The 288,358-nt window shown below is 35.2% G+C and overlaps 1 protein-coding gene across 3 annotated transcripts; it reads right to left on the bottom strand.

The window, feature by feature from the left end:
- Nucleotides 1–65,587: 65,587 nt before the first annotated feature.
- SKAP2 (src kinase associated phosphoprotein 2) lies at nucleotides 65,588–186,142 on the bottom strand. 3 transcript variants are annotated; one of them, XM_087947799.1, is made up of 13 exons: nucleotides 185,938–186,142; nucleotides 178,549–178,654; nucleotides 173,019–173,044; nucleotides 159,324–159,425; nucleotides 119,978–120,055; nucleotides 118,649–118,732; nucleotides 111,044–111,168; nucleotides 110,085–110,148; nucleotides 109,589–109,705; nucleotides 93,092–93,175; nucleotides 77,194–77,270; nucleotides 67,693–67,794; nucleotides 65,588–65,842 (listed from the first exon to the last, which is right to left on the bottom strand). In XM_087947799.1, exons 1-12 carry the CDS (start codon nucleotides 185,987–185,989, stop codon nucleotides 67,702–67,704), a joined length of 1,008 nt encoding a protein of 335 aa, XP_087803925.1. In that variant the 5' UTR covers nucleotides 185,990–186,142; the 3' UTR covers nucleotides 65,588–65,842; nucleotides 67,693–67,701. The 3 variants fall into 3 exon arrangements, with proteins under 3 accessions (XP_087803925.1, XP_026529396.1, XP_087803923.1); XM_026673611.2 differs by having other exon boundaries at nucleotides 77,194–77,306; nucleotides 185,938–186,141; XM_087947797.1 differs by having other exon boundaries at nucleotides 65,588–65,838; nucleotides 77,194–77,306; nucleotides 185,938–186,141.
- Nucleotides 186,143–288,358: the final 102,216 nt, after the last annotated feature.

The following is a 288,358-nucleotide window of genomic DNA, read 5'->3' as shown; positions in this document are numbered from 1 at the left end:
TTAGAATGGAAGATACATCTTTCTTTTGTTCAAGTGCCAGAGATAGCAGGGATATGAGTAGGAGGAGGTCGGAGGGAGCATTTTCTATGGAAGTAGATGAATCATTAGCAGATGTAGTAGGAGTATCAGGAACTCAGAGTAAAACCTCTAAACCAGTCCCAGGTTCCAGGGTTGAATTTAGGGATGCGCAGATGGGGAATAGACAAACAATTCACTCCTGGGATCCATCAGGCACATCTGGATATTGGCCTCAAAGAATGGTTTGGGGTGGTCCTCCTCCTATAAACACTTCCTTTGATGGGAACCCTGATAGGTTAGCATTATTTTTAAGCCAAATTGTGAACCACCTAGAATTATATTCAAATTGCTATCCTTCTCAATGGTCTATTATAGTTGCAATAACTACAGTGTTAACAGGTGATGCTGCCAATTGGGCTACAGAGTTGTATAGTGTGCATGCAAATGAATTGATTGGTGTTGGTTTGCTTTTGGATGCACTCAAAGTTCAATTTGAAGATAGGTCAAGGATGCATCAATATGAAGAAGCATTAATGTCATTGAAGCAGGATGGGAGGCCTGCTGTGGAGTATGTCAGAGAGTTTCAGAAATTGGCAACTAGGTTGTACACCTGGCCGGAAAGACTATTGATTAGAGAATTTAGATATGGTTTAGATAGAAGATTGAAGCAGACTTGTCTTTATAAGGGGGTTCCCGAGAAATTGGGGGAATGGTATAAAACAGTTGTGGAGTTGGATGTGGGACTGAGGGAGTTCCGTCCTACGTTTGGAGGGCCCAAAAACAACCAATAGGAGCAGTAGTAGCACGGGGTAAGGTTGGGGAGGAGACTAAAAGGATTGGTAGGGGAATGGGGCCCATAAGTTGTTTCCGGGACATAGGGCAATGGAGTGTCCATCTATAGAACTAGATAATAGAAAACAGGTGGCTTGCATTCCTAGTGCCACAAGTAGCAATTTACCAAATGGTGTCATGCCCCATGGTACGAAACAAGGGACAGTTACCTCTGAAAGATCTCAAGGGTGTCACAAAAAACAAACACGGAAGTAATGACAAATAGACATGAGAGGAAAACACCTGATGGCAAACAACTACCCAAGGTAGTCTCGGGGTTATACAATAGTGGAGATTACAGTCCAGATGAGGATGATTTGGTGAGTAATCCTGTGCAACCATTTGTTATACCAGTGGTATTGGAAAATCTAAAAAGCAAATTGAGGGGTCAGTATGGAGCATTAATCGACACTGGATGTACTAGATGTTTAATTAGTAAAAAAGTGGTTGATAAATTACAGTTAGCAGTGGAAGAACTGCCCAAACCTATGCGTTTTGAACAAGTGGACGGTTCATTATTAGGTGGGAGTCCTGCCACAATAATGACAACCCCTATCAAACTAGAGATAGGGAGTCATTGGGAGTCTTTACAATTTATTGTAGTACCACAGATGAGGGAGGCACTAATTTTAGGTCTAGTATGGTTAGACAAATGAAAGCCCACGATATGGTGGGAAGACAGTTTTAGGAAGTTACGAATTGCAATTGGCTCTATGTCCCCTCCATATGTAAATAATAGGGAAGTTGTAACAGCTATAGACAATTCTGAAGAACTACGTTATCCAGAGGAATATAAAGACCTGGCAGATGTGTTTAGCGAAAAGGCGTGTGAAACATTACCACCACACAGAGCAACTGATTGCGCCTGATTGATTTAATTCCTGGAGCAAAGTTTCCAAAACCAAGAATGTATGCCATGACTCCAAAAGAGATGGAGGAAATGAGACAATATATAGATGAAAATTTGGTGTGTGGATTTATTCAACCCGAGAAATCACATATAGCTGTCCCTGTTTTATTTCGCAAGAAAAAAGATGATGGATTACGTCTTAGTGTTGATTTTCGTGGACTCAACACTATTTGTATAGACAATGTATATCCTTTACCACTAATCAATGATTTGTTAGCAACATTAGCGACTGGCAGCTATTTTACGAAATTGGACTTACGAGAAGCCTACTATGAAGTTCAAATACGAGAGGGGGATCAATAGAAAACTACTTTTAATTGCCCCCTTGAAAGTTTTCAGTTTAACATTATGCCATTTGGGTTGCAAGGGGCACCCGCTGTCTTAATGCAACTTATAAATGAAGTATTACAGGAACATTTATATTGTGGCATTCCAGTATATTTAGATGATATTTTAATTTATACCAAAACAATGGAGGAACATGTGGTCTTAGTGAGGAAAGTTCTGAAAAAATTACTTGACGCCAAGTTATATGTGAAACTTTCAAAGTGCAAGTTTCACTGTACGTCGTTGGATTATTTGGGGTACAGAATATCCAATAAAGGAATAGAAATGGATCCCAATAAAGTCAGAGCCGTAGTTGATTGGAAAGAACCAAAAACACGAAAGCAATTACAAAGTTTTTTTAGGATTTGCAAACTTTTACCGGCAGTTTATTCCTAAATTCGCGCAAATTGCTTTACCACTAACAGAATTGTTAAAAACTAAACATCAATGCCAAAACCCAGATCTAGTCAACCCATTGTGTGGTTACAAGAATGTTAGCGAGCGTTTGACGACCTGAAAGCTTTATTTGCTCAAGAGCCCATTTTAAAACATCCTGATACAACTAAAAGTTTTGTACAAGCTGATGCAAGTGATGTGGCTGTGGAGGCTGTCCTCTTACAGTATAACATTGATGGACAATTACAGCCATGTGCATGTACATCACGGAAATTTACAATCACAGAATGCACGTGGGCTATTTGGGAAAAGGAGGCTTTTGCTGTAAAATGGGCATTTAGTACATGGAGACACCTATTAGAAGGGTTGAAAGAAAAATTCAAAGTTTGGACAGATCATAAAAATTTACAAGCATTACAGAAACCGAGAAAACTATCCCCCAAACAAGTAAGATGGGCTTTGTATTTTAAATGTTTTGATTTCCAGTTGCGATATGTTCCGGGAGGTAAAAACTTCATGGCGGATGCACTATCTAGACTATCTCAATACAATGTGTCTAGAGACGAAGTTATTCAGCCCATGATTTCTGTAGGACCGTCAACCGAACAAATTCAGATGTTGACCACGAAAGAGATAACCAAAAAGGAATTACAAGAGGCTACAAAAATGGATGTATGGATAAAAACAAATAATACTGTCTGTTTAGATAAAGTTGGGTTGTATTGGAGGGGGATAAAATATATGTTCCATCAAATTGTAGGAAAAAGATATTATCCCAATATCATGATGTAAGGCAGGCTGGACACTTTGGATTTTTAAAAACACTATTTGGTAAGGCGGCAGTTTTGATGGCTACATATGAGATCAGACATTGAACAGTACATTAAAGAATGCCACATTTGTGCTACTACGAAACCTCGAGTAGGAAAACCTTTAGGACTATTACAGAGTGTATCGGATATCTTGACGTGGCAAGATATAGCCATGGACTTCATTGTGGAGCTGCCCAGCAGTAACGGATATACAGTAATTTGGACTATTATAGACTTGTTTTCAAAATAAGCTCACTTTATACCATGTAAAGGATTACCTGCGGCAACAAAATTAGCCAACCTGTTTATAAAACATGTATACAGCCTACATGGCACACCCAGGAGGATAATTTCAGATAGAGGTGTGCAATTCACAGCATGATTTTGGAGAGCGTTTGTACGCTTATTCTCAAGGTCTTAGCTCTGCATACCATCCCAGCACCAAGGGTGCTGCTGAAAGAGCTAATGCGATGATTGAAAGGTATTTGAGATCATATACATCTTACCAACAGCGAGAATGGGCTGATTTACTTCCATTTGCTGAAGTAGCATATAATAATGCTATACATGAAAGCACAGGATATTAGCCCATTCCAGGTAGTAAATGGGATAGAATTTGTGCCAATCCCTGATTTACAATGTGATGATCAATAATCCATAAGTGTCCAAATGTGGTCGAAAAAAGTTCAGGATAGTTGGGATAAAGTAAAAGAGACTCTCAATAAAACAGCAGTAGAATATAAACAACAAGCAGACAAGAAAAGAGTATAAAGCATTCAAACCTGGAGACTATGTTTACCTATCAACTAAATATATAAAATTACACCTAAATAGTCGAAAATTGGGACCAAAATATATTGGACCTTTCCAAATTACAAAAGTGACTGTATAACTTAAATTGCCACCACAGTTACATCGAATACATCCTGTGTTTCATGCTAGTTTACCGAAGCCTGTAGAATACATTGATATACCTCAACTTGAGGAATCTGTAATAGCTAAAGATGTAACACATGCTGAAACCGATAAAATTCTAGATTTGTGGATATGTAGAAAAGTGTTACAGTACTTCGTGAGAGGGAAAGGATATCCTAAAACAGAGGCAACCTGGGTGAAAGTAGCAGATGTGTGTGCAAATAGACTGATAAAGCAATTCCATACCAAATATCCTGATGAACCTGGACCACAAGTAGAGAATTAATTAATGATATAATGTATATTGTTTTATAGACTGGTTCCTGGTAGAGGGGGACACATGTCGCAACTACGCAACACACATGTTTGAATCGAAGCCACAGTGACCTGAAGGATGGCATTCCTCTTCATCAGAATAAACTCTGTATCATAATAATATGCGCGGTCTATGTAAAATGCTGTGAGGTGAAGCTCTACGCATTAACCACAATTCATGTGATTAAGTTCATACAAATATCATTAATAATGGTAATCATGGGTAATAAGGGTAATCAGGGGTAATGAGGGGAAATTATTATAAATATTGAATCCCAGGAAACTCGGGTTAGATCCAACTTTATTTTGTTTGCTTAGTTATTATCTCGGACTCCTTGCGGAAGAAGGAATAAACAATAAGCTTTTGTGTTACCAAATACTGAAGTGAAGAGTGTCTTATTTTCTCCCTGCCAGAGAGTAGCTGAGATATACATTTATCCACAATCAATGGACAATGGATCAGTATTCAATAGTTCAACAAGTATTCTGTTTATTCTCATGCATGCTTTTCTTTATGCATATATTGTTCTTACTGCATTCACAAGTAAGATTTCACTGAAATTCTGTATATCCAAAAGTCAACATAATCCCATTATATCCAAAAATTCACATATGTAAAATGACTATAGCTGAGCATTGCACAGGTGATGACTTTGTGGGTCAAGACATATCTAAATGATATTGATTATCTGAACTTAGTTCAATCAAAATCTCATCTAAGGTATAGTACTGAGACTGTTCTAGTTACCTTGGGGGCCTACACACATGGTGTACATGGTGTACATATAGGCCAATTAATTATCTTGGTTCTCATGGCAGCTTTCAATGCTGTTGATCATGGTATCATCATTGAGGTACTGTTACTGTTCAGCAGTAGATTTCATGCTTTTTGTCAAATCTTGTTCAAAAGAGCATCCTGATAAAGATGACAATTTGACATCAATGCCACTGACATATCCTATCCTGCCTTGTTTGCTTACCTATTAGTGTTGCTCAACTGAAATTGAAATTGCTAGAAGATGGCACTTTGATCCTTTAGAATAAGGTTTCTCCTACCGTATATACTCGAGTATAAGCCGAGTTTTTCAGCCCATTTTTTGTGCTGAAAAAACCCCCCTCGGCTTATACTCGAGTCAGATCCCTCTGAAAAAAATGGTGTGGAGCTCCGGAGCTGGGCAGGCGCTTCCCTGCTTCCGTGTTTCCTTTGCAACTTTTAAGCATGGGGGTAATCGGAAGCAGAAAAGTTCTTGCATGAGGATATATTTTTTCTTTTTTTAACTGTTTTTAGGGGGGGGAAAGACCCACCGTCATGTGAGAATGCTCAGACACGAAATCTATCCACCCGAAAATAAGTGTGTGTGTGTGGGGGAATTTTAACAGAGGGAAGATGTAGGGAGAAGGCAAAAGCGACGGAAGATCCTTCAGGGGAAACTGAGGGGGAGACTCACCCTTGGTCCAGATGAGCCCCTTTCCCCGCCCCTAAGGAAGCAGAGGCAGCCAGCAAGGGCAGGCAAGCCCCACTTCGTGGACTCCGTCCGTCCTCGCTCCCACCCAAAGCCACGAAGTCCCCCAATTGCGCAGCCCAGAATCACCCTCCCCTCAGGGGGCAGCAACGACGCCCGGTTTTTCCCGAGACAAGAAGCTCCGCCGTGCAATGAAAGCGCCCTGGCTCTAGGCTCGCGGGCTCAGAAAACAACACGAGCCGAGGTGGCTTCGGCTCCGCTCGGCTTCTCCAACATCCGGCGCCGCCCTGTTCTATGTGCCGGGCCCGGCAAGTCCGAGCAGCCAGCACATAGAACAGGGCGGCGCCGGAGATCATTAGCCGCCTCTTTCGCAGCACAAGAAGAACAGGGTGGTGCCGGACCACTGGAGAAGCGGAGCAAAGCCGGAGATTAGTAGCTGCCTTTCGGCGAAGAAAGCTTCCCCCAACCAGTTGGGGGAGGCTTCTTGTGCTGCGAAAGAGGCGGCTAATGATCCCTGGCTCCGCTCGGCTTCTCCAACATCCGGCGCCGCCCTGTTCTATGTGCCTGCCCCGGCAAGTCCGAGCAGCCAGCGCGTGGAGCAGGGCAGCGCCGGAGATTGTTGGCTGCCTCTTTCGCAGTATGGGAGGCCTCCCCCGGCTGGCCAGCTGCTCTCCTCCTTCTCTGCCTGTTTGTTCTGTGTGGCCGAGGAGGAGGAGACTGGCCGGCTGGTTGGGGGAGGCTTTCTGCGCCGAGGGAGGCGGCTGCTGGTCTCCGGCTTTGCTCCGCTTCTCTGATGGCCCGGCGCCGCCCTGTTCTTTACTTGGGCAGCCGGGCGCCCGCAGCAGCGCCCACGGCGGCAACAGGCAGTTCCGCCCGGGCTCCGCTCAGGTGTCCGGCTGGGGCTGTCGGGAGTTGCTGCCACCGGTGCGGCTCCGGTCCCGCATTGCCTTGGGAAGGGTGGGGCAAAACCAGGAGCCGCTGAGCCTGAGCCTCCGGTGCCGCTGCTGCCGTTGCAAAGCGCTGCTGTGGCTCTTCCTTTTTGCCTTTCCCTTCCCGAGGCAACGCGGGACTGGGGCCGCCGGCGGTAGCGACTCCTGACTCAGGGGGCCTCCGAGGGAGGGGAAGAGAGTGACTCCTGCCTCCCGCTGTCATCATCATCTTTTTCTTTTGGGTTAGTGAATCAATTAAACCTTTCATGATAGTGAGATCGTTTCCCAAATTAATTATTTTTATTTTTGAAATTTACCAGTAGCTGCTGCATTTCCCACCCTCGGCTTATACTCGAGTCAATAAGTTTTCCCAGTTTTTTTGTGGTAAAATTAGGTGCCTCGGCTTATATTCGGGTCGACTTATACTCGAGTATATACGGTATATGTCATCCAGTTCCTTAACATCCAACTCCCAGAAAGTAATTGGTACTCTTAAATAATATTTGAAATTGATAAAACCTACATTTAGGAGAATAAACTGAAATTAAGTGCATAAAAGATAGAGGTAGTACTGGTAAATACGAAACTGGAGTCAAGAAAATTTAGCCTGGAAGTGCAGGTTGGAGGTTGATGGATACGGAGGTAATATTGTTAAATAGGAAACTGGATACAAGAAGATTTAACCTGGAAGAATCTGATTCCTCCTGAAAGAATAGTTTCCTATTAGCTCCTCATCTATCATTAGATTCAAGTTCAGCAGCTTTGGTAACTAGCACTTTTCATTATTATGTTTAGGCTACCAACTGAAACTTTTCTGAGCCATTTAGATTTAAATATTAACCCTTGTGTTTTATATTCTACTACTAATTAGTACAAGCTGCATGAGTCCATGATGTCAGTATTAGAAGATCAATCCTAGTTGCAAATGGCATGCTTACATTTGGCATCGCCCTTGACTTTTAAAGCTATAAAGGGCTTATGGCTGATCTAAGCAAGTGTTTGGCCTATAAGGACTTGTCTTGCCAATAAGATTTGCAAGGAAACTATTCCCAGATGCCATTGCTGTCAGCAATCAGCTATTCTGGCATGAGAGAGGAGCTTTTCCTGCTGTGTTCCCAAGCGTGACTTACATTACTTTGGGAGTTGCCTTTGACAGCTTGTTCTCAAAAAAAAAAAAAAAATCTGAAGATGCATTTCTTTTGCTGGACATTTAAATATTTAAATAAAACTGTAACATTATGATTTTATTTAAATCTTTTAAATCTTGCTAATCACCTGGAGCATTCATCTAGACATAAAGCAAAAGGTAGATCAAGAGAAGTACAGCTATTGCTTTGCTTCAAGTTTTTCTCAACCTTTGCTTTTTTTTAACCTTCATAACTTGTCAAGATTTTTTCAATTAAGCAGCACATAATTAAATCAATGATTAAACAAAGAAGTTTGAGTTGATAAAGTGCCATTATGCACCCTGACTGCAATTGAGCTCTAATGATATGTAGATTAAGAGCAATTGTTCTACTACTATACTAGTTTCGAGGCAGCCTTTCATTTGTTTGGCTTCTTGTCAAGCCTTGGTGTGCTTTGACGATGAGGAAACAACACAGACTGTGATAAACTAAACCCGAGTCAGATTTGGTTTAGTATTGCTGGAATTATGTTACACTAAACGAAGCCCAATCTTTTATTTTATCTGGGTATTTACCTACTTAATCTATATCTGAGAAACCACCTCTCCCAAATTACATCTGCCCATCTCATTAGCTCTGGCAGAATGGACACACTGTCTTCTAATGACTTACACTGATGGTTTCCAGGAAGCAGGCCTTCTCTGACATGATGACCACCTAATGGAACAGTCTCCTCTTTGGAGTGAGATTAGCTCATTCCTGTTAACCAGGGGTCTTCAAACTTGACAGCTTTAAGATTTGTGGACTTCAACTCCCAGAATTCCTCGTCCAGTCATATTAAATCAGGAATTCTGGGAGTTGAAGTCCACAAGTCCTAAACTTGCGAAGTTTGAAGACCCATGTGTTAATATTCTTTAAATCCCTGAAGCCATGGCTTTGTTATCAGTCTTGGAGATCCCAAAGAATAAGAGATATTATGCTTAATTTACTATGTCCTGCACCTGATAGTTATATTTTTAAATAATGATTGTTTTTATATAGTTATTTATTTTTATTTATTTTATTTATTTATTTGTCAAACGATTATAAGATGACAGGTATAAGTATAAACATAGTTATGAATACATGAAATGGATGCATATAAGAAAAATAAAAAGAAACAATAGGACAGGGATGGTAGGCACGTTGGTACACTTATGCACTCCCCCTCTTAGGAAAGGGGTGAGGTCAATAGTAGACAGTCTAAGGTTAAAGTTTTTGTCGTTTGGGGAAGAAACTATAGACTCAGGTAGAGTATTCCAGACATTGACCACTCTGTTGCTGAAGTCGTATTTCCTGCAATCAAGTTTGGTGTGGTTAACCTTGAGTTTGTATCTATTGTGTGCTCTTGTATTGTTATGGTTGAAGCTGAAGTATTCATTGACAGGTAGGACATTGCAATGTATGATTTTATATATTATACTTAGATCGGACCAAAGGCAGCATAGTTCTAGGTTTTCTAGGTCTAGAATTTCAAGTCTGGTGGCATAAGGTATTCTGCAACGAGTAGAGGAGTGGAGAACACTTTTTGTGAAATATTTCTGGACTTTCTCCACTGTGTTAATATCAGATACGTAATGTGGGTTCCAGACTGATGAACTGTATTCAAGTATTCAAGTATTGGTCTAGCAAATGTTTTGTATGCTCTAGTTAGTAGTGTGATATTATCAGAGAAAAAGCTACATGGGATTAGGTTAACAACTCTTAATGCCTTTTTGGCTATGTAGTTACAGTGGGCTCTAGCACTTAGATCATTAGAGATGAGTATTCCAAGGTCCTTTACAGAGCTTGGGTCATCAACAAGGTCTTGACTATTCAGCTTGCATTTTATTTTCTGATTTTTTTCCCAATACGTAAGATAGAGCATTTATTTGTTGAGATTTTAAGTTGCCATTTGTTTGACTATCCTGATACATAGTCGAGGTCCTTTTGAAGGGTAGCAGTCTTGTCTGTGGTGTTGAATAGCTTTACATCATCAGCGAAGGGAACGCAGTTGCTCTTATTATTGTTATTTATTATAATAATATTATTAATTATTATTAGTTATTGATTTATTTAATGTTGTACACCACTTGGGGACACTTGTGTGAGATGGGCAGCCATATAAATTTACTAAATCAATCAAGTAAGATTGAAAGAAACATTTTCAGTAATAAAATGTATATGGTTTTTCTTTAAAATGGATCCTTATTATTAAGAGATACACATTATAACATTTAAAGAAGCTATGTGTATAGTACACGTACCCAAACAGAGAGAGAGAGGGAGAGCCACTAAGGCTGAATCATAGATTAGCATCAAAGTGTCCACAATATTGGAAGGTTGAAACCAAAAAGTGACACTGCAAAAGGAGAAAGAAGCAATACTTGCTACTAGCCACTTTTTAAAAAATATAGAGCAGTATAAATACACAATATCATTAGCCCAATGAAATAGAATTATTTGTCCTATTCATAGGCATTTAGTAGAAGCCACAATGGTATCAGGCACATTAAGCAGAAGACAGCAGTGTGGTACAGTTACCAAAAGAATTAAGGGAAACTTGGGGTGAATCAATAGCAGTATAGTGCTAATATCATGGCAATTCTGTCTTATGTTGTACTGGTCACACCTGGCATACTGTGTCCAGTTCAGTTCACACAATACAAGAAGGACAGTGAGTAATTGGAAAGTGAAGAGCAGAGCAATGAAAATAGTGAAGGGCTAGGAGGATAAATTGTGTGAAGTGCAGTTAAAGGAACTGGAAGTCTATTCTAGGAGGAAGAGCTGCTAGCAGTCTTCCAATATTTCCTAATCTTTTTGCCTAACACCAAAAATGTCAACCATACCCTGCTAAATGCACAAGTGACACTAGTCTAAAGGGTAAATGCATATACAAAGAGCAGACTTCAAGAATCTGACGTCTTCCAAATGTTGCTGAATTATAACTCTCAATAACCTCAGTTATCATAGTTAATAATGAGGGAAATTAGAATCCAATGCTTGGAGAGCTAGATCCCCCTCTTCAAATTAAGAGAAATAGAAATCCTGGTCAATCCTATCCATATAAAAAAGGCCATGTACAAAGAAGCAGCACTCCTTCAATTGACTAATATCATTATAACAATGATTCAAAGATACCATAAAGATAATAATGTTAGTGATTTGATACATTTAAAACCAAAGAGATATTTAAGGCTTAAAGAAGCATTTTTGAGGTACTTTAAATATGCCAGTAAGGTATGTATAATTCCTTCTTGTCAGTTAAACAATTATAGTCTTGAGCTGCAGAATGAGTAGACTGCAAAATCATCTATTTGTCCTACTATGGTTAGACTATTAGAGACATCATCTGTTTTGATTGCATTTTTACACAGAAAAGAAAAAAAAGCAGCATCAAGATTGTGATGATAGTGGAAAACCTAATTTATTAGACTTGACATGGTACGGAGATAGCTCTAGCATCTTGTGCATATTATATTAATATTAAGTACTCAAAACAGAATCTGCAGATCAATACAGCTTAGGCACTTATATTTAAGTAAACTACTGACTTCTAATACATGTTCTACAGTCTAAACAAAGCAAGGGAAAGCATCTACTATTGCCATCTGCCTGGAGAAATTTTGAAGTTAATGTGAAGGAATAGATGGAATATGAAATGGGAAAAATGCATTGAAACATTCATCTATTCAGCTTCTAAATTGTTTCTGACAGGGATAAGAAATCTCTTACAAAGAATTTGAGCTAGAAAATGTTTTCTTTTACCTTACATCTTTCTCTTTGAATATGGCTATTCAGTGTCTCTGTTTCTAAATGTGTCTCTTAAGTACCAGCACCAAGAATTACATAAGTTATTTTAAATGTACTAAAATCCAGCTTATGACTGAACCTGCTATGGATAACATTGCTGCAACCTCAACGCTGGCAAATCTAGTGAGATTTTTAGTAAAAGGTTAGGGGGTACTCAGGCCATCATAAAAAATTGCATAGAATCTGAACACAGCACCAGCTTTTGTTCTATTGGAATTAAAGTTTTAACCAAAGTAAGCAGAGATGTTTTGTTTTTCTTTTTTGGGGTGAGTGCAGGATTTTAGATCAGGTACATGAAACAGCTTAATATGTGGTCATAACACAAAAACAATACTAAGAGTTCCACATATTGTCTGTGTAGTATCAAGAGTTCCAAATTAATTCATAAACAGCACTGTGAAATAACTAAGGGAAATGCTGTATTGAGGACTATTATGAAAGGAGATATAAACCAGTAAATTTCATAATCCAATGTTTTAGGTTTTAGTGCTTTTTTTTACATCACAATATATATTCTTGAGGCTGTCTCAAAGGTACTTTATAGCTGAGCAAGGTACTGAATTGAACCTGAAAGGAACTATTCAAACGTAATAGCATCTTTCATTTGAAAAACAAAATAAAAGCATTTGAGCTTATTTAGAAAAATGGTATTAGTGACAAGGATATAATATTGTAGATGAATAGAACAATCAAGAAGAAAAAGTTAAGATCAAGACAGTATATGTCAAAGCAGCCTTTCACAGCCAGCATCAAGACAGTGATGATGAGATTTTGGATTAATAAGCAATGATCTAATTAGCCTTGATTATTGGAATTAAAACATTTTGCCAGCAATTGTGGCTGTCATCTTCAGAGTGAAAATGGTCAGATAATCAAGCTAGTCTATTTTATATAATGGCTCTCAAACTCCTCCAACGAAGCTGACAGGCCATCTGTTCAGGATAGACAAAGACAGGGCATACTTAATTATCAGACCTGGACCAGTCTTCCATTGCTTGATGTCTTCAGGTATTTCAGAATCATACTGTGGGAAATAAAGCCCTATATACAGTATTTAAGGAGAGCCAGTTTGGTGAAGGATAAACAAGGCAAAAGCATGAAAAGTAAATTATTTCATTAAACATTATCTTAAAAGAGTTACAAATCAAATGTATACAGGTAGAAAGAACATGTTTCTAATTACCAATTGCTGGGGTGATTTCATCAGTATGTGCTTCATTGGCTGGCCTGTACAATTTTAAAGACAATGTTTTAGCCTAATGTAGACCACCAGCCTTTTTCTCTTATGCATGAAGAGGACTTAAGAATATGGGAGCATGACTTGAAAGCCAAGTTAACAAGGAAAGAAATAAGATAGAAAAACCATCCTGATTACAGGAGCATTAAGAGTGTCATGAATGGAACACTCAGCCAAATGGAAGACAGCCTATTCTTTGTCCTGAGAAGGACCCAAGATCTCAAGTTCATTCTGAGAAAGGAAGTCAAATATTTTGATAAATTACTAGCCTGACACCTTCTGTTCTCAGTGTCTTTTGAATATTTCTCCTTAATATTGAGAAGGTAGATAGTGCTCTAATGGTTGTTTGGAGTTGGGTAGAGGCAGTGAAGAGAAAAGAATTTTATATTCCTTTTGCATTCTTTGATGGGATTATAAGGAACACTTTCTAGTTTAAATTAAGGATGTTACTGTTAATGTGCAAAAGAAATCAGAAAAGAAATGTTCTAAAATTGCCTATACATTTTGATAAATGATTCTCTGATTATCAAATGCCAGATGCAGAAAATGCAAAATTCATCTAATCCTCATTTGAGGGTTAAATGGTCTTAAAATATTTCCGTCCCCTAAAAATTGAGTTAAAATCCTACATAAATTCTCAACAACTGTCCTGTAAATACTTTTCCCAGAAGAAACTTTAAAATTGGTGAATGAGTTGATATTATGTGTGAAGTAAATATTCACTCAATTTAGATTCAAATCAAACCAAAGGGATTGAACATAGACAAGATAAAAAAAGCTTTAAAATGGCCTTTGCTTTATTTGACACATCACTTTTCAAATACTTTCATTACAAAATCCTTTTATGTTATTTTAAGTAGGACAGCTTCCTTCCTTTGCTTGATTTAACTGAGGCACAAAGAGTTAGGAGTTATCCATTTAAAGCAGGCAAACAAGAAGAGATAAGAGAACACAGGTCAAACAACCAAAATGCTTAACGCTGCAAAAGAGAGAGAGAGGACAGAATGAAAAGAGTGAGAACAACTTGGCTATGTAACTCCTTCATGTTCATAAGAAAACTATTTGATTCTGGAGGGTTCCAGCTCAAATCAAATCAATAGCATTTTACTGTTGACTTCTGAGGAGCTGGAGATGGCCAACTTTACTACTTTGGGCTCTACTGTCCCTAGGCTTTGGAGTTTTCTACAGAATATGTATGTATGTATGTATGTATGTATGTATGTATGTATGTATGGATGGATGGATGGATGGATGGATGGATGTATGGATGGATGGATGGATGGATGGATATATATCCATACATATTCAAAATGTATCCTTCCTAAGTTATTCAGACATTATTGTACAGGACTAGCTATTACTTGTCTCCTTATCAAGCAAGTGGATGATGGTAGTAATGGTGACAATGATGATTGCTGATGGAATAATATTTAATGAAAAAATATTTTATGGGAACACCATCAAAGCCATCAGTACCTGGGCTGTTCCTGTGATAAAATATATCTTCTTAAATGCTCTTCGTGAAGTTTTATTAAATGCTTTTGGGGAGGAATTGATATATTTTTTTATGAGTGTATGATTAAATAAACCCAACACAGAAGAGGGCAATTACCCTTTTAATTTAATTTCTGCTTATGCATTGCTAGAACTAAAACAGAAAGAGAGTTATGGATGGTCAGGCAGCTGACAGGTATATGCTGTGATGTTTCACAGAAGTATGTCAACTTAAGGCTTGGCTGGGTCTAATTTAGGAAAAAGATTCCAAAGCTTTCTCTAACACATCATTTTTGTTTCAAAGTGACCACCAGGATAAATCTGGGAATTGTACAGGATATATTGTTATTCATGCACATTAATTCCAGTAGTAGTATATAACATCAAACTCGTAGCCAGAGACAGCTTTATATTTTATGAGGGATTTGATCTCTTTTTCAAACCATTCAAATTGGTGACCCTCACTATATCAGAGGATGATAATCTTTGCAATTTAATTTTTATGTATTGTATAAAAAACCACCTCTTTTTAGCAGTCTTAAATTGTAGTAGGTAGATTAACCCAAATTCTCTGACTGTGGGCCTTGGGTAAAAACTGTCCACATTTTCTATGCTGTGCGCACTTTTAAATGTTTCTATCTTGTTTCCATTATCTGCTTTCTGTTATGTGGCCCCAAATATTTTAATCTCTTCTCTTAGCAACATTGTTCCACCCTTCTAATAATATTAATCCCCTCTTCCTGTACTTTTTTCAATAACTTTTTGAAGTTTTATATCTATATCCATACAAAATGCTTCATAGATCAATATACAAGTAAGAATTCTGTGGAATTTATTTATTTTTATTTCTTTTCCTAATTATTCCCAGCATGAAACATAATATAGCACATTTTACAAAAAACTTAATATCTACATATCACATCCCCTTGGTGACACATATAACTCTGTATCTCTATAGTTCTATATCACTAGAATTGCAGATCAAAAAAAAATTTGTGCACATTCAAGAACCTTTCCAAGAATATACCATATTTTTACTATTTTTACACCAGATCTACATGATTCTTCTAAGTTTTCAGGATACTGCTTTAATTCAAACAGATAAAATCATAAGATATTGGTAACTATGGACCGATTGTCCTATGCAGTTAGCTTAAATCTAGAATTGTTGGAACTTCTCAGCTCTTTTTCTGCAAGTTAATCAATGCAGTAATGAATAATGAAAGTTAAATATAAAGTCAATATTACATTTGATGTCTTGAACAAAGTTCCTTGAATTAAACCTGTTGTCCAGCATTGGCCCCTGCTTCTGGGTCATCTTTAATAGGTAAAAGCTACAAAGCATATATGATCTGCAGAGGAAAAGATAAAGCAAAGAAAATATATATAAATATTCAATTTATAATGCATGGGAAAGTGAGTAAAGGTATGGTAGAGCTCAAGGTACTGCAAACCTGACACATATCGATAGATTGGTCATTGCATACGCAATATCTGGCCCTTAGGGCTCCTTTTTGAAACCCTTAGAAGCTCTTTGGCCATGATTGTTGAGAACTGATAACATGGTTTCCTATGTTGAATGTTATTCTGCAACACATAATAAAATGGAGAAATTAGACTGAAAGAATAAAGAGGACTCTGCAAATGTCCTAATTTTCTCGCTTGCTCAAATATGAGATGTGGATGAGATAGAGGGTGGGAGGGAGAAGGAGGGAGATAGATGTGTTCGTATCAGTTTTTGACTCCTGGCAGCTGACTGAACAAGTCTCTGCAGTTTTCTTGGCCATTGCCTCCTTCTCAGGGCTGAGAGAGAATGATCTGACCCAAAGTCAGCCAGCTGGCTTATGCCTAAAGTGGGATTAGAATTCATGGCCTCTGGCCTGATCCTTGACCATTATATCAAACTGGTTCATCATATTTATGATACAGCTTTCCAATATTTGATATAGAACCATGCATTTTGCACTGTCTGCCCCAAATTTGCCCTTTGATTATTAAGTTACCTATTCCCAATCCAGCATCTTAAAAAACGGTATGGGTCTCATTCCTTTCTATGGCAAAAGCAGCAATTGGCAAGAATTTATTGTGAATGTAAATGTTTCAGAACCAAGAAAATTTTCTCTGGCATTTTCAGTAAGCAGTTTCTAACCCACCATAAAACATAACTCTTTGTGATGACCCAGAGTGTAACACAAAAGTAACAAGATCTAAAACGTAAATAAATGTCCTTTAATGCCTCCAACTTGGCCCCACTGTTCAATAATACTCAGTTGGTGATAAAATGTACTCAAAAATAGTCTTCAAAAGAAAGCAATACAGTCTGAATTTAACGAGCAGATAGAGGTGAAATAAAAAACCAAGCAAACTACAATGACTAAAGAACAGGAGAAGTATTTACCAAATTCAAGGAGATAACAAGGCACAGTCTGTTAGAAGGACGCCAACCAAGATAACTTCAGACCAAAATGAAATACGCTTTGTTTCAAGTGTTTGCCAGTACGCAGGTCCAAACTCTTATGCAGTTGTCACAGCTGCATCCTATGAAGAGGATCAAGGCCCTCTCCTCCTGAGTAGACCATGTCTCTCCCTTATCCTCTCCTCCCTGCGTGCCCTAGGATGGATAGGGGATGGGCCTGGGTCCTCCTGATTGTTCAGCCGGCCTCTGCCCTTCCCCAGTCTCCTCCACAACCTCCGAAGCCACATTTCCATTACCTGTTGGCTGTTCCTCCTCTCCCTCAGAGTCAGTCTCCACCAGGGGCATGACACTCTTCTTCTGTAAGATACCAGCAAAACAGCAGTTGTCTTTCAAAAGGCATAAGATTTTTTTTTGCATGTGCATCCTTGTAAAAGATCATGACAGAATCATAATGCTAGCAGAGAGAATATTCAGTCCATTGAACTATCATTTTAAAATTATTTTGTTATCAATATTTTTATTGCAATTGTAAATTTTCTTTCAATTGTTTTTTTTAGTTGTCACAGACTCCTTGTGCATATTAGCAAAGACAGCAAATTTAATCAGAATGAATGCAGCAAAATGATAAAGTTCCTAAAACTTTACTGAATTACAAAGCTCTAAATTGTAACTTGAAACCACTTTAATAAAATAATAGCTTTTGAGACAAAATAAATATTTTGAATTATATAACAGAGCAGACTATTCCAATCTGCTAAATTAATGATACAGAAATATATAAGCATATTAGTACACTGTATATGTGTGCAAAAGAAACTGAGGCCAAAAATCAGATTTCATTTATTCTTTTATCTGTTCTTTTCATGGAATCTCTTGTAATTGCCATTCCAGGATTATGTGCATTTTTTAAAGATTCTTTTTTCTTTGAACACAGAATTTGCACCGGCATTTTTCTGATCTTCTGCCCCCTTCAATCTCATGTGGTAAATAGCCAGTGGTAGAGATGAAGCTCCCATCTCAGGCGCACAGCTGTTTTTATAGAACTTGATAGAGAAAGCCAAACGGAATGGGAGATCAAATAAAGCACAACTCCATGATTTCAAAACACATTTTATATATTTTTCTCTCTCTCTCTTTAATTGCAGGTTTCATTCTTTTTCAATCATGGAATACGACCACTGTAAAATAATATTGATACACTGGGGAAAAAAATAGCAAAGCAGTATTTCATAATAATAATGGAAAGGAAAAGATGGGACAGTGATAGGGATAACTTCCAAAGGCAATCCTCTATATATTAAAAGCCAGATAAAACTTCAAAAAATGCTATACTACTGTCTTCTGAGAAAAAAATTCCAACTGAAGAAGTACCCAATCTTTTGATGCAAGAACATCTAATTTCTTATTGGAATTTTTAACTGAAGAAAAAAAAAGTACTAGCTTGTATCTCATTTTAACTAAATTAAAAACTAAGCAAAACATAAATTCATTCTCAGCTTGTTTGACTTATTAAAATGTTGCAATTTGTTTCTGACATGGCTTGAGCACCCCCAAAATTGAAGACTTTGTGTGACAGACAGTAGGATGCTTTTCTGTGAATATGTCACAAAAGTATGAAGGTATGAAGGCAGCCCAGACACTTCAACTAATACTTTCTTCTAGTGAGCTAACAAATGACAAGACTGAGTAGGAAATCTTGGCCATTTTTTCCTTAGGATGGAGAAAGATAAGTTTGCTATTCTGTGAAAGGAAGATGGGGCCTTTAAGAAACTAGGGTGATTGTGAGAAAAAGAAGAACTTTGATGGATGATTTGTGGTTGCTAGCAACCTAAGATGGATCCAAATAGAGACAGATATAATTTAAGAAAACTGCTGAAGTGGATCAGGGCACAACCCAGAGAAATGTACTGAAGGTGAGGAGTAGCATGGGACAAAATTTACCAAAAGAGCACTCTGAGAGTTAACAGGAAAAAAAAATATTGTGTTCTATGTACTATGTTCTACATTAGCACATAAAAGGAAACCAGGCAGTCAAAGAACATGGTGGCTGGATACCATCAAAATTGACACCAGCCACAGCATAGAAAAAAATCAAAGAAATAGCGCAAGATCAGAAATTTTAGAGAGAGCTGGCCCATAGAATCACCAAAAGTCAGACTCAACTACTTGGATAACTATCACAAGCCAAAGTTTACTACTGCTAATCCGAGATAGAAAAAATGCTGGCTAGTACAATTAGCCCTTTTAAATTTGAAATAAAGATAGTTAGAAAGTTAAACATGTGAAACCAACTTCCTGGAATATATACTGTTACAGAAAACTTAAATTACTTAATGATCCCCTGTCCAGTTGTGTCCAATTCTAGGGGTGGTGCTCATCTCCATTTCCTAGCCAAGACAGCATTGTCCAAAGACACTTCCATGGTCATGAAGCCAGCATGAATATATGCCGAGGTGCATTGGGTAAAGGGAAAAGTTACTAAAGTAAAGTTTTTACATAACAAGCTTAAACCATGGCTAATTTCTTTCCATGCTAGTTAATAATGAGCACGAGAAAATTGGATTAATAGCTGTAAATAACTTTATGAGCTGTTATAAAGAATCCTCCTGAAAGCAAAAAGAGATGATGAGAAGGAAAAAGTTGTTCTTCAGATCTTGAGTGTGAATGTGTGATAGAAATAAATTACTATTGCAAAGTTAGAGTTAAACGTTGACAGATTTCCAAATCTCATCAAAACATTGGTGCCCAGAGTTTGATACAAGATGGATAACAAATAAATATAATAAAATAAAATAATACAAAACATCTTTGGATATTCATGCAATACTATCCCCTAATAACCTTTCTTTTTAAATATCTAAAAAACTCATTTTAATTTAATTGGATGATTTACAAATGACATTTTTGGAGAGATGTATAAATGACCTAGTATTTGCAGGGACTACATTATCAACCAGATTAACATCATCTTCGGTTACAACTAGAACTGCTATTAAAAAAGAAAGGCAAAAGAAGGCAAGAAGCCATCCTTAGTTCAGTGATTTTCTACTTTTTTCAAGCCAAAATGCTACAGTAGGTGATAATTTGCCTATGTATTACTAATCAAACAATAATGTCTTGAACAACTTCCAATGCAGCATACCAAATCCAATTTTTGCACATTTAGTCATAGAGACCCCCACAAAAGCTGTGAGAAACTTAAGGCTTCATTCAAAATTCTTGCTTTATTATTTTTTAAATTCTATTTGTTTCTTTTTTTGCAGTACTGTCAAATAGATCTTTTCTTGAGCTGTATGTTTCTTGCCATTAAAATGATCCCTCTTCTTGTGACAGGATCTCCAGCTGAGGCTGCTGTGCTTAATTAGGAGAAAACGCATATTTTAATCCACCCTGTAGAGCAGTAATATTTCACTATGTGGTCTTGGCAAAGCAGTCATTTAACTATTTCTGTAGAGGCTTGAGTTGCAGAGCATTGTTTTAATACCATAGTATTTCCCTTTATATCAGCAGTGCTTGTAACAATCCTGTAGGTATTGGAACATAGGCAATTAAAGGCTACTCCATCATGTTGGGAACCAACGAAATTTCCCCCCGATATAAGGCATCACCACATACCAGCTGTTGGTTACTAATACAACATTTTCCCTTTTGTTAGAAGAATGTTAGCCTCCCATTAAGTGGCTGCAAGCACAACCTTGCTCCTTAGCTAGCAATGCTATGGGGGGTTGACCTACCTTCCACCATTTTCTGTTCAGCTTTTCTGAGCATGAATTGTGTCTAAAATAATGACCAATCTTTGATCTTCTATTATGCATTTATCTGAATTAATGTCACAGCAACAGCTGTAAAACAAAATTATTGAAAAACTTAAAGTGCTTTTTAACTAGCTTTAATTTTAAAAAAATTCTCTTTCAGCACATTTCATATACAGCACAAATTATATATATATATATATATATATATATATGTATGTATGTATGTATGTATGTATGTATGTATGTATGTATGTATGTATGGCATTCAGCTTTGTTCGGGTATTTTCCCACGTCATAGTAGTGGCGCTTTTAAAGTTGTAGCGACATTTCAGCAGAATCTCATCTGCCATCATAAGGCTTGTGTATTGTGCCTGATGATGGCAGATGTGATTTTGCTGAAACGTCACTACAACTTTAAAAGCACAACTATAATGACATGGGAAAATACCCAAACAAAGCTGAATACCATACATATAAATACCCGCGAAAACTTAAGAATATATATATGTATATATTTTCAAACGCACCCCAACCTAGCTTCCTAATAAATGAGAGCCATTCGTTTACTCGAAGCCAAGCCACACTAAAAGCCTCCAATACAGGAAACACAATGTTGCCAGCCAATCAAGACAAAAAAACGCTACAGAACAGACAGAAGATATTAGAAACACCAATCAAGCAGAACACAGCAAACTCCAAGACCAATAAACACAGACCAAAACTCCCAACCAATCAGGATGAAGAAAAAACCATTCTAACACAGCAGCAGGCTAGCACCAAATTTAAAACAGAAACGGATGTGAAAGCCTGACTCACAGACGAACACAATAAACAAGCCTGATAAGGGCAGATGAGATTCTGCCAAAACGACACTACAACTTTAAAAGCACAACTATAATGACGTGGGAAAATACCCGAACAAAGCTGAATACCATATATATATGAAGAAACTAAAGAAATTAGAACATGACAAGAAAGCCCCCAACAACTCACAACACCTGAAACAATTAGTATACAACGTTTCCAACAGAGAACTCACCAAAACAGAAACAGATGTCCTAACCAAAGGATTCAATTATGCTATAGCACCCCCCCAAAATCCCCACAGAATCCATCCTATGCGGAGTGGAATCCAGCCTAACTAAATTAAATACAGATGAAGCTGATAGAATAAGACACCGAGTCACTAACACCATATGCACAAGCAAACCACCCAAAAGCAACTTACACAAAGAGGAACTAAAAGCCCTGCAAGCCCTAAGGAATGACAGCAGCATAATCATACTTCAAGCAGATAAAGGTAATGCCACAGTAGTAATGGATAAAAAAGACTACGAAACAAAATTGACAGACCTACTCCAAGACTCCACATACAAACCCATAAACACAGACCTAACCACATATCTGGAAAAAATAACCAGGAAGAAAATCATAACCAGCAACTCGAGCAAAGAGATCCAACAGAAGATCATCCCAAGAGAAAAATCTTCCAGATGCCCCAAACTATATGGTCTCCCCAAAATACACAAAGAAGGCATACCTCTCAGACCCATAGTCAGCTCCAGAGAAGCACCACTACAAAACCTAGCCAAATACCTAGCAAAGCAGCTACAGCTCTACACTGAAGCAGCAGCTTCACATGTACAAAACTCATGCCACTTCTTGGAAATGATCAAAGATCTATACGTGGAACAAAAAGATCTGCTTGTAAGTTTCGACATGGTTTCACTATTCACTCAAGTCCCGATAAAAGAAACCCTAGAAATCATCAAAAATAAATACCAACCACCCAAACACCTCATGGAACTAACAGAACACTGCTTAACCAACACATATTTCATATACAAAGGACAAAGATACAAGCAAATTGAAGGAGCCCCTATGGGATCATCACTATCACCTGTCATTGCAAACCTGTTCATGGAAGAATTCAAATCCAGAGCCCTAGCCAATGCCACCCACAAACCCAAACTATGGCTAAGATACATCGATGACACATTTGTTATTTGGCCCCATGGAAAAGAAAACCTAAACAATTTCCTAACACACCTAAACAGTACACACCCAAAAATCAAATTCACCATGGAAACGGAAACAAACAAACAACTACCATTCCTAGATGTTCTAATCTACAAAAAAAAAAAAAAACAGTTGGCACACTAGGACACACCATATACCAGAAGAAAACACACACCAACCGCTACTTCAATGCCCAATCCTACCACCAACCAGCACAGATAAACTCTGTGGCCAAAACATTAATAGCCAGAACCAAACGCCTGGCAGACAAGACACACATAAAGACTGAACTATGCACCCTGACTGAAGTACTGACAGCCAATGGCTTCCACAAAAGTAAAATCACAGGCCTGATCCACAAAAACACACTAAGACATAATGGAGACCTAGAAGATGAACAGACTTATGGAACAGCTGTCCTGCCCTACATAAGAGGTACTACAGACAAAATCAGTAAAATACTACACAGGCATCACATCAAGACTGCCTTCAAAACAGACAGAAATATAGCAGCCATCCTAAGAAACCCCAAAGATAAAATTGACCTGGAAAACCAAGGCATATATAAAGTCCCCTGCGCATCATGCCCTGCCATATACATCAGACAGACCAAGAGAAGAATAAGTACCTGCCTGGATGAACACAAAAATGCAATAAAAAAGCTGGAACACACTTCCTCACTAGTCCAACACATGAAAGCCACAGGTCATAGCATCGACTTCAATGGCACCAAAACCCTAGCCACTATAGAAAACCCCAGCTACAGAATTATCAGGGAAGCCATAGCGATTGAAAAAAGACCTGAAAGCATGAATAGAAGAGATGACTCCACCAGACTGTCAATTATCTAGAAGCCTGCACTCACAAACAAAAAAATCTCCACACCACAAGCCAAGCAAACACCTGGGCACAAACAGACCCCCCTGATACCTCCAGCTCAAACAGACCCCAACCAGGCACCCAGATGGTTCCTAATAAATGATAGCCATCCGTTTACTCAAAGCCAAGCCACACTAAAAACCTCTAATACAGGAAACGCATGTTGCCAGTCAATCAAGACAAAAAAATGCTACAAAACAGACAGAGATATTAGAAACACCAATCAAGCAGAACACAGCAAACTCCAAGACCAATAAACACAGACCAAGACTCCCAACCAATCAGGATGAAGAAAAAACCATTCTGGCACAGCAGTAGGCTAGCACCAAATTTAAAACAGAAACGGCTGTGAAAGCCTGACTCACAGATGAACACAATACAGAAGCCTTATGATGGCAGATGAGATTCTGCTGAAACGTCGCTACAACTTTAAAAGCACAACTATAATGATGTGGGAAAATAGCCGAACAAAGCTGAATACCATACATACATACATACATACATACATACATACATACATACATACATACATACATACGTAGGTCTAGGTGTGTTCGGGTCTTTTCCTGTGTAAGATTAAGAGTATCTTGGTGACGTTTCGGCGAGGTCCCACTCGCCATCCTCAGGCTGGTGCTTTCAGCTTTGTGCCAGTGCAAGCAGTGTGTGATCGGAGCTGCCGTCTCTCTACAAATACTGGTGGTGGGGGCTGGTGTGCTGGGCTGGTTGGCTGATGGAGTTGATGTTGGTATAATGGGCTGTGTGATGCCTTGTGAGTTTTGTTGTGGAGATATCCTGGATCTTGTGCTGTAATCTCCTGGGTCGTTTGTTTTGTAGTGATCTTTTTTCCATTAGCCTCTCATGTTTTAACGGCTTGGGTAATGGGTTGTGTGATGGGCTTGCGAGTTCTTTTGTTGTGGTATCCTGGGTCCTGCATTGTAATCTCCTGGGTCGTTTGTGTTTTGATCTCTTTTCCATTAGCCTCCTCTTGGGTAATGGGTTGTGTGATGACCTTGTGAGACTTATTGCTGTGGTATTCTTGGTCTTGTGCTGTGATATCCTGGGTCATTTGCTGTGTTGCAACTTCTTGAGTTCTTGTGGTGTCCTGAGCTTTCTGATGTGATATCCTGAGCGGGTGGCTGTGATGTAGCATTCTGGGTTTTAGTCTGGCTTCGAGTTTGGGGTCTGGGTCTGTGTTCTTGGCATGTGTCAGCTTGTTTGGTTTTGGGGTCGGGGGTGCGACAGCTGACGAGGCAGCTGTGGTCTGTTTTCTGGATGGTGGTTGTCCTTTGTTTATGGGATAGGCTTGGGCCTGGATCTGATGAGGGGAATTGGCGGTGGTGTCCCATGTTGTTTCGGGTCTGGTGTTGGTTTTCGTGGCTGGGACTTGTTTGTTGATGAGGGCTAGCTTCCAGATGTCTGGTAGGCGGGAGGTATCGTCCCGTCTATTCATGTTATGGAGGTGTTTCTCTATCTCAATGGCTTCCCTGATTATTCTCTTGCTGGAGTGTTCAGTGTTGAATATTAATTTGGTTCCTTCAAAATTAATTTCATGTCCTGTGGCCTTAAGGTGCTGGAAGAGGGAGGAAGTATTTTCTTCTCTTCTGACTGCGTTTTTGTGTTCTATGATGCGTGCATTTATTCTCCTGTTGGTTTGTCCAATGTATGTGGCTGGGCAATTGTTGCATGGTATTTCATAAACTCCTCTTTCTAGCTGGATCTTGTCTTTGGGGTATCTTAGGATGTTGGCTATTTTTTGGTCAGTGCCGAAGGCTGTCCTGATATTGAATTATTCACAATCCAATGGGACCTCAAGCTTCTCCCATTAATTAAACTATTTGGCCTCCCCTATCAGGTATTCCTTTATTTGTTTTTCATATGTAACAAAAAGAGTGATTGATGTTTTCAAAGCATAATATGCACATTATTGCAGCTTAGAAAAAGTCTACATTCTTTAAAAAAAGAATACCTGTTCACATATAAAACATCTTTGTTATTATGCAAAATTTAAGCCTGAATCTTATTTCATGTACAATGTATTACAGTATTCATTACATTTTCTTACTGTCCCCCCAAAAATAATAATTTCAGTCCCCATAACTTTTAAGCATTTTATCTTTACAGTGTTTACAAATTTTCTTAAATTTATGTACTTTATATTATGTAATTGTGCTCCATTTTTCATTTATCTATGTGAGACAGGATATTTAGGAATGTGTTTTTGTGATTGTGCTTACAATCAATATGTTTTTTTTAGGGAACAATGAAGAAAGTGCTTTCTTAATAACCTTGCTATATATTACACAAGAAATTTAGTTGGAATTAGATTATCCTTTAAGGATGATTTATAATATTTAAATAGTGATGGACAGTAAATTGGTTTAGATCCAATTTCAGTTATATTTAGGGTTTATAGATCTTTTAAATTCAATAGAAGTTATCTATGTCTAACTTATATTTTATTCATGCCTATTCTGCAGCCTTGGGGTAGCTTCTCTTTACTTTTTGCTCCTATGTTTCATGACTTCTGAATTTCATGTCTATTCTATCAAATATAAATAACTCAATAGCTGGATTATACTTAATATGGATTATTCAGTATTATTGCAGATAGACCCCATAAATACATGTTTTTTACTCCTTATAATTTTAATCCACACAGAGCTCTCACATAGTTATGGAGTATGGTAAATCATTTAAAACTGATTCTGAAAGATCTTCAGAGTTAGGCCTTCTATAAAGACTTAGGATCAAATACTTTTGAATTCTGAAAGTGCAGCAGTATAGAACTTATGGCACTAAGTATTGCTGAACATCTATTTCTATGAAATGTTTGACTAACACACACACACAAATATATATATGAGATGTAAATACACTTTTAGCAGAAGGGTTAAGATTAGTGAATATCCTCTGACATACAATATTATTCTACTTGAATAAGTAAAAAATAAGATGACACTATTCCTATTCCTTTCACATGGAAAGGAGAAATCTTATGAAAGACATCATGTCCTAGTATGCCTCAAGACACAAGTGGCAAGAATACAGATGTTCTGATCTTTTTTGTGGCCTTGAGTGATTTTTAAAACTTTTGATAAAATGTAAATAGAACAAAGCTCATTCCATTAGTCATTGTACCAAGTGAAGTATCCAAGGAACCATTTCATTGCTTTTAGCATATTTACTTTTAAGACACCTAAGGATGGCATTTGCACTTTACTTACAAGTATCTTTTACAAAATGGCAGTCTATAAAAATTTAGTGTATTCCTGCTGTAATTACAAAGTCCTAGTCATTTTTGTTTTTATGATATAATCTATGGTGGCTATAAAATCCTGCAATTAATTTGTGCCAATATTTCATACTTGAGAAATTTTCATTACAAATTTCATTACTGATTCACTTATCTATAATTTGTTCAATATAACCTAAAGAACAAATTTGGAATCTTGTATCTTCATTCAAAAGCCTAAGATAAAAGAAAAAGAAAAAACCTAAGATTAAAAAAAAGAACTGATAATGATACAAAATATTTTTCTAGGAGAGATTTCAATATAAAGACTGTGAATAAAGGGTGTGGTTAGTGGAGCAAGATAATTTATACTAAACAGAAGAAATATCGAATAAAATTGTCACGGTACCAGATAAGGTGAAAAGTCTCAAAAGTGCTGAAGAGAGGCTTAGTCTCAAAACAGAAATCAGGACTCATTTTCTGACAATGCTGGCAGACCACATACAGGCACCGGGTCACTCATGTTTCTTCATTTGCTGCTTGAATTCCAAATTTGACTGACATAGTACAACTAACAGGAGAATTTAGGAGACTTTCTGAAGCCTTTCACTTTCTCAGCTGCAAAACAAAAATCTAAATGGCATGAAAGAGATACCGAAAACTGTCATATGCTGGTCTTCCCATTTCTGCATCTATGTGGTAATCCAACCCCAGGAAGAGATAAAATATGGTTTCCCAGTTCCAATTTTCCAATCTCTCTCAGAGTTCCATAATTACATCATCAACATTTGATCCAAAGCAACCTAAGCAATGTATCTATTTCATGTACTATATTATACCTATACCTGTTATCTTATAATCACTTCACTAAATAAATAAATAAATAAATAAATAAATAAATAAATAAATAAATAAATAAATAAATAAATAAAGTAAGTCATGCCTTGGAGGAACAAGTCATGCTCTCCATGACAATAACAATGGCTTAGATGTAATTTTTTCCCTGCAATAAAATTTGGTCAGCATTTCCTAGCTGTTATAACCATATCTATGGTATTCTTATCTGTAATTTAATTTTCACAGAATTAAATTGGAAGAAAAAAATTACTTTGCTGACATAAATAACCTAATTGCAGCGTATGACAACTTTTGCCAAAATCAACAATAAAACTTACAAATGAAATATACCCTATCATACTTATTAGTTTTCTGCTTTCATTCTTAGAAGACTACAGTGAAAATTGAAATTGTATTATAATTTCATTTAATCAACTTTTAAAAGATATCATAGCCAATTAACCCCTTTTAAATAACAAACTAAATTCTGTGACAAACTTGAGTCTTTCATTAAGAAAGTCTGTTCTTCATCAAATCAGATTATACTTGTAGAAATATCCTTTTCAAATAAATTTAAATTATCAAGTTCACTTAAGAGGGGGAAGTTCTAATTTTTGAAGATTAAAATAGTCCTCTAAAGAGTAATAGAACATGTGATGTTCAACAATCTACTCTTTCTTCTTACAGAACAATTATTATGATACAATGGTGAGAAAATGTGACCTGGACCAGAAACTAGGTCTCAATGCATCAATCTAACATAGACGGATGGCATCTGGGAAAATTCTCCAATACAGGTCTTCTTCAGGTCAGCCTCCAGTTTCCTTCTGGGAATTGGATGGATCTCACCTTCAGCCTTAGAAAAACAGAAAATAAGAAAGTTGTTTGTATATAGCTTTTAAAATCAATTGGATCTAGCAATTATCAGATTACTATGGTGTGATATATGGTATTGCTATATATATATTACTGTGATACAAGGGCTGTTTTTAAAGAGTATCAAGAACATTCAGCTGACAAACAGTCTAGCAAGGTTGCTAATTGGTTCACAACTTAGAGAGAGGTCCACAATACCTCAAAAATATCTCAAAATATTTGCTTTCGGTAGAAATCAGGTTTTATTTTACTTTTTAAAATACTAAGTCAGCATATGAACCTATCAGACACTAGATCATCTTTAAGGTACCTAATTTTGGAGGCCATATATATATCAGTTATGGAGTAGAGGTCAAAAGTTTCCCTAAGGATGTCTCAAATTCAGGAAACAAATGGAAATATTTCTCTTCAGCCAAGCATTTTGAATGGGATTGATGATTATTTAAACTGCTGTTTTTAACTTTCTCTGTGTGAGTGTATGTGCATGTTTCTATAATGAAGGACTCTATAAAGAGTTGGAAAAAAAGGTGAAGCATAAAATAATAATTAAAAACCAACAGAATATTTTGCTCAAATCTCTTTTCTTTTGTGCTGAAGAACTATGACCTGTGTAATGACTGAAGACCTGACAAACAAAACAAAAGTAATGGATAGAAAAAGAAATATAAAATTAGCTTTTGGTAATCCATCCAAAAATCCTGAAGATTTTTGCTGGTGAAGTCAAGTTTTATCCAGCTTAACATAGAGCTCTCACTTATTTATTTTTAGCATCTGGTTTTTCTTTCTCTCTCTCTCTCTCTGTATCTATGTCTCTCTCTCCCACTCTCCCTGTCTATCTCCCCTCCACTCCCTCTTTCTCCCCCTTTGTATCTCTCTCTTTCTCCCCCTTTCCCTCTCCTCTCTCTCCCCCCTCTGTCTGTATCTCTCTCAATTTCTCTCTCTCTCCCTATCATCCCCTCTCTGTAGCTCTCTCTCTGTATGTGTTCTCTCTCTCTGTATCTCTCTCTCTGTATCTCTCTCTATAACTGTGTGTCTCAGTGGTGGGATTCAAACTTTTTTATTACCAGTTCTGTGGGAGTGCCTTGGTGGGCGTGGCATGTGACTGGGTGGGTGTGGCTTTTTTTGCTTTTTTGCTGCCCCCACCCATTTTTGGGAGCTTCCTAGCCTCAGAGGAGCCTCTGGGGGGGCATTTTTGCTCCCCTAAGGTTCCTCTGGGTCTCTGGAAGGCAAAAAATGGAGGGGCTGAGCTCCTCCCTCCATTTTTTGCCTTCCTTGGCCTTAGCAAGGGTAATCCTGGCACAGCTGATCTATACATATCTGATTGTTGGGAGGGGGAAAAAAGAAATACCTTAGGCGAATGTCAGGTGGGTGGGTAAGCGAGTATCAGGCGGGAGGGCGACCGGGTTGGGGGCTTGGCCAACCAGAACTTACTACCAGTTTGGCAACCCATGCCAAATTCTTGCAACTGGTTCGCCCAATCCGGTGCGAACCGGCTGAATACCACCACTGGTGTTTCTGTACCTCACTCTCGCTCTGTCTCTGCGTCTCTTCTCTCTCAGAAAGCCAAGGCTGGGCCAAGCTGGCAAGCTCTCCTTGGGGCTCTTCACTATCCTTTTCTTTCTTTCTTTCTTTTTTTGGAAATCTGGGCTGGCTGAGGAACGAGCATGAGCCATGGTGAAGGCTTCCCTCCTCCCTCCCTCCTTCTCGTCTTGTGATCCCTGGCCGGCTGTGGTGGGGCCGAGAGGGTGCGTATGAGTGGGGAGACCCTTCTCAAGGGAGTGGCCACCTGCCCCATATGTGTCTTTGCTGCGCTTCGGCAGAGGCCAGCCTTGGCTTTCTGAGAGGGAAAGGGAGAAAGAGACAGAGAGACAGAGAGCGCACGTGCGAGAGATACATACAGAGAGAGAGACAGAAACAGAGATAGAGAGAAATATACAGAGGGAGGGGGAAACTGGCTGATGGGTATCTTTGGCCAGGGCTTTCGGGCTTTCTCTAAGCCTGACCCCCAGGGTGGATGTGTAAGGCTCAGCATGGCCAGTCCTCGTTTCCTGCTGCCCTGAGCTTCTTAAATCCATGACTGGGTGCTGCAGGCCCATCCCCCTTTCCACCATTCCCTCCTCCTGGATCCCATTTCCATCCCACCAGCCCTCGTATTAGTGAGGCCGGCATCGATCGCAGCTGGGTTGGGCCAGTGTCTCAGGGTGGAAAGCAGATTGCATGTCTCCCCAAGTGACTGAAACATACCCAGCACCAACAAGGGCCAGAAGAAGCTCCAGCAAAGTGAGGCACCAGAAAATCAGCCCCAGCTGATTCTCCATTGCCCACCGTCACCCTTACCTTCTCAGGCCAGGTGAGGGAGGGGAGGGCAAGGGTGCAGGAGAGGTGGAGCCATATAGTAATGGGAAAGTGAGCTGCACAGATAGCCCAAAGAGCCTCATGTCACTCTGGAGCCATGGGTTGCCAACACCCGGCATAAACCTAAGTCTGACAAAAGCATGTGGGAAAATATTCCAAAAAGTATATTTGGTACAAAAGCAACACTGTGCATACCAAAAGTACTTCAAGTATGGTGGTGGCAGCAGTGTGTTTTGGGCTACTTTTCTTCAGGTGGAAGTGGAGCTTTAACCAAGGTGGAAAGAATTATGAACAGTTCCAAATATCAATCAATTTTGGCACAATACTTTAACCCTCGTGTTAATGGTGAAGATGAAGAGGAATTTCATCTTTCAACATGATAACCATCCAAAGCATACCTCCAGATCAACAAAAGAATGGCCTCATCAGAAGAAGATTAAAGTTTGTAATGATCCAGCCAGAGCCAGGACCTCCAATTGAAAATCTATGGAGTGGCATGAACAGGGCTGTGAACAGGAGATGCCCTAGCAATATGATAGGTCTGAGGCAGTTTTGCAAGGAAGAGTGGGTAAAGATTTTCAAGGCAAGATGTGCCATGCTGCTAGACTCCTACCCCAGTGGACTGAATGCTCTCATAAAATCAAAAGGTGCTTCAACAAGGTATTAATTTAAGAATGTTCACACTTATGCATATGTTAAAAGTTTTTTTTATTTTTCCCTAAAAATCAGTTTGTTTTTCAAAAGAATTGTAAGATTGTTTTCTTTCTTTTTCCTTTCCTTCCTTCCTTCTTTCTTTTTTTCATATTTTTCAACTGCAAAAATCCGTTCCATATCAGTTCTAGGCATTTTATAGTCCCTGAATCATATCTAGCTCTTTGGTTGTCCCTGTCCAGTCTTTGTGAGGTCAACTGGAAATTAGAAATCAGATATAAATAATTGTAGGAAATACAAACACATTGCTTTATTTTAAAGACAACTGCTATTTTTTCAATTTACACACGTGCATGCATACATGCCTGCACATGTTCACAGCCCTCTTGGTTTAGTTCCACAACAGTCCCAATTTCTCATGAGGTTCTTGGGAAAATTAATTGCCCATTCCACTTTATATGTTATATTAAAGATGAAAAAAAATTCTGAAGTGAATTATCTTGGTCTGCTTTTTAAAAAATATCAAAAACCCTGGCATATTAATAGGTATATGTAGACTGTCTACATCCACTGTATGGCTAATAGCTAAACAAGTAAATGTAGCTGTGACTAAGTAGACCTAAATTAAGGCATTGCTTGTTATGCTACTGTCTTGGAGACACCAAGCACTACTATTATTTTTTTTAAAAAGTCTAAACCATTACTTAACATTGTTATCTGGATCATAATATTCTTCTTAGTTGCAGGTCTGAGCAGCTGTAATGGAATTAATTATACTTCATTTTGCTGTCTTTAACAGTATTGACCAAATTTAAGAACAAATGAGAAGCGCTTATCAAGCTTGAAGAAAATAATCCATCAGTGGCACAATTTAAATTCTCTACAGTTCTCTTATTAATCAAAGTAACACTTACTATCCTATCTCCACTTCCCATTAACAGTCATTAAGCACTGTTGCTGATTGAAGCAATTTCTTTAGGGATCTCAACCTCATTTTTAAGATAATCTTCTACAGTGGAAAACAATATCATAGAGGAACACTGACTTTGGGAGAGGAAGAAGGTTCTTCAATTATCTTTTGATCTTGACATTCTGCTACATCAAAAGCTCACAACTAAGCAAGCAAGCAAGGTGTTCAGAACTTTCAGAGTTTTTTCCAATGTTAGAAAGAATCATCATTAACACTAAGAGGAAAACATTTCAGAAGACAGCATTGGGAAGCTAGGTTAAGTGTCTAGCCTTAACTGATCCACTTCAAATTACATTGAAGGCTCCTCATTTTTCAGGATCCTCATGGCTGAATCCTATTAGAATGTATTGTCGAGTTCAACTTTTCCTAACTCATTTCTGTTTTGGATGTGTTAGGCTATAACTACCACTATTCAGTCAGTATGCTGATGAAAATCAAGGTCTAAAAGATGAGGGTATTTTCCACAACTGCCTTCTTTTCCGATGTGCAATTTCATGTTCTGTCCGTGTATCCTGCTAGACAAGGCTAAAGGTCTATAGGGCAATGGCCCCAACCTTTTGGGCACCAGAGGCTGGTTCCATAGAAGTGTGCTTTCAAGCATTGCCTGGATCCCTCATGTTGCATGCTTACGTGGCCTAGTTTCTGGAGGGCTGTGGATCAGTGCTGATCTGCAGCCCAGGGATTCAGGACCCCTGCTATAGGGCATCACCATGACTAATTGTTATCCAGCAGAATGGGAAATGGGATGAACAGATTTATGTGATAAGCAGCTGTTTAATTTCTTACAAAATAACAAGAAACAGTAACTTTTGTGTAAGGATGTTGATTACATATATATAGAATCATAATAAATTTATTCTTCAGAAATTCAGTAATTATTATTGGTTTTTGTAGAAAAAAGCCTCCAACTACCTTTTGTTACTGAGATAAACATGCATGGATTGACTATGACCTTTTTGTTTCTATTACACTGATTGATTTTGGTTAGATTTAGCATTACAACAAATGGCCTAATCTTTTTCTGAACATCCACTTTTCCTGTTCCCCTCAAGCATTTTTTTAGAAACTTCCATTCTAGGAGAACCACAGATTAATGTATTAACTGTAACTACAGTTAATGAAAATGTTACTTATAGAAATTATGGTCTGAACTTCCCATATATCCACTTATATATCATAATTAAGACTGATACTAGTTTATTAATTTTGGAAATATTAAATTGGGTTAATCAAAAGAAAAGGAAACTTCTGAACTCTTTGTAATAGAATGTAGCAGAACGTATATATGCTGTCAATACACCACGTTTTCAAAATAATGTACTAAATCATAAAAGGTAGATTTTATAAATGTGTACATCATCTAAGAATGTTTCAAAGCACAATTGAGGTTGCAAAGGAAATTTGATTTTAAATGATTTATTCAGAGAATTGAGTTGCTTTGCTTTCACTAGAAATGCTGAAGTGTGTCCACTCAATTCAGGTTCAGCTTCTGCTAGGTTCAGTTCAGCATTGACATTAGCATTTTAAGCTGGAAAAAAAGAGGTTTCTGTAATGTGCAACAGCCATTTTTATTATTCAGAGCATTGTGGTGCAGCTATTACAATCCATTTATTATAGATATGTAGTGCTGTTTCACTTCAGTATTTCACTTTAAAGGCACCATTTGAGTCAAATTGAAGCATACTTTGGAATTCCACAGACTGTTAACATAAATCTAACTTCCTTTTATTTTGGTCCTGATCACACCTGTATTTTCATCTGTCTACAACACTGTATTTTTTCCACATTTAATGTGGAGAAAAGCAAAGTTTTATACTTCGGCAGGAAAAACCTGGCTTAACAACATTAACTGTGGACGGACCTTGGAGGTTCACTTAAATATGAGCCTGTTGTCCCCAAAACTGGGCTCTTGCTTGGTGTCGAAGCTGATAACTCACCGGACACAAGGTGTGATACTTTTATTTTGGTACCAAGTTATAAGGACCCTGGCACAAAAGCTAACCAAGGGCCCCAATTACAACCTTACAGCAATTATAGTCAAGAGGTGGTCACATTCAGCCTTTTGCCCTTCCCCTAATAATGCATGCATAACAGATCATATTGGTTATTTGGATCTCAGCCCCCTACATAGCTAAATGTCACGTCACCTGTGTTTCACCCCAAGTCACGGGTATCTTGCAAAGTGTCGTAGTTTCATGTGCCAGCTATGTGGTTTTGGGTTTTTTTCTTATAAGCAAACTATTTTTGTTCCTGATATCCTGGCTAGTGGTTTAAGGTATTAACTTCTGCCTCACTAAGAATGTGCGGCTCCAACCCCTTTCCTATTGCAGAGCAGCTCAAGGTAGCTCCCCCACTGCGCGTGACCCCCCTCCTTCCGCAGAGAAAAGTAAAAGCATTTTTAACTTTGTCTGAGGCAGCACCCGCACCCCGTGACCCCATCCTGTAGAGATAGAGAAGACAGGAAGGAGCAAGGCTGTTTAAGGCAAAGAAATGAAGACAAAAGAAAATGTTTTTATCAAAATTGATATTCCTCACTCTCATATCCATTCCATCCATACCTGGGTCCATATGACCCTTCCTCTGATTCCCCAGGGCCTCCTCTGTACATACATTCCATCATCTGATCCTTCAAGCCAGTAGTGTGTGGCAGCAGTCAAAAAAGCCTTAATTGTATAAACAGAGGCATCAAATCAAAATCATATGAAATATCAGTACCACTTTATCAATCCTTAGTAAGACCACATCTGGAATACTGCATCCAGTTTTGGTCACCACATTACAAAAAGTATGTTGAGATTTTGGAAAAAAATGCAAAAAGGAGCAACTAAGACAAAGACAAAACATATGAAGAACGGTTGTGGAATTGGATATGGCCATTCTAGAGAAAAGAAGGGCTAGGAATGACATGGTAGTGGTATTCCAGTATTTGAGGGGATGCCACAAAGAGGGGGGGGTCAATTTATTTTCCAAAGCACCAGAAGGCAAGAAACAATGGATGGAAACTAACCAAGGAAGATAAGCAACCTAGAACTAAGGAGAAATTTCCTAACAGTGAAAACAATTAACCAGTGGAACGACTTGCTTCCAGAAGATATGGAGATTTTTAAGAAGAGACTGGAGAACCAGCTATCTGAAATAGTATAGGGTCTCCTACTGACATGCTGCCAAAGCTATGCTCAAAATCTTACAAGTTAGGCTTCAGCAGTATGTAGACTGAGAACTACCAGAAATACAAGTATGTTTCAAAAGACAGAGGAACTAGAGATCAAATTGCCAACATACACCAGTTCAGAACAAAGCTAAGAAGTTCCAGAAAAATATCTACTTCTGCTTCATTGACTATGCTAAAACCTTTGATTGTGTGGATCACAACAAATTATGGCAAGTTGTTAAAGAGATGGGAGTACCAGACCATCTTATTTGACTCTAGAGAAACCTAAATGCGGGTCAAGAAGCAACAGCAAGAACTGGACACAGAACCACTGATTGGTTCAAAATTGAGAAAGGAGTTCAGCAAGGTTGTATACTGTCGCCGTGCCTATTTAACTTATATGCAGAGCACTTCATGAGAAAAGTGGGGCTAGATGAATCATACGTTGGAATTAAGATTTCCAGGACAAATATCAACAATCTCAGATATGCAGATGATACCACTCTAATGGCAGAAAGTGAAGAGAAACTAAAGAGCCTCTTGATGCGAATGAAGGAGAGTGCAAAAGTTGGCTTGAAACTCAACATTAAGAAAACTACTGTATTTTTCAGAGTATAAGATGCACCTTTTCCATCCCCTAAAGGGGTGGAATGTCTGTATGTCTTATACAGGAAATGTTGCCGAAGCCCCACCCACCACCACCCGCCCCCTCAGCATCTGTCTCCCAGCAATTTGCCTCCTTGCAGTAAACAGCAAACCGCCCGGTCAGCTTCAGCATAGCCTGATTAGCACAAGCAGCTGATTGTCGGTAGGATCGGCCTCTCGACAATCAGCTGTTTCAGGCTACAGGGATTGCCATCACCTATTGCCGCCTCCGCGTGCCACATTTTTGGCCTGTGCATCCCATTTTTGACCTGCACGCGGCCCATTTTCTGGCCGTTCTGATCACCACCACCTGGAACGGGTGGAAAATGGGGCATACATAGGCCAAAAATGGGGCATGCAGAGATGGCAAAAAAAAATTGTTTTCCTCCCCAAAAGCTAGGTGCATCTTATACTTCTGAGATGTTTTATACTCCAAAAAATATGGTAAGATCATGGCATCCAGCCCTATCAATTCCTGGCAAATAGATGGGGAAGAAATGGAGGTAGTGACAGGTTTTATTTTCCTGGGCTATAGCCAAGGAAAATGGGCTATAGCCAAGGCTATATGCGGACTATAGCCAAGAAATTAAAACACGCTTGCTCCTGAGAAGGAAAGCTATGGCAAATCCAGATAGAACACTAAAAAGCAGAGACATCATCCTGCCAACAAAAGTGCATATAGTCAAGGCTATGGTTTTCCCAGTTGTATGGCTGTGAAAGCTGGACCATAAGGAAGGCTGAGTATCAAAGAATTGAGGCCTCTGAATTATGGTGCTGGAGAAAACGTCTGTGAGTCCCTTGGACTTCAAGTTGATCAAAAAGGTCAGTCCTAGAGATCAACCCTGACTGCTCTTTAGAAGGCCGGATCCTGAAGATGAAACTCAAATACTTTGGCCACCTAATGAGAAGGAAGGACTCACTGTAGAAGAACCTAATGCTGGGAACGATTGAGGGCAAAAGAGGAATGGGACAGAGAATTAGGTGGCTGGATGAAGTTACTGAAGCAAACAGTGTGAGCTTAAATGGATTCCGGGAGATGGTACAGGACAAGAAGGCCTGGAAGAATGTTGTGCATGGGGTTGTGATGAGTCGGACTTTGCAACTAACAAATTTGAGCAGGAGGGGGGTTGGGCTAGAAGACCTCCAAAATCCCTACAGCTCTATTCTGATTGATTGATTGATTGATATACTGGCATTGAAAGACTAAATGTGACAAATACTTATACCTAGGATTGATATGGCTATATTAAGAAATATCATTTACACTCTATGCCATGTATAAACATTTGTTTGCAAATTGAGAATGAGTTGAATACATGTAGGTAATATAACATTCTTCCATATTTTTATAAAGCTAAAAATATGCCCACCACAAAAATAAAACGCTAATTTGGAATTTGGATCAATGTAATATCCGCTCCTGTTAGAGCACTTAAAAAGAAAGCATCTACATAGTGTCCCATTAAATTGACAAATTTACAGCGCTATGAATAGAAAAGCAAAACAGAGCACAGTGTTTAGGAGCATGAATGGATTTCAAGTCTGTAGTCCTTCATCTGTGCACATAAGGTTAGCTAGCCTATCACATATCTTCCAACTATTTATCAGTACTGTGTACAATTGTTGCTGACATAGATACTAAATGGCAGGCTGTGGACGTTAGAGTATATTAGCAAATTGGTTTTAGATGAATTATGAGAAATCCAGTAGGAATATTAAGAATTCCTTGTAGTGCAATACTCAGATGTTTGGCTTTGTAGATGTGCTTAACTGTCAGGAGCTGTTAAAGATAAACATATAGCATTTCTGCATCCTACATACTACCGTGGAAACTTAAAAGAAAACTCTTTGCTCATATTAATAGAAGCCAGTAGGAGCTTATTAAGGATAACCTGCATGCCTTATATTAGGTTATGTTGCTAAACACTTGATGACTTACATGTATGAATGAGCCAAAGTAAAGTAAAAATTAAATGTATCCTATTTCAAACTGAGTGAAGCACCTATCAATTAAATCTTTGAAAAGTTAAATTTTTCATTGACACAATGAAAAATCAAATTATATGTGGCATGAGCCAATTCTTAGCAAAAAAAAATGTGTTATTTTGACCATACAAGGCAAATACAGGTTATTTTACCAAAGTAGACAATCTTTCATATAGAATTAAATTTGTAATTCATTCTATAAAAAAGTTTTATGAAAAAAGTGCAGTGTTCTAGGACCAACTCTCTTCATACTCTACATAAATGGCCTCTGTGATCATATTAAGAGCAATTGCGTTCTTTTCGCTGATGATGTAAAGCTGTTCAATACCACAGACAATACTGCTACCCTACAAAAAGATCTTGACTATGTATCAGAATGGTCAAACAAATGGCAACTTCAAATCTCAACAAATAAATGCTCTGTCTTACATATTGGCAAAAAAAATCAGAAAATAAAATACAAGCTGAATAGTCAAGATCTTGTTGATGACCCAAGCTCTGTAAAGGACCTTGGAATACTCACCTCTAATGATCTAAGTGCTAGAGCCCTGCAACTACATAGCCAAAAAGGCATTAAGAGTTGTTAACCTAATCCTACGTAGCTTTTTCTCTGGTAATATCACACTACTAACCAGAGCATACAAAACATTTGCTAGACCAATACTCGAATACAGTTCATCAGTCTGGAACCCACATTACGTATCTGATATTAGCACAATTGAGAAAGTCAGAAATATTTCACAAGAAGAGTTCTCCACTCCTCTACTCGTTGTAGAATACCTTATGCCACCAGACTTGAAATTCTAGAACTAGAAAACCTTGAATTACGCCGCCGTCTTCGGTCTGATTTAAGCATGGTATATAAAATCATACATTGCAATGTCCTACCTGTCAATGAATACTTCAGCTTCAACCATAACAACACAAGAGCACACAATAGATACAAACTCAAAGTTAACCGCACCAAACTTGATTGCAGGAAATACGACTTCAGCAATAGAGTGGTCAATGTCTGGAATACTCTACCCGACTCTGTAGTTTCTTCCCCAAACCCCAAAAACTTTAACCTTAGACTGTCTACTATTGACCTCACCCCTTTCCTAAGAGGTCTGTAGGGGCGTGCATAAGCGCCTCAACGTGCCTACCGTCCCTGTCCTATTGTTTCTCTTATTCTTCTTTTATTTTTCTTATATGTACCCATTTCATGTATTCACAACTATGTATACACTTATACTTATTATCTTGTAAACAATTGGCAAATCAAATAAATAAATAAAATAAATAAATAAATAAATGTTTACATTTACTAGCTTTAATGTAAATAAAAATTTGTAGTCGATTAAGCCTTTCTACAAATAAATAAGCATGTTTGAATAAAACTAGAGATTATAGTGATGACTTTATAAATTTGTAAATATTATATATATGTTGTACAAGAATAGTTAAGATATAAAAATAAAATATAATTAAAATATACTAAAAGAAACAAACAAACAGCAAAAACTTGGCTTTCAGTTGTATCGGAACTAAACGGTAACCATATTATTTCTCCAAACTATTTTCACTTAGCACAGTTCAGATGGAATTATGGCTATGACCTTTTAAAAATGTGAAGGAGTGAATCAATACCCTTTTAGAGGCAAGACTGCAGGAAGAGAAACCGGCCTAGCTGTAATGCTGTGTATTTCTGCATCAGAAGGCAGTTGAAACCTAATTATCGTCAATCACATACAAGGTAGCCTTGATGAGGGCAGACCAACATGGTATGATTGTGTGACAGGGAAAGAAAGACAGTGAAACTGAACTATGTATGCATAAGGATTTTCTGAACTCTAAGAAATTATCATCCTATTCTAATGACTATCTCTGATATGTCAGGAATATCACATATGACTGAATGGCAGCCTGTCCTTTCTCAATAGATCTCAAATCCAAGAATCATATTGTATTGTCCAAGTTATCCAAACGTTTAGCTAGAATGGTGCCATATTATTGAATAATAAAAATCAACCAATCAGCAGCTGTTCTGTGCAATCTGAAATTGTAGTTAGAAATAACAATTCTAGTAATTTATATTAGTGAGAACTGCAATGCTCAATATCCATTTTAACCCAGCTGCCTTTTTGGTTTTGATTTTATTTCATGGGGGGAGGAGTCACTGACTGTTTTGCTGAGATAGCTGCTTGCCAACACATAATTTCTTTTTTTGGCCCACATGAATGGGTCTCATGACAAAGCATTTCAAAAACAAAATGCCTGTGGGTTACATACACCAGTAGAAAACAAATGCTCTCTTGCTTGGAGACATATTAAGCATCTTACATTGCAGAATCATTGAATTCAATGTTGTTGTTGTTTTCTAGGCCTGGGGCTTAGTGCAAAATACTCTTTATTGAGAGGCGCTACCCAACTTCTAGAATTTGTGCTGTTATTTACTTTGCCGTTTTTAAAATGAGGCCACAAAGCCATTTTTAGACTTATATATGAAAGATGCCTAAGCATTAAAAGGTACAGTAAAGTGGCAGATCATGGAAGAAAAAGCCCCTCCAGTGTTTCTCAAGTTTTAAGGCATTAAAAGGTGATTCAATGAAATTCATGAATTTCAATTGCAACAGCCTACAGTTTTAGCCAAATCATTGCAGGGAAAGCATGATTGAATACTGTATCATCCTTGGATTCTGAAAGTTGCCATATCATCCTATTTCTATTTCCTTATAGCCTTCCTTAAAGCCTATTTTATTTCTTCTTCTGCACTTGGAGAGAGCTTTTTATGACCGGCTTAATTCTAATTGGCTAACAACATCTCTTTCTTACCTATTTAGTGATGAACTCCAACTGTGGTTTCCATGATTTCTACTGACAAATCATTTCATTGCTGGAATATCTTATAGTTAAAACTGTTTCCTAATGTTCTACAGCTCCAATTCCTGCCTCTTGTCTCTGTTTTTTGATACTTTCATACAATAGAGATTGGTTATCACGCTTGCAAGATTCTAAATTCTGCAGGTGTAAAACCAAATTCTTCTAAACAACTTCCCAGCATTCACTACTAGATGATGCAATACCATCCCAGTTACAATATTTAAAAATTCAGACTTCAAGCTGCTAATGGCTTTTTAAACTAAACCTGTGCTCTGCCTGTTTTATACTGGTTATTCATCATCGAAATACTGGTGGAACTGGTGAATAGCACGGAGCCAGTCACCATGGCAACAAATGATGGGGCAAGGTTGAACTCTGCCTCAAAGAACTTTCTGTGGCATTTCCTGTCCCCCCCCGACCCGCGCTCCGTTCCTTGGAATAACCCTAAGCAATCCCCTAATATTTAGGCCTCATCTACCAAATGTTATGGCAGTGGAATTAATCTTCTTTATTTGGATTTTTCAAACCTGTCTCACCATTGCAAGCCATTAAGACAACTTTGAAGTAATTACCTGTACTGTAATAAATGTTTGTGTATTTTCAGTCTTTCCGTTTATCAACAAGATACTAAATGAAGTGCTTAATTTTATACAATAGCCTAAAGGTGAAAGCTTAATGTTAAGCTATGTTTCAGTGCAAGCAACCGAAGGCTGTCTGATAGAGAGAAAGTGTCTGGCAATCACGTTGCAATTGTTTTCTATCTATTCTTTCAGTCTTGTTTTTTTTAAAGCAATCACAGATATACAGATACAACATAAGTAAGCTATAATGAATGTGGCAGGAAAATAAAACCTTCTAATATATTTATTTTTTAACATCTAGATTACTTACCCTGTAATTAAGCATGTATATAAAATAGACATATTTCTTCTAATAGGAGAAAAATAGTTGTTTAAAATAATTGTTTACCATAAAAAAAACCTTCTAATTTGCTATCAAGATCAATGTTATTCAAAAGCATAGAAATAATACTTTTAAGACAATTCAATCCCCTATTTTTGAATTATGAAATATTGGTGGCTCAGATTTCTAAAATCCAGCTGAGCTCCTGTTGGCATTGCAATGAAGAGGTGAAGGGAAATGCAATGTGTTGACTGTAAACTGCTCAGAAACTTTATTTTCTCTTCCCATATTTTGCTTTATGATTTTTTGGAATATGCATTTGGAGTGTTGAGAATATGCTAGAATATCCAGGGGCTTGCCATCATTTGATATAATCTCAGGAATTTCTGTTATTCTGTCCAGGTCAGAGCTCGAATTTTGATAATGACTAAAGTAACACATATACACAAATTACTTCATTCAATATATATAGTAATAGCACTTAGATTTATATGTCCCCCTATGGTGTTTTACAGCACTCTCTGAGCAGTTTATAAAGTCAGCATATTGACCCCCAAACCATCTGAGTCCCCATTTTACCAAACTTGGAAGGATGCAAGGTTGAATCGTCTTGACTCAGGCAGAGGCACAATTATAACCGCTGTAACACAGTTCTTATATATAATTTCTGTGACCCTGTCAATGATATCATGCTGCTTAAAACAAAGACTTCCCTCTTCAAATCAAGCTCATATCTCGGTGATTACATAGACATGATCATGTTCATTTCAGATACTGAATCCTCAAGGATGTATTTTCAACTTCCCAGTTTTGCCTTAAGATTTCCTTATTGTCTAATATAATCAGATCCAACCTTGCTTATCTTCTTTTTCTTTTTTTGAAATCAACAAAGTCAGCTGGGTATTCCAACATGCTATAATGCAGCCTGCAGATTTCTTTCTAGAGTTCCAAATTTGTTGCAGATTGAATATAATGTAATGTTGTCTTATTAGAAGTGATTTTTGCAAATACCACAATATTATAATCTCTTTTTATGTTTATTATGTACTCATTCCCAAATCTATCAGATTTCAAAAATATTTTAAATATATTTAGTATCATTTGACACCGTGATCTAGAAAGATATGGAAATTGAAAAGTAACTTGCCACACATTAGAATCAAGAATCTACAAGCTGTAACATGGGTTTTATCTGGTGGATAAAATTAAGTGGATGGCAGCAATGCAGACATTTTCAGTGGTAAGTGCTTTTTATCTAGGACAGGAAAGTAAGGACCAATCTTTTGTTTCTGGGAACTGAGCTGTACAAATTTTGGATTGTTGGCCATATTTAGTCTCTCAACAATGTAGTAAGAGTTACAAAGCAAGAAAGAATAGAATACAATAGAACTCGTGATCAAAAAATAAGGCCAAAAAAATAAATTTGATAATTGTTAAATTTAACTTCAATTAATATGAACCAATTAATAGCAGCTAATATTATTACTGCCTATATATTTAATGATTTTCTAACATGGAACACTGAAACTATAATTCAGCAGTAATTTTTAGAAGGCCTTAAGAGATGAACTTGTGATCTAGACTTATAGCTTGTGCACACCTAGTTTAGAAAATTGGATAAGAGATTAATAAATTTTTTAAAACTGGATTTTTAGAGCTTGTATTTTTATAAAATCTTGAATATGCTCTTTTGAAAATTAAGCTCTATAATCTATGATATTTAAAAACCAATAAATCAATTTTATTTATTTTTTGTTCTTTTAATATTTAAAAACTATATTGCTTAGTGTTTTTTACAACAGGCCAGAAACATTTCTGTCTGTAAACCTATTCAAGACTGGGTAAAAATGGGTTTTACATTCATGATGTGCATTGAATTACACAGAATTATAACACTAACTTATATAATTCAAGCCATTTAAAAGGGATCCAGCATAATTATTTTATAACTGAGGAGGAGAGGTTACTATTTAATAATAAAGATTCTGTAATGGTATTTTCATCAGGCTATTATAAAGATACCTCTCTCTCTCTCTCCCTCCACCCAGTAACTTTTACTTCTGTGATATCCTTGTCTTGACCAATAAATCATATCACTTATCTTCTTGATTGCACAGGTTGCCTATTCTTGGTTGCCTCATTGCTCTAAATTAATCCCAATAAACTGATGATGAACAACTGTTTGTAATATATTCCTTTTGTGTTCCATCAGTAATAAAACATGGCCCAAAACTCAGAATCTCTTCATTGCTTATTGGTCAGCCCTTTGGCAAAGATAAAAATATAGAGTTTCTTGGAGTTGAACTCAATTGCTGCTGGCCACATGGACACATCCACATTGTTTTCTTGGACTGAATATGGAAAGGACTTGCCACTGCCTTCTTCTAGGTACATTTTTGACCTCCCCAGTCTAGCCTATATTTGTGGTATCTTCTTATCAGACCCAATCTTAGCTTCTGAGCCTAGAGTAGGTTAGACAGATACTGCCACCTGCTGAAGCTAACAAAGATACTGAGATACAATTTTGTGCCCAGAGGAGGGCAGACTATGTCATTCATTGGTAGGTCTAAAGAAAGAATTTCAACATAGCACAAAAGGAAGAATTATAGCACAGTCCCATAATTCACTGAGGAGAGTGAAAAAAAGAATTATTGCTTTCAGTGGATCTTATCCTGAGACACTCTTTAATGCATCTTCAGAATTACAGATGTATTTGCAGTGTAAACACCCAAGTGTGTAACTCAACTGTAAAACATCATGTATTCTCTTGAGATCTACTTTATAACATTCTAAATTTCTATTCTTTCACAGAGGAAATAAAATTAATAAATGACAATTGTTAATATGTTAAAAAAATTCTTAGGTATGTATTTCTTTAAGGTTATCATTTTATTTTGTTTTATGGCATATTTCTGATATAATTGATGGAAAGATAACTGGGCAGATAAATTGATATATCACTCTTTGGCAGCTTAATTTTCAGGTAACTGTGGTTTGTTTCTTGACTGTATTTTGCATATTAAATGTGTAATTTTTGCTTTCATTTAAGATCATTGAGGGAATATTATATTGACTACAAAGGCTTAGTGAAGTAACCAGTTTCTTTGGGTTATATCTATCTATTTTCTGTAGCCCTATATCTTAGTTTTTTCCCCTAGAGTGTTCTGTATAATGCTGAGAAAGTGCCAGAAATAATGACTGTCTACCTATATCTGCAATAAAATGTAGAGCATGAATATTATACTTGTAAGTATCAAAGATTTATTTCATAACTGCAGGTAATGATGAATCTTTTAGCACAACTAATGTCTGGAGGAAACCTCTCTTCTCTGGGCTGCCAAAGAGAGACTATTTATAGGCCCTTAGTATGGTGGGGTTTTAGCATAAAGAGCTATGCATCTAAGGTGCCATTGGATTGGAAACATTAGGAAGGGCTTCTTTTATTGAAGATCTTTTAGTAGATGGCATTAGATTCCCTCTCTGTGTGTTTACATCCCCCCAAAGACAGGGGACATATGTTTAACATCAAACCATTAATCCCTAAACCCAGATTCCTATGACAGCCAAAACCCAACAGAATGAGCCCTTTGCCTTAGCTCAGGGTAAATGTCGCAATTTACTGCTGATTTACAGAAGAGGGTCAGGCCATTAGAAACTTGGCAATCTTCAATACAGCTGGAAAACAATATGCATGATAAGCTAAAATTCAATACCTTATTTTGCTAATTAAATGGGCTCCCACCAGGACCAGGGGGTGGGTGATGATGGTTGTGGTGGTTTAGAAAAGACTCAACAACACAAATTATTAGCACATGGTCCATTTTTGCATGCCTATGCATTTTTCTTACATAAGGAGTCCAACATTCAACTGGCTACTAAGAACAGAAGTAAGGTTTTAACCTTGAGATGCTTGCTATAAAATAAGATACAGCTCAATTAGAATTGCATCTGAATATTTTATTCTGATATACTATTTAGAGTATCACCTATCTTACTTTTGCTTTGACAAATCAATCAAGGAAGAATAAAAGCTACTATTCTAAGACATTAAACACTCTCTTTTGAATGTGATTTTTACTTTTTAAAAAATAACAGGCTTTGGATTGATTCTTGAATAAATCTACACCAATTCTTTAGACCTAATAGTTTCCAAAATGTTACGCTCTCATTTTCTGATTTGAGTATTTCGGATGTCCCTCAAGCCTTGCGAAATATGAGGTTTGGATTCAAATATCATCATTAGAACACCAGCTATTGTTTCAGGGCCAGCATAATTAACTTTTATTGCAGATAACTGCTGTGATATCATGAACAACAGTAAATATTTAAATAAGCATGTCAGAATGCCTCAAACAGCAGCCAACCAGTAAAAGATTACAAAACTACTGCATTTGCTTCCTTGGACAATGGCCCTTGATAGAAATATTAGTAGCCTTGAAGGCATCTTGAAGAGTAGCAAATTTATTATGGCATAAGCTTTATAGAATTAAAACATGAACTATGAAAATATCCGGGACGTCTTAGAGACCCACAAGGAAGTAACATATTTTTTTCCTATCTTGGAACATAATGTTAAACTCCCCAGGGATGGGAGTGGGGGGGGCACATTTTGTTGGGGAGGGATCCAGGAATCTTCTTGACAGCAGAATAGTGAATAGGATTGAGGTGCCCATGCAATTAGTTTCCAAATTTATTCACTGATAACCAGCAGCAGGAAGAGGCTGAACAGCTGGAGGTTTTAAGTAAAACAATAATAATAAAAGAAATAGCTGCAAGCTTTAACTCAGATCCAAACTATATGAGTAATAACCAAAATAACAATAAAACTAACGAAAAAATTGGGTAAGTATAAATCTCATCAGCCAATGTAAAAGAACATTCAAAATCTATTAATATTTCCAAAGACATTACCTCCTAGCCACCCCACTGCTATGCAACTTGTCATTTCAGCTGTATTATTTGCCTTAAAGCATCATCTAAGTGGTTTCCTTCCCCTGCGTGCATCTTCTGCAACCTCCGCAGGATACAGCCCACTGCTCCCCTGCAGGAGAACAAGATGATCATTAACAAGCGAAGATACTTCAGGCACAAGCCAGGGCTCCGGGAGTGTCTCCAAGCTTTCCTATCTCCCATCAAAATTCATCTTCTGTCACTGTTCTAGAAACAGAAAAGCTTCTCATTACAGCATCATTCCCCTTTTGCAAGAAGCCCTGATTGCTGCACTGGTGCCTTTGGAAGGCAAAGATGTAATTTAGCAAAATAATGTACCATGCTGATTAATTTAATGTAGCCCATGACTAATTATGGTAATTCATTACATCTACAATTAGGCTAAGTAATTTATTGCACTGCAGTCTCATAAAGCAGAGGATTTATATCGAGTTTTGAATGTCACCCAAAGGACGTTTTTGTACCTTGTCTTTACTGAAGCGGAATAAGGCAGCCAGCTGAGATGAGCCCAAAATATTTAAATTCCCTACACACCTTTCCTCTGCCACATTTGATGTTTGTACTGCTAACATTTCACGGGTATGATGCACAGCCGTTTTTCTGAACGGAGCCTCTTACTAAAATCGCCTTTTGTAATGATTAGGCATTAAGTCCAGGTCTCTATTTTTTTTCCCTTTTAATTATTGTTGTTAAAGCCATATTATCCGGTTTTACTTTATTCTAAAAACTGGAAATATATGCAGCGGAGAATCAGGCTTGTCAGACCATTTTGCACCTCGTTTGCTTCATTTTTAGGTCGCGTGATTGAAAACAGGAGATGTTTTAGCAGTCGATTCAGCGATTCCGCAGACCGTACAATGCTGCAGTCTCACTCAACAAAGAATCCGCGCGTATGAGTGTGCGCGTGCGCACGGGCGCCCGAGGCAGGAAAGAAAGGACGGCGTTAGAACATCTCCCTTTGCTCCGGGGAGAAAAAAAAGACGCACGCATGGCATTACTGTGAAATACAGTCTTCCTACTACCCTGCAGCACGTTTGCTCTTGCACTGCTGTACTTTAGAGACCAATTTGTTTAGCTGATCACTGTCTCTTTGACATGGCTGCAAATGTTACCTTTCTTTTTCAATCAAAAACACAGCAGGGTGTGCCATCTGTTTGGCACAGCCTCGCGCTCTCCTCCCCAATGCCTTTTTGTGCTGATCGTTTTACATAGCAATTTGTTCTTAAACCCCTCCCCCCTTCTGCCCTGACTTTAAAAAAAAATATCTTAAATTTTCATTTATTTATTTATTTTTCCTTGTAAAAGAAGCCCCGCTTGGCTTTCAAAACTGCATGCCTTCAGTTCAAGGGTGATCGGGCCATCAGCAAAACATCAGAAAAGAGATCTCCGTCCATCAGCTGACGATCTGTTTGTCAGCCTGGGAGTAATTCAGCATTGACATGTTTACCAAAGCTACTTTTTCTCTCTTTTGTAATATTTAAACGGACACCCTGTGTGTTATTTTCCTTCCTCTGATTTAACCTGTCCCTGTTATTTGTATGGAAGATTTACCTTTTCTTTAAAAGCTAATCCGCATAAAGACTACTGCGTGGCGTTGGATTGTCGTTGGATTAACATGATTCAGAGAGAGAAAGGGCTTCCGTTCCCCTCACCCACCCATCTTAGGTGCAGCTCAGCACACAAATAGGACCAGTGTTGAACAGATGATGAACACCCCCAAAGTAGAAGCCACAGGGACTGGGAGTTTGGGATGCTTTCAGCGTGCAAATGAATTATCTTCACTGTGTGCATATATAGGGAACCCACTCATTAGAATTCAGTATCATTTGCTTTTCTAATGTTAATTTTCCAGTTATGCAGGAAATACAGAGGAGGAATTTCCAGTGCAATTACAGTCAGCACATATAATTCTGAAAATTTTCTTTCTTCTAAAGAAAATAATTTACCCTATTATTTCTTGACTTTCAAAATTAACACACAAGTATTGTCCTTCCTGTAATAAGAAAATAAAAGAAAGCTTGCCTGATCCTGGTTTAAAAATGAATACAGTAACTGGGCTTTTAAAAAAAAAAAAAAAGCTTCATTTTGAAAATGGCTGCTGCTAAAAGAAGATTCTGTGAAATCTTTGAATAAGATTTGTCCAAAATGAATAAGGAAGAATTCAGATAGTAAAACCACAGAGGTACAAGTTTTCTATGTCTAAAAAATAAGAGTATCGGTGCCAAAGGTCTTTTTACGTTGTGCAGAACGAGATCCAGTGAGAACAAAGCTATTAATTAAATGAGGATTGGGGAGGGGGTGGAGGTGCGGTGATATATTACATATCTTTTTATCAAGGCAGGACTAAGTTATTTCATATTTCTATGAAACATTCTAAAGAGCAAATGTCATGTTTCAGAATGATGATTTAGAAGGATTTGCCTAATGGGCAAAGCGGTAAACTCTGTAAAACCTGAATTTCAGAACCCTTCTGATCTCATCTGCTGGTTTCTAGCATCAGGGAAATAGCTTTTCACTTAGAAAAAATAAAATAAAATGAGATATAGAAAAAAATGCCTCTCTTGCTACATCACAGTATTCAAATGCTGATTACTCATTTTAATTATTCAGCCAAATGTCTTGTTTATATAATTTGCAACTTATGCTACTGTATTGTTTAACTTCATAAAATAAAGGCATTTGAAGAATTGTGCATTTTTCAAAGAAAGGAAATCTTAATATTCTTCATATATTCCAATAATACATATCTTCCATTTAAATACGTTTTCCAGTCTTGTTTCATAAAATACCATTTTTGTCCTACTGAAAAGTTATTTGAAGCATATCTGTTGAATATTAATTTTGAAAAGTTAATATAGGCTCATTTACGGAATGTATTGAATATTAAGCTGAAGTCTTTATTTGATGGGTAAAACTTTTTAAAAATGTTCTTTCAAAGTTACTTTATCAAAAGAGCTGCAGCTTTTTACATCTCCCAAAATAACAACCTACCCGGAACTCACAGTTCACTCTCTTTTTATTTATAAGCAAGAAGAAAAATATAACTGTAAACACTTAGATTATCGGTTTGTAAAAGCAGCAGTGAAGACATACTCAATTTTACCAAGTGGGGAATATTGTAGCATGCTATATCTTGTGCCATCTTCATCTTTAAAATTTAAAAACTCTTTAAAAATTAAGGCCACAGAACAAGCCGCAATGCTGTTCTTCGTATTTTCATTGCCATTAAATAATCAATATTTAATATAATTTATTTCTATAAGACAAAGCATGACAATAAGTACAAGAAGAATCTCTGTATTATAAACTGTTTCTTGATTAGCCATTTGTTAGCTTTTCAGCATTTTTTTTGGATGGGTAGCAGTGTCCCTCTCATAAGGAACTATAATGGACATTAATGCATTTCTTGCAGTAATAAGCAGTTTGTAGTTTTCAGTCTCTGTAAGGTATTTTTTTCAAAAATGTAGAATTTGGTCTGATTTTTATTTGTCAGTTTTTAAGTCAGACATGCTATATAATTCATGACTTGCAAAATAAAAAATTCTGAAGAACAATGGTTACCTCATTCAAAAACATAATGAATTAAGAAAATAATTACATTTCAATATATAATAATCTTTACAGTGGAGAATCTGAGGAACTTTCTGATATTAGTATTTATTTTAATTTACAAGAGAATCAATACAAAACTATTGACTTAAAACCAGAATGCTATCCATATCTATTCAGAAGGAAGATGTATGTGAGACCTGACCCAAGCAAATAAACATGGAATAGGTAGTGTTTTATCTAGCTTTTTTTAAGTGGCACTATCATAAGCAACAAAGTTTATCTGAGATACAATTATTTCTAATTAAATTGAAAAACTATTAATTTGATACTAACAAGATACGGTGAATGTAATTTTAATACCATCCAGAAACATGACTTATAATGTCCCCTATTTTGTTTTTTCCTTTGAAAAGGCACATTCTAGAAGTGTTTTATATTTTCTTGACAATTTCTTTTGATAGCATTTCTGATTTTACTAGGTGGCAATTGTTATTGTTTTCTTCATTTTTCTTCTTCTCCCCCATTCTCCATTGATTACTTATTCATTACTCTGTGGCATCATTGAGTATTTAAGTTCTGCATATTTGAAGGACGGATTTGAAAAACCAACAATAAAATGGAAAATGGGAAAGGCACTCCTTGAGGATGATGTCTTATTTGAAGACATAATGGAAATGTAGGAAATCAAAAGACTAAAGTCTCTAGGAAATTTATTTTATATTAAAATGTATTTTCAAAAGCTGCTTGTCTATTATAGCTGCATAGTGAGATAGCAGCAAATAAATTTAACAAATAAATTAAGATAAATTCATTGCATTCAAAATAAGTTCAAGAAATTCTATTCATGAAATTTGGAAACATTCAATATTTAAAAATAATTCATCTTTGAATAAAGTTGAAAGCAATCTGTTGCTATCAGATTCAAAGACATTGCTATCCTTTAGTAAATCAACAGCAATTATATTGAAGTGAATTGCAAATCAAACTTTCAATAAGTGAATTTTTGTAATAGATAGGCTTCATTTGAGAACCAACTTGGTCTAGTAGTTAGTCTATCTTCTCATTTTACTTTGGGTACAGATCCCCACAGGGTGACTTTGGGCCAATCATTTTTTTCCTAGTCCTAGTGACAAGGCAATGGAAAATTTCTTTTGAAATACTGTACATAAATATGTACATGTAGCTGACAAAAAGCCAAGTTCATTTTAAAGATAAAAAGAAAAAAATATCATGGCACATTAAGAAATTTAAAACATAAAATGCAAAAACTATTTTTAAAAACACCTTTTATCAGAAATGAGAAAACTCCTTGTGCTAACTATCTTTTATTTTATCTTCTGCATGAAAATGCACATATTTCTTCTTATTATCAGCATCAATTGGATGGAACAAGCTGCTTAAGAAGTAAATTTGCCTTTCTAAATAAATCCTTACACCTAATGACATCCTTATATCATGTCAGATTATTAATCTTCTGATGTAATATTATTGCTCAAAGCCTTTTCCAGGCTTAGCCACAAAAATTAAGGACTGGGCCCCAAACTTTCAGCTTACAAACCATGCATGCTAGAGCTGAGTAAAAGTTCCTTCCCAAAGGAAGACACCCCTTCCTTGACCCTCAATGCTCTTCCTGTTACGAAAGGAATCCCTGAGCGTTGCTCATTTTCATGAAGGCATGCCTACATGACATCTGAAGGCAAAAAGCGTATTTCCTTTATGCATCACTCCCACGATGAGAAGTCATCGGATTTCAGAGTTTCCCTTGGTCTCACAACTATTTCTCTCAACTGTATCGAAAGAGAAGAGAGCAGGTCTAACATCACTAATGAGCATGGAGGATCATTAGAGAGTTGCTGTTATGCATGCCATTGAGATGTCACACTTTTAAGTTTCCCGTTACAGAGAGGCATACTATCCTTATCCCTGGATTTTTAAGCAGAAGCTTTGATTAGAAGGGTTATGAATTTACATTTATAGCTTGCTCTTTTCTACACATTGCTTTTCCTTAGCCTAAATTTCCAATTGTTAATCTATTACATAATGCATATATAATACATAAAACATACAGTAACCATGCCATGACAAATAAGAGATACTTAAATATAGTTCACCCGACTTTAAAATTTGGATTTCTTAAATATTATTTCCTGGATCAAAGAGGAGTGTTTTGTAGATCTTCTGGTACATATTTAAACTGTAGAGGCTGTTAGGATGCGATGCTTTGTCAAATAAAATTGGCTATAATGGCAGAACAGAGAAAGACTCGGAAAGACTGATTTTATTTACTGAATCATTCAAGTACTGTCAGGGATTTGGAAGGTCCATAAAACTAAACTTTCAAGAGAAATATATAAGGTTATCCCAATTAAAAATACACAATGAAATGGAATGGCAGAGCAGAAAATAACTAGATGTGGACAAAAGTCTCATGCAGCTAAATAAACCTCATTAACTCCAGAAGATAGAACACCCATATGTGTAGAACACAGTACATATAAATTTTCTTCCTCCATTGGAATCAAGAAATGCAGTTTAAATGACTTGAACACTGGATATGTACTTGTAGTTCTAACCTAGAGTGTTACTTTAACTCTTTTTCTTTTTCTTAACCTTGAAGTCAGTGTTGAATTTGGGCAACTGCTTTGACACCTCCCTGTAACTTTCTGAGAAACTTTCAGAAATGATTTGCCATTGCTTGCTTCCCAAGGCTGAGAAAGAGAGACTGGTTCAAGGTAATCCTGTGGTTTTGTGAAACTAGAATTCATGATTTCTAGCCTGATGCCTGAACCACTATGCCAAAATGGATCTCTTAACTAAATGTATATACTATGAGTATGTAGGATTTAATCTGGGTCAGTCACCAGGACCAGAGTTTTAATCTTCTGAGATTTTGGACCCTGCTGGAGTCCCGTCACCATTTTAATAAATATGATGCACAGAATAGTCCAAAGCACACATTCTGGTAGAGAAATTCTCTGAGGATGGAGAAATTCTCCAGCATGAGTCTGAATGCTCAGAAGACTAAACCTCTTGTCCCAGTGACCAACCCAGATTGTATCCTGCAACATTATCCTGGAGAGACTTATATTTGTCTTCATGCACATAGTGTACATTTTAAATGCCTTATTTGATACTGATACTTATTTTCAGTATTATGCTCATAGGCAGCTGGTATCCATGCCTTTCAGCAGCTTGTTTAAATCTATGGAAGTTTGTTCCGTTGGTACTTTTGTTTCCAGCTTGCCAATCTGGAATGTTTTCTGATCTTTGATGCACAACCAAGAAACGATGTAAGGGAAAGTGATTATAATTCAACTGAAACTCTTCAAATCCTGAATGTTAGATCTGGGAATTAAACATGTGCAGCCTACCCAATGTTTCCATCTGGATAGTGAGATTTCAGCTATGAAAGGGAACTTTCTTGGGGAATTGGAAACCAGGAGAGGCAAAATCATTCACTTCCTTTCTTTCAGAAAGTACATTGCACTATTTAATCATCAGCCACAAATGATTTCTTGCCCATAATTTGAATAAGTTATAATTTTGCACTTATCTCTCCAGAAATTTAACAGTGGAGGCTGTTCTGTCCATGTGTCAGTGAACGCACAAACTCTAGTTAATAAAATTAATCAAAACTTGGACACAGATTTTATTAATTTAAGCACATTTATCTGTTCTGATCAAATAAAGCATTCCACAAAAGTTACACAATATATACTTCCATTCATATCTAAATCCTTTAAAATGAGTTTGGTTAACTTTTGAAAAGCTGTTTCAATTTGGTTTTTTAATTGCTAAAACATTTATTTATTAAATGTAAGTAAGCCATTTGAACAGATTGTTGTAAAAACAAGATATAAATTACAAAGTGAATGTTGTGAGACAAGAACTACCAACTTAATTGTCTGTAACTGATATAGACTAGGCATTTTTATTGAATTAAAGTGGCTACATATTTCTACAGAAGTATCCTAAAGGTACACTGACAATCTAAAGATGAATGCCATTGTAATGCTTTGGTAATAATTCTATTGTTTTCATAACTTTCCACTTTCTGCAACCTGCTCAAATTTATTTTAAAAAGAGCTATCACTCTTGTGGAAATCAGGCATATGAATTATAATACCAAATTATAGCACTCTTTGCAGATATGCCATGAAACATATATTAATTTACATGTTTTCCTAAATGCTTTTACAGTATGGCATTTACTATAATACAATTTTTTTTTTTTGCAAACCTGGACTAAAACAGAATCATAAATGGAAATAGGCCATTCAATTTAACCCTTTGCTCAGTGCAAAAATGCAGATGGAACCCACAGCTGGTGTCTAACCTGCGGCTGCACGCTTCCACTGTAGATGCCCTCTTCATTTCCCTGGATAATTGGCTCCACTGTTGACATATTGTTGGTGGTAGGATTCATTTGGAGTCTGGTGTTCTGACTTCTCAAAAACACAAAAAACAGATCTTGGGTTTCCCTCAGAACCTTTCAGATTTAAAGATGTCTGCAGTATCCCTTCAAATATTTTTTGAGTCCTTTGTTTTTCTCAAGATGGAATACCCTCAGCTTCTTTACTCATTCTTTCTCCTCTTCCTCTTCCTTCTCATTATTAATGTCTTCAAGTCAATGTTGATTCCTGGCTACTCCCCGGTTTCATTACTCGTGATCTCTCAATGTTTGGCCTGGTGCCTTAACTACTACATCATACTGTTTATCTCTTCCATAATGAAAAAGAATGAAGGTTTACAAAAAAGGTAGCTTTTTAAAAATGTTACCAAGTTGTAATAATAAAAGCTTAATTTATTGACTGTAGCCTCTCACAAGATGGTACCTTCCATTCTGCCCATTCTGGGGAAAGCTGACATAAGACCGGGATTTCTACTATTTCTTCTATCGATAAAACAAACAACTATTTTCTTAATAATTGAAAATTGAACATTTTTGTTTTGTTTTGGAGGTTTGTTTGTTTGTTTTACTTATCAGTACAGACTTGAAAAATAGGACTTCCTTTAACGTGATTTTAAGTGATTCCATCCAGTGATTATAAATCAGTGAGCAGTAACAGAAACCGTTCTCTCCAGTTGCTTATCTTCCAGCATCCTCATTTTTAACTTCTCTATATATAAAAAGAGAAGAACCCCTTGAGTTTGTTTTCACCAAACTTGACTCCTGGTGATCACATGGCACTTCTGTTCTCTTCATCCAAACAACATGGATGTAATTTGTCTTCTTTCTAGGATCATTTCTAGTCTCCTATTGTAATATACAACCATGTAATTCCTCGGTGGTCTCCCTCCAAGTCCTAGCCAGAGTTAACACTGTCTAGCTTCTGAGCCAAAATCCGTGAAACTACCCATAGTGATCTGTTACTCATTCACAGCAGGATCCAAAGTTTCCTTTTATTCAAAGAATACCCTCAGATCACTGAATATTTCCCAGATGTAGCAGTGACTTTTCTTTTCTTTTCTTTTTTTGGCCATGTCTCAAAGGAATTTCCCCAGAACCCATTTTCAGGGAGCATTGGGAATGCCATGAGTTGGAGTACTTCACTCATTTTTGGACCCATTCTTTAACACATTTAATTTGTTCTTCTTAAGTGAATAAAATTTTTAAGCATACAATGTTCATCCTTTTAAAAAGGCCTACTTAGACTGCTAAAGTTTTATTAGATTCAATGAAAGTATAATAATAGATTCTAATGGAATCACCTCCATTTACCCTTCTAGTCCAATAGCACATTTGCAAAAGCACTTGAAGCTAATGAAATTTAAGGAACTGATTAAAGCTCAGTACAACTGGGGTTGGGGCGGGGAAGGAAAAGGAGTAACTTCAAGCTGTGTTTAAACCATCTGTATCAACACTACATATTAAAACATGGCTCGTTTGAAAATATTATTCAATATTTCATAAAAACCATTCTTAATATTTGTTTGCTAATTTGTTTGAAGGAGAAGCTAGGATTGTTGAAATGTTAAAAACTTAACATGAAACATAAACAACTTATTGATAACTTTTTATGTATTTCCCCCACGTTTCTAGGATTTAGAAGTCATAATTTGAATCTGCATTTTGTAAAAACTGAATGTACATTGTAAACCTGGTTTTCATTTGCTTTGAAATATGCTACTGGAAAAGGTTATAAATAAAATTAATGCAAGGGAATATTTTTAAACAATAGTTTTAATTGACTGTGTTGAGAAATCCTTTATTTCTGAGATAATTTAGGTTGTTATTTCTGAATCATGTTGTAATCTGGAATGTTACTTAGAAATAACATACAAGGTACAGAGAATGCTGGAACATGTTCAACCATGTATATCTAATTCCAGATTGGCTTAGTAGTCATATTAATTTAGGCCTCAACTATATGTAAAGACTGTATTCTTTAATATATCTACAATTGCAGAATAAATTAGAATGGAAATATTTCCAAGGTATGTCCATGACTTTTCTTTCCCTTTTAGGCCCTTAATGAATGATTCATGAATTTATCAAATGCTTTTCACTTGCATTCATTTAAATTAGGAAAGCACAAATTTGGTATTCACTATACATTGGGATCAATGTATGATTGCAATCTTGATTTACAAGGCTAAAAAAGTAGAAATTATTGTGAGCCTACATACCATAGCTTGAAAAATAGAAGAAATATACCTACAATATCTCCAAAACTCCAGATGACTACTAGCTAATAACAACAAAATTGCAGCCCATATATGATCATCCTGTACAAAGATATCTTCAGCAGTTTTCTGGACTGCAATCAAATTTAACATGAGATAATTGTTACACTAAAAACCAGTGGCATTATCATATAATCCTCATGAATAAACTCATTTAATAAATATTGTATTCATTCTGAAAGAATGTGTCTATATCTAGTTTTTTTTTGTTTTTGCTTTGGACTTCATTTAAAGAACAATGGAAATTTTTGTTCCTCTGAATTGTTCATAGGGGATTTTTCCATAATAATAATTATCCAGTAAAAAATAAAATATTTAAAACCATTGTGAGTGGATAATTGTAAGAGTCAAGGTGTGCCTTACAAGTCTACAAGCTCCAAGTATTGCTACTCCTTTATTTTAATCAAAATAAATCCTATTTTCATAGACTGTGAAGAACTGCTGTCAATTAGGATTGAATCTGAATCAGTGACATTCTTGCTGACACTTAAATGAATCATAAACTAATTTAAAACAAGCTACAACAGATGGTGCTGTTACTGTTTACCAACATGGTTGAAAAAGAAATCCAAAACTCGCATTCAGGAAGCATAGCAAAATAAAGAGTGCTGTTGGAGTAACTGGTGGATCTAAAATGTGTTAGTAAAGGCACATGGGGCATCCTATGGGCTTAGCAGTAGGATTGCTGTCACCCTTTTCCATTTTTCTAACAAATTCTTACTTGCTAGTTTTAAACTATCTATGAGGAAACACTATTATGACAAGATATTGCCAATGATCTCAATTGCAGCCCTTCCCCATCAAAATGAGAAACTATCACATTATTCTGTCTGGCATCAGAATAGTCTGCAATTTGTTTTCCATCTCCTATGCCACACACATTTCATGAATTGCTTGGCTAACCAACATGCATAGATCTCCACGAAGAAAAAATTTCTCCTTTAATTCTCGTAATGTAGCAAACCTGCTTTTTCACTCCAGAAGCAGAATTTCTCCAGAATTCCTCTATTTGGGAACTGGGGGAAGATTGGGGGGAGTTAAAGTTGGGGAACTTCAGAGATACAGTCTCTGATGACTATATGTCAATGATTTGGCAGCTGTTCTATATAGCTATAGTGAATTTTTGCCTTCTGCTGGTTCAGTATGTCAACCAGCTCCGTGTCTGGGCAGAAATAAGCCAGAAGTTTGAAAAGCAACTTCATTCAGTCAGTACACGGCTGAACAAGAGCCCAAGCAATCAAGACGCAGCATAGTTGTTTCGCTAGGGAGTGGGGTAAAGAGGGAGGGAGACCACTAGAGATAAAGAAGGAACACCTCATTGCTGATACAGCTAAAATAAGTGCTTAAAAATATCACTGCCGTTTTCTAAAAAAGATCTCTCCCTGATACAGAAGAAAAAAAATCATGAAACCAGGATATCCTGGTAAGCAGTTTTGTTATCTCACAATTAAGTGTTTGTGCTGCCTTTAAGGAGTGATTTTCTACAAAGAGACAGCAACTGCAGGTGGAGTGATGAGAGCTCAATGGAAGAGCAAGATTTTTAAGAGAGCTGTGAGGACAATTCAATAGTTTGCCTAAGCTGAAAAAAAAAAACACTTGAGAATGGATATAGGGGAATGGGTAAATGATTTATATGCAGTATCCTCTTGTGAAATGTTTTATACCTTTCTATTTAAGATACTTAACTTGATCCTCAAACCAGGGATGGGATTCTCCTGGTGTAACAATCAGTTTGCTAATCATGCGCTTTGTGCGTGCACAGCTATCACAATTACTTACCTTCAATGTTACTTCATGGAAGTAACACAGTTGAGGCACAGCAATCCGCTCTGCTGCGTGTGAATCAGTTGAGATATAGGTGACTACGGTGCAGGGATGGGTGGGCCAATATGATCATCGGATCGAACCGGTCATCGCAGCTAGGGTCCACCCAAACCAGTCCAAACTGAGAGAATCCCACCCCTGCCTGAAACCCATGTTGAATGCATGCTTTACTGATGGTTATGTATTTGTTTACTTATTTCTCTCACAAATACCATCTTGAGGCATGCATTAAAATAAATAATTAAATAGTTAAAAATTTTAGTTTTTATTAAATGTGTATGTATTGGGGGCAATACGATAAAGACAACAGAAAGCTTAACATTCATAGAGGGGGGGGGAAACTTTGGTGAAGGAGCACATCATCATATTAAAGAATATTGTACAGAGTCCTTGATTTACAACTACTACTAGTACCAGAATTTTCATTGCTAAACAATGTTAAGTCATGCCCAATTTTACGATCTGTTTTGCCGTCTGTCTTCTTTCATTGACTTGCTCATTGGTAGTCACTTGGGTACAATTGTATGGCCTCGGGATGCTACAAACTTCTTTAAAACATGCTGGTTGACAAGTGAATGAACTTTAATCATGTAACTGTGGGGATGCTATGATGGTTGTGAGTCTAAGGACCAGCCAGTCATAAGAAACTTTTCTTCACGTCCATTGTAACTTCAAACAGTCGCTAAATGAATAGTTGTTAGTCTAGGATTATCCATAATAGGTGCTTCCTGGATTTTAGGAACACTTTTTTTTCTGCAGTTAAATGCCACTGCAAAGATATAAGCATTGCAATACCTGCTATATACTAATGTTATTATAGTGACTTTACTTGCAACAATTGTGATTGAATGTGAACCTGGAGGAATAGTAGGGGAAACTTTTGGCAAAGTTTTCCCAGAGAAAGGGCTAGATTAAGATTGTGCAATCACAAACTAGACTGGGGATGGGGAAGAAGTTTGAGATAGTGACTTCCTCATGCCTTATCCTTCTCATGATATATCTAGCAGGATAAGTTATAGTTTTAGTTTGGCAAGATTCTGTCCATTAGGTGCAAACAAAGATTGGACTTCATTGGAATTTAGTGTCGTCTCTGGGCTTGGGCCTGATAGACACCGGGCCCTTTTTCAAATACAATGCGTAACAGAATGTGGGTGAAGAATAGTGTTAAATAAATATTAAGGACACTTAACTGAAGCTGCCAATAGCTGAGGGAATTAATTTTAGTCTCAAAAAGTTTGCTTCCGGACTATTTCCAGCAGCCAACTAAGTCTATTTCTTGTCTGTAGCCTTTTACATTTTCACCCTTCTGGGCCATTCAGAAACAGGATGGGTGTCCTGTGGTATAATTGATAACCTTGATTTTGAGACCATGAAAATTTTATTATTCTCCAAAATAGAGGAACAATAAAAATGAAAGACTAAGAAGTGTTTATCTTTTGGGAACAAAGTGAAATGCTTCCCATATGGCTGCTCATTTACCAGCCCACTTCTTGTTATCTGCACAAAACTCTTCACAAAATAACAGAGTTGAGCTTTTCTAGTCCACCCCCAACCCCAATCCAATGCTCAAACAGAAGGCTCTATACTATTTCAGACAGCCTAGTTTCTTTTTAAAAGACTTCAGTGTTGGAGCAGTCACAATTTCTGGATGTCAGTCATTCCTGGATGTCAGTCATTCCACTGATCAATTGTTGTGTCAAGAAATTTCTCGTTAGTTCTAAATTAGTTCTCTCCTTGATTAGTTTCCATGCATTTAGTCCTGCCTTCAGGTGCTTTGGAGAATTCTTATTTGTGGAAGCTCCTTAGAAATTGGAGCACTGCTATCATATTACTCCTAATCCACTTTTCATTAAACTGGAATATCAAATTCATTCAACCTTTCTTTGTATATTTTATCTTCCAGTACCCTAATCATCTTTGTTGCTGATGTCTGCATTCTCTCTAGAGTCTCAGTATTTTTATATCATGGCAACCAGAACTGGATGCAATATTCTAAGTGTGGTCTTACCAAGGCATTTTAAAGTGGTATTAAAACTTCAGGTGAACTTGATTCTATTCCTCTATTAATGCAGCATAGGATTGTGTTGGCTTCTTTGCCAGCTGCAGCACATTGCTAGCTCATATTTAAATGACTGTCCACTAGGACTCTGAGATTCACTCACAATTACTGCTACTATTGAGCCAGGTTCCACCTATTTTATACATGTCCATTTGATTTTTCTTGCCTAAATGTAAAATATTACTTTACATTGAATTTCATTTTGTTAGATAGGGCTCTATGTCTTTCCAATATCCTTCTATATCTTCAGCCTATCTTCTGGAATATTGGTTGTTCCTGACAGCTTGGTGTCATCTGCAAATTTGATGAATTCCCTTCTAGTGCTTCGTTTAAATCATTGGTGAAGATAGTGAAGATTACTGGGCCGAAGACAAAGCCTTGGGGCACCCCAGTGCATTCTTCCCTCCATGGAGAAGCAATTTCATTAAAGACTACATGTTGAGTGTGGTTGGTCAGCCAGTTATAAATCCATCTGGTGCTGTCTAACCCTTCTTTTCCTGTCAAATAGTAGGTTGTGGTTAACTTTATCAAATGCCTTACTGAAATCTAAGTAAATTATATTCACAGCATTTCTCTGGTCCACTAATTTTGTCACTTTGTCAAAAAATATAATAAGATTTGTCTGGCATGATCTGTTTTTGACAAGCCCATATTGGCTTCTGGTTATGACTTTATTTGCCTCTAGGTGTTTGCAGATTTGTTGCTTAATTATCTTTTCCAGAATCTTTCCAGGTATTGATGTCAAGCTGACAATTCTGTAGTTTCCTGGATACAATTCCCTCCCCCCCTTTTTTTTAAAGAAGTGAGTTCCTATTTTAACTCTCAGAAAACATCTGATCCTATGGATTTTAACTGTAGAGATAAATTCCATCCAAATTTAATGAGAATCAATCCCCTCCCAAGCTTATCATCCACTAGACCTACTACTCAATTTCCAAAAATTGGTACCATACATTTTGCTGTTAAGTAAGGCAGTTACTAAGAGAATTGTGCCAGATTTTAAGACTTTTTTTTGTGATAGTTGTAAAGCAAATTGCTGCAGTTATTAAGTGAGTCATGCGACTGTTAAGTGAATCCAGATTCCACCATTGATTTAGCTTGTTAGAAGTCAGCTGGGAAGGTCACAAATGGCAATCATGTGATCCTAAGATGCTGTAACCACATCAAAATACATGCCAATTGTCAATCTTCTGAATTTTGATTATATCACTATGGAGATGCTACAATGGTCTTAAGTATGAGGATCGGTCGTAAATCCCTTTTTTCAATGTGGTTGTAACTTCGAATGAAAACTAAATGAACTTGTAAGACAAGAATTACCTGTACCTGTTTAGATTATCGCAACATAGTTGATGGAACATGTTTCCTTTGAAGAATGTAAATGTGGTGGGATAAATATTCTTGGGCATTGAATTATGCTCAACAATTCTATTTTCCCTTATCCCTATACCAGTCTGTCCTCAAAAATAATTTTTACTAACCTTCTTATGACTGAAGTAATCCCTTTGATCTCTTTGGGCTTTTTGCCTAAGTATATTATACTATACAATCATGATATATATTTTTTTCCACTGGGTTATCATCACAAATAGTGTTGTAGGGTTGCATTAAAATCAATTACAAGAATATTTTCAGTTCCAAGCATTAAATATGATACCTGCCAACAAATATATATCTCAAGAAGTGTATATTTCTTGCACTAAGAACACAGCAGTAGATTACACAGCCATTCATGTTTTGCCTGAAAACTTATGTCCATTCATAGCAACTGGAAATACAGATGCTATGAACATAATCCCCAACCTGTTGCCTCTTCCAGACGTGCTCTCACTCCATGAGTGCTCCGGGGCCATGGATGGCTATATAGAAGAAAAGAATTGGGACATAAACCACACAATCAAATGAATAACCATATGCATATGTGTGTGAAATCATTGTACAAGCTAACATAAGTACATCCTGGCATCTCTGCATAGGAAAGCATCTGTATTACCCTTACGTCTCCAAATAAATTCAGATGACAGCTCCATTTCGTTTCTTCATTCATTTTGGAGGCCAGATGGCATAAGAATCATTTACTTCACCTTGTTGTGTTTAATTACTACAATCAACACACTATTTTCCAAATTAATCATAACAAAGTAATTTCATTAGTAACCCAGCAGGCTATTGAATTATTAGCATCGTAACAGTTTGCAAACAATTAAACTTTATTTGAACCTTAAAAATTTGCAGCATGGAATGTTATTCTAGGATCTAATGGCAGTGTAGTACAGAGCAAATAAGCAAGGTATTATATAAAATATAACTTACAAAATAACTCATTTGCAAAGAACACAAGGAAATATAAGTAAATAATGAGAACAAGCCAATTAGCGTATTTTGCCAAATGGTTCATATTAATGGGGATATTTTTTTTTTCAGGCTCTCCTCTCCCCAAGTTGTCAAGCCTTTTGTCAAGCCTTCATAAACAAATAGGCTCACCCTTTTCTTTTTACTGGCTTAGATTAGGGTATGTCTAGTTAAAAGACATGAATATAGTACCTTTGAAATATCTGCACTGTGAATGGTGTGTTTGCTAACATCAGCTGTGTTGTACATGAAAGAAAGGTTAAGAGAACAATAAAATCACTGCTGCCTACATCATCCAATCAATAGGAAAAATTATTTGAAAGGTTTTTCATTGATCAGTTGGCTAAGGACTCCCTCTCCTGGATTAAAATGAAAAAGGGAAGGAAATTCTCCAAATATTTTAAGTTGCAAAAAAAATAATTTGAACACCAAAAAAGTGGCTGGGGGATGGGTTCTTCACCAGCAAGTGCCGTGAAAGTCTACTGCCATCTTCTGGCAAACGGTAATACAAAAAAAACTCTTAGATTAGCATTATTTCTAACACTAAGAAACACTTTGGAACAGTGATATAATTCCTGATTTGTTAACAACCGTTGCATCTCAGGCATGTCAGGTCATATCCATAAACTTGAAGAATGATTAATCCTAAAGAATTCTTCATTCACCAATGAATTTTCTTAAAATAATAGTCTAGCCATTAGACTTCAATGGAATTTATAAAAAAAACAAAACAATAAAACAGGAGATAAACATTGCAATTGAAAGAGGTATGCCTTGATGCATACCAAGAATCATTAATCACATGCTTAAACTGTTGTTGGATATACCACTTCAGAAAGCAATGAGGGAGATTTGTTTTAACGCTTCTCTGCGAAGGGTTAGGGTAGACATCATTGGATACAGACTTAATGTTGGAGCCTTTTAAATGTTTCCTCAAAAGCAGACAAGATTTATTTCCTTGTAAGTGTAAATCACAATATATATTACATTCATTTAGGTCTCTCTGATTTCAATGTGAATTTATTTCCAATTCACCCAATTAATCTTCCCTTTATCATACTAGTTTCTATGAGTAAAGATTTTATTTTTTAAAAAATATATATTTAGATAATTATATGCAGAAAATTAATAGCTTCACTGTGTGATAAACTATTTGCATGTATGCAGAGTAAAAGATAACTAGAAAGATAGACAGAAACAGGTGAACCCTTTTAAAACAACTTAACTGCAACTTATGAGCATTTTGTATCTTGAGCTATATTAATTTTAGATGAATTCTGTCTAAACTCGATCTTTGGCCACTATTAACTTAGAAACAGGAAATATATCAAATCAACATTGAGTTACGATCGCAATATATATTTTTCTGAAATTTATGGCTTCTGCTCCCCAAAATAAAAAGTCTTAACACTGAACCTTCTTGATCCTGCTTTTATGAGAGATGCGGATGAAATAGTACAACTGAACTTCAGAGAGATATTTGAAGTTAATCAAGCCATCAAAATACTACCTATGCCAATCTGGGGGAAAAGATTAGGAGCATGATACCTGCAGAACTTGAGCATACAGATGGAGGTGATCCCCAGACAAAGCCAAAATATGGAAAGTGAATATAAATACTAATCACCCAAATATCAATTAATTTTCCTATCTCATAGTTTATTATTATAAGCAAACAAAGGCAGTTTGGATCATTGCAATTGTTTGTGGATCAACATGGCTCTTGTTCTCTATAGGAAAAGAAACATGAGTTTTGGAATAAATAGAATAAACTCAAAAAATGGATTTTGTTTATTTTATACAAGACTTATCAAATACATTAATATAATTTCTAGCAGCCTAATATAATTTCTATTATTGCTGTTCATTGCATATGCTATCAGAGTCTTACATTATATATAATGTGCAGATCATAGAAAAAGCAGATCATAGCAATGTTTACAGGAAAGATCCACTGCCATGTATCACTTAAGTAGAGGCATAAAATCTTGCAAAGATGTGCTATGTTGCAGATATTGAAATTAATTAGGCTGATCATCAAAATTTATTGCAGCTCTCTTCCATAAAATTTCAAGTGCATATAATCTGGCCATGCTCATTTACCAAGTAAATAATAAATACAACCCTAAATAACTGTATACCACAACAAAGAGTATCAAAGCAAATAGCAAAAATGAAAGTAAAAAGGTGTATATCTTCCCAATCTTTCATTTCATATAGATCTCTGTAGCCTCTTCATAGCCCTCGTTGGCTTCCAATTTGCAGAATCAGCCTGGCTGGAAAGCAAGGGGAGGGGGGGGGTAACTACAGTTAGTAACTACAGTTACTAATGCAAAAAAAGTAACACATGTTTAAACCATAAGGAATTATGCAATCCATGTTTTCCCAGCCTTAGGGCCTCTAAATAGTTTTGGAATATGATTCTACATTAATGAAGAAACTATAAGTCAGGATACCACACTGCAAATTTCTTTATTCTTTACCTTTCTACCCCACCACAATTAATGCAAATGTCCCTAATCTACAGCTTTAACGCATCTTAGAAAACAGATGCACAAACTAAGAGGCTTGTTTCTTTCTTTGATTAAAGACAACAAACAAAATTTAAAAATACCTCCCTAATCAATAAAAATAACTATTGAATATCCTTAGTTTTGGTCAGTTATCTGAAGTTCACAAATAACAGGAGATGTGTTTAAAGCCCTGTATACTCTCATTTTTAGTCAAATAGTGACAGTCCATACCCTAACCACACAGAACTCTTCCAGAGTTAAGTTCTGCTCATTTTCCCCAGTAATTAATCAGAACAGAAAACCCCTTAGTCCCTTGCACTGGAGCCACAACATAACAACTTCACGTGACAAATGACTAAATCTTATCCTATTAATGTAGAACAACATCTTTACAAGATTTCAATTGATTTGTTTTATTTTCATAATTAAGCTATGAATCCCATGTCTGAATTAAATGAAGACTGAAAAAGTGAACAAAAGTGCATGAGAAAGCTTAGTACCTAATTCTTCTCAGCTGTCAATTTTTTTAAAAAAATTGATTTAAAAAAAAATAGATTTTAAAGATTTTAAAAAAAAATCTTTTGAACACACAGATACGGACATATAATACATGTCTACCTCAGCATTTCTCTTTTATAAAGACTATACTGCAGCTGTTGAAAGCTCCTACATTCTCAGAAAAGATATAGTTGCTTTAAGCAGCTGCATGGACCTCCTATAAGAATACCTCCTAGGCTCCAAAACATGTATTTAGAAAATTACACAGCCCTAATGTAAGGTGCAGATAGGTTATTGCTATTAAAACAGCTAAATGCAAAATATATCTATAGGAAAAGAAGCTTCTACACAAAGCCAAATTTTAGAATGCCCTCGACAAAATGAAAATAGGCCATGGTATATGAAATATTTTGAATGTAAATCTTTCCCAATGAAATGTCTTTAAAAATATTTTTGTGAGGCACGTTCAAAATTCGTAATAAATCAAGTTTTAGGTTACATGCAGATATAACATTTGAACTGTATGGTTTTTCTTGAACCCCTATTTTTCTTGAAGCTACCTAATTATTGAGTCACATAGTTTGCAAGCATAACGTTGCTAGAGACTACTACAAATGATCAGGTTTCTAAACCACTCTTTCCTTTGCCAACTGCAGAATAATTTATTAATTATGACAACTTAAATGATAGCTCAGACTGCTAGTTTTGGTATTATTGTAGTTGTTTTAAAAAGACAATAGTCTGTATGAAAAAAAATGAGGAAAAGAAGTGTGCTCACCATTTCTAACCCCTACACTGGGATCATTTTGCAAAATAAAATTGCTTACATGTTCAATGTTCTAAATACTTTATTCCTGGGACTCTTTAATTATAATAAAATGAAGGGTTAGGGTCTGATATTGGTCTGATGGTCACAATATTGATGTGATGGAAGTATTGGAGAACATTTTTCCTATTTCTAAAAACACAATATTTTATTTGATGTAAAATTACAAATCTTTTTTCTCCTCCCAACCCAAAGAAATACATTAAATGTTCCAGGAAAAGAAACCTGTATAAAACAGAGTAAAGGAACATATAAACCATTACAGAAAATTGAATTAAAATGTACTTACTCTTGCCTCTCAAATATCATACATCTCCGTTATGTAGGCTTTAGGCACTAAGCCAATGGTTCCTTTCATTTCTCCTACCCACCAGCCAAATCTACTGTACTCCTAATTGAAAACAATACGCAGTATTAACCTTTAGTCTGATATGAATGCAATGGAGTTTTGCATATGACTCAAGTTTCCTCCTTATGTAGAGCATGAATGGAAAATTAAAATGTAAAGGAAGAGTGCATGAATGTTGTACGCATGACTTTCTCAAGCATTTGAAATGCAGTTAGGGCCAAGATAGAAAATTACTTTTTAAATGATTAGGCATTTGTTTCTTTGTCTGAAAAAAAGATTTATTTTTTTTAAAAACCCTATTTACTTACCTATGGATTCTGCAAGCCATATATATTCTATGAGATGGGAATGTGATTATATCATCATCTATTTCGTATGCATTTCCTGATTTGGTGATAAACACTTTTTAAATAAAAAGAAAGATAAACCCTGTTCTAAACATGTTCAATCTGAAATCTTTTTCCAGTTGTAGGTAACTGGTACAGTCTTCCTTGTAATATAGCTTTTTAATTTTAAAAAAGTGCACATTGTTGAGGCACTTTTCAGATGTGTTCAAATTGGATTCATCTTTTTTTTTGTGTCTATTCTGTTTGGTTCTCACTAATAGAAACATACTTCTCTTTACTGTAAATACACACAGACATACAGACACACAGTATAGTTTAACAGAGTTGAAAAACATCCTATGTTATTTTTTTATTAAATTCACATAGAACTACATATCATTACCTCTTCTCTGTGTTAACCAATGCTTCTTGCCATAAACTTTTATCACAGATCTTATAAACCTGAAAATTACTAAATGCATTTTGCTTTGAATTTTATTTAGGCTTAGCAAGATGAATCCAAACAAAACCAAGTATATGAAAGTTTAAGAAACAATCTTTTCCTGAAAGCAATAACAAATAATAGAGATCAAAATTTAATTGTCTTTGTCCCTGAAAGGTAAATATTGCTATGATTAATCCTAACAGGAGCTCAAGCAATTGAAAATGGATTCCATTAAAATATGTGCTAAACCAAACAGAAGAAAACAGATTCCTTGTTCAAAAGACAGAGCAACAATTCATTTTAAAAAAAAGCCAAGGAAAATAGAATAAACCTAGAGAGAATTCTGCTGCGGGGGTTGTGTTTGCCAGCCTGCTTTTACCTGAAACTAAGCATTAATGGGTTCTGATGGGATTTAGGCATTATATGGGGTGCAAATTCACCTGTCCTTGCATAGCATTTAAGGGAATAGAAACAGCAAGGAACCAAAATTACTTCCATCCCTCTCAGGGCTTTCTTCAAATGATCTGATTAACTTGTGCCGGATCTATTAACCCTAATCTATTAACAGCTTATATATGCTTTGTATCCCCTGCTATCTTCAGTTCACATTTGTTTCCTATCTACTTCTATCCATTAACCCACTTGTTCATAACCTCAAATTTGCCTTTCTTCCTGAGGCTGTCTTTCCATACCTCCTTCCATTTTAAGTCCACCTTAATTTCTCATTTGGCACAAACATTGAGGAGAAGGTTTGTCCAGATTAAGCTGTAACATAAAGTAGCAGAGATTTTTGTTTTAGTTTTGGTAATGAAGACATTTCTGTGTGCTGGGAAAAGTTTCTATAAAGTTGAGGTATTAAAAGCCACGAGGCAGATCTTAATACACTCATTTAACCAATAAATCACATCACCAAGTTCTGCTTTTACCTCATTTGCCATCAGGATAAAAGAGCAGCTCAAAGTAAAACTCTTGACTTCTTTATTCTCCCAAGGCTGTACACGATGCTAGTTCACCAGTGCAATTCAGCAAGCAAGTTTGTTTACCAGCTACAGTAAGAATAACTCTTGCTTGGATTGATTGTTCTGAGGCCAAAACCCTTAAAGGCAAGAGGCACTTGCTGCCTCACCAGGGGGTTCAGATGTTCCAGCTGTGTGTGTTTGTTTAATAAACACATGTTTCATTCCACATTAGCCTGCTTAAATACACAAACTCCCTCTCTACAGATTTAAAGTGCAAGTAATCACTCATAATGCCAGTCTTCACCTGTGCTAGAGGAATTTTGCCAAGGAAGCTTTCCAAAATAACTTTTTTTTTTTTTTGTAAATGTGTGCTGGAGAGCAATCATGATGTTCTATAGAATGCTGTTTTACTTAAAGAATAATTAAAACTTTTTATGACAGAATGAAAATATTCCATGTAGATATTTCAGGAACTTAGAAACATCATATTCCGAGGATGTTAGTTGGACCAACTTCAGGAGCCACTAATTAAAATACTAAACTCCCTGTCTCCCCCCAAAAAAACATCTTTCTATTTAAGAATATTTAAATTTAATGCACTTGTCTGATTTTAAATATTGTGGTAATGGAAGTGTAATAGTATCGCAAGCTAATTTATGGATAGGCTTCCGACATCCAAATCTTACTTTATCATTATTATTCTTGATATGAACCCTACAAGCAATGTGAATCCCAATTAAAGCATATGAAGTATAAGCAGGTAGGAAGGGGAAAAAATGAACTGCTATATTGGAAATATAATGTTTTAGCCTTAGGTTACTGCCATCACTATAGAGATATCAATTTTTAACTAGTTAATTTGCTTACACCCCCTTTTTAGAATGTGTTTAACTTTTGTATGCACTTACAAATCAATTTGACCATACTTTTATAGCATCTTTATGAATACGTTACTTTCAGCAACAATAAAAGGCAAAGTGATTTTGGCTAGTAGCAACCCTCAGGGTCATATGCTAGTTCTGCATATGAACACACACACAAACAGAAATGTATAGAACTTAACAGTCACCTCTAGAGAAAGCCCAAGTATTATTGTAATTTCAATATTCTATATTTTGTTCAAAATATAGATTGCCAAATATAGATTATTATTTATTTTTTATCTAAAATATTAAATCAATTAAAGAACAATCAGAATACCAACAAGATTTATATGCCATCATTTATTACAATTTAATGTTCAGAGTTGAAATAATGTATGTTATGAAGCAGCTCCTTAAGTGTACTAAATTCATTTAAGAGATTATTAATTGCTTATATCACTGAAAAAATATAAAATGTTTATGGTGGGGCTTCAATTTAAATATCAAGAGTCAAATATTTAATTGTAATGAATAACAAACATAGTTTGAATCTTACATATAACCTATTTATTCATATTCTATTCAGATATAGATAAACCTATTATCTAAAATTCTTCTGTATGTCTAGATATACTGTGTATTCTTCCCCTCAGCTCTTTCTTACAGCTTTGGCAATTGATTCAGCTTCAAAAAGACTGATAAAATAATGAAGAGTCCTTTAATCTGCGCAAAACCATTCCGGTCAATTTATAAGAATTATTGCATTCCTTTGTAGGATGTGTAATTATTTTCTATTAATCATGTACTATGAAGCTGCATTATGTGGTTATTCTGTTATCACTGGTAAGAAGCCTGCAGTCAGCTACCAACAATGTTAGGTAATTACTAACACAAAGCTTCTTTCTCCTTCTGGAGAAATTCTATCAAGATCTAGAAGCAACTGTAATGCTTTATTATATGAAAGTAACCATGAAAGAAATTAAAGACCTACATAATGAATTGCTTAACAATAAATGTGCATGTGAGAAAAAGCTAGTGGAAGAAAAGTAGAGAAAAATGCTTTTAAATTTAGAAGAGGTGGGTCCAAACTACACTTACTTAGAGTAAATGCAAATAATGTAATTTTGCTATTATTAATCTATTTCAATCCATTTACTTCCTAATCCAGAATACATCTATGAGAATCCTCTAAAGTGATGTTTAAACACATGTGTGTACACACACACACACGCACACACACACAATTATAATCAATACCATGGGAGGCATTAAAATTTCAGGACAATAAATGAGAATATCCTAACATTTAAAACCCTACACCAAAGTCTCCTCCTTGTTCTGTAAAAATATTTTCATAGAGAGTCCTCTGTATTTAATACACACTTGTGATTTTGTATGCACCTGTGTGATGAAACAGCATGTCAGAATGAATGGGTCAAATCCAACCACATGAAGCATTAGTTCCATCCAGTATTTCTCTAAATTATTTCCACTGATTTCTATGAGATTATACTGTAGGTACTGACAAATATTGCAATTCCTAATTGTATAGTATTATATTTATTTCCAAGAAACAGATTCCACAAAATATCCATCTTTAAGCAGTCCATATCTCGCTTGATTATAAATGATTAAGACTGCATTAAAGGCGACTCATAGCAATTACTTGATTCAATATCATGCTGGGACATTAAAAGTTTTGCATAATTTTTTAAAAATATGACAAACTGAATGAGTATGACAAACATAAAAAATCTTTAATGAATGTTTAGCACTGGAATATTGTACAATCACAGATTTAAGAAAAGGCAACCCACTTGCTATTAGAAAGCTTTGTGTGACTCTATCTAAATATAGATTTTGGAAAATTTTGAATTCAGTACTGATTATGGTAAATGCTTCAGATATGAACTAAAAGTGCTATCATCCAAATTCACAAATTTATCAAGCATGCTGGAAAGTTTTATTGAACACATTTAAAGGGTATAGCGAAGTCTCACTGAAACATGGATCTGTACGGGATAGCTGATAATGGTTGTTTTGAAATTGGTAATTTACTTTATTTACAAAAATACATGATCATGATTTCTACTAAATTACTGAACAATTGTTTCAAAATGCTATTTCAATATATGCTTGAGATACAGTCCAGAATAAAAAAAGCAATGTTGCATCTGCATTTAATAAATGAAAACCAAGGTTTTCTTTTATAGATTATTTTAATATATTTCTATGACTTTGTTAGACAAAATTTAAGATGGCAGATTTATTTTAGTTTTTCTCAGAGCTAGTCCTGACCAAAATCAAATACTTCTACTAGTAAAAAACAATACATATTGTATGTTACAACTCTAAAGATAGCCATATTATCTGAATTATGGCAAGTAACATTCAGTATTATTAATCTCAAAGTAAATGTGCAAATGATGGCCCTAGAGTAACTAATTATATGACACACGTGCCCAAACCCCAATTTCTGTTATATAACAAAAAGAATGAAAATATCAGTCATGTTGCCTTATAAGTGTATGTGCCCAGCAAATTTATAAGCTAAAATAATCTTGACCTTGACAGAGTTATTTTCCACTTTCTCACCTTATAATAAAAGTACTCATAATAAAAGTACTTGAAATCTTGACAATATAAACATTTATAATGAAAATTAAGTCTATATACTACCAAATAGCTGCACTATTTGGAAAGTGGAAACAGTAAGATATTAAGTGTTAAATCAGCTTTTTCAGTTTCAGGTACATTTGCTTTTTTAAGAAGCATAACATATAATTGTTAACAAAAATTCCTAAAACCATTAAAATCATGATATGGGTTTCCCCCTGCAGTTCTCTTTTGATACCTGACTTTTAATAAGAAATGAAAGGGTAATCAAAGAATTGGTTTTAATTGTTATATTTTAAAAAATGAACTCTGGTTCCTTGTTTCTGCAAAAGTACTTAAGCTGCTTTCCTCTATAAATTGATAAATGTGGATGTTTAATTAAAGAATTATGGAATTATTTAAGTTGATTTCATTTAAAAAATCACAATAACGTGCTGGTATAAACACAAAGTTTTAATCAAAACACTTTCTGAATATAATCAATATTACAATTAATCTAGACTACATTATGGATTTTTTTTTCAACAATAAACATACAGAAAATATAGAATAAAATAAAGAATTTTTTTAAAATACTACAATAACCATTTAATTTTACAAATCTTCAGGAGTCCAATTACTATAAGAAAACTTTAGTATGCAATATTGCAGAATTTAAAATACAAATTCTGTACTATTTGCAGTGCGTATTCAGATTCATAAATGAAGCTGTAAATTAAGCTTGCTTAGAACAGTATATTGTATTTTTAAAAGCTATCCAAGATTTTGTATTTTTTCATCATCAACGTACAATTATTATAAATATTAGAGTAACTTGGAACAAGATAAATTTTCCAGTAAAAATGCCCAAACCCAAATTAGCACTTTGGCAGACTTTCTAGAACTTGTTATTGGCAAAGAATGCCATAAATATATTTTCTTCTTTTGTTAACTCTTTTGTTGACTTCTTTTGTTAATTCTTTTCTGTTGAAATGTTATTTTTTGCCTCTTTTATCTTTTAATTTATATTGTATTCTTCCTACAGCATATAATGCCTATATTTAATTCATGAGAATAAGATTTTACCAGAATTAATGTCAATAAGGGTCTGATATACGATGAGGGGATAATAAGTAATAATTAAGAGGAAGCCCAAGTTAAATTTCTGGCATCATTTTTGAACACTAATGAGTGCACCTCCAATTTTCAACCACTAGATGGGGTAAATAATTATTTTCAAAAAAAAAAAATCCAAGGATCACCAGGTGCCAAAAAGCTAAAGCTTTTTGTAGTGTTAAGAAATATTGACAGCTTTAAAAAATGTTTGATCAAGTTCTTAAGCTTCAAAGGCTTTAGATTATTTTACCATAGCAGTACTCTTAAATTCTTTTTCTGGCTAATAACTCTCAGAACTGAATTATTAAAATTATTATTCTGTGGATTTTTGTTTCCTAAATTCAGAACTGATAGAAGACTATATTTTGAAGAAGCATTTATAACAGCAATATTCAAATTGGAAAATAAAGTTGAATTTTGATTTGAATTTCTTATTAATTTTAGAAGTTAAGTAACTCCAGGCTATAAAATATAGCTAAGCTGCAAGATCAAGATCAAAAGACAAAGATTCCAATGGAACATTTTCAATCCTGGTGGAATAACAATGAATCTTACCATTAAAATGGTATAAAAATACTTTTAAAAATTAGCTTAATTACAAAAACCTAAATTAGCTTAATTACAAGAAACCTAAAAATTACTTACTAGAAGATACCTACAAACCTACCTAATTACAAGAAACCTATTACCTAGTTATAAGAGCATCTAGAAATAAGCAACATATTACTAGAGGGCAGCATCTGTCAAAAACCAATCTTGCTAGCCAAAGCTTATTGCCTTCTTTGATAAAATGACTAAATTAATGGATAAGGGAAATGCTATGAACATAGCTTACTTAGACTCCAGTAAGGCATTTGACAAAGTAGATCATAGCCTACTTCTTGGTAAGACAGAACAATGTGGAATCGACAGTATCACCACCAGATGGATTTGCAATTGGCTGACCAACCAAACTTGGCATATAATCCTCAATGGAGGGTATCCATCCAGAAGTGTGCTACAGCTGCCAAAAAAGCTAATGCTATTTTGGGCTACCTTAATAGAGGAATAGTTTTGAGATCACGTGATGATACCACACTTAGAATACCTGCATCCTGATCATCACAATATAAAAAAGATGTTGAAATCCTAGAACGAGAAAAGGATGGTCTCTAAATGTCTAGAAGCTAAACGGTACAATGAATGATTGAGGAAATTAGGCATGCCTAATCTAATGAAAAGAGGAACTAGGGGCAATACGATAGCAGTCTTCCAATACTTCAAAGGCTGTCACGGAGAAGAGGAGCTCAGCCTATTTTCCAAACCACTCGAGGGCAGTAAGAAGTAATGGGTGGAAGATTCTTAAAGAGAGATCCAAACTAGAACTAAAATTTTTTTTCCTGACAGTGAGAACAAATTAATCAATGGAATAGCTTACCTCCAGAAGTCGTGGATGCTCAATCACTGGAGGTTTTCACTGGAGGTTTTTACAAAGAGACTAGACAAATATTTGCCCAGAATGGTGTAGGATCTCCTGCCTGAGCAGATGGTTGAACTAGAAGGATTCCAAAGTCCCTTTCAAACCTATTATTCTATGTTCTAAACTGGATTAGCCTTTGGTTTATTCAAGTAAGTAACAAGACTTGAATGCTAAACATTAAAATATAATCCAATGCACCGTTTCTTAAAAAAACACCCCATTTTGTTCAAAGGTGCTTCTTGTTGAATATCCTATAGGAAGATTGCTCTGTCTCATTCCAAGCCTAGCATCCACTTAATTAAATAATGCAAAAGAAGAAGGTAAAACATGTAAGTAATGTTGCATCATACTTTTCTTCTACCAGTAACATATTCTGTAGGCCCAGTTTTCTATCTGTAATGTGGGATTAAAGTAATTTTTCATCCAAGGAGTGTCAGGAGAACAGATACGATAAACAAAGACTGTAGAGTTAGTAGAACACATGAATAACTAAGTTGTTAGATTTATAACAAACAGAACAAATTCATTATCAAATTACTATTAGTAACAATAGGTCCTTTTGGACCCTTTCTAGCTATTCTTACCTCGAATGGGAAACATTTTGCATTTTACTATCACAAAGGGCATAGCTCAAAGAATATTATGAAAGTATTAGCCTGGAAACTGCTGGCATTCTTAAGAAAATTGGCAGGGACCTGATGTCATGAGTGACGGCTAGCTTTGGTATGGCAGGAATTTTAAAAAGTTCTGCAAAGATTTGAACATTGTGGCAAAAAAAAGGGGGGGTGTTGTTGAAAAATGCCCCAGACACTTTTCCATGGAAACTTATCTGAAAGGTGCAGCTCTACTGAGTGATTAAAGGCAGAAACCAACTCCCAGATAAAGTTGCCATGACATCTTTCTTCACAGTAAAATAGGGGCTTAAACATAAAAAATCTAAAGTTTTTAGTCTTACACGAATTGCCATGTTGCAGAATTTTGTCTCTTTTAGAGTATATAGAATATGTGTGTAGGTGTGTGTGTTTTATAAATATATACATATATACATACACACACATATATATACATGTATGCATGTATGTATGTATGTATGTCAGATAAGGATGGTTATTAAAAAGAAGAAGAAATTTGTAATCATATGAATTTTCACATCACACCCATGTGCATGAAAATCATCTTGAAAATCATATGAATTTTCACATCACACCCATGTGCATGGAGAACCTCAATTCTTCTTGAGGCCAAAACTGTGAAAGTTTACTAATATAAATCTCTCTCTCCGTCTCTTCCCTCCCTCCTCAGATCAGCATATACAAGAAGTACCAAAGAAAAGGAAGTAAAACATATACATTCACATCCACTCCATACTATATTGACAAAGCTACATTTTACAAGCAATAAGAGCATTGTCTCAGTGGGAAGTTACTTAGTGGTGGGTAACCAAGATTCCAAACAGAGATAAATACGTTTTAAAGACAATTCCTGTTGCACAATAACACTTCAAATGTGGTTACATTAAATTGACAAAATAATTAATGTGCATGGAACTTCTCACTGAGTGTGAAAGATGCAAAGGAAATGCCCATTTCCTGACGACCTTGAAGTTTTCTTTTTTTTCCCCCTTGGTCTTATTTCAACTATCTTCCCATAACTATCTATTAGGGGTTGAATACAGTACCTTACTGAGAATGTAGATAACATCACCACGTTTGAATGACAGCTCATCAGGAATATCACCAGTGCAGTCCCATAAACCTTGATAGAAATTAACATAATCGGTTTTTTTATTGTCTGGGGAAGAAAAGATGCATACATTAGATTTTTGAGCCTGATTTCTGCTCTGGTGAAGCTTTTTTTCGGAGTCTTTTTAAAAAAAGAGTACATCTACCTTTGGTCCTTACTATTCTTTCTAAGTGCAACAAAAAGCATCTTTTTCATTGCAAAATGTACCTCCACATCCTCTTTGCTACTGCTGCCATATTCATTTTCACACATAAAAAGAGAAACATTGCTGCTGGCATTTGAAAAACATTTGGCAAGAGAGAAACAAATGTTTCCTTGATGTCTGGGTTTTGGGGGAGGAGGGTGAAATCCTTGAAAATTTCACTCTTTTTGAGATCTAGCATTAAACTATTGTAGACATTTCTGTAGAGAGAACCTTGCTGAAGCTGCATTTTTAAAAGATATCTATTTGTGTCAGCAACAGCTGAGGACATTAAGTTCTGAAAAATATGCAGCAATCTTTAGATACAAACTCATCCTTCTAAAAACATAAGCACAATGAATATTCTGCGTTCAAACTGCCATACAGACCATTAACTGATAGATTATTTTAGCGCTATTTGTTCTGTAATGCCACCATAACAGCATTGTGATATGCACATCATGCACCGAAGCATTTACTGGAGCCCAGAAGGTAATACCACTAAAAGATACTGGAAGATTCTACACACATGGCAGACAATTTCCTGTTTTTAGTTCTGTAAGAAGTGAACTGACTGAGTTAACCCACCAATAATGCAGAACATTCCCAAAGAGGCAAACAGCTGTGATAGGGCTATGCAAACCAGACTAGATGCAAATGTATTCATTGTCTCTATCTTTTTTCTCAAAGATAAGGATAGTGCAATTGATTAGATTATAGGGGAAGGTATCTTAATTTTATTAAACAGGCAAAATGCTCCTCTGCTAATAAACAGAATATTATTTTCATGTCATTTAACCTTCCTTTCACAGTTATGTACAGCTTTCTGCACAAGATGGAAAACACTGCTACATATGGGGAAATCATTCCCATATGCATGACAGAAACAGCATTTTAGAAACTTAGAGCCTTTGTAAGCTTGACCCATAAACTAAAAGCTATATTTACATTTCACTACTTCTTAGTGTGTTAGAATGTGATATGGATTTCTTTCACTACTTCCTTCATAATGATTCATAAGGAGACATATTGAGATGTCTCTACTGAAACACCTCAACTCTACTCCAACAACTAATACATAAATAAAATAACCACATTGCTCCCCAAAAATTTTTTTAAACTGCCATTGTACAACGCTAGAGGGCGCTCAAGATCAGTTGCGCAGTCATGGTTCTTTTTTGACAATTACTATTTTTATAGCAATTTGTTCATCCTATGTTAATTACCCAAATACACACACATACAATTTCATACTTTATTAGAATACATTAGTAACTGAAGAGCAAAGTAAAAAAAAAACTCTCAACTATTAATGTATACCTTAAAGTCATTCTTTTGAACAGCTCTAGTCTCTCAAAAAATAAAAATAATGAAGACAGCCAGCGTAGTGCATCAGTAACGAGTTGGACTAGGAATGCAGAACCAGGTTTCCAGTCCATCCTGAGCTGTGAAAGCTTCCTGGCTGACTTCAGGCCAGTCATTTTCTTAGTTTCTCAATACTGGCCACCTAAAGATGTATAGACTTCAGCTCCCAGCATTGGCAGGAGAATTCTGGGATCTGAAGTCCATGCAAACTAAAGTGCTAAGTTGAGAAACACTATTTTAGATAAACCTATTTCAGATTGTGGAGAAAAGGAAGGAGTTCTATCTATGTCATCTCAGCTTCTGGATGAAAGGCAGAATATAAAAAGAGTTCCTGTTCATTGCTGGAAGGCAAAGTCAAAAGCTGAGACTGACAAAAGGCTGACCGAACATAGCAGAGAATCTGAAAGACATTTGCAAAAATGTCTTGCAAAAAACACTTTGCAAAAGACTTTGAGAAGCAAGAAGTACAGCAGGAAAAAGTACAGAAGGAAACCTTATCTCTTAGAAGCCACTTCAAAAATAAAGAGGACAAAAGAACTGTGAAAGCAATGTAGGCAGAAAATAAAGGATATTCCCAATGGCATGGACAGGAATGTCTGGTTTAACCATCTTCTCTTTGCAGAAAATGATGAAAGCAACAGATAAAAATAGGATAGGATAGGATAGGATAGGATAGGATAGGATAGAATAGAATAGAATAGAATAGAATAGAATAGAATAGAATAGAATAGAATAGAATAGAATAGAATAGAATTCTTTATTGGCCAAGTGTGATTAGACACACAAGGAATTTGTCTTGGTGCAAATGCTCTCAGTATACATAAAAGAAAAGATACATTCGTCAAGAGTCAAGAATCATAAGGTAAAACAGTTAATAATAGTCACAGGGTACAATAAGCAATCAAATCAAACTAGGAAACAGTCAATATAGATAGTAAGGATACAAGCGACAAAGTTACAGTCACACAGCAAGAGGGGATGGGTAATGAAGAGTGATGAGAAGATTAATAGTAATAGTACTGCAGACTTTGCAAATAGTTGGACAGTGTTGAGGGAATTATTTGTTTAGCAGAGTGATGGCATTCAGGGAAAAACTGTCCTTGTGTCTAGTTGTTCTGGTAAGCAGTGCTCTATATGTCATTTTGAGGGAAGGAGTTGAAACAGTTTATGTCCAGGATGTGAGGAGTCTGTAAATATTTTCACAGCCTCTTTTTGACTTGCGCAGTAAACAATGGAGGCTGGTAGTAATTGTTTTTTCTGCAGTCCTAATTACTCTCTGAAGTCTGTGTCTGTTCTGTTGGGTTGCAGAACCAAACCAGACAGTTATAGATGTGCAGATGACAGACTCAATAATTCTTCTGTAGAACTGTATTAGCAGCTCCTTGGGCAGTTTGAGTTTTCTGAACTGGCGCAGAAAGAACATTCTTTGTTGTGCTTTTTTGATGATGTTTTTGATGTTAGGTGTCCATTTTAGGTCATGTGATATAATAGAACCTAGAAATTTGAAGGCCTCTACTGTTGATATAGAGGGAAAGAGCTTTCCTTTGTAGGTGATTAAAGTCATTCAAAAGAGTGAACATGAGGAGGAACAGGAAGTAGGATGCCTTTAAGGTGGAATAACTGCAAGACAATTCAACATGCTGAACTAGGAATGTTGGAATGACATTGCTGAACTTTTGTTCCATCTAGACTTCTGTGTTCTAGCAGGAATATGTGATGGATTGGTTAAAAAACATTGTCATAGCTCAAGAAATCACTCTGGCTGTCATGCTTTATTCTTTACTTTCAAACCAGGACATCTAATTCATAGCACAATAATGAGCCTCCCACATTGCAAAAATATAACACATTCTTCAACTGTTCATCTCTTATCTTCATTTAGCACCCAAAGTCTCCAGTCTCTCCTGATCTTGATCTCCCGATAAAGGAGTTTTGTCTTTTATTTATTTATTTTATTTGTCAAAAGCTTACAATATAACAGAAACAAGAATAAACATAAGTTTAAATACAAGAAATAGGAACTAGTAATTGGGGGACAATAGGACAGGGATGGTAAGCAAGATTGGATGCTTATGCATACCCCTTACAGACCTCTTAGGAATGGGTGAGGTCAATAGAGGTTAGTTTAAGGGTAAAAGAGTGGGAGTTTGAGCAGGTGACAACAGAATCAGGTAGTGAGTTCCAGACATTGACCACTCTGTTGCTGAAATCATACTTCCTGCAGTCGAGTTTTGAGTGGTTTAAATCTGTTATGCGCTCTAGTGTTGTTGTTGTTAAAGCTGAAATATTCATTAACTGGTAAGATGTTGTAACATATGATTTTATGTACTATGCTTAAGTCCAATCTTAGTCGGCGTAGTTCAAGGTTGTCTAAACCAAGAATCTCAAGTCTGGTGCTGTAGCGTATTCTGTTGTAAACAGAGGAATGTAGAACACTTCTGGTAAAATACTTCTGGACTCACTTAATTGTATTTTTGTCAGATATACAGTGCGGATTCCAGACAACAGAGCTGAATTCAAGTATTGGTCTAGCAAAGATTTTGAATGCCCTAGTTAGCAAAACAGTATTACCAGAGAAGCTTCGTAAAATTAAATTTACAGCTCTTAAAGCCTTTTTGGCAATACTGTTGCACTGAGCTTTGGCGGTTAGATCATTCAATGTGAGAACTCCAAGGTCCTTGCCAGAGTGAGGGTCATCAACAAGGTCATATCCATGTAAATTGTATTTGGTATATAGATTTTTTTTGCCTGGGAAATGTCTGGGAAAGAGCATTTGTTGGTAGATATTTGGAGTTGCCAATTGTTAGACCATTCAGACACATAATCAAGGTCTTTTTGAAAAACAGTAGCATTGACAGTGGTGTTGAATAGTTTTACCATCTGTGAAGAGGACGCAGTTGCTAATAAGGTGATCACAAAGGTCATTTATATAGAGTGTAAAGAGTGTGGGTCCTAGAACGCTCCCTTTTGGGACACTGCTGAAAACTGGTGCAGGGTTTGATAGGGTGTTTCCTATTTTTACTATTTGTTGCCTGTTTGTCAGGAAGGCAGTAATCCACTTGTGAAGGGATCTGGAAATGTGGTAAGAATTTAATTTTAATAATAAATTGTCATGTACCACTGAGTCAAATGCTTTGCAGAAGTCAATGTAAATTACATCTATTGCTTTACCCTGGTCGAGAAATGTAGTCCACATGTTTTCGCAGTGTAGAAGCTGCAAATTGCAGGACAATTTTTTTCTGAAACCAAATTGTTTATTGCAGAGTAAGTTGTTAAGACTCTAGGTGGAAGGTTGATTCCATAACTTTGCACGTAACACAACACAATGAGATTGGTCTGTAATTTTCAACTAAGTAAGGTTTTTGAAAACAGGGATGACCGTTGCTAAAGGCTATAGGTTTGGTAAAGAGCTGGTTCTGAATGATAATTCATATATTATGCTTAGTATAAATTATTTTTATTTTATAATTTATTATTATTTTCATTCTTCAAACTTTAAAAAAGATTCCAAGCAGCAATTAATCCATTTTGGAGCAACACAACTTTTTCCCACCTGAAGTTGACTTGAAAGGGGCTGAGGATGGAATCTACTAACAGATGTTTTCTAACAGTTCCATCTCAACTACTATGTGTCCGTAGGGGAGACATCAAGAGGGACAAACAGATTTTGGGATGTGGGAAAGAAGTTATGAAGAACGATTAACCAATGAAGTCTGTCTCCATCGCTAGAGGAAATAAGAGCTCTTGCTTGATCTGGGGGTTGGACTAGATCCAAGTTGGCTTCCAACCCTATGATCCTATATAATCAATACTTTGAAAAAAGTATGGAAATGTGGCCAAATAGTTTTACAATAAATCAAGAGGATTCATCATTTTCCTCTATACAAAGTACCTTGATCTGCAAATGATTAGTAATTATTGTTTGTAATATTAAAATGATCAAAGATTAAAATGGATTGGATACAAATGGATTAGACTTGTTCCAGAGTTGATTCAGAAACTAGGGATCTAGCTCATCTATCCCATTTAAAAACAAACAAACCCAACTTTATTTTATAACTGAGTTGAAGCAAAATACTTTTCTATATAGACATCCTTGGAATTGCTTTCTAAATATTACTTCTTCTAATTGTAAATTCATTTCCTTCTAAACATACAAGCTTTTGATAAAAACCTGCCAAGAATTTGGGAGGAGAAAAAAATAACATCCTTCTCCATGGAATTTCTTGTAGGTTAACATTTCTGACATCTCTTCCCATTCTGCTTTATCATGTTCCTGAAGTAAATCCAGATGTGATGCAGAAGATCTGAAAACAGGATCTCCTGTGTATAAACATATTCATGCCATCACTCTCTTATCAAGACTTAAATGTTAGAGTAACTTTCAAGTTTCCATCTGTCAAAAGAAAGAGCCACATGATTTCTATATGTTGCTTTTGGTTGGAATTAATTAGTTTGGAAATAATTTTCAATCAGGAAAATGGACTGGAGGGGAGGTAACAGAGTTCTTCCTGTGATACAATTCAAATTTGATGAATAAATAAAAAAAGCGGTAGGAAACCTTGCTTGAAGATTTTGGCTTTCAAGTTCAGAAGAAAGCTCAGGATGATTTAAATGACTCTTTCCTGGCATCCAATGTTCCTTCCTCAAATATAGTGACATATGCCAGGAGTAAAACACAAAGTAATTGGTAGAAAATGCTTACTTTGCATAATGAAACAGGGATTTGCATAATATGTATACCAGGCTGCCTTCATTTAGGGAATTGGGATATGGCAAACCTAAAAGAGCACCAGACAATCACTTTAATTCAGATAGGTATCAACCTTAAATGTGATTATAAATCTAATGATGATTATATACTGTATATTTCTATTATCATTAATGTAAAATGCAATTGCTCTGAGCTATTTAATACGGTTTCATATATGGAACATGCAAAGTTAGAAAGAACTTGTTTTTTATTTTTGATGCCTGGCCTAAATATTAACTAAACCAAAGGCAACAATGTAATATAAATGTTTATTAAGAAAGTAAAACTGGGTTTTATACCCTTAATTTTATTAGTCTCCAAAGTGGTAACCAATTAACAGTACAAACACATTAGAAGTGTCAAGTTCCTGTATGAGTGTTTATGTATGCCCAGCTGGGAAAGGGAACAGAAGGAAAGGATAGTGTGCGACAAGGTTAATTGGTATATCATGATGCTTCTTTACCTTTAACAAGATTGCACAGATTAAGATGCATAAGTGTATGTCTACTCAGAAGAAAGTGCTAGATTTTAATTAGGCCAGGATAAGCAAAGTACAGCAATTGCAGAGGCTTGAACTGGAAAAGATGGCATGTAAGGACAGAACAATTTTTTTCAGCATTCTAATCCAAAGACAAATTTGCTCAGGAGGGAAATATAACAGGAAAAAAGAACAGTTTAAAGTAAAAGAGAAAAAGAAAAAAGAAAGATACTAGTAGTTGGTCAAGACACATAGATGTGTGTGCACGCACACCCACCCACCCATCGATGGAGATTCTCCGTCATCCAGGTCATGGTTGTTCCAAAGGTGCTTTTTCAAGAGGGAACTGGACTTTCTTGTTGCTGTTGTTTTTGAAGACGTTTATAAGATGTTTAGCTTCTCATCCAAGAAGCTCATTCAGATTCCCCACAATCCAGTCAGAGCTGAAGAAGCTTCTTGGATAAGAAGCAAAACGTCTTCAAAGAAAACAATAAAAGGATTAAAAATTTAAAAAGAAAAGTACAAATTACAAGCCTTCGCTGAGGATTTGGTTTTTATTTTAGAAGATCCACAAAATTCAGGACCAAAACTTACAGAGCAATTAGAAGAATTTGTAGAAGTTGCGGGGCTAAAAATTAATAGGGAAAAAACTAAAATACTTAAGGAAAAGATGACAAATGAACAAAAAGGAACTTTAACTGGGACATTCTGATAACAAACAAAATTAAATACCTGGGGATTACAATTTCAGCAAAATGTACAACGCTTAAGGAGGATAACTACACTCCATTAATTAAACGAATTACGGAAGATTTTAGGAAATGGAATAATTTAAGACTCTCTCATGGGGAGAATAGCATCCATAAAAATGAACACATTACCAAAATTATTGTTTCTTTTCCAAAATGCTCCTGTAAAGTTAGATTTTTTTTTTTTGATCAATTGGATAAATTAGTATCACAATTTATATGGCAGAAGAAAAAGCCCAGAATGAAGCTAAAATTGTTACAGAATGCTACCGAAAGGGAAGGATTTGGCCTACTTGACTGGGAACTATATTATAGAGCAGCTATTTTGACTTGGGATAAAGACTGGATAAAAGTTAAGAATAAAAGATTGTTAACACTACAAGAATACAATCCAGGCAGGATGGCATGTGGCAAGACAAACAAGAAGTTCATGGATACTTCCAAAGGCATAAAATTAGACAGGCTCTATTAAATGTATGGAATAAAACCAAACGACAAATTTATGTTGAAATACCAACTTGGTTATCCATTCTAGAAGTGTTAATGTACCCACATTTACTTCGTAGTGGGGAGGTCATTACTTATGTGGATATACTAGATGAGAAGGGAAAGCTAAAAATGAGGCAAGAGTTGAAAGATTTGGGATTGGAGATAGAATGGTGGCCATATTTGCAATTACAATCTAGGTATGGTAAAGATATGAAAGAATGGGTAATTAGTAGGTGGAAAACAGAATTAGATAAAATACTATTGGGAACAGATGAGAAATTGATTTAAAAAATTATAAAGTGCTTTTATAATTCCGGTTTGCAACCTTTCGGCGGTGGCAGGGATTTGCGACCGCGCGATCCCTGCTGCATTCACCGCCAAGGTTCCCCCGATCCATTTGGATCTGGGGAATATAGCTGCCCCGCAGAGGCAGCTGAAGACAGGGGATCCGGCAAGGGGTTTGGGGGTGTCGCAAACCCCCTCCCCAGCCGGCCAAACCCCCTTTTCCCGAGGCGGAGGAATGGCGGTCAGCAATGGCCGCCACGAAGAAAGCTGCAGCCAGACAAGCAGGTGCAGGAGGAAGGAAGCTGAAAGAAAAGTGAAAGTTGATTCTAACCGGGACAAGACGGGAGAAAGTGACCTGGAATCTTAAAGGCTGCTAAGTATATATTGTTTCCTGTGAGAGTTTTAAGCTGCGAATATTCTAAAGGGGAAAGTTTTTTCTTCGTTCTACTCTCCTTCCTAAAGTGACAGCGGGGAAAAAAACAAAACCTTTTTGGCTGTGAGTGGGAAGGGAGAGTGAAAAAAAGAATTAGAGCAAAATTTGAAAATAAGGAGAAGATTGCCTAGAATTACAAAGAGTTTAAAAACTTCCAAAAAATATATTTGAAAAGGATTTGTGATTACTTTAACCCCAGAAAGAGAAAGTGAAAAGAAGAAGGTATCTAAAAGAAATAGTCTGTTTGGATTGTTTGGTGACTTTGGAACCTTTGGAAATTACTTCTGATTAAATCATCTGGGTGGTTGTTTGGAAAAACTTTTTCTCTACACAATGGCATCATCTATGGATGAATTGGAACTTATATATCAAAAATTTGAAAGAGAAAAACAAGGAGGGGAAGATGGTCTTGGCACTATTTTTCAATACTTAGAAATGGCGGTTTATACTTATGTGAAGCAGAATGAGGATGATGGGGGCAAAGAAGAAGGAGAAGCCATCTTTGATGAACAAATGACTTTGATTGGAGAAGAGAAAAAGCAAGAGAAAAGGGGAAAAAAGGTCTTTAAGATCTGGAAAAATAGCCCAAAAAGAGAAGAATAAGGTGAAAAGGGGACATTATGTTAAGAAACAACAGAAAGGGGGAAAGCAGAATAAAAGGGAGGTGGAGAAACAAGGGGTTAAAGAGGACAAGGAGAAGAAGAAACAAGAAAGAAAGGAAGGGATGAGAAGTCCTAATAGTGGGGAGCAAGATGTTAAGAAGCAAATTTTTTTTAGAGATAATGGATAAGCTTTATGGTTAAAGGGATTCTAGAAAGGTACATAAGACTGCATTTTTATACTTGTATTTAGAAGTAAACATAGAAAATTAGAAACAATATGTAACCTAAAATGTGATAAAATACTTAACATAAATTAGTGAAATTTTTGGTTAAGAAAAGGGAGTACTGTAACGAAACATGATTCAAGATTGTGATGTGGGGGGGGGGGTAATAATCTTTGAAAAGCATAAGTGTTCCCACAAAGGCATGATATTTAATTGAAATGGATAAAATGTTTAAGATATAAATGATTGTTATTATTAATGATTAGAATATGGTATACTAGCGAAATTTTTTGTGAAATGAGAATTGAAGTAGAAGAAGGAGGTACTTTTTAATGAAATAATGAGCTATAATATATGATGAGGGATATAATATATAACTATGGAAAATAGGGCTCCCATAAAAGTATGTGATTTAATTGAAAAGTAATGAGTTATGTTTAAGATATGAATGAATATTAATACTAATGAATAGATTTGTATTATTTTTGATAATATAGTATAATTTTAGAATGTACCAGACAGAATCCCAATATATGTCATGTGTTTTATATTAAGTATTATAAATGTAGGGGAAAGAGATAAACGCATCATACTCCATATAGTGTACAGGAGAAGTTTTTTCTTTTTTTTTAAAGAAGGAAAATAAAGGGCTGGCTGGAATAGAACAGACAAAGAATAATAAATATTATGATATGAATTGAGAGGAGATAAATAAAATAAAATAAAATTGAGAAAGTTTAAAGGAGAGGAGAAGACATATAGAAAACTGAAAATGTTAATAAGATATGAAATGGTATGTAAAATGAATATGAATTTGAATTTGTGTCTGTACCAAGAGTTTTAACCCGGGACTAAGCAACTTTCAGATAAGAGATTTTTTATGCTTTTATGTTTTGTTTTATGTGTATCTATGTATTGTTTGTCTTGAAAATAAAACTTGTTTTAAAAAAAAAAAAATTATAAAGTGCTATTGGAATGCAAATTGGAAGAAGAAAAAGTAAAAGAAACAATGTTGGCCCGGATGAAAGATTTTAGATATGGCATAAATTTGGATGATTGGCAAATCTTATGGGATAGAAACAAAAAAATTTATATGGCGACACCATATAAAGAAAATTTATACAAAATGTTTTACCAATGGCACATATCACCATCAAAATTTGCAAAAATGTATTTGAAACTATCCCCCAAATGTTGGAAATGTAATAAAGAAATTGGAACATATTATCACTTATGGTGGAACTGCAAAAAAGCCCAAATATATTGGTTGAAAATTAGAAATTGGACAGAAGAGATGTGTAAAATTAAAATAGAATTTAGACCTGAAATGTTTTTTATTGGAATCAGTGTGGGAGATTATAGTAAAGATGTAGCATATTTAATAGTCCATGTCACCACTGCGAGGTTAGCCTTTGCCCAAAGATGGAAAGGTAATGCCAGAAAACCCCAGCCACAGAATCATCAGAGAAGCCATAGAGATTGAAAAAAGACCAGAAAGCATGAACAGAAGAGATGATTCCACCAGACTGTCAATCATTTGGAAGCCTGCACTCACAAACAAAAAAATCTCCACACCACAAGCCAGGCAAACACCTGGGCACAAACAGATCCCCCCTGATACCTCCAGCTCAAACACACCCCAACCAGGCACCCAGATGAAACCTAGCTTCCTAACTAATGATAGCCGTCCATTTACCCGGAGCCAAGCTGCACTAAAGGCCTCCAATAAAGTAACACAATGTTGCCAGCCAATCAAGACACAAAAAGAGCCAAAAAACAGACAGAAGATATTAGAAACACCAATCAAGCAGAACACAGCAAACTCCAAGACCAATAAACACAGACCAAGACTCTCAACCAATCAGGATGAAGAAAAAACCATTCTGGCACAGCAATAGGCTGCCCCAAATTTAAATCTGAAACCACTGTAAAAGCCTGACTCACAGATGAACACTATACAGTAGCCTGATGATATATATATATCATCAGGCTACTTATATATATATAGTTTTTTCTTTTTGTTTGACTAATAAAAATTAATAATAAAAAGAAAGAAAAACAAGGAAGGACAATTGCCTTTTGAAAAAGCACCTTTGGGGACACACACACACACACACACACACATCATGCAAAAACATGGCGGAGAGTTTATTAATTAATTTATCTTAAGGGTGAAACTATTATTGTAAACCAAGTATTTTGTTTGTGCTATTTCTTCATTTTTAAATTTTTATTTTATATTCATTATATTAATTTTAAAACTCAAATAATTAGTAATGCTTATAACAATAAAATTTGAAAGCATGATTAATATTAATTGAACATCTTTTTTCTTATATTTTCTCTTATGTATATTTAATAATCTAAGTTGCCTACAGTATATGGTAGAATACTAAGAATATAATAAACTCTATATTTATTGAGTTGAAATAATGTTACATTAAAAGTAAGGAAATGGAACAAATAGATAATTTATATAACTTAAAAGACTGAGCTAGTTCTATAGTTTTAACTGAACATCACACAGAGACCCTCTATGAGTGAAATGGGCAGGTTCTAAATGTGACAAATAAATAAAGAAAATAAAACAAAATATAGATATACTTTTAGTTTCTACATGTCACCTGTATATTCATTATTAAATTTTTTAAAATTTGATTAGTATGGTTAAATTTTGGATTGTAATTTTACATAGGTTGGCTATATTATATATGTATGCATATGTATCATACAGATACTCAAATAGAAGCTAATGTAAGCAATTATTTCGGGTGGAAAGTTTTAATGTTAAAAAAAAAGATTCACATTCTTAAATAAGGTTAGAATGACTTCATCTGATATAATACCCAGAAATCTTCCCCACCCAACACAAAAGGAAAAAGGAAAGGAAGAAAATATCATTTATTAACTCACTGCTGTTCAGAGTAAAACATTATATGTTTAGTTGTTTGGAGACAGAGGTTATTAGAAGTGTTCAAACTACGGCCCGAAGTGAATTTCATGTTGGGAAATAATTATGATACTCTCAAGATTTTGGTATTGTGTCCACTTGATTTTAAAAGTCAGCTCATAGAAATTTTAAGACAAAACATTAATATTTTACGTTATACACAGGTCACTCTGTCAACACTATTAAGTTTGATTGTATATTACTTTTGTGCAACAGCTGTAATTAGCATAATATTTGGACGAATATCAGTGCTCAGATGTTGGGAGAAATGGGCACTCTGGAATGTTTGTGGAGTTTCTGATATGGTGACTCAACATTTTAAAGTTTTGCACTGGATAAGGAATTAGAAGAATTGGAAAGAATCCAACTACAGTTATCACAGCTGCAGCAACCTGAGAAATGCTGAAATGCACACTACTTTCAAACAGGGTCAGCAATCTTTTCAGGCATTGTATAATTTCATATGATGCTGTAAATGTTAAAGCATAAGCATTAAAAAGTCCTTTTTTTTTCATTTTAAGAAACTGAGGTCTTATCAGATTGCATGTTTGTTTGTTTGTTTTTGCCTGATAATTCATAAGAGAGAGAAAAACATATGGCAGTCTCATAGGATTTTGGTCATTTTAAGACAGCAATCTAGAGAGGATATGCTACCAATAAGCAGCATATTTCTTTTCCTTACAATTCTACTGTTAGAAACGTAACAACCAATTCTTTGCTTCCATGTATATAAAATAATTCTTTGTTGGTAAGTTGTGGCATTTAGGGCTTTTTAGTTTATATAGAAGAAGGACTACGGGATTACAGGATTGTAATATAAATACACAGTTATACCTAGAATGAAGAACATTTACACACACACACACACACACACACACACACACACACACACACACACACACACACGTATATTTGTGCCTCAGTATTCTGGACCGTGATTAGGCAGTTACAACAAGGATTGGGATTATAACTTCCAAAATTCTTAGCCTTTGGCCAGCTTGCTGGGAATTCTATGAACTCTATTCACCTTTCACTTGGGTATTCCCCACTGCAAAAAAAACCCTATTATATCAGTATTTGTAAGTTTCCTGACTATTGTTTAAAATGGTGGATTTTTGGTCAAATATATCATGGTACTCCTAAAGAATCCAAGAGTATATAAAGATCTGATATTTTAAATCTGTCCAATTCTTGTACGCCATTCCAACTGACAAATAGATAGCTCAGTGCAGCAAGATTTGCTAAGTTCAAATGTAAAAAGGGTATAATGAAGATTGTTTAAAACAAATCAATTGAAAGCAACAAATTGCATTTAAGAATATTGCTAAATATATTGTAACAGCATTTATTGAGATTTACTTGCTGTAGAACTTAATCCAATTGTTGAGTTTGAAATTTATCAGGATTAATCTTATAAAAAACAGAGAAATCCTAAAGGCCAGTGGTGGGATTCAAAAAATTTTTACTACCAGTTCTGTGGGTGTGGCTTGATGGGCATGGCAGGAGAAGGATACTATAAAATCTCCAGTCAGAGGTGGTATTTGCCGGTTCTCCAAACTACTCAAAATTTCTGCTACCGGTTCTCCAGAACTGGTCAGAACCTGTTGAATAGTTTGCTACAGACTATTACCTAGCACAACATTCCTATGAAAGAATTATGTAGGCTATTTACTAGTTCATGCTTACAGTTCATTTAAATTTCAACCCTACACTGACTAAGACCTACTGAAATTAAGGCAATCCTATAGTGGCTGAATAGATCTAAATAGAAGTTTCTTTGGTATTTTTGAGGGAGGCAAAATCCATGGTGTTTCAGAAGAAGAAATAACAATACTGTCAGGAGCATCAAAAATTCTAGGTGATGCTAAAATACTGTACCTTGTATGGTGTTTTACTTCATTTCTGAAATATTTAGGCTTCATGTTCTATCTAAAGGCCTTGAAGTTGAGCCAGCTGATATTGTGTTAGTATAAATGCATGCCAAGTTACCAAAAAGCTTTGAGAATCCCATTGTTAGTGGGAGTAACTTTCCTATGAAATGAAGTATTACTTAATCTATTATAGAGGTCCATTCTACTAAGAGCAACATCTGATGACTTAAAACTTTGTTTCCTTTGCAGCAAACATTAGCCTAAACTGTCCACAACAACCTGTTCATATAGTTTCCTGCCAGAGGCCGGAAGTCAGGCCTGTTTCCTTTCCACATGCTACAACAGGAAGGGCACAGTGAAGAAATTTCCTGAACATACTCCTCATCCACCCTTTCTCTGACAGCAGTGGAAGAATGATGTGGAGCAAGTATGACGAAAAAGATAACCTCAGGTTCATTCTGTCAGGACACAGTGACAAAGCACACCAGGCATTCAGCTGATGTCTGAGATTTGGAGGTGTTTCGATAAGAAATAAGTGTTGGGTTTCCAAATTCAGAAGTCAGCCAAGTACCTAAATGGCAATTCCAGTAAAGCAAATATTAGTATGCCCTTAAAAAAAGCTGTCCTGTTCTAAGGTGCCTGATCCAGTTCCTCAACTCCCTTCTTTAGTGTGGATTAACACCAGGGCAACTTGGCAACGCAAATGAAAGAAAGTAATGACTTTTTTCCCCACTACAATTCCTGGGTAGTGCCTTCTAAATTTTCATACCACCATCATCTTTCCTTCTGCAGTCATTGGACCCTGGCATTTCTTCATTTCCTTTCTGCAGTATAATCATATGCAATGAAGATATGCATGGCCAACATTTAAGCAGGCTGCAGATCAATTAGTGGTCTTAAGTTTATCTGATTTTTATCAAAGAAGACAGAGCTGTGGGTCGATTGTCAGAGCCTGTGTCAAGATGACCTTTTCAGAGATGTCTACATTGTTGGTCCCCTGAGCAACTTGTTGTCCCCCATTAGACTCTGAATGACAGAAGTCTGTTCTGCTCAAGCACAAAGTATACACAGATGTCTATATTACATTCTTATAGGTTTGACAGCAACTGCATGTTGTATCTATAAACTGTCCTTTAGCAGTGACACATCCTCAATGATGATAAGCTAATTTATGCAGCTAAATCTCTTTTGTGAAGAAATGAAAGCTAATTGAGTCATTACAAAGTAATTCAGAAAGGAATACCTTGTATAAATAGGCTTACTTTGTAAATCCTTCTCAAGCAATTTTCATGCATCCTAAATGGGGCTATTCAGATTCTGCCCTCCACCAAATCCCACTCAGCTTTAGTACCATAGGAGAATAGTTAAGCTTCTGGAATTTCAAATATCTTTATTTATGCTAAGAAGGATAACAAGTTTTCAAAAGCAAATATAAACACCACATCCGACGCACCTGAAATACTGGTTATAGTGTCCTGGCTTTGTTTCTTTGATTCTTCACTCTTTCCTGGCATTTCAGCTACTGTTGCTGCTTCTTCTGTAGATACAATACATTCAACAAAAAAGTTAGCTTAAAGAACTTTAGTCCTAGATCATTCAGAAAAGATCAAGACAATAATTCATTTGTGCACACTTTATCTCTCAGAGACTTCAGAACATGTTAAAGGCTTAAACTGTGCTAAACACTCACCACTCCCTTAATTACAAACATCAACATTTTGAATAAAAAACGTCCATTGCATATTTACAACTATTTATTTTCTCTAAACAGGAAAAGTAGATTCTAATTGCCAACAGGTCAGCCCTTCCCAAATCTGGTCTCCCAGAGATGGTATTAGATTTTCACTGTGGAGTTGAGTTCAATATATTAGAAGTTTCCAGTAGTTCTTTTCAGTTTGAATGTGCTTATAATCGATATATGTTAAGGTTATTTTTCATACAGCATTCTCCCGAAGCCAAAATTTTATTTCAGTTTACCTACTTACATGGTGATAACCACTAGCACTTTAAGACAATGCTTCCCAAGGTATTTTGCTGCCTGAAGCAGAGTTCAAAGTTTGACCCAGTTTCATGGCCATCCCAATCAGAGTAATTTCTGAATAACCATTCTCTTATTCATTGAAATAGTGCATGAACCAGGTCACTTCAATTTACCTCCTGGCAGAACTACCTCTGCTTCAAACTGACATACTTGCAGCCTCCCCCCACCCCCCCTTTTAAGTTATAAATATGTATGGAAAGTTTTATCATGTTTCAAACTGTATAATTAAATCAACACAAATTAATCTTCTATATCAAAAATGAAACACTAAAAGCTTTAGACCATGGCTATTCACATCAAGTGACTGCTCCTTTATCCATCTAGACCCAATACTGTTCTACTCCTACTGGGGGGCATGATCACACAATTTCCTTACACGGAATTGTGGCTACGCCTTATTTTACTTTTAGAACAGTTTGTGCATGATATACTGAAATACTTGGAAAAATTCCAACATCAGTTCTGAGAAAATCTGTGAACCGGCTGATTCTAACCACAAAATGCTGTTTTGTAGATTAGAACATCACAAAGTATGCAATTATCAGGTTATTATAAACGTGGGGTTGTAAAATGGTCTGTAGGAATATTGTTGAGAGATAGAAAAAGGAAGAGCTGCAGCAAGGGCAACAGTCAGATAACAGCATCAATAATCATTACTTTCTTATCTGGACTATTTAGAAAGCCTGACAGATTGGTATACTTCAGAAGCATTTCAGAGACCTATCAATTTATATAACTCTATGATTTTTACTGATTGTTATGAACAAGTTCTTGCTTATAATTAATAAAGAGCACACTATCACCAGCAAATATTGAGGATGATTTAATTATCACTACAATATTGCACCTAACTTCAATTCCTATAACTAACAGCCCACTCACAATTAAGATTCAGTTTCAAGAGTATTACTCGAGGACTAACCATGTCACAATTCTTGGACCACAACAATTCAGTCAGAGACCAGTAACATGACTGAGTATTGCAATTCAGATTGAATCGCTTTATCTAATCTAATTTGATCTGATTGCTTCTCTTAGCAACTAGCTGTGCTCTGACTAAGGCAGAGCAGATGGTTTGATGTCTATTTAAAAGAAAGCTAACATCAATAAGTAGTTTGTGATAATATTCAAAGTACAATATGTGGCTGTGTGTGCTCACTTTACAATTCATTTAACAGCTGAGGTCAGCATGTTGAATCTAATGGGGAAATCCAGCTTGCAAAGTCTGCAATGAAACTCCTTGGGTGGGCCACAGTAGGTCTACCACCTTATAGCCTACCAGATGAGGTTTTTGTACTGTATAGATAAAATAACCCCTTTTCACACAAAGGAAAATGCTATGAAAATGCAGAATAGTACAATCATGTTATATATTAATCAAGCACACTGACAAGATTTGAAAAATCTTTCTATCTTACTGTCAGAGCCACCAACTCTTCATTCCTTAGTCACATCTTATGAACATTCAGATCCTTTGATGTCCAGTGGGGAATCCACTGTTTCAATGGATATCACAGCCTTAAATAGTTTACACTTGATAAATACTATTTAATATGCAGCATTCTGCAAAAGACCATTTTTGCTGCTAAAAATGTTGACAAACTATTTATTTGCGATATTCAAGCAATGGTGCCAGCTGTTCCTACCAATTTATTACTGTACAGTCTTGGCAAATGATAAACAATGCAATATTTAAGTTTAGTTGCACTTAATTAAGAAATCTGCTCTTTCAAAAACACTCTTCCACATAATTTAGTCTAGGCAACCCATCAACCATTAGTGGACATTATTCCAGATTCTCAAAGCCATATGTTATTTCATAGTTGTATACCCTGCCAGTTAAATATTTACTGCATATACAATTTTTAATTTTTATAATAGTTTTAGAATACATAATAATGTTTGTGCACGTCTGTCTGCTTGCATAAATAAAGAAGATAATTTTCTCATTCAAGTTTAGAAAATAATTACAGCAGCTTTTTTGACATCTTAAATAAATTAATTATAAGATTAAACAATCCCGTATCATATTTCCTTTCTTTACTGCTTGAATAATTACATATGATTAAATACACTTTGAGGAATTTCTTTGGACACTCAAGAAGATACAAAGAGGTGAACACATCACATTCAATAGATAAAACAGTAAACATCAAATTAAATGGATACAAAAAATTTGTTGAAGTTTGGTTTCTGTGGTGAAATTCTGCAACAACACAAGTAATCTTTTGCCTTATGAGCCAATCTTTAACTAAGTCCTTCTATCTGCCTCTCATTCAAAACTCTAGTCGTTATCATAAATATACCTACATTAGCCCTAATTAATAGCACATTAATAACAAGAAGCACTCTGTTGGGCTACATTAGTTAGAAGATGCTGTGTCACTGAACAATATTAATACTTCAGATAGCGAACTTGTGAGTTAATATATTCTACTCAATATTTCAACAACAGTAAACAAAAACAGCTCAACTATGCAGTAAAATTCATCAAAGCACCCAGATGGTTATAGGATTTTCATTATGTGGTTTCCATAGCAATCATATTGCAAATCTGGAAGCTTCTTGCAAATAAGCAGCTTGTGTTTACATGCTTTTCAGCTGCACCATGGAACTCTTCAATATGAGAAATGATTACTCCAATCACATAGAAAAATGACTGGAATATACAGTGATCAGTCACATTTTCTGTTGATATCTAAGACTAGTTTTTATGTGAAAACTAGTTGTTAATCACTTCATGCTCCTAGCAAAGGAAGTTGTATCCTTTGAAAGCTGTGATCTCAACATGTTAAATATGCAATACATATTTCAACTGAATAGAATATAATATTTTATTGGCCAATGATTGGAGACACAAGGAATTTGTCTTTGTGTAAATACCCTCAGTATACATAAAGAAAAGGTACATTCATTAAGAATCAGGAATCATAATGTACAACACTTAATGATAGTCATAGGATACAATCAACAATCAAATCATACTAGAAAACAGTCAAGTGGGAGGGGATGGGTGATAAGGAGTGGTGAGAAGATTAACAGTAATAGTAGTGTACACTTTGTAAATAGTTGAACAGTGTTGAGGGAATTATTTGTTTAGCAGAGTGGTGGCTTTTGGGAAAAAACTGTTCTTCTGTCTAGTTGTTCTGGTGTGCAGTGCTCTATAGCGTCATTTTGAGGGAAGGAATTGAAAAAGTTTGTGTCCGGGATGTGAGGGGTCTGTAAATATTTTCACAGCCCTCTTTTTGACTCGTGCAGTAAACAGGTCCTCAATTAAAGGCAGGTGGGTAGTAATTGATTTTTCTGCAGTCCTAATTATCCTCTGAAGTCTGTGTCTGTCCTGTTGGGTTGCAGAACCAAACCAGACAGTTATAGAGGTGCAGATGACAGACTCAATAATTCCTCTGTAGAACTGTATCAGCAGCTTCTTGGGCAGTTTGAGCTTTCTGAGTTGGCACAGAAAGAACATTCTTTGTTGTGCTTTTTTGATGATGTTTTTGATGTTAGGTGTCCATTTTAGATCATGTGATATAGTAGAACCTAGAAATTTGAAGGTCTCTACTGTTGATACTGTGTTGTCTAGTATTGTAAGAGGTGGTAGTATAGGAAGGTTTCTTCTAAAGTCTACCACCATACCAACTGTACAAGTAAATTTACTGAATCACCTTTTAGACTCTACCGAAGCATTGTTGTGTACCTTTTCATGACCATCTAGAGAGGTAGGCAACAGCAGCAATGTAGCATACTGTACAGTATCTGGAGCACCAGACACAAGATAACCATCATAAACATTCTTGTTTTGAAAATTTACAGACCAGACACTTTAGGTAGATGACAGAGCCAGTATCCTGAGTATTACAAAAGTCAGCAGTGTGTAACTAACAACCAGACCATCCCACCACCACAATGCAAGGTAAAATATTTAATTAATGCCATCTGTCATAGGGCTAATAATATCTGGGTGTATTTTAATATTATATTTGGGAAGGAGCTCAAATCTGTTAGAAATAAAAACATTAGTTTTGACATCATTGCTTATATTTCTCTAGAGCTGAAGGCTATTCTTTTTCTGCAATTTTTTAAATATATCCCCATCCCCCAATTCTGTAAAAAAAAAAAACATTGCTCTTTATTCTTCTGAGAGTTTCTACATATTTATTTATTTGTTAAATTTATTTGCCACCTATGTCACCATGAGGCTACTTGCCATTGACTGTTCCCAGAAGACTGCTAATATATAAAGGGAATCTGAATGATTCTGCTATGTAGAAATTTTGGACCACTTCTCCAGGCTGAATTGCTTCAATTCAGTAGCACAACTGCTCATTTCAGACCTGCAGTAACATTTCCATAGAATTTAAATATGGACCTTTGACTTGGTCATGCAAAATATTAAATGTGTTATTTCCATTCAGCTTCATGTATGTTTGGAATCCGTTTTTTCTGTATGAACATGTGCATTTCATCTTCAACTGATAAGTGCTATTTTTCTAAAGAATTTTTCCTAATATAATGCAAATTTCTACTACGTTTAATGATAGCAATTGTCAATGTCCTGAGCCACCAAACCATTCCCAAATTATAATATTTTCATGTTTGAAATCTGGTATGGAGGAAGCAGTGTTTTGTTTCACACAGCCCTAATAATAACCATAGTCTGAAAAGTTCTACTTTTGACTTATCGGTTCATAGAGCATTCTCCCAGAATCTGGAGGGATATCCATGTATTCTTTGGTAAACTTGAAATGAGCAGTGACATTTTTTGTCCTTAACGAGCCCTGGTTTTTTTTAACCTAGCTAGCCTCCACATAATTCCTATTTTTACCACTGCTTTTCTGACAGGTGAATCATTAGCTTTGACTTTGACCAAGGAAAGAGGAATCTGCACATCCCCAGATGCTCTTCTGAGTTCTCTTATTTCCTTGATGGTTTTATCCTGCACTTTTGCAATGATTTTGACAGGACAGACAGGAAGATTTTATGGTCCCAAATCTCAAATTCAGGACTGTCTCAGTCAACTGGAGAAATGATTCCATAATATTTTCCAGTTTGACAAAATAGTTTTACATGGAAGTATTTAGAAACTGAGTTTTTAACTTACCTTTTTTTACACTCTACGCAGTGGAGTTCTACACACCCCAACTACTTTCTAAATACATTTTCTATCCAATGTTTATATGCATGCTTCTATTCAAAGATGACAAATTAATGCTAAGAATGACATTCTGACTACAGATAATTCTCAATTTACATCCACTTGTTTAGTGGCCGTTCAAATTTATAAACACACTGAAAAAATGACTTATGACCATTTTTCACACTTATGACATTGCAGCCTTTCCTTATTCACGTGATCAAAATTCAGATACTTGGCAACTGACTCATATTTATGAAGAGTCATGAGGCCCCCTTTTCCAATCTTTTGACTGGCAAAGTCAATAGGGAAGCCAATTTTATCTAATAACCATGTTACTAATAAAATAACTGCAACAATTCCCTTAACAGTTGTGGCAAGAAAGGTTGTGAAATGGGGCAAAATTCACTTAACAATTATCTTGTTTAGCAACCAAAATTTTGGGCTCAATAGTGGTCGTAAGTGAAGGACTACCCGTATTCACTGGGTATGCCATAGCCAGACAACACAGAGCAAGCTAATGTAAATATTAAATATGTAAATATGTGGAACTTCCACTCTGGATAATATAAAACTTTTGAAAAAGCCAACATTTTTTTAATGTCAGCAATTAATTTATGGTAGAAAAATACACCTTTTGTCTTACACATGCATATGGAGAAATGGAGAAATATCATTTTGTTGAATTTGTAAAGACTATTAAATGCATAAGGCATATACAAAAAGCCACATTCTTAAGGAATGCTCCCTCTCTTTCTCTCCCCACACCCCTCTCTGTACCTCTTCCTCTCATCTTTGGGATATATAGAGGTTCAGGAAACATTACATTTCTAGATAATTGACACTGCTCCTTCCTTCAGAAATCTACAAAATTTTCATGGATATCATAGGCAAGTAGCAGATATACTTAGTCTCAATTTGTTCTGGCCTTGGAGACTGCCATAGCTCCTAAAAAGCAATCAGAAGAACTCAGAATATAGTATTTCTGAGCATATATGTACTGACTTTCCCTGTATAATAATGTGGTTCAACAAAGGTAAAGCAAAGTTAATTAAGCAAAGTCAAGAATAAGGTGACTGATGAAATAAGTCAATGAGGTATAAAGAAAGGGAAACCTGCATGTTAAATAAGGACAGTTCAGTAGTAAATAACCACCCTGGATTTTTTTAAAAGCCCTAATTCAGCAACAGATCAACTGAAATATAAAAGGTCCATATTAATAAAAGAAATTATCTGGTTTCCTCAACAAAGAGTTGTCCATTGCTACCGAGAAAACTTTATTTCTTGTGAAGAGAACTATAGTATGCGCTGAGACAGAGATAAGGCTATCCCCTAAGGGTCTTGCAGAAAATGCAGTCGTTCAAAAACTTTACTACGTTTTGAATTAATGATAGGAACTAATGTAATTGTGGTATCTAAGGGTTCAGAAAGGTTATTATGTGTTTTGAGATTTCATTGATGCCATTCTTAGGCATGATGTAATTACACTTGTTAGCATCTGGTAGTTTTTATAACCCAAGAAAGGCAAAAATAAGGACATGTGCCCACAATATAATTGACCCAATACAAACTAAACTGAGGGAAAAAACATTGATGAAGGCAATGCATAGCAGGTAAGTATGATGGTGAATATTAATATTTCAATAATGAATGTTTACAATTTCTCCTGACAATATTTTAAGCTTTGACATAAGATGGAAAAACTAAGTTGCAGATTTGACACTGAATACTATTCTCAAATAACTGTAATCTCAAATAACTGTCAATGAATTATGATTATTTGATTGTAGTGATGCCAGTAAGAAATTACTTTTGAAGAGTGGTTCCCAGCATTATTAATCTAAAGCAGTAGAAGATGGGTTTATGTCAGCAGAAATGAATAGGATTAGTAAATTAGCAGAAGTAAAAGGATTTAGAATTTTGTTATATAATTTAAGCAGAGAATTTTTCACAATTTGAGGAGAACAAGCAGCTGCCTAGAGAAAACACATATAGTGCAACCATTTATATACACCTCAAGCAAAAGCTATATTCAACCTTTTTCATGCATCCTTATGCCAAACACTCAATGAAACAGATGAGAAATAATAACTTTTCAACCTCTCTCTTCTGATTTTAAACAGATTTAAATAAAAATCACATGTAAATATACTTGAAGTCATATAGTAGCCAAGGATACCAGAATATCAGAAACATTAAGCTAACCAAAATATGACAGGTAAACACTAGCCAAATACTACAAACCTTGTGCTCCATCGACCTTTGGAACTAAGAGTAGGAAAAGTCAAGTCAAATAAGGCAGGAATTTTATCAGTTAAAGAAATTTCACAATGCTGCAGACAGAAGTATAAGAAAGATGGGAAGAAAGGAACAGAAAAGATATCGGGCAAAGATGTGAATAGATGTCGCTGAATACATAGTGGAAATATATAACTGATCATTCCAATTACATGAGACAACTACACAACAAGTTGCTTAGGAGATTAGGAACCACACAGTATGTTTATATAAAAATTGTTTTACATGATTGTATCTCAACTCAATAACTGAGTTGCAAACGTAGAAAAAGGGCCTTTCATATATAGTTAGAAAATCAGAATTTCTGGCAAAACAGTAGAACACTCAATATTGGAAAAAATAAATCCTAATTTTAAAGTTATTCCTGAAAATTAAGTTTTTCTTAGTTGACTTGGCAACAGGCAGCAACATAATGTGTTACTGTAATCTTTATAGATTAATGATTCTATACTATTGTCTCCTAAATTTTCAATAATTTGTGGGTTCAGAAATTTTCTTTCCTGAACCCTAATGAATTCATTTCATTTTTTCTTTTTTTAAGAAAGCAGGAAAAAAAACCCTTCAAGGTAACTGATTTCAGCAGAAGTTACTACAATAAAAAAAATGCCAAGCAATTTTTGGCATGAACCCACAGAACAATTTAGTTCCAGATTCTTTTCCTTTGGCTGCTTTAACCATTTTAAACAACTGATTTTTTTTTTAATTCTCTGTGCTAACATAACAGCAATAAGGAATTTAAATAGACACACCATTTGTCATATAGGCGTTCAGGGTCAATATAATTAGAAGTTGAAGCCAGACATTTTAAAGCATTATGTCCTGCTTTAATAAAATTATACTTTGCTTAGAATTACCCATTGCATATAAATTGATCAAATATTTATTTTATTTGCTTCTACCTAACAAACAAAATATAAGTAGATTATAGAAAGACCAAAAAATTGCAATCTGTCCATCCCACTTTAGTTTGTACCATCTAAGTTCCACATGACTTACAAACAGACAAAGGAATGTCTGTTTTACATCTCATTTTGAAGAACTACTCTTTAGCCCTGCTTTCAAAAACTGGAGTATATCTTTTGGCCATTTTTATATGTGTTAGGTCAAGATAGGCACCATGTTCTTTTTTAGCAATGTTGTTCAACCTTGACAACTTTAAGAAGTGTAAACCTCAACTCCTGCTTGCACAAAAATCATTAATTTAGCATTTCTTTCAAAATAGTCACTGTGAGATTTTTAAGACACCAAATAAATAATCAAAAAGTTCAAAGAATTAGCTTAGGTGAGTGGTAGCAGAACTAATATGCTATTTTTCCAAAGATCAAGGCAAACCATGAACTTAGAGGAATTTTCCAATATTTTAAAAGTTGGTTTAACATTTCTGAACACAAGGATGGAAATCGACATTACTCTTTTCATTCACATCTACAAAGATATGTACAAAAGTTAGACCCCAAAAATCTAGACAAGACCTCACTAACATGTATGATATAACTAACATATATGATATAACATGAGAAAGCTTAAGAGGGCCTTGAAAAGCTGCAGGCCTCAAGCTACTGAATCACAGCATATTGCTGCCTTAACTTAAAAGCATCTTTCTAATGATTTACTTAACTTTACTTAAGTTACTAACTTTACAATTGCACTGATTCACCTAACTATGGAAAGAAAGGTTGTAAAATAGAGCTTAACATATGTCTCAGTTAGCAACTTAAATTTTAGGCTCAATTGGATTTCTTGTAGTGTCCTGGTAATGGAACATATGTATATACATATAAAAACAGAAGCAGAAAGACATACTAATCCCCAAAGTGAAGGGGGAATGTCTTGCTTTCATATCTGGTAACTGAAGATTGCCAATTTCAGCTGAACAAGGGTACATAGCCTACTTGCATATACATAAGTGTACCTGTGCATACATAGCTGTCAAAAGATACAATCAGATAAAAATAATAATAATAAAAATAGCACTAAATTTTCTGAAGACATCTTGGGAGAAAAGAAAAATTTGTCTCAGCCAATGACAAATAGGTACAAAATAAATAAGAAAATGTACAAACTTTCTTATATGAATATGGTTTTAAGAGTTATAGTACAAAAATACTTTTGTGTAAAATGGCAAGTGAACTGTTTTGGGAAAAACACAAAACTAATTATTAATATATTAAGTGGTCCTGTTGAACATTGTCTAGTATCAAACAATGTTTCTAACTTACTTTTTTAAAAACAGCATGGAATGAAATGTATGTGGGTTCAAATCATAAATTGCAATCAAGATTTCTTATTTAATAATAGAAAGAAAATAGAAAGGGATGGAGGGGAGGGGAGGAGGGGAGGGGTGGGGAGAGGAGAGGAGAAGGAAGGAAAGGAAAGGAAAGGAAAGGAAAGGAAAGGAAAGGAAAGGAAAAGATAGGAAACGAAAGGAAAAGATAGGAAATGAAAGGAAACAAAAGGAAAAGATAGGAAAGGAAAAGATAGGAAGTGGAGAGGAAGGCTGAACTGATCTGAAATATGCAAGCAGAATTTAGATGCAATATGTTTGGCTACCATAGTTATTCAAACCTCATACTGTGATGTTCCATGACTGCCGTTAAGGATGTTAACCTTGACTCTTAATTTGGAAGTATATATAATCCATCTGTGCTTAAATAGACAGAGATAGAGTATGTTGCTCAGTAAATATTTCCAAAGAACTTTAAAACATATACATTTTGTAATTTCTGAGCTGGCTTATCAGAGATATTCTAATATAAATTATGGATCTATCACAGTAATATTGGGAGGACATTTTAGATGCTAGCTAACTATAAGTGCTGCACTTGGGAAGGGGAGGTTATTTTGAAGAATAAAGAGATGCATAGAAGAGAGAAAGAGTCTCCAACCCTGAAAATATACCTTATGTTCAGTAGAGCTGAGATATTTAAAAACTCACAGGATTTGTTATGGGCATATACATGCTAAAGGCTGCTCCATCTGTTCAGCAATTTCTGATCTGGATGCGATCTGGTCATTAATAGATTTTACAAATTCTGCTCATACTCCTCTCTCCTCTTCTCCTTTTCCATGCTACTCTTCAAAAACATTTCCTCTGACACTATTTTCAAAGTGGCTTTGTTTTTTTTTTTGTTTTTTTTACGGTTCAATATCTATTATTAAATAAGAAAGAACTCTTTCTTTCTCTGTAGTTGTGTATTTCCCACCAAAATCTGCTCAAGAACATCTAATTGCCTGGAATAGGTTTTGAGGATGAGGATGCACAGGAATTCCCTCATGACTATAAAGCATTCTACCATAAGGGAAGATTGACTGATTATTATTAACCAGTATATTGCAGTATAATACTGAATTTTCTTTTAAAGTTCTAAAATACCTGATATTAAAAATAAATGTTGCACTCATCCTATGACTATGGAATGTTTCATATCTTCCAATACTGCACCTATTGAAATCTTTTCACTAATTTGGATATTGGCTTTTGAGTACAGAATTCTCTCAAAGACCAGCATAATATAAGTCACACAAATACAATCATTTGATATTAACGAGGTAACCTTTCATTGGGGAACACAATGTTCTGTACACTCTGTGTAGGAATGTTTTCTTTATCTTACTTCCTAATCACAAACTATGGTCATGGAAGACATCTGTTTTGTTTGCCGAGTTACTAGCGAAACATTAAACTGTGGATGCATGATGCATAACACCTTTGTGACCAACAAAATATATAAAGTGTAACAGCTGCCAGAAATGAAGTCAACAATGAAAAGATTATAACATAAGTAAAATTACTTTTGTTTCTCTAGCACAACAAGATTCTCTAACATGGATTTCTCATTCTTGCCTCAGCATCCAACATCTGTCACTTAACCATCTTATTATTATTATTTTTTTGCAAATCAATAATGTCAAAACTACTTTCATGTTGGCTGATTCAAAGCAGGAAAAAAATTGATCAGTATTAGTAATGAAATTACTTATTTTAACCCAAAGCAAAATTTGAGGAAATGTAATACTTAATACATGATAGATTGCTTCTTCTCATGACAGATTGCTTCAAAGTTAAACAGCACAATCCAAAATAATTTCTAATTTAACATTGTGTTATAACAGAGAATAAAAATTCTTCAGAAGATTTAAGGAGACCAAATCCCATTTAGCCAGTGCAACGAATGGTGAGGGATCTTGAAAGTTTTAGGAGAACTGTAACTTCTGCACATAACTTTAAATCAAACACAAAATTGCACTACTTACTAAAATATCACCTGGTTTTATTAAAAAATCATTTTAAAAATCTTTTTTTTTTTAAATAAAATTACTTTCCCTTTTATAATTCAGACAACATGAACAACATAAGAGTAGTTTGTTCCCAAAGTTGCTTCAGTTTCTTTTATAGTGGTACCTTGGGTATTCGATTACTTTGAAAATCATCAAATTTGGTACTCAATGCATTTTGACAAAAAAAATTGTCCCAGTACTCATCGTTTGATACTCAGCTCACAAGCTACTGCTTGTAAGTGTCAGCTGCCTTGTGACTCACTCTGTTATTCCTTATGAGAAAAAATTGTCCGTTACTCATCTCATTTGGTACTCATTGCCCCTTCTGGAATGAATTAACAATGAGTACCAAGGTGTATATTTGTTTTTACAACAGGCCAGGTGTATTAACAAAGCAGATCTGTGCAGCAAAGAGAAGCTTAGGGATCAGTTCTCAGCAAATGAACCAGCAAATGTGTGGAAAATCCTGAAAAATACCATTGGCCACATCCTGGACATCCACTGTTTTAGCTCTTCCTCTTAGGATGCCACTGCAGGGCACGGATGCCAAACAGCTAGACACAAAGACAGTTTTTTCCATCATACTATCACTCTGCTAAACACCCAATTCCCACAGTCCTGTCTTACGTATACTTGCCTATGTAGTCTGGCTGTATTATTATTATCCTTCTCATATTTTCTACCACTTTCTCTTTTTGGTATAAATATTATGATTATTACTACATGTTATTTTGCAGGTAAATTGAGAGCTTCTGCATCAGAGACAATTTTTGTGTCTCTAATCATACTTGGCCAAATGAAGTATTTTATTCCAAAATCATCTCTAACTTAAGATGAAGCTGCTGCAATATATGTTCCTGCCACAATTTCAAATGCTTTTCAGGGTATCAGACTGCAAGTCATAAAAGTAATATAACGAAGTAAAAAAGGCTACTGTTGATAAGCCTGTATGTGAATAAATTGTACTTAAGACAATTTTGTCCAAACAGCATTCCAAGAATGTATGTAGGTTGGAAAAAAATATTTATCCATGTCCTATCTTCCTCTCCCTCTGTCCTTACATCATGTTCTTTGCATTGCTTCCATGTAGAGCATGATGCCAACATTATTGGACCCAAATGTAAATAAAGGAAACATGTCATCTTATGCTTATAAAAAAATAACCAAAACTGTGTAGTAATGGACAGCTGTTTGCCTTCTCATTCTTTAAGTTTTAGAAAGTAGGCCTGAGCTGTGGCTTGTTATACCAACCTCACCCAAAAGCTCTTGCTTTTGGCAATGATATACACTAGATTTGCCAGGCACAAAAGGCTCAGGAGCCAAACATGCTTATGAACTTAAGTTGCAAATGTCGCAAGTTTTATTACACTTGTGACGGATACCAATGTCCAATTACTGCTGACATTTCGGGTTTGGGTCTGAAATCTTGCAAAGGTCAGTATGAACAGTGAAGTAATATTCCCTGGGAAATTTCTGAAGAAGAGAGCTTAAAGGGCTCTCTCCAAGCATATGGCAGATTATACTAGCTGAGCTCTGTATCACTTAGATAAACCCAGAGTATATCTTATTTGATTTAATCTGTAATGAAGGAAAACAATTTCTGTGTTATTTGAACAAGAGTTCTAAAGCATGTTGAGATCTTATATGCATTGCTACAAATAAAAACTGCATTTTTATGAATACTTCCTACAATAAATAATCTCTTTTTATACTTGAAATAGTGTGCTACCTACATTAGATGGAAGAGACATGCTTAAGTACACCCAGGGGCTTGAGGTGCCTTTGAAAAGCCATGCTATTTCTCATAAGCCATATCAGTGACTTCTTCTGGAACTTTCTTCTATTAAAATTGATATTGAGGGTAAAGCTGCTGTTTAAGAGGGAAAGGAACAGGGATCTCTTATGTGTGCAGAATTAGTTACATGTGGGTTTTTTTGTTTTTGGATCTGGGCCAGTTGTAAAGCACTAAAACCGATACTGCAGCAAACACCTGATTAAATTCAGTAAAGCCCAATGTCCCAGGGTGATACTAGAAATATGTAGTTTCACAATCTTGGACTGCATTGCAGTGTATAGGTGTAGATTAGTAACTGTGCTTTGGTATTGCACGTCTGTGCAATTCTTATACATCAATGCAATCACATCCCAACCTAAATTACTTCTTAATTTCCCTTAAGGAATTCCACTGCTTGTTTTAACATTAAGGAGGCTGGGTGTGCAGTGCACTTTACGAAGTAGAAATTCTCTGGAGGTAGCAAATTCTTCACAACCAAATTAGGCTTGAAAGGATCTACATGTAGTTTGCTGTTAGTTGTCAGAAAATGAAGCAAAATATAACATAACCAATGATAGTCTGTTTGCAAAATTACTAATAGTAAAGTGCACAAGGAAAAGCAAGGGACTTGTACCAAAGACAGTAGACTCCCATACTATTGGGGATATAAATTAATAGAAAGACATTTATAGCATAAACATCATTAGTTATGCCTTACAATTGGGAAAATAGGATTATTTAAGGGATAAAAGAAATCAATAGTTTAGTCTCTACTTCACATAATCAGCTCCATAATCAGCTCCATGCTTCTCATCAAGAGACTTATAAAACATCCAATATATATCTACACAGGTATAAATCTGCGTTAAATATCACGGGATTTACTGGGAGAGTGTCATGGAATTGCAACTTCAATATCAAATTGAATTGAGAGCCAGTTTGGGATAGTAGCTAAGGCAACAGGCTAGAAATCAGGCAACAGTGATTTCCAATCCTACTTTAGGCACAAAGTCAGCTGGGTGACTAGTCACTTTCTCTGAGCCTTTGGAAAGAAGCAATAGCAAATTACTTCTGAAAAATCTTGTCAACAAAAATGCGAGGACTGTCCAGGTAGTCTCTGAGAAATGGGAATGAATAGAAGGAAAAAAGAAAACCTTGAATAAGCAAATAAGTTGGTAATATTTGCCTACATAAAAGAATGCCAATTCTTAATTCCAGAAGGGGAACCACAAGAACACATGGCCTCTCTCCTCCAATTTTGTCCTGCATCATGTAATTTGTACATCCCTTGACTGACATGTCTTCATAAGCTACAAACTGAACTGTTATAGAATAGTCCAAAATGTATATAGCTTCCTAAAGCCATCTGTCAAAAACAATGCCTTTTCTTATACAGTGTGCTAAATTTAATACAAACTACATTTTCCAAAGATTGGAAATATCTACTATGTAAACATGCATTATGTAATTTATACTGTATCACTTAGCTTCTGATTGATAACACCAGTGCTTTCATAGACTACAGTTTTCATTCCTATTACATTTAGTATAGAAATGCTTTAGTTCTCTATTTCAGATCTCATTTCTATACAACCTCAAGTGAGAAACCTCATTTCCATGTGATTTTATACCCTTATGAACCCCCTCTTGCCATTTTGTTTTCACCACAATGAATTTCATCTCTTTGTGCCATAAAGAATATTTTTATGAGATTTACATTTGGCTGTCAAGAAGGAGAAATCTTGGCCATAACTAGATGGAATAAAAAAATTAGTAAACCACTTGGAATAATCAAATTTCTGTAGATGGATGTAGAAAAATTCAAGTACAGCTCACTGCGTTTATTTATTATTCATCAGCAGATACTCTTTAAAAGCAAACAAAGCAAGTTACCGTCGCTCCTTTAAAAGCATAATCTCATGTATCAAGGAATATTTATAGAAAGAATGAAGAATATATGATTAAAAACTATATACTAAATTAAAAAAGACCAAATAAAGCAGTTAGTCTCAGGCAATATGTGAATCAATTTTCTGACTGAAAAATTATTGAGTCAATAATCTTATGTTTTTTATAATTTCTGTGTAATGTCAATACCCTTATATGAACATTTTATTTTAAAATATTGTTACTACTGTTACTCTAAATATTACAAATATCTGGATTCAAATGTTATACAGAATTGAGGCAGAGGTATATTACTTTGTCCAAGAGGTAGGATTTACATACAGTTCCCCATATCTAAGAGAAAACCTTTTCCAACCTTACATCCTCTAAATTTTGGCATTCCATTTCCCAGAATTCCCAGCTAGTCAATATATGCCTGGAAGGCACCAGATTAGTGATCTGTTTAAATTCTACCTGCTACCACCAAAGAATAATCAGCAACTTTTACAGCCCTTTCAATCAACTTGAACAAAAATACCTGGAAGCTCTTCATAAATGTCATCAAAAATAGTTGCTACTCCTGATTGAGAAGCAGGTATGGAATTTTCCTCAATGTCATCATATTCCTCCTCTGGAATAGTTGGAGATCCCATGTCTGTTAAAAATGCAAAACACAAAAAAGATATTCAATCAACCTAGCCAGGTAGGTTCACAAGGAACTCTCTAGGGCAAAAGACATACTCACTTCCTTCCATTTTCATATCAAAGTAATACAATACATTCTTTCTAACTGTATTTATTAAACAATTCACATACAATCACTACTAGCATTTAAATTAGCTTTTTTGGAAGGGGAGTCAACTAGGTACAATGGCATTTACTCCTAAATATAGAGAGGATTAATAAATATACACAGATGAAAAATAAAATGTACTATTAAAGACAACATAGTAATCACATGACCAACAGAAACAGGGAAACTTTGATATATAACATGCATTTTAGGCGAAGTGTCTTGTTAGCAACTGGCATACCTTGTAATACAAATTTCAGCCTTTCTACCCATTCTGCAGCTTCTTTGGGAGTAGCAGCTGTAAACTGTTCAGAAACTTCATGTTAGAGAAGAATATTCATGAGCATCAAAATATAACTAGCACTATATTAATAAAGCCAAGAAAGTAGCATTCTGGTCACTTCTTCAAGACAACATTAGTAATTCTTTACATGTCTTCTGGTACTTTTCTTGCAAGGATGCTTCTTATAATGTACAGTTAATTTTGACAAATTTACGTAATTGAAGCAGAGGATGATGGATTTAGAACTCTGATCAGCAGCTGGCAGCTGTGCATAAAAAAAGCTGCTTCTCTTCATCAATGTCAAAACCAGGACTGATGAACAAAATTTGCCCTTGACAATTAGAAGACACCCATGAATTTCTTTAGACTGCTGGGTACAGTTTTCTTAAAAATGTTCTTGTCACATTCCAACACAGTACCTGACAACTTAATTAACTGGCTTTCAACTGCAATCTCAGATATTTAAAACTTATTAAACTTACATTTCACATTGATGCCTAGCTGATAGGTCTCACATTGCATACTTTTAACTTTGATTTCCCTCTTAGGCCTCTAAGCAATGCACTACATATTTAACATTGAAGAATTTATATTCAATTATTTTACAACATTATTCATCCAAGAAATCAGACAAATTTTATTAGATAATAGATATTTAAATGTAAGCAGTAAAATGAGCCAGCAGATAAGTATGACATATGAGTGTTCTTATCGAAAAATTTAATATTAGAACAATCTTTTTGCAAAATCTATTATATGAATGTACAAGGTAAGAAAATAAAGGATTCCACCCCCACTCCTACTCCAGCTCTTTTTCCAACATGTCAGGGAATGTTTTACCAAAATGTTAATGTCTCCATAACTGGAACAGTAACAGTTTTATCAATTTAATTTCAAGACAACATAAAAACTCCAACCTGATAAATGCGTTTATCAGGAGCAGCGATTTCAAAACAGCAATCTTTCTTTCCGTCTTTCCGAAGGGTATTATTCATTCTGACGGTGTAGCCATCTATAGCGAATTCACCTTTCTGTTGTTTGTCTGTTGTAGATGAAAAGTAAAGATAGAATTTCATTTGAAAATAAATGCCCTATCAGGTTATCATTTATTCAGATTTTGTTTTTTTGTTTCATGAATATTCAAGAGGCTAGGTTAAACATTATTGTGAGTGGATTTAGTGATGGTTGAAAGATAAAACTCTTTTTTAAGAAGAAACTACAAAGAACATTTCTGAAAAGGCTGGTTATAGAATCCCACAGGATGATCCTTACAGATGGTCTTATTTAGCGTGAAATGCACACACTGATACCTCGCGGAAGGGACAGAATTAAGAAATGGAACCTGGAACTTGCAATACAAGTATTTCATAAATTAAGTGTCTCTTCTTGGTTCAGTAATCAATGGGCCAACAAAGGAAGTTATATCTGTCCCAATATCGGAATTCAAAAAGTGAACTTCAGATCAGTTAACAATATTTGTAAAGGTGTTTTCACATAGTGATTAAAGCAATGGACTATGGAAAAGCTATAGCTAAAGGTTTATTATGTTGTTTGTTCAATGTGTATTGGCAAAGAGAGTTTTAAAAACTCATTTTTAAACAAGAGTTTTATAATTGCGAAGATCAAAAAACTAATGCAAACTGAAACTTCCGGTTTGAAGGACTTCAGCGACAGACAGAAATCCGCGATCATGCATGGTTTCTGTCTGGGCTTGCCGCTGGAGCGCCCCGAGCTGGCTGGTTTCGGGGCTAAGCCACCCCGTAGAGGTGGTGAAGAGGGGGAGACTGCCAGCAGGGTCGAGGAGAGCTGCATCTCTCCTCCTCAGCTGGCCATTACTCCCTTTCCCAAAGGCGGTTGCAGTGGTGGTCAGAAATGGCCACCACAAAGAAGAACTCGACCGGAAAAGAATGTGCAGGAGGAAGATAAGAAATGAAAGTTTTGGCTGACCGGGTTAAATTGTAAAAGCAACAACCAAGGTACCCTGGAATTTAGACTTACAAAAAATAACATCGCTCCCAAAGAAGAGTCGGAAGCAGCAAAGGAAAGTGAAAAGGGAAAGGTTTGGCTTTTTTTTTCCCTTCTCTCTCCTTCCCTATACTGACAACTAAGAGATTTAAATAAGAAATAGGAAAAATCCTCTTTGACATCAATAGGCAATTAAGCTGAAAATAAAACAAAATGTCAAAGGGATAATAAAGATTTCTGGACATTAAAAACTTTCTTTTTCATAAGCAGGAAGGGAGAGAAAAAGAATAAGGGCAGAATCTGGAAGAGGGAGGAGACTGCCTGGAATTAAAAAGAACCTAAAATAAAACTTCAAGAAGACTTCTAAAAGATACATTTTAACTGAAACTTTGCAACTAAATAGTAACCCCAGGAAGAAAAAATTAAAAAAAAGAGCAAAAAAGAAACAGCTTGCGTGTATTTGGATTACTTGGTGATCTTTGGATTTTTGGTTATTATATTTGAATGAATAAAATCAATCGGGTGGTTGTTTAAAAATTTATACAATGGCACCACTTCTGGATGAATTGAAAATGGAACTTAAAAAGTACAAAGAAGATGCACAAGAAGGAAGGGTTCTTTTGGCTTCGTTTTTCAATTCTTAGAAATGGAGATTTGGAACTATGAGAAACAACAAGAAAAGACTGCAAAACAAGAACACTGGGACAAAGAAGAAGCCATCTTTAATGAACAAGCAATTTTATGTGGGGAAGAAAAAGGAAAGGGGGAAAGAGAATGGAGAATTTAAGACTTAAAAAAACAACCAAAGAAAAGAAAAATAATTCAAAAAATAAGTATAATACTGGAAAGCAACAGAAAAGGGGAATACAGAAGAGAGAAATAGAGGTAGAGAGACAAGGAGGTAAAAGGGGAGAGAGAAGAAGAGAGGGAAGAAGGAAAGGAAAAGAAGTTACAAAGGACCGGAGCAAGATATAGAGAAACAGGACCTATTTAGAGATAATGGATGAAAATCTAACTGAAAAAGGGATTCTGTAAAGGTACATAAGATTGTATTGTTATATTAGTAATAGAAATAACTTTAGAAAATTGGAAACAACGTATGATTAAAATGAGGGATAAAATAGTGTAAAATGTTTGTGAATAAAATAAGTGAAATAAAATAAATGAGAAAATTGAATTAGGAAGGAACAGGAACATTTTAATTAGTTAATGTTTTATAAAATATAAGTGAAGGGGGGGGAATTAACTATGGAAAGCTTATAATTGTTCCCATAGAAGTATGATATTTAATTGAAAAGTAATGTTAAAGATGTTAAGACTTTAATGAATATTAATATTAATGAAGAATTGATTTGGAATGGAATGTTGTTTTAATTATATACATTTATAATTTTTTTCTTTTTTTAAGAATACAGTGTGTATTTTAAGAATGTACCAAGCAGAATCCAAATGAAAGTTATGTATTATATTGAATGTTACAACTTTAGGGAAAAGATATAAAGGCGTCATACTCCAATCAGTAACTACAGGAGAAATTTTGTTTAATAAGAAAAGATAATAGATAATTGAAACAGGACAGACAAAAAATATAAATACAATGATTTGAATTGAGATGAGATAATTAAAATAAAATTGAGAAAATTAAAAGAGGGGCGAAGCTATGCAGAAAATGTAAAATAGTAATAAGATATGGAATAGAATATAAAAATGAGCATGAACCTGAATTTGTGTCTGTACGAAGAAATGTAACCCGGGATTATGCTGCTTTCAAAAAAGATGTTTTATTTGTATTTTTTTATTTGTGAAAACTCAAATAAAATTTACAAAAAATAAAAAATAAACAAACTAATGCAAACTGAAAAAAGAATCAAAAGAAAAAACAAAACTGCAGAAAAGAAAAAATAGAAATAAAAAAGAAATAAAAAATATAAGCATAATAAAGAACAAAGAAATGTATAAAGAAATGACTTCTTTATACATTTTGCCCTTTATCAACAAGCATAAACAAGTTTAATAATTTATCATCTCATAGAATACAGTCAATTGATCTTGTCTTTTATATTGCTTATCTATAAACAATCCTCAAAGAGTTGTTTCAATCCTGATCAGCAAAAGTCAATATATTTTAACCTTGATCAAATGAATCAAGTTTATATTCCTTCCTTTTATTTTAGTCCCTTCAAATAATGTCCTCAATCTTGATTTCTTTTCATTTTTTTCTTTTCCTTAGAAAATGTTTCAAAGATTTACCAAGTCTCTTTTATAAATTCAGTATAGGAAAATTATCCAAGTAATTCTCTTGGCTTGTTCCTTGTATAACCCTTTTAATTATTAAGATATGAGCTGATTTGGAGTTTCCGGTTTGTCGGCTTCGCGAGCGGTAGGGATTCGCGAAGCTGCGCGATCCCTGCCGCGCTAGCCGTTTTGGGGCTCCGACCCGGACGGGTGCGGAGCAAGGCTGCCCTGCAGGGGTAGCTGAAGGTAAGGGGATCCGGAGGAAGGGTTTGGGGGTGTTGCAGACCCCTCCCTGGCCGGCAGAACCCCCTGTTACCAGGACGGTGCAGCGGCGGTCCGTAATGGCCGCCACAAAGAAGTTGACAGCCGGGCAAGTATGCGCAGGAGGAAGAAGAGAAAGTTATTGAAAGTAAAAGTTCTTCTTGGTCGACCCAGGGCTTTGAGATTTATCTAATTTAATTCCTGGAAAAGATGGTTTTCTGATGATTTCTTCCACAAGAGAAAAAAAAGCGGCTATTTTGAGGTGCTGAAGGGAAAGTTTACTCTCCCTCCCGACGGAATTAAGCCGGAAGGGAGAGGATAAAGAAAATATATAAATTTGGATCTTGTTGGAGGAGATGCCTTGAAGACTTGAGGACAGAAATACAATCTTAATAAGGCTTTAAAATATAGACTTGGATTCTTTTTTTTATTTGTTTGATACCACCCCTGGAAGAGGAAGGGGGAATTTTGGCTTGCTTGGATTTATTGAGGATTGTGGATTTTGGGATTGTTTTGCCTTTCTCTCGGAATATTTGGTTGGTGTAAGAAGAAAGAGGAATAAAGAAAAGAAAAGATCTATTTATAATGGCTTTCCTTTTTGAAGACCTGAGGGATGAATATGAGCAAACAAAAGCAACCTGCAAAGATGGCATGGAAAAAGCTTTTCTATTTCTAGAAATGGCGCTGGTCAATTACCAACAGACAATGGAACAGATGGAAACGGAAGAAGAACAACAAGGAAGAGACGAAGACGCCATCTTCATTGAATCCCAAAACTTATCTAAGGAAGAAGGAAGGAAGAGAGCAAGGAAAATGAAGGACTTAAGATCTAAAAAAACATTTGAGAAAGAGAAAAATATGATTCAAAGTAAATATAATGATAACAAACAAGAGAAAAGGGAACACAACAGAGAAGGGATCCCAGCAAGGTAGAGGTTAGAAGAAGAAGGGGGTAGGAAGATTTGGTGGGGGAAGAAAGAAAGGGGAAAGGCGGAGAAAAGCCTCAAAGCTTTAAAATTGGATGGGAGAAGAGGGATTTTTTTTAGAGACAAAGGATGAAATATAATTTTCTGTAAGAAAGATTCTGCTAAGGTACAGAAGATGGTATTGTAACATTTATATTTGAAATAGTAAATTAGAATGGTTTAAGATTTAATAAGAAATTAAAATGTTGAAGTTTTTAATAATGATTGATTTTTAAAATGTAATAAAATATCGAAGGAAAGGAGGATACAATGTATTTAAACATTTTTGGTGGATAGAATGTACCAAGCAGAACCAAATTGGGTATTTGTTATGCTGAATGTTAATTTTACTAACTTAGGGGAGGATAGAAAGGCATCATACTCTGATTAGTGATTTCAGGAGAAATTTTTTTTATTATAAGAAGAGATAGAGAGATAAATGAATGGGCAAAAGATACAAATTTAATGATTTAATTAAGATGGATTAAATAAGATAGAAATGTGAAGAGTGATATGTGCTATTATTTTAGCCCATGCAAAGAGAGGTAACTGGGGCCAAGGTACTTTACTAAAAGATTTTTTTTTTATGTTTGTTTGTGTTTGTTTGTGTTTTATGAGAATATTGGGGAAATTATTGTAGAAAGACAGGGAAAGACTTAATATGTAATGATTTGTTTGTTGTTGAAACTTTTAATAAAACTTGTTTTAAAAAAAAAAAAAAAAAGATATGAGCTGATTTGTTTTGTTTCTCTAGTACAGCATCTTTTTCCATATCATTCCATATCATTCTTGTGGGCTGTCATTTTTAAGTTCACTTTCAAATGAATCTCAATCTTGTCGAGTAAAATTTGTTCTTCTTTCATAACATCTTTTAAACACAATTTATCTATAGAGGTAGATACTATTATTTTTTGAATCCATGGTTAAAAAATATCCTTTGATATGTCCAATATTAAAATATTTTGCTTCCCTCAGTATTAGTAAGTCAAATGTAAGTGTTTTTCTCCTTTAATTGTAATATTTAGTTCCTTATGGTTAACTTTAGTGTCCAAACTTTAATATATCATCCTATCATTTGTTAAAAAAGAATTCAAAACCAAAGCATTTCCCCATAGGAAAGATTCTTATTACACTCTTGTAATTTTTATCATAATTAAACTATTATTAAACTATTATTTCAAATCTATCTGAAAGTTTCCCTTTTTTTTACTTTCTGCATTTTTTCTTTTTCTTTGATGTATTTTCTTTAGTTTTTAAAAAAATCTTTGTATTTAAGTTTGATATATTCTTTGTTGTGTATGTATTGGTTAAGTTTCGAATCCTCATTGGCAATTCATTTTGACTCTTATGTGCTGAAGGTCCCATTACAGATATATCAAGTACTCCAAAGAAATATATGTTGAACAGTTGCTAAACCAAGTTTCAGTTTTCTGAGTGATCTGATAGTCTCTTAATAATTTGGAGTACATTTCTTACAAATTTGATAATATTCTAAACCACATGGAAAAAGTACGTGGAGACTTCACTAATTGTATACATTTTCTGAAGTGAGTTTTGACATTAAACATGCTGCACTTGCTTTTAGTTTAATTGTTCCCATGATCCATAACAGAAATTTATGGCAAGAAGGATGAAATCAACCAGACAAACCAATATATTACGTTGTTCTTACCCTTCTCCTTCAGTCATCATGAATTAAGCTATCTCAAAAAGTCTATCTTAGCCCTAGTTAACCAGCCTGTCCACTCATTAAGGAGATAAAAGGGGAAATTATAACAGGAGGTGATATATGCTGTAAACCAGCAGTCCCCAACCATTGTGGCACCAGGGGACGGTTTCAATTCCCTGGTGCCATGGAAGACAATTTTTGTTTGGATCAGGGAGCAGGGGAATAGTTTTGGTTTCAATTACTTGTCTGCCACTCACTTCCACTGTGAGACCCCGCTCCTAATAGGCAATGGACCAGTACCCATCTGTGGCCCAGGGACTGGGGAGATCCCTGATATAACGTAATTGTTCTGATTCTCTTTCACTTTCTCACTGTGGTGTAGAACAGGCTCAAAACAGTGTTCCTAAGTAAAGGAACTATGAAACTACAAAAATGGACAGTATCTACCAGCAATAAATTTCTATAAACTGTTGGATGTTGCTTTTTCCAAGATTATCCCTGAGGATGGTCCAAATTCCTATGGCTTATAAAGAAATGTTACTGATTTATTTGTCTGACATCCTGGGACTTGAAATGGCTGTAACAGTATTGAAGTTATGTGGATTCCAGTGCTGTCCTTAATTATTAAGTATTAAATCGTGAATGGCAGAAAATTGGAGTTGGGGAAGAAACTAAACAACTATAGTAAGCTAAGGAAAGCATCTATTGTGCTCCCTGATGAACCCTGCCACATTGTATTTGTAACACAAATTTCAACTGTTTTGAAGTTTTCAGTAGCATCCAGATTTTAAACTGCCATAAGCAAATAAATTTTCCTTTGATTCCTTTGACATCGGACAGCTTATACGTATCATTCCAAAACATTTTCTTACCAGATTGTACAGCTATATGATACATCACCTGGATTTTCGTAAAAAAAATAATGTTTTACTATGGAATGAAATAAACCTTAACTATAAATCTATACAGCAATACAGAATGTCTTGTAGTGGTTTCTCCTATACAAGCTGAAAGCAAATGAAACCTGATGACATTTAACAGATCCAAAATACTGAAATCATATTTGGGATGGTGATGGTGGGAGAAGGAAGAATTACCAAACGAAACTAAACCAAAATAATGCTGTATTATCACCTTGAAAGCTGATTAAAGTTCAGAAAAAATGGCCCACATAAAATTCCAAAGGAAAGAAGATAAGAGAACATTTCATCAAGACAGTATATTTACACCATCTGGAAACACATGGAGAATTATATGAAACCGGGAAAATCCGGTTTGCAATTAAACAATAGAGAGGCCTTTGAGGCCTGTAAACACTTAATTGTTGATGTCCATTAAGCAACATTCAAGATAACCCCTATATTTTGCAATACAAGTTAACTGTTAATATCAATTAAGTTCAAAATAGTCCCTATATTTTGCAATACCTTTGTCACTTCCATAGTAGTAGAAGACTGTTTTACTCAAAGCACACCAACGTTTTTGCCACTCAAAAACAAGAAAACTGTGATCTGCAATTAAAATAATTTACATAGATTTTTAATTATAAACAGACCAAAATAAACAATTCAGGGAGTGCAATAGAAAAGATATATTCTGGTGCAAATGTGAATATAAACGAGTGCCAAAAGTAAGTTATTCTTCACCAGATTTGGCAACTGCCCCCAGATACATTTCTCTCACAATTTCAAACAGATCTTAGATAGACATTGAAATGTTTAAGGATATCTTGTACTGAGTACAAAGTAAGTTGTGATTTCTACAGTGTTTCTCCCCATAGGAAGGCCCAGCACTGCTTTGTGCACATGTCGTTAAATTAAGCCCTGCCTCCAAAATTTGGGCCTATTTAACATGAGGTGAAAAGACATGGGGGGGAAGGGCGGAGGGGGAACTTGCTGAACTTATCCCACACACAGTCTTGCTTAGCCTAGGAATCTAGCCTTAAGTCCTTCTCCTTATCCCAGGAACTCATCTGGAATTATTTATTTTTTTGCAGGAAAATCTTAATGCCAAGTCTCCAACTCTTTGGCGCCTTTTAGTCTACCGATGCCCCAAAGCCCAGTTTCTCATCCGGATCAACAGCCCACTTTCCCCAGCAAGAACGCCACAAAATGTGCTGCTTCGGTCGGGCAGCCCGGAGCTCTTGCGCAGGAAAGATGGGCTGCACCAAGAGGCGGGTGACTCCGCTTTCCCATCTGCGCAAAGGGCACCGGCTCCCCCCTCTCCTGCTGCAGTCTCGGCAAGGGCGTGGGAACTGACCTTAAAACGGACTCCATCTGCCTCCCCTCAGGCAGCCAGAGCAGGGCTCAGCAGAGACACCTCCAGCAGGATTGTGGAGGAGCGAGCTGCCCAGCCTGCTGCTGGCACACCACCCTTTGACCAACGCTCTGGGCACAAGCAGGCCCACCCCTCTTGGGGAGCACCAGGTCACTTGCCCCACTCAGCCTGGCTTTCAGCGCCGCCAGCCGCTCTTACCTTATGTGGTGGCAACACCTCCTCCTACTGGCCAAAACTTTGATTATCCCTGAATTATGTGGCAAGGGATTAAAACAGAAACAACCAACTTCTCTTGTCCACACTGCTCAGATATACTGAAGCTGTACTCCTAGTAGAAAATGTTCATTATATTTCCACCTATACTTTATGGTTAAAATCTTTCAATATTTTCCAAAGTAAGTGAATCATTTGCCTCCAGAAATAAAATGATTGCAACTACTATAAAAATTTAAAACATTCTTTCTATCTTTTTAGTTTACCTTTTCTACGCTTTTCCAAATATCCAGACACTGAAACAAATGGAAGATCCTGTGCTGCAATTGGAAGAAACTGATGACCTGGAAGGAGAAAGGACATAAAGAACAAATAATTTTTAAAGCACTATGAAATAATCTCCTACTGGATAAAATATATACTAATTAATGATTGTAGGTTTAGCTTATGTGAATATAGAAATTAGTAGTTTACATTAATTTGCACACATTAAACTGGGATACAAAATAGTTAAACTTTACTGAAGCATTTTAAGTTATTTGAGTTCCTTTTCTTTGGTACAGTCAGAAGGATGAAAAGAACATTATGGATTGTTTATTTAGTAGAACATGGAACATTAATCAGTTAAGAAAATCATCTGCTTTTACCATTAAGAAAATTAATGCTGCAGCACAGACACTTCTGTTCAGGATTTCAGGCAGTCAGCCATACCTCTGTCTAGGATAATGTTATTTCATTCCCTCCATCACTCCCTCCCAACAATCACAAAGATCTCTCTAGCCTTCAAGTTTTTTCAGCCTTCATTGGGCAATCTTATATTTTTCTCCACATATTTTAACTACAGTTAAGCTCCACAAATTTAAAATCAAACATGGCTGCCAGATCTTAGTCAATCTCATAAATTCAGCTGAACATTTTTAAAAACCCAGCTGTCATTATCCTACTTGTAGGAAATTATTAATACTCATTTCAGGCTTTTATGTGAAACACAATTATTTATTAGTAGTGGCAAATGTATAGAATTTTTAATCAATTTATAACAATATATGAGAATGAGCTATTTTGAATGTCCTATGAGAGGAACTGGATATAAAATAAAACTACATAATAAATAAATATAGTCACATTGGACCTAAATATATTTTAGGATTGCTATTTCAATTGCATTTATTACACATATTAATTTTAGAAAGACAAGTTCATACTTGTTTTATTTTTTGCTCAACATCAGCTCTCTTATAAGCATAACCTAACTGCCAAGAATGGCTATACAACAGAGCTTGCCAAACTTTCCAGCTTTGTGTACCAGCAGGGACAGGGGTTAAAGGGGATAGTTCCATGTCCACCACTTGCACAAATGGAGCACATGCCCCCACAATAGTCACCGCTCATGCACTCACCCATGACTTCTGTGGCCCCATTCCAAATGGCTCAAAACCCAGAAGTTGGCTATGGCCCAGGTGAAGATCTTTAGAAATAACTCTTTGGATACATGCCAAAAGCTTTATGGATGTAAATTCATCATTAGCAGAAGACCACAAAGTTAAGATTAAGATTCCTCAATTATGACAAGACATAGATTTACTCCAGTTTGTAGCTAACTTAAGATATTTTCTCAGGCTTTCGACTCTCACTCTAGGTTAGGAATGATTAAGCATTGATCTACCTAAGAATCCTATGTATGTTGATATTAATGAACACCTGACAATTGCTAGTTTACACCATTATAATACTTCAATAGCTGAACCTGGCTACATTCATTGGTTGCATGTTTCCTACATTTTAACAAATACTACAAATAATTGAAGAGTAATTAATTTCCTCTTTTTAGTTCCCATATGCTCATTTCTACATCACAGTAGTTAACAGAACCCATAGCACAGATTTCAAAGGATCAGATGGAGTGAACTGCAAAGAAGGCAATTATCCAACTGTCAGCTATTTACAATGATTACCAAGAGCTCTTGGCATCACGGACTAATTTGGCACTAGGCAATATGAATCATCATTTCTCAGCATGACACAATAGGCAATCATGTTACTCACAGCATTATCTGAAGGCCTTTGGGCTGCTGGAGAAAAATTAACATAGAAAAGACTGGGAAATCTACATAATACTCTGTCCAGTCCAGAAATGTTACCAGTAAAGAGACTAAGAGCTTCTTTGCACAATCTGTTGTAGGGAATTCTCTTATTTCCAAAATGTCATAGCAATACTTAGTACAAAATATGTCCTTTGCTTATTCAAACTGATGCTGTGAGAGTACATCACCTTTCTTGCCTTCAGTTTTTCTAATTTCTAAATATGCTATTTTCTCCCTCCCTCCCAATTGCTAGGACTATGTCAGGAATTCTTGTTAAATTTCTGTATTCTTTTATTTATTGATTCAGATATCCAACTATAGAAATTACTTGGCAAGCTACTGAAGGGCTATATCATTAAATAGAGCAACAGGATACTAAAAACATAATACTAAAACCTGCTAAAATAACTAAGAAAAACAAGACACGGGGCACAAAAATCATGCATTATTTTTACATGATTTTTTAAAGTATTTATCTGACACCAGGAAGACTATGGATGAGATCTGTATTAGTGATGATTGGATAGATACATTGACACTTGTGTAACTTAAAATATTTATAATCAACAAATTCCAGTAATTTCAATGAGTGTACTCCAAGTTTAACTAATTTGGGATTTAAAACTAGAAAAAAATGGCATTTGGAAAACTTTATTGAAAAATTGTCTATAATGTTATACTCCTTTTGTAAGCCATTTTTAGATAGTCAGCTGAACATCATATTACCAAAGTTCAAATTATTATTAATCAAAATTGCTTGCCTTGTCTATTGTGAAAATCTAGATTCTGTTTTCCATTTCTGAGCTTTCTTTTATGTTTCAAAACATATAAAAGATTATCTACAAGTCTCCTTTTCTTAACTGTTGATTAAATTCAATTAGTACCATTTATGATAAAGACTGGTGCATCCTTCCCGCCTAACATAACCAGAGTTCAAGGCACAGACTATTTCTGATTAATATTTGGTGTCTTCCAAGGTTTTATAGTTTCACTATGCCACAATATTGTCCACTTTTGCTTGGATTGATGAGATGGGCAATATAATCCAAAATATCTAGAGGATATCGTGCTGGGAAAGACTGCCTTAAAATCATTTCCATATCTTAGAAAGAAAAAGTACTTATTAGCTGAACATTTATAAGATTTATAAAAATCTACAATAAAGCAAAATAATATAGAGGCCATAATTCCCTTTGCTAAGCAATACATTCATAATATGATGTCATGTGACCATATAACTTAGAGATAACACTCCCACAGTCCCAGTTGCTATCATAACTCCAGGATTCCCAGATGATTAAGCAAAGATGTCACAGGATTGTGATGTGATAATAGACAAGATTCCTAGGCAAGAGCTAGGGATGGGGAGGTAGGCAGACATCATGGGCAGGTGCCATAAAATATGTAATTTGGGCATGAAAAAAGCAGTGGATGAAAAGCAGTGTAAATGGAAATGACGATGTGTAATCTCCTGCTAGATTCCCCTTTACTTTACTTGTGGGAAGCCAGCAGGGAGGTTTCAAATGTCAATCACATGATCATGGGTTGCTGCAACAAGCATCATTGTGAGCCAGTTGCCAAGCACATTACTGAGTATTGCAAAATGATTGCAGGAAGGCAGTACATCAATCAAAATAATAACAGCTTTAAGATGAGTGCAAAAAGATGTTTTCATATTTCATTTTTAAAAGATAGTATGCCATTAGATTATGAGATGCATTTGGCAGTGCATTATTATACTATTAATAAAATATTGCTTAAAAGCTATTGCAAAGACTAAATTATCAAAGTAAAGATTATTTGTGGGTTGTAAAATGATTATTCTTTTGGGAAGCAGATGCAACTCTTCAACAAAAAATTGAACTACTCTTAATACCTTTCTGACCTCAACAAGATGCTTGGCTGAGTAAGTTACTGAAAAATATATATATGAAAAACATGTATGTGCACTGGAAAGAAAGGAGGGTGGGAAGGTGGGAGGGTGGGAGGGAAGGAGGAAGGATGGACTTCAGAACTATTCCAGACACAAGACATTTTCAAATATAGCACTTAGTGCTGTTAACAGTTGGCATTATTTTTTGTAATTTTTACTTTTCTTTCATATATGCATACATAATCGTCATGGTATTCCATTTCAATCTAAACAACTTTAAGTAGAAAGCGCAAAGGAAAGAAAAATAGTAAATTTAGAGATAAGAAAAAAAAAAGATTTCTCACTAAAAAACAATGTACACCACTATCATTTACTTCTTCGTAATTGCATGTCTTTGTAAAACATTATTTCTATCACTTACATATACAGGTCCATATGCTATCTTTGTTGTTTAAAATATCCAGTTCTGTCTTTTTTCAAGATACTAACAATTACAATCAAAACAGCCTTCCAGGTTTTCTTCATTATGCTTTCTTTCCTCATATATTTGTTTTGTAATTCAATCCTCATTCATTTTTTCTATTTAACAAGCCACCACAACTTATTTCTTTCATAGCAATCATTCATTTTTATATTCATTCCACATTCCTTCAGCACCTATTTATTTTAAACACCATCTCTTGTTTTGCATGCATTCTTTTTTTGTAATCTATTCTTATTACACATACTTAACTCTCATTGGACAAAAGTATGCTTTTAATACAGACATGGTTACTTCTTTTAACAAACCATCATTACTATATCATCTAGCAGAATAACAAAGTTGAAAGGGACTTTGGAAGTCTTCTAGTTCAACCCCTTACTCAAGCAGGAGACATTCAAAATAAGTGCCTGTTTAGTCTCTTCTTAAAAGACTCCAGTGAGTCCAAGCACACACAACTTCTGAAGACAAGCTGTTCCACTGGTTAATTGTTCTCACTGTTAGGAAATTTCTCCTTAGTTCTAGATTACTTACCTTCTTGATAAGTTTCCATCCATTGGTTCTTGTCTTGCCTTTTGAAGCTTTGGAAAATAAATTGACCTCTTCTTCTTTGTAGCAGGCCCTCAAATATTGGAACACTGCTGTCATGTCACCCCAGTTCTTCTTTTCATTAGGCTAGACATACCTAATTGCTGCAGCCATTTTTCATGTTTTAGTGTCCAATCCTCTAATCATCTTTGTTGCTCTTTCCTACACTCTTTCCAGAGTTTCTACATCTTTTTTATAATGTGATGACCATTATAAGACTGAATGGAATAATTTAAATGTGGTTCTTACCAAGAGCTTTATAAAGTGATACTAGTACTTCACCTGATCTTGATTCTTTACCTCTATTAATGCAACCTAGCATTGGTTTTTGGTTGCTGCTGCACAGAGCTGGCTCATATTTAAGTCATTGTCCATTAGGACTCCAAGATCTATCTCACTATTGAGCCAGGTTTTACTTAATCTGTATCTGGACATTTGATTTTTCTTGCTTAAGTGTAAAACCTTATTTTTCCCTATATTGAATTTTATTTTGTTAGATAGGGCCCAGTGTTCAAGTCTATCAAGTTATATCTGATTCTTGAGCCTTCTGGAGTTTTGGCTATTCCTACTAGTTTAATGTCTGAAAATTTGATTAGCCCTCCCTTCTGAATCCAGTACAAGGGAATAATTTTTCCCTTGTACTGGATTCATGTAAAACATTGCAATTTTCCCCAAAACTCATCTCTGGTTCTTTCATTTTCATACTTCACTTCACAAAAATGTTGTGGGGAAAATTGGTAAGAAGCATTCTGTTCATTGCCTTGGGCTCATACATAAATAAGCATGTATATTTTATCAACTATAGATTCCTACTTTCATATTCCTCCATAATAACATGAATGAAAAATTCAGCTCGTGCCTTCTAGCATGCATTTAACCCCATCATGCTTAATTAAATCTATATCTTAATTTACCTGTATGTATGTACTCACAGCACCACTCCACAAGGTCAGGTTACCTTCATCCAGCCTTTATCACATCTTCCCCCTTTTTCTTACTTGCAAAGATTCACAACATATCTATTTTTATTTCTAAACACATTTGTTAATTCTTCCTGTTTATCATTCATATATTTTACGTTCTAAGTTACAATTGTACATATGCTATGGTAGTTACCAAACTGGCCCTAAAATATTCACTTCTGCTGCCTGTCATAACGTTGATCAATCAATCAAATATTAGTTTAGTAAGGCAGAAATAATGCTAAGTAAGTTACCAGTTTTAGTCACACCTGTACTACCTTCAGATTTTTTGGCTCATGATAAGAGGACAGTGCTAGACAATTTTAGCATATTTTGATCAGTATGTTCCAAGTATAACTAAAGGCCTCTGTTACTCCAGGCATGCTCATACTATTCTATATAAAGCAGAATCTAATGATGGCTTTGCAAGTCAAACTAGCATTGCCACATCCCTCTAATTATGAGATACCTGCAGCTCACTGGCACATATTCAAAATGAGATATTTCTGATGTTTGGTGGAAACTATTTTTATTTATACAAAATTACTAATTTAATTTAATTTAAAAAAAGTTCTGTTAAGAGTGAAAGAATTTAGATGAGGGACACAAGACAATATGTTCAAAATACAAAGGCAAAATTTATTTGAAGATAAATTTTCAGTGGCATATACCTCCTATTTTACTACAGAAATTGTGGTTTCAGTGGCAGGACTTACAGATGTGAATCTAGCCAATCTGCCTAACATTTATCTTGTCCATTTTTCAAAAACTGCACAACAGATTATTAAGAATATGCTGCTAAACACATTTTGAATGGAGACCATTTAACTGTCTGATTATTAAATCTTGGGAAACCTTTATTAAAGCATTATATATATATGCTTTGTCAGCAAATGGCTTTATCCTTCAGTTTCAAAAAGGCTGAATTATAAAATTTCACAAAATAGCTATTGCTTAAAAAAAAGAAATAAACATATGATAATATTCTCTTTTCACATATTAAAGGTAGCAAATTTTTAAAGGGAAGTTACCCACAAAAATCCATCAATAGAAACAATAAACATTGTTCCAAGACACTTACACACAACACAAACTTTGCTTTCTTCATTCTGAGAAGCAAATCAGTAATCAATATTCTTAGAAGCACTCTAATCCTTTGCAAAAATCACCAGTTTAGTGATTGAAGAGTTTGCTCCATCTACACATTTAATCCCTCTTCATTTATTTGAGTCCTCTATTTATTTCCAGCCACTTACAATAGTAGCAATGTCAGATTAGTATATCTCCACCTGCTAGACATGCCTTGACAACCAACAAGAAAACTATTGTCAGGATAATCTCAACAAACACAGGGGTTTTTCTTAGCAAGTCAGAAGGCAATATTAAAGAATCAAACATTTACAAATAAGTGTAATATAAAATGACATGGCCAACTTCCCAGCTGCCCTATCTCACATACCAATAAGTTAATACCTCAGTATTAACATTCAGAGATAAAGTTAAAATCATTCCAGTTAAAAAGATTTCACTTTTATTTTATTTATTTATTTTTAAATTTTAAAACAAACTTTATTGAATACAAAAAATTAAAATATACAAATATACAAACTCAAAAGACAAAGATCCATACAGACAAACGTCACAATAATCTCTGTGCTAAAACTAATTAAATTTCCTTTAATACATTTGACAATGAGTTAAATATTTCCTAAATTATATTATGTGGCAGTTATTTCTTGCTTCCTATAGGTTCTCTGTTATTTATGTTCTATCAAACATAATGTTCTGTTATTGATGTTTGTTGTTGGATTATACTTATTTTTACCAATGAATTCCTTCTATTGATTGTTTAAAGAACGAGGGAGTCTAAGACTAACATTAACAATTCCTGCTTGTTATTGTATGTATCATAATCTGTTTCATAAATTTGTTTTCCCCCCTTGATTCCCCTTTTCATTTTTTTTACGTTCTAGCCAATCGTACCACTTATTCCAGATCGAGTAAAATTCCACCTCCTATTTTCCTTTTAATTTTAATGTGAGTTTTTCCATTTCTGCACATTCACAGATTTTTTGAATTATAAATTGTATTGGTGGTATATTAGGTGATTTCCAGAATCGAGCCTTTTAAAAAGTCATGTTTTTCCTGACACACAGGAAATGGAAAAGCATGTTTAAGGCATGTTTAAAAATGTTAATTACATTAAAATCCTGGAAGTTTTGCTGCGAACAAAATTAATGTAGAGAGGATAAATTTATTTGATTTAAGTGTACTTTAGATTATTTTTTCTATTCTGTTTAAACACATTTTACATATAAGATATGACAACATTTATTTCAAAACAAATCCACTCACTTTAATTTCACAACTCTATTGCTATCTATCAGACTGTTGCCAAATAGATTTATATGAACTATTCTGTACAGAAATCAGAACTCAAATTCTAGGAAATCTCTTTTTTTATCTTCAGTGATAGAAAACTGTATGCTATATAAAGTATAATAACAGAGTAAAAATAGATACTTAAAAGGAACATCTATAGAACTACCTTTCTCAGACTAGGTACCCTCTAGATGTGCAGATTAAAATCCTAGAATTCCCCAAGACATTTTTGTGTGTTATGTGAGTTAAAATCCAAATGTCTAAAGTTTCTCAACTTTGGCAACTTTAAGATGAGTGGACTTCAAGTCCCAGAATTCCCCAGCCATCCTGAGTTTGGTCCACAAATCTTAAAAGTTGCCAAATTTGAGAATTACTGTTTTAGAAAGATCTGCATAGGAGGAAAAGTATTCTACCGTATTACATTATCTTGCTGGCTCTATTAATCTACTCTTTGATTTTTTTCAACCTAATAATCTTCTTTTACAGATGTGGACACAGTATGGTCCTCACCCTTAAGTTATCATAGTGGTTACAGATGATCTTATACATTGGAATTGACAGAGGCTGTTATTTAAAAGATGTAAATATGACTGGAAAGCAGCTGGAGGGTTGAGCATTCTATTTTATCCTAAAGAAAGAAGAGAGAAAAGGAAGGTACTTCAGTAATAGAAAGTTTTTAGGAATTCTAGGGCCAGAAGGGAAAGGTCAAGGAAGCATTCTGGTCCTGAGATACCTAAAGATTTCCTTTACAGGATCAAATTTCCATCCCTTGTGCAATGTACATGGAAAAAGATTACTTTTTTCCATACATAGCATGGACAATCTATCTCTGAGTAACTCCATCTATGATCAGGTCCGATAAAGGTGAATCAGAAAGCAGCACAGCAGAAACCAGATGTATTTTTTGTACGGTATACTGGTGTCCATCTGAATTTTTTTCACTCCCTTTTTTGAAAATGAAGATTTATGTGAAAAAACAAGTAAAAGTTAAACTTCCCTGAAATTCTGTATTAGTATTGCAACCTTTATCTTTATCAGTTGATAGTCAGCTTCCAGTTTTTTATATAAAATTGTAGAAAGCGTACCATAATTATTTTACTGTGCAATAGTTTAGTTTATAGTTTTACACTATACTGACCCTTCCATGTGCATACAATACATATAGAGACTACAAATTGTTGGAATGTTACATAGGGTTTATCAGTGAAGACACATGGCTGTACTTTCCTTTGTCCTAGAACTGGAAAGCATTTATACCATTAGTCGCATTAACCAAAGCATGCCTTTCATGCACATCCGGCCATACTGCCCTGTTCTTTGTAAAACTCCTGTGCATAACACTCATAAGAGAAATCATTTGCAATTTTCTCTGGCTGAAATTTGATATCATTAGCCATAGGAAAATCTGTCACCAATCACCAAACAGAATGAGTACTGGGCTGTTTCTGGTAAAGTCCAGATGTTTTGTCGGATCAATATTTTTCTAATTTCTTGTTTTCCAAAAGAGTCTTAACCTATCAATCTAATGACCACTAGATGGCAGAAAAGAGTTTAAGCACAACATACAGTTGTAATTGCCTAAATTTGGGCAACTCAGATGCAGATGCAGCTGTTATGTTCTTAGAGCAGGAGTTCAAGAAATGTCCTCCTGTGTATGACAGAAAGAAATATGTTTCTCCTGGATACAGTTACTTTTTTTAATCAAACAATTATTGGCTTGCTGACTTATCAACCACTAAGTGGCAGTCAAGATATTTTCCCCTCTTGGCTGCCATCTAGCAATCATTCAGATTTGTGCAATCAAAATGCAGCTGCTGGGGAAAGGGTCTTAAAAGAGTTGGGAGTTTAACTTGTGTTAAATCATAGTATGCATACAGCTCTGACTATCCAAAGGGAGTAGAAGGGAAATTAGAAATATCATGCAGGATGTGTAAATACACTCATACAATAACCATTATAAGAGAAGGTAGTGTTTGGTCATATTTTGAACTGATCTGTTATACTCAAAAGATTTGTAGCTAGCCACATTAACTGCAATGGCTCATTTGCATTATGTTTAATGTGCAAATTGCAACACAAAAAATATATAAGTGAACCACCATTCCATTTTGCACTATAAAAATCACATTAAAATATATATTTGGAAGTATGAAAAATGAATAATCCAAATCTAGAAATATAGCAGAACCTTAGCTATAGCAAGAAGAAATAGTAAAGCAAAGCAAAAGTGAGAATGCTGAAATCTGAGACAAATTTACAGTAACAGAAAACTGTCACAAAAAATAGCTTAGGATGCTTGCTTATATTTCTAAAGGCATCTCTCTCATCAACCAGTAATGCCTATCCCATGTACCAAAGTATATTTTCTCTCCAAACTTTAAAAAAAGTACTTTTAAACAAAGTAAAAGACATAGATTAAAACTAGAAGCTCACAAAATACATAATCCTTCTAATTCTATATCTACAAGAATGTAAGCAAAAGCAATAATTCACAAAAATATGATTCAAAAAAATGCAGCCAAATGGCAAGGAGAGTTGGCAAATTAGGGAGTTGCAAGATGTTGACAGAATTTGTATTTTATTTCTATTTAAAACTACTTATATACAAAGCTTTTATCATACTTGCAGATGACTTATGAGTTTATAGACAGCTTTGCTAAACAGATGTTTGGGCTTAAGGCCAATCTGTAAGAAGGAAAAGAAGGAAACAGCTGGACTAAGTAACAAGCACCAGCAAGCAAAATGACAAAATAGAGTGCTGAAATCCGGAGGCAAACCACAAGCAAGACAAACACCACCTGAAGAACTGTTTTAGGCTGTTGCCTGCTATTTTAGAAGTTTATATTTTCCTCCCCCCTCCCTCCTGTTCATGAATAGCTCCATAAGTCTTTCACTTTCTATCACTCTATTTCACTATATGATTATGAAAACCTGGGTTTCACAAATCTATATTAAAAGTCCAAACTTCACCAAGTCTAGAATTCCAATCATGGAACTTCTTATATAAATTAATATTTTAGTACTCATTGGAAAATGAACATCAGTTGTTTTGTAATATGTGGCTGCAAAAAAGAATGGAGCGGGGAGAAGAAAAATAGAATATCATAAGGCTGGAAAGACAATAATGAAGAAAATATATGAGTTGAAAGCTTTTTTTAATGTACTGTATATTCTTTGGGGTAGTCTTTCAAGATCTTGGTAAACATTACATGCATGCTTTTATATCCTCCTCCTCTAGAGTAAGAAGAAAATATGTTTTATTAAATATCTGGGACCCCAATTGAATATCTGGGACCTCTTGAATGAATTGCAATCAGGTTTTTATATCTACATCTTTGAAACTTCTTGTAATTAACTATCAAATAATGTTTCAAAACCATCACTTTTTAATTGGATTTCCCTGTATTCAATTATTGTATCTGCTATTTTGATATTTTCTTCTAGGTTGGACGCGTTCATCTAGGCATTTCTCAGCCCTGAAACAAAGAGGATAACTTCCTCATCTATAATTCATAGGAAGTAAATCTTATTTGGTTTTTAGGAGGAATTGTACACTAAATCCTTATTGATCTTTATTATTAGCAGCAGCCACTTCAGAGAAACTGAAAGGACTAAGTAGGTCCACTGAGATTCTGTATGGGATTATCAAACTGGGTTGTAACTTATTTTTGTTAACATTTGGTGGGGTTGGGAGATTGTTTAGAACCACCTGGAAAGTGCAAGATAAAATATATGACACACACACACATACACACACAAGCTTTTTATAAAGCCTGTTGAATGGCAGTGTCTCCTGATCACTGAATGGATATAATGGTTTGACTCACTACAAATGTAATGTCTGGTTGAAAGTTGTGTTGATTTATTTAAATTCTTCCTTCTCAGAAATAGTTTTGTTGTGACCTAATTTATTGGTCTTAGTTGTCATGAGGTGTGGTTTTTGTTTCGTTTTATTTTGCCACAATTTATAACTCACAGAAGTGGGTGATACACAGATTAATATGACAGATTTTGACATGACAAAAAACAACAATCAAGCAAGGGTTCAGTGTCCAAAGTCTAGCATATTACATTCAAGGTAATAAACTAGCTGTGTGTGGGACATGTACTAATATCTTATGAAAATCTACACAAAACTAAACCCTTTGGACAAATTTCTAATATGGGTATAAAATGTAAAATGTATATATAGTCTGCTCAATGGCCGTACTGAATGTGAATTGTGGGTACTTTGCCCCTAAATATATTTGTGCTTTTTAATGTGATCTTTAATAATGGTTTTTAGGAAATGTATTTTTTTTATTTTGGTTTTACATTTTGTTTATTGTGCTTAATGTTGTTTTTAATTATTTTGAGTTACCCAGAGTCACATATGTGAGATCACATATAGGCAGCTATAGAAATTGAACAAACAAACAAATCATATTTTCAACATGTTTTTCTGAGCTGACAGCAGATCCTAGGTGAGCATATAGGATTCGTTATGAATAAAAACAAATGTTGCATTTTCCCCTTGAAACTTGCACTACTGAAACAGAGAAGGACTTGAATACCTAATTCTAAGCAGGCATTCAGCTGTGCAATCATCACTTTTTGCTTTCAAAAAGTATGGAAAGGTCAAACAGACATTTCTCAGAAATAAAATGCCCTTCTAAAGATTGATTCATATGTATTTAGGAGGATAACCAAGTTGTGTTTACTAAATACACAAAAGCAAAATTTTCGTCCTCGGGATAAGGGAGGAAACTCTCATGTGATACTGAAGTTTTTGCAAATAGGACTAACATAAACAAACATTATAAAAAGAGTGATGACCTATACCAAACATTTTCACTGCCTGGAATGATAGGTAACTTTATCAAGTGATCAGAAAATTGCCTCTTAAGTATCTTTTAATACTATCATTTGCTCCTCAATATAACTGTATGTTTTATTAAGTGCATGGATTGCTTTTTTCTTCCCCAAAGATCAAAATGCATTTGCATTAATTCTATTTCTCCCAACTGCATTCACTCTTTCTGTTTGTTTGTTTTTCCATTTTCTCAGCAAAATATAACTCCAGGACCTTGCAAGGGGCCAAAATATCAGGCTTTAACCATCTGTCAACTGGCTTGGTTTCAGAAAGCATGCTCCCATAGTTTTGGTTCTAATTGTGTTTAATGCTGCACTAATTATTTCAATGGGGAATAATCTTGTACAGTCAAAGTTGACTCATTTTATAAACTGGAAGCTCCTCAGCTATAAATTGGCAGGTCTCATCCTTCATTTCTCCTAAGCGTTGTGCCAAAAGGGAATAAGTATATGGTTGCTCTGTGACCAAATGTCATGTGCTGGGCAGAAACATTGATCCTGGCTATTAATCACTCTGCAAGCCCTCCCAGTAATCAAAGGGCACAGCTGCAATGATATATGGCCAATGTCAAAGCAGAAAGCCCTTTACAAGACTGTAGGCCTACCAGCTGATGGCCAGTGTGTAATACAGTATAGTAGAGCATTCACACTAGCCAGTCCAAAATGCCCAGGCTAATTAATCACCAACTCTAATAGTTCATACTATCATTAAACACCTTATTGGCTGAATTATCTGAGGATTCCTAGCCTGTAATTGCTTGGGTCCAGCCTTCTCACCTGGATATATAAAATCAACCATTACCTGCTCTGGACCAGCTCTATCCTTTCATTCTCTCTTGAGAAGAGTTTGTTGATCCATCAGTGAACTCGTGATAAGGGGAAAAAACAGACTCATTTCCCAAAGATCTCAGAATAATTCAGTTTATTGAGTGACCCAAATCATATCAAAGTGTCAGAATCATTTGATCAGCTTAAAAAGCTACTGATCTGCACTTTTACCCTCTGAGGTAACAAGATTGTCAATGTAGTACAGTTCTATTTTCCACTCTCATTTAATAAATATATTCATGCCTGATTTTAAGTACTAAATTACAAATAAGTATCTTTGTTATATCTCTATCAGAAGAGGACTAGACTATAACTGCTTTTTAAAAAAATGAATCCAAGTGTACATTGTGTTTATTTTTTATAACTGAAGGCTTCTAGGCAATTCAACAGAAAAGGAGGAGAAACCTGCCCTTTTATTTGGATACACCTGGCCTAGTCATTTAAGTCCTGCTTGAAATCTGAGAGATAATTCAAGGGCTTATAATATACTTTTGACATTTTTCCATTTGGACTACAATTTGCTGCAGGACAACTATCAGTCTTTGAAATATATAAATATTCCTTTAGATGTAATCCAAGCTTTGTTAGGTATACACACAAGTACCAGATACCAGAATGTGGCCAGATTCTTTCTTTAGTTTATTTGATTTTAATATAATAGCAATAATAATGCTTTATTTGCGGTCACAGACCAAAACACAAGTACAACAAAAGAAGAACATGGGAAAATTAATCATGAACAATTGGTCACAACCTGACTAAGGGGAATTACAGCGTTCTCCTCTGATGGTTACAGCTCTTAAAAAAATTTGGAAACCTGAGAAGTGATGTATGAGGAGCCATCCCCTAGAAAATATAAGAACAAATTACTAACATTAGGTCTAGAAGGGTCTGTTTCAAGGAGAGACAGTAACTTAGATTTGCCTGTGTTATACATAGGGCAATATAAAAGGACATGCTCCATAGTTTCAACCTCAGCTCTGTCACAGGGGCATAGCCGCTTGTTAATCGGGAGCCTCTTAAATCGCCCATCCAGTAGCGCTGAGGGCAAGACATTAAAGCGAGCTAGGGAGAAAGCTCTTCTATACTTGGGAATGGTTAGAGTGTAAAAATAGGAAGCCATCCTCAGTCCGTAATTATTAAATTGGCTGAAGATCAGAGGGGAGCAAGTTTTGTTAGCTCTGGCTCGTAGATATTGCAAGTCAATGTCCACAAGCCGTTAGACTACACTAAACTGGGCGTCCTTAAGGCCATAATCTCCCAGGGCATCCCCATAAAACCTAGCAGGTGTAAGGTTTAGAATGTGATAAAACATCATTATCATTATTATAATTCTTCTACCAGTTTGTTCCAGGTGAAGATAATAAGAAATTTGATAAATGTGGATGAATGTATAAGAAAATACTTATCTTGATATATATGCGTTATTGATTTGGACTAAATACGGATTGCATTCTAGAGAAATAGAGGTTCTACACTGACTGAGGTGTAGAAATTTATTGTATGCTTGTAATCAATATCATACACTGGCGTTGTCGACAGAGGGTTTTTTTTCTCTCCCCTCCATTTAATTGAGTTAAAAATAATTCAATTATAATCATAAATACAAGCATTACCATTAAAATCCTAATTGATTGGTATCTGAAAAAATGTTCTTCTAAAATTCCCAGAGTGATGTTCATACATTCTTTTCTTGGCAGCTTATATCCCTTGGACTTGTTTCTTTCTCCCGATCTACTTTTTTCTGATCAAGCTAGTATTGATCCATCTTTAATCCATTAATTCATATAATCAACAATCAGCTGATCTAAATACACACAGAGAGAGATTTTATATAAACATTTTTAAAAGAAAGATTACAAACCAATCATATAAAGTGAGAAAAAGAAAGAGATCAAAGAGAAAGATTAAAATGCAAAAAAGAAAAAAGTAATAGGAAAAAAAGGCAAAAATACAAAGAAGGATATATCTCTGAAATAATGACCCAAAATGATAAAGGTATAAATATAATTATAGATTTATCTTTATAATGACAATATAACTCTTTTCTTTCTGAAATATAACCCTTCTAATCATCAAAACTATAAATTATAAGTTCAGGGTTTTTTCTGTTTCACACTTGCATGGCCCAGTTCCAAACAGGCCCTGCCTGGTACTGGCCTAGGGGTTGGGCATACCTACAGGAGATGATAAACTTTAAGACAAGGTAAAAATAATAAGAAAATAAATAAATCCAATCCTATTGCTCATGAGTGGAGCTGTGCACATGGGCACACTCATCCGCTGTTTGTGCGGCCTGCTTCCAAACTGGCCGCAGCCCAATGATGGGCTGCAGCCCGGGATTGGGTAGGCCTTCAGTGGATGATTAATAAAATAAAGTTTAAGACAAAGTTAAAATAATAAGAAAAAAACCCATCCACCCATTTTTTTTTATTAATCATATTGATGTATTTTCCTTGTTTTCTTTTTCCTTGGTTATTTTATTGGTCTGTTTTACTTTCACTTTATTTAATTTTCTTTCTTTGCTTTTTTTATAGTTATGTGTCACCTACAGTAGCCACTTTGCGAGATAGGCAGCAAATAAATTTAAAAACGACAATCCACAGTGAGACACCCTCTTGACGTGGGGTTTGTATGCTCTGAGAAAGATGAGAGGTATGTCAGAGATTCAACCATACTAGATAGGTCTTTCATAATTAAAGGAGTCAGACAAAGAGTGTCTCTCACATAAAAATATGGTGAGAAATTACAGAAATCTACATTGGCTCATTCACCACGAGCCCCCAGGTTAACAAGGATCATGCTAGATGTTGGAGTTGCTGAATATTTGGTCAAAAATGGGCTATTGGACTCAGGACTGTTGGCTGAGTAACCAGGGCCAGCAGAACTACCGGAAGAAATAGTATTTACCATCACAAATATACAGTAATTGAAAATAAAGAAATAATGATCTGTTATTAGAGATTAAATCCAACAAAAAGATATTAGAAAACAATGCTCCAGTTCTGGAAAGAACAACATCCAGAGTCAGAAATAACAGAATCTAGTGGTTATATGTAGATTTATAATATTAAATAAAGTATTCTCAGAGGCAGAATGGTCTGCCAAGGGTGAAAAAATTCAAAGTCTTGTCAGAAGTAACTCGGACTGTAGAGGCAAACCAGGGGGAGTTGGTAGTAGAGGAACCCAGCAGAGATATAGAATTGTATTCATTTGGAAATCAGGCACCCTCTCCTCTGCCTCAGAAAAAATAACTAAACCTCTTACTAACGAAGTAGTAGAATTGAAACAAATACTGAGCATCTAGAAGAGCACAATAACATCAGAATAAGGCTGCCTGCATTGAAGCTTGTTTCAAAGAAATAGTACAAGATTAAAAGATGCAAATACTACAATATCAAATATAAGAACCAACTCACTGCAAGAAATAAACCAATTAATGTACAGCACATCTGCATTTATGGAATGCAATATATTATATAATATATATAATTATATAATATATTATGCCTGGAATGCAAAATAAACAAAGAAGAAAAAAGTCAAACAGTTTGACACCAAAATGGAAGATTAGACTGGAAAATAAGATTAGCAAGTTAAGATCAGATGCAAGCAAGCTAGAACAGATGACAGAAAAGGAGCTGGAGAACAAAAAGACAAAAGAATACCTAATCAAGAAATACCACTTAGAAAATAACAGAAAAAACAGCTACCGGTATAACCAAGATCATCAGCAGATACGAAGTTTGAATAGCAAATTATAGGCATAACTTCTGATTTCAATCTAATCAGATATGTTTCTATCAATGAGCAGACTGCATTGAATCAATTAGTTCCTGACACATGTAGTTCTGGATATAGGCTAACCTGAAGAAATACAAAAAAGACACGATTTGGTTAAAGGAGGTAACTGAAATTTTAAAAAGAAGTTAAAATGAAAGAACTAGCTATAACAAAAGAAATAATAGAGAAAAGAGAAAGGAAAAACAAGAATTGGTCAGCATGAAGTATTACTTCCCAGGCTGGCTACTGAAGGATAAGGGACTTTTTTTTCTCTTACTACCATCTGCTGTTTGTTGCCAGAGCTGGTTCTTTGGTAGTCTTGCCCTCTGGGTTTGAATTGGGGTACTTAGGAATGACCCAAGATTACTTTTGGATGGTTGTGGACACACAGGAAGGGAAAATTTGAAAGACAGCAGCTCCCTTTGAAAGACAGCAGCTGGAAAATTAAGTTTTGGGTTTTTTTTACATTTCTTTCCTCCAGCAGAACATTTTCGTAAGAATGGTTGGGATTTTAAATTTCACTTTCTGAACTTTTGTTTTTGTTTTTTATCTTGAAATAACTGGCTGAATGCTCAAATAACTGGCCAAACACTGATTATTATTTTTTAAACCCTGCTGGATTTTGTGTTTTCTGTTTTCCCTCTTTGATTTATATCACTGTTCTCATTAACTTCTGCTTTCCATATGCACCTTTAAATGGTGAAAGTGTTTATATTTGAATTATATATTTTTGATTATCTACTGCAGGGAATCCATATTTTATGAACCTTCAAAAATAGACTTTGGATCAAAATAGTCAGAAAATATCTTCCCTGTTCTTTTTGTTTATTCCTTGCTCTACTTATGTAGTCCATTGAGCAACAACCTATCAGATTACAGACAGACAGAAACTGACACTTGAGGAAGATGGAGAAATAGCAACATGCAATCTTTAGCTGATTTTTTTTAAAAGTTTGATGAACTCATAAAGACTGTGGAAAACATTTTGAAGAAATCAACTCTAAATACTTTAAACCCACAAGAGGAACTTATTTTCAAAGCAGACTTATTGGGAAGAAATATGGATACAGAAACAATACAGACTGGAAAATATTCAGAAATAATGGACTCGGAAATAATAGAATCGACTTTCTGAAGTTCAACCTTGTGCTTTTATGCAACAGCAAAGAACTCTCTGGGTGGCAAATGGGTCTTTTTTAAGAAGCTTGAATGAACTTATTACGTTTAATTGGGGAACGATCTTATCTGTTTTTGGGAGAAAGCAGGAATATTGACTGACTTTGGATATTACTGTATTCAATTAATCAGCAATTGATAAGAAATGTTATTAAGAAATAAACATGGATATTTGATCCGGGACCAATTAGGATTAAAGTCATGGTAAATTTTTGACTTGAGTGATTACATTAACAGTTTGTAAACAGGAGTTTAAATTGTTTTTATCACCAGGAATCAAAATGATGCAAATTAAGAAGATAATGCAACTTACTGGAAATCAAGACCATCAACAAATATATTCAGGTTGAGATACATACATATGTACAGAAAGGTTCAAGGATTTAAAATATTGATTATAAGTATTTGCTATATTGTAAAAAACAGATTTTACTACCAGAAGTTGGATGATTGAAGCCATCATCTTTATAGGATCACAGTTAGTATGTCATCCCAGATAAAAGATATTATAAACTGGAGAATATACTGTATCTGAAAATTGATTTTAATACATTTATTGTTAAGTTTCATAGTGTTAACAATAAATATATCAAAGGCCACATTTTATTCCTTTCCCCAAATTTCATAAGTTTGCATTTCTTAAGTGTTATCTTAAGATAAGTGTATCTTATTTCATTTTCAGATGGAAGCCTTTTTTTAACATTCTTGTAAGCATTTGGGGGATTTTTCTAATCTTTTAATAATCATAATAGTTAAGTTTGTGGCACTGTAGAATTTGTAGAATATTAATTGCTGCTAAGCATTCTGTACAAATTTGATTTTTCTTTTAAATTCTCTTTGCAGCAAACTCATTTATTTATTGGAGAAATGATGTCTGGATGAGACTATATGCTGACATTTTGGAAGCCATGCTGCTAACTTCCTCAGAACAGATCTGAAAGTGAACTCTGCAACAGATGTTGGTCATGGTCTGATTTCTGTATTCAATGGAGTAGAATGACAACCACTTGTTAACTATCATTTAGATGACAGCTGATAGTGTCTTTCTTATTTGTTTATAAATTTTCACTAATAATTCCATTCTAATAATTTTGAGAAAATGTTTGCTACAACATGCCAGAAAGCTGACACATTTTCTGTTTTGGCACTTGTAAAAATAAATAAACAAACAAAAAATAACTTCATTTATTTAAAAATTCTTCAGGTCACTTCAGTTGAGATTGGGTAAAACCCTCTTTGCAATGTGTATATAAATTAAATGGCATAGTAGTCCAATCACTTTTTCCTCCTGACCTAGAAACACTAGTTTTTGAACTATGAACTTCTTGCCAGTCTAGTCAAATCAGTGACTAACTGATCTAGGCCACAATCACTGAAAGCAGAAGTGCAAACTATATATGGCTTCTAAAAAAAATGAGTGTGATTCAAAATCCATCCAAAAATTGCTGCTGAACTGTAGTTTTGTATATGTTTGAAATAAAAAATAAATATATTGGCAGTTGGCATACTAAATTATTTTAACTTCAACTTCAATTAATTAATTAATCAAAGGAATAACTTATCTTCTGGAGTTGTTCCATCACTGGGTGTCTTTAAGAAAAGATTGGATGGCCATTTGTCCAGGATGCAGTAAGATCTCCTGCCTTGGGCAGAGGTTGGATTAGAAGATCTTTAAGATCCCTTGGAGTCCTATGATTCCATGAATTTATTAAATAAAATGTCATTTTTATTTAATTGCTTAATTTGACCCATCCTACTTTATAGAGCTCAGTGCTGCTCCCAGTATGCTACACCAAATCCCTAACAAACAAAATACAGGTTGTGTATTTCTGATTTAGAATATCTAGAACTGTGATCTCTTTAGGGTTCTAGTTATTCTAAATCAGAGATATACAACCTGTATTTTGTATGCATTCATTCAGTCACAACTGTGGTCACAGTTTTCTATAATACTAGTTTGTTTTTCTACCCCAGATATTTGCTTTGTAGAACTTTCCATTTTTTTAACATCTTCTCTCATATCTTTAAACTTTCTCAATGTTTCATCCAATCTTTTTTTTCAAAAGCATCAATTTAATTTCCAATCTGATCAAATTTATTTCTCGTTTATTTAAAACATTTCTGAAGTATATTTTGTGCAACTATTTTTCCATAACAGGTCCATCCTGCCTTCTCTTGCCATTTTTCTAGCAGCCATTTTTACACTAGGCAAAATTAAAAGGTAACTCTCAATTTTTATATGCAACTTTCATTTTAGTAGCTGTAACTTTAGCCACAATAGGCATAACATCTCTATGGGAACTATATGTCACAGTATGATTCTTTACCTTATATTTTCTTATGCACATTCCACCAATTGTACATTTGCCTTAAGAATAACAAAAAACATTCTTACACAGGACTTGTCTCTTTAACTGGCTTAATAATTTCATCAAAATAAACAAATAACAACAATAATAGTAGAAAAAAGGTTATCCTCTTGTCCATTTTGAAACCTTTTTTACAGCTTCTCTTAATTAAGCTTTTGGCAAATATTTCTTGAATCTTTAAATCAAAATCTCTTGCTTTGTTTTTGTTTACCTAGAAAGATTTGTATGCACTACTTCCATCCCACTCCCATCTACAAGAGACTCTACAAATGCAATCAATGCCACCATTTCTGTCCCATAACCAGGTGTGAAACCTAACTGAAAGGAAATCCATTTCATCCAGGACCCTCTGATGCTGCTATGCAACTGCTTTTTCTTCCACCCTTCTTAAAAAGGGGAGATTGGAAACTAGAAAGAAATTGTTCAGGCAGGTGTGTTCCAGTGAAGGTGTCTTAAGGGCACACCAAGGCTTCCTTAAGGTACCAGGAACACTCTCTCCTGCAGTGATGTATTTACTTACTGCCTAGAGCCACCTACAAGTCACCCTCCTGTATGCTTTTTCAAACTAGGAGGCCAAAGATCTTATAAACAAATGACAACTAGCTGCCAGAGGAGTTTGTCTATGGCTTGACTTCCTCAATCCAACAGGGTCAAACAGCTCCCAGATAACTAGGTAAGTCCATTTCCTGGGCATTTTCAATAGACCCAATCAGTGCTTGAATTCCAATTGAGAACGAATTTTAGGGATTTTATCCATCAAATGCTCGACAAATCCTTGCATGGTCCTGTAAATGTTCATTTGAGCCTCCTTACTTAGGAAGGAACAGGTGATCTTAAACAGGCTCTCAGGCAGCACTCTACAGATGCAATAAGAGCAGAGAAATAGTGACAATTCCTTGCTTTAACTGCCAGGAGGTAAGTCTTAATGGTGCTTCTGATCCAGCTGCCTTTAATTATTGACTTGGCTACCGCAGGAACATTTGCCTTCTAAGTCTTGATCCTTCCTCCTCTTCCTCCAGCTTATATTCTATTTTTCCATGAGAGGGAATAGCTGCAGCTTTTAAATCCCTAAAGTTTATTTCACAAGGGCCAGTAGCCACTATCCTGCTAGCTATATATCTGTATAGGTCTTGTTTTGTTTGCTTATCTGAAAGCCAAGTTATTTATTATTAGAAAGGAAAAAAACACAGTTGCTTTGGGTTCTTTAGCCTATTACTGATATCATCTTTAATCTCCCAGTTCTCCATTCTTTAGAACATGGACTTGGACTTCCTTTGTAATCTCTGTCTTCCTTCCTAGATGAATAGATATTCTCAGATTGTGAACCTGTTCTTTCCATTTTGGTAAAACTCTCTGAATAATTTTTATGAAGACAAGTAACTTAGGGTGTCTCCGACAAACAAAATTGTCCTTTATTCTCATGAACATATTTTGATTACACCATGTTCAACTTCCCAACTATTATATACAGTCCTCCAAATTTGTACTATTTTGTTTAGGCACAATGTAGAAAAAACAATATACAAGACTATAATAATATCATCTAGATATTATTAGAAAAAGTCTAGCTATCCATATTTACCTAGAATAAATATAATTTATTTATTAAAGGGATGTAATCCCAGATAGTTCAGGATAGAATTTCACTACATATCTCACATAGTATGATACAGTGAAAATAACATTAAACACAGAATATCTAGTTTGGAATATTCATTTTTAATTGTTTTCTTTGTAAAAGTGATGTCACACAAACATTCCATTAAGTGAAATGTACTGGAGTATGAGGATGAAGACTATTTGCCAAGTATTTTAATAGTAGTCCACAATCTGTAATAAGATGGGAATAATAGCTTATGTCATGTTCTATTTTATTTCTTTGAAATTTGGGACTTTCTCCAGTTCAAGGATGACCTCTATACAGCCTCATTTTCTCTGGCATGAATATCCTCATTAAGCTTAAAACATCTCTTTAATACAAGAAGCATGAGAACTATAATCTAAACTATGAATGCAGGAATAAATGGATTTTCCCCAACGACTTTTGAGGTTACAAGAAAAAAAACTTTTGGATTCCAAAGTGACCCAAACTATTTTATGCAAAATTTATGGAAGATTTTACATTAGATAAGTTATTTGATCAGGGAAGAAGTGTTTTCAGATTTTCATATAAAAAGTAGACAGTGTTTTTAAAACAATTAAATTGTTCCCCTTCAGGCTTTTTCTTTTCAATCCGAGATAACGATATAACTTAAGGATGGTCCATTTAATTAAGAGTTTTTGCAAAGCAGACAGAAGGCAATCTGGAAGTGTTTGCTAAAAATTCCGATCTTTCAGAATTCAATACTGAAATGCTTCTATCAAGTTATTATAATCAAACATCAATTAACAGAATGAAACAATAATTTTTAAAGAAAAATATACTGCACTTTTAAGGAGCTTTTTCTACACATTTTTTTCTTTTCCTCAAAAGGAATCAATTTCACTCTAACATCAATAAAGCCACTTAGCAGTAACAATGATATCCACTTCGCTCACTCTTTTCTCCTGCCTCTAGAGTGCGCCCAAATCACTTCTATTATTTGGAACTTCACCATCAAATCTCTTGTATCTCCTTCACCAATATGTAAATTAACTGAGTTTCTTTTTCTTTTTGTGGATTTCACTCCTTATAAAAAAGGTTGAAGCAAAAATTGTGGTGAATAAGCAAAATAATAATCGCTCATTATTGGGAAATGTCATGTGTGTTTTTTAAATGATGTAGCCATCATATATAACAAAATAATCTGTGCAGCCAGTCAATTTACAGCATCAGCACCACATATTTCCTGTTGTTTGCACCAATATGACAACACAGGTTATTAAATTCTAATTTAACTTCTAAAATTCTAGCTAAACAAAAATTAATTGAAATTAGCACAGTTGTAATGGAACATTCTGTTCCCTATGTATGCTATGTATTCAGGCTGGACGTGGAAGAAGGACTTTCCTGTATCTTTGAAAGTAGAGAATAGTAATTGTCAATTTTTCAATCAGTTTTTTGGAATTACAAAACTTATCTAGCTGGTCCTTAAACTCAACTTTTCCTGTTTTATTCTATCTTCTTTCTGTAACTTAACTGTGTACACTTAACTTTCTGTCTTAAGTTCAACAGTGAGCTAGGATTTAAAGCAGTGAAAAAGTTTAAATCCTAATTATTTATTTATAATTGTTAATCCATATTTATTGATCTATGACGGCAACCTATCCTTTTTGAACATCTTAGCTGGTGTGTGTAGTTATGAATTCTAAAAAGTGAATTATGTGATCTGCTTTCTTTTTTGAAGTACACAGTACATTTCTTTACCACGTTACTACAATAAAATAACCCAAGTTCTAGAATATATAGAGGAAGAATAATTTCTAACTATCCATTATTTCATTATACATAGAGAGATATAATGGTAAGGCACAAAGAGTGAACATATCAATAAACAAACATGTACAAACAATATAAGTTCTAAATGTTCTACACTGTTATATGGAACAATATGCAAAACATAATCATATTTCATTCGTGAAAGTCAAAAGAGCACAGCACAAATGTAATTCTAAATGCAGAAAAATACCTATGTATAAAAATTTTACAGAGGCATATAAATAAATATCTATCTATCTATGTGGATACAATGGACAAATTGTTTCTCTAAGATTTTAATTTGTCCTAGCCGAGCAACATTTGCAGGATCAGATTCCAAATTCTTTATTTATGAATATAACATGCATAGTCTGATTTGTTGTTGTTGCCCTTGTGTTTTAAAGGTTTCTTTACCAGAAGCAATTCAGTATTAAAATGGTGATATATATCCCAAATATGAACACGAAACTTTTAATATGTCCAAGTAAATTATTTTGTCAAACATACCACCTCTTTGATGCTCCATACAATAAGGAAAATTGAGCAACCAATGAACTACAAGACTTCTAAGTGTTATTCTTTTTATGTTACATTTTTGTCTTTGACCATATAGGCACAGCGGAGTTGTGCTTTTATTTTTTTTATTTCTGACTGCTTTCTCTGGCGGAACCTCACTTTTAGAGTCACTGATGCCATTTTGGGATGAATCTACTTAATTGTGAACTTTAAAGGGAGCAGTCTCAACAAATCCATCTTTAAATTAAATGAAAAATGCATCATTCAGTACTTTTTTTTGAACCAATATATTGTGGGGTATAAAAGTATGGCACAATATTCGGTATCAAATTCAGCAACTCCTTGCCGCCAAAATTTCCTCCTAATGCTATTAAAATGACAGCACTGACCCATCTGGTATGAAAAGCTCCAGGAAACCTTCATGCAAACCAGAGACACAGGCAATTCATTGCTCAAAAAGGGGAGGTGGGGAAACATTGAAAAAGTTATGCAAGAGGGATTTTTGATTTTGTATAACAGTTGGACCATAATAACTCCACGGTTAATAGAGTTATAGAAGTAATATTATTTTTGCAATCTTTGATAATTTTCCCATGCAAAAAAAAAAACCCCACAGGAATATGTGCATGATGTAAAAGTTATTTCCAAAGCATAACCAAAATATGAAGATGGAAAATGATAGAAACACCACACAGGCATGAAGGTTTATTGGATGATATAATGGAACAGAAAGTCTAATTAGCAATGCTAACCTCAGCATTCTACCAAATGACAGACTGGAAAATTAAATCTACTTAGCCAAAGGAAAAAGAAAAAAAGCTATGTCTCATTTGCTAGATATGGGTTCATAGTTTTACTGTAACAAGTTTTCTAGTTCTACCCAAGAGAACTACTATACATAACATGCTAGAAAAATATTCTTCTAAGAGGTATTACTAATATTCATATAGTATAAATAAGATTGTTTTACTATTTAATTACTTCTTCAGAAATAATTCCGCATATGGACCTAAAATTTCCATCCATTTCATTTAGAGTATTCTTACTGATGCTAAAAGACCGATATGGACATTTTTCAAGGATCAACCTTTATGAATCAGTGAAAAGAAAATAATGAGAAAGATAGGAGAAATTTTGCCTCTCATTTACACTTCTTTTTAAAAGATGTTTACATAAAATCTTACCATTCATTTCTCTAAAGGATTTTGACACAAAGAATATTCCTCTAATAAATGCTGTATAGTTGAACAATAGATGAAAATTCAAATTTCATCATCCTCTAGTAAAAGAAATTACACACTCCAGCCTCGAATCTTCTTGATGTCTCTTTATAAAAAAATGCTCATGTGCGTATTTCAATTCTAATACAACTGTCAATGTTTCTCTCACTCTAGATTATTGCGGTACTTGCATACACCAAAAATATATTATAAATGTATGAGTAAGTTTTATATGTACAACTTTTCTCATGTAAAAATCTGTTTGAGAAATATGAACAAATCACTTCAGCACTATAATAAAAAAAAAAACACCACAACCTACTTTCACTATTTCAATAGATAAATACTTAATATATGTATAAAAAACTGTCAATTGGCTATTCCAGAGCCATACTGCATTATTTCTAAAATTATATCAAGAGACCTTTTTAAAAAAAAAAGTTGTGAGAGAAGGAAAGTTTTACAAATTGATGTCATATACTGGAATTAAAATTAAAATTAAATTTTTATTTTAAAATTTGAAAAATGCTATCCTGCAGTAAAGGTATTTCAAAAACTCCGAGATAATTCCACCCATGTCCTCAGAAGCTTGTTTTAACTATCACCACCTATACAAATTGTAAGGATTTTCTTTAAATATAAACCATATAATATTATATGTTCCTTAAGTTATTATTGTAGATCACTAGTAGTAAGAATTACCACCACTCAAACAGAAGATTGTTTGGAAAGATTTAACTAGGAATGCTCACAAGTCAAAGCATAGCTTTGGTGTAAAGAAAGCTATAAAGCCATAAAAAGCCAGTGTGCAATTTCCCCGATCTGGCCTCTTACGGTCATAAAATTCAAAACATCTTTCCTGAACTGTCTTCATTCATTGGTGCTGTAACTATCTGGGTTATAAATGCTTTTCATCTCCTGACATGTTAACTCCCACAGGCTCATTTCCTGCGGAAATTGTAAATTCTTTAAATATTGCCATAATAACAAAGACATAAGATTTTTATGGTTAAGAAGCATTCCCTTGGATGGTACAGGAAGATGATGGGTTTGATACTTAACAGGAAAAAAATTAAAATCCAAGAATAATTCTGTCAAGTTGCAATGTGAACATATCACATTGAACTTGTTAGTAAACACTAAGTATTGTTTAGCAGAGAACAACATAATGCCACAATATTCTGCTTGCAAACAGTTTTCTCTTACACATTTGTTCAACAGCAGTGTAACCCCTACAAGGGATAAACACAGAACTGCTTGTAGGCTCTTCTGAAACGGTACTTTACATGCGATCAACAATATAGCATTATTCCTCCATCACAAAACAGAGTGCAGAGAGAAAATTGTTGGAGACAGTAGAGTTCTATCAGTTGCACAAATGTGCAGTTGCTAAGAGGCAAATATGCTTCTCTTGTAATCAAATAGGCCAGCTCAGCACTACTGCTGGCTTGGGGCGAAAAGCAAATTCCACCAGCCACAAACTTAGAAACAGTCTTGAATTATTTGTTGCTGACCGCTGGCTGAACCCTATTCTGATGAGCACCATCACCATTAGCCACTTCTCAGTGTATTCCATCACCCAATGGCAACAGCCGCATGCTACAGCTCAGCCTCCGAGAAATTGATCAAACAGGGTAATGAGACTATTTCTTTTCTGAGGTTATTTTAAATGAATATAAATATTTTCTTTCTACATAATTTGTCCCCAAAGGTCACAGATCTCCCTATGTTCCTAAAGAAAAATGCTACAAAACCCCAATCTCCATATTTGAAAGGAAAAAACAATTCAGCAGTTTGATTTTTTTTTTTTTTTTTTTGGACGATGGCATAAATCTTAATGCTCTGGCAGCATCCTATGAGATTGATTAAAGAAAACATTTAAGCTGCACATTTTAGTTACAGCTGAAAAGATATAATGCAATTTCAGAAAGATGTATAACCAATCATGACTTACTTATTATAAAGCTTTCATTGAAGAGCCTTTTTGCTAAATAGTCTAAACTGAAAATACATACGAATAAAAAATAAGGATTAGGATCTAAAAGCGCCTTACAGAATCTCTACCCTGCCTATGGGAGCAGTTATCCAGATTCCTGCTGAAACACTTCAAACTCCCACCCGCTCACCCCACCAAAAAACTGTTTTTGAGAAGTAACATGAATCAAAGGATTATTCAGTAATAATCCAGCCCAGCCTACCATGTAATGCAGAAATACTCATTTGGCTGCATATGGAGCGATTTGCTTTTCAGACTAATTGTATGGTTGAACAGACTTAAAATATTGGGGCAAATATTTCAGGTAGACATTATTCATAATGAATTTTGTATCTGTGCTCCTAAATAGAAGTTCAATTCACTTATTATTCAGACAATTTTAATTTTGTCCAGCTACAAAGACCCTTCACATATAGATATAATATTCAAACATAGTTTTCAGCAATAATTTGAAAATGTCTATTCAAAATCTTCATATTTTGCAAAATTACTGGAGTATTTATAATGAAGAAAGAACATACTGATCTATTTTGAACATCATGCTAAGTAGACCTTATTACACTTGCCTGATTTGAACCTAAGAGTGATGCTATTCAACAAATCATAGTTTTAAAGTAATTACTCTAGGATTATATGAATATAACCACAATATAAAGCCAAGTTCTATATTCTTAGAGGTCACTCAGAAAAGTCAGAAGCTTATTCGGCAGTAAGACTAATCAAATCCTTCTTACATGGCTAAGTTCTATATTTAAATCAGCATCATGTCATCCTATTTTTTTCACTTGTGGCTAAACAATACATTCATACTTTATGAATGTATCAAAGTGCTTACTTTGAAATTTACTATTTAAGACCAGAATGTGTAAATGCTTGCTCATCTACATATATACTTGCCCATATATTTTTTTAGTATTCAGCTTGCTCTAAGCGACTCTCCATCTAAGTGGTTCCCATAAAAGTAGACTTCAAGCTTTCATTATTCAAATACATTCCCAACAAAGGTTCATCTAAAACATATTGCTATATTTTTATGCCAGGAAAATATTATACTTCTCTTAAGTTTTTTTTAAAGACACAATTATAGTAGTGATTACTTTTAGGAGCGAGATTGCTTTATCATGTATATAATATACATAATTTTATTATCTTGTTAATTTACATAAAGTATCTCGGAATACTATTTAAAGAAAATATATTTTATAGAACAATACAGCATCAGGAAAAGATGCATGCATCATTAACAATTAGAACAACAAACTGAAAACATTTTCTTCTAGAGAGCAAAACTGAGAGTAAAACATTTGTAGCAAATTTTTAGCATTCTTATTACAAGTGTCCCTTTTTACTCATTCAGCCAGGGCATTTCACTTTTATTACTCATGTTTTGTGCATGTCACTAATAGATTTGAATTCATGTCTGACTACACTAACCCAGTTCCGAATAACCACCATTATTAAGCAATGAATAAAACTTACATTGAATCTCATTTGAATTAAAATTAAGCATAAACCTTAATATAGTTGTGTTTTGCTTTATGCCTTCTTGCATTGGGTACAAAATAAGACTAAAGGCTTATGCCAGCAAAGACAAATGAAAAATCCTGGCTATTATTATGTAAATTACATCTCTCCTAAATGAACTATAATGAAGATTTTTTTGATATTATATTTTAATGAAGATCATAGGAAAATCTTAGCAGAGGTAAGATATATGTAGGCAGAAAATAGTTATTTTTGTCCAATTGTACTTTTCATTTTCTTCCAAATACTTGAAAAAATATAAAAGAGTTGGAAAAGTTAAATAAATAACCTTAAAACTTTTTTGTTTTCTTGTTTAGAACATTTTTTTTAACTTGGCAATGTTAAGAGTTATGTGCTTCAAGTCCTAGAATTCCCAAGCCACATGAAAAGCAATGTTTTAGAATATCAAATGCAATACAATAAGGGCTCAAACATTGCCATTGTTTATCAGTTTATCATATTTTCTATTAACTTGTAATGAGATTTTTACTCAAGTATCAGACCTTATAACTGCTATATGCAGAAACGTCTTTAATGCGAGACAAGATGTATTTCTGCACCATCATTCTGGAGGGACTATCATGTTCACCAAAGAAAAGAACATTCAGTACCCTTCTTTGCTTGGGGGCTTGTTCAATTCTCATGTGACAACTTTGTATCTGTTCTTGACTATGCTTCATTCATTCTGTTTTACCATCACATAGATGTCTTCAATTTTATGTTTTTCAAGCTTAACAAAACAAAGAAATCCTTTATTTCTTAAACCTCAGATGTTTATATTTCCATTTGTAATAAAATGTAAACTGCTTTAAAGAACTTCAGTTAGTAAGCTTAACTATAGTTTAAATTATACTTTTCCAATTCATAAGTAAATCAAACATATGTATTGTATTGTATCTTCTAGAATATCAAAATATATCAATAAACTGTGGTGGAAAAATTAATAATGCATGTATACTATTTTTTTACAAAAGCTTCAATTTTTTCTCCTAAAGATTCCCAGGCAAAAAATGGTTTTATTCCATTACTTCAAAATGTATGGAAATTGTATATTCTTGCATGATAGTTTCTATAACCAAAATACCTAAGCACATATTACATTTTTAACATACATGGGACAAAAGTGCATAAAATTACTAATTAAAGTCAACAGTACATGAAAATTAGCAGCTACTAGCATGAGAGCTATAATCAATACTCTAGCCATTTGACAATGCCAGTTGCAATGGCAAAAGAATCATCACAACTTCAAGTGCCAACAAGCCAGATGGTGTCACTAGACAAATTACAACCACTGACTGGCAGCTTAATCCCATGATTAGTGCCCACAGGAAGGAATAATGAAAATAAGAAATAGAGATGATAAAGTAACTCTTGGTAAGTAAAAAAGTTATGTTGACAAGAGACCCGTAATATTGAACAAACAAATCATTTCCATGATTTCCTAGAGATTTCATAGTCATTGGAGACATCCATTCCATCTATTGATTGATTTATTTTTGTTTAAATTTTGTCTGCTTCTTGTTTTTCTAAATTAAATCCAAAACACACAAAAACAATCCCTGCAAAACAAAAATTTCTTAACTGAAGCAATCAAAGCAGAAATAGTATTCTCTTATTTTAATTTAGCCAGTTTACGGAAAGCTAGGCAGACGGTAGCTAGATATCCTTTCACTTTACTTCTAACAAACTAAATATTAAATTAATACCTGATAATATGGTCAGTCTCACTGATCCTTTTCCCATATGCTTGCAAAGCAGTAAGCCAGAATCCAGTTATACTTTTATTTTCCTCAAACACTAATTTAAGTAATGTTGCATTCTGGCAAATACACTGATACTGTTCTAACACCTGAGACAGCTATTTATGATGAATAGATGGTATAGAGGAACCATACACTGCTGTTTCCTGGGGATTGCCACCTTGATGTGATGAGAAGTTTTAATGACCCCGAAAGCAATATCAGTTGGTAAGAACAAAAGACGAAGTGTACAGCTAAAAGTAATATACAATGTGAGGGTGGCTAGAATGGGGTTTGCAGTTATGGAGAAAAACCACCCACTAGGAGAATAGACTCAAAAATAAATTCAGAAGAAAGAAATGGCAAATAATTTCTATATTATTTTTAGAAACCTTACAGATATGGCAAAAAGTTTTAAAATGTTGCGTGTCAATTAACTCCTAGATTAGAAGTCACTCTTCTAATAATAGAATAGTGATCCTTTATAAGAATTCTGAAGGTATAGCATAATCGAATCAAAACCAAGTTTGGTTGGCCATTGATATTAATAAGAGGAATTCTTCTGGAACATCAAAAATGAGACACAAATATGAAATTCACAACTACGTGTTTTAAAAATAAGTGAAGTTAGGTGGTCCAGAATAGAGCATTTTAAATCAGATGATTTTATATATATTACATTTATTTGAAGAACAGAATGGCAGTGATATTCAAAACAAAAAACAAAAGACCAACACCTCTAAACATAGAACTTACCTTTATTTCCATAAATGACAGCATCATATAAATTAGAATTAGTGGCTATCATTCTCAGTGAATACTGGTATTATAGAAATATATGTACGTCTTATTGATGACACAGCAAATATTGTTATAATTAATTGGGTTTGAGAAAAATAATACTTTGCTTTTTTGCAAAAAATGTTACTATTTCATTACACAGTGTGATGCAGATAATTTTTTAAAAAAATTAATAGTTACAAAATTCTATTCAATAAAATTAACACTTAACAATATTTAGAAAAGAATAAAAAAACAATACCTCACTATATACCAAAGCAACAATATCCATGATTAATATAAGACAACAACAATCTGAAATCTAGAAATGTCGTTTGCAAGTAACATGAAATAATGCCACACTAATTAATCACTAGTCAAATTAATAAGATCTAAAAAATTATTCAATAATAAACAGAAGATGGAGAAATGCAAACCAGTCAAAAAGGGTACTTTCAGATATTGTGGAACAGTCCATTAATTATTAAGTGTCAAATATATATGAATTAAACTTAAAAAAATAGAGTTGTGTCAGCAAGATTTGACTTGAAGGACATATAATCAAAATGTAAGTTCATTGTATGAGCTACTGGTTCCCTAACTCTTTGCAAAAGAGTTACCTTGATTAGCTGTGAGAAGGGATAAGACACACTGTCAAAATTCGAAAAACAATTAATCCAGTATTTCAAAGAGACAAAAATACAGTGATCACAGAAAAAAATTGAATAATAGACATAGAAAGATGGAAGATGGAAACCTCAGGCAGCAACTACTGCATATGAGATCTGCATGCAGAGATATTCCTAGCATAAAGGGAAAAGGAAAAAAAGACAAGAAAAAATTTATCAATCAAAAATGTGAACAAATAAGGGTAAATAAAAAGATAATAAAAGAAAATGAAAAAAAGCACAAGAAAGATAATACTTCTCAGGAATAGTCACAAAGAGGAGACAAAAAAGGTTAAGAAGAATGGTCAGACTACTCTGAAGCTCTTCATGAATTCCAATGAAAGAAATATTTTCAGAAGAATTGTTTCAGGAATCTACTGACTTATAAATTACAATATAACAAGTGATTGCTAGGTGTCAAACAATAATTGAAGAACCATAGTGTTAATTAAAACTATAAAACTGCTGGAGAAGTGTAGCAGTCAAAAGTGCTAACACTTTAAACAACAAATATGGAACAAGACTATAATATGAGGTCTAGAGCAGGAGTTTTCAAACTTTTTCAAGCTACGGAAATTGTTAATTAACATAATAATTATCAAAATGGTGATCAGACTTTTTTCAGTCGAGAATAAGCTCCACTCTTTTAACTGTTATCTTAGAAAAATATTATAGATGCCCCTAATTAGTTTTGCTCATAAACAGAGCAATGCAGGTCAGATGAAGGATCCGAACTAGCAAAGAGTAGTGGATTGATAAAAAAAAGTGACTGTAGTAACTCACTTTTAAAATTACTATTTGGTAGATCAAATTACCAGAATGAATATGGATCAATAAAAACTACATGGATTAAATTCATTTTTCTCTTAAGAGCCTGGTAATGTGATATAAAATCTGAAGGAATCAAGAATACAAAATGGCAGCAAATAAGAACAACAACAAATGACTAAAGTTGATGTTATCCATGATGGGTTAAAGTTTCTTAATTTAACATTCCAAGCAAAGTGATGAATTATCTATATCAGCAAAGAAATATTGCTAAATTGCATAAGACTTATATTCATGCAAAAAAGATGTAACTCTTCAGCAAAACACAAGAGTGAAAATATACACAGAGGTTTGGGACTTGCTCTATCTATCAAAAACAAGTGGAAGTGTAGTCAGAGAATATGCAAGACAAGCCTGCTGGTTGATAAAATCCAGGCTATTGAAAATTAAATTGGTTTCTTCCCTCTGCATTTTCAGATGTCCATTAAGAACTACATTTTTACCATGCATTTCAATAGGGCAATCTAGGATGATTTATTATCTGCAATGCTTATTACTGCTGTTGTCATTTGATTTTTTTATTGATTATCCTGAAACAGCTGTTTGCCATATCAGAATTCTTGTTTCAGTATAAAAATGTGAGGCATAATTATTTTAACTAACTTTTTAAAATACACACTATTTCTTATAAATGCACTGTACAGCTTTTTCTAACTGAAATATATTTATAGCTTAGTAACTACAATCTTTCCTTCCAAACTTTCCAAACCCTTTGAAAATGTTTAACTGAAGCAAGTTCGTAGAGCAAACACATCGTTTTACTTTTAATGTGATCTGCAAGCTTTAATGAAGAATGTAAGTCATATGTCATAACCGTTTTTTTATAAAGCATGGATTTCATTTTGTTCTTAGCATGCCACCATCAGGCAACAACCCTGACTGGCAAATGTTCAATGTCCATTTTCCATTTCTGAACTCAGGTTAAAGAATTTACTTTAAATCCTAAATCACTAAATTACTTAATAGCGTACTAAGCTTCAAACAAAAAGAGACAAGTTTTGATTCATACCAAAATTCATTTCAGAATGAATCACAAAATCTTCACCCCCCACTAGGTCTGGTAAAGTTAAGTTGTTTGAAATCTTAAAGATGAGGAATCAAGTTGACATGGTAGGCTACCATAAATTTTACCTATTAACTAATTTTATTATCACTTACCTGTATTCCTATTAGTAAATAAATAATGGCACAATATAACTCTAAATACATAGTAAAAAAAAACCATTTTGAGGTCTATAACCAGAGGAAGATGTCTGTGCCGAAGTTGCACCAGAACAAAGGGAGAAACTGGTGAAGGAGAAAGAAATTCCATCAAAAGGATGAATTCTTTAATCTTTTGACATGTAGTCCTATTTCTACTCCACTCATACATAATAAAAACTTCCTGCAAAGTAGCAAAAATAATTCAGGGCTATTTAAATCTACTTTCTTGCATCTCTGTTTACTGCTTCTTGTCAGGTAGCCCCTTCACTATTCCATCAGTCTTGGAAGTAAGTCATTGTACTATCTACTATTTGGGGCGAAGAAAGATTGATTTTCTTTCATTTGTATGCCAACACATACATCTGAACATTCCAAAGTACATGGCTGAACTTTGCATTCTAATAGCCATGCAATTTCTGGTACTAATTTTATTCATGAAATCATATAAATATATAAGATTCATGATTGAATCATGGTATAATTATTATCATCTGACTTACATGGAGGCCTACACACAAATATTTCAAAAATTAACATTTTTTTCAAAGCTAACATAGTGAAAAGTAGAAAAATCAGGATGAATAAGAAGATACTGCCGTCTTGAAAACTCTTGAAATAATATTCCATCCTACTATATTATAGTATGGTGTTGAGATGTAAATGCATCATGGCATTGTAGTATGATTAAGATCGAACATTGCAAATAGTTCACATTTCAACTTTTTTAAAAAGTCTCTTAAAATCAGCAACATTTGCCATGTAAGATTTATATACAAAACAATATGCTCCTTGTTCCTCTGATTTCCAACTCTATCAAGAGCGAACATTGTCAAGTCAAGGCCTACTTTTTGCCACAAATATATTAACAAATGTGCAACACTGTTGTATATAGAAGAGGCCATCATTTGTTTTACAAGAAAACTAGTCATCAATAAATAAATAAAATCCTATTCAAAAATCAGTTATCCTGAGCCTTTTGTAGAGAAGCCTCTACACCTTTCAGACAACTTGTATTAATGAGCAGTCGTGACTATAGAATCTCCATCAGTTTTTCTGACAAAGCTGCAACTAGTCCAGTTTCTCATTGTAATTCCATTAATCTGGTGCAGCCAGGTCCAGTGTGAAAATCAAACCTCCATCTCAGTCTTTATCAGTTTATAATAACCTACAAGTGAACTCTGCTTGTTAGTATATAGCAAGTTATGATTTTCCTATCAATCAAACCATTAGCCAATAAAAGAAGAGCCAGGCAGGAACTGTATTCTGGCCAAGAATTGAACATCTTGTTTTATTTTGTGGCTTCTTCACAACTGTTTTTCTCACCTTCGCAGCTTCTTTCTATTTTCAGTTCTGTACCACGACTGGGCCTCTGTATTATTTTTCCTGCTAGAAATTTAATTGCTGCTGACAACTGAGTCTGAGCATTATTGAGGTGTGCTTGAATTTCATTAGAAGATATAACTTATGCATCTTTTCTACAGTACCTAATAAATCATAAAGAAACCAAAACACGTTTGGCTTGAGGGGAATAACAGGAAAATTAGGTAGCCATTGGGGAATTGAATGGACTTTTGAACTAGGGAGGGAAGGGGGCAAATAAATAATTTGTTAAAAGACAAGGAATGAGAGCCAGTCGCAGACTTTAAAATGTATATAAAGATGTATATGTCAAAAACCTACTTTTTCAGAACTGGCATTAATATTATTCTAAAAAGCACATCCATTGTTCAACTTTATATTCCCAAAAAATTTGGAATTTTAACTCATGCCCTCTGGGGGAACCACAATAAAAAAGACACATCAGTTACCAGTTTGATAGAAAAGAAATTTGAGAGCCTGCCCCATTTAATTTCACTGATGGTCAAAATGATCTTTCAATGTAATACTATCTGATGATTGTTGTAAGCTGGGTTTTTATACCTTTTAATGTTTTAATAATATTAATAATTATTATTTGTAAATTTTTTAAAGTTTGTTGACCACCTATCAAAGTAACTTATTTTGTTAAATGGCCTACATTATAAATTTGAAATATCTATCTATCTATCTATCTATCTATCTATCTATCTATCTATCTATCTATCTATCTATATACAGAGCTCTACAGTTATAAACAAAGATGTTTGTTTATACAATCTTTATATCTTGTGAAAAAATGGTTAATTTAAAAATTAACAATTAACTAAAATATATTTATTTATGACGGTCTTAAAAATACTGCTGAAAGATTTCTCTAAAGATAAGAGATATTTTAATCAAGGATGCCACTGACTGCTTATAATTTCTAAGCTTCTATTTAAAACAACAGTGTCCATCACTTTTATCTGGCTACACAGATCACTAATCTATGTTTCCACATAACTTATAAATGTAATACTTGGAACTCTAAATTTTAAGTATTTGGTACATGAGAAAGTATATGCTTTCATAAAGGATCTGCCAAGGTTCCACTAATATATTCAAAAGAGGGTTTACATGGTTAAAATGTGAATTTCCTCAAGGTATTTAATTGAGGGAAAAGGAGAACTGCATTAAAGAATTAATCTTAAACCCACATATCCATTGTGTTCAAGGGGATTTATTTCTGAACAGTCCTTGCTATAAATAGAATTCATTTGTCTACTAAGAGACACCTTAGTGATTTATTGGACAGACATCAGTAAAAACTTATATAAAGATTAAATATCAATATTTATGAGGTATGGGAGAAAAATAAATAGCCTAAATATTATACTCTTCGGGGAAATTCCATTAACTTTATAGGATCTGTGCAGGAAGTATACATATAATTTTGCTAATGCTTGCCTGGGGCCTACATTGTATGAGATGCTTGGCAAAAATTATTTTACTTTTCCAAATTAATTATGGATAACTTTATCTTTCTGTTCAACATTTATTTCCATTTCTACTTAATAGTTTAAGATTGTTGTCTTGTTCAATAGGCATTTTGTTAATATAAGTAATCTTGATTTTTTTACAAAATGAAAGACCTTGTAAAATATTCAAATTATTATAATTAACATAGCTTAATAATAGTATTTAGAAGCTTCTTAAAATTAATAGTTAATGCATTTGTATTGGTAATGCTTAAGTCTTAGGCTTCAACAATTGTTCAGCAATTGATTTTTTACTTTCATAAACAAAAGCAGTTGTCAATTTTTTTGTCTCAAACAAACAAGAAAAAATCATTTCTCATGCTTGCTTCTTTGTATATGTATTCAATGTGTTGAATGTGTCCACTGCCATAAAACATGGGAATGGAACACAAGCACCAGATTTGTCAGATAAAGACAAAGGTTTATACTCTATTTAATGTCTTCTGGGAAAAATAAGTCTAACTCTACCTAATCTATTATACCAATAAATACATTTATTTAAAAAAAAAACAACCTTAAAAGGCTATTTTATTCCTGATATTTAACTGGCTCTTAGAATATAAAAAGGTGGATTTAAACAGGAAAACTTTTATTGTTAACATTATACAATCTACCGAATTTGAAGAATGTAAATATCCTGCTTGCTTGGCTATTGGAAGGTTTATCACTCTGAGTTATCCCTATGCTGCAATAAGCATAATTTTCTATCTCACAAATACAATATATGATTCCAAAGGGAATAATCTGATTAATGTAAAATGTAGCATATCATGCTGTAAAATGCATATTTTTATTCAATAATTGAAACAGAGTTACACATTTTGATCAGTTTAAATGGCAAACCACAACTTCCCCCGACAGCTCTCATTTGCCAGTCTAAATTTTTGAGCAAATTCATATAAATTGATAATTATATGTATGTGTGGTTTATCATTGTTCAATTCTCATTTGTAACAGATAGTAAGCCATGGTTCTCTGTATCATTTTTCCCTTAAAATAAAACTATAACCGATTATGTTTTTTATTTTAAAAACAGTGTGAAAAGTGTTTAGATTTAAAAAAAGTAATTGTTCAATAAGTACACACTAACTTATTAATTGGAAACACACTTTAAGAACAAATTATTTAATCTTTTAAGGACTTAACCCAGTTTATATTTGCAAGAAGAAGAAAGTTATTTCAGTCACTGATTTCTCTGCTTAGGAAGAACATCTAAGGAACATGTTTTAATTATAAAACAGAACAAGCAAGCATATCATTTCAAATATTATTATTTCACCATGCTTTTTCTGCCACTAGAGAGTGCTCTTCAGTTCCTTAACAAGCTTGAAAATGTAAGAAACTTTTCAGGGCCTTAAGCTTTCTTAGAATTTACTGTTCTCAAATTATCCTGGTCTCAAATCTTCTTATGCAGTTCATTAGAAACCAACCAAACTATCAACAATATTACAATTATTCAGGATAAGCTCTTGAAAAATCACTCACCATCAGAAGGGCCTTCATCCTCTTTATCGTAATGGTCAGATGCTAGAGAGAGACTGTCAGGAGCAGCAGGTGTTTCATTCTCTTCCCCATCTTCATGATCTCCTGCACATATGAAACATGATCAGTGATTAAAAGCAGAGACTTTCAGTTTTATATTATGCAGACAGCAAAATTTTCCTAGTTGGTTATTTTGGGATGGCAATCTCCAGTGGCTGAGAATTCATGTCATCCTACCAAAACATGGAAAGCGACAAGTTTTGAAGTAGGAGAATTTCAAAATCAGTAGTGAATTTCAGAAGCATACATCATGAACTCACAACATTGGACAGAGCTTTCCCTTCTAACCAGCTCACAGCAAAAGTTCCAAAATTTAACTTTTATAATTTCCAATGCCTTCAGTGAGGTGAAAGAAAAATATTTCTATTTTAAAATCTTTCTAATTCAAAAGGGAAGTGGAAAAATAAAAAGGATACATTCACTAGATGGTTGAATTGTCACAATTAGATGGATCTGTATCCACAATAAATTCCATTCTGATCCACTTGAGTATAATTGGCAGAGTGGGCGCTTGGCAAACACAGAAATACAGAGACCAAAAACCTGACTACTCGCCCCTTCAGTTATTTCTAACACTCATAGGCCTATTTTGCAATTATAACTCCTCGACAATCTGATTTTCACAGCCGAACTAAGCCACTTGACTGAATTCACCGAGGTACAGGATTGAATTAAAATATTTAACCAACTGTAAATAATGGGCTTGGGGCAACTAATCCATTCAACTAATATTGTATAGAACAAGTCTTTAAAATAGCAATTGTATCCTTCTATCAGCAAGTTCTAAAATATACTTTTTACATGACCAAACGGCATCAAATTGAAAATAGTAAGTGCAAGAAAATGTCTATTATGAATTTAAAAGGAGAGGGGAAATTAAAAATATTTTATTAGCCTGAGAAGTAGATACTTTCCAATACGTGCTTTCAGAATTCCCTCCCCCACACAGCACAATGGGCGCACCACATGAGCATACCACTTATAATTTTGCTAGTGTAATCATAGTGTAATCATAAAGCATTTATGTGTGTGTGATATAATGCTTTGTCGGCTTACAACAATGCAATCTACATCTATTGTAATGCCACTCAGTTCAGTTCTCAGCATTTTTGCCACAACCACAATTTAGTCATATGAATAGCTTCCAAAAGCCATAGATCTTGGCCTACTTATATACCTGAATTTGCATCTATACCCATTTGTATGTTATAGTCTTATTATCCAAACCAAGAGATTACACAAGGAAATGTAATAACCACTGATCTCTGATAAGTGATTAAATTCCGTGATACCTCTTCTCTCCAAAACATTTGCTTTCTTAAACACTCTGCAAGAAGAACATGATACAAATAATAAAATGTACTGCAGTTTCTTTCATCAATCACAACCAAAGTTATGTTAAATAAAAAATGAACTAGGCAGCCTGTTAACAATATACCACAAATTTAAAAAAGAGAGATACGGGTAGTTGTTGCATTATGGGAATCAGAAACAAGATAGTTAAGTGAATTATGCTCTAAAACCTTTTTTGCCATAGTTGTTAAGTGAATAACTGCAGTTGTTGAATGAATGATGCAGTCATTAGCAAATCTAATTTCCATCACTGACTTCATTTGTTTGCTGGAAGCTGGCTGGGAAGGTTACAAGTGGTGATCACATGATCCAGAATGCTGCAATCATTGTAGATAAATGCTATTTGCTAAGCTTCTGAGTTTTCATCACATGACCACAAGGATGATACAATGGTCATAAGTTTGAGGACTGCACTTTTTTCAGTGCAGTTGTAACTTCAAATAGTCACTAAACAGATGGTTGATAAGACAAGAACTACCTATAGTCCTTTCTTCACAATTTTTTCTTCAAAAAGTGTTGGTCCTGTGTATGTAATTTCACAGGATTCAGATAATAATACTATTCAATTTCTATAGCAGTGTGGATCTTGCATACTGGATCTTTCAGTCTTATGATCCAAAAGTTTCTTTTTCATCTAAAATGGTTTCATCTATTTGAATCAGACTGCAAAATCCAATGTTTTGTGTTATGTCTTTAATGTTAATATCTTTACCATAAACTTACTAGGTTTTTCTACCCTTTTTCCTTCAAATTTTGCAGGAATATTGATGAAGACAATATTTTAAATGTTTACAACATCCTTGTGTGTTTTAAAAAGTCTCATTAATCTAAAATCTTTCTATTGTTTCAAGTACTTCAAAGAAGGAACAGGATTGGTGCTTATGCATGTTGATACTCCATAAATCAAAATTGTTACTCCAATCGTCGTTCTGGAGAAGTGGAAGTTCATTTAATACAGCTATGCTACAACTTGTAGACTGCATAACTGCAGCCATGACACGTCATCACAGGAGCCCCTCAGATTTGGAAATGCTGCATGCATTACAATAAATAACATGGTTTATGTCCAATCTGAAGCACTTATAGAAATGCCTACTCTTGTACAGTCTCCCCTGCACAATTAGGTCATTAATAGGTACTTGTATTTAGGTACTCAGATTTGTTTGACAACAATGAATTCAGTAGTTTCCACAGTGGGGCCCAACTAGTGGAATAAATTATCAAATTATATAAATTTATATAAATTATAAATTTATAATTTATAAATTATATAAATTATCTGGGAGGAGAATTCCATTCCTACCTATTTTTATAGGAATGTTAATGTTTTCTTATCAATGTTATACATTCATTTGTTGTATCATTTAACTACTGTTTTAATTGATTTTTAATACAATCCAAAGTTGTTACTGGAACAAGCAGTATATACATTCTTAAAACAAAATTTATTACAGAAACTCACATGCAAATGAAAAGCATGCAAATGTAAAGGCAATAGCTCATTAACACCATTGCAAGTGGCAATTTTCATAAAGTAAATCTCTCATAATCTCAACTCTAGCTTTAACTCAAATTGCATTCTAGTATTCTCTGATTTAATACAACCCATTTAGACTGAGCTTCCACTTTCAGAATTAATAGTTTACTTTAATATTTTGGGATAGGAATTCTGGGATCTTCGCACCTGGTAAATATTAGACATTAGTCAGCAAAGACTATTTCAACTTCATACTTAGTCCTACTCACAAATTCTTCCCTATGGCTGTCTTCATGAATTACTTCCAATCTTCAGATTAGCAACAAAAAAAAAAAAAAACCCATACTTTGCAATTTATGCTACCTTAATAACCAAACTCTAACTAGCTTAATACCGTGGCTTGTAAGAAGTCTTGTGCTTAGAGCTTTACTGCAGGACAATTTAAGGGAAGAATTTATGCTTTTCCTAACTTTAGCTTCTCTCCCATCCACACAGTAGAAAAATCCAAATGGCTCTCTTTAAAATATGATGGGACAGGCTTGAGCTAATGAAAGAATGGTAGAGCTGGGTCAAAGAAGAGCTTTGCTAACAGGGAGGAGGAGGGGGTGGTGGGGGAAATCCTGTAATGCAGTGATCCCCAACCTTTCTTATGCCGCGGCCCGGTATCCCCAACCTTTTTTATGGCGCGCCCGGTACCGGCATTAGCTGGCGCGCCATCTTTTTTTGATGAAAAAGTGCTTCCGGTGACCTCACCGAAGCACTTTTTCATCAAAAATATGAGCGCTGCTTTCCAGTGAGCTTTTCCGGTAGAAATGGCTTTCTACCCGGAAAAGCTCACCGGAAGCGCTGGCGCCATCTTTTTCTGATACTTTTCTCTTACTTTTCAAATACTATGTTGCTATTGTTTAAATTTGTTTATTTCATTTATCCAGAGCCTTGTATGACTTTAAAAATATTGTCTTTCTTAAAGTAAAGATGGTATACATTGTCTCATGCTTCACCTCTTTTGCCTGCAGGTATACTGTGGAACTCACTACCTCCAGACAGTTAAACAATTCAGTGCTTATCTTTCTTTGGAAAACATCGCGCAAGATTTCCCAGGCTTTGCTAAAGTTTTAACTTAATAATTCTTATTTCCTTATGCCTTATTTCATCTTTGTTTCTTTTTTGAAATATGCAATATTTTATTGTCAGCTTGAGGGCACAGTTGTGTCACAGTTAATTATATTCCTACCTTTTTAAAAGCATTTTAAAGATTGTATTCTTACCTTACTTAAAGATCTTAAACATTATCTGCTATTGCAGTTCAATATTATTTAGAAAGAGCTTTTTAGGAAATAATTTCTAACACGATCAGCAGGAGAACTTCAACAGTGTGAACTCCGTATCTTTGTAACCAATCACATTTTTTCCTGTCATCTGCATCCTTTGCATATTTTATGACATTTCATAAATTGTAAAAATTTTTACAGAGATATGGCTAGCAGACTTTCTGCCAGTTATTCTTAGTGCTTTTTGTCATCAGTACAAAGGGGCCTGACCCTTGCTTTGGGGACCCTTGGCAACAAGTCATTCAAGACTATTTCTGCACTACAGTCACAAAAATTTACCAATCTGGGACAACATTCCAAGAAACACCTATAGCTCTAGAGACAATAATGAAAAGCTGCGTATGGTCCACCTGTTTAACTTTTTGCCATACCGCTAGACAGTACTCATTTGGAAGCAATGCAGTAAATGTAAAAAGTGACTAGATCTGGCCACCTGGTGCTGCTTGGAGTTCTCAGCCAAAAAAATTAATTAAACAAATCTCAGGGCAGGTGGCAGGGATTGGTCCTACTAAAATGTCAGAGACCTGGCATTTGCTCAAAGATATAACTTTCCAATTTTGGCAAGGGTGTATTAAAAAAATCCCCTTCAGGCAGATTAAATACTTGCATCATTCTGCTTTGTAAGCAGTTACAAATATGCTGTTTTATAATGCGGGATGCTTATCTGCCACACATCTATAAGCAAATAGTGCAGTCATTGCATGTGAGTTCACTTACAGCATTCAGCTTTTGTTAAAACTACAAGTTTGAAACTTGTAAAACCATAAATGCTTAGAAATATGTGGCAAGGTTCTAGTTATTTATATTTACAATGGTCAAAGATCAGTTTTCATTTCATATGCAGCTCCCCAACAATATCCTTAACTAACAGGAGCTGAACAAATAGTGAAAACTAAGAAAAAGCTTATTCTGTGTTTACATTTTTCTAAAAAAATTATTCTTTCTATTCTGTTATTCTGTCCAATTTTCCAAGGAGGTTTTCATCTTAAAGTCAGAATGGTCTTCATTTTAGAAACCTGGATCAAGTCTTGATGCCTACATAGAAGCTTTACATTTAATGAAAGAATGATACTAAATATTATATGTTGGGAACAATAGTAGCACAGGTCAGTGGAATATGGACATCTAGACGGTGAAAAAATGTTGGACAACTTGTTCCTTTGGATGTTTTTAGAGGGGGGGATTATTCTATTGAATTTTGATCAAGGTGAGTAATAGGGATTACTTATAATATTTTTGAAGAGAAAAAGTGGTTCACCAGTAATCCAAATGGGGGCTGTTTCAGACATAAACAGAATCTGTTTTTTCTGTTTTATTTGTTTTGGGAAAAGGAATTCTGGGTGATGGGGGGAATTTCCTTCATAGCTGTCCATTTAACAGCTCGTGGACAGAGAGCTAAACTTATTTACAACAGTTCATTTAGTGATAATTGAAAATTACAACTGCACTGAAAAAAGTGACTTATTACCATTTTCCCACACTTATGACCATTGCAGCATCCCCATGATGATGTGACTTACATTTGGATGCTTGAGAACTGACTCACATTTATGATGGTTGCAGTGTCCCAGAATTGTGTGATTCCCTTTTGTGACCTTCTGACAAGCAAAAATAATGGGGAAACCAGATTCACCTAACAATCGAGTTATTAATTTAAGATTCACTTAACAAATGTGGCAAGAAAAATCATAAAATGGGACAAAAGTCACCTAACAAATTTCTCACTTAGCAACATAAATTTTGGAGTCAATTATGGTCATAGGTTCAGGACTACTCTGTACTGCCATGAAATATTGAGAAACCATGCAGCCAATCTGCAGTCCATTTGGCAGTGTTTTCTACCTATGAGTATCACAGAACAAATTGATTCATTTTTATCAGACTGTCAATCAAGTTTGTGATGGGATTTAATTGTAATTATGCTATTTTAAATGCAGGTTTTATCTAATTCTGATTTTTATCAGAAATTTTGAATATTGCAGGGAAAACACTGGAATATTGTACAATATATTCAAGATTTTACCTTAAATATAGAATTAAAGAGACTAAATCTTCGTGGATTTAGACTACAGTATGCTCTAGCCCAGACTTTTTTACAGTCTAGCATCCAGCCTCTTTGGTTGTCCCTATCCAGCCTGTGGCAACAGCGGTGGCAGTTTTGGGACAGGGTAGCAGTGAGGGAGGGTGGAGAGGCAGCAATGAGAGGCGGAGGGGGGCAGTGGAGGGTGGGCCTTCCACGACAGACTCTGTTCTCATATGGCCATTTGAGAAAATTAATTGCCAATCCCTGCTCTAGCCACTTCAAACATGCAGAAAAAAACAGAATAACTCTAATTTTAATGCCAAATTTTGCACATTTTTTAAAATATTGACTAGTCTAGCAGTTTTCAAAAAGCACTGTTTTAAAAGCTATGAATACTTTTATGTACTGTATTTGGTCAGTGGCAGAGGTGGGATTCTACCAGTTCGCACCTATTTGCTAGAATCGGTTGTTAATATTCTAAGTAGTTCGGAGAACCGGTTGTTAGAAGAAATTACTGGCCTAAACCTGTAAGGAAGGTAGGAAGGAAACATTCTGGTATTGCTTACAGAGACTGCCTCTCCATTAACCCTTATTACATTCTTGGCAGGACTAGACTTCCTGTCTCTGGAACTTCTCTGGAGTTTTTTTTTTCTCCTTTGCTGGTACTTTGCATGTGTGGAGTGACTATTCAAAGTTACAATGGCACTGAAAAATGACCGTTTTTTACACTTACAACTATTGCAGCATCCCCACAGTCATGAGAGGCTAGACGAGGAGATGCGTGCCTTGATGTGAGTGATGTTGAGTTGACCACGCCCAGCCAGTCACATGACCACCAAGTCATGCCCACCAACTAAGCCCACAGAACCGGATGTTAAAAAATTTGAATCCCACCCCTGGTCAGTGGCATCACTGCATCAAGCAATCTGAAATATAAATTTTACTCTAACGTTATATTTGGAATGGCAACAGAAATCAGTAAAGGAAAATGTTAATTATTATCCATGTAAGAGAACTCTAAGGAACAAAGACTACCAGATAAGACTATGCAAAAGAATTTGTACCCGTAACTGAAAGCATTACAGCCTAATCACACATCTAAAAGCAACGCATGTTCAAATGAAATGTACAGACTCATTAACCGGCAGCCATTCTATTATAATCATGCACAATACCAGTAGTGCCTTGAGCCTATGTCAATGACAACAGCATAAATTTTGCATCTCATTTCTGTAGCCATAAAATTAATGATCAGTTTAAAAATAATTCTTTATAAAAAGTTGTTACACAAAGAAAAAGCACACGTGTGTTCCTACAATGTAGCCAAGAGGATAATTAAGAGGCTAATATTCATTAAAATATCTTCCCCGGAACATTTTGATTTATCCCAGAATATTTTGTTGTAAGTTTCGTTAATTAAACACAGTTAATGGTTACTGGAAATAATACTGCTCCTACACTTTTTCTTCTGCAATATGATATCTTATGCTGTGATAGCAGTATATTTTGAGTCACTTGCACAGTGGCTGGCCTTCCTTTATTAAACAGTACTTTTACATTTAGTCTGCAGTAAATTTGCTTATTGATCCAAAAGATGGTGGTATTGCTCTAATACGGGAAAGTAGATATCTAATCATTGTGAATAGAAGTTATTCTTTAATTTGCATTTATCACTATAAAGGCTTCAAGCTGATTGCCTCAATTGATTATCAAGTGATTTTTGCTATTTTGCATGAAAAAAAAACTTCTCATACTAAATAATTTTAATCAAAAGTATTGCCAATATTTACCTTCTGCCAAAAAACTGCAATAAAACATTTATCAATATTTACTATACTTCAATTATTAAATTATGAAAAAACTGGTAGAACACACATATATCCTTAAATAAAACGTATACTCTCTAATGCCAATTTTTGTATATGTTTCAATTATTGTCTTAGAAATTGACAGCCAGCACTAGTTGCAATTTCAGGAATTTAACCCTAGCTCCTCTGGACGACAGCATGTTAAAAAGGTTGGCCTAGATGACAAGAAGATATGCGGAACTTTATTTGGACTCCAGAATCTTGATACCTTATGAGTTCTAGTAGCAATTACTAGAATAAATTTAATAACTGTATTAGTGATGAATAAATCCCAATCTGAGTGACAAATTCCCTTTCTCTTCCTTCCTTCCTTTCCCTCCCTCCTTTTCTCCCTCCTTCCTTCTCCCCCAGATTTACTGATGGCTTCCCCATTTACTTTGCTTCTGAGAAACTTGTTGGCAGAACATCCGTTGGGAAGCCAACAGGAAGTTGCCATTTCAAGGCGAACAAACAGGTCAGAGGCTGCTGCCAGATAGGGAAAGGAACAAGGTTTGTGCAGGTCATGAATGCTACATCAGAGTGTCAGAGGTACTGTGAGGGTTGGTAATGGTGTTTGGGTGTGTGTCAGACATTCCATGTAGGTCAGGGAAAATGTCTGAGTGGGTAGTGTGAGCTGAGTAGGGTACATGCGTGTACATTAGAAATGGTGTACATCGTGTACACAGCAGGTAGTGTAGGTCAACAAGGATGCATGGGTGTTAATGGGTAAGAGAAACTGTGTGGATCAAATAAGGCATCATGGGATAATGCGGGTCAAAAAGAATGCATGGGGTTACAAGGATATGTGAGAAGTGCAGTGCTGGTTGGAGATTATGTGTGAACGGAATGTGGGACAGGAAGGATGTGCTTGGGGTATGCAAGAGGTGCTGTGAAAATCATGGACAGTTTGTGGAGGCACAAGATGGAGCAGAAAGGTGTGGGGATTCCCAAGGGGCTACATGGATAAAGCACACATGAGGAGCACAGATTGGAAATGGTGTATGGGGATGCCATGCAGGTCAGGAAAGACATACAGGGTGTGGCCTGGCTCAGGAAGAGTTCATACAGGCATCATGCAAGGAGTTCCACACACTTCAGGAAAGGTATGCAATGGATTATATCAGTCAGGGAGGTGCACAGAAGGTTCAGCATGGTTGGGATAGACATTCAACATGGGTCACTGGAGTGCAGCATAGATCAGGGGAGTGTGCAGGATGACATGGGCCAGTAGGGTGCACAGGAATTCCTTCCCTCCTGCTCCTCCCTCCTTCCTTCCTTTCTTCCTTGCCCCTTCCCTTTCCAGCAGACAGGTAAGTGGCTAATGCTGGGCGGGGGAGGGAGCAAGAGATTGCAAAATATCCTGGGAACTGTCACAGAACATTATAAATAAAGATTATGTGACTGCAGCAGCAGCAAATAGCACTGAAGCAGCCACAATTTCCCCAAATTTCATTCCCTTGGAGATCATGAATCCTGGATTTTGAACACATTCTGTAAGTTAGTCTATTTGCAGTGCCTTGGTTCAAAAATTGTTGCCCAATGATGCATTGTTTCACTCAGTTAAAGGGCATGACGTTGAGTTTTAGATAGATACTCTGCCAACAGTTTAGAGAAATGTTTCTCACACTGAGCAACTTTAGGATATATGGACTCTAACTTCTCTGAGCTTAAGTCCACATATCTTAAAGTTGCTAAGATTAGAAAACACTGGTTCAAAGAGAAGATACAGGCAGAAATTCTGGGACTTGTAACCCCAATCATACAGGGGCACCAAGTTAAGAATGTTGAAGTTATGATTAAGAGTTCATACAACTTTACCCATACAAATTTAAAACACCAATGATTACACTTGGGTTTGAAGATATCAAGGATAAAATCATCTGAAACATTCATTTATGTCATTTGCTGAATTTTTAAGTGTTAAAGCTGAATTTCATATACTAGATATGTTCAATATTATCCTCTGAAAATTTTAGCTTTTGTCACATAATCGTTTATATAGTCCACTATTTTCTCCCAAAACTTAATAAGTATATGATGCTATAAAATGTTCTTAAAGTATTATCCTTATTATACCTCCAACAAAATACTGTTTTTGACATTTTTCTATATAAATATAACTGAATTCAATAAATTCTAAATATTTTTAATGTCAGAGTTTTGTTCAAGTTTCTTGCTATAGAATTTGGCATTGTCCCACTGTTTAGGTAATACAAGAACCTTTATTCCACTCATCTCTTAATATATCAAAATGATTTATTGATTGTCTACAAAAAAAACTAATAGTAGAGGGTTTTTATAGTTTCAGAAGATCTAACAATTGCATTTCTATATTACAAAAACTTTTAGATTTACTGCTTTCAAAGGACTTAAGCCCCCTTACAGACTTTTCAACACAAAGCAATAAGGTTAAAATAAATTGGTACACACAATACTTTTTTCTAAACTCACAACATATGAGTAAGACAATCTTTAGAGCAAACTAAAGGACAAGCAGAATGCAAGTTAACAGCCTCCAAATGGTTACAGGGCAGAAATTGGTGAATTTCATTGAATCAGTAACAGATGGTGGGGCTTAGATGTCATCCTTCTAGAATACAGACATACAAACATACACACACAGAGAGAGAGAAAACTATATGCATATTTGTAAATGTGTGTGTGTGTGTTTGTGTGTGTATAGGGGAGAGGGGAGAGAAAAAGAGAGAGAGAGAAAATCAAGTAGCTTTAGGTATCAAATAACTAAGGTAAAAAAGACAAGCTTCAGTATCTCCTAGCTTGGATTTTAACAAAGAAATTTTAACAGCGTGTTGGAGACATCATCACAAAATTGTTCCCATGGAGAATGTAGCCAGTCACAAAACATTATCTAATAGAATATAAATAAAGTAAAACTAGATGCCACCCACCATTTTATATACAAGAAATCGCTCTGGGGATTATTTGTGAAATACACATTTGACACACTTGAATCTGCAGTATACAAGTTTCCAATTCTTTTTTTATTAAAAAAAGTGGGAAGGACATTAGAATTAGGTGGTGAAAGAAACTTGGTAGGCACCAAATAATATGTTAGGTAGACTGTTGTCCTTGAAAACTATACTGGAGACCCAGTGTCTAAAAAAATCCAAGCACACAAAGAACAACGCACAGAAACACAAAAATGAATGGCAAAGCACTTGACTCGCATACTAAGGGTAAGAGTAATGGGTCCAGGAAACAGGATGACAGTACAACCATGAGCTGCAATAAATCCACTCTCTCTCCCTACATAAGGTGATATATTCCATTTAGTAGGTCAGGAACATCTCCAACTTTCATAGCTTTAACAGCTTTTCCACAGGAAGCAATAAGAATATGCATGTATAAGATTTTATGAACGAGTCTACCCTAATAAACTATCTGCTTAGGATCTAGGTTGTTAGATCCATGCTTGAAGGAATGCTTTTATGCTGATGCACTTTGAGTATTACAATACATCAGAAAGCCAACCTGATATTTAAGCACACATTACTAGACAGTCTTTGTAATATTACCCTTTTTCCAATTCAATACCCATCCCCATGATCACACTGCAACAAAAAGAGCAGTACAGGTTCTTAAAAAATATATAAAGAAAATAAAGAAAAACTGATGTCTTTAGTTTGCTAAAAGATGAGGAAAAAAAAAATCCTAACTAAAACTTGGATGAAGTTAGAGGAATTCAAATAGGGGTGAGAGGGTGTGGGAGGTGTTCAAATTATGCCAACTTTAAAAATGCTCTGAATTTAAAAAAAAAACAAAAAACAAAATCTGTACTGCATTAAACAGAAACATTCCAAGCTGGAAGCATCTCCATTTTGAACTCAAAATATTTACTTTAAAATCAGGGTAGGACGATATAAGCTTGAAACATTTTCTTCTGTTCAGAAACATATATCAGGATACTTCTCAACAAAATTGGTATGAAAGGTTTTGAGTTCAAACCATTTTGCACACCACTAAGTCTAATTCTACTGCCTTTCTTGACACTATGCTGTTATCATGCCCTCATGGTCCTTAGCAGTCAAAAAGATTTATTTTTAAAAATGTTGCTACCAGCATCTCACTAGCCTATCTGGGTAGACAATCTGATTCTTGTATATGAAAATTATCCTCATTTTGGATCAATTTGTGGAACGGCTTTAAGCAAATACTAATTAATATTTACTTTTTAATCACTACTTTGAAAAATATAAAATCCAAATTGGATTACATTAGAAAATCAGAAAGCTTTTCTATTTTACATCTAAATTCAGTGAACAAACCAATTCTAGGAACACTCTATACCTGGAAATAATTCTGAAAATTTTGAAAATGAACACACAAGTTCCAAAAACAATAGAGCATAGTTGTTATTTTAGAGCTGAACTTTGTAGGTTATCCTGAAAATATCCTGTCTGATGGCTGGCCTATAAACTCTGACATAAAATGAAAAAAGTAAATGTTACTCTTCCTGGCTGTTGCCCTACCAGTTGGTGTGTGTTTGGGGAGAGGGGGGGACTACTACTGTAGTTCCACAGATGCTTTCTTGACCTCATGCTGTGACCCTTGTACCAGCATTCACAAGCTTCAGGTCATGACCTCACGAATTAGCATCATGAAAATAAGGGCCATCTCAGGTTCAGCTTCAAAACAGGCCACTGTACCAGGCTATTTTTAATGAGATTATAAGGTCTGTTTCAAGAAATCCATTAGAACATAATATGCAAACCACATTTCAGCTTCCCATTATTTCAATTCTTGTCCTGAAACTCTAAACTACTAAAATAAAACTATGATTTTTTCAAAGGTGATAGCAAGCTGTTGTTGCCAAGCTTTTCTGGGAGAGAATATTCATTGTATTTGCTACAAATTCTTTCTACTATTTGACCAAAGAGCTAATTTATATTTTCAACATATCTAATGCTGATGCTTTCATTTTGTCTGTTCTTTAAACTTGCAGTCATAGACAAAAAAATACAAAAGAAACATATTAAGAACCAGATTGAAAGTGGAAACTAAAATTCACATCCAGAAGTAGAATACTTCTTTTGCTGGGTCAAAATTTGATTTGTAAAATGTCTTGGAAAATTCACTGATAGAAGTGCAATATCCCTGCTTCTATTATGTCTGTAAATGGGCAATACTATGACTTAAGAATTCCACTGTATTTGTCCAGCAGAGGAATAATCAGTTGTTATAAGAGACTTCTTTGAAGATTTTTTTCCAAAACAGCTGTAACAAGCAAAGTGGAGAATATTTTAAACACTTTTATTAAATTTAGAATTCATGTTAGAAAAACATTCTAAGCCAATGTAAATGCCAATAGCCAGTGATTTCATTTGAAATAGTTTTTTTCCCTTCCAATTTTTAGTTGTTGGTTAGTGTGCCTTTTTATTTTATAAAAGCAGCAAAATGTATATTTAAAAAAAAAGGAAATGGAGAGCTTTCCATGTTTTTCTCCAGCAGGGGGAGCCAGCATACTCAACCATACCATATGTGCACAGTCTAAGTTTTCAATAGATTATTGAATGTACTTAAGATTAGTTTGGAAACTCAGTAGAAATAAAAAATATTTAAGCTACATGCACGTGAAATAACTCTTACCTATTTCAGGAAATTCTTGTAGGTAGCTGCAGGAAAGGAAAAAGAGAGGGTGGGGGAAAAGGATATGGTAAGTGTTTGTAAATGTAAAGAACTCTACATGTTTTTTTAGGTTAACAAAATGATAGTCCACAACTAATTATTGGAAAGCACTTTGAGCAACGCTACCTCAAAAATATGATCTAAGGTTTGAAGAAGTCTTCTATGAGGTTAATAGTTGCATATCTGTAATGAAGAAACAATGACTGTATTGCACCTAAGCTTCAATTAAAAACATTAATATATTAATGTGGAAAATAGAAAAAAAACATTGCTATTCTGAAAAAAAATCACAATATGATTAAGATTGAGATATCTAAAATCATTCCAAGTATCAGGACAATTTGTGTATCTGCATTGAATACCAGGAAATAATATCCCCTATTAATGCAGATTCCCAAATCGTCCTGAATTATTTCCTGGTATTCAATGGTTCTTGCCCTGCTATTATTATAATAAGAGCAAGTATTAACTTTTTCTACTTTTTTAATGTATTACATGTGCCTAGAGATGCTCATTCCACTGAAGTCAGTTATAAATTAATTAAATAAACAACAATGGACAACAAACTGTGTCCATATAAACACCACCCAGACAGAAGAGCAAAAACGGAGGGTAGATGCTGTACTGTTATTGTGCTAAGCATCCCTGGGCTAGAACCTGATTCTATCATTACCATAAGCCAGCCACATCACACAACTATTCTAGTACCATTTGGTACATTTTGTTATGTTCCTCAAGTCTGGCTCTGGTGTTAAAACTTTGCACAGAATAAACAATTTATTTGTATTAAATGATATAGCAGTAGTTGCAAATTATCCAAGATAAGCATTATTCTTGAAAGGAAAGAAAGTTTTGCTGGCAAAAAGCCAAGCTATCAGTGATAAATCATATCCATTATGGCAACAACCTCTATTTGCTTATCTATTTTGTCACTTCTCCAGACAACCACAAGAAGCACAACAGTCAGATATAATACTGTAAGCAACTATGACCTGGATCAACCACGTATCTGACAAGAATAGTGAGACATAGATAAAGCTTTTCAGCTCACATCAAGTTTCTTTCAAAAGCATATCTAATTTCACAAAGTCCAGAGAAATATTACTTTGCTCCTTTGCAATGCGTCATTTTGTAAGACATAATGGTTCATGCTAAGATTTATGCAACTAAGTAAATAGTTATCATAGAATGGATATAGCGAGAATTCCAGCATTGCTAATTGCTGATAAGGAAGGCACCATTTCAAAAATTCCAGATTATCGAATGCTTCTGTAAATATTGGTCGTAAGAAGAACAAGACTAGATATCAAATATTAGGAAATTTCAACAATCCCAACAATTATAGATCAACAATGGAACTAATTACCTAGACTGCTTTGAGCATCAATTCATAAAGCAGACAACTATCTGTCAGAGATACTTTAATTGAGATTCCTGCTTTAAATAGTCTTGATAGCAATCTTGTACTGGATTGTGGGGATTCTTGACAATGAGATTCACTTGACTGAATTACAGAACATTACTCATAAGCTACACTTTTAGAAACCTGTCTTGCTAACAATATCTGAAGTTACCTTTCTGACATTAATATAAGCCATCATTACATCATTCCAAAAACCATGAACTATTCACAAACTGTCAGAACTGTAGCAAACTCCAAGCAAAGCAGATAAGAAAAAAGCCAACGTGGCAGAAATGTAATGAACCTTTTAGTCTGTTAAGAGCCGTGGTGACACAGTGGTTAGAAATTGTATTGCAGGTTAACTTACTGTTCACTGCCAGAGGTTCGATTCTGACAAGCTCACGGTTGTTTCAGCCTTTCATCTTTCTGAGATCAGTAAAATGAGGACTCAGACGTTGGGAGCAATATGCTGACTCTGTAAACCAGAGGTCGCCAACCTTTTGGACCTCAGGGACTACCAAACTCATAATTTTAAATCCTGTGGACCATTAATATGAATTTTGACTGACAATGGCTTGCTGACATTGGTGGGAAAGACGGTCCCATATTCCAGAATTGCAGTAGTCACAGGACTGGCCCTTTGGTCATCCTGGAGCAGCTGCTCTTCCACCTGGGTGCACCTGCCTGCCATGGACTGAAGGAGCTGCTCCGGAATGACCAAAGGGCCAGTCTTGTGATTACTGCAGCTCTGGAATATGTGACCAACTTTCTCACCAATGTCAGCAAGCCACCCTAGGGCAGATTTCCCTTCCACACCATTGGTCTTACCTTCCAGTTCCAGCACGCATGGCTCTACTCAAGGTAAGGTTTGTGCTCAGCCGAAGGGTGGGGGACAGCAGGTGGGCGGGCCATGTGGACGGCATAGCCTTGTGTTCCCACGCATCCTGGATTAATTGCTTTGGGGAAGAGTGCTTTGGGGAGGACAATTCTCTCCGGACCACCAAAATTTTCTTGCGACCACCAGCGATTCCCACCCCACTGGTTGGTGACCACTGCTGTAAACCACTTACAGAGGGCTGTAAAGCACCACGAAGCAGTATCTAAAGTGCTACTGCTATTGCTGTCAAGTACTAGGTTAAAAAACTCAGAAAACAAGAATTTGTTGAATTTCTGGAAATGTCTCTATTTTAACAGGGAAAGGAACAGAATCTTGAAAGCCTACTCAACCTATTTTCCAGATCAACCTATACTTAGCAGAGTTATGTTTCGGTCTTTTTCTAATACTTGCTTATCTCCACACAGCTGAGATATCCCTTTTCTACTGGACCTGTTTCCTCTCCATGTTTCTGAAACCTGCTAGACATTTCATTATGGTATATATTCATATGGAAAATGGACAGAAAAAAATGAAGTCTTTCCTTTGTGCAAGTAGATTGTATATACATACCAGTAGCTTCTAATTCATAATTAATTGTATCACTAGATTTCTGCTGAACATTTTTGTATGAATGTAAACATTTCTTAATGAATTTTTTAGACATTATATCAATTATCTATGTTTAATTGGAAGAGAAAAAGACTATATTTTTCATTCCACCAATTTTTATAAATGTAATCTGCTTTTTAAAGCATTCTGAGTAGTGAGACAGGAAGTATATGGTTAGCAACAATATTTAAAAAATTAACTTTACATTAATGAAAGCAAATGTATATGTCCCAGGATAATGTTGCAAGATCCAATCTGGGTTGGCCACCAGGACCAGAAATTTAGTTTTCCGAGCTTTTGGACTCATGAATGAGCCCATCCTCATTCGTCATGGTTTTTGTCCTGGTTAGATTGCTTATCTGTGATATATTCTTCTTCTAGTTTTTTATCTTTTATTCTATGTGCTAAGTTGGAGGGGATGGATGTAAATAGGAATCACATTTAAGCCTTGTAGTTTTGCCAAAACTTGTGTGGATATTGTGACCGTGCTGTTTGAGGGTGGGGTCAGGAAGCTTAAGCACTGTGCTAGTATTTAGCCAAGTTGTAGGTTTGGGTATCTCATAGCTCTACAATAGCTCTAAGGAAGACTCCTATTTTGTGTATCTTGGAAGTCCATTAAATCTCCCTGAGGCAGCATCTTTTCCTCCTGTTTTCCAACATTTCTGTTATACAGTTGTTTTATTTGAGTTGGGTGAGATAAGCATTCAATTGTGGGATCCTCTTTCTCACCTCTGATGTCTTTGTTGGTTTACATGCTGAGGAATCATTGAGCAGGGCGGATGCTTCATTTCATAAAATGTAAGGTTCATTATCACAGTTGAAACGACCTTTATCTGCTGGTTAAAATAATAATGTCTTGATCTTGTTTCAGGTCTTTCAAGGTGCACTGATCCCTTGGCTGAGCACATTGTTTGGTTTGTGTGTGACCATCATTGTTTTCTGTCTGATAGCATGTTTTTCTGACTCTTGTATTTCTACTCTATTGAATATGGATTCTAACGCTAATATGAATTATCTTGGTGTGGCGTTACATGTGTCAAACTTCTCATCATATTCAAGTATTTGTAATTCCTGCTGGCTTAATTGTTTGTTCCATAAATCATGGATCATACAGGTTTAGGAGCATGATTTTAACTTTTGAATTTTATCTTCCAATTGTTTCCTTTAGAAGAATCCTAATAACATTCTCTAGGTGGGTGACTAGTTCTTCAAGTTGTGATAGACAATGCTCCTCATGTATATTGATAGCTGCTTTATACTTGCCCAATTTTAGATGGCAGTCATTGATTAAGACCTCTAACATGTTTGCTGAATGCTTTTGCCATACATCTGCCCATCTCTATTAACCAGTAGTCGGTATCATAGGCTGCATGAAAAAAAAACCTTCCCAGCGTAGAAAGCAAAGTTGTTCATAAATCAATGCCTCACGTGCTATGAAAGATTCCTAAGTGTTTGAAGCACTAGCCACCCTTATTTCTCACAAATGAAAGCAAATGTTGGGGTTTTTCCAAGTTTAGATGAAAAAGTAAATAGTGACAAATCTGAAATGAATAGAAGTATGGGCAGCCGTCAAGCAGCAATGGCAATCTGGACTAGGATGACCACTACAAAGTGATATAGTCACAAAATGTCATATCATGGGGTCACAGCACTGAGTGACAGCAATCCAGACAGTCATTGCTACCATAACGCCAAGATGTGCAGATTGTTAAGTGGGAAGCAGTGGGAATCTGAAGTAAGGAGCGCAGGAATGTTCATCGGGGATAAGAGAAGTTTGAGAAGGCCAAGTACAGACTACATGCACATTGGGAGATGGGGATGCTGCAGAATAGCATAAATGCAGGAAAGCCAGGGAAAAGAAGGGCATGTTGCATACGAGTGAAGGGAGAAAGAAGGTATGCTGTGTGTAAGTAAAAGTGGAAGGAGGGAATATTGCAGTTGAAGGTGGGTGGAAGGCACAGTGCATTCAAACAAAGTGGGGAAGGAGGGTACTGAGAGAAAAGGAGGGAGATGATGCGATGGAAACAACAAAAAGGCGAAGAAGGTTGTGTTGCACATGAAGGGGGATGAAGTGCATGCAAGCAAAGGAGGAAAGCAAAGAATGTGGGGGATAGAGACTAACCCAAGAGATTTATGACCTTCCCTGCCAGCTTCCTTATTGACTTCGCTTGTGGGAAACTGGCAGGGAAGATCACAAATGGTAAATTGTGATAGGACTGCCAACTGGTCTTAAGTACAAGATGGTTGCCAAACACCTGTATTTTATTCATGTGATCAGCAAGGATTATCTGTAGATATATTTCTTCTGCCGCTTATTAGAAAAGAGCAGGCTGATGACAGGAGCTTGAGTTTCCCGTCTCCTTTGTTTAGAACATTAAATGAGAATATGATGGTATATAAACCCAAATAAATAAGTAAGTAAAGTAAAAAGTAAAGTAAATAAGTAAAGCCAAGGCTTTAATTTATATTGGAGCCTTTATTAATTTATTCAAAGTTTTCTACTAATAAAAGAAAAATAATATGGATAGCCTATTCCACAGATTGGTTGCAAACATATATTTTTTTGTATACTAAATGTATTTTATATAAGCATAATTACTTACTTGGACCTGATGTCTTTCATCTTCTTAATCAGGACATCTCTCTTTTCCTTTGCTCTTTTGGATAAATTTTCACCTTTTAGGATATCTGATATGAATATGTCAACATCTAAATCATGAAAGAATAAAGGGAGAGAGATGAGTCAAAAAAGAAATACTAATTTTCAGATGATAAATACCTCTATTATAGTTTTTTCAAGAAGCAATAACAGCCAAACTATTTAATGGAGTTACTTTATCAGTCCCAGGCATAAAATAATTGAAAGATATTTCAAACTGTAAATTGAATAGATTTGTTCACGGCTCTGCTTATGCTTAGCACAGCAAATGCCGTTTTGACATTTGCTATCATTAAATGAACAAATGCCTAACAAGTTTTTATAAACTGTCAAAACATGTAAAATATATGTACCCACCCAATACTCAAAGAATAAAATCTAGAAGATAATAAACTGCTTCAACCCATATGCAATTGTCACCGAATCAAACTTTATTTGGCACTTTTATTAACAAAACAGAATTTTCAAAACTGACTGCCAGCTTATTCCATGCTAAAGCTATCTATCCTTAAAGCCCTTGTATAAAAAGCTGGACCCTGAAAAATGGTAGTAAATCTCAAAGCTATCTACAGAATCCTTCGTACAAAGAAGAACTGCTAATACGCATGCTAAAATAACATAATATCTATGACAAAACAAAAAGAATTAGTAAATTTCAGTATAAAGCTATCACTAAATATGGCAATAAAGTCATGTACACAAGCAGAACACAGCTTCTAATGAAGAACTTTACCTTGATACACATTAATTTAATCTGGATTTAACCCCAGTGGTCAGATTCAAATGGATAGAAATAGAAGGATGTACCATTAAAGATAATTCTCTGTAATGCAACCCGGGGAGCCTATCAGCTGGCTTCAGATATTGCACTAAACTATGACTGTTGTTAAGTACAGTTAAATACACAGTTGGTGGTTCACACATAATACTGGGCCCATGGTTTATCAATATTTATAGGTGTGTCAATACAACATTCTAAACCAAAAAACCATATTATGACTTTGATACAAGAACCCAGTCACGCATCAGACGGTTCAGATGTTCATATGTGTATGTGTGTTTTGCTATGCAAAATAATATTCAGTTTAGTAGCATATTGCCATAAATAATCAGTAAATTGTTTTATGTTTATCATGAATACCTGGTTTTGAAGGACAAAAGATGAGATGTTTGTCCTATTTGTTCTCTAAAAGCACAGGCCTCATCGTGTTACAAATAGCTTGCTGTATTACCTTTTTGGTCTCACCCAGGACTGTTTTTCTTATATAATAAGTTCAATTCGCATCATTGCAATCTAGTTGTTCAGTTGACTGAAGAATAGGTTTTCTGCCCATAATGAGGCAATTATTCACTTAATGGCAGGCTGAAATTAGACAGGCTAGTTGTTATACATAGCCACATTCACTGCATGGTTGGGCTAATGCCTAATCTGAGTTAGCACAGAACACTTCAAACATTTTCATGAATAGTGATTGTCACAGCTCAATGGAATTTGAGTAGAAAGAGCTCATATTAGGTTTTACATAAAAGGTTAGGTACAAAATGTGCAATGCATAATCATAAGATATTAGTGTATAAATAAATAAAAATATTGGTAAATGGGAGCACTGATACCTAGATAATCAAAAAGATTAATTTCTAAGCTTAAATAAAAGATTCTAAAATAATTACTTCTTTATGTAAGTTTCTTCTCAAAGCAGAGAACCAAATAACTAATTAGAAATAAACTCTACATAATTTTAAATAATTATGTTTTTTGACAAATTTGGTATAACCCAAGCCTGTTATTGGCCTGGAGTCAACATTCATTCTTTTATTTCATTGGCAGAAATTGACTCTTAATGTTCCTGGTCTGTCTTGTGGCACTCAAATGTCAAGGAAGGAAGGAAGGAAGGAAGGAAGCAAGGAAGGAAGGAAGGAAGGAAGGAGGGAGGGAGGGAGGGAGGAGGGAGGGAGGGAGGGAAGGAAGGAAGGAAGGAGGGAGGGAGGGAGGGAGGGAGGGAAGGAAGGAAGGAAGGAAGGAAGAAAGGAAGGAAGGAGGGAGGGAGGGAGGGAGGGAAGGAAGGAAGGAAGGAAGGAAGGAAGGAAGGAAGGAAGGAAGGAAGGAAGGAAGGAAGGAAGGAAGGAAGGAAGGAAGGAAGGAAGGAAGGAAGACATCGTATTTGAGAAAAACTGAGTATGTTTTTCTTAGATATTGAGTCATGCCGTATTTTAAGCAAAAAAAATTATTTTCATTCAAAATTGTCTCTGAATAATTGAATAAAAGCCAACAGAATCACAACTAGCTCAATATTAATTTTAAAAGAAATCAATGGGGCAGAAAGTGTATAAAATATAATATCCCACTTTTTATTCCTGATATGGGGCACTATAACCTCATAGAAAAGAAAAAGACTCTTCTTGTAATACTACAGCTTATTTTAAAAATGTCAGTGAAACCCTGTTCTCTTCTTTAATTTCAATGTCTCTCTTCTCATTTTAATATTTTTAATAGTAATTGCAAAGGTAATCAGCTTAAATTATATTCTCATAATGATTATGTCTTTTTTGGTTATTCAAAATTCTTTTGTAATGAACATTCATTTCAGTAATATTCAGACTGAAAATGAAACACTATAAAAAGTGTGATCTTTATGTCTGAGATCTCATTGTAAAAAATATAAAATTCTACCCTGGATAGATTGAATTAATGGACCACAGTGAAGAGAAATAAAGGAGAGTGACTGATACTCATGGCAGCTAAAACATTTCATGTGCTCAAATAGATAATCTATATTCATGACTCACAATCATGAAAGTTAAATTAAGTAGTAACTCTAAATTAAGAGGCAAGAATGAGCTGCATGGAAGAAGTTGAACCTGAGAATGCTTATGGCAAGCTTTTATTGTTGCATTTCAGTTATTTTTTGGGAATATCACATGTGTATGAGCAACTAGGTACATAATTTATCTACCCTTATACATCTGCACAAATCTCTACAACCTATATCCTCACAAATCATTCAAAAGAAGACCTTCAAACTCAGTACAGAATTTCTCTGCTCCTTGTTAAAGCATGCAAGTCATTTATCAGGAAGACTTCTGCCTGAGCATGCAAAAAGATGCCACTTTTTAGAGTTGCATTAAAGATATGCTACTCTGATTATTCGGTTAATTAAAGCAGTGGCACCTTTTTCACATACATGGCAGAATTATGCTTGCACAAGATCCAAAATCCAAAAAAATTTAAGATCCATTTACATCAACTATGATGGCATTATCAAATACTGTCATCATGTATGAGGACTAGTGGTGGTGCCAGGGCTCATTAAAAGCATCTGGAGTTTCGCAAAAATAAATAATAGCAGTAAATCATTATGTTGCCTGAAATATTATCTTAGAAGTTTTATCAATAAATTTGACTAAAACAATACTTGTTCATTGCATTAGATCACGGGTGTCAAACTCAAGGCCTTAGATCTGGCCCATGGGCCGGGCTGAAAACAGCAAAGGACCAGCCCGTGGTGCCTCTACCCCCGAGCACCATTTTCGCTTGCAGGGGACCACAGGAGGCTGGCACAGTAAATGACACCCCCACAGGCTCCATTTTCACTGGCGGAGGGCTATCAAAACAAACTAAAAACAAAATAAAAGGAGAAATGTTTCCTCTTTTGCATATGAGCATGCAAGAAGGGACAAAAAAGGAGAAAGGGAAAGAGGAAAGGCAAAGAAAAAGATGGGAAGATGGGAAGAGAGCAAAGAAGGAAAAATAAGGAAAGAGGGTAAGGAAGAAATTAGAATGAAGAGGGAAGGAAACAAAAGGGAGGGAGGGAGGGAGGGAGGGAAGGAGGAATATTATGAGAGTAAGGTTCTCAGGGAAGTCCTGCTTAGCACTTGGCCACCACAGATGCCCCTGACACGAGTGACATCGATCTGGCCACGGCCACGCTCCCCCAAGGTCAAACACAACCATGATGTGGTCCTCAATAAAATTGAGTTTGACACTCCTGCATTAGATAATCCGGACAAGGATGTCTAAATAGTACAGGTAAACTGCGAATTGCTTGTCTCCAGAAGTTGTGGGTGCTCACTGGAGATTTTTATGAAGAAATTTGTCCAGAATGATATAGAGTCTCCTACTACTTGGAGGTTGGACTAGAAACCTCCAAGATCCCTTCCAACTCTGTTATTCTGTATTCTGTATTGTGAAGTAATATTCCAGACAAATTAAGCATCTTCAAAATATTGACTATTTTTTGTGATTGTAACTATTGTATTGAGGATTACCCTACAATCACAGATTAAACAGATTTGCACTTATTGTTGAACTTTAATGCATTAAACGTTTAACATACAGTGATGAGTGAGCCAAACCACTATTAGAGTTATGGTCAATATCAAGGGTTCATCAAATTAAAGTTAAAAACTTCTGAATTAATATCATTCATTAGTACAAATTAGTCCTTTGTAACTTTTTTCTGTTTGGTTTCTCATTATCAATCCGTTCCTATTATTACATATCCAGCACAATACTGATGAGAACTATGAAAGGAAAGAATGGACAGAGATCTGGAGAAAACAAATGTCTAACTGGTCCACTGTTAGGAACAATTAGGACTTATAGAAATTAGTCCTACAATATAAGTATTTAAGTGAGGACTTATTTCAATCATTTATCATGAGAATTTTTAGCTTGTTTTTAATTTTTATCAATTTAAAACTAATTCATTCATTTCTCTCCAAGTCATATTAATAAGACTACAGTTAACAGCAATACCCAGAAAAGACAGAAAGGTTGCTCATAGTTTTAATACGATGCTCCTATTGTCCTTTAGTCAAAGTCCATGCTGGCTGGAGGTTTTTGGGAGCTCAGGACACACATCTTTAAATTGCCAAGATTGAGAATCATAGATTTAGATTCTCTTAGTGTGAAGTCAGAAAATGGAACACCCCACTCAGAGAAAAGCTGGACACTTAATAATAACAAAAGACCTATCATACAAAGCCATTTTAATTTGGAAGTTTAATTTTGAATATATGTATATGCCAGAAAATAAGTTTGATTTTGAATGTGTATATGTATAATATACATACATATATACATTCAAAATTAAACTTATTTTCTGGCAAATAGATTGCAATCATATAGTCTCAAAAAAGCAAGCTGTGATTTGATATAGGGTGGGTTAGCACATCAAATTAAAATAATATGGTTACTTTGGATGTACTGTGCAAAACCAAAAATTATAGTTTGTAGGCCATGAATAATAGAATAATTGCTGTATGACTCTATCCAAGTCTGATTCATTCAAGGATTAAAAAGTCCCAATCACAACATATAGCAGTTCCTGGGTTAGCTCTGTTAATCTCAAAAAGCTAAGGGTAAGGCCCAGTTAGTTCTTGAACAGGAGGCCTCCAAGACTGTAAACTAGTCTGGAAAATCAAAAATATTCTTAAAAAAGGACACTTCCTTCTGGTTGCTGGGAAAAGGATAACATATACTTCCATGTAGTCTGGGGGAACTGAACTTGAAGGGTTTGCATTACAGCACCCTTCCAAAATGATTAATAATAATAAGTGCCTTAGATCCAACATAATCACCACACTCTTCTGCTATTCATTACAACAGCCCGATGTTTTCACTTCATGTCTGGAAATAAGGTGCCACTGCTTTAAGAGTTACTGTTAGAAACAGAAGCATTTGTTTCAGGCTTGCTCAGAAGCCTGAAAAGAATCAGCCTGCCTTCATGTCTCAGTGTAGTGTTTGCCTGGGATCCAAAAGCACTTATTCAAGATAATTTTTGAAACATATGCAACCCTAATGTTTACCTGGTATGAAAGACTTATGAAATTAGATCTATTTCTATTGGCATCCTGGAAGGAATTCTTGAAAAGCTGACACAACCATATCTTGCCAGAGCTATAAATACTTTTTAAAAGTATACTCAAGCAATCTTTCAATCTACAGAATAACTGTTGACTGAGATATAATTGATCAACACTTATTTGGCATGTAATATTTTTTCACGTTTTTTTAAAGGAACTAAAGCCTGCCCATTCATAATTATTTCATATATTTAATGTAGTTGGTTCTTGATTAAGCCAATTCATGTAGTAAAGTTAATAGTTAAACAAAGTGTTTACAGGCCCATATATGTGTTTCAATAAAATTTCAATGTAATGGATAGTGGCAGACAAAAATAAAGTTATTTACTGAATAATATTAAACAAGTTTTCTTAGAGGAAGAGCCCACTGACTTTAGAAAAATGTATTTCATTATACATGGGTATAATTTCAGCCAAATGTATGATAGAAAATTAGTGCTGGCATAAATACAAAACAGAGTCACCAATAGAAAGGGGATTTTATTTCATTTAAAAGCATATAGTTGACAAAAGGAAATGTGTTTTTAAAAACTAGGTGGCTTTCAGTCTGGTATAATGTGCGACAGGAAATACAACACAGAACAATCTATTTTAAGATTATGAAAATGTAAGCAAATATGGAACCGTCAAAGGCTTCTCTTTTCTTTTTTCCGGGTGAAACAAAGCCCCAATTCTGCAGTATGGACATTGATTCAAGAAGAAAAAAAATCAGGAATCCAGATGGACTTATCCAAATATTATGATGCTTCTACAGTACCATTCTAAGTTCATGTTAGCTAAACTCTTCATACGTATAGCATCAGCATTTAATAAATTCAAATTATTATTTTTAAATTAAAACTTTATTAGATTTTTATTCCACCTTATCTTATAAGTAATTCAAGGCATTGAACAAACATAATATACTTTGCCTTTCTGTTTTTCCCACAACAACCACCTTGTGAGGTGGGTTGGATGACTAATGTCACCCAGGTTTTTTATGCCTCAAGTCTCCTGATTGCTAACCCTGCACCTTATTCACTGGCCTTTACACCAAACTGACTTTAAGAATGTATCCCCAGAATAAGATAGCAAGAGTATAAAAGCAGATTTTCTGATGAATTCTGATGCCAAGCTTTTCCTAGTCCAAGTCAGGGAAGTATTTGGCAAGTTCTTGTCCAAATATTTAAACAAACGAACAGTTAAGCATCAGCCCACCCAGCTGGTCCTCTAGGATAAGTTTCTTGATGACCCTCTTACCCCCTTTTCTTTATTATTACACTTGTAAAACAAAATCCTCAAGTTTAGATCTTCGGCTTCCCTTCCAAAAAGCAATCACTCCCGCCCCAGAAGTCACTTCTCCATTTCTTCTACCTTCCCTTTTCTTTCCTTACTCTCCTGTAGCCGTATTACCCTGCCTCTACCAAAGCGCTCCCTAGTCTTGCCACGTTTGCAAAAGTTCCCTCCCAGCCGCTCAGGGCACATTCACCTGCAAGGAAGTTACTGATCTCCTCAGGGATGGCGGGCAAGCCCTGCATCATGACCAGGTGGTAGCACAGGAACCCTTTACACAGCGAAGGCAGGGGAAAAGTATAACCACACCCCTTTCCCGGCTCCGGGAAGTTAGTTAATAAAGCTAGGGGGCGGAGCTACTCTGCCAGCTTCTGCAACAGTCATTTCCCGTATCCTAAGTAGTATTGCGCATGTGTGCCTTTAGCACCGGAGCACGTTACGTTAACTGCAAAAGTTCCCATTTCTATGGTTACAAAAACTCCGGACTGCCGAGTGTCGCAGCACGTGATTCCAATTTTGCATTTCTCTCCATATTTAGTGTGGGCTTCCTGTTCTTAAGTTTGACTTGAGTCTTAAATTCTTTTCCACTATCAAAAATGGTCCACGGCAGCTTCAGTCTTTGGGGATTTCTATTCGATAGAATGCTTGAATACGAAAAGAGCTTCTTTGATTGGCTGAACTATGCTTTCCCCGGTTTTAGTTCTCCACCAGCTCGGTTTGCCATCTTCTAATTCTGCCACGGTCTGGGATTCAAGGTTTTAATAATCGGGAATTTATCCTGGCTGCAGTGATATGTCATTACTGGAATGACTCCTTTGGGGAGGAGCTGGATTTCCTTTTGAGTGGATTTGCATAAGAATGTTCTGTTCGCCTGTAGAAGGTTCTTTGTCCGGAATAAAGTGGAAAAGTAATCCGCTAGTGGAGAAATAGCAGCCAAAATATCACTCGTAGGAGAAGGCTTTTTCAGTTTTGTATTGATTTCAAGCAGCATTTTCAGTTTTGTATTGATTTCAAGCAGCATTTTGCTTTCATACCAACGTACCCATCTGGAAAAAAAAAAACAAGATTATTTCTTGTTCTGTAACTAATGCAAAGTCATGACTTTCTAATCAGTTGCAATCTTTCTGAATCTCAAAAATAATATTTGTGTACACACTTAAAAATCTAGGGCTTGGTTTTCTAAATTGTCAGATGTACCAGCCTTGAGGTGGTGAAGTCAATCTAGGGGAAACCCAAAGAACCTTTTAAAAGAACCTTTTATAATTTTATTGTAACAAGCATTGTTACAATAAATCCACCTTTAGCAAAGTTTCATTGTACTGTTTTCCTTATTCATTTCTGTTCGTTTTGGTATTTAATTTTTAGAGGAATGTGTACATTAAGGTTATACCAAAGAGAAGTTTAATGGCAAAAAATTTAGGAACCCCTGGCCTGGAAGGAATGCAAAAGGAGTTGAAAAGATTTATAGCTGAGCATGCACAAACAAAAATAATATTTTAATTATATTATTGATTAATTCTGAAAATCATTATTTTCTCCAACAATTCTGTGTTCCATTCTTTTGTATAGAGAAGATGCTATACACATAGAATGAAAGAATGGCTTTTATTGAGTTCATTGATCTATAAAGCATGACATTTACAGAAGTGTTTGCTAGAATTTCAATCTAAAGAAAATATCTAGGGTTGAATTTAGAATTTGGTTGCTTCCAGATATGTTGAGATTACAATTCCCAGAATTTATAAACAGCATGCAGACCAATAAATTAAATATGATACACATAGGTAATTTATAAATATCTTGGGTTGCACAGAAAACCAAAGGACGCTTATTTGTTGCTGGCATTAATGGAAAAAAATATTGATCTAATTTTAATAAACTATTGTAAAAAAATTTTCTTTACATTCAAAAGAGTTACACTTCAGAGCAACACATGTTCATTATTACTTTACATACAGTAGAAATTTAAAATTGTCCACTTTCATCTTAATCATTATCAAACTATCTTTAAAAGAATCTGATAGCTCATTAACAGCTTCGGATATGCCAAAAAATCATTATTTATCTTAAGCCATGAATTGATCTAAGATCTTTTTGTTCAGTTTCACTAATGGAATGTCTGATATGTATTTGCATCTAGGATTTCTGTCCTTGTTAGACAAAAGGTAGAAAACATTTCTATTATTAGTTTACAAAGATCAATTTTGTTTCTCAAGGCTTGAACTCTAAAAAGACCCAATGTAAGACCGAATATAAAAGGAATGGTAATTGGGACAGTAAAACAAAGAGTACACTCAGGCTTACATTCTTAATACAACAATCTTATGACAATTATCTGAGATGGAAAAGGTTTAAACAGAGGAATTGTCCTTCTGTTCTGCTGGCCAGGTGACAGAAGATGGATGTTGAAATCTGATTAAGATGACTTCTTAGCTGAGTTGATGATAACTCTGTTTCACTTAACTTCCCTGATGAAATGGCTGGTGACAAGTGATAGTTGATGGAAATAGGAGTGTGATAAAGCTGCAGCTGATTGTGGCCATGTCTCCTTCAGTTTCTCTGCTGTGAACCTGATATAATGACTTCTGCCATGTGACAGCTGATATGGCTTCTCAGCGGAGCTTACTTCTCTTCATTCATTCTGCTGCCAGCCTAATAGTTTAATATGAAGGAAGCAGTTATAAGCCACTGTCCTTTCAACTTCCATAATCCTTTAGCTAGAATTTAATGCAATTTTCTCCAACCTACTGCTTTTGAGATGAGTTGGTACTATAGCTCCCAGAATCTCCAATAAATGTTTGTGCCATGATAGCTTATACTTTTTAAGAGTTGCACTCTGAGACACTGAGAGGGCACTAAACTGGGAAGTACCTGGCAATTTGAGGAGTTTCAATTTTTAAACAATCTGAAGAATGGAAGACTGTGGAAAGCCGATTTAATTTGTTGCAGGTATAGTGAATCTATTAGCTTTTTTTTAAACAACCATTGATTAACTTGGCAGATGATGGAGATCCTGACAGTTGTATTTTACCAAAATCTGGAAAACCATAGTTTCTGAGACTGTACTTTTTCCCCTTTGAAACATATTGAGGATGAGAAATTTTGTTTGCTCACATTTTTAAAAATGGGAAGATCCATTGAAGAGAATGGGGAAATAAAAATTATCTGCATGAAGTGTTGAACATAACCTTTCTTTTCATTGAGTTATTCTTCAGCAGCTTTCTATTATTATTATTTTTAATGTATAGGGGAGAAAAATAGATAATAGGCATTTTGATCATTTTGATAAATGTTCTCTGCATTTCTTGAACTGTAGTTTGGTATTTCTTCCATTTATCTTTAATTAGACAAGGAAGCTATTTTAGCTAGCAATAGTATTTTATTATCCATTTTATTGCTGACTTAACCCACATTCAAGCAGTTAAGTAACTGGTCCGTATAATGTCATACAGTAATGGTATCTGTGGGTTATAGTGATTTTTATATTTGTGTTAATTGTTAATAAATGCTATTCTTTCTGCCTAGGGAATACTTGTATTGTGTTTGTGTCTCTCTCCAATTGTTATACTAGCTATTAATGTGTACTTTAGGTTACACATTTCTGTCAAAAGACTCGGGAAACATGTATGTACATAATAGGTTAACAAGGAAATAGTATCCAATCCAGCGATTTTGACCTTTGGGGCTAATCTTAATCCTACTTTAAATTTAATTTACTGTTCAGTCTCTCCTCAGAAACCAATTTAAGATGTCATCTGAACCAACAAATACTCCATTTACACTGAAATTACTTTCCCTGTTGACATTATTAAAACTGTTAACTGTGTGAAAGGAGGTGATCTGAAGTCAACTGAAAATACTCCAATAAAAGTAAGTGCACTTTCTTAAATGGATTGGAGATCACAGATTAAAGCTCCAGCAACAATATAGTGCCAATAAAGTGTGGGAACTTAAGCCAGAACCTTGCCAAGAAAGTTCATGAATTGAAATTTAAATCTATTAAATCTTTCTTTATCAATTTGTGAATTAATTGAGCTTCCAGAGATGGCCTACTTTAGTAAACCTTCAGTGAAAATGGATAAACAAATCATTTTCACGTGGTTTCCTAAGTGATTTGAGTTTATCTTGTAGTTCAACATGTAGAAAATATTCTTGGATGGATGGAACTATACCAACAAATGCTATACCACACTTGTAATTCCTGGGGTCAATATTGCTACAATTATAGGATGAGAAAAAAATGAAGATTTTTCATGTTCAGTATTTGGTAGCTGAGATATTTTTATCCTATTTACCTTTAACTCAGGATTAAGGTCTGTTGTCTTGCCAGATTTCTCCTTTGCACCAATTCTTTGGTTCCACTGCTCTGCCCACAGTACAGTCCTTTGTGTGATGCCTCAGCTGAAAAACATTTTTCTGGTGGCCAAATCCACCTACAAATTATCACAATTCCACATTAGCCACTGAATAGTTCAAGATCAATGAGATTTTCAAATGGATTTATCTGCCTGTTGAATAAAGCATCTCACAGGTTTTTAAACAGGGAAGTGTACCTATTGGCTAACATCAGTGTTAACCAATGCGTAGACTAGGCTGAATGGATTTTTGAAAGTTCAAATTCATCTATAAACTAGCACTGTTATATATTACCTAATAATCAGCTTGCACTAACAGGATTATTCTCCTAACCCTAAACATGATTTTATTTTGTGGATTTGTCACACACTGGCTATGCCCATGCCCAGTTTAGCAAAGGGGGGGAAAGTCGCAATACGTCTGACAACAGCATGATGATGCGAGTTTGACACCCCTGTTATAGGGCATTGCATGTCAAAACAACTGGACACAAAGTTTTTTACCTCCATGCCATCACTCTGCTAAACACCTAATTCCCACAGCACTGATTTGTGCCTAAGAATATTTATCTATGTATTAGGGCTGTATTACTATCATCCTCATTTTTCCTGTTACCTTCTCCTAGTGATATCTTATGATTTATCACAATGTTGTTTGTATGTACACTGAGAGTTTATGCATCAGAGACAAATTCCTTGTGTGTCCAATCACACTTGGCCAATAAAGAATATTCTATTCTATTCCATTCCATTCTACTGTCTATTCTATTTATACAGTTGCATTAAAGTGCTGAATTTCACAAATTTGCCCTGGTTACGTAATAAACTTCCTGTTCTTGAAATTGTGTTGACAATGGTTGAAACCATTATCAGAATAAAATATATCATTAGCTCCAAGACTGAAAGTTACAAACATTTAGGACAGTCTAAAATTGCATACTGTGTCTAGCTAGCCTCTAAGATTTGCATAATAAAGCAGTTGAATCTGTTTTCCAGTTGCCTCCCCCTAGACTATTCCCACAATAGCATGGGGATTTCTAGAATTACATAATTTTTTCAGATGTTTGGGAAATGGTTCCTTGTTCAAGGAGAAGAGAATCTATTTTGAATATTTAAAAGTGAAATCTTGCTATTTATGTCAGAAACAGCTTCAGAATATGATGGGCAAGTTCAGATCTTTCTGTTTTAAATCTAAAAGGGAGAGTTTTTGATACCTTATTTATAAAAGGGGTGGAGATCCCTATAAGTTAAAGAAGTATTGTTTTTAATCATTCCTTTAAAAAGCAGTATATCATAGAATAGAGATAAAAGACAGCTGTGTTCTCTTACTGTATTCAACAGAAATAGACTTAGATAATCAACAACCATATCGACATTCATTTTAAAAATCAAAATTCTGTAATGTCAGGTATCTAGTTATTTGAATATCCTAATATTTACAGCTGTCCTATTCTGAAATTGTAGCTATGATGAGAAAAATGAAAAATCCATCAACTGAATGTCTAATTATATTGAGTACCTTGATTTTGTAGAAATGTGTAGTGCCAATAAAACACAAAATGACATTTATTGAAATATTTAACAAAATCTAGAGTAGCCAACATGATAGAGTTACCTCTGAAATTTTTAATATCCTGTGTTAGATTCTGAGTTAAACGAATACAATTTGACTCTCTGACATTAGGAGCTGCGGTAGAGATCATCATATTCTATGGCTGTGATGGCGAACCTATGGCACTCATGCCACAGGTGGCATGCAGAGCCATTTGGGAGGGCATGCAAGCCCCAGGCAAACTTATCTGCATTGCGCATGCACGTGCCTCCAAACTGATTTGTGGCCTGTTTCAGTCTTTTTTCGCTCTCCCGGGGGCTCGAGGGAAGCCTCTGCAGCCTTTGGAGGCTGAAAAACGGACCTTCTGGAAATACCGAAAGTGCTGAAACCAGAAGTGTTGAAACAGGCACGTTTTTCGGCCTCCAAAAGCTGCAGAGACTTCCCTCGAGCCCCGAAAGGGTAAAAACGGCCTCAAACAGGCCAAATATCAGCTGGGAGGTGCGTGCATATGCAGTACAGGTAAGGTTGCACTGGGCGGCGGGGCGCATTGCATTGTGGGTGCTGGCACACGCGCTTTTTCAGCACACCACAACAAAAAGGTTCGCCATCACTGTTCTATGGGATTTCTTACAAGCTGCTCATTTAACAATGAGATGTACCTTATGATTTAACAGTCAGTCTTTGAACTTATGCAGCATATACATAGCTACTGAATTAGTCTTACTCCAGATGAGTGTGCATAGAATTAATCAAATTAATTTTAATTATATAGTAGCTTCCGAAGCTCTTTGACTAACTGGCAATTGTTTTGTCTGTTCTTACAGTTGTGCCTAATGATTTGAAAAAACTAATGCATGTAATTATTGAGGGCTAAGTGTCTTAAGGTATGGCTGTTTTTCTTTGTTAGCCATTAAATTTTTTTTTCTATTTTTAAGCACATCTTACAAAATCTACTTTGCATAAATGAAAAAATTATTTCACAACATAGTCATAATAATTGTCTTTTAAATAAATTCCCACACCAGCATTTCTAATTCTGTACATTACATTTTATTTTTAAAAAGTGTTGAATATTTGACTGATTGAAATTTTTCAATATTGTATTTAGCAATATTAATATATTAATAGCTATTAAGATGGAATATTCTAATTTGAAAGAAATTTAAGGTATGACTTGTTCCCTATAAATACACCTTACCAACTTCTTTTAAATATTTCATTTAAATATGTATTAATAGGATGACCCTGCACATATATTAATATTTCTATATCTTAGGCTTATATATCCATATATGTTTTTGTTTCAGCAAAAATGTATTAAACCTGGTATGTCTGAAGATTATTTTCTTTTGTCTTCCTATGTAAGTAAATATAAATTATTGAATAAATATAAATGGCTCTCTTAGGAACAGTTTTGTTTTTCAATGTATAGTACTTGTCAATGCATAGAATTTTGTTAATGCATTATGTCCACAGTACTCCAAAGCTTTATTGTTGCATTATGTGCAAGCAATCTCTACTAACTGAAGCAAGGGTAATACCCTCAAATGTGCTACTTCATATACCGTATATGCCAGCGTATAAGACGACCCGGCGTATAAGACGACCCCCCAACATTTCCACTCAAAATATAGTTTGTTATATACTCGCCCCTCTTCCGCACGCCTTCCACTTTTGCACTTTTTTTTTTTTTTGAGGCACTTTTGTGCACCGTGGAAGCGAATCCCGTGAAGCCGAAAGGAGCAGCCAGCCTTCTCCCAGCTCCCAAGGAAACGAGGCTCGCACCGCCCGGACTCTGCTGAGGTATCCGGCTGGGGCTGTCAGGAGTTGTTACCGCTGCGCGCGGCTCGCGGCTCCAGTCCCGTGTTGCCTCAGGAAGGAAAGGCAAAAGGAAGAGCGCGCGGCGCTTTGCAATGGCAGCAGCGGCTCCTGGTTTTGCCTTTCCCTTCCTGAGGCAACGCGGGACTGGAGCCGCGCGGAGCCGCGCCAGCGGTAACAACTCCTGACAGCCCCAGCCGGATACCTCAGCGGAGCTCGGCAGTGCGAGCCTCGCTTCCTTGGGAGCTGGGAGAAGGCTGGCTGCTCTTTCGGCTTCACGGGATTCGCTTCCACGGTGCGCAAAGTGCCTCAGCCGCCGGGCAGCCGCAGTGCTTCCCAATTACTATTTGCCGGCGTATAAGACGACTCGGCATATAAGACGACCCCCCCAATTGGAGGCATGTTTTTCAGGGCAAAAAAGTCGTCTTATACGCCGGCAAATACGGTACTTGCGTACCTACATGGTACAGAATAATAAAAACAAGGACAAATAGGCTGAAAAACAGCTTCTATCCCAGGGCAGTAGCTCTTTTGAATTCTGCTATATAGTGCAGTGTTGGTGTGGTGTTCGGGGGTTTCCGGTTCAATGTGTGGAGGGTGAAGGATGTGTGCTTGTGTTTATTTTCATGGTCATGGTCATGATATGCATTGAAGATGGAGTTTGATTTCGTTCTAGGAGATGCAATGACAATAAAGTAAACTAAACTACACCTGTGATTCTCTACAGCAACAGAAGAGGGACATTTCAAGTGACTTAAAAAAAACAAGATGGAGGGCTCACCCCATTTTTTAAAAGCATCATGATACATATAAAAATGGATAGGATTTGATCTCATGATTATGGCCATCATTGCTTTTGTTCCTCAATTCCTTATATGGACTCCTAGTGAACAGAAGGCTTTGCAGCAGCCGTGTAATGTTTTGACAATTGTGCAATCAGGAACTTGGGAAAAAAGCAACATTGCACAATAAAAATGGAAGCTATGACCTAAAAGACATGTAGTGAATAATATTTGACAGTCCAGAGAAGCAAAAGTGTACCATTGTGCCCACCTTGTGTAATCTTCTCCCCTCAGAAATGAAGTTATTTCCACCATTCTAAATATTCCACAAATTGCTCAAGAGCTGGCTATGCAATTGGGGTCCTAGAGCCTATTGGGCTATTATGATGGCCCTCTTAATTAATCAGTTTAATTAATTAAAATATTGCATTTGAACCGCAAGTAAAAGCTGACTTGCAGTTCTCAGCATCAGAAATATGGAAACTGTTATCTACCATTGTATCTTTTATACCAGTATTTTATTTTATATTTTAATTTATTATGTTGTATTTTATGTTATCTATCATTACATCTTTTATATTGCCTGCATCTGATTTAATGCATTTTGAGTTTTAAAATTTAGAAGATTTCCAAGGAAAAATGTAAATTTTCTAGATATTTTGAAACCATAGGTAGAAAACCTTGCTTTTTCAGTGTTATTGAAGAGGTGGAATAAAAATATATATTTATGTTTGTATTTATGCTGCCATTTAGTGCCCTAAATTCATTTTGCTGTTTCAGGAACATACATTCAATATGTATAAGTTGTTTTTTTACTAAATGTACAAATATGATCTAATGAGATTATAATTAAGAACAGTTTTTATCCAAGTGCAGTTTTGAGTCTGAATGCAGGGTCATAAGATTTTTGTGGAGTCTAATGGCTGAGAGTAGTGGGGTATTTACATTTTTAAATTGTATAGAGATTATTGTATGGTTGGTTGTGTTTAGTTTAATTTTTTTTCTTTTCTTTTTTAGTGGTGTTTGTCCAGTTTTACTTGTGGAAGAGCACCTCATTTCGTTGCACCCGCTTGCGAGTGTAATGACAAATAAATTCTTATGTCTTATGTCTAATTACACTAGCTCGATACCCGTGCTTCACTATGAAACTATGTGGTCAGGCTTAGTTTTGGGGGAGGAAAATAAGGGGGAAAAGATTCTGCCATCCATCTGTATTCATCTGGCTAGTGTCCTGTCAGTGTGTGAGAGAGTTGAGGGCTGTTTGGAAACTGAAACAGTATTTGCTGTGTGAGCAAGAAGGAGATAGCAAGGAGCCTGGGCATGGCTTAGCTCAACTGTTCTGTACTAAAGCTGCTTGGTGGTGTAAAACTGAAATTGAAAATCCTCTCCTCTGCTTGTGTTTTGCATTTGGAACAGATTTCTTTTCAGGTAGGTACGGGAGGTAGAATTCCTTAGCATCAAAGCATGTTCATAATATGTGAAATACTAATGCTCTGATGGTCATTTCGAAAAATCTTTTCTTAAAGAGCACCTAGAAGCCAAGAGGAACATGTGGCAAATTTCAAGTTTGTAGGCTTCATGTTCTAGAGATTTTGTGATGATGCGTGAGTGGTATTTCATTTTTTATATATATAGATTTACTTATTGAATATATTTTTAAAAAATTACTATTTGTTCCTATTTATTTCCATATCTAGAAATATAAGCCAGAGAGAGAACTGTAAAAAAAAAACAAGTATATTTTATTAATTTTGACTGTTAGACAAATTGGATAAAAACAACGACCGGGGAATCCATCAGAGTTGGTAATAGAACAGAATAATGTCAGGAACCTTAGTAGACAAATTCAGAAAGACAGCACACATCGAAATCTTCCTCTTGGCTGCATCCTAAGCAGAAAAATATTTGTTGTAGAACTCATATACTTTGGATAAAAGTCATTCTGGTATTTCTTAATTTTAAAAAATGAGAGGAAAAAAGGATAACAATATACAAACGTATTATTGTGTTGCATTTATTATTCCAGAAAAAAATAAGTTTGTAGACTTGAACATTTAAAAAATGGAGAGAGCAGCTTATTCTTTCACAGCTCATGATCCAAATTGAAACATTCTGAAAAAATACAATACAGAAGTGAAACAAAACCTCTGATATAATGTAATAAATATTTCTTTATTCTATCTGTTATATTTATATCCTGCTTCAATTTCATACAAACAGATTTTATAATTTTTAATTCTGCAAAACTTTATTTTTTAGGTGTTTCCATTCATGTTTTAGACTGTATCATAATAACAACCCAAATGCAGGAGTTGTCTGTGGTTTCAGGGCTAGTATAAACTCGGATAGACAAAAACTCAAATTTTCATGATAAAATTCTTCACAAAAATGCAAAAATCTTTGCACAAAACATCTTTTTCTAACCAAACTTTTGTTTTTTGTATGTATGTATTTATTTATTTTTCTGGACTTTGTGTTTGAGGTAGAAAAAAATGAAACTTTGATATTGGGTTTTACTGATTAGATAGATTTGTTGTTATCGAAATGGCTAGTTTATACTATTATATAAAAGTAAAAAGTTGAGGTTTGATGTTATTATTTTATTCTACTGCACCAAAGGAAGTTTTCTATTTTCTCCTTTTTCCCGCACTTTTTCCTTCCCTTTTCCTTCCCCTATCTTTTCTAATATTTTCTTTGGTATTTCTGTATCTTATAATATTAATGCAAAATATCTTTCTATATGAGGTCACCATCATCATGTGGCTTTTTGTAAAGTATCTCCATGAAATTGCTTTTAATATACTTTGCAAAACTGCTACAGCAAAACTCTGTTTGAATTTCTGCCTGTGAGAGTTGGCTTAAGCCGTGAATTATTACTTTGTGAAATTAAGGAATCTTGGCAAAACCTCCATGCAAATTTAGTTTTAATGTAAAATGTCAGAATATCATGTGGTTTACAATGAGATCATTCAATTAACAAAACAGCTTGTCAGAGCTTTGATACATATAGCATAATCAATATGTCCATATAGCAAAGTCAAGTTTTCAAACACATTTCACAGCAGTATACTGCTGAGAAAACAAGCACATGTAAAATTTAATATTTTCCTATTTATTCAACCATTTATATTAAAAGATGACAACTACAATTTTCATTCTTTACTCAGTCTATAGTTTCTGTTTTATGGACCTTGAGACAAAAATCATTTGTAACTATTGTGATTTTTGGTAGAACCTTTTGATTAACCTATTATTAGCCAGCTCCTGATTCTTCCTATCTTTTGTAATTCAATAGTCCACTTTAATTTATTTTGGTTAGCAGAGCACTATAAACGTATACTGTGTTTCAGATATTTGCACTTTACATAATATTTGGGGAAAAAATAGACACCTATAACAATCTGTCTTTAATATTCCAAATGAGTATCCATTGCATGTTTGATGCCCCATAAGCTTATTATTGTTCACTTTAAATTGTGGAATTGATTGAGCTACTGTTCAGTAGAATGACATGTCAGTTATATTTGCCATTTACAATGGGGCAAATCAGTCCTATCAAACTGTTCATCAATTGCATATTGGTATGTGCTCTTCAGAAGAAAGGAATGAGTATAAATCATGTACCAATTGAATGGCTCTCTCTTTGCTCATCACTACCTGGACAAAGTACTTCCAAACACTCATTCAAGAAGTCTTCTTTGAGCTATGGTGAAGAAGTGATTAGAATGCAGTATTGCAGGTTAATTCTGCTGACTGCCAGCTGCCAGCAGTGTGGCAGTTCAATTCTCACCAACTCAAGGTTGACTCAGCCTTCCATCCTTCCAAAGGCAGTGAAATAAACACTCAGATTATTGGGGGCAATATGCTGATACTGTAAACTGCTTAGAGAGGGTTGTGAAGCGGAATATGAATCTAAGGATTATTGCTATTGTTATCAATACAAAATATAGAATTTTTGTAAATGCTTAAATTTAATCCCCTGGATGTGTATTTTGGAATTCAATATAATAATGTTAGTAAGGAATGCTAATGAGGAATGCAGGGCCTTTACAAAAATACATTAATGTATGTAGATGTTTTTAATTAATATCATAAAATTCTCCTTCCTGCCTTTGATGTAACTTTGATCAAAGTTACTGAAAACATAAAAGAAGAAGGAAACCATCCTGAATATGCAAAAATGGACAAATTGAAACATTTACATAGAATTCTATATTTTATATTGACAACAAAGCAAAGCCTTGAGAGTTAAAGTAAGTTTTCCTCATTTTAAATAAAGATCATGACAATATAGTTTCTGTAATGCTTGCATTTCACTTTACTTCAATAATAAAATGTCTTAGTACATATATAAAAATATATGCAATTAACATAGACATTCTATAAACTTAACAGAAAGAGCTGGATTTAATTCATAAGACCTTTCATTCCCAAACAAATCATACTGGATTTTTAAAAAAAACATTCTATTTTTATTGTAAAAATAATAAAATTACTAAAAATGTGCAGAAATTAGAATTTATAATGAAGATTCAAGAGAAGTAATCTCCTAAAAGATGGTATTTGAGGATAATTTTGTATGTAAAGAAAATAAAATAGATTTAATAGTCACATTTTAGCATATCTGAACATATGTGCCATTCTTGGTAAACAGTTCTTTATTGATGAAACTAGCTTTGTTATGAAGACTAATGATTATTGAAAAAGCCAGTTGCATGGATTAATGTCTAGCAAAGTAAGTAGATCCTGGTTCAATCTTGATTCTGGAGAATATCAGTACAAATCATTTTACAACTAATAAGAAAAATAAAATTTCTGATCATCAATAATCTTGTTGTTCAGTTGCTAAATTGTGTCTGACTCCTCCCATCCCTATGGACCCCAGCTGGCCAGGCTCCCTCGTGTCCTCCTCTGTCTCATGGTGTTTGCCCAAACCCATGTCCACTGCAGCAATGACATTATCTAACCACCTCCCCATCTGTCATCCGCTTCTCTTTTTGTCTTCGATCTTTCCAACATCAGGATCTTTTCCAATGAGTCCCGTCTTCTCATTTGGTAGCCAAAGTATTTGAGCAATGAGTTGGTACATATATAATAATCAAGTATGAAACTTAGTTTCTAATTAGAGTTATTTGTACTAAACTAAATATTGTTTCCAACATAGTTGAGATGTAAGTCTAGTTCTCATGGACCAACAGGGTGATTTTCAAGGGTCTGCTCATTTTATTAATTAACGGAAAGCAATTCTTATCTTATACTGCCAGATCTCTCTGTAATGGAAGGAAATGGCAACTTTCCCAGTGAACTCAGTGGAAATGAGATTAGGTCAATCATTTTCATATATTACACTTCAAGGAGCTATGGTTTGAAACTCTACATTCTGTGCCAAGTATTTCAAGCGGCTCAGTAGTATAATAACTATAAGCAGAGAATTTTTAAGCAGTACACAGATGAGTCTGGCAATTAATTTTGTATTCTTTTTGCAAGAAAAGTTTGAGCATGTGTGTGTGCATGTGTGTGCATGCATGTAAATTCAAGTTATTCACTTCTGTCAGCTGCCTCAACAAGGCACTTCAAAAGTGGTTTGCCATTGTCTGTTTCTTAGGGCTGAGAGAATATGACTGACCTAAGGTCACCCAATTAATTTTCTGACTAAGGGTGGACTTGAATTCACAGTCACCCAGTTTCTAACTGGTGCTTAAACCACTACACCAAATTAGCTTCTTATGTATTACCTAAATCTAAAGGCATATGGATTAGAGTGTCAATACACTATGTAAATACAAATTCTAAGCTTTGTTGTTTTACTGTTTTCTGATCTTTTGGGTAATAGGTGTGTTAATACAATAGAATGAAGCCATAATTTAGTTAAGGTGTATTTTTAGAACCTTTCTCATTGCTGAACACAAATATAGTGGTAATTAGTGAAAATCAGATAGATCAGTGGTTTGCAATGATTTTAACTGTCACCATTATAAAATACTAGAAAGCAAGAATAAATATATTTTGATAATTAAAATTTCTCAGTAAAAATATGGCTTCCATTGTATTAATATTCTTTCTGCATCCAGAAAGCTCAAACTGCCTAAGGAGCTGCTGATACAGTTCTACAGAGAAATTACTGAGTCTGTCATCTTCATTTCTGTAACTGTCTTGTTATAGATACAGACTTCAGAGGATAATTAGGACTGCAGTAAAAACAATTACTACCAACCTGCCTTCCATTTAAGACCTGTATATGCACAAGTCAAAAAGCGGGCTGTGAAAATATTTACAGAACCCTCAGAACCTGGACATAAACTGTTTCAACTCTACCCCCAAAACGATGCTATAGATCACTGCACACCAGAACAGCTAGACACAAGAACAGTTTTTTCCCAAACGCCATCACTCTTCTAAACAAATAATTCCCTCAACACTGTCCAACTATTTACTAAGTCTGCAATACTATTACTATTTATCTTCTCATCACTTCTATCATCCATCCCCTCCCACTAGTGACTGTATGACTGTAACTTTGTTGCTTTTATCCTTACTTGACTGTTTCTTAGTAAGATTTTATTGCTTATTTGTACCCTATGACTACATTAAGTGTTGTACCTTATGATTCTTGATAAATGTATCTTTTCTTTTTATGTACACTGAGAGCATATTCACCAAGACAAATTCCTTGTGTGTCTAATCACACTTGGCCAATAAAGAATTCATTGATTCATTTTGATTCTCATGTCTCAGTACCCTGAACCAGTTTCTGAGCAGGACTGGATGAGAATTAATAAACTGAGAATCCAGACAACTGTCTGATTTATGTGTGCAATTAAATGATATTCATTCAATTAAATAGTATTTAATCTTAAAAGGATTGCACTCTGCTTAACGACCAGTTATATAAATTTGTAGCTGTCTTCAATTTACAATATATATTCTGTTTTAATTGACTGTATGCTACCCAGAGAATTCTTACTAGTGAATGTTACAATAAATTGTGTTTAGGTAAGCAAACTGATAGACAAACATCTTTTCTCCCTAACTTTTTCATAAATTCAGAAAATGAATTCCTAGTAGGCTTTAGACATTGCATGGTATTTTGTGACCTATAATTTCTCTCAGTAACTGGCAATAAAACGAAGTAGCTCTGTATTCATGAGATTGGTGTGTGAGAGAGAATTGCAGTATAAGATAGTAGACATCAAACTGCAGTAAGTTATAATAATTGTAGATTCAATACATTTTATTTTGTACTTTGTTTCTACAATTCTATAGTGCCTTAGGAAAGTATACAGGCTTTCAGAACATTTGGTTCCAATCTATATGCCTTCACTTGGTTATAAGATTCATTGATTAGAGTAAGACATACTGTTAAGTAAACATTATAAAGATGGGTTTTTGCCTTCTTCCTGAGAATCTGTTAAAACAGAATATTATTATTTGGTTCTGGCTATCAGAATAGTAATATTGATATCCTCATATTGATGTCCTTCATGAATCTGAGATGCTGTGGTTTTCTGCTATGTCATCTATTTCTGCTCTTTTTTCTTACATATTTATATGACCAAAACCCAGTTATTAAATCTCTTTATGTACTATAGAGAATCAAGGAAACGATATTGGAGGAATGAGGCAGAGACAAGGGTTGCAAAAGCATGTTTAAAGTCCAAGAAACAGAGAAAGCACAAGAAAGAAGCTGGTTCCCCTCTAGGTCACTGGAGTATAAAAGGGAGGTAGGGAAACGCTCAGTCAGGCATTCTTGATTCTCTTACTGCAGCCTATCTATCTCAATAGTAGTTCCAGACAGACTTGTATATTCTATCTCCTGACATGAATCTTGAAAGCTTCTTAGACTCTATTTAAAGAGGCAGAGAACCTAGAAAAGACTTAGTCATAGTCTGAGATCCTGTGCAACACCAATAAATGAATTCACAAATCACTAACCTTGTTTCTCTATATTCTCTTGAACTTAATTTTTCATCTATAAAATGGCAGTATATTAATGTACTATTCTGAATCAATATTGTGATAATGAAATAAGAGTATTATAAGATGATGAATAATATATTTAACCAGGGGATGTTCTTGTTTTTTATGGTTATATTGTTTGCCAAATAATGCTACTGTATTAAGGTTCCCAGATTCATATTAACACCTATCTTTACAAGTCATATGAAGACATGTTAAAGGTATTGCTACATACATATATGCTTATTTATTAACATTGCTTTTCTCTTTGCTGACCAAAGGATACCACAAGCCATTAGGAATGACACAACTATTATTATAATTTATGAGACCTACATAAAAGATTTTGACAGATTTAAGATGCCATTGACTCAAACTGAATGCTTTCTCTTATCTAGCCAGATATTATTTTGTCAAACACATACCATATTATTGTGTCAGCCATTCCCCACTTCACGTATGCTTATTTTTGGTATTATTTTCATAGCATTCATTCACCAAAGCAATATAGCCTGCTTGGTTTTACGCTGTATTAGCATAATTTTATTTATTTATTAAAATAAAATATTTAATAAAATAATAAACTATAATAAACAGGCTCTGTTTTCACTGGCAGAGGGCTTCAGGAGGCCATCCAGGTCAAAAACCAGGCCCAGGGGGCCGCACTCAGCTTCCCAGTCTCCGTTTTTGCTGGCAGAGGGCTAGCCAAACAAACTAAAAGCAAAACAAAACAAAAGGAGAAATGTTTCCCCTTTTGCATTTGAGCATCGAAGAAGGGACAGGGAAGGAAAAATGGAAAAAGGAAAGACAAAGAAGAAGGAAAGATGGGAAGAGAGCAAGGAAGGAAGAAGGAAAGAAGGGAAGGAAGAAGAAAGGAGAATGAAGAGGGGAGGGAAGGAAGTCCTGCCTTAGCACTTGGCTACCAGCAAGGCTCCTGTGGATGACAAGGGTTTGATGCTCTCCTTGGTGATGCCTTCTTCTGCTGGAGATAATGGATCCCCCCAGCCCTGCCCTGGCTGTTAGATCAGGTAGATCGGTCCCATAGAGACACGAGACCAACAGTGAACAGTCAGCTCTTTATTGAGTATACAGTTCTGTACAAGACCTGCGCTTCGCGGCAGCTCTTCATATAGGAGCTGTCCGCGGCGCGGCGGCCAATGACAGCGCTTTGAATCTCCCGTGATCGGCTCGGCCAATCACGGTTGATTCTAAGCGTGCCAATCACGGCCATTTAGTTATCCAATCAGGTTGCGGTTCGTGAGGACCAATCAGGTTTCAGGATTTGGAGTATTCTAATACAGAACACTGGCCACCACAGGTGCTTCCAAAATGAGTAATGTTGAGCTCACCATGCCCATCCTGGTCACACCCACCCAGCCCCCCAACCCTTATGTGGCCCTCAATGAAATCGAGTTTGACGCACCCCTGATCTAAACTGCCCTTATGCTGAAAAACTATTTTGCTGTAAGTTGGGTAAGTAGCAATAACCATACAGTTTTCTTCACAAAAAGTCAAACGTTTTTTCATCTTTGCCTTCTGAAATTGATTTTGGAGCTCCATCTCCACGTGCACTGGCTTTCCTCATATCACCAGTCTCTCACTTACTTTTACCTCTGTTTTGATTTATTCTTAGCTTCCGCTTCCTTTTTCAACATTACCAGCAAGGATGACCTTTGCACCTGCCAGAGTTATTCCACGGGGTCCATGGAAACATTTGTCTTTTCACCACATCATGTGATACAAACAAATGATGGACTAAAGTAAATTATTATTCTTGGCTGGATTGAAGGAAGTAGAAGGAAGACAATGGATAGGGTGCCTGGATATCTTCATAATGATTATTGGAATGACATTGAAAGAACTAGGGGCTTTTATCTGTATTTCCTGATATTAAAAATGATATTAAAAATATTGTATTTTGGGGGCATTGTCAATGTGTCTTTCAGCCACATCCAACTTGTCAGCCATATTAATTGTGGATTACGTTTCTTCCTGGACAGCCAGATCATTTAAATCTTTCTGCCCCTGACATAATTTTAGTTACTTATGGCATTGGAATTCCCTTTTAAATGTGCTAAAACTATTGTTTTTCTTGTACTAATTTTGCATTTTGAAATATTTATGGAGGATTTCAGTTTATATGACTATCATTTTAAAAGTCTAGTAATGCTGGTAACAAAACATATGAAGATCCTAGATATATAGATATATACAGCTCTTTTGCACACTTTCTTATACTTCTTACACATGAAAAATTGCCTGATAATATGAGTATGTTGTATCAGAAATATTTATGGTTCTTTGCAATGGAATTAATATCTGATAAATTGAAGAATGATACTATAAACAAAGTAGATATTTAATCACATAGATAAACACACACTTAAGGTGCAGTGTGTAGGAGATAACCCTTCAAAACATAACTTTTTTTTTGCTGGCATGGTTCTCACATATATCTGAAGTTTACAATCCACAAATGCCTATGCTATAAATTTGCAAGTCATATTAATGTGGCAATAAAATTCAGTAGCTTGAAAGTTGCACTTGTAAAATATTTATGAATATGCATGATTGTCACAGGGATAAACTGATCCATCCATTTCATTTCACAGAAGCTGTTTTGGTTCCGTTTCCCTCCCTCTGCAGGTCACAGCCCATCAAGTCCCCAGCACGGAACTCAAATATTTTGCTGGAAACTTCAGTAAGTAAAATGTTATTTTAAAGAAAAGCATACAGCTGTTTCCATCTCTTTGTAGGGTTCATTAGCTGAGACTTTGTATATTTTCCCCTTTTTTCTAGATGGTTGAGTTGATTTCCTAAATTTCTGTTGAGCGTGTTTCCTTGCCATGGCTATAAATCTAGTTTCAACTTCACTTTTTCCATGAAGCCTTTAGCTTAACCCTGTATAAAAAGGAAATGCTGCAGTCCTAGAATTTACTAAGGAATAAATCTGGGACAAGTCAGTTCACTGAGACTTTATTTCCAGGAAAACATGGTTAACATTGAACTATTGATTTACAGAACAGGCTAAATATATTTATTCAGCAGTGAGACCCATTATGCTCTTTGGGGACTCCTTCCTAGAAAGTGACGTTAAGATGGCATAGCAAAGAATTTTATTGATAACTTTTTCATTCAATTGGCATTTGAATAAATACACTGGAAGAAAGGATCAGTAATTTATTTCCAAATATTTGTATTTCTCTGCAGTACAGAGCAAGAATTTTGAAATATACATTTGGAGTATCTATAGTAAAAGAATCTGCAAATGTATTCCTGAATTAATTACAACACAGATAGTTATCCTCCTCCATAACACATGCCACAACTATATTGCAGTTTCCAGATGTCTTTGTAAATAATCCACAATTTCTCTTTATAATTCTGTCTCCTTGAATTAAATGTTTAAAAATAATGTATATTCATCCAAAGAAAATCTTGTCAGCTAATCTTTATTGTTTTTTTTTTTGGAAAAATACTTTATTAGTTTTACCTTTAAAAGAACAACACAACTACAAATTATGTACAACAAAAAGAAAAATAGGCCTTGGCATAGACCAAGAGGGAGAGAGAGGAAAGCCTAAGAGAGGGAAAGGGAAGAGTAAGGGAGGGAAGGATAGAGTAGGGAAAACAGTTAAAAATAAAACCATATTTTGTGACTGTCTGTAAGATCCTTTCTTCTTCAAAAGTATCATCGGCAGTGCTTTTCTTTATCTCTGCTTCGGAGGCCCTCGGCCATAATTTTCCTAGAGATGATCTATCTTTGGTTTAGCCAATTATACAAAGGATTCCAATTGTTGTAATATGATGAGGATTCTTTATTTTTAGTGCTTGGGTTAGTTTGTCCATTTCGGCGCATTGTAAAATTTTCTGAATAACCATATGTTCAGAGGGAATGGAAGATAATTTCCAGCACTGGGCAAATGCCAGTCTGGCTGCGGTTAAGATATGAATTACAATATACTTGATTTTTTGGGTATTTGTTTATCGAAAATTTCTAGAAGGAAGGACTCTGGTTTGTACTCTATTTGTTCCTTGGTTATTTCCTCTAGCCAGCGCCTAATTTTTGCCAGTACTTCTGGGTTTCCTTGCGACCACCACAAATGGAAGAAGGTACCTTCTATGCTTTGACATTTCCAACAATTGGGGCTCGTGTTGGGGTGCATCTTCGCCAATCTCGAAGGGGGCAGGTGCCATCTATAAAACATTTTATATGCGTTTTCTTTATAAGCTGCTGATTTCGTGATCTTAATGTTCCTGTTCCAGATCCTTTCCCATTCTGCTAGCGTAATGCTCCGTCCCACGTTTCTGCTCCACGCAATCATATTTCCTTTGACAATTTCTTGTTCTAATTCAGTTTCTAATAAATGTTTGTAAAATTTAGATATATTTTTTTTTTGCTCGGTCCTAATAGAATTTTGTCTAAAGTCTGTAATTTATTGTAGATTCCAAATTCCTTAATATCTTGTTTATATCTACTATGAATTTGAAGGTACACCCACTGATCAATTTTAAATCCTCGCTCTTGTAATTCTTGTCGGGTTTTCAATTTTCCTTGTGGGTCTAATAAATTTTCGTACTTAATCATTTTAGTTATATCCAAATTATTAGGGTGTACTATCGCTTCCATTGGAGATAGCCAAATCGGTATTTTTAGATAAAGTTTTTACGCATTTTTTTCCAATTGGTTAATAGAGAGTCCCTGATAAGATGCCTATGGAAATATGATTGCCTGGGTTTCCCAGTTTCCCACAGAAAGGCATGCCATCCTTTCTGCATATCGTGGCCTTCTAATATTAGTGTTCTTTTGTTAGTTAAATTCACCCATTCCTTTATCCATAGTAGGGTGGCTGCCTTGTAATATACTTCCCAGTTTGGCAGGCCTAACCCTCCTCTGCTTTTCAAATCTTGTAGGGCTTTTACATTAATCCTAGCTTTTTTCCCCTGCCAAATAAATTTCAGTGTTATCTTGTTTAATTCCATAAAAAAAAATTTTATTTAATTTGATTGGAATTGTCTGGAATAGATATAGAAATTTTGGCAGAATATTCATCTTAATCAGAGCAATCCTGCCCAATAAGGAAAGTTGTAATGTACTCCAGGAATCTAAATCTTTCTTGGATTGTTGGAGAAGTTTGTCATAGTTGTTTTCTTTTAATGATTTGCTTTGTGGAGTAAGCCAAATTCCTAAGTATTTAATTTTTTTGTCACCTGTATTCCCATTATTGTCTCTAGTTCTTTATTCTGGTCTCCTGTTAAATTTTTAGACATTAATTTCGTTTTACCCCTATTAATTTTAAATCCTGCGACTTCTCCAAATCGTTCTAGTTCTTCTAATAAGTTATGTCCTTTTTCTATAGGCTCCTCCAGAAAAAAAACCAAATCATCAGCGAAGGCTTGTACTTTGTACTCTTCTGATTTAATCCTCAGTCCTCTAATTCTCGAATTTTGCCTAATATACGTCAAAAGAGATTCTAGGCGAATATGAAAAGCAGAGGAGAGAGAGGGCAACCCTGTCTAACCCCTTTTTCTATTTTTATCGGGTCAGTTTGTTCCCCATTTATTAGAATATTTGCCTGTTGAGTATGGTAAATTGTAGTGACGACGTTTTGAATCTAGTGCCAAGGTTCATATTGTATATTTTTTGAATTAAAAAATGCCAATTTAAATTGTCGAATGCTTTTTCAGCGTCGAATGCTTTTTCAGCGTCCAAAAACATAAAAGCAAATTGTTTTTCCGGATGGGCTTCATAGTATTCTGAAATGTCTATCACTGTTCTTAGATTATTCTTAATTTGTCGAAATGGGAGAAATCCATTTTGATCTTCATGGATATGTGTGTTTAGAACCTGTTTTAGTCTATTAGCTATTATAGAAGAGAATAGTTTGTAATCTGCATTCAGGAGCGAGATTGGTCTATAATTATTAATAAGTCTATGGTCTAGGTCCTCCTTCGGGATCAGCGAAATTAAGGCTCCCCTCCACGAGTCCGGCATCTTGGCTGCTAGGAGTACCTCATTGAATACTTCCAGCATCAGTGGTCCAATTTGTTCTAATCTTTATTGTTAAGTGGTTTCAAAAGATGTGTTGGTGATAGGAAGAAAAAAATAGGAAACTTGTCTTACTAGTTGTCCAGGGAGTTGTGTTATCAGCTACCAACTCCATCTAAATGGGAGCTCAAAATGGGAATGTTTTATAAAACTTCAGTGCGTTATTGAGGAACAGTGAGCAAAGTGAGAATGGGATAACAAATGAGGAAAAAAGGGTAAAAAGGAAATAGTAGAAAAGACTATGGTTAACATTTAAACCTATGTATATTATACACACACACACACACATTTGTGTTTGTGTATACATACATACACACACATGTTAAAGGATGTGGAGCAACTATGCCATCTTTGCATCAGCTCATAGAGAAACACCATGAGAAGAGACAATGACTACACATGGCATTCCTAGACCTGGAGAAGGCATTTGATCATGTTCCACACCAGATGATCTAGAATAAAGTGTATCTGAACTACTCATTGACTGGATCAAAATGCTATATAAGAACACCAGCAGCCAAGTGTGATGCCCAGCTAACCTCTCCAACAAATTCCCGGTGACAGTTGGGGTGCAGCATGAGTCTGCACTGTCACCACTTCTGTTTATATTGGTCATGGGCATCATCAAGAATGACCTGAGTAGAATACACCCTGAAATATGCTCTATACGGATGATGTTATGTTTGCTTCTACCACTAGAAGTGAACTACAGTAGCAAGTTCAAATATGGAGTGATCGCCTCAACCATTTTGGACTTTGCCTCAACATCAAAAAAACTGAGTACTTAGAGACTGTTACCACCCCTGGAACACTTCAAATCAATGAGAAAATCTAAAGAAGGTGAACATTTTTTGGTATCTGGAATCCCATCTCCAAGGCAATGGTGACATCAGTGGTGATGTGCGAGCAAGGATTAATGCAGCCTGGATGTGTTGACAAGAACTCACCGGTGTGTTTTGTGACAGATAAATGCCAACCCATCTTAAATCTAAGATTTACAAGACAACCATTCACCCAGTTGCACTGAATGCTGGCAGCAACAACAGGGACTGAAAGCTATCTCTATGCCATGGAAATGTGAATACTCTGTTAGATATTGGGCATCTCCCTTCTTGACCACATCACCAATGTTGCTGTTTGATGACATTTTGGTATGGCACCAATTAGAAAAGATGAGAGAAGGCCAACTCCGCTGGTATGGACATGTCCAGAGAGCAGCACCTTCCACCGTGGCCAGGACTGCCTACCAACTAGAAGTCAATGGCTGGTGACCTCACGGGTGTCTAAAACAGAGATGGCAAGACACCATCCACAAAGATATGCAAGCCACTTTGATTACTGTTTGTAGTTCTGAGTTGGACTGTGTCAACTAGAAATGTTCAGTTTAAGGATATAATAGGAATAAGTCCAAATTTTCAAGTATTTCCATTACACTTTTTATGTATATTCTTTCACATGAAATAAAATTAAAGAAAGCAAAAGACAGTGGATAGATGTGGTGATAAGTGGAAACTGACCTAATATGAGAAAGATGAGATGTTATATGTTTTGACGGTATGTACTTTCCACTATTTCATCAAAAGAGAAAAATGCAAGAAAAAAAGATCTTATTTAATACTGGAGAAGACTCAAAGCGAATTCTTATATTATTAGGATTAGGATTATTTGAAAACAATTACACATACATAGGGCACATAGTTTTCTCTGTCATGTCTTAGGGTGAATTCATGCAGTGACAAACATTTTGAAATTGTAGTAAATTGATCCCCCAAATTATAGACTATCCCATTGCAGGACTATTTCCCCTACTATAGACAAAGTGTTGATTTCTCTATCTTCCTAGCTGCAGAACCACATAGTATTATTAATCTGTAAAGGTTGTAATCAAACAACAGACTTACATAAATCTTATTTTTATGAGACTGTATTCTCTCTGCATAGATCTATTAAACTGAGACACAGGAGAAGCATTCAAATAAAGGAGATAGGATGGATTCTTTTTTTCAAATACATTGAATCTGGATAAATTAAGCAGAGCTTCCTGGAATTTCAGTAATAATATCTATATTTTATAATCTAGACAATTTATCATTGATATGGTGTGAACTCTTAATTTAACTGGTAAAAGTATAATTACTTAGACCATATGCATATCTCTTTTGATGAGGAGGGGACTGCAATTTCTTATTTTTTCTCTCTGGAATTGGTAGGAACCATTGGGAGCTGATTTTTCCCCCTCTATTTTGTGAAGATTTAACGGGATTTCAGAGGTAAACTCATGGGTTATACAATTAGTTTTCTACCATGATTCCAAATCTCAAGCCTTCATATAATGAAGAGAAGGCTAAAGTTCTTTTTCAGTTGACCCTATATTGTGGGTCCCCCTCCGACAAGAGACATTCTTTTGAGATAAAGAATGAGATGAATTCATTGTCCATTCACACAGTCTGAAGCTGCAAAACTAGACAGGACAAATTCCTTCAAAGAGGAATAGATTTTGTCTATTCTGTTTGTAGATGAGCTTCAACCAGAATTGAATATGGTACTTCAATGCAGCATACACAGTTATTCTGTAGGGCATCTGTACCTGCTGTTCTGATCTAGGCTTCACAAAATCACAACAGTCCTCATCCCGAGAAAACTCCTTTTATTTACGCTAATATGGATTCCTATCATTCACATCCAACAAAGTCCCAGCAAACAATTTTTTAAGAGTGATCTACAATCATAGACCTTATCAGGCTTGGAGAGTTGCCAGGCTGATAGCTTCCACATGCATCACTGTAGCAGAAAATATTTGGCAAGGAGTCACGAACAAATCTTCACCCTAATTAAATGAACTAATTGTCTCCTGCAAACACCATTCCCCTTTTGCTTCTCTTTATTCCCTATGGGAGGGGCAATTCACCGTCCATCTGTGCCTTTACTCCTGAGTTGACATTTGTTCCTTAATCGTTCCCTTTTCCTGGCAGCTCAATATAGCTCACGGCCCCCAAAACAGGAATTCAGGGGACTTTCCAAGCCCTAATAGATTCAGGCTGCACTAATAGATTCAACCTAACCACGGTCCTGAAACTGGGGATCAGAGCAAAAAAGCTGGCCCAACCGATCCGGTCCAAATAAGTAGATAGTACCCTATTGGGAGGAGCCTATGCCACTCACTTAACCGAACCAGTGCAACTAGAGCTAGTGGATCACCGGGAAACCATTGGATTTTAGCAGCTCCCAAAATGACAGGTGCAGTCATACTAGGGCTTTACTAGTTAGACAAGTGGGGCCCAACCATCTGGTGGCAACGGGGTAGCCACAGACTGAGGATAGCAAAGGGACCCCAACCCCTTCCTCACCATCAAATAGAAGCACCGCCCACACAGAGAATCCTTCCAGTGGGTTCACCAGAACAACTGGCAGCCACCTCTGACAACACCCCAAAGGTCGGACCCAAGAGATCCCAAGAGAATATCAAGACCTCGCTGAAGTATTCAGTGAGACTGAGTGTGACATCCTACTTCCCCACCATGAGACAGACTGCACCATAGAAATCACTCCTGGGGCAAAACTACCAAAACCCAAAATGTATGCAATGACACCCCGGGAAATGCAAGAAATGCGCAAATATATAGACAAAAACTTAGCAAGAGGGTTCATCTAGACAGCCAAACCACGGGTTGAAGCCCCAGTCCTGTTCAAAGAAAAAAAAGATGGGCCTATGAGATTATGCGTGGGCTTTAGAGCGATCAATGGACTGTGCGTACTCACTCTATACCCCCTCCCGCTCATGAAGGACATACTATTCCACCTGGCCAAAGGGAAGGTCTTTTCCAAATTAGATCTCAGAGAAGCATACTATCTAGTCTGCATCAGGAAGGGAGATGAATGAAAAACAGCGTTCAACTGCCCCTAGGGAGCTTCCAATTCAAGGTCATGCCTTTGGGCTACAGGGGGCCCCAGCAGTGTTCATGCATTTAATAAACGAGGTGCCACACGAACATCTTTATGTTCTTGTGTACTTGGACAACATTCTCATCTACATTGAGACGATAGACAACCACATACCCTATGCCATGTACTAGAAAAACTTCTAGCAGCAAACCTGTATGTCAAGCTGTCGAAATGCGAATTTCACTGTGCACAGTTGGACTACCTGGCCTACCAAGTCTCCAATGAGGGCATAGAGATGGACCCAGCCAAAGTACAAGCCATTCTGGGCTGGCAGCCCCCTTGTACCCGCAGACAGCTACAAAGCTTCTTGGGGTTCACAAACTTCTACCAACAATTCATACGCTCCTTTGTGAGGATTGCCAAACCCATGATGGGTCTCCTAAAGACAGGGAGTCCAGGAACGAAACCCCGCCCAGAACAACCCCTACAGTGGAACCTAACCTGCCAAAAAGCATTTGAAACACTGAAAGAACTGTTTGCAAAAGAACCAATACTGAAGCATCCTGACCCCAAACAACCCTTCATCATTCAAGCAGACTCCAGTGATGTGGCAGTGAAAGTAGTTCTACTCCAAAGAAACAACCAAGGAAGCCTACAGCCCTGCACCTACACCTCCCGCAAGCTCACGGACACAGATAGACAATGGGCTGCATGGGGAAAAGAGGCTTTCACAGTGAAATGGGCACTGCAAACCTGGCATCACCTGCTGGAAGGGAGGCAGAGACCATTCAAAGTCTGGACTGACCATAAAAACCTGGAAGCCCTAAGGGCCCCATGAAAACTATCACCCAAATAAGTCCGATGGGCTCAATACTTCAACCAATTGGACTTCCTGCTAAAACACATTCCAGGAGGAGGAACTTTCTGGCTGACACCCTCTCCCGCATGTCCCAGTACAAATGCAAAAGGGAGGAGGTCGTAAACGCCATCATATCCCCAACCCATATAGCTGCCCAAGTAATCATCAGATGACAACGCCATGATCAGCAAGACCAACCCGCAGATGACCTAACTACGAAACTCAAAACCAAACTGCTAGCAGACCCCTGGTTCCGGGACAATCAACACACCTTGACAAAAAGAGATAACTTGGCGTGGAAGGGACAAAACTCTACATTCCGGAACCCCTATGCACCCCAGAGGAGCCATGACGCCAAACCGGCAGGCCACTTTGGGTTCTTTACACTTGGCTTTACACTTTACACTTGGCTTGGAAGCAGTTCTGGTGGCCTGGCATAAAGAAAGACGTGGACACTTATGTGAAAAGTTGCACCATCTGCCCCATGATGAAAAAACGATCAGGAAAACCCCCTAGACTGCTACAAACAGTAGCAGAACTGATGACGCCAGGGGAGGAGATTGCAATGGACTTCATAGTGGAGTTGCCGAAAAGTAGAAGAAACACAATGATCTGGACTGTAAAAGACTTATTTTCCAAACAGGCGCATTTCATATCTTGCATCGGACTACCCTCAGCCCACCAGTTAACCAAGCTGTTCCTGAAGCTTGCATGGAGTAATTATCTCAGACAGAGGGGTCCAATTCACAGCCAAATTTTGGAAGGAGTTCCTGTGGTCTATTGAGTCATCCCAGCATCTTATCTCGGCTTTTCATCCAAGCACCAATGGAGGGGCAGAGAGATTGAAAGCCATGGTAGAGCAGTATCTAAGGTGCTACATGAATTATCAGCAGTCCAATTGGGTGGACCTCCTGCCTTTCGCGGAGGTCACGTACAATAATGCTGTTCACAGTACCACAGGACTAACCCCCTTCAAGGTAGTGAGCAGCATGGACTTTGTCCCAATGCCTGAGTACCCAAGGGACCCTCCCCTCCTCAGTCAGCCTGACCGATTGGATGTCAATGCTGAAAACAACTTGGGAGAATATCAAAAAAAAAAAAGCACTGGCAAAAGCAGCACAGACCTATAAAAGACAGGCAGACAAACACCAAGCCCCACAACAACCATTCCAGTTGGGGGAGAAGGTCTATCTCTTCACCAAATATCTGGGTTAAGACTTCCTAGCAAGAAAGTGGGGCCAAAGTTCATGGGACTATTCCCCAGAGTAAAGATCATCAACCCAGTCACAGTGCAATTGAAGTTGCCCCGATTGTTAGGGAAAATACACCCGGTATTCCATAGTAGCCTATTAAAACCCATGGTCGGATCAATGATGAGGTCCCTACCTCGTGAGCCCCCAGATCCCATGGTCATAGGAGGCCAAACCCATTATGAGGTGCAGCAAATCCTCGATTTGAGGTGGCACAGGAGCCAACTCCAATATTTAATCAAGTGGAAGGGCTACCACTTATCAGAGGCATCATTGCTAAAGAGTAGGAATGTCCAAGCCGATCGCCTTGTAGCAAGGTTCCATGCAGAAAATCCAACCAAGCCTGGGGGGGTTTCATGAGCATAAGCTTTCATATCTGCAATCAATTTTTTTGTGTGTGTTGTACAGGTCACCTTCAAGAAGTGAGGGGAGCTGAATGTCAACTCATAAAACATTTTGTATACTCGTTTTATAGTTGACAACAGAAAGAAGGGAGGGGGAGTTTCAAAGAGCAGGCAGCAGTGTGGATTCGAAAGTACATTCCATTCATATTTTCTTCAAAGACTGATTAGATGACTGAAGCTTCTGCCGCACAAAAATCTAAGTGGAGAGCATGATTGATGAGTCTTGGCTATGAACGTTTTTTGTTGGATGATACACTCAAAGGGGTAGGGTGGAAAGCAGGATCAAGGGTGACAGTGAATTACGTATCTCAGAGTTGCCTACGCCGAGGTTAATGCCAGGCGTAGAATGTTAACTTCAAATAAATCTTTTTTAGTTTTGGGAGTGTGGCTCGAGGCTCATGATTTAATTGAAGTAACTGCCGGAATCCTGACAATATCCCTAGAAAGGTCAATTCAATGGATATAGCATTTCAACGTTAGTTTTTTTCTTCTTATCCATGTTTGACAAGGGAAGGGAAAATATTAACCAAAAATTTGTCACAATGAAAGCAATAGAATAGGTATAACTGGTATAACTGACTGAATTTAATTCTGATTGAGAAGGAAAGAAGTTTCAATGCTTACTGCTTACAAACAGTTCTCAGATTTAACAAAAGGAGTTGCTTTCACAAAATCTGTAGAGCAGGCTCTCTATAAGTAGTTTTGAAATAACATCTGGTGTGAATTAGTTAACTATTCCACTTACAGTGCTGCTAGAGATGGTGTGATGTAAATGTGGTTTATAGAACTGTAGATTATGTTTTCATATACATATGCTGGTTTTATTAGGTGATTAAAGCTTCAGAGTTCCAGAAACACAAGAAATGACAGAAACGAAAAGAAAATACCTCTGAGGTTAAATTACACATCTAATAAACTAAAAGATATCATTTGATTTGGGTTTTTCATTTCAACTCCTCCAGCTTATGATCATGATCATAACAATAAATATCAGCTCCAATATGTCCCAGGAGGTATCATTAGACATGTATTACACATTTTTCTAATTTGTATACTAACTTGGTTGCAAGAATTCACAGAAATGCTGAACCCTTCAGAATTTCATGTTTCCCTCAGCAATCTACAATAGCTCCTTAGTCCAAATGACATGTATTATTTCCTTTGTGAGTATGATGTAGATGGGTTACTAAAAGATTTATGGTGAAGAAGCCTAGAATGTTTATTCCCAACCCAATTGAACTTATCATTGCTTTGTGTTTTTAAAAGAGTGGACTGATGTATTGCATTCCTTCCAAGCCACTCTGGGCAGACCATCTGTAGAAGAAAAGGTTCCTATATTAAATGACAGGCTGCAGATTCTAAATGAAAGGTTATGGCTGCTAAGATGTATGTCTCAAAAGCCATGTTTGATTGCATAAATCATAGCATGAAATAAATCTATACTAACTGAAAAATTCCATGCAGTAGAGCATTGTTTAGCATTTTTACTGGTAAAAATGAGAAGACTGCCATAAATGCAAAGATAAAAGGCTAAAATGAGATGAAGCAATGCTGTGTTTAAGCCGCATTTTATCTCATTCATAAAAAAGTTGTACATGGTTCAACTTGATCTTAAAGGTAAAGAGTATGAAGAACTTTTTCATATGGCTTCTCTCAGTGTAGTTCAAAATGCTACATTTACCTAAAAGAAAGAATACATTCCTTTTGAAACATTTTTACTATTAAAGTAGAATAATATTAACTTAATGGTACTGAGAATACTTGAGATCAATTATTGCTTTGAAGAATCATAATATAAATTCAGAGTTGATTCCTGTTGTACAAATATAGTATTGGTTCCTATCTAGCCCCTCTTGTTTCAATAGATGGAGAAAATAATTGGAAGCAAGAAACTGAAGAGAGATAAACTTCAAGTACAGGAAGAAAGTCTGCTATGTATTCTATCCTGTTGAGAAAACTACAGAAAAGAAGAAGGTCTTTAATTTAGTGCTTCAGTGGAAGAGAAAGCTGGATATAATCACCGTATTTTTCGCACTATAAGACACTCTAGATTATAAGATGCACATTAGCTTTAGAGAAGGAAAACAAGAAAAAAAAAATCTGCCTCTGGCTCCCAGCATCCATTTGGTACTCATATGGCTAGAATCCTTGCAGCAAACAGCAAACAGCCTGGTCAGCTTCAGCACATTATTTCAGCCCCAGCACGTGGCTCATCAGGGCTTTGCTCCATTCTGCCCACCACCAGTCAATGGAGCTGAGCTGCTGCTGCCACCAGGAAACACCGGAGCCTTCGCTGCCAAGCAGCTGATTGGCAGTTGGATTGGCCCACTGATCAGCTGTTCTAGATGGCGGCAGTGTTTCATTACCAGGCTAAGAAACATCTTCAGCAGAGTTTAGGCAATGTCAGTGTCAGTGTTCTTCTGTTTATAAGAGCTTTTGTATGGTCAGTAGACTTGTGATGGGTCAGGTGTGGGTGTGTCAAGTGAGGGTCTTGTAATAGGTCTTCATCATCATCAAACACTCCCAAAATGAAGAAACACTAAACTCCACTGAAGTACCTAGCCTGATAATGAAACATTCATCCAATCCACAGACTCGGAGAATGAACCTTTACCCTCATATCTGAATAAAATTAAAATGAATTAAAAAAACAAAAATGATGGTAGTATTGAAAGCTACTAAAGATCACCTGCCCACGCAAAGAGTATAATATAGGATAACACAGACAATAAGGCCAAGATAACTTCCCACAGATCTGACTCTTCTGGAAATTGGCCCTGTAAGCCATTCAAACTGGTTAACAACTGCAAATAGGCTTTGTTGAATATGGGTTTCAAAACATGGCTTTAAAGGCAAAACCCTCCAAAACTTAAGAATGATAGTGAAATACTTTTTGGTGTGTACTACCCTTGCTGGTTCAACATCAAAGCAAAACATTCCTAGATTGAAGGCCCGCATCAAGTGTTGTTCCAGCTGCAGCAAGTCAGACTGCAAAAAAGGCTGTAGTAGATGCTGTTTTGCCAACCAGCATGGTACACTTTCAGTGGAATGATAATCCACTGAAATAAAAAGGATCAGCTATCCTAAACAGCCTGGAGGGCAAAATAATTAACAGAGGAAAAACTGAGAAATCAATCATGTGTTTTGGACTTCAGACAAGCAGAACTCAGGTGAAAAGTGGACAAACTATAATGAATAAACATATTGGAAAGAGAAGAGATCATGAAAAAAAAATCCTGAAAGTACAAATCTCAATTACCACCATGAGAGAAGAACAATAAGAAAAGTATTAAAATACCCATATGGAATAATGCTGAGAGCAAAAACCAGAATATATAGGAAAGAATAACAAGAGTTGGAAGGGACCTTGAAGGTCTTCTAGTCCAACCCCCTACTCAAGCAGGAAACCTGTACCATTTCACATAAGTGGTTGTCCAGTCTCTTCTTAAAAACCTCCAGTTATGGAGCACCTACAATTTCTAGAAACAAGTCATTACACTGATTAAATGTTCTAATTGTCATAAATTTTATCCTTAATTCTAGGTTGCTTTTCTTTTGATTAGTTTCCATCCATTGCTTCTTGTTCTGCCTTCAGATGCTTTGGAGAATATGCTTTTCTTCTTTGTGGCAACCTCTTAGATATTGGAAGACTGCTATAAAGGCCCTTCATGAAGCAGCTGCTAGCTGCATGAGTATGCTGAATACGAGCATGAATTTCCTGATAGAAAAAGCTGTTACACTGTGGAATAGTCTTGTCTAATACAAGGATGGAATTCTCCCTCCTGGACATGTTCAAACCTGGAATAAATGACCAACTCTTAAAGATGGTTTAGTATCTTTGTACAATCAGCAGGAAGTTGGGCTAAATGACTTATTGTTCCTTCTCAACTCATATCTTCTATAATTCTATCACAAAGTAGCCTGCATATTGAGGAAAAAGAAAATAATTATCTTTCTCTGTATTAGAAATTAATATTGCTTGACAATAAATGACTTCAATGTGCATAAATGGACACATATTTGCATTTCCCTTTGGAACAAAAACTGCCTTTTAAATTCTTTTCAGTCAAGTTGCTGTGACAAACTTGTTTGATGGGCATCAGGGACCTAAAGCAAGCTTCCAGGGAAAAAGTAACCATCACTCATGCTTCATTGGATTTCTATGACAGAATGATCAAATTCTGCAGAACCTGGCATAAACACATCATTATCAAGCCCCTGCCTGAGCATTTTTTAACCGATCACGGATGCTAAGGTCCTCAGTGGCTGCTGTTTTCTGGCACTGTTTGTAGTTATTTGACCTTTTCTCAGTGGATAATCCACACAAAAAGCCCTAATTACCTTTCCGGCTTTGAGCGGTCCAACAGTGTGAATAATCAATGACGCTGATTTAGGAATTGCACAATCAGATGCGATGGTGTTTAAAGCACATTTTTTCATTGACCTGCCATCCAGCACAGGACAATAACAAGCAATAAAGCTGCTGTTGTAAGCTGACCAGATGACCTTGGGGGCTGGAAACTGATTATTGGATGTTTGTTTCAGACAATGTCATTTACAAAATGTATGCTTCATCAGATGTCAACATACAACATTTTGCCATAGGCAAATAAAGGATACATCTGAACTTAAAAGACACATGTTTTAAACTACATGTTTAACTCACTTGCAATATATGAAAAACACTGGCGAGTGGTTGTGTGAGCTGATGTTTTGCACACATCCACTAACAAACAAGCTTGGTTTTAGATTTAGATGGAAAATAAGTATTTATGCTGTTTCATAGGCTAAAGAAAATGTAAATGGCATACTAACAATAGTTGTCTTTAATTCAGATGCCAGATGCTTTACCACCTTTTTAATCTGTACTCATAGGAGCCCAGTGAAATGGAGGAAACTGAAAATTTGCCACTGCTAATCTAGAAACTGTCACTGGCTGGCACTTTATATTTATATCAGGATTTTGGATAGAATTGTGCAGGTTTTCCTGTTTATGGATTATCAACATCAGCTGTAGATCCTCATTTTAATCCTAAACATGGGATTGATACCGTACAACATCTTTTCCTTTTCATAGGTATCAACATCTATACAGCAGGGCATTGTTAGAACTAAGATTGTCTTGCCCTGTGGATAAAACTTCTATTTTCTATAGATGTCCCAGTCTCATGAATGACTCAAGCTGTTCATTTTTTTTCTTACTCTGTTGGTGTGGGGAGGCATTTTGTAACTTCCTCTTCATAAAATAGAAATACACAGATATGATTATTCTGTATCACAAAAACAAATGTATTTTAGTGGTATGAATTTATATTATTCTTTTAAGAATATGGTCAAAAGTGCTTTTTTCTTATCAGCAAAATGAATTTTTGTGTGTATGCAAGTAAAGTTTGTCTCAGGTCATTTTTGTCATTACTATGTAGAATAGAAGTCAGAAATCTTTGTCCTTCAAACAAATTTGAAAAGTCTTCTATAAGTTTAAGGCATTATACATCAACAGCATATTCATTCAGTAATCTGTTCTGTGTCTGTGGTAGAGAAAAGAGGCTGATAACAGTACATAGCACACTACCAATAACTTCTTCATCTCAGTGATGTACAATGTGGTTGTTGTTGGAAGGCTATGCAATATATTATGACCCTTCTATTGTGATATCAATAAGGTGTCTTGCCCATTTTGTGCCTGACAGATCTTTGTGAGTAATTTCAGTCCTTCTCAGAAACAGAGGTCATTTAATTTACCTTAGAAGCTACATGCACCATCATAAAACTTGTAAGCCATGTATTCAATTCAACTTTTTCATGATTAAGAAATTACTTTTTCATCACATACACTGTTTACTAGATTTTCCCAGTTCTGTGCCTACTAAATTAAACCATGAGTGCAACCACATTCCCTATTTATTGATGGATATAGTTAGAGGAATTGAACAAATGGAGAATTTGGTCAGCGGTACAATACACCTCCATGTGCACATATTTTCCATTATTTTTACACCACTATGTTTCTTTGTACAAAGGAAGTTTATAAATCAAATAATAAAAAACAATTTCAAAAAAGCAATACATTGAATAACTCTTTAAAAAAAAAGTAAAACTTAAAGTAGGCCACTTTTGTTCATCCAGGAAGAAAGGCAAAAATGTAAGTTTCAAAGTGGAAAAACCAGTGCTTTCTGTAAGATGACTAAATAGCGGTTAAATGGATTGCAGTGGGAGCATGACCCCATATTCCGAAAGATGGAAGCAGCAATAGTGAAGTATTGCTTCCAGGTCCCCTGGCCCCTTCTGCTTCTGAACAGGGAGAACCTCAGTATCCCTCTCAAGCAGAATGAATAAGCTAGCCAGACACAACTTCATCTTCATCTTGAGATGGATGGTATTGTAGATGATTACACTATATAAGTCTGTATTCACTGAATAGAATACATGTATAAGATTTTATATACCATACATGAAAAGTCCGGGTGGTGGTGGGAGATAGGCAAAATAGATGAGTGACTGCAATTGAAGATTAAAAAAATTGCGGGGTGAGAAATTTTTTCCTAAAAGAAGGCATAACAATTCTAAAGATTCCTAATTAGCTATAGTTTATTGTTATTCTGAAGAGGTGAATAATCTGAATTTTGACTTATCTTGGTAGTCACATGTTTCTAAAATTGAAAATTTTTGAAACTCTAATGGTTTTTTTTTTACATTATATTTTCTGTATTTGGAGATTAAATTCTTCTTTCTTTCTCTTCCTTCCTTCCTTCCTTCTTTCCTATTCTTTCTTTTTTCTTTCTTTTTTTATCTTCTTTTCTACTATCTCTTTTACAGCTTCAGGTGTCAGGAAAGATTCAAAGTTCTGGCTTCTGCTTTTCAGGCAGCTTCACTCACTGTTAATTAATGTTTTAACCTTCTCATTTTTTATTTTTATTTTTTTGTATAACCCTATGGTAGGTAATCTCATGACATCCTCTCCAAGTGAGCGAGCCACTTTATTTGCAGTTTTTATATGTAATTTAAGATTGGTCCTATGACAATTCTTTTTCTAATGGTCTCATTTTTTATTTTATCTTGTTTGATCACTCCAGCAGCTTTCCTCAGACATCACATTTCTGCAGTGACTAACTTCCATTTATGTTTTGTTGTAAGTGTCCCTGTTTGGCACTGGTAACATAATGTGGGGATAAATATGCTTTGTATGAGATGTGTCTTTGTGCTGATAGGCACTGCCTTATATTTCAAGAGTGGAACAAACTGTCCCAATACTTGGATAGCCTTATTGCATTGTATGTTAATCTCTTCTTCCATGTTATCATCTTTGGTGAATGTTATTCCTAGATATTTGAACTTTGATACTTGTTTAATGCTTGTCCCTTCTATTGCTATGCTTAAGGTGTACTTCTGTCCCCCAATTGCTATTATTTCTGTTTTCTCTTTGCTGATTTTTATATCTTGCATTCTTTGTTCATGGCCATAAAATGTTGTGGCAGTTTCTTAGCTGTACTTGCTATCAATGTCTGTTCATCTGGAAAGAGTAGTTCATTAATATTATTTCCATTCTTGCATTTGTCTTCTTTGCTTAGGCTGTCAATGTGATAGGTAATAAACAATAGTAGTGATAATACAATATCCCTGTTTTATTTCAGATGCTACTATGAAGAGTTCCAATGTTCCTTGGTTTGTTCTGACTTCACTACTGCAATCACTATATAAGCTTTTGAATGCCCTTGTAAGATGTTCACGTATTCCATATTGGGTCAATGTTTTCCATAACAATTTCCTATCAGTTCTATCAAATGTTTTCTCTTAATCTACAAATGCCACAAAGAGATTCTTATTGTATTCCATATTCCTTTCTATTAATTGTTTAAGCATAAAAATTTGTGCAGCTTCTATTTCTTCTAAAGTCCTTCTGCTCTTCTGCTAGTTGTGGTTCTATAACTGGTCTTAATCTCATTTCTATTATCTTGGCATACACTCTTTCCTACAAGAATGAGACACCTCATGAGCATTCTCATTTGCTCCCTTTGTTTCATTACTTTGTATTATTACTGCTTACTGCCAATTAATAGGTACAGTTAGTAACTGTTCTACTACTTATTTAAGTTTTGTTATCTCAATTACTGTAATTCCTGTTTTTCATTTGGTCTTTTCCTGTTAATATTAGACTTGTCATATCTTGCTGTTAGCTATACAGTATTATGATCAGTGTCACATAGTCTATTGGGGATGGTTTTTGCATCGAGTATTCTGAATCTTCTGTTTACTCTTATTAATAGGTAATTAATCTGACTTTAGTGGTGACCTCATTCCATTTATACCATTTAAATGATATGAGTCTTGGTGTTCAAAAAACATGTTAGTGATAAAAATATGGTGTCATCTGCATAAGTCCATAATCCTTTGCCCGTTCTCATTCCTTTCACTGTTCTTAACAGCATGTGGGCCAATAACAGCATGTGGGCCAATACCCACTCTATCATTGAAATCTCCCAGTATGTACAGTATACTATTAATTTCCATTTTCTCTATCACCTTGGATAGTTCATTGAAGAGCGCATACTTTTATTCTTCTGTGTAATTATCATTGCATGGGGCATAAAATTGTACATATATTTGTTTGTTTTCCTGTCTTGATTTTCAATATTATTATTATGTCCAAATATTTGTTGCTATCTAGTATGCAATGTTTTGCTATGCTTGGATGAACCATTCTTTGCTATAGTCCCTCATGAGTAAATAAACAAGTACTCTTTGTGAGCTTTCTTACTACCATGTCCTTTGCATCTTATATTGGTAGTCCCATTATCTTGAACCTTCTTTTTCCATTATTTCCATAATTTCTTTTGTTTTATTTTCCAAGCTAGTTGTGTTCAAAGCTCCTATTTTATATTTTGCTGTTCTTTTTCTTAGTTCTTTAACATTTTTTGTTTGGTGGGTTCATTTTTGTATCTCGTTATAATTTTTGTAACAATATCTTATCTCCTGCCAGCTTGCTGGGCCTGTCACAATTTCACCAGAGTCCCTTTAGCCAGGGTTTATTGGGGTGACCCACGATGGCCTTCATGGCTGCTGTAGTGGTCTTATGACACAAGGCCAGGGAATTCATTGCCCAATCCTAATAATCCCTTATTTTGTTGTGTTACCACCTCTGACAAAGTGGATGCGAGGTTGGACTTTGGGAGATCTTTCTTTGAATACAGAGAAAATACTGCTTCCCACTAAATTGAAGTTTCTCTGTCCTCAAAATTGACACAGTCTCAGGAACACGACATTCTTGCATATTTTATCTTCTAGGACAGTGGTCACCAACCAATGGGCCGGGGACCACTGGTGGTCCATGAGAAAATTTTTCGTGGTCCGCAGAGAAATGTCACCCCCAAAGCATCCCCCAAAGCAATTAATCCAGGCTATGCGGGAACACAAGGTTGCGCTGCCCACATGGCCCACGGGAACACAAGGCTTGCGTTGCTTGCATTGCAAACAACACGAGGTAGTGAGGGGAAGGGGAAAAGGGTGGAGGGGGGAACTTGCCCCAATTGACCCAAGCGCCTGGCCTGCCCACCTGGCTTCTTTCTGTTTCTTTCTTCTGCCTTTGGCTGCACACAAGGAAAGCAGCAAAAGTCTTTCTTTCTCTCCCCCAAACTCTGCCAGAAATGAGTCTTTGGGACCCTGCAAGTCATCTTGCTCCAAGAGGCTGCACCAGCACAACAAGTCTCACAAAGACTCATTTCTGGCAGAGTTTGGGGGAGAGATAGAAAGGCTTCTGCTACTTCTGCTGCTTTCCTTGCATGAAGCCAAAAGTCTCTCTCTCTCTCTCTCTCTCTCTCTCCCTCTCTCTCTCTCCCTCCCTCCCTCCCTCTCTCTCTCTCTCTCTCTCTGTCCCCCTGAGAACTAGCTGGAGACGGTATCCTGCAATCCCAAATAAAGAATGATTGATTAGTAGCAAAATGGGGTGGGGAATTTTCCTGCAGTCTTTTTTTTCCCCCAGGGTCTCTGCTGCTTCTCCTTTTTCTGCAGAGCTCCGGGATGACCAAAGTGCTAGTCTTGTTACTATTGCAGCTCTGGAATATGGGACCAACTTTCCCACCAATGTCAGCAAGCCATTGTCAGTCAAAATTCATATTAGTGGTCCGCGGGATTTAAAATTATGAGTTTGGTGATCCCTGAGGTCCAAAAAGTTAGCGAGCCCTGTTCTAGGATTCCCTTAAGGGTCCTGGAAGAGTCCAAAACTAATAACAGAACTTGGGCAAAAGTAATTGAAATTAAAGTTAATTTCAGCCTCTTTATTCAAATAAATGTGTTATATTTTAATTTCTTAGCTGTGAGTGTTTTCCTTTGTCAATTCCATCAGTGAAATCCAAAACTAGGCCAAAATCGTTAGTTGGAAAATGCCTGCTGCTGCTACCAATGATGTGACAGAAAAATGGAGAAGGTGACACCACATACAGGACTTTGCCAGTGTCCATTAGGTAAGGAACATGATACATAGCATATAAATTACAGTAATCAGTGCTTCCACTACCTCTACTCTACCATTCAAGGCCTAAGATGAATCCCTCCTAAGTTTGCATTACCATCATGATGGGAGGAAAGTGAAACTGGCTTAGTAATGTGGGAAGGTGACTGGTATCCAATTTCAAGCAATTGTTGTTGTTGTTGTTTTTGTAAATTTTATTTGAGTTTTCACAAAAAGAAAAAAAATACAAATAAAACATCTTTTTTGAAAGTAGCGTAATCCCGGGTTACATTTCTTCGTACAAACACAAATTCAGGTTCATGGTCATTTTTATATTCTATTCCATATCTTATTACTATTTTACATTTTCTGCATAGCTTCTCCCCTCTTTTAATTTTCTCAATTTTATTTTAATTATCTCATCTCAATTCAAATCATTGTATTTATATTTTTTGTCTGTCCTGTTTCAATTATCTATTATCTTTTCTCATTAAACAAAATTTCTCCTGTAGTTACTGATTGGAGTATGACGCCTTTATATCTTTTCTCTAAAGTTGTAACTTTCAATATAATACATAACTTCCATTCAGATTCTGCTTGGTACATTCTTAAAATACACACTGTATTCTTAAGAAAAAATTATAAATGTATATAATGAAAACAACATTCCATTCCAATTCAATTCTATCATTAAAATTAATATTCATTAAAGTCTTAACATCTTTAACATTACTTTTCAATTAAATATCATACTTCTATGGGAACAATTATAAGCTTTCTATAGTTAATTCCCCCCCTTCACTTATATTTTATAAAACATTGACTAATTAAAATGTTCCCGTTCCTTCCTAATTCAATTTTCTTATTTATTTTATTTCACTTATTTTATTCACAAACATTTCACTAAATTACACTAACTATTTTATCCCTCATTTTAATCATATGTTGTTTCCAATTTTCTAAAGTTACTTCTATTACTAATATAACAATACAATCTTATGTACCTTTACAGAATCCCTTTTTCAGTTAAATTTTCACCCATTATCTCTAAATAGGTCCTGTTTCTCTATATCTTGCTCCGGTCCTTTGTAACTTCTTTTCCTTTCCTTCTTCCCTCTCTTCTTCTCTCTCCCCTTTTACCCCCTTGTCTCTCTACCTCTATTTCTCTCTTCTGTATTCCCCTTTTCTGTTGCTTTCCAGTATTATACTTATTTTTCAAATTATTTTTCTTTTCTTTGGTTGTTTTTTTAAGTCTTAAATTCTCCATTCTCTTCCCCCCCTTTCCTTTTTCTTCCCCACATAAAATTGCTTGTTCATTAAAGATGGCTTCTTCTTTGTTCCAATCTTTTTGTTTTGCAGTCGTTTCTTGTTGTTTCTCATAGTTCCAAATCTCCATTTCTAAGAATTGAAAAACGAAACCAAAAGAACCCTTCCCTTCTTGTGCATCTTCTTTGTACTTTTTAAGTTCCATTTTCAATTCATCCAGAAGTGGTGCCATTGTATAATTATTATTTTTTTAAGCATAAAAAATCTCTTTTCTGAAAGTTGCTTAGTCCCTGGTTAAAACTCTTGGTACAGACACAAATTCAAATTCATATTCATTTTACATACCATTTCATATCTTATTAACATTTTCAATTTTCTATATGACTTCTCCTCTCCTTTAAATTTTCTCAATTTTATTTTATTTTATTTATCTCCTCTCAATTTGTATCATAATATTTATTATTCTTTGTCTGTTCTACTCCAGCCAACCATTTATTTTTCTTCTTTTAAAAAAAGAAGAAATACTTCTCCTGTACACTATATGGAGTATGATGCCTTTATCTCTTTCCCCTATATTTATAATACTTAATATAAAACACATGACATACATTGGGATTCTGTCTGGTACATTCTAAAATTATACTATATTATCAAAAATAATACAAATCTATTCATTAGTATTGATATTCATTCATATCTTAAACGTTTAACTCATTGCTTTTCAATTAAATCACATACTTTTATGGGAGCCCTATTTTCCATAATTATTCCCCCCACATCACATATTATAGCTCAATATTTCATTAAAATGTTCCTCCTTCTTCTACTTCAAATCTCATTTCACAAAAAAATTTCACTAGTATACCATATTCTAATCATTAATATTAACAATCATTTATATCTTAAACATTTTATCCATTTCAATTAAATATCATGCCTTTGTGGGAACACTTATGCTTTCCAAAGATTATTACCCCCCCCCCACATCACAATCTTGAATCATGTTTCATTACAGTACTCCTTTTCTTAACCAAAAATTTCACTAATTTATGTTAAATATTTTATCACATTTTAAGTTACATATTATTTCTAATTTTCTATGATTACTTCTAAATACAAGTATAAAAATGCAGTCTTATGTACCTTTCTAGAATCCCTTTAACAATAAGATTTATCCATTATCTCTAAAAAACTTTTGCTTCTTAACATCTTGCTCCCCCCGCATTAGGACTTCTCATCCCTTCCTTTCTCTCTTGCTTCTTCTTCTCCTTGTCCTCTTTAACCCCTTGTCTCTCCACCTCCCTTTTATTCTGCTTTCCCCCTTTCTGTTGTTTCTTAACATAATGTCCCCTTTTCACCTTATTCTTCTCTTTTTGGGCTGTTTTTCCAGATCTTAAAGACCTTTTTTCCTTTTTCTCTTGCTTTTTCCCTTCTCCAATCAAAGTCATTTGTTCATCAAAGATGGCTTCTTCTTCTTCTTTGTCCCCATCATCCTCATTCTGCTTCACATAAGTATAAACCGCCATTTCTAAGTATTGAAAAATAGTGCCAAGACCATCTTCCCTCCTTGTTTTTCTCTTTCATATTTTTGATATATAAGTTTCAATCCATCCATAGATGATGCCATTGTGTAGAGAAAAAGTTTTTCCAAACAACCACCCAGATGATTTAATCAGAAGTAATTTCCAAAGGTTCCAAAATCACCAAACAATCCAAACAGACTATTTCTTTTAAATACCTTCTTCTTCACTTTCTCTTTCTGGGGTTAAAGTAATCACAAATCCTTTTCAAATATATTTTTTGGAAGTTTTTTAATGTTTAACAACTCTTTGCAATTCTAGGCAATCTTCTCCTTATTTTCAAATTTTGCTCTAATTTTTTTCACTCTCCCTTCCCACTCACAGCCAAAAAGGTTTTTTTTTCCCACTGTCACTTTAGGAAGGAGAGTAGAACAAAGAAAAAACTTTCCCCTTTAGAGTATTCGCAGCTTGTAACTCTCACAAGGAACAATATACTTAGCAGCCTTCAAGGTTCCAGGTCACTTTCTCCCGTCTTGTCCCGGTTAGAAGCAACTTTCACTTTTCTTCCAGCTTTCTCCCTCCTGCACCTGCTTATCCAGCTGCAGCTTTCTTCTTGGCGGCCATTGCTGACCGCCGTTCCTCCGCCTCGGGAAAAGGGGGTTTAGCTGGCTGGGGAGGGGGTTTGCGGCATCCCCAAACCCTTTGCCAGATCCCCCTGTCTTCAGCTGCCTCTATGGGGCAGCTATATCCCCCAGATCCAAATGGATCGGGGGAACCTTGGCGGCAAACGCAGCAGGGATCACACAGTCACGAATCCCTGCCGCCGCCGAAAACTTGCCGCCATTGTATAAATTTTTAAACAACCACCCGATTGATTTTAGTCATTCAAATATAATAACCAAGAATCCAAAAATCACCAAATAATCCAAATACACACAAGCTGTTTCTTTTTTGCTCTTTTTTTCCCACTTTATCTTCCTGGGGTTACCATTTACTTGCAAAGTTTCAGTTAAAATGTATCTTTTAGAAGTCTTGTTGAAGTTTTACTTTAGATTCTTTTTAATTCCAAGCAGTCTCCTCCCTCTTCCAGATCCTGCCCTTATTCTTTTTCTCTCCCTTCCTGCTAATGAAAAAGAAAAATTTTAATGTCCAGAAATCTTTATTATCCCTTTGGCATTTTGTTTTATTTTCAGCTTAATTGCCTATTGATGTCAAAGTGGATTTTTCCAATTTCTTATTTAAGTCTCTTAGTTGTCAGTATAGGGAAGGAGAGAGAAGGGGAAAAAAGGCCAAACCTTTCCCTTTTCACTTTCCTTCGCTGCTTCCGACTCTTCTTTGGGAGCGATGTTATTTTTTGTAAGTTTAAATTCCAGGGTACCTTAGTTGTTGCTTTTACAATTTAACCCGGTCAGCCAAAACTTTCACTTCTTATCTTCCTCCTGCACATTTTTTTCCGGTCGAGTTCTCCTTTGTGGTGGCCATTTCTGACCACCGCTACAACCACCTTCGGGAAAGGGAGCAATGGCCAGCTGAGGAGGAGAGATGTGGCTCTCCTCAACCCTGCTGGGGGTCTCCTCCCTCTTCACCACCTCTATGGGGTAGCTTAGCCCCAAAACCAGCCGGCTCGGGGCGCTCCAGCAGCGAGCCCAGACAGAAACCGCGCACGATCTCAGATTTCTGTCTGTCGCCGAAGCCCTTCAAACCGGAAGTCCTCAAGCAATTGTTTTTTTATCTTTGCTTGTCTGCAGCATCTGCCCTTCATCTAGAGCTCAGTGGAGGGAAGGATAAGAATAAGACATGAGTGAATAGTTGGAAAAGAATGAAAAGAATACTTAGCAAAACAGTGTGTTCCTTCACATCATTAGATTTTAATATCTTTGAACAGTTGCATTATGCATAAACAAGAACAATTGTTATTAACCTCAGTGCTTTTAATTGTTTATCTAACAAAGATTAAATAAACAATGTTGGAATCTCATAAACTCTAAAATAAGAATAAGCCCTATTTAGTTCAATTTAATTTATCAACAAATATATAGGACAACAGTGTTCATTTCTCTTTATTTTCATCTTTTAAGCATCTTGCTTTTCTCCCAGTTACATGCACTACTGGGAGATTTCATGGACACAATTGAAATGTGGATGAACCAACACTCATGCTGATGCAGTGACTTCAGCAGTCCCATAGTATCTATCTCTGAATCTTTTTGAAAGGAGTATTTTAAATATATTACATGAAAGCAATTATTAAAGTAGAAAACATATATCTGTCTTGTGCAGATGGCAAGTTTAGCTTCCTGGCTTCAGTAATTCTGTTTTTGTATATGATTTCTTGTTGCTTCTACTTAAAGAGATAAGATATAGCTGGAGAGTGTTTATACTGCACTACAGGCTGTGATAAGGCTGTTGATCCTGGTATCGGATCCATATAAAGTGGTGCATCTCAGAAAGATTATATGCCAGATCAAATAAGCAGCTAACCATTCCTAATGTAAATATATAATACAGCACATTATCTCCATCTAGTTGGTCTCTGAGCCAAAACCACAAAAATCTGCAAGAAGTTTTTGCATGTTGTTGCAATGCTCGGTATCGATAGACTGTCAAAATTCAGATGGTATGAAGTATCTTTGTGTCCAATCAGTGGGCTTAAAGAAAGATTCAGCAGCATTTGTCCAAGATAAAGTCAGAGTAAATATATCATATTCTGTTCAGTAATATTAGCTTATCTTGGTTTAGTATGATTTCATTCCTGAACCTTAATGCTCAATTTTGTTCCCTGTCTGCTCTCAGCGGTAAAGGAATATTTGTTGGCAGGCAAATCAGAATGATTACTTTAACTGTTAAAAATATCTTGTACAAAATATCAGTCTTCTTTATGTGTATCTTGACAACTCTTGAGAAAATGAAAATATAGATGGATAAATAGTGTGTCCTTATATGACTTTTGTGAACCAAAATGTACCAGATTGTCATTATATGTAAACATATTTTATCTGTGCATATAGATATTCTAATTTACCTGTTTTTTCACCATAAAGAAGGCTACCTCAAGAAAGGGTAGGACTTCTCAAGTCTAATTTGTGCATTTCAGATTTGTTTTGAAGATACAGTATCTTTCTGCCTGTCTCTGCCTTTCTTCTAAGGAGTTTAGACCAGTTTACAAGGGACACTGTATTCCTCTTTTATCATTTTAATAATATCTCTGTTGGACTGAGTTATGGCAACTTCCTGAAGTTATCCCGCGTTCAAGTGATCCCTTTAACCTGACTCTCTGTGAGAGCTCAGTTCAACTCTGAACCACTATAAGATAGTATTATTCACTTGGTGCAATGTGTTACAACTCACTCATAAGCACCTTAGGTGACGATACATCCTAATTTAAGAGGCTTGTAAAATGCTGAGGTGAAAAACACTAAATATAATTTTTGCGTATCTCCAACAACAGCAATGAAATTAAAGTGTAAAAATACTTTAATACTAAGTTACTTTGTAGTCCCTGCCATCCCTTCATCCATTCTTCAATTCATGAAGTGATTTTTAAAAATAAGCAATTGCAGGAAATATCCTGTAGATCTGTTTTATGTAAAGTAAAAGATAAAGATTAAGGAAGAGAACCTGAAATGAGCTTACAGGGCAAACTTTGGAAAACAAGATATTGCTCCTTGCCATTTTAGCCACACTTTCTCTATCACTAAGGTCATTTAAAGGGCTATATGACTAGGATCAGCAGATGATCTGATAAGCATGTCTCTAAGAACACACTTCCAAAGTCTAGCTACTTTGGAGCAAACTTACAAATGTTATCTGCCTTTGTGGGAGTATTATCTCTCTCTGCAGATTCTTTTTCCTTACAGCCAGTTCATGAAACTATGGCCGCTCATTGTTAATATTACTGGGGAGGTAATGCCTTAATGCAGGGGTCTCCAACCTCTGAGCCATCCGCAGCCCACTACTGGGCCATGGCCTATTTGTAATCAGGCTGCATAAGCAGTGGGCCTGCATGCATGCAGCTCAACTCACAAAAATGGTGGGCATGCATGTGTATGTGTAACTCATGTGACTGGCAGGCCACCATGCATGCTTATGCATGCACAGCTCAACTAGTTAATCTACGAGTGCATGCATGTGCATGCCAGCCTGCCGTTTGTGTGAGTGGTGAGCATGTGGGCCTGCCACTTGCACAGCCCAATTCCCTCTCCCTCCTCCTAGCCAGGCTGCAACGATTGGAGATCACTGCCCTAATGGGCCTGCCACCACAGAAAAGACTCTGTTTTAAGTACACACATGTCTCATCCGAAGGCAAAGAAAGTAGGAAAGAAAACCAAAAGAGAAGTTGTGTATAACAACGATACCATATCAGCCTTCACAGGTTCAACCCTTTAACATATCATTAAATATTAATATGTTAATTTTTATATAGTTTCTCATGGCAAAAAAATCAGAAGAGATCTGGTAGTGTGTTTTCCATGTAACATAACAATACCGCTTAATAAAATTGGTTAGTCAGAAAATATGCTACTTAGACTCCTAAAATAACTCTGGGATTTCTTTTACTAGTTCATTTTTAATAAAAAAAAGTATTTGTCCAGCAGATCATTATGAATACTAAAATAATTTCAGCTAATGAGTCAGTTACTTAATTAAATACCTGGAAATATTTTTGAAAGCTATTAAGAAGCAACAGTCATCTAATTTCAAATTCAAAATGAGTAGAACACTTTGCAATATCACATGCTGATGGCAAGTAAATAACAACAAAAGGTATCACCTACAAATCTTGCTTGTACATTTTCTGGAAACATCTATCTGATCACAGGTAGACTCATCAGCCTGTTATATTTTCTAGTTAATAGTTAGTTATAGCTTTTTTGGTCATTTTGACTGGGAGTGATGGCAGTTGAAATCCATCACATGTAGAGATCACCAAGTTGGAGAAAGCTATAATAGACTTTTGTTCTTCAGTGAAATATATGCTGCGATGTTTAATTAATAGCAAAAGAAAAAACTAGAAAATGACAACTGTGAGCATTGTAACATGTCCAAGGCACAATAAATCAATATTCTCGCAACTCACAAATTTAGAATTAAAGCTGTAACATATTAAAGCCACAATGTATTGGCAGTTTTAAGGCCTTCTTGCTTTCAGTCTTATTTTTATCCAAAAGATTGATATATTATCTAGATCTATGTTTGGTATAATTGTGCTGCCATGTTTATCTCCAGAATTCATGTGAATTAAACATAGATCATAAATGTATACAATTAAACTTATAATAATTTGAATAAGTGACTGTGTATACATAATGATTTAACTGTATACAAGAATTCAATTTAAACTAGAAAAATTTTAGGATTTGAAGACAGTTTTTTTAATAAGAAAAATGTTTACATATAGGGAAGCAATCTTGAATTCTTAGTATTAATTTACAACAGTGTTTAACAGTAGCAATTTAAAGTTGTGTGGACTTTAACTCCCATAAATCCCCAGTCAGCTCTGGCTGGAGAATTCTGGGAGTTGAAGTCTACATATCTCCAAGTTTAAGAAACATTGATTCAGGGGGGATGGAGAACAGAATAGAATTTCTTAGAAAAAAAGGCATAACTAATTGGAACCTGTAAAGATATATAAATCGACCTTTTGTTAAAAATACCATTCATTTCAAAATCAGAGCTCCTACCTTCAATTTATTTCTACACAATCTTAAATAAATCCTTTGCATCTCCCATGGTCAGAAAAACAGCTAGCTTTTAATTAACTAAGCTAGCTTTTAATTAATTTTAATTTTCTTAGGTATTGTTGAAAAGAGGAAAAATTTTATTTTATTGTTATTGAATAAGGTACTATAAGACATTGAACAGAAGAACTTCCTTGAGAATGGATAGGTAGGACCAGAGGTGATATTCAGCAGGTTCTGACCAGTTCTGGAGAACCAGTAGCAGAAATTTTGAGTAGTTCGGAGAACCGGCAAATACCACTTTTTTTACAGTATTCTTCCCCTGCCACACCCACCAAGCCACGCCCACAGAACTCGTAGTAAAAAAAAATTGAATCCCACCACTGGGTAGGAGGTTACACTGGTTACAATGAATCTAATATGCAAACTTTAGTTGATGGCACTTAATGCTTAAGAAAGGAAATGCTGTATAAAATGAATAACAATAGATATTTAGAAGAGACAATGCATTATTAGAATAGATAATGCATGATTTTTGCATGGGAAAAGCTGAATGATTATATACTGGTGTTTGATATATAAAATAAACCCCAAAGATTATTTGACATGACACTGATGATGCAAATAATTCTTTATAATGTGATCAGTTGGTTCCTACTGTTATGTGTTATGCACACATTGAAAAATCCTGTTTTTTGTTACATTCCATTCATATTTTCTTCAAAGACTGATTAGATGACTGAAGCTTCTGCCACGCAAAAATCTAATTGGAGAGCATGATTGATGATTCTTGGCTATGGATGTTTTTCATTGGATGATACACCCAGAGGGGTGGGGTGGGAAGCAGGATCAAGGGTGACAGTGAATTATATATCTCAAAGTTGGCTACACCTAGGTAAATGCCAGACATAGAATGTTAACTTCAAATACATCTTTTTTTATTTTGGGAGTGTGGCTCGAGGCTCATGATTTCATTGGAAGAATCCTGACATAGCCATGCTAGAATTCCATCAAGTTTCTGGGCCCCAATATTTGGGGGGGAGGGAACAGATCTTTACAGCCTTCCTAGAGGATAACAAAATTGGGGCTGTCTATATCTCAGGTCATTGTTGTTCAATAGGACAGGTGCTGTGACACTGAAGTCATATTTCCTGGGGCCCATCAGATGACAATTCTTCATTAATGAATCTGTAGCATGTCCATTCTACAACGTCTAGTGGAATGGGTAGCACCACAAGCAATCAAGCCATATACCATGTAGGGCATTGAAACTTGAAATCAGCACCTTGATTTCCACACAGAGCCAGTGCAACTCACATAAAAAGAATGTCACATTATAATGTGTGTAATATTGCATATTACTGTGTTCTAAACCAGCTGAATTTTAAAGGTAATCTCATAAACTACATGAAATCAGTGTTTCATTGTCTGTCACAGACCCAGAAAACTATAGACCAATCAGCCTAACATCAATACTGGAGAAGATACGGGAAAATATAATAAAAAAACAAATCTGCCAACATCTAGAAACAAGTAAAGTAATAACTAGCAGCAGCACTGGTATGTTTGTTAAAAAGAGATCATGCCAAACCAATCTTATTTCATTCTTCAACATAGTGACTAAACTAGTAAACCAGAAAAATACTGTGGACATAATATATTTAGATTTCAGCAAGGCATTCGACAAAGTAGACCACAACCTACTTCTTAGTAAGCTAGAAAAAAGTGGAATAGATAGCACCACCACTAGATGGATTCGCAACTGGCTGACAAATTGTACTCAATGAATAGTACTTAATGGGTCTAAGTCTACATGGAGGGAAGTAAGCAATGGTATTCCACAAGGTTCCGTCTTAGGCCCAGTACTCTTCAATATCTTCATTAACGACTTAGATGAAGAAATAGAAGAGGAACTTACCTTTGCAGATGATACTAAGCTGGCAGGAATAGCTAAAACCCAAGAAGACAGGCTCAAGATCCAGATGGATCTTGACAGACTAGAACACTGGGCCATATCTAACAAAATGAAATTCAATGTAGAGAAAAGTAAAGTCCTACACTTAGGGGAGAAAAACTTAGGCAAAAGTACACATATAGACTGGGTTAAACCAGGCTCAATAACAGTAACTGAGATGGATCTTGGAGTCTTAGTGGAGAACCAGCCAAATATGAGCCAGCAATATGCAGCAGCAGCCAAAAAAGCTCATGCAACCCTAGGTTGCATTAACAGAGGGATACAATCGAGATCAAGTGAGGTACTAATACCACTCTATAAAGCCTTAGTAAGACCACACCTAGAGTACTGCATCCAGTTTTGGTCACCACATTATAAAAAAGATGTTGAGACTCTAGAAAAAGTGCAGAGAAGAGGAACCAGGATGATTAGGGGACTGGAGACTAAAACATGAAGAACGGTTACAGGAACTGGGCTTGGCTAGTTTAGTGAAGAGAAGGACCAGGAGAGACACGATAGCAGTCTTCCAATATTTAAGAGGTTGCCACAGAGAGGAGGGGGTCAAGCTTTTTTTCTAAAGCACCTGTAGAACAGACAAGGAATAGTGGATGGAAATTGAATAAGAAGAGATTTAACCCGAAAATAAGGAGAAACTTTCTGACAGTGAGAACAATCAACCAATAGAACAGCTTGCCTCGGAAGTTGTGGGAGCACCATCACTTGAGACTTTCAAGAATAGATTGGACTGCCATTTGTTAGAAATGGTGGAGGGTCTCCCGCTTGGGCGGAGGGTTGGACTAGATGACCTACAAGGTCCCTTCCAACTCTGATTATCTGTTATCTGTTACCCGGAGATTGATCTTGAATCTTTACTGAGGTTCTACTTAGTCCTTGTAAATAATAGCTGATGACTGACTTATTCTCTGTTATTTTTTTTTAAAGTCATCTAATATATTTCTTATTCACTATGTGAAGAAGCACTCCTTGTCAACTCTAAACCTTCTATCTACCAGCTTCAAGTGGGAAAATCCAAGTAAATGACAGAAGAAAAAATATTTGTACCTAATTTTTATGCAATCTAGAAAATTGGACATCTCCAAATATATCAACTTCAATTTTTAGAATTCATAGCAATAGTAATGGAGACTGGGAAATTACAGGAGTTCAAATACATGTATCTAAAGGGTGCCAATATTGGGGAAAGCTGCTATACACATTCTTAAAGCGAAAATTTAAACTTATGCTATTGAATTCAGGAGCACATTACAATGAGGATTAGGATGAGGCATAAGTAACATTTTTTGCCATCTGACTCAAAGTTTTGCTAGAAAGCGATCTGCTGGCAAGATAGTGAGACCTGTTAGCATTCTAAAGATTAAAGGGATTACCATCCAAATATTAAATTCAGTTATACTGTAGAACCAGACATATGGCAAAAACTCTGAGATAGGAACTACAAGCTGACAATGGCTATTGCATATAAAGAAAATCTCTATAAAATTTTTATAGGTGGCACTTGTCACCGGCAAGACTAGGAAAAATGTTTAACAACATTTACACCAAATGTTGTAAGTGTGATCAGACTCCAGGTACTTATTATAATATGCATGAATTGCAAGAAAAATGCATGCATGAAAGCAAGAAAATATTGAACGAAAATACATACATAGTTGAAAAAGATGATTAAGCAACATATAGATTGGAAACCAGAAATATTTTTGTTAGGTATAATACCAGAAAGCTATGATCAAGGGATTATACACTTAATTTTACATATATTGACAGCAGCGAGAATTGTATTTGCATAATATTGGAAAATTGGGAATACCCCATCAGATGAAAATATAATTCATAAAATTTTGAACTGTGCAGAGTTGGATAGACTTTGAAAATAAATGATAAAGGAGATACAGAGTATTACTTAATGTGGAATAGATTTTATGAGTGGGGAGAGATAAGAGGTATAAATTAGATGAAGAAAGAGTATTGCTATGTATAAACTAAAAAAGGTTTTATAACTATAGGTATGCTAATATAATCAATAGGATTATAAATAAGCCAACATAGTTATAAATTTGATTAAAACCATTCTGTTGTACCACTACTATTGTTATTAGCATATATGTTACTATTTCTTTTTTTTTCTCTTTTCTTTGTAAAATGATATGCCTGGACAATATATTGTATTCAAAATGTTTATACTATATATAATTTTAAAAAACTTGGACTAAAACAACAAATAATACTAAATTCAGATTCCAATGGATAAATGGTTAGCATAAATGTAGTCGCAGTAAAGATAATTTTAGGGAAATACCAATATGTAAAATCTTACAGTAGATCCAAAACTGTTTCCTTCAGTATCTTATGCCTTTGATAAAGCACAATTCATTATCTTATGCCTTTGATAAAATACTTCTTGCTTGAAAAAGTACTATTGGACTCCTTTGTATTTTGGGTTTCCCAGACAATCTTGTTTGTCATGCAACAGTTTACAAATGACCAGTAACAAAAGGGAGGGAAAGAAAAAAATATTGACATAGGGCACTTCCCCATTGCATTGATTGTTTCCCCTCTCTAATCCCTCTGGAGCAGTTTGAAGCTGACCTGCCAATCGTCTTCACTCCTGCCAACCTTGGAACACTGAGAGTATTCTAAGAACAAAAGCCAATCAGTGATCCTTCTGCAGTTGACCAATAAGATTGAGCAAATCAATCAATCTAAGCCACTGCCATTCTTCCACCACCACCCAAAAAAAAAATCTTCACTGCACATAAAAAAGAAAATGAAACAAGTTGCTAATGCTATCCCTATCAACATTTCCTGTGTATGATATATCAGGTATGCCAGCAAAAAGGCTGGGCTTTTGTACAAAGGTAAAAGCTGCTTGGTTACCAAGTTATTACTTTCCTGCATGGAAAAATCCAATTGGGACCTGTGAAGATGACCAGATATCATACCATCAATTTTGCAATCATGGTTATAGCCTGTCATAGTGACTAAAATGAGTAAAAACAGGTGATAAATTCTAAACAAAAGAGATACTTGTTATGCTGAAGGAATAAAACTTCATCTAAACAATAATTTCTACTATACTGAGCTAATCCTGGAGGGGGGAAATCTAAGAAAATCTCTGTCAAAGAAAAGAGGGTAAGAAAAGAGTAACTCGGTAGCCTCCAAATAAATGTTTGATAACAACTATCACAACTGCTTGCCATTGGACATGCTATTATAAACTATGTGAAATGCCACATATTTTGAGGACCCCAAATTGCCTGTTTTAGTCCTATAGTGGCAACTACCCCAGATTAATTAATTGTAGGTCTGTTGTTTACATAAGACAGGTCAGAAACTAAGACATCTAGTTGAGAAAGATATTGATCAAACCCATGTGGTATTAATTTTTCCTAGAAATCTCTTTAAAACCAACCTTTTTCTGGTTGCAATGCATTTGCCTACTATCTTTTTGTTTTTTAAATGCTGCAGAAAGGAACACAGACCACTATACTCATAGGAGATGTTGCATTTAAGGCCCAGTCTAATTAGTCAACCTACCCATTTCAAATGCATTAGTAAGTAGGAAAGAAGATACAATATCCTTTTTTTTGCTGTACAAGCAAGCCGCTTTTAATTTAAAAAAGCATAGTGTAATATACCACCCTGTTTCACTATCTCTTCTAATGAAAGATGAAAGTAGCACAGATAACCCTACTTCAGGGGGTTAGACAGTCATGGCTTGATAAGAAAGAACTTCTTAGTGTTCAAATCTGGTTCATCTCAAGCTCTTTTCACTGATTCATGATCTTGAAAATGTAACACATGTTTTTTTAATATAACTTTTTTTACAGCTCCATAGTCCATGAATATACTGTACATATTTAGTCTCTTGAGTGTAATGGAACTTTCCTTTGTACTAGTGTAAGAAATATTTTGGAGTATTAAACTATCAAATTTGCAACATCTGTGCATTTCCACAAAGTTTCCATTTCAGGAAATGAAACAGAATTAAATTTAACCAGACAGCTCATTACTACATTTAGTGTTCAGACCTAAATTCAAATGAACATACATTCAACTCTATATATTGTTGCAGCTTTCAACATTTGATTCTCTTTATATTTGAACGTTTTGTAAAGATAATTGATTCCTCCCTGTGTTCCTGCTTATAACTGTTCCCAATGGAGCAAAGAGGGCACTTGCAGTTTTGAAAGAGGAACTTTCCCCACTCCTTAACTTTTCAAATGTTTCCTTTGAAGTTTTTAATTGCATTAATTCTTTGGTGTTCCTCTTCCTGTTGTAACATAACCAGCCCGTCTTGACAATCATGGAATGTAGAAACTGCAGAAAGAGTTAAAGATCATGAATTTCCCTATGAGTTACTACCTGATTCAGACTGAAAATACCTGCCCACGCATGTTGTCATTGATAAACTGGGGGGGGGGGGACATCTGACCTGGTGAATAAATTTAAACATGTGTTTTAGTGAAACTGCGAGTAGACTCACATTTTTCTCAAGGACCCTTTTTTTCTCCATCATCTTCCAATCAATAGTCCCTGGTTCTGTGTTGACCAGGTCATCACTCCACTCCTGCTTCTCAGGTCACCATTTAGAATGACAATTGGTACATGGAAGATGTGTTAATTCTGCAGCCTCAAAGCAGTTTTTGGCTTTGAAGGCCAATCTCTTCATGTACTCTATGTGACATGCCTGTCTTCTCTTTTCTTTAGACCAGCAATAACAAAAGACCTTTAGGAACCTATCTCCCTGGGGACTATGTTTGAGAAGAAAATCCATGGGGAGATATCAAAATGACTTCCATGGGGTGGTGAGTGTATCTGGGATGTATTGGGGGTGGGTGTGCTTCAAAGGTACGGGATTTCTAAACCAAAACAGGGAGATTAAAGACAAGACACCTCCAGAGCAGAATTCTTTTGCGTATGAATACTCCATTATTTTTCTTGAATAATTTCAGGTGGACAGTATAATTTTGAATGAACATCTTTGTCATAAGCTAAATGCTCTCCAAGTTCCTTCTTGGCTTAATTGCAACAACTACAATCAATTGTTGCTGTTCTCTGTAATTACATGAAACCTTTGGTTTGCTGAAGAGATTGCATCAAATCTCTCACACTAGATCAAAGGATTTAGAGGTTTTGTTTGCATTTACATGTAAGCTTTTTTTCCTTTCTCACCCCAAGGAGAGACCACTGAGCATTTTTAAAGCAATGTAAAACACCAACTGACAGAACCTAGTGGGAAGCTGTTTGAGGTATGGGTGATTAAACAGAAGAGAAGTTGAACCTTTTGTTCAACCAAGTAAGAGAAGGAGAATACAAAATTCTGTCATGGTTTCTGTTGAGAGGAGTGAGAGAGAGAGAGATTCACTACAGTAGAAGTTTAAAGGTCTACTCTTATAAAAATGAAATTGCATTATGGAAATTGTAATAAAGTCTGCTTCATTCATAAATGAAAAGCACAATCCTTTGATAAATGCACAAACGTGCCTACCGTCCCTGTCCTATTGTTTCTTTTTTATTTATATCCATTTCATGTATTCATAACCATGCTTATACTTCTATCTGTTATCTAATCTTGCTTGACAAATAAATAAATAAAATAAATAAATAAACTTGCTATTGCTGACATTTATGAAACTCAAACATATATGTGTGTGTCTCTGTGTTTAAAACCAAACATGTCAAATACTACTGGACTAAATAAGAATTTTTAGCTAAAGAAGCTTTTCTAAAAACACATGATGATATAACATTTATTATTTGAGATTCAGTGTTTGATGTACTGACATATCTAATAAGTGAGTTTGGCTGATAATATTAACTAAGGTCATGTTCAAAAGAAATAATGAAAAACAAAATCTGTGTATGGATGTGCATATGCACACGCATACTCACCTGCACATGGGCATATACATGCATGCATGCACATACAGATATTCACACACATTCCTATACTTGCTAACTGAATCAACTTGTGTGAGAAGAATGCTTTTAATACAGCAACAATTTGTAAGCTGTTTAGTCCAGAAGAGATTCAAAGCATGCAGAAAGTGAGAATGTAATTCTGGGACTGCTTATAAAGGGTTTTGGAAGCCAAATGGTCTGAAAATCATTCTGGTCTTTGCTAACATTCATTACAGTAAAATGTTTTTAATTTTAACATAATGCATTTAAAAAACCAAGAAGAATTTTCTAATGTTGAATAAAGGAGCAGGGGATATTTACCATTTATAATTTAGCTTTTGCAATGTGTGCTATTCCAAATTCAAAACCAAATTACAAATCTGTTCATTTTTTTTCCTGCTTTATGCTTTCATCTATATAGAAATGCCATACCTAAAACAGGACCCCACCACGTTCAGGCTTTAGAAGGATTTAGGTGATATAAATTTTCCATGTTGTTGGAAAGCCATGTTACAGTATGAAAAGGTTGGCAGCAGCATATTTAGTATGTCAGGCCTATCATAACTATAGGCAGGTTTATTTAACTGGGGGCAGAAGGCTGCATCAGTAGTAAACACAGAAATTTTTAGGGCTGGCTTAGATATCAAACCAGCTTGAGTCATTCTAGATTCAGTATACGAGAGAAGGAAAGAAGGAAGGAAGGAAGGAAAGAAGGAAGGAAAGAAAGAAAGGAAATATTAATAGCAGAAAAACTGGGAAAAAATAACTAAATGGAGCCTTTACTGGATCAATGTCAGTCTTGAAATAAATCAGATGTAATCTAATAATCACTCAGGCTAAGGCAATATGAGAATAATCAAACCGAATCTTAAAGAACAAAGGAATATACAATATTTAATCTAGTCTCAATCCTGGAATCTCCTTTAATGCTTCTAGTAGTCAAAAATGCATTGCAACAAGAATGAGATGAATAGTGCTATTGTTGTCCTCAACAAGGAAAATAACTGTTTCCATAGCATCTTTAAGGAGTATAACAGCTTTGTTCTAGCTATACTTGCTTTCTCTTCCTATCTATCTTCCTTCTCCTCTCCACGCCTCTCCCTTTGCTATTATTATGTTAAGATTGTAAGTCTGGTAAAGACACAGACTTTTTTCATTTATCAGTAAGCTTCCCTGAGACCCTTTATGACTGAAATATGAGCTCTAGCTATTTAATCAGCAACAACAGAAGCACTAGCATCCTTTCCCACCATTACCCTGTCAACTGACTTCCCACTAACCTACCAAAATTCACTAGACCCTAGAAAGTGTAAATGGATCTGCTCATTGGGTGGGAGATCATTTAATTATAAGATGAAGTTATTATATAATTTTTTTCCTTATGTGTCTATTATGAACCCTGTCTTCTTGCCTGTGTTGTAACTCATCCTCTATGTCCCTGCCTGCTTTGGAAAAATTCCTAGCCCCTAGAAGAGGATATGGTTTGCTTCTTGAATGGGGCTCCCAAATGCAATTATCTAAAAGATTTTGAGAGGCACAACTGTGTAACAAGGATATCAATTATGTCCTTCATGAATACAGATTTTTAAAAAGAATATAGCTTTGTGTATATTAAAAAAAAATGTTCCACAAAGGTCTTTCATTATGTATTCACATTGCCTCAAATTTGTAACTTTTTAGGAAATTGTCTTCTATTTATAATCCTCCTGAGCATCTCTGTAATTTCTTCCATTTTTTTCTTTTTGTAACAAAAGCAAGCACAATAAATGCTAAAGAGAGAAAAATCAGATTAAATTTTCAAGCTGCTTTTGCTTGTTGGTGTTAGGTATTCTGTGTCTGGAAGTCACCTTGCAATTAAAATGAACAACCTATCGTGAAATAGCAAATCTTACATAAAGCACCAAAGCTTTCTTAAGCTCAACAAGTTGTGCTCAGAAAATCATTAAATAGCAAAATATATTACTCTGACTATAAAAAATTTGAGGGTCTGTTATTATGATCAGAATGTATAGGTTTAGCCAGTAGGTTTAGAGAGTAGGTTTAGCTGTTCAATAATAATTCTTTTGACACCTTAAAGACAAACTGGCTTCACAACCAGCATCATAAAACATAGGTATATTTTATATTAATTATTAAACATTCTGTACTCAAAATCAACCTTTTCCCACAACTCTGATCTTTTAAATCATCTGCCTCACAAATGACAAACCTGTTTTTAATTCCCAAGCAGATAGCATGTTGAAGTATCTTAATGGGAAGGTCACTGAAGGGTCTTTAATTATTAATATAATTCTTATGATACAATTCCCTTTTTGTTGCCCACTCTTTATGTTCAGATTACAATTGGGTTTGCAATTTTGTTGCTGTTTGGAATCTTTGAAATAACTTATTGTATTATATAAGAGATGATATAAATATATCCTCAGTGCTCAAGGAAGTTAAAATGTTTGGAAAGTATCACAAAATGAATTTAATTTTAAAAGAAAATGTTCAAGAAATCAACATTATATTAAAAGCATCTATTTAAAAAGATATTGGTGTGACTTATATGGTAAAAAAAACCTGCAGTGTCCACAAATCATTTAACTGATTCCAGTTAGCTTGGTATAAGCAGATTCTCATTATGATATTAACATAATCTAGAGTCAGTTTGATAAAAAAAAAATAATGCATATTCTGAGTTACAAACCTTGTTTGAATATAAATTGGAAAAGTTTCTGTAAAATTACATTAAAGTGTTGTTTTAAACCATGATTACTTTGTATCTGATTTTAATTAGTAAGTGTTTAGTCATTTCACTTTGTTTCTTGCTTAAATTAATAGCAAAGCTTTTTTATTGATTAAACTAGTTGCAGATTCAGGTGGTACTGTAATGCCCTACAGAGAAGCTTGAAAGTATCAGGATTATTTTATGCAAATGGTTTAAAAATATTTGGAAACCAAGCATCACTTTAACATGTAGATATTGGCTAAAGCAAGTTTAATATGCAAGACAGGTTGTGGAACACTTAGCTGATCCAAATGCCAGTCTATAGATTTGAAAGACTAAAGATCACATCACTAGGATGTTGACAGAAGTGACACTTTGCAAAGTGCCAATGATTTATGCCAATGTCTTGCTTGATGATACCATTATAGACAGCACTGTCATTACAAAGTCCCTAACGACTTCGGTCTACATTTATGGTGCGCAAATTATAGGTGAACCCAAAGATCGAAACCTTAGATTTCTGTGACCATATCCCTCACTAAGGATAGTTGCACTAAACATTAGCAGTTCCTTCATCCTGCATGAGGCTATGTTCTGCTTAGAAAGACAATTAACCACAGTTGCAAAGGAATGGCCAGGAATTGATTGGGAAACATTGCAGAGATGGAAAGTTATTTGTTTAGAATAAAGTGTGCTTCTAATTCTCTTGACCTTCATAACTTGGTTCTCTTTTATTTATCATCTTACATACCAAGTAAATTCTGCGGAGCATGACACATCTCTGACAAGGATGAGCTCCTGCTCCAATCAATGTTCAGTATCTTTTTGCATCAAGCAGTTGATTTCAAAAGAGCATCTTTTGATGCCCTTGAATAAGCTGTCAGAGTAATTATAGATTGACCTTCTGCAAGGTGTAAAATATTCTGATCCTGTACAACATATTTGGTTATTCCTGAAATGAACACTAGCACAACATAAATTGTTCCATCTAACAATAGCTTGATTTTCAACAGCATTTTGCTATTCAAATGAGGTTGAAGATGCTGGGGAGGGAGTGATTATTGAAGTCAGTATATTTTGAGATCTGTGGGGGACACTTTTAAAGAAAAAAAGCCAACAGAAATATTACTTTAGAAACCTTTCTTAAACTTTAAATAATTTTGAAAGCTTTTAGGTTATTGGAAGAGACTCCTTTCAAAGACTAAAACTAAAGCCTGGCATCACAAAAGCTGCATTTATGACTTCTTACCAATAAGAAAAATTGATAAGCCTTCTAGAGGAGTTAAATTTCGTAAAAAGAAACAGAACACAAAAAAGTTCTATGGCCCCATGTTTTCATACTTTAGGAAATTGGTACCTGAAAAGGTTATTAAAAATTAACTTGGATCTCAAGATTTTTATAATTTTTGATTATGTTCTTGTATTCTGCTTAAAGTGAAATTTCACACTATGTATTCTGAAGATGTTCTTTTAAATACAGAAGGTTAATCTAGCCTTAGTATATAATTAAATAGTCACAAGTTTTATGGAAATCATAATCATATGACAATTGGAAAAGTACTGATACTAAATTATGGTCTACAATATGTCCATATTTGTCTATCAAATAAAAATGATCTTATTTATATTGATCTTTTGATTTTCCTAAAAGCAGTAAGTACTATACATTCTTTAACTGCTAGCTGATGCAAGGGATTAGTCTTTATGTTACATTCAGAACTGTAAGAGGAAAAAAAGAAAATGCCTAAGTTATTTTATAAATTCTTTGGAGTTCTAAATTATATAACTTTTTATTCCACCATCTTGAAAACCAGGAACGTCATTGCACAAAAATAATTGAGCAGAGGCATAAAAATGAATACTGTATATTAGCTAAATCTTTGGTTGCCATTATAATTAGGATTATGACAAGCTGCTTTTCTATCTTGAAAACCCTGATTATTGCTGTTTTCTTAGCATAATGGCAGAAATTCCTTGGTTTACATTTATAGTTATCCAAACTAGAAGAGGGAGAGGACATTCATACAAAACCACTCCTGGATTGGTGGTGCAACCTTTTGTTCCTGCTCCCTTTTTTACCTTTGGCTGAAGACTTCTAGTTCTTCTTTCATTCAAAAGAAACAGATACAAATCCATTTTTGCAGCAAGAGCAATGGAATTTCCAGGGAAGTTAGTTTCCTGTTGATGAGAAATCCCACACAATATACAGCTTCTGTAATAGTTATGGCACTATGATATTCCAAACACAAGTCATTCTAACTGAACAGACAGATGGATTTGTAACTGTCAAGTAATTCAGCAAATTGAATAAATAACAGTGTGGGTTTTTTTCTTTTTGAACTGTGCTGATCAATGTTGGATCAAGTATTTCAAACTCGATCTACCAGGGCAAAGTAGAATGGAATTATGATTTTCCAAAATAGCATTTGCCTTTTTAGCAGCCTGCCTCACAGTGATGGATTATGTTTAACAAGGAGTCAACAAGAACAGCCAGATCCTTTTCACATATTTGATTGCTAAGTCATTTGTTCCATTCTATGCCTTTTGTATTACATATAGTACTTTTCTTCCTAATATGAAAATATATATCCTGTTCATTTCAGGTCATTGCTCAAGCCCACCAAGATATTTTTGAATCTTCTCCTTTTCTTCTAAAGTGTAGCCCACGCCTGCTTGCATGTATCATCTGCCAATATCCATTCATCCCATTAATTCAAGTCAAGACAGAGTTCTGTGACATTTTACTTGATATTTCCCTCCAACCTCAAGTATAACCACAAATGACCACTTTTTGGGGTGATGTCATTCAGCCATTTGCAAGTCCATTTACATAGTCTAACCTATGAATTATTGTTTTATTATGGAGAATGCCAGGTATACCCTATTCCCTGATTAGTTAAGTTGCTTCTGTTTTGATAACACCCGATATTACTGCAATTCCACACTGCAGACCACATTGCTGGTTTCCTGCTCTATTCCTCGTGACTTGTTAGCTGAGTTGAAGAAGCTTCTTGGATGAAAAGCAAAATGTCTTCATAGAAAAACCAGAAAGTCCAGTTGGCTCTTGAAAAAAAGCACCTTTGGGGAAAGCATGGATTGTATTAGCAATGAACTAGAAGTGGGAGGATGACCACATCTTCTGTTCCAATATCCAGGAAGCAGTTAGTGACACACCATATTGTGATGAGTCAATCAGAAAGTGCAAATCTACCTTAGTCTGAAATGATTAATTTGAAACAATTCGCGCTCCTTTAAGATGAAGTATTTGAACTTTGCAGTATTTATAAATAATGACAAAGTGCCTTGATTGTATTTTACAAGGGTCTTAAATGTTTGGGTTAATTTTCTTGACCTGATATAGTTCACTTCTCAAACAGATGCAGGCAGTTATAGTTAATTTACAATTTGGAGAATCAACATCTGCAATCTTCTGATGTCAAATGTAGTATTGATTTGAGATGTTGTTAAGTTGTATACAAATACTATTTTGTACCCTGGTTCTTTCTGATATATCTGTGAGGGATTATTACTTTGGAACAGATCTGATGGTATTAGAATACTCTTGACTGCTTTTTACTCACACTGACCTATTGTTCCAGGGAACAATAAAAAATATTTCATCCTTGAGATAGATTCCTAGTGGTATTTTTTAAAGTTAGCTTTTCTTTTACTCATTTAAACGTCCATTCTTTGGTACATCTGTAAGAAGAACAGGAATCCAGATGCTACTTTCTCCAAACTGTTCAATTTAAACAATTTTCCAATAGTTCATTTGGTTCACTCCTGTGCTTTGCAATGTCACCAAGACAGTTAAAGAAAAATACAACTGTGAAGTATACTTTAGGGTATACTTTATTCCAGACATATGATTCTTGAAGTGTTTCCCTTTTGAGCTATTGACAAGCCTCTGATGAAGCTACAGTTATTAACACAACAGGCTTATCCACCTAAGCAAATACACTAATTATTTTGAGAAGAATTCTGCAGAAAATGCTATCTTTCCTTGTGCACCGAGCACCTCAGACGTCCAGGTGTCCAGTAAAACATTCCTTGAAAACACCATCTATATTAAGAACAAATTAGCTTTCTCTGCAAATATTCCAGATGGTAGGGAAGGCAATATTTGTAATCTAGAATGAATACAGATAATTGTTAGTGGTAATGAGGAAGCTCAACTTTGCCTGTGAACCTACTATCTCTACCCTTTTATAACAGAGAAGGAAGCTAGTAAAGAAGAAACTTACTGTAGAATAGAAATCAGTATTGTATTCAGGAAAAAGGAAATGTTTGCTCAAAGTGTGTTTGATACTTCAGTGTACAACAGTTAAATGTGCAATTGACTATTAAAATATTACATCTGTTTTCCAACCTGATACTTTTAAGAAATTTCGCTCCTGTCATTCCCAACAAAAGTGGCTTTCATGCTTCTTAATGGTCTAGGGAACTATAACAAAACACATCCTAAAGATACTTAATTGGGTTTCCAACATATGTAAGTTAAAAAGATCAAAAGAATCTTGACGTTCCCTTTATCTTAGTACTTTGCAGGATGATTTGAAAAATGAAGACTGGAAGATATAGCATTTTATATTATCATGTGATTAAAGAACTAGTGTTAATGTGCATTTCTTTAAAAAACATAATTTCTGAGTCAGTTAAGGATAACTATTTGGGGATATTTAAAATAATTAACATCATTCATTTTTGGAATTTTTTTTTTATAAAAAGACAAATAGAAATATATATTTATGGATGATTTCTGACATATATCTTTAATGGTATAAATATAGGACAAGCTTTACAACTAGAAGTCTTAGGATGTAAGGTTCATCTTTGTAAGACCAAAGATTACAAGAAAGCTGAAAAGACCATTGAAGGTCACAATTTACATATTGATCAAGCTGTAAGTTTATATTCTTGTAAACCTGTAATTAACTTTGCAACTATTGAATTTTGATTCACAACTAATTTTGTTAGTCATAGTTACATCTATAATTCTAATAGACTGAAATGTGAATGACAAATACTTAAAACATAATAAAGGGCATGTCTGCTTATACAAGATACTTTCAATCATTTCTCATATTTGTCTTTGTTGCTGAAATGCTACCTTTTAGATTTCCTGCGTTGTCATCATAGACATGTTACATCTCGCTGCTAACTTGTATCAACTAATAATTATATTGCTCATGCTTACCTGGTGAAATAAGCAAAGAATAAAGAAATTTCTACTTAATTGAAAGTGCTGATAAACGTAATTTATGCTAAAACATTCTTTTTTATTTGAAATGCCTTCTAGGTTTCTCTAGAATATAAATTCATACTCAGAATGAAGTTATTGACTGGTTCAGAACTTGCACCTGAAAAATACTGGAAATATAAGAAGGCTATATAAATAGACAAAAACTGATTTGCATGTTAACTTATTTTCTTTTTATCTTATTTAAAATCAACTCCATTCCCCTGATATAATGTGGAGCATCTCATTTCAGAAAACCTCTGAGTTCTAAACCAAACAGTCTGCATTGTAAAATGCTACCCATCACTAGCACAAAAGCTTTCAATTATAGGTCATAATTAATTATTTTCATGAGAATTGATTCCAAACATTAAAGATGCAGTAATGGAGCCATGGATTAATTTCATAAAGATATTATAACTGTAGACCAGAATTGAATTATAAATCTAGAACTGTATCTAAACCCCAAAGCAATGACTGAAGGTATTTACCTGCTCACAGCTATCTTCTTTAGTGTTTATTATATTTCCTGCATTATATGACCATGTCAGCTTCTGTCTTTTAATTTGTCTTTCCAATAATGTTATAAATCCTATTTTGGGTCATTAAAGATATCCTTAGGAAACAACAATTTTGAATCACTATAACCTAATGTTTCCTTGAAAACATCTCACATCCTAAGAATCAAAGGAGCATCCTGATTCATTTACCTTTTTGGGAAATGGGTCATTAGCATATCCAACATGGCAGTCATTTTCTGAATGGTAAGCCTTCACCTCCATAGGGATCTTTTTCAATAACAAGATCCCAAACAAAACAAAATTTCAAGTATGCCCATTAGTTCTAAAAGGTTGGCAGTTCTGCTCTAGACATAAGATATAAAATGAAACATGTTGAATCAAATAAGACCTTTAGTTAATTAGAAATTTAGTAAAATAATTAAGAATGGGTTTTAAAATGGGTTTTTTTTTTTGTTTTAGCATTTATGACTATTCTAACCCCAAACTGAACTTTTTACAACTATGATTACTTCTGCCCAAGGATTCTGTTGCTACAAATGCCAGTGAAACATTAAGATCCCCCCAAATATATCAAGGGTGGTTATCATCACCTCCACAGACTGTCATGTCATCAGTATTCATTGCCCTCAGCCATCATCTCCAGATCAATATGGCCATCAGTGACACAAGCTCCTGTTCACATAGGTCATTCATAGGTCACTTTACACAGCTTGGGTCCAGGAAAAATGTGATTGCAAAATGCTTTCTCTGAAGAAAACAGAAGCATCGCTAAAATTAAAGTAGAATCCCGCTTTAAAACCATGTAGCATTTTATTCTCTTGTGTGTATTTAAATAGATGTTTAAAACTACACCTTGAATAACTCCAGTCTTAAGGTCTGAAATTCATGGGCATGGGTTTTGATCCCCATTGAAAACATATAGTGCATGTTGGTAATACTTAGTACAGGAAAAATGAAAATTATTAAATAGCATGAGACACTCTGGATCTGCATTTAATTAATTTTAACTATATTTAATAAATATTAGTTAATATAATTAATTATGATGTCCTAGTTTTGCCAACTTCTTGGAAAATAGTCTCTAGCAGACCAGATATAGCCTTTAATCCAAAAATGCTGACCTCAGATTGACTTACTGAACAGACTTTTAAGTAGAGAGCATAAGATTGCATTGCATTGTTATCTGGAAGTTACCCTGGCAAAGCGTACTTGAAACAAACGTAAATGCACACTAAGGCATTAAGTGACAGACTCTGTCACTTACAACCATCACTTAGCATGGCGCACATTTATCTGCTCACAAAAACAGTAAAAAAAAAACATTGACTCATATTTTATTTAAATTCAGGCATCTGGCACTTACTTTTGTTAGCTGATTTGCTGCAGGTATATTGAAACAGATAGATTTAACAGAATAACAAGGTTTGAAAGGACCTTGGAGATCTTATAGTACAATTTACTGCTCAAGCAGGAGACCCTATACCATTTCAGATAAATGGTCCAGTTTCTTCTTAAAAGTCTCAAGTGATGGAACACCCACAACTTCTGAAGGCAAGCCATTCCCCTTAATTGCTCTCACTGCTAGGAAATTTCTTTTTAGTTGTAGGTTGCTTCTCTCCTTATTTAGTTTCCATCCATTGTATATTGTCTTGCCTTCTGGTGCTTTGGAAAATAGATTAATTCCCTCTTCTTCGTGGCTACCTCTCAAATTTTGGAACATTGCTGTCAGGTCACTCCTAGTCCTTCTTATCACTGGACTAGACACACACCCAGTTCCTTAAATTGTTCTTCATATGTTTTAGCCTCCATTTATATTTTGTATATACTTAAATAGCAGATTCTTAAAATAGGAAATACAGAACTTTCTATCAAAATAATTAGATATTTCAACATTATGTAAGATGTATGGAACTCATCAATGGAATTATTTTCTTTGAATACCAGCCAATAGATATTTTATTTGGCTCTCATGTTTTGGGTGAGTCAGTTTTTTTCAAGGGGTTAGAGTGATTGAAGGAATTAGAGGAGTGCTTAGCTTACTCTGGGTACAGGCAGACTCTGGTGTTTGAGAACCACAGGTTTTCTTTCTGGAGACTTGTGCTAGGTAACTTGAGGGGTAATGATACAAAGTGGGTTGGGCTACATCATCAAAATGAGTCCCAAAGGTGCTTTTCAGGAGGCAACTGAAACTTTATTGTTTTTCCTTTGAACACATTTCACTTCTCATTCAAGAAGCTTCTTCAGCTCTGATAGAATAGTGGGGAATGGAAGGATTTATATTCCTTGCAGACATCTGGTCATTTGTATCCTTTTAGAGGGTTGTTGAAGCACTTGGACGTTTATCTGTGTCCTCAGCATCACCCAAGTAGTGCTCCTGGTTCCTGTAGTCTGCAATTTCCCCACCACCTCTGGAAATCAATTCCTACACCCACACCATTCAAAGGATATTCATCCCAAATTGAATAGCTAAAAATCTATAGAGATTCTTAGTCATCCAGGCCATGGTTGACTAAAAGTGCTTTTCAGGAGGCAACTAGACTTTCTTAATTTTTCTTTGAAGATGTTTTCCCTTCTCATCCAAGAAGCTTCGTGGAAATGAGATTTCCCAGTTTACAGAGAGGGAACTATGGGCGTTTAACATTTTACTGTGTTAATTCTATCACAATAGATTTATGGAGTTTTGCACCTCAAAACAGCAACAGAAACTAGATCTGATTTTCAATCATCACATCATTCAAATTTGGTGGCATGGCAGAGAAAATTCTGCACGTTGCAATATTGGTCCTCAATTTTCAACATTTTGTTTACTGGCTGTTCAAAGTTTACACTGGTACTGAAAAAAGTGTCTGTTTTTCACAATTACATGACCAAATTCAGCTACTTGGCAACTGAATCATATTTATGACAAAGTCATGCGATCACCTTTTGCAACCTTTGAACAAACAAAGCCAATGGGAAAGCGGGATTCACTTAATAAATGTGTTACTGACTTAATAGCTACAGTGATTCATCTAACAACTGTGGCAAGAAAGGTCATAAAATGGAGCAAAACTCACTTAACTGCTTTGCTTAGCAACAGAATATTGTGAGCATTAGAAGTTGTCCTCAAATATACTTGAGTTACAAATACTTTGTCAAGCAAGTCTTTAGGTTTCTCAAAGGATATCCTTCTGTGAATTGACTGTTGAACTGCCCATTGCCGTTTACACATTTAGATATTAAGAAGCATTTGGTGTACAATGTTTGTCTTTTGGGGTAACTCTTTCAAAACAATGTTTCTCAAGTGCAGCAACAATTTTTTCCAAATATGAAAGCTTTCAAGTCGTTATTGAGCTCTTCCCATAAAGTTTCCTAGCTTTTTACATAGAATTTTGGACATATATTAGGGATGGAACCATGTGAACTGGTGTTTGCATTCACTAAATATAATATAGTGCCACTGAAATCTAAAAAAATAAATGGAATAATATTTTGAACAAGCTGTCTTCAAAATAGGTGATTTGCTATTGTATTATTTAACAAAAAGTAATAATGAAACATTAAGAAAAAATGAGATGTCAGCTTTATCATTCTACAATGAGATCTGTAGATGTTCCTTGTTTGATTTTAAGTGAATCCATCTCAAGTCAAAGGGTATAATTGGAAACAATGCATCCTTTAATCATTAAAATATTATTTGAAGGAACATGAATAGGAACAAAAGCATAGGGAGTCCCTACTTCCATATCAATGTTCCAGGTATTTTGCATTCCTACAGAGAAGAGTTCATGAACTCTTCCAACCTTGTTAACAATCCACTGAGTTTCTAAAGGAGCAGCAGGGGTTGGGATTACAAGTCTCCCCATCAGCATCAATAACTCAAACTGTGACACACTGATGGGATTTGCAGTGTATATCTTGCTGAAGCTTCAGCAGCCACAGAAAGAAGCGCTTAGTAGTTGTGTCAGTCCAAGTCTTGCAGGAAAAACAATTCTAATTCTGAAATGCAGGTTTAAATGTGAGATCATTTCTGTGTTTTTGTGTGTAGACAAAGAGTAATGAAAATCAAAGGTAATTAAACATATAATTTGAGCTGCTTCTATTATCTAAGATGATGTAAATGTTCAGATTTCACAAAATAGTAGTATCAAGGCAAGGAAATGATATCAATCTTCTTATCAGGTTTCTTTGTGTTATTCACAGAGTTTGTAGCAAGGAATTGGCTAGAAGAATTGGAATAGAGTCTGCACACGTGCAGTATGTATTGTATTCTCACCTAAGTCACCTGACTATGATAATAGAAAGATTCAAAGAATGTCCCTCTCTCTCTGGATATTTACCAAGTGAAATTTTACTTTGCTTTCAGAGGTGGCTGGATCCTATTATTTCATAAAGTAGTTTTGAATGTTGCTTCACATTAACCTTCATCAGAGTGAAGCATTACACTGAATCCTTGCACAGCCCCACTGAATATTTAAAGGATACAAACATCAATGTGATGGGTGACTCACTAAATCTATAGCTCTTAAAAACCCTACGTTAATTCTATATATTGTGAATCTGCAGTACTTAAATCTACTTTATTATTTCAGCATTTACTCAGCCATTAAAAAAGAGTGAGTGCTTATCCAATGATCTCATTCCTTTGAATTTGTAGGGTTTCCCGGTTCACACAAAAAATAGTTGTGTGAATGGAATATTATTATGTATTATTATTGAGTCTGGACACATTCAGAAGAAACTGTAGGCTCTCTTACCACATTTGCTGAAAGCATTTGTGATTTTTAAAAAATGTTTCAGTATATTAGTTTAAATGAGTGACAATTTAAAAAGTAAGTGAAACAGTAAGTCTTCCTAAAACTATCAGATAAACCACATGTTGTCTTTTGTTTTAAGTAAAAGTGTTTGTTATTTATTTGATAGAAGGTTGCATTTATTTTCCTTCTTTCTTTCTTTCTTTCTTTCTTTCTTTCTTTCTTTCTTTCTTTCTTTCTTTCTTTCTTTCTTTCTTTCTTTCTTTCTTTCCTATTAACATAGTGTGCTTTTTCTCGGAGATGGCCAGGAAGTGAAATGTTATTTGTAGTTTTTGACTTATGTCCAGAATTGGGACCAAAAGATATGTGGTTAAGTGGTACAGTCATGAGGTTGTTATGTGAGGTATCACTTGACTATGACTTGCAACCTTCCCTTTTGAGTTCCCCATTAACTTTGCCTGTGGGAAGCCAGTTGAGAAGGTCATCAGTGAGGATCTCTGACCCAAAATGCTACAACTTTTATAAATGTTGGTTGGTTGCCAAGCCCAGATAGTGATTGTGTGACCACATGTATGCTGCAACAATTGCAAGTGAAAGGACCAATCATAAGTGATCATGAGTCATAAATCTTTGCAAGTCATAATGCCTTCATTTGCGAATTATACATCACTTTTCAGAATCATCATAACCTCCAATGGGCACTAAGTGAATGATTATATGTCAATAAAGAATAAAAACTTATCAACCCTTTTTGACATCTCTCTTTTTAACTCTCCCCCAAATATTTCATAGAGCATAACACAGAACACTTTAGCAAATACTGTTGCCAATTATGGTTTTTTAAATCTAGCAACTTGCCCTCTTTTTTATAATTTTTGTAATACAGTCTCAAAACTCACCAGAATAATAGCCTTCTCAATTTTCTCATCCAGAAAGCAATAGACATTAGTGCCATTAGATTAGAACCACATTTCCGTTTCTATAACACTTTTTTCCTTCCAGCAGCCTCCAGTTTGTGACAAAGCACCCAAAATACCACATAGACAGTCATAGAATTCTCTTGGAGTGAGTAGATGTAATATTGAGTTACACAGGATATCTAAAAATTATGCATGGAATTTCTGCCAGAAAATGAAATTTCTAAAGATGTGCAAGAGATAAAAAAATTTTTTTAGAAATACTGCCCATCTCTATAAAGTAGTCTAGCAATCAGTCTCTTCTCCAAATTTTCAGAAAACACTTTGCTTTGCTTTGAATTAAAAGAATAACAAATAAAAGGAAAGCTAACAATGGAGTTATATTATTAATTTAATCCAGTTTAATTTGGAGATGAATGAGCTTACTTCAAAAATTGGTTTGTTAAGAAGTAAAGATTAATAAGGATATTTCCATTTCCATATTTGTTCCCCATTCTGATAGGTAATTATATATAAATAAATGACAAACTTCATGGAATATTGAGCTTTTTAAAATGTTCCTCATTGGCCACTTCTAAAAAATTTTTTTAATTATATAATGAACCAAAGTTTAATATCTGATAAAGTCTCTTTCTTGACTTGAAAACAAGCTATTCAACAATTAGAGATAACCAAGTACATTCTTTTACAAAAGTTTATAGTGCCTGGGGCCTGATCCAGAACATTTTTTAAAAAGTTTGCTCAAAATTATTGTAATCATCCAGATGTTTAGACTGGATTTGGCATTTTATGCACCTGTTGAATCCTTCCCAAGGGCCTAGGATGGGCAGATTTTGTTTAATTGTATTAAGGTATAATCAGAACTTGTAAATTCCAAGTAAAATTGTCTCTTGCAATTGACTGATGGGGATATTGTCAGTGCCAATGCTGTTCAAGTTCTGTTCCACTTGTTTTGGTATTGCACCCAGGGTACCTATTACTTTTGGTACTATATTTGTTTTCTTTTTGTTTTCTTTGCCACAGTTGTTTACTGTAGGTCTTTTTTTTGTGTGTGATTTAGCAATAGTAATAGCACTTAGACTTATATACTGTTCCATAGTGATTTACAGCACTTTAGGCGTTTATAATGTCAGCATATTGCCTGAACAATCTGCATCCTCCCCAGATTCTATTTTACCGACCCAAAAGAATGAAAGACTGAGTCAATCTTAAGCCCCATCAGGTTCAAACTCCAGACTGTGGGCAATGCTGCATTCTAACCACTGCTCTTGATTTTCTCTAGTTCTTCCTCTTTTCTTGTATTATTATTATTCCTTAGGTTTATAGCTCACCTTTCTCTCCAGTAACCTTAAAGGCAACCTGTATAGCATTCTCTGCCCTAATTACCGGTATTTTGCATTACCATAATTTGAAATGTATTGGAATTGTTGAAAGAATGACTTGCTCAAGTCATCCAATGAACATCTATAGCTAAGGGGGAACCCTAACCTGAATCCTGTTCCCCTTCCAAATATTGTGAACCATCTTTTTTAAAAAATAAATTTTATTTGGGTTTTCACAACACATAATACAAATAAAACATCTTTTTTTGAGAATAGCATTATCCCGTGTTATCACTTCTCCATACAGACACAAACTCAATTTCATTATATTTATATCAATCATTATATTTATACTTTTTTATATTTATATTTATACTTTTGTCTGTCCTATTTCAATTTCATATTTTATTTTCTCGTTAAACAAGTTTTCCCCTGTAGATACTAATTGGAGTGTGACATCTTTGTATCTTTTAATTTTGTCCATTCAACTCTTATTTAAACTTCAATTTATGCCTTTACAATTTATAACATTCAATATAACAACTTCAAATCGAATTCTGCTTGGTAAATTCTTAAAATACACACTATGTTCTTAAAGACAAAATATATATATAACAATAGTAAATAAAACACTTATTCTATTCCAATTCAGCTATCATTAATGTTAGTTACAATCTTTAACATCTTTAACATTTCTTTTCAATTGAATATCATACTTTCTTAGGAACACTTATAGTATTTCCATAATTTCCCCCCACATTTCTCTTCACTTAAGTTTTTATAAATCATTAATAATAATTAAAATGTTCCCATCCTTTCAATTTCATTCTCTCTTTCTTATTTATTAACAAACATTACATCACATTACAGTAAGTATTTTATCTATCATTTTAATCACACTTGTTTCATATTTTCTAAGTTTATTTCTATTTCTAATATAACAATACTATCTTATGTACCCTTATAGAATCCCTCTTTCAATTAAATTTCACCCATTATCTCTATGTCTTCTAAATAGGCTTATACCTTTAATCCTTGTACGTTTTCCCTGTTTCTCTATATCTTGTTTCTGTCCTTTATAACTTCTTTTCCTTTCCTTCTTCCCCCTCTCATTCTCCCTCCTCTTTTTGACCCCTTGTTTCTCTAATTCTAATTCTCTCTTCTGTAATCCACTCTTCTGTTTCTTCCTAGTATTGTAATTACTTTTCAAACTATTCTTTTCTTTTTCAAATCTTAAACTTTTCACTCTCTTTCCCCCCTTTCCTTTTTTCCCCCACTTAAAATTACTTGGTCATTAAAGATGGCTTATTCTTTGTCCTGCCCTTCTTGTTCTACAAGCATTTCTTGTTGTTTCTCATAGTTCCAGATCTCCATTTCTAAAAATTGAAATACGAAGCCAAAAAAGCCTCTTCCTTCTTGTGCATCTTCTTTCTGTTTTTAAAGTTCCATTTTCAGTTCTTCCAAGAGGGATGCCATTTTAAACACTTTTAAACAACCACCCGATTGATTTTAGTCATTTAAATCCAATAACCAAAAATCCAAAAATCACCAAGTAATCCAAATAATCCAAAGCTGTTTCTTCTTGCTTCTTTTTTCCACTTTCTCTTCCTGGGGTTCTATTATCTTGTTACAAAATTTCAGTTAGAATGTATCTTTTAGGAATCTTGTTGAAATTTCGCTGTAAATTCCTTTTACTTCCAGGCAGTCTCCTCCATTTTTCCAGATCCCACCCTTTTATTTTTTCCTTTTCTCTTCTTTCCTTCTTTTAAAGGTTTTTGAATATCCAAAAGTCTTTGTTATCCCTTTGACATTTTATTTTCAGCTTCAGTTTGTCAGTTTCTTACATAAATCTCTTAGCTCTCAATATGAGGAAGGAAAGAAAAAAAAAGCCAAATCCTTTCCCTTCCCTCTCTCTCCTTAACTGCTTCAAAATCTTCTTTGGGAACAATGTTATTCTTAATAGTTCAAATTCCAGGTATCTTATGTTATTGCTTTTTCAGTTCAACCTGGTCAACCAAAACTTTCTCTTCTTATCTTCCTCCTGCACATTCTTTCCCGGTCGAGTTCTTCTTTGAGGTGGCCATTTCTGACCACCACTGCAACCGTCTTCAGGAAAGGTAGTAATAGCCAGCTGGGGAGGAGGGATGTGGCTCTCCTTGACCCTGCTGGTAGTCTCCCCTCTCTTCAGCACCTCTAAGGGGTGGCTTAGCCCTGTATCCAGCCGGCTCGGGGTGCTCCGGTGGCAAGCACGGATCAAAACCGTGCACGATCTCGGATTTTGGTCCGTCGCCGAAGAAGCTCAAACCGTAAGTTGTGAACCATCTTTATTGATCTTCCTTTACTCTTATGTACAGAGCTCAATGGTTTGCTTTGATGACTTGAAATCAATCAGCTTTAAAATAGCCATGATTAAATTATCATTGTTTCATCATTAACATCCACCCCGGCTGGTATAAAGGAGTCCCTGCAGATTTTACTCTGTTAGCCATTGCTGACTATAGGCGTTAATGCTCATTTCCATTTCAAGACCATTGACCCAGCACTGTCCGGAGACATTTCAATCAGGTGGCCAACACGTTGTCACAAAATGCTATTACCTTCCCACTGAAGTGGTACCTATTTATCTACTTGCATTTTTATGTTTTCAAACTGCTATATTGGCAGGAGCTGGAATGAGGCTGGAGCTCACCCTGTTGTGTGATAAGCCCAGCATCTTAACCATTAAGCCCTCTTTATTGGTATACAAAGCAAAAAATAGATTTTTCTAATAGAGGTAAAAACGTAAAGAGGGTAGGCGATACTAAATTATGTATAAATGTCGTCACCTCACTATGAATTAGAACATCTTCATCTGAAATATTAACAGAGTCTGCCACCCAATGACTATTATACAGAATTAAATTAGAGAAAGAAACATTTATGACAAAGGATTTAGAGATGAAAACATAAACTGTCAACACTGTGTTTTTCAAATCTTTACCACAGTAAATTCTAATACCTTACAACAAAATATGGTATCATATATATTATTTTGAAAAGTAAGAAAAAGAACTAAAGCTTTATTTGGATTCTTACCCTTCTCCATCTAATCTACAACTGTCAGAAGAAGCTTCATTGTACAGACTTGTTTAACTGATTTCATCTTCTGTTTAATGGGCCAGGTGAATCATTGACTGCCTTTTCCAGGTCAAATTCAACATTCCAGTATTAGGTCAGTTAAACATCAGAATCCCAGCTGCACAGAACAGTAGAGAAGCTGGAGGGTAGATCAACAAAAAAAAAAAAAAACCCATGAAAGAGCACAAAGATAAACTCGGCTGTTTAAACATAGTTGATTGCAGGGGTGAAGAAGAAGTAGGTGTCCTAATCATTACTTCTGGCTGATAGACAAAACAATCTAATCTTCGAAGGATTGCAACTGCACACTGGACAAATAGAGAATATCTTTTTCTTCAATCACACATACACAAATAGTTAATATAAAATAAAGGAGATAGGAAAAGTCCTAACCATATTATTTTGAGAAAGGATGAGAAACGAAAAATGACAAGTTTATGAACATAAACTTCAGACATAAAGTTTGTTGTACAATCTTTTGTGTTTTGTAACTATGAATGTCAATTATTTCAACAGAGTTGAACTCAGACACAAAAGTCATTTCTTCAACAAGTTTGCAAAGTTCCATATTCAATAACTAAAAAAGATCCATGATAACCAAATAAACATTACATTCAAGTTGTAATTCTTACAATGTAATTATTACATTCAAATTGTAAAGTCAAGCATTTGTACAAGAAAACAAGTCAAAAGTGTAATTTATAAAGAGTTTTATTTAAATAAGATATCAATATATGAACAAGTGTACAAGTAGTTTATTGATATATTATGCTTTATAATCACATTACAGCATTTATATTATGGGTTAATTCTATTATCCTGTGTCAGTGGTCTTCAGGAGATAAACAAACTCAGTTACAGTATATTTCATTTACATTTTAATATTCAATTAAAACAATATTAATGCATCTATCTCTGAAATTTTGCACTGCTCAAGCTATTTGTGCTAAAGATGAAAAAAAATTGTCCAGGTGCTCACAACATTTCTGAGGTCAAAGCACCTTTTTAGAGCATGCAAAATTCCAAACGTCACTCTTTATCATCTATCTTAGTAATCAAGATGATTTCTTGGTGTACCGTACTTCTGATAATTAATGTCTTTTTTAAAGCATATATTATTACAAAACTCACCAACTATGTAATATTGTTCTAAAACGTTATCTTTCACCTCAGTTTCTTATTTGGCATTTACTGAAACCATAAAGACCAATTTTCCTTTTGCTTTTTTATAAAGTGACAGAAGTTAACACAAAAGTTTAGCACGCAAAGTTGATTTTTTTTTCCTGTTGCAAAAACATATGGAAGTGAGCAGCAGCATGTTGAAATATCTTTACCTTGGGATAATACCCCCATGCTTATCTCACAACTATCTGTCATACTGTCTAACTTCTGTATTAAGAGATTCTACCTTTGGGCGGCTCATACAGTACAGTGGCTGTCAATCTGTCCTCACTCTTAAATATTTACTGTAAACCAAAACTGAGGAATGTTATTAGTATAGCAAAAAAGACAAAGACATTTTACCCTGTCCTTCTACAAACCTGGGTAGCCTAAAGAGCGACCCTCCAGCACTTCAGATGTAGAAGAATACATAGCGTATCACTATGTCAAGCAGTTATTAAGAATATAGACTGTAGGGGCAATCTTGATCCATCACCTAAACCTAAAGCATGCTGGTATTATACTTTGGAAGCAGAACTGAAGTCTTCAAAGTAACAAGATGTTTTCAGAATTTTAGTATATATACTAAATACTAAGATTTTCCTTCTCAGGCCTTCTCCCAATCAAATTGTTAACAAAGATTAGGGGACAATTTAAAAAAAATCAATAATCTGTTAGGTCAAACTGGGGCCAATTTTAGTTCAATATTTTGTTGTTCATAATTATAAACTAGAACCCTCTGAATTGCTCATAAAACATACCTCTTACCAAAAATACGTTAAAATTATTTAAATATGAAAAATTAACATAGGGATTATTGCCTGCCTGCCTGCCTTTCCCTTTCATTCATTGTTGATCTCTGGCAACTACTTGAACAAGTCCAAGCAAGTTTTTAAACAAAATTTTTGGAAGTCCTTTTGCCATTGTCTTCTTCTTAAGGCTGAGAAAGAGTGAGACTCTCCAAGATCATTCAGTTGGTTTTTCTACCTGATGCCTTTTATCACTAAACCAAATTGACTAGGTATGGAAATTTACTAACCACCAATTTTAATGTGTGTGGCAGATATAGTGGGTGTTAAGGAAAATATTTTAGTAATATTAAATAAAAATAACCTAATCATTCTGTGGGATAGTATTATATACAAACAGGACATTTTAAATATAGTTGAATAAGTACTTCCATTTTTAAAGCCTCTCTAATTGGAAAGGCTGCTTAAAAAAATTAAAAGTCAACTGATTCATACAAAATTACATAGGCTTGAAACTCTTGGAAGGATTAACCTCTACAGATTCCATGCATTTTAGTTGGACGATGATGGTATCAATAATTTCACTTTTTTAAAGCATTAAAAGGATAGATATATAATGATCAGTTCCTAGAACTATTAATCTGATATTTGATACTGTATACTTCATTCCAGTGGTGGGATTCAAATTTTTTTTACTACCGGTTCTGTGGGCGTGGCTTGGTGAGCGTGATGTGGCTTGGTGGGTGTGGCTTGGTGGGCATGACAGGGAAGGATACTGTAAAATCTCCATTCCCTCCCCACTCCTGGGGGAAGATTACTGCCAGTTCTCCGAACTATTCAAAATTTCTTCTACCAGTTCTCCAGAACTAGTCAGAACCTGCTGAATACAACCTCTGCTTTGCCCTATCAAACAAGGGCAAAAAAAAAAACCCCACACCTGCCAACAGAAAATGAAATTTGAAATTCAGTTTTCAGCCCTGGCTTGAATGAGGGAGTTGCTAAATCAATCCAGAGTTAATAGACCTGTTTTCTGAACCTCACCTTGAAATCTGAACTGAATTTTTGCAGTTAAGAATTAATAGGAACAGAATTCCACCAATATTTTGGGGGCCCACATGTCACCTGCTCCTGCTATACCAAATCTATTGATTTAAGCCATTGAATCAATGTATTAGAATACAGTGTATTTGTTCCTCATGCTCTCATTTGGTAGCAACTGCAAGGAGTATGCAAAGCATTCCTTGGAGAATTCAGGCTGTTGCAATCGGTTTTGTTCCTGAATTGACAGACTCTAATGATAAAAGGCAGGCTTGAACATAATGCAGTAGCAACAGTGTGAGAAAAGGTGAGAGAGCAGAAACTGAAGGCAAATGGCTAGAGGCAGTTAGGTTTGTTAAAAGATACAAAAAGAACAACACAAACATGGAGGGAACCTGAAATCTGAATCACTTAGGGGCTCAGACATTAGTCAACACTGAGTTCAAAGGTTAACATGTTTTAACAAAATTGGGTTTAAGAATCACAATTTAAATAATGTGTTAACAAGGTTGATTTCATAGTGCTATTAATTGTATGAAATATCCTAAGATAAAGAGTTTGATTTGGCTCCATGGTTAAATGTACTTATAAGAAAAAAATGCTTTAATACTATAATTGTATCCCCATCTTTGGGCTTGAAAGAAAAATTACATCTATAATTTTTATATATACTAACAATATTATCTTACATGTGCTTAACCAAAAATAGGTTTCACTACAAACAGTAACCTTAACTCCAGGTGATTATAGTCAGAATTGTATTGTTATTAGTTCGGAAAATAGCTTTAAACATAAATCCCTTTTTTTCCATTACATGGAAAAAATTACCATTACATTACAGCCTTCCATGAAGATCAGGGATATATATTCATGTAGAGACAGCAAGGATTAAAACATTTGGTTACTTATGTTTGAAATCTTTAACACTAATCCCCCTGAAAGCAGTGGGATTTATTTCTGAGTAAACAGGTATCCACAGGATTATACTGTTACAGTATTAACCACAAGTGAGGAGCTTGTAGAACACCAGAGGATCACATAAATTGCACAATTTTATTATGAACATTTTATATACTTTAGAATGCACATTGGAACAGTTTAAAGTTGCAGTCGTACCAATTTAGGTGTCAGGATTATTGTAATCGGTTAGAATCCTTGATTGTGAAAAATACAAAATGAGTCATAAGACCAGTTCAACACATTGAAGCATAAATAGGTTAAAGCATCATGTATTTCACAACTTTTATCATATTCACTGCCCAATGCAAATATGCACATAAATAAAAATAAAATAATCATTAATCTTGAGCAAAATACATTGTGTCAGATGTGCAAAGATGCCTTTGCCTGTGAATTTCAGTGTGAGCAGTTTGACAAGTCTTTCTATGCAGGCCTACTCTTTCGATCAGAAACAAAATCTCTTGAAGACATTGCAAAAGATTCCATTAACATTCCAGAGTTGTTTTTTTCTCCCTTTCTTTCTTGTGTTTACTTGATCTTGAGGGAACTGACCACAGAGACTACCATAAATTATCTGCCTTCAGGAAAAAGGAATTTCATGCATAAGATACCTTAGTTATTTGCTCCTTGAAGCACGTACAATCGCTTGCCATTCTCTTACCTTGAGAAACTTAAACATGTAGCAAAAATAATGAGACTTGACAAGATACGCTACTGGGTAATGGCCATCTGCTACCATCCCATCACACCACATGCTTTATTATACCATTCAGTTATTTATCATGAGTAATGTTATACCACATACTATTGACAAATATAGTTAAAATCCAAAAAGAGGACACACACATCTTGTATGTATTAATGCAGAGGGTTTTTAGTCTCCCTCTTCTTCCTCCTTTCTGCAGTTTCTTTTCACTGGTTACCAAATAGAAAAGAGTACTTTATGCAAGTTCCATAGCCTCTGACACTACTGAATCCAACAGAAATGTGCACAACACTGAACAGAAGGTCTTCTACTGATTCCTACCCAAGCAATTCCAAGAAAAGTCAATGGGCTTGATCTGTATAGCTTCAATTCAGACTTTTCCATCTTATCGTAGAGTTTACCAGAATCTGCCTCAAACTGGGCCAAGCTCCCCCCTGCTGCCTTCCACTAGGATCAGTCACTTATTTATTCAGCTGCCCTTGGAACATCTCTTTATAGATACCTTTGTCTGTGAAGTAACCTCGGTAGTTTCCCATCACAGGATCTCTTCTGAATGTCTGAATGAAGAGAGAGAACAAGGGGCCACAACCACTTTTCCATACTAGTATTATTCAACATTTGAGTCAATATTATCCACCTTTGGCAGAAGAAAAAAAAAAGGTTCCTCTTCTTAGGCATGAAAATCGTTCTATTTCCTTCCTCTGGTCATGCCAGTAGTAGATATTGAGAAACTGGTGCTCCTGTCCTGCTTTCATTGGGAAAACACAGAAGGCATCTGTGTGCAGCCTTCCTTTATGGATAAAATGTCCATTATTGTTATTTATAGAATAGAAAGAGATTTTGCAAGTAACTTTCAGGTTGGCAACATGATAAACATACTATAAATAGACTGTGTAGATACAGTATAAAAACCCAAGTGGCAACTGTTGTGACTTTATATTATCATCCACCATCCAAAGGTGATTAATGTTGACTCAAGTGGTGAATGACATTAGTATTGAAAAATGGTAGGGGTCCCTCATTTTTTCTCTTCATGGGATTTTCTTTTCACTTTCTTTTCTCTCTCTTCATCCTCACGCAGATGATTCAAGAGAAGGGACCAATCACTCTTAGGAGATAACCAAATTGCTTGGTTGCAAAAAGATTTTGAAATTAGGCAGGGGGAAACTGGAAACTGTTGTGACTTCACATCATCTGGTTTCAATTACACATACTTGATATAGAAGCGTGTGTACACACACACACACACACACCACATATATGGAACAGAATTAGAAATAACTATAAAATGTAGCAAAGATAGTGACAGGATAGCATTAAATGCGGATGTTGGAGGATTTGGATTGGAAAAGATGGATCTTTTGAGATCTCCCTTGATTAAGATAAAATAAAAATGTGTATCAAAAAGAAGTTACAAGAGAATGGCATGTTGCAGGGTTTCCCCCGATCCTTTGAGTTCTCCAGGAATTAAAAACACTCAGTTCTCCATGTGATTAAGTGAAAAAGTCATTGATATAAGATAAAGTATATGTGTATAAATAGTTTACCTTGTCATATGCACATACTTTTATTTTAAGCAGATTTGGGGGTGAAGCAAGTTATTTTTCTTAATTTAGCATTCAGCTGGCCTGGAGAAGAAGTAATTCCAAATGATATTTTTAAGTGCTTCATAGCTACAATTTTTGACCCAAATAATCAGTCGCCTTGATAGTCTCATAATCTCAAGAGACAAGCAGAAAAGATGTACAGAAGGACTGTTTGCATTCCCTTTGCATATGCCTTTCTATTGCAACATGTTTCTCTGTTCTTATTATGGTTCATCATTTTGAGAAATTATGACATGATGACAATGTGGCCATTACTGGAGAACAGCTTGTCTGCTTGGGCTATTGTATGACAGTGAAAACTATTTAAATAAAAACCTGATTAAGATGTGGAGCTATAGTTTGATACACAGCAGGGGAAGCTGAAAATTTATTTGTTGCATGCTGGTAAATTAACAATTTGTAATGTTTTGGTTTTGAAAGACACTGCGATTTCTTGGAAAAAGGGGCACTGCAGTGTGTATCCATTTGCTTTAAAAGTATATGCAACCATTTCCCAATAATTTGATATAATCTAACACAGAAAATAAAGCAAAACAATTCTGGTTTTTAAATATAATAGAAGACTGAGGATGCATAAATGCAAGTTGCAAGAAGGCAGTTAAACATGGCTTTGGGGAACTGTTAAAAAATAAACAAGATAGTGACTATTATGAAATATGGAACATTTGGTTTGAGTGGTTAAAGAAAAGGTAATATTAGATATTTGGATAAGTTATGGAAATGACAGAAGACGTGCATTTAATCACAAACTATATAGAGAAATCAAAACATTAAAAGAACGAAGGAGTTATTGTAACAAGGCAGATCACATCAATGATAAAGAAAAGAAAAAAAAATTAACCATTGCTCAATATATGCTGTAAAATGTGTGTGTGTGTGTGTGTGTATACATATATATATAAGAAAACAAATGTGTGTGTGTGTGTGTGTGTGTGTATGTTGATTTGTCTGTTTTAAATGTATGTCAAATAAATGTTTTTTCTAGAATAAAAAAAAAACCATGGCTTTGGGGAACCAGAATTGTGTAGAGTCCTTGCAACTGAAATGACCAGTTATGAGTTTTGTTCGCTTTGATGTATGAAAACAAACAAAACAAAACTAATTCAGATAAAATGATTTTTAAAAAGGAATTTTATTATTTCCATGGTTTTCAGGTTGGATTAATGCACTAGATGTTTATTCATTGTTTATATCCAACAGTTTTGTTGTAATAATACTTCTGATAGCTGCTATGAAGTGAGGTGGGTGGTAAATTACCATCTGTTTATTTCAACAACAGAAAAAAGCCCTACAATTTAATTCATAGCATAAACAGTGCTTGATGTTTAATTCTGTAGATTTATTTTTAATAAATTACAGTGGCTTTTAATGTAATTTGCTTTGTAGTAAAATGCAACCTTGGGAGAAGGTTTTTTAAAAACATGATAGCATTTATTTGTAATAAATATGGAAAAGAGCACATTTTCAGTATTTTATCATTGTAATTGTTAATGGGTTATTTTTCAGATATCTGAAATAGGTTTTTTTTTAACCTTAATATAAGAAATTGGAAATTTGCTGCATAGCTCTAAATTTCAGTCAATAATACTCTGTTTAAAAGTGATTTTCTGTGGCATGAGCAATAATATGTGCTGATAAATAATACAGCTAAAACCAGTGAATTTAATATCCCAATTTAAATGAAACTTTTCACAGATACTGAGGTTCTTAGTGAAACAGGATTCCCTCTGTAGCAATTAAAACTTTCTTGAGTCCTCATGAAGATTATTACAAAAATATATTTCAAGCAATTGCTTCTAAATAGCTACTTCCTGATTTACTTTTCTACATTTGGGAAATATCATGGTGTGAAAAGAAAAAGAAAGAAAATAATTCGGTGATTGACAGGTCCATCTTCTAATCACTGGGTGTGGTTTATTGTCACATCTCCAATCCCTCTACTTAAAGAGAGGGTGCTTAATCTTATAAACTGGTTTTGTGCATGCCTCTTGTTAATATGATCTTATCTGAACATTTGTGTGATGTCAGTAAGACAAGACATTTGAGTTTCCATATTTTCCTGATTTCTTATGTTCCCCATTAACTTGTTTGTCTTAGATGAAGTTCCCCTTTTTCAAATCTAATAAATTGCTTCTTATCCTAATTCTTCCTATAGAAACTGATTGGATGCCAGTAGAAAACTTAATAATCCAAAATATCTATGATTGCGCTGAAATGGACAAACTTATCCGAAGAGTAAAAGAAAAGGAAGACTCATACAGTCTGGGAAAACTGGTATAATTAGATAAATAATAGAAACCAATGAGTAAATAGATAAGGAAGGAAGAATATAAAGAGTTACAGTAGGAGTACTGACCAGATATATGAAATAATTAGAACATTGTTTGATAAGAAAGCACCATCAAACTAATTTTTAATGTGTATGTTTTTTGTTTTTGTTTCAAATGAAATGCTTTGTATTTTGTATATATCTTTTTAACGTTTAATAAAGTTTTTCTAAAAAAGAAACTGTTCCGGTATTGTATCTATTATTTGTAAGTCTTGTTGTAACTTATCTTTATTATATAACAAATGCCAATTTTTTTATTATTTATTTAGGTATATTTAGGATCTGACTATTAGATTAAACTATTTTCTGAATCAAACTCCATGTTTATTCTTGTACTGGAGTACACTTTAATCATCTATTATATATGCATTTGTTTTAGAGTCGTCTGTGTTTCTAAACCTCATTTTTTATTCATCATTAAATCAAACTTTGTGTTCTTCAAATTGGCTCAGGTAATTTCTTAAATGATTCAATTCCGTCAATCTTACCAAGATATATAGACTAATATTTTATGTTATTAATATTTAGAATTTTATTTCAATTGACAAATTTACATATTGTAAATTAGCTTCATAATATTTTGATTCTGCTATATTATAGCAATAAGAAAAGCAACAATGTTAAACACAGATATTCTTTCCAATAAAAAGTATTAGTTGTCATTTTCCATTAGCTGAACAAATTTTAAAAAGTAACATTTTATTTATTTAACTGGATTAAAATACACAATCAGTTAGTGAGCTAATTGAGGTATAAAGAATGCTTTAATCAAATACATATAGACACACATAAACAGATATGCTCCTTTAGTGGATCTGATTCAAATTGTGATCCAGTTTGGGCCATTGTTATATGGGTGCAATTAAGAAAAAATATCTTTATTTTTTATAACAAATTAAATGTTTTGAAATAACACAAAAACATTTTGACAGATTAATCATTTGACAGATTACTCATCACTAGTAACATCTATTGAAGTAACAAGAATATTAAATACATTGCTCTTTTCCTTCTGTTGAATTTAGACTTCCCAAAAAAAGTTGACGTACTGCATGATGGTAGAGGCAAATAAGCAAAAATTGCAACCGTATTAAAATTGTGAATTATTGATAATGTCTCTTTACTTTGTTGCTAAACATGCTTACACCCAAAAAAATATCCATGTGGAAGACAGAGCTTCATTTATTCAATATTATTTTTACTTTAATGATACTACTAACTTGTGGTGTATATGGCACAGAGAACAAGCAGCCAGTGGGGGCGGGGGAGGCATCTAAGGAGGCCCTGAGTCATATTGATCAATATCAATAAAATGTTACTTGCTCACTTTGAACCAGTCTTGATTTTCCTGTCTAACTTATTTCACAGTGTTTGAGAGGCTAGGATTTTGATGATTAGATAAGCTTGTTGTTATAGAAATGGCTGGAATATATTATTATGTAAAAGTAAAAAAAAAAATGAGGCTGTCTGTTATTATCTTATTCTACTGCGGTAAAACAAGTAGTAAATCAGTGCTTTTCTTCTTTTGCCCCTTTGCACAACACTTTCCCCCCTTTTCCCATGTTGTATGTTGTATTACATGTTGTAAGTAATTTGGAACTGCGGGGGAGAAAAAGATAAGCAGGTAGATATCTGAGCTTCTAGAAGAAAAGTAGTATGAGTGGATTGGTGGGAGGGAGAGAATAATAAATAACAGACTTTAATTAAAAGAAAACATATCTTCATATCAAAAATACACATTGCACAAAATAAGAATCTAGAAGAGGGCTGGGCAACCTTTTGATGACTGGAGGCCATTCTCTATTATTGGAGGAGTTGAGGCAGCAACTGGGGAGGTGATGATGCTTCACACCCTTGCCTGGAGCCTGGATATTTTAGGGTTTTTCCAGGGTGAAGTAGAGGGAGGAGCTTTTTTTCTGTTGCTGCTGCTGCTATTTTTCACTCTGTTCAGCCTCTTGGAAGCTTAGGGTGCAGTTCTCAATTCCCACTTAAATTATTTATGGCGACATTCAGAAAAGCCATTTTAAAAAATCTGGTTTTCCAGCAGCCCCCACCCAAGAATGATTTGCAATCCCATTTGCTGGCTTCTTTATATGGTGTTACTCTTCCCCAATGTGGTCTGTTTCTGCATTTCTGTTTTTAAGGGTTCTTTTCTTGCATGCCATCTAGACCTACTTTAGTAATTGAGGTAGCTGGCAAATTGATTAAATTAAATATAAATAAATGAACGCATATTGCTCACTTTGGCAACTGTATGGTGAAATAGGATGGCACAATCAGAAGGAACTCTGGGAGTCACACAAAATAGTTGGGTGCCACATGAAAAATATGTCTTGTTTACTGCAACAACTTCCCCATTCTATGAGTATTTCTGTGAGGTCCATATTGCTTGACGCATCAATATAAAACCAGGTGTTGTGACATATACTACATGGATGGTGGCAACCATTTTGAACTAGGGCCACTTTGATGGCACTTTGAATTGTCAGTGTATAATTCTAATTATTTAAAATCAACATCTTTAATCAGAGATCAGATCCATACTTGCAGGCAATATGGGTCAGACTTATATTTATGATTATGATTCCTGAAAATTGCTCACCATCTGGGGGAAGATGTTCAACACAGGTTCTAAAACTAAAATATGTGACAAAAAATCCCAAACTCTCTATATGCTCACATTTATTTTCTGTTTGCTCTCAATGTTGTTAACCAACAAGCCCAAATAACAAAAATAGTTTTACCTTTCTTGCTTTTTTCTCTTCATTTTTCTCTTCTTTTTTTTTTTCGTTCCTTTCACCCCTTCCTTTTTTTCTTTTCCTTTATTTTCTTGAAATAGCTATAGAATGCTTTAAAATTCCTTTTATTCTCTAAGAATATTTGCAAAAGATATTGTTGACAAAGTACCTGGTCTAGACAATACAATACATTGTTCCATATCCATCTTTATAATACAGCTAGAAAGAAATCCTTTCAGACCTTGTTTTGCTGTATGTTAGATTGATTATTCCTGAGACATAATGAAGAAGTTGGTTGACCTAATAAATGTGATGCTTATTAATAAAAAGATACTTGGCTGTAGACTGTAATGAATTTCTGAATTTCCTAGATCAAAGTTTGATTGGCAGATTAATATGGTCTTCTTAGGAAGCTAATTAATTTTAAAGCAGAAAGCAACAGTTTTTCCAGTAGCCTTTATTAATACGGGTGCATTTTACTATAACAACACAGTAGACAAGTCCTACAGCTGACTTTTCTTGCTCATTGTTTTTGTGTGGTGTCTCTAAAAACAAGTTCCGCTGCAATTTTAGCAGGACTCTGGCATGTTCATTAATACAAGTGATAAATTCCTGCATGGGCTTTGCGTTTTATGAGTACATGGCAGTAATGGTGTAATAAAGATTAATTATGGTAAGTTATGGTGCCTAAAATGTGTACCTTCAAGCTGTTAAATGTGTGAAAGGAGATCCATTATGACAACAATGGACATATTACTCTCAATAGGGATTATCATTATTTGCCTGTTAAATGTGTGCCCATATTATTATGATAAAGACACTAAAAAATCCATTTTAAACACTCATTAAAATGGGATCTTTGCTTAGAAAGATGCTCCATGCCTGCCTATTGTAAGTACTAGTTTTATATTTCTTGTTATTTTTAACCTAAAACTCAAGAAATGCTCGGATCAAACACAGTGTTAAAAGTAACTTCTTAAGAATTTTCTAATACAGAAAAATTCCAAATGCCATGATCTAAATCTAATCTCTAAGACTATGTCAAATATAATTAAAAACAGATACATTTATTTCAAGATTATGCCACTTCGACATAACAAGCCAATTCTTGTAGAATTATGATCAAGCAGTAGGATAATAATACTAAAATTGCTTTTTGAATGCAAAACTAATATTGAAGATAGTTTAATTTGAGTCCAATTTATAGTGTAATATTTATTTATTTATTTGGAATAAGTCCCAATGAATTCAATAGAGCTTAATTCTGGTAAGTGGCAATAGGATTGTATAGAAAGTCAAAGATGTGGTATGGAATTGTGATTAAAGCTATGTCAAAGCATTTGAAGAAATGTTTTGTAAAATGAGCAAATAGGCCCATTAAAAAGTTTAGTACACCCCCTTAGTTTCTTTACATAATGTGTTAAAAGGACTATTGACAGGGGTGGGATTCTACAGGTTCGCACCTATTCACTAGAACCAGTTGTTAACATTCTAAGCAGTTCGGCGTTATATAATTATATATACAATTATAACTGTTTACTATAGCAGCATATCATACTTTATGTTTTTTTCTATCATACTTTTCTATCATACTATTTTTAAGCACTTGTTTTCTATTTTTTTTATTATGTATGTGTTTTGTTGTTTTATATCTTTTTCTTCTTCTGTTATTATTTTAAAAGGCAATTTAAAAAAAAAAACATCACTTTTTACAGTAGCTAGATTTGCAGGGAAGGAAGCTCTTTTCAAATTTTAATTTTTTACTTTTAAAATGTGTTGACCAGCAACATTCTATTAGCTTGAAGAAAATGTTGCCTTCTTTATACTGAACTGTTGTTTTTGGCATATCTATAAGATAAAAAAATAGTTTCACTATGCAAGGAGAGTGGATAAATTCCTGCAGCAAACCAAGGCAAGATTATAATGCTACCCACACTTTTGCATTTGACACAACTGTTATCCTCTGGAAGCTATTCTAATGGCTCACATTAATTTCACAGTGTGAACCTATTTAATAAAGTCATTCTGATTTACTTTGGAAACAACTAGACCAAATCAAAATTAGCCTTATATACACTATAAAGAGATCTTATCACATAAGGTTCTGGAAAAAAGGAAAGTGAACCAATCCAGATTTTTAAGTGTACTAATTATGAATTAAGGCAAATCTACATGTTCTAGGATAATGTGAGATCGAAATTGGGCCAGTGACTGACCCAAATTCAATCTAGCACTAATTGAACATTCTTGGGCATGCATGCTGAAGGATGTTACAGTTTTTAAGTATGCAGCATAGATATATATGTTAAATGCCGGTGGTATTCATGCTAGATTAAAAGAATATGAATTACACAAAAGAATACATACATCAACCATTGTAACCATGCTGCTTGATGGGGAGGGAGAATTATCATCAAATCAGGATAGACTTTACAGATATATATACTTAATCTTTTCCAGTGATATATGCAGTCCATTTTCCCATAAACTACCAGAGCAGAGAGATTTAGAATTTAAGTGAGGTTTCCATGTAAAGGGTTTACATGATTTCCATCAATGTCTCTCTTGGAGTGGAGGAAAAATTTCTCTGTTTTTACACGTTGTACATGTGAATATTCACAATTATACAATTATCTCTTATATAGTAAACCAATTATCCCACTAAAAGAAAAGCCAAAAGTAATACTCAATATAAAAAGATAAAAGGAAAATTGGCCTGGGCTATGGGCCATCCAGATTAAGGCAACAGTTTAAATCTCATAAATAAATAATAATTAATTTTCTAATTGTTTTTGTTAAAATGATGAATAAATAAAAAATAAAAAAAATTAAATAGCAGTCTACATGAATCTGGCTAAGTCAAAAGATAGAGAGAGAAAGCCTAGAATATAAAAACATCAAGTAAGAAATCTCAATGTCATTCTAAATAATTATGCTTGTTTAGTAATTCAGAAGGGAAATTTTTTTTTTCTAAGAAATGATGTTGAGTTGCTGCAATTCTATTACTTAACTATACATTAAGACCCATTTAATTCAATATACTCTCTGAGTAAACCTTCATAGGACTGAAGTGAAGTCTTCTATTGGATTTACAAGAAATTTGGTGAATCTCTTTGGACAATCAACGTGGAGAACATTAGGCTGCAGGACAATATGTTATAGGTTGATAAGAAACAAATCACTAAAATAACAGAGAGAAGGAGATTTCTTTTCACACTCATTTTCAGGAAATTCACATATTGATCAACTAGTTAAAGATAGGCATCTAGCCAAATCATGCTCTTGCTAATACTATTGGCTTCAAGATGTCATTTTGTATGTCACCTTCAAAAATTGTTGTACAAATATATAGATATAGATATATATGGGACAAATTGCAGAGAGTGACTGCATTAATAGACTCTGATAACTAGTCAAAGTCGCATGGGAAGGGAGAAGCCAAATGAAAGATGCATGTCCATGTTAATTTATCAACGTGCATTATCCTGCTTATATACAATTGGGACCGAGATCCTTTGGTTTGGTCTAAGGTTTAAAATAAACAGTTAACAAATGAGAATGTCTTCACATTTGGGAGGAAGAATACTTATTGTTAAATGAACTAAAGCAAAATAAATAAATAAATAAAACCATGCCATTTGCTAGTCAAAATGAAATGAGATTCTGCCTTGTAGTCTTTCTCAGCTGTGATTGAATAATGTGTCTCTGCCTCCTATCAGACATATGATACTTTATCCCATAATAGACCGAACTATCTTCTCACCAGCTGAGCTCAGGGTCATTCCCAGGTCAAGCTGGTTAAAGATGGCTGTCAACTCATTGCCAGAGTCACAAATGCACTTTAAATCACCTTTATCTCACTTAAAATGTTGATGCTTTCCAGTGATGACTACAGCCATAATCATAACATTGAGATGCAATTTAGAAGAACATTTCATGGAACCTCTGAAATCCTATTCTAAACTCTGTTTATATAAAGTTCAGTATACCTCATGTTAGAGAAAATGCATGATAATATAAGTACCAGTATCACTAACAAAACAGATTATACTACTTGCAGTATGCCAGAAAGAAGAGTGGGGGGGGGAGATCCATTACAATTTCTAGGTACATTATAAATGGCAAAGATGATTTTAAGAGGGGGAAAATGAGAGAAATCCATCTTTTTAAAGTGGGAAGTTAATTATTATTCCAACAAAACATATGCAGTGAAAAGAATTATGGAAAGAGAAGACATTATTGTCTCAGTAGTGTTTCACTAAATGTTTTCATTGTGATAAATTCTCTTTAGAACTGTGACTTCTCCAAACTCTCTCTATTTCTTAATTATAAATTTATGCATGCTTTACTGATATGATGTTACTTTCACTTGTCATTTTTGTTAGCAGTGTTAGTTTGACATTTATTTATTGTATGTTCTAGATTCTAGGTTCCATAGACATTTTGAAGTCCAACTCAACAATCTCAAAATGCTGGCCTTTATAGTGCAATTGAAATTGTCCCCATTTTTTGTGTAGATTGAAAACTTACTTTTTCAGTCGTAGTGCTACACTCACCATTGCATGAAAGTACTGCCTTTGGAAACTTGCTGGAGAATATACAGTATTCTAGAGAAATTAAGTAAATAAATCTTTTGTTCAATTTTTGTCAACAAATTGAATGAAATGTTTTGAAAAAGCATTTCTGCCCAGCAAATATGCATGTATGTATATGTATGCATGTAAATAGACACACTTAATTTAAAAATGAGTAGGGCCGAGGCAAACCTTAAATTGTTTTAAGAATTTAATATAACTTTTTAACTTATGACTTAATATAATGTAACTAAGACAGTAGTGTATATAATTGTGTAATATTTAATAATGTTGAATTAATAATAAATAATAATTTTAAATCAATGTGCAAACTCAGCCCTTGCCCTCTCATCCCCATTAGGGTTTCTGAAACAAAATATTACAATGGCCATAAGAGCATCATATAAAATAAACAATCTGCCAGATTTACAACAGGGATATATAAATTAGCAATTCCTGGAGTTATTGATCTATAAGTTGTTTATAGTTGTCACCAATACAACCAAAGAGAAAGGCTTATGATATCTATAGTCCAAAGGACATGGAATCGCCATATTATCTGATCCAGATCTAAAAGATAGAAAAATAGTCCTGCAAGGCCCTAGGTTATCTAATTATAACTTCTTTATCTGTCTACTTTGTTCCTTCCAGTAAAGTGTAATTCTATAATCAAACTTCTTTCTTAAAAAAATTGGACAAATACATTGATTTCAAATGCAAGCCTAGAATTAGGAAAACTCCAATAAAAATTTCCTCTTGGCCAGTTATTGTCTTTTACCCAAGAGAGTTTTGTAATAATGAAGTGAAGATAAAGCCAGAGAAGTACCTCTGAGCTCTTTCAAAGAAATCTGAGCTAAAAAAAAAATTGTTCCATTCAAAATTTCTTTTCTCTTTTATATTTCTTCTATCAGTTGTTTCCCAATGTCTTTTAATTTTTGTTTAGGTTCCATTGCTTAATTTAGCCTTCCCAATCCAGTTCCCTGTGTATATACACATATAAGATCAGCCCAAATGGCTTGCAAGATGTACATGGTGTCTCCACCAGTGTTGGGATTCATTTTTTTTTTACTACCAGTTTTGTGGGCGTGGTTTAGTGGTCATGTGACTTGGTGGGCATGGCCAACTCAGCAAGGTGGTGCAGCACCTTGCTACGAGTGACGTCAAGTTGGCTATACCCATTCAGTCACATGACCAATGCTGCAGAGACAGGGTGATTTCCAACATACCTTTCCTCTCCTTCCTTCATTCTTGGACTGACAAAAAAAAAAGCCCAACTAAAGATCGCGACTGCCTGTCGAGTCTGCCTGCTGAATGGGTTTTGTTTTGGGGTGGTTTTTGTTTTGTTTTTTGCCAGAAGCCCCTCAAAGATAAATTTACACCACCAAATCTTATTGTACCTCGTTGTTGCAGCACTGCCTGTTGCTGCTGCGGGTGCTGCTATGGTCATCTGGCTGCCCAAGTAAAGATCTGCACCGGCTCAGGGCAACTGTGAGGAGCAAGAGGAGAAGCCAAGGTGCTCTTCCCATAGCATCCAACTTCACTCTTTCTTGCTCCGGTTAGGCATTCCCGCGTGCACAAGGAACATGAAGGAAGTTCACCTGCCCTCCTGGAGCACGCTTTCTTCCTTCTCCCAGCGGACGCACCTCTTCCAGTTTGCCCCTGCCTGGCCAGCCAGCAGGTGGCCACATGAACCAGGGCTTTTTGCCCCCCTCCCTTGTCATGAGATGCCTGCAGCTGCTTTGTGCTTTTTTTGGTGTGGCTGGAATCCAGCAGCCACACTGAAAAAAGCACGCCCTGTTCTATGTGTCAGGCCAGCAAGTCCAAGCAGCCAGCGCGTAGAACAGGACGGCACCGGACCATTGGAAAAGCAGAGCGGAGCCGGAGATCAGTAATTTTCACTGCAAGAAGCCTGTGACTGCCGTGTGTTCTCCAGCCCCACCAAAAAGAGAACAACATGCACCGGCCCATTGGAGAAGTGGAGCGGCAACTACAGGGTTCTCACACTGAAAAAGGAGTGGCTGGAGACAACTCTTTTTGGTCTCCAGCCACCTGCTCTCCTCCTCCTCCTCTGCCATACAGAACAAACAAGGGGGCAACCTGCTGGCTGGCCAGGCCGGGCCAGGCTGGAAGAGGCATGTCCTCCAGGAGAAGGAAGAAATTGTGCTCCGGGAAGGCGGGCAGGCAGGCGGATGTCCTGGGGCTGCTGCACATGCACACTACATGTGTAGCGGCTGCACATGCAGTGTACATATGCAGCAGCCATGGGACATCTGCCCAAGCTGCACCACGTGGTAGGGAAAACTAGACAGTGACCAGGGCAAGTGAGCAACTGGACGACTAGGTGACTGGGTCGGGGGGGTGGCAGCCAAGGGTCACCACTGGTTCAGCGATCCACGCCAAATCACCGCTACTGGTGCGAACCGGTTGAATACCACCTCTGGTCTCCACATTTTGAAAGAAAGAAGAAACTAGCTCTCATAGTGTCCACTAACCTGCTTGTTCAACAAATTAACCCTCTTCCACTTGATAACTGCATTCTAAAAAAATTTCAACAACAGTGCTTGCCCACACATATTAGAAAGGTCTTATTTAGATAGCTGAAGATTCTTGGGCAAATGCTGGTATCATGTATTTTGAATTTATTTTACTCATTTCTGTGTTATATCCAAACGGTGGCAAAGAATATAGTATGCAAAAATGAACCCTAGTGATTGACAAAGAGAAGAAGCCTCAAATATGATCCATTCCAAGGTTCAAAAATAACAACAGCAATATTGTATAATTTTAAAAAAACAGGCTCAGAGCCTAGCCCGATGTCTAAAAATCTGGACAAGGACAAAAATACAAGCAAGATTGTAATTGCCATTGTCTCCATTTTTTTACTGTCTTTCACGCAAGGCAGTAGAAGATTTCACCCATACTCAGCTGGCATTAATTACCTTGTAAGAAGCAAGTTCTAGTCAGTAGGAATTCCTGCCTTTTGATTAATCTTTATCCTCAGAAATCTATCTCCTCAAGCTTTGCCCTTCTCATTATTCAGGAATAGTGCTGTTCTCATTGCCTTGAGGGTTGAGACTGTCTTCAGGGAGAGAAGCCTGTCTTTTTTTACTATTTCTGACGCTTCAAGAGAAATATTATTCTATGGCTCCATAAGCTCCTCTTTCATCTTGTTTTCCTCCCGCTCCACCCCTGCAATTTTCCTCTAAGAAAGATTCATCTGTTGATGAACACTGTACCTCAACCTGGTTGCTAAACTTTTCTTTCCTCCCCCAAAATGTATAGCATCCCTGCCCCATGATTAATAATGGGCCCCCTCTGAGCTATTCGTTTTCCTCTCCTCTATGTTAATTCCCCAGTTTATTGTTTATACTGACATAACCTTGCCTCTGGGTTTCTTGTCCTTCACAGGACTGTCATCAACTTCCATTCAATTCTCATCATGCTTTCCATTACAAAAGATGACCCAAGAAAACTTGTACCTTCTGTCACAGCCCAAAAGTTTCATGCCACAGCATTAGTTCCCTTCAAGAGTGGTAGAACTTCAATAGAGCACAGGTACAGCTGCATATAGAATGCTAGTCCTTGATGTGTTACATTTTCATGAAGGAGCAATGCATGCAGAAAGGGGTGCTGAACTACACCAGTTTACTTATTATTCATTCATTCATTATATTTATGTATGTATGTATATACTCATTCATTCATTCAATCAATCAATCAATCAACCCATTTCAGTCAATGACTTTAGGGACCTTACAATTAAAAAAAGAAATACATTACGTGTATGTGTGTGTGTACACACACACACATGTAATATATTTCTTTTTTGAATGTGTGTGTGTGTGTGTGTGTGCGTGTGTGTATTACAATTACAAATAATGAAAATATTTTAAAACAATAAAATATGCAAGATACTTGGCCAGCTTAGCAATTCAATCAGGAAACCAGGCCTTAACACACACAGCACCCTAAGCACTGGAACACAGCCAGGTTACTAGGGCCTTATAAAAGACTAACAAGGTTAGGGACATTCTAATCTCTGAAGGATGGATGTTCCATGGAACAGGGGCCACTGTGGAAAAAGTCCATCTTTTCGTCCCTACTAGCCAACATTCTTTGGCTGACAAGATCTGCAGCATGCTCATTCCGTTCTGTCTAGTTAGATGGGTAGAGACTCTTGGACTTATGGCTTTATATTACTGTGTCTGTTTATTTGTTCGTTTGTTTGTTTGATTGATTGATTTTTATCCCTCATTTATTACTTAATAAGTAACTCAAGGCAATAAACATACCTAATGCTCCTTCCTCCTCCTATTTTCCCTACAACAACAATCCTGGGAAGTGAGTTGGGCTGAGAGCGACTGGCCCAAAGTCACTCAGCCTGCTTGCATACCTAAAAAGGGACTACAACTCACAGATTCCTGGTTTCTAGCCTGGGGCCTTAACCACTAGACCAGGAGTGTCAAATTGATTTCATCGAGGGCTGCATCAGGGTTGTGTTTGACTTTGGGAGGCTGGCTTCCCAAATTTGATGTCACTCGTGTTGGTGGCCTGGGTGGGGCTGGGGGATCCATTATCTTCCTGAGCTTTGTTTTCAGCTACGACATCCTCTTCCAACCCTCTGCCAGTAAAAACAGAACCCAGGAGGACCACACATGCCCCTCCTGAGCTCCATTTTCACTGGCAAAGGGCTGCAGGAGGCTATTACAGCCAAAAACAGAACTTGGGAGGGTTGCACGTGGCCCTTCTGAGCTCCATTTTTGCTGGCAGAGGCACCATGGCTGGTCCTTTGCTGTTTCCAGGGCAGCCTCACAGGCCAGATCTAAGCACCCCGTGGAACGGATCTGCCCGTGGACCTTGACACCCCTGCACTAGACAGGCACATATACATAGACTTTTTTATATAGATCTTTGCCTCAGATGTCAACACTAATAGATGGATAACAGACCTGGATTCCTCAGTGAGCGACTGATTCTTGTAGTCCACTTTTACATGCCTTTACATGTCACTGTAAAAATTATAATAGTGATATATAATTTCCTAAAAGAAACCAGGGTAAATGAATAGAAGAAATTTTGAGACCGGTGACACAGAGAAATTAAACCACAGATTAATTTCAGCAGACACTTCTTATATTCTATTAATGCTTAGCAAATATTGCTACTTTCTGTACAAATGAATTAGTCTTCACCAGTTTTGAGTAGCTGCATCAGGATGTGAACTATATACATTTACCAGGGAGTTCCACTAAGTCAATGGTCCTTTTCTTTCCTTGCAATAAACATGCATGAGATGTTAGTCTCAAATCTTGGCATGTCTAGCTTAAAAAGTTATTAGCATTGTTATTAGCAATGAGCCCTTCACAAGGTGGAATGTAGAGCAAGGCTGTCAAACTCCCAGCCCACAGGCCAGATGCAACACACACTGGCCATGCCCATGCTTGGTTAGGGAAGGGGGAAAAAGTCCCAATACATCACATGATGCCACCATGACGCCATGAGTTTGACATCCTTGATGCAGATGGTTAGATTTTAAAACGCAAATACTATTTGGTTTTCCAACACTGCATGCTTATGCCATAATTAAAAATCAGACTTCAAGATATTGGACATAAAATATACCTGCATAAATATAATAATATTTTTTTAAAAACTTCTAATATATTTATATATAGGTTTTTTATTTTTTATTGCAGCCATAATGAATTAAAAAACTGGGTTCATCAATCATTGTAGAAAGTAGCAGGCCTTCAAGAAGCTTCAGATTAACTCAATAGCATGTCAGACAGGATACTGTTCATTCTTAGAAAGTTCTTTACATTTTGAGAGGTTATTTTAAGATCAATTCCACGTATTCAGAAGCACATCTGAAAATCAAACATTATTTTTGCTATTGTATGTTATATATGTTCAGGGATCTGTTAATTAAATAAGCAGCAACAACAGCAGCAACAGCAACAAAGAGATGGACTTCCTTAGTTTTATTACTCTTGTTCTGGAGTTCATCTTTCTGATCTCTTTGTCGGAGCTGTCTGCTCTCATTCCCCTATCAGGATCTCTATGTCTAGATTATGACCTCTGCCAATAAAATATGTCTCCAGAGTTTGTGCCCCAAACAGAAATCAAGCCCAGTAATCTGTTAACATATCTAGAAAGTGTTTCTTTTTTATACTGAAATCCCCAAAGATGCAAAACTACTGTCTCCTTGGAGACAAATCAAGATGTAGTGCCTGTAAATGTCAATGGTATGCTATAAAATGGCAGGCTCATGTCCAGCTGTATTAATAGTATATTAGCTGGCTTTCCATAAGGCTACACATACATTTACACAAAAAGACTCTCTAGTCACAGATAATTACAGCTAGTTAGATAGTGACACTGCCCAAAGTAGACTTTTCAGACAACACTTACTTATTTCTTGTTAGATTAGTTTAGGAACGGAAAGCTGTCACATATTCCAAACTTTTGAAGTGAATGTATATCTGCTATTGATTACATTTAACTAGGGTCTGTATCAGGAGGAGTAGGAGGGAATGTGCAGTGTTACTATGGGCAGAAGTTCTGTGGACCAATTTTTAAAAGCATAATCATTAATGTTGATTAAATATACTTAGGACTAAGAGGGTTATTATCTAGTTCAGATACAAAAAGAAATCTGTTGTATACATGCATTCAACATATTTTCTTTTCTCCTATAATTTTATTAAAAAAAAATCCTGCAAAATTAATTTCTGTTTATACAGATGTTAAAAGTTTGGCTATATAAAATTTAAATAAAGGCCAGCTTTTGATGGTTTGGAATTTGGGGTGATATTCATGAACCTGGAATCTATGCATTGGAAATTTTCCCATAGTCATAATGCCCAGTTGCTCTGAAATACTTATTTTCCTACCAATAACAATAACACCCAACCATTGCCATTGTTAACCTAGTCCTACATCCATCTTTGGCAACATGTGTTTACATTTTTTCTGCATTTTTTCAAGTATTCTCAGTTTAATGGAAAAGAAAGGAACTCTTTTTCTTTCCTCCAAAAAACAAAAAACTTCTAACTGCACATTTTACAGATACCTTAGCTCTTATTGTCCAGAAGATACATGGAAATACTCTGTTTCTCATCATAGAATCATCTCATATCTCTATGCTTCAGTTGAAAGTCAAGAGAAAATTTAACTAGGAAATTCTCCCTGTGAGCTTATGTAGATCAGACAACAGGAATAATCAGTGAGATAACAGAAATAGAATTATAAAAATCTGAAGACAATAGTAACACCTTCCACCATTCCACAAGAGTAAGCCATACACACAGAGTGTCTTTCCTAGTGGAAGTCTCACATTTTTTATCTCCTTATCAAGAAGCATTAGCATTCATCAATATTCTCTTGTTTATATAGTTGTCCATAGAAGTCTTGAATAATTTCCTTTTTCTCTTTGTTGCCATAGCAAACTTGACCTTGATTATCTATTAACTGCAATATTTTCCTTGATTCTTTCTCCTTTCTCGATTTGTATGTTAACCATCTACCTGGTTTGGTGAGGAAAGAGTTAAACAGTACTTACAGAATTCTAATCTACCTAAGATAACTAAAGAGACTGAAAAAATGTTAGAAAGCAATATAACAATGATGGAATTAACTGAAGCACTTAAGAAGCAAAATAATGGAAAGGCACCAGGTCCAGATGGGCTTCCGGCAGAATTTTATAAGACATTACAAGAATCGTTGAGCCTTCCACTGCTAGAAGTCGTGAATGAAGTTATGTTAAAGAAGAAGATACCTAAAACATGGTCAGAAGCCTATATTATACTTATTCCAAAAGAAGAGGCTGATCCACTGCAAATTAAGAACTATAGACCTATTTCTTTACTAAATGCAGACTATAAAATCTTTGCTTCAATTTTGGCAGAAAGACTTTAAAAATACTTAAACAACTTTATTCACTCTGATCAAAATGGATTTCTGCCAAAGAGACAAATTAAAGATAATATGAGAGTAATTTTGGATACTTTGGAATATTATGAGGCACACCCTGAAAAGCAAATGGCATTGATATTTTTAGATGCACAAAAGGCATTTGATAATGTGAATTGGAGATTCATGCTATTATTATTGGAACAGATGGGTTTTGCTAGAAAATTCATTCAAGCAATAGAAGCCATATACCATAAGCAAACGGCAAAGATAATGATAGAGGGAGAATTGACAGATCCCATCAATATAAGAAAAGGTACAAGACAAGGATGCCCACTATCACCTTTGCTATTTGTATTAACTTTGGAAGTGTTGAATAGAAATATCAGAGACGATAAGAGTATAAAAGGAATGAAAATTAAAAAAGAAGAATTTAAATTGCAAGCCTTTGCGGACGACTTGGCTTTCATATTAGAAGATCCTTTAGAGACAGCACCAAAATTATTGGAAAAGATAGAGGCATATGGTAAGGTGGCTGGTTTGAAAATAAATAAAGATAAAACAAAGATCCTGACAAAGAATATGCTATTAAGGCAAAAAGAAGAACTGGCAGATCTATTGAAAATTCAAGTTATGAACAAGGTCAAGTATTTGGGGATACATTTGACAGCAAGATGTAGTACATTAAAAGAGAACAATTACATTAAACTTAAACAACAGATAGCGTTAGATCTGACGAAATGGGAAAATTTACAATTGTCATTAATAGGGAGAATCTCAACAATCAAGATGAATATCCTACCCAGAATTTTATATCTGTTTCAAACAATACCAATTAGGCTTGGAAAGGATTATTTTGAAGATTTAAATAAAATTGTCTTGAAATATATATGGCAAGGTAAGAAAGCGAGAATAAAGTTAAAACTTTTGCAAGACGCTAGAATTAGAGGAGGATTTGGTTTGCCTAATTGGGAGTTGTACTATCAAGCTACAAACTTGATGTGGGTCAAGGAATGGATAACATTAAGAAATACTAGATTGTTGACATTAGAAGGACATGATTTGTTGTTGGGGTGGCATGCTTTTCTATGGTATAAGGGAACTAAAAAACAGGGCTATTTTAGAAGACATCATATACAGGACTCTCTGTGGTTAAATTGGGAGAAGATTAAAAGACAATGCTATTTGAAAATTCCAGTCTGGTTATCGACTATTGAAGCATTTTCCTATCCTATAATATATAAAAAGGAACAAACAGTTAGATATGGGGAAATATTGGATGAAAAGGGTGAACTTAAATCGATGCAAAATTTAGAGGAATAAGGTATAAAGATGAATTGGTTTTCATATGTGCAAATACATTCAAGGTATGATGAAGATCTCAAAACAAAAGGATTCTATCACAAATTGACTGACTTAGATAAGATTTTGACAGGTACTGATGAAAAGGTGATTAAAAATTGTATGGTTACTTATTGGAACTTAAACTAGAGGAAGAACAAGTTAAAGAAACTATGATTGCTTGGGGGAAGAATTTTGGATATGGGATTGATTTAGAAAAATGGCAAAAATTGTGGTCTCAAAATTATAAAATGACAATGTCAACAGCATATAAAGAAAATTTGTATAAGATGTTTTACAGGTGGCATTTTCCCCCGACAAGAATTGCAAGAATGTTCAAGAATATATCCGAAAAATGTTGGAAATGTCATCAGATACCTGGCTCATATTACCATATGTGGTGGACTTGTAAGGACGCTAGAAAATACTGGGCTAAAATACACATGTGGTTGGAAAAAATGACAAAGAAACATATAGCCTTGAAACCAGAGATTTTTTTATTGGGAATTTTACCTGATACATACAGTAAAGATTTAAAATATTTGATTGTAAATGTATTAACAGCGGCTAGGATTGTATTTGCTAAAAACTGGAAAAATGAGAAAATACCATTACAGGAGGAAATTATTAAGAAAATATTGGAATGTGCTGAAATGAGTAGATTGACATTTGAAATTAGAGAACAAGAAGATAAACAATTTTATAAAATTTGGGACCTTTTCTATCAATGGTTAGATAATAAAATATAATAATAGAATACTTAGAATTTTAGAATATAATGAATATATAAAGATGTATTTCTTCTTTTGTTATTATATCTATAAAATGTTTCTAAGATAGATTTGGGGACGATTATATGAATTGTTATAAAATAAACTAAGTAAATTATAGTTATCTCGCAAAGTATCAATGAACAAAATTATAGTCAAATGATTGATTAATAGTGATACTAGGGTATTCAATTTCTGATTGATAATATGAGTTATTATGCAATGTAACTGTAATTGAGACTATGAAATGGATGCACAAAAAATTTGTAAACCAACCGACACACTGTTTGTACATTTATGAAAGAAAGTTGGATGTTTTTATGTTTTGTTTGTTTTTGTTTGTCTTTAAAAACCAATAAAACTTGTTTTTTTTTTTAAAGAAGCATTAGCATTTATTAGAAATAAATAAACCATTAGAAATACATTTTAAAGTTTGTTGATAAGGAGATAAAAATATAAGACTCCTCCACAAGGAACAATAGTAATTGGGAATTTAAGTGAGAATTCACTGCACTTTACTTTCACATTGCAAGACTAAAGCTAAAGAAAATCAAAATGGGTAAGCATTTTTCTGCTATGAAATATTTTGTGGAAGACTTATTTTTATTCCTTTATTTTTGTCATATTATAAATTCCATCTAAGGACTATTATTAATATGTAGATTTTTGCTATATCCCAGAGTGCTGTTTCAATTAATGCCAATTCTTTTTTGTTTACCCCTTTTAAAGTTTCAAAGGTCAAATTTGTCTTCTTATCAAAAGAAACAATATTTTATCATGAACTATTAATTCCGGTATTGGGTAGTATTTGCCGCTCTGAGTTATTTATTTTTAAAATAATAATAATAATGGTGGGATAAAAATAAATAAATAAATTAAATATCTCTGCTATTCAAATTCAGGATCTGCTTCTCTGTGCACCATTTCAGTATTGGCAGACAGCAATACCAATATCTACTGATAGCAGACTGAGAGATGGTCGTGTTCCAAAAGTATTATAGATAGCTTTGCTGAATTGCTCTACTTAGCTTTTCTTAATTCATTCATTGCCAGAGCTGGAAGAAGGCTGAAAATGAAGGAAGATGAACTGTATGAAGAGAGATGCATCTTTCTTTGGTTGTAGTTTGATGAAAACATCTGGGGTTATGAAAATGTCCAGTCCAAGTCTCTATTTACTGAACTCTCTACAAATACCAGCATCTGTCACCAAGAAATCACAAAAGTGGCTTCTATCCTATCACAAGATCTTGATGGCATGTCCAAGAGCTTCTCCCTGGGGTGTTCAATTGGCTAAAGTATTGGTGAAAGAGAGGAAGAAAAATGACTCCAAAGAATATATTAATAGGATAAAGAAGTATGAGTGATTGAGTAAGATGCTTTTTAAGAAGCTGCCAAGGTTTTGGATAAGCAGGGATATCAAAACAAGCATTTTGAAGGGAAGATGAAAAGAAATGAAATTGATGCATGAAATATATATGAGGCATTTCACAACAACCATTTAAGTCAATATAACTTATATTCGTACATTAGATTCAATGTTAGTGCACAGTACTATAGATTCATGCTATACTAATTGCCTCTAGCGTATAGGGGAAACTATTATTATAGCCCATCTTTTTTAAAAGAAAAAAAAAGTTAGTTATTTCATATTCCTTGGGATTTAGCAAAAGCACTTGAATCTGTTCTTTTGAAAGGGGAAGCTTAAAAGTTCGTCTTGATTAGTGCACAAATATAGTTATACTTCAAACTAGAATCATTTGCCCTGTTTATCAATAAACCAGGGACATAGTAAAAACACAAACTGCATAAAACTAAATATACCGCACAATAATAAAAATTTATATCTAAATTGTTTCTTCCCTATGTACCCACTTATCCCTACATCGTCTTTCAATTAATTTTATTTAAAAATCAAAGTTGAGGAACATAAGGATGGATTCTTAGTCCATTCTTGCCTCTCAGACATGTAGGCCTGCAACTGCCATGTAACAGTCCTCCTGGGATCACAGCTACTGCCAGAAAGTCAGATGGAAGTTATATCCAAGGGAGTGTTTACTCACTGCAGCTGATGCATGGATGTGGCTCTTTTTGGCTACAGTGGCTGTTTATTTATGACCAAATAGACTACAGGAATAGATCTTACATGACTTGTCTTTGAAGAGTACTTGGAAATTACAAAGAGTTCCAAATGCAGCAGTTTTCCCACTGATTGGCTTTATCACTAGCATCATATTACCCCTCTTTTCCTGGCTTTGTATTAGCTATCAAGAATTTTGGGGGTGCAATTCCAAGTCTTGATATGGTTTTGCACCTGTGAATTTTCAAGATTGCCTTCTGCAGCTGGACTCAATCCATCCAAGAAATCCTGGAAGAAGCTGTCCTCACAGTACCCCATGTCCATGAAGTGAAGGGTGCTGAGCCCAGAAGCATTATTTTTTATCTCATTGTAATTACATGATGGAAAAGTTTCCTTCTAGAGTTTT

Source organism: Notechis scutatus, chromosome Z (assembly GCF_049901735.1).
Source record: "Notechis scutatus isolate UNSWTSFEM ecotype Mainland chromosome Z, rNotScu1.2, whole genome shotgun sequence".
NCBI classification, from domain to species: Eukaryota; Metazoa; Chordata; class Lepidosauria; order Squamata; family Elapidae; genus Notechis; species Notechis scutatus.
This window is presented reverse-complemented; position numbering and strand designations above follow the sequence as displayed.

Excerpts from the sequence above, each read along its gene's own strand:
- SKAP2 (XM_026673611.2), bottom strand. The coding sequence starts at position 185,989 with ATGATGCAGGGCTTGCCCGCCATCCCTGAGGAGATCAGTAACTTCCTT. Across the intron at positions 178,655-185,937 it reads GATCAGTAACTTCCTTGCAG|ATGTTGACATATTCATATCA; the intron begins GTGAATGTGCCC and ends TTCATGATTTAG. Across the intron at positions 111,169-118,648 it reads CTACTATGGAAGTGACAAAG|ACAAACAACAGAAAGGTGAA; the intron begins GTATTGCAAAAT and ends CATCTACAACAG.